The 288358-nt window shown below is 37.3% G+C and overlaps 3 protein-coding genes, 1 long non-coding RNA gene and 1 pseudogene across 10 annotated transcripts; 3 read left to right on the plus strand and 2 right to left on the minus strand.

Annotated features, from left to right (window-relative positions):
• Positions 1-19471: 19471 nt before the first annotated feature.
• On the plus strand, positions 19472-21888 carry LOC149184191 (uncharacterized). Its single transcript, XM_089415259.1, has one exon. It carries the CDS (start codon positions 19528-19530, stop codon positions 21886-21888), a length of 2361 nt encoding a protein of 786 aa, XP_089271385.1. The 5' UTR covers positions 19472-19527.
• Positions 21889-95599: 73711 nt separating this feature from the next.
• Positions 95600-206438, minus strand: LOC149184192 (uncharacterized). 7 transcript variants are annotated; one of them, XR_016257242.1, is made up of 4 exons: positions 206151-206438; positions 205755-205956; positions 143564-143639; positions 95600-95959 (listed from the first exon to the last, which is right to left on the minus strand). It is a non-coding gene; the product is annotated as an uncharacterized LOC149184192 (long non-coding RNA). The 7 variants fall into 7 exon arrangements; XR_016257244.1 differs by lacking the exon at positions 143564-143639; XR_016257245.1 differs by lacking the exons at positions 95600-95959; positions 143564-143639 and adding an exon at positions 143682-143913.
• A 31108-nt stretch (positions 206439-237546) lies between these two features.
• On the minus strand, positions 237547-238634 carry LOC149184193 (uncharacterized; annotated as a pseudogene).
• Positions 238635-240567: 1933 nt separating this feature from the next.
• LOC149184194 (uncharacterized) lies at positions 240568-241520 on the plus strand. The gene is made up of 2 exons (XM_089415260.1): positions 240568-240960; positions 241041-241520. The coding sequence occupies exons 1-2, from the start codon at positions 240568-240570 to the stop codon at positions 241518-241520; spliced, it is 873 nt and encodes a 290-aa protein (XP_089271386.1).
• A 5677-nt stretch (positions 241521-247197) lies between these two features.
• LOC149184195 (uncharacterized) lies at positions 247198-248144 on the plus strand. The gene is made up of 2 exons (XM_089415261.1): positions 247198-247590; positions 247671-248144. Exons 1-2 carry the CDS (start codon positions 247198-247200, stop codon positions 248142-248144), a joined length of 867 nt encoding a protein of 288 aa, XP_089271387.1.
• Positions 248145-288358: the final 40214 nt, after the last annotated feature.

Here is a 288358-nt window from a genome sequence, read left to right on the forward strand (position 1 = left end):
CAAATGGTTGCCTCTGGTTGAATGGTGGTATAACACTTCCTTCCATACAGCAACAAAAATGACCCCATTTATGGCACTTTATGGGTATCAACCACCATCCATCACATCATATTTAAGAGAAAATTCTAAGGTTCAAGCAGTGGAACATCACATCGAACATCAAAACAAGTCCTCCAACTCTTAAAGGATAACCTCGTGTTGGCACAGAATAGAATGAAACAACAGGCAGATCAACATCGCAGTGAAAGAAGTTTTGATGTAGGTGATTGGGTATTCCTACGGCTACAACCATATAAGAAAATGTCCCTCAAACAAGCTAAGAAGGATAATAAATTATCACCAAAGTATTATGGTCCGTACAAGGTGTTGCAAAAGATTGGTACTATGGCATACAAATTGGAGCTTCCTGCAGCTTCTCGATTGCACCAGTTTTCCATGTTTCATGTTTAAAGAAGGTTATAGGCGACAAGCTCCCAGTTCAAACAATATTTCCAGAACTTGACGAGGAAGGAAAAATTATATTGGAACCGGAAGCAGTCACAGAAACAAGAATTCGACAGCTACGAAATCGATCAATTTCAGAGTATCTTATCAAGTGGAAGAACTTATCCGCTGAAGATTCCACATGGGAGGATGAAAATTTTATGCAGAAGTATCCAAAACTACTCAAGCGTTGAGGACAACACTTTTTTGAAGGAGAGGGGCATGTTGGGTCCCTATAATACTAGTGATTACCCCATTACTATTATAGTGTACCCCTTATTAATATTGTTGTGCCCCTATTACCCCCATATTGTTATTATTGTGCCCCATAGAATCCCTCTATTGTTATTTTTGTGGCTTTATATTATTATTGTTAGGTCGGTTGGATTATATTGTGACTCCTTAGACTCCTATATATAGAAAGGAGGTTTTTTCATTTGAATCATCCAAGAATTGTTCATTTATGTAATGCAAAGGAGGTTGCCCTCGAAGAGGCTGAATTCTAAGGCGTTGATCTATCTTTTCTATCTTTTCTTGAGCTGGTTCCATAACAGAAACTCAAAAAGATCCTAAACTTCATTACTCTTTATAGAATTCATCTCTTCCTTCAAGGCATCGTACCATAATTCTGATTCTTTGCAACTCATGGCTTGTGAAAAGGACTCGGGATCATTTTCGGCTCCAATGTTGTAGTCAGATTCTTGCAGATACACAACATAATCATCAGGAATTGACGATCTCTTTGATCTAGTAGATCTTCTTAATGTTGTACCATCATCTTCCTGAGTAGTATGTGGTTCAACTCATTGTTCAAAATTTCTTGGCAACTCTTGAACTACCTGATCTACTGGAATGTCGTCGGTAGCTTGTGGAACTTCAACAATTGGTTGTTCAACACTAGTTTGTACTTGAGGGTTGCTGTGAATAATAACCAATCTATCGCTTGAGGTGGAAAGTTGATATTCTGAATGATCCTCCTCAGAAACTATGTTCCTGGTTTGATCGCTCCCACTGATCAAGTCATTTTCAAGAAACTTTGCATTTCTTGATTCCACAATCCTAGTGCTATGAGATGGACAATAAAATCTGTAACCTTTAGACCTTTTAGCATATCCAATGAAATACCCACTAATGGTCCTTGGGTCCAGCTTCTTCTCTTGTGGATTATATATTCTCACTTAAGACGGGCATCCCCAAATGCGCATATGTTTCAAACTTGGTTTCCAACCTTTCCATAATTCAAATGGAATTTTAGGAACAACCTTGGTTGGAACTCGGATTTAGGAAGATTGGAGCTACTAAGCATACTACGCACCACGTCTAATAATGTTTGGTTTCTTCTTTCTGCTACACCATTCTGGTCGGGTGAACCAGGCATGGTGTATTGGGCAACAATCCCATGTTCTTGAAGGAATTTTGTGAATGGCCCAGGTGCTTGTCCATCTTCTATGTATCTACCATAATATTCTCCACCTCTATTTGATCTCATGATATCAATTTTCTTGCTGCATTGTTTCTCTACTTCAGCCTTAAAAATATTAAAGGCATCTAATGCTTCGTTCTTTTTATGAAGCATGTAGAGATACATATATCATGAGTAATCATGTATAAAAGAGATGAAGTATCTCTGACCATGTGAGTCCATGTCTGGACTACATATATCAGTATGTATGATCTATAATATGTCTGAACTCCTATTGGCACCTTTCTTTGACTTGTTGGTCTGCTTTCATTTTATGAAGTCCACACAAGTCTGAAAATTAGTAAAATCCAGAGTATTAAGTACCCCTTCATTTACCAATCTTTTAATTCTTTCTATGGAAATATGACCTAGTCTCTTGTGCCATAATTTAGAGGAATCTTCATTAATAACACATCTTTTAGTGCCATTGTGAACATGCATTAGTTTTGTAAATTAATGTAGTAAAGACCATTAGACAAAATATCATTCCCAACACAATCAGATTTAAAAGATAAACTGAAGGATGTTTTTGAAAAGTTAAAGGAATATCCAAAAGGTACAAACCTTGAAACTAAAATCAAGTTTCTAAAAAAACTTGGTACATAAAAGATATTTTCTAATTCTAAAACAAAGCCACTACTTAAAGTTAAATAGTATGTTCCTATAGCTTCCACATGCGAGCCCATCTTGTTTCCTGATAAGATGCTTTGCTCACTTCCCACTAGCTTCCTTAGGTTTTGCAAACCCTGCAAGGAATTCGAAATGTGAATTGTTGATCCAGAATCAATCCACAAGGTGTTAATATTGACATTAACCATATTAGATTCATAACAAACAAACGAGATTGGATTACCTTTGTTCGCAAGCCATTTCTGAAATTTGGCGCATCCCTTCTTCATGTGTCCCTTCTTTTTACAAAAGAAACACTTGGAATCCTTCTTGATATCGGCTTGGGGGGGTACTTTACCTTTCCATTTCTTATTGGCTTGAGATATTCCCTTTCCATTTCTTATTGGCTTGAGATTTTCCCTTTCCACGTGTTGCCAGCATTGTACTTTCTCCCAATTCCATCATCAGTCTCCCTTCCTCTTGAACACACATGGTCATGAGTTCATTAATTGACCATTTATCCTTATGTGTGTTGTATGAGATTTTGAAGGGTACGTATTTGTGCGAAAGGGTGTTCAGGATGTAGTGCACCAGGAAGGACTCTGATATTTCAACCTCGAGTTTCTTTAATTGAGCCACAGTGTCCCTCATTTGCATGATGTGTTTGCGTACACCTTTCACAATGGTGAGCCTTAGGGATGAGAACTTCATGATTAGGGTGCTTGCTAGTGCCTTTTCTGAAGTGACAAATTGATCATCAATGGCTTTCAGCAAGTCTCGGACCTTTTCATGCTGATCAACGGAACCACGAATACCAGTTGAAATTTTAGTCTTAATGAACATCATGCTTAGGCGATTAGATCGCTCCCATTGTTCATAAAGCATGATGTTTGCTGTAGTGCTCGTATCAGTGAGTGCCGGTGGTTTATCTTTCCTAATAGCAGAGTCTATGTCCATCAACCCCAAATGAAGGAGAACTTTCTCCTTCCAGACCTTATAGTTATCTCCCTTAAGTTCAGGGATATCACAATGAATTTCAGAGAAATTTGCAGGTTGTACAACTGCATAAAATTAAAGATCACATGCTTACATTAAATTTGAGGCCTAAATAAAGTTTCATGCTTTACCAATGTAAATCATGCTTAAAATTGAATCTAATGACATAAAAATTGTCTATGGACTAAATTTTCAATTCAAGCAGATTCAATTATTCTTTATTATAGAATTTATCAAATTATTCACTTAATTCATAATTCTAAAGGGTATATTATGATTATAAGTCGATATAAATTCTATCTTAGATTTGAACTTTATGATAAAACTATTAATTCATAATTCCTGTGGGTAAGTTATGAATAATTTGATATTTTATCCTAATTAATTATATAAATATAATAAAAATTCCTGTGGGATAAAATTTATTATATTTGGTATAATTAATTACAATTAATGTCTAAATATTGTTTATGTGATCCTAGTCAATCATAATATATAATATTATTTAATTAGAGATGTTATGGCTATTCTCTAATCAATTAAAAATTATATGGATCACTAGACATTATTTCTTTTATATATAAAAATTAGCTTGATATGAGAAGAATGATAATTTGCATAAATAAAACTATAATATTCATGCATAACATTCAACGTTGGGTCTCGTATACTCATCCAAAATAACATGTTTTAATTAGAGCAGAAATAATCAATTCATGCAAATTGAATATGAGCATAGTTAATAAATTTGTTGGGTCCCTATAATACTAGTGATTACCCCATTACTATAATAGTTGTATCCCTTATTAATATTTTTGTGCCCCTATTGTCCCCATATTGTTATTATTGTGCCCCATAGAATCCCTCTATTTTTATTTTGGTGGCTTTATATTATTATGTTAGGTCGGTTGGGTTACATTGTGACTCCTTAGACTGCTATATATAAAAAGGAGGTTTTGTCATTTGAATCATCCAAGAATTGTTCATTTATGTAATGTAAAGGAGGTTTCCCCCTCAAAGAGGCTGAATTCTAAGGCATTGATATATCTTTTCTATCCTTTTCTTGAGCTGGTTTCATAACATTTGGTATCAACGCTTTGGCTTCTAGGGTTTCACTGCTTCAAATAGGTCATCGTGACATTTTTGCTATAATTTTTTTTTTTGCGAAATTTCAAAAGCTAAAAAAAACCCATTTGAGAAGAAATAGCATTGAACTTCGGGTGCGAATTTCAGGGCTTTTCGCGCTACATTTGCAGAGATATGATCTGAGCAAGTTGGTATTTTTGCAGACTCCTGAATTACATTCCAAACAGGTGACCTGGGGAAAATCGTCATAACTTTATCTCTCTGCATCAAATTGAAATTTCGTAAGAAGGTACAGAAAGAGGACTGACTGTAGTTTCTTGTATATATTTTTTAGAGCCAAAGGTCAAAACAATGACTCGTGGCACGTCGTACAAGTTTGCTCTGCTGAACTAGTCTATAATCAGGTCACTGTGGGAGATTTCACATAACTCTTCCTTGGAGAATCCAATTTGGATCAGACTGGTGGCATTGGAAAGAGGACATAGAGGGCTACTGAAAGTCACAATTTCAGAACTGGATGATCCCAAAATACAGAGATATGTCAGAGACAATATCAAGCTCCTACAAAGTGAAAAAAGGTGTGTAGATTTTTTTAAATTTTTGTTTAAGCTTGGTTTGAAAATTTATTTTGAAGGAATTCAAAGGGCATAGTAGAGCATTATTATCGGTAACTGATGCCTCGGAAAAAGAAAATGCAAACACCTAGTAAGCAACCTGAAAACTCTAGCATACTCATGAAGAAGAGGAAGAAATGCTACATGATATATCAAAATTACAAGACCAAGTGCAACAAGTGTCACTTGCACAAAAGCTAACAGAAGCTAAGATAAATGGTGTGGAATTTAAGATAAAGGGTGTGGAAGCTAATATGGATGATTTGAAGACAAATTTGAAGAGAAACATGGTAGATTTGAAGACAGACATGGCAGATTTGAAGACAGATTTGACAAATTTTCTACAAGAAATACTTACTAATGTTGAAAAGGTAGTAAAGGAAACTCATGATGTGAACAAAAGAAATGTTAATCATGATTATATAGACTCTAATGTGGGATCGAAGACCCACCATATTCCAAAAATCGATATGAGGAAGTTTGATGGCAAGGATCCCACAACATGGATATTACAGATGGAGCAATTTTTCGATCTCAATAATGTGCAAAACACACAAAAGGTACGTATTGCAACTTTATATTTGGAACCAAATCAATTTGTATCGTATCAATGGCTTTGCTTTCGTAAACAAATTATCACTTGGGCAATTTTTACGGAAGAATTGATAGCACATTATGAGGATACAAAAAGCAACACTTTTTTTAGCCAATTTATAAGTCTCAAACAAAAGGGTTCAATAATGGAGCACATTGAGGAGTTCCAAAAATTGAACATAAGGGTAAAAAATATTCCAGAGGAGCATAGGATTGACGTGTTCATAGGGACTTTAAAGGATAATATCCAGCATGATGTTCGCCTTTGGGAACCTGATTCATTAGTGAAGGCATTCAGGTTAGCAAGAAAAATGGAAAGCAAAATTATGGCAACCAGGAAGCATACCACTCACAACTATAAAGATGGAAGTGTTGTTTCCCCTAGTCTTCCACAACCTATAAGGTTACACCACAACAATTGGAAGAAAAAAGAGCAAAAGGGCTTTGTTATAGTTGTGATAGCAAATACACTAAAGGTTATAAGTTTGCCGAGAAGAAATTATTCTACATAGATTGTGAAGAGGAAGAAGAAAAGGAGAAATAAAGGTCAAAAGAAGAGGATATACTCCAGGATCAAAGCCTAGATAAAAAATAAATGAATCCGACCATATCTTGTAATGCATTGGCGGGAATTACCACTCCTCAAACAATTAAGATAGAAGGACAAATCAAGAAGAAAAAGGTAATAGTGTTGATTGATTCAGGAAGTGCCCACAATTTTATTCATTGTAAGGTAGCAAAAGAATTGAATTGCTTCTTATATCTAGCACCAGAGTGTCAAGTGATGGTTGCAAATGGAGGAACAATAAATTTCCCTGGAAAGTGTCATAATATCAAGCTATCCATGGGAGAATATGTATTGACTAGCCTAATGCTTTTCATGAAATTTTTTGTGGAAGGAAAGGAAGTTGAACTAAGGGGTATTGCAGGGAAATTGGGAAAGATAATCAGGTCTAACGGTATGACAAAGCTTCTAAAAAAGGAAAAAAGAGGTGTAATTGCACAATTATGTTCACTAGATGTTTCCACATTGGAATCATCTATTTCTCCAGATCTCCAAAAAGTCTTGGACAATAATTCCAAGGTATTTGAGAATCTCAAATGTCTCCCACCTATTCGTGATCATGATCATGCTATTCATCTAATTCCAGGAAGTGTTCCTCCAAACATCAGGCCGTATAGATATCCCTATGCCCAAAAGAGTGAAATTGAACATATGGTTGCAGAAATGCTAGACGCTGGTATAATTCAACCGAGTCAAAGTTCTTTCTCTGCTCCAGTAGTATTGGTGTACAAGAAGGATGGATCATGGCACATGTGTTCGGATTATAGGGAGCTCAACAAGCTCACTATTAAAGATAAGTTTCCCATTCATGTCATTGATGAATTACTAGATGAATTGCATGGATCAATTTACTTCACCAAGTTGGATCTTCGTTCAGGATATCATCAAATCGGAATGAAGACTGAAGACATTTTGAAAACAACATTTAGAACTCATGAGGGTCATTATGAATTTTTGGTCATGCCTTTTGGCCTTACCAATGCACCTTCAACATTTCAAGGTTTGATGAATTCTATTTTCAAACCATTCCTTAGAAAATTTGTGTTAGTATTTTTTGATGATATACTAATCTACAACAAGTCTTGGAAGGATCATGTTGAACATGTTGACAGGGTGCTACAACTATTGGAGGAGAAACAATTATATGCAAAAATATCCAAATGTTTCTTTGGAGTACAAGAGGTGGAATATCTGGGTCATATTGTATCTCATGAAGGAGTTAAGGTAGACCCTAGCAAAATTAAAGCCATTAAGGAATGGAAAATCCCCACATCCATAAAGCATCTGCGAGGATTTCTTAGGTTGACAGGGTATTATCACAAGTTTGTTAAGAATTATGTGAGAATAGCAGCACCTCTAACAACATTATTGAAGAAAGATGCATTTTCATGGACTCCAAAAGCAACAAAGGCCTTCGAACATCTTATAGAGGCATTGTGCCAAGCACCAGTCTTAGCTACACCGAACTTGACAAAAGCCTTTATTGTGGAATGTGATGCTTCAGGAAATGGAAATGGTGCTGTTTTAATGCAAGATGAAAGACCCATTGCTTTTTAAAGTTGTCCAATCAAGGGAAAGTTTTTACACAAAGCTATTTATGAGAAGGAAATGTTGGCAATACTCCATGCACTTAAGAAATGGCGACCCTACCTAATGGGAAGACACTTCAAGGTAAAAACGGATCATGATAGCGTTAAATACTTTTTAGAACAAAGATTATCCTCTGAAGAGCAACAAAAGTGGTCACAGAGATGTTGGGTTATGACTTTGAAATCATCTACAAAAAAGGGAAGCAAAATGTGGTGGCAGATGCACTCTCAAGAAAGGATGAGGATGTGGAAGCATTGTTGTGTGCCATTTCTATTATCCAACTAGATTGGATAAACGAAGCAAGGGAGGAATGGAAGAATGACGAAGAAGTGTGGGCACTTATTCGAAAGTTACAACAATATTCCAATACGTCTGATACATTTAGCTGGAAAAATGATTCGTTATGGTACAAAGATTGCTTATACCTCTGTAAGAATTCCCAGCTAAAACAAAATATTCTTATGGAATTGCACACTTCTCCCTTAGGAGGGCACTCAGGATTTTTAAAAACTTACCACAGGGTCAAGAAGGAATTTTTTTGGGATGGCCTTAAATCAGATATTCAAAATTTTGTGGCTGAATGTTTGGTTTGCCAACAAAATAAAGTTGAAACAATTAAGACGCCGGGTCTATTACAACCTTTATCCATTCCAAGCAAACGTTGGGAGGAGGTTTCAATGGATTTTATAACAGGTTTACCCAAGTCCGAGGGAAAGAATGTCATCATGGTGGTAGTTGATAGACTTACCAAGTATGCACACTTTTGTGCATTATCACATCCATTTAAAGCCAGTACAGTTTCTACTGCATTTATGGAAACAATTCAAAAGCTCCATGGAAACCCAAAGATTATTGTAAGTGACAGAGATCCCATTTTCACTAGAAATTTTTGGACAGAATTATTTTCTTGTCTTGGTACTCAGTTAGCTCATAGCTCATCTTATCATCCTCAATCTGATGGGAAAACTGAGATAGCAAACAAATGTTTGGAAGGATATCTTCGTTGCTTTGTATCTGATAAACAGACACAATGGGTCAAATGGTTTCCTCTGGCTGAATGGTGGTATAACACTTCCTTCCATTCAGCAACAAAAATGATCCCATTTATGGCACTTTATGGATATCAGCCACCATCCATCACATCATATTTAAGAGAAAATTCTAAGGTTCAAGCAGTGGAACATCACATCAAACATCAACAACAAGTCCTCCAACTCTTAAAGGATAACCTCGTGTTGGCACAGAATAGAATGAAACAACAAGTAGATCAACATCACAGTAAAAGAAGTTCTGATGTAGGCGATTGGGTATTCCTACGGCTACAACCATATAAGCAATTGTACCTCAAGCAAGCTAAGAAGGATAATAAATTATCACCAAAGTATTATGGTCCGTACAAGGTGTTGCGAAATATTGGTACTATGGCATACAAATTGGAGCTTCCTGTAGCTTCTCGATTGCACTCAGTTTTCCATGTTTCATGTTTAAAGAAGGTTATAGGCGACAAGCTCCCAGTTCAAACAATATTTCCAGAACTTGACGAGGAAGGAAAAATTATATTGGAACTGGAAGCAGTCATAGAAACAAGAACTCGACAGCTACGAAATCGATCAATTTTGGAGTATCTTATCAAGTGGAAGAACTCATCCACTGAAGATTCCACATGGGAGGATGAGAATTTTATACAGAAGCATCCAGAACTACTCAAGCGTTGAGGACAACACTTTTTTGAAGGAGAGGGGCATGTTGGGTCCCTATAATACTAGTGATTACCCCATTACTATTGTATTTGTATCCCTTATTAATATTGTTGTGCCCCTATTGTCCCATATTGTTATTATTGTGCCCCATAGGATCCCTCTATTGTTATTTTTGTGGCTTTATATTATTATTGTTAGGTCGGCTGGGTTACATTGTGACTCCTTAGACTCCTATATATAGAAAGGAGGTTTTGTCTTTTGAATCATCCAAGAATTGTTCATTTATGTAATGTAAAGGAGGTTTCCCCCTTGAAGAGGCTCAATTCTAAGGTGTTGATCTATCTTTTCTATCTTTTTCTTGAGCTAGTTTCATAACAAAATTTTGCACAACATTATCCAAATTGCATATAATTAAACTAAATAAATATTATAAGCATAAAAATTGAGCAAAAATTAGACATATTTCCAAATAAATGCCTTAATTCAGAAAATTCTCAAAATATGACATTTAGCCAAACAGAGCATATCTATAAACACCAAGGCAGAGATAAAAATAGCTCTGAAACCATGTGTAAGTTTAATAACAATTCTATAGTGTGAAATAAACACTTAAAATAATTAAACACTTGAATGCCCAAGAAATCATACCTCCAACCATTGATGCTATTCACAATTTGTCATTGTTTCTCCCTCCCGTTTTTGCACTGGGTACACCTTCAACCTTTGCTCATTAAAACCTTAGATCTTAAAGAAGATAGAAATATGGCAATGCAAAATCCGAGAACACCTTTGAGATCTTTGGTTATTGTTCGGCTTAAGTTTTTCCAAATCTTCAACCCACTCAATACACATGTATAGTCATATATCAGCCACCAGCAGCAATTCCATGAGTTGTGCAAGCAGCAATTCCTCCGTTGCTTGGGTAAGCGACAGATTTAGCAAATCAATATAATTCCCTTGTGGCAGCATTAAATTTAGGCCTGAGACAACATCAAGAAAATAGTGAACACTGTGATCTCCTTAATAACCCAAAAACTCTCATCCATGTGGCACTTCCAAGCTCTGCTCATTCTAACTTGATGGTGTAAGGCTAAAGGGGATTGAGTTAGTGAGCTTGGGGACTAAACAGAAGTATTTATAGCCAAGCTTCCATCAAGCTTCTGTTGGCTATGTGTCAAATGTTCCACAGATCATGGTAGAGAACTGCAGAGGGAGTAATGGACCACTCCAAGAGCTCCCAACAAGAAATTAATTTAACTGTAGATAGTTTCTGTAATTGAAGGAAATGATTGCAGTTGGTTTCCATAATTTAAGGAAACAGTGGCAGACTGTTGCTCGTAATAAATCAGCGGCATATGAATTATCGACGGTCGTTGGGAGCTAACACCAATCCCATCGGAATTTAGTAGCCTCGTTAGGTTGCAATCTCTCTCTTTGGGTGATAATTTTCTTAATGGAAGCATCCTAACATCTCTGTGCAACTGCACTTCACTAATAGAATTCAGTATCAGGAATAGCAATTTCAGTGGTCCAATCCCATCGGACTTCGATCACCTTGTCCAGTTGGAATATATCTGGTTGGATGACAAAATTATAAGTGGAAGCATTCCGGCTTCCATTAGTAACTGCACTGCACTCTGTAACTTCAGCGCCGAGGGAAACAAATTGAGTGGTCTAATCCCTTCAATTGGTTTGATGAAAAACATAACATATATTGATTTATCCAACAACTCTCTCAGTGGCCAGATCCCTTCCATGCTAGTCAATTGTACTTCCCTATCTGAGTTGTACCTAGACACTAACAACCTTACATGTAGCTTTCCCAGTATTCCCACGACATTGACGATTCTTGATTTATCAAACAACCATTTAATTGGATCTCTACCACGTAGCATAGGTCAACTAAAGCTTTTATGTTTCCTAATTATATATAATAATAATATTTCTCACAATATACCTAGTAGTATTAGTGGTTTGGTTTCCCTTGAAGTTTTGGATTTATCAAAGAATAAATTTGAAGGATCAATCCCTGAAACTATTGGTTATTGCACTTCATTAGTTGAATTTTCTGCTCACACTAATAATTTATGTGGAACTCTTCCAATATCTTTGGCTAATTGTTCCAATATTAAGTTATTGGATTTGAGGAGAAATAAATTGATAGGAAAACTTCCTTACTACTTTACTTATTTTGTTTGTTTGAAATTTTGAACTTTGCCTACAATGATTTCTATGGTGACATTCCAGAATGGGTAACAAATTTCACCCAATTGTCTGTTTTGGTTTTATCCAACAATAGATTCACTGGAAATATGCCATTACATTTTGAAAGACTTTTGGGATTTACAAACAATTCTGAATATGGTGTAAACAAATCTATAGATTGGGAAGTGCTACTTGACATGAAAGGAAGTGAATATACTCTACCATATGTGTCAACCAAAAACACCATATTTGATTTGTCTAGCAATAATCTCATGGGAAAAATCCCTGCAAGTATAGGAACTTTGAATGGCTTGCGATTGCTAAATTTATCTGGGAACCAATTGGAAGGGCTAATCCCTGCATCTCTCAGTAACATATCCACTTTGGAGCAGTTGGACTTGTCCAAGAATAATTTGAGTGGACCAATTCCCCAAGAGCTTTCTAAACTATATAGTTTGGTTGTTCTAAATGTTTCATCTAATAACCTTTGCGGGCCAATCCCTACAGGAAATCAACTTTCCAGATTCGATGCAACATCATTTCAAAAGAATAAGTGCTTATGTGGGTGTCCTTTAGGTTCTTGCAATGGAAAGGCAAACCCAATGAGAGAAGATGACAATAATACTAGTAGTGCCCATATTAAAGTGGGATGGCTTGACCATCTAAATGAAAAGATGTCATTAATGGCATTGGGGATGGGATTCAGTGTTGGAATTTGGGGATTAGTTGGTGTATTCATCTTTTGTGAAAAAACCAAACAATGGGTGTTGGGTCTAACACTTAATAGGCCACAACTCTTCTATGGAATGTATCGATTCCCTACATAGAGATCCATACACTAGATGTTGACTCTAAAATATAGTGAATTAAATTGTTATGTAATTTTTAAATAATAGTTATGATGTATTATTTTCTCAATTACAACATTAATATAATTTCATTTCTAAATTACTTTTAATCTTATTTCTATTTCTTATATTCATTTTAATATAAAAATATCTTTAATAAAATATTTAACCGTAATTAAAATATAAAAACATAATTTACTGAATATAATTTTTATTAGCTAAACATATCTAAAATTGTTATATTAAAAAACTTTTTTTATTTGAAATTATAATACATAAGAAGTCTAATATATTACTTTTTCGCATATATATATATATATATATATATATATATATATAAACGAGTAATAATTATAATTGCAGTTATCTTAAAATGAGATTGACTCCCTCCATTATATAAATACACTGACTTAGCAAAAAAAAATTAACATAAAAGCACTTCAATAAAAAAAATCAAAAAACTTGTAACATTTTACGCAATACCTTTTACTTTAAAATATAATACATATATTAGCCATCTATCCATCCATTTCATTTACTCAATGACAATAAGAGGCATCGTATTGATGATTCCCTATGTTTAAACATGCAAAGACAATATTTATATTTGTTTACATAAATTTCACATTCATTTTATATTTCTGCGACTTATAATTTATGTGACATGTGAAAGATTATGCAGGAAGGTGATATATTGAAATTCATTTTATAATTTAAAATGTTATATATAGAGGAAGGTGATATTTTAATTGAAACCAGTGAAATAGCAATTAAAGTTATAGTATTTATTAGTTATATAAATAGTTAACATTAATTTTGAAAAATGTTGATTTTAAAATAAATTTTAATAATTTTGTTTATCTTGTTTGTTATGTTTATGGATGATTGGATGTTTAATTTTTAGTTTGAAAAATTACCATTTAAGTTATCAAAATTATTTAAAGATTACACTAGTTTTTAATATAGTTGTATTTTTGTTACAGAGTTTTCAATCAGTGATTTCACATTAAAAAATATGTTAATAGTACACTTCATTACCGTCTATTCTATTTTATTGATTTTTGTTTCCATGTTATAAAGTTAATTATTTTTTTTATTGTTAAATGTAAATATATATTTATATGTTTGAAATATGTAATATTATATAATTTTATTAAAAGAAAGATGTGTGGATAGAAATTATAACGAAATTATAAAAGTATAGAATGTGGAATAAAAATAATCATTTTCAATGATTGAATGGAATAATTGTTTTTAATTTTGTTTTAGAAGGTTTTGGTTGGTTTGTTTTTTTTAAATTAGATGTGAACATAAATTTACACATTTGAAACATATAGTATTATACAATATTATTAAGATACCAATTTAGATTCATCTCAACTTCGAATTTATCTAGGGCCGAGAGGGATCAAATCTCTTAAAGTATAAATCTCTTTTTTCAGTGCAAAACTTGAGGAACTAGCACCTCGAGAGATTTGATCCCTCTAAGACCTTGATAGATTCAGTTAAGATGGATCTATGCTGATTTAATTATTAATCATTAATGTTTATAATTACTAATAATTAATGTTTATAATTATTAAATATATTTTTATTTTATTTTATTTTTTAATTTTAATTTGTATATTTAGATACCATAATAGGGAATTACAACATTTCTTCCATATAGGGTGGAGAGTGTCTATCCCAACAAAAAGGTAACAAAATTAAATTAAAATCAAAATATTTATTAAATATTTTGATTGCGAAATGAGAGATGGTTTTTAGACATTTGGTATTTTTGAGCCATGGTATTGGCCATGGTATGTTAACAAAGCTTATTTACAAGTTAACAATATCCATGATAAAGTGGGGTGAATATCCATTGTTAAAAATCTTGTTATATTGCAAGTATCAAGTTTTTATGTGCTTATTAATGAAATTTAAATATATTACAAAATTACTATTTTAATTTATATGGTAAAATGGATCTTAATTTATAGCTAGTATTTATTAGGGTTTAGATACATCTCTAAAGTAATTATAAAATATTTTGACTCTGAAATGCGATATAGTTTTTGGGCCTGTGGTATTAGCCCATGGTATTGTGACAAATCCTATTTACAAATAAATATAAAAAATTACAATATAAAAAAAATGTATTTTATTATTTTTATTGCTTTTCACTTTTTCAGCCACTACGACATATCCCCGTACTAGACTCTATATTACATTTAACTTTTTAGTAAAATTTCGTTAAGTCTACATGTAAACCATTACAAATCTTTTATCTTACAAATTGAACACATTAATATATATTCAACATATTGAGCCCGCATGTAAAAATGTTTACTTTCTTACAGTATACCTACACATCTACCCTTGCTAGAGAGCCTCTCGGCAATAAGGATATGTAGATAGAGTCACAAAATAATTATGAAGCTATAGGATGTGAAATAAAGACAGTCAAGTTTAATGATTTAAAAGAAGAGCTAGTTTTTTTTATCTTGTCTCACATATACTTGTATATTTATGTTTAAATGATCTTTGACAATGTCTTAGAGTTGAACATGAATAAAGATTTAAGTGTATAAACAATGTGACTCAATTAGTGATTATAAAGACAAGTACATTTAATCTCTTCTACTCTCTCCTATTGGTCACCAAAAGAAAGATAAAAAGCAATGGTCAATTATTGATGCATTTGGCCTTCCACAAAATTCTAATCAACCATGTAATATTCAAAATGAAGTTGATGTTCATCTACATTAATATGATGAATCAAATAGTGTAGAGCTTGTTGAAAGAGAAAACCCATAAAAAAAAAAAAAAAAAAAACCCAAAATTATATTCAAATCTAAATGGAATACAAGATTTTTGTGGGCTTATGTTGCAAAACATTGTAATGGTAATGAAAGGATAAAATGTTCTTGATGTGTTAAATTTAAGAGAGATACTCCATTTGCAAAAGAGGGAAGTACCACTCTTCAAGTTAGTGGTCTAAGTGGCCATGCAAAATCAGAAGCTCTAAATTTTGTTTACAACATTTGGAGGGAGAAAGAAAACAAAGTAATATTCCAATCAGATGCTCAGAAGGAGAGAATTATATCAGTGATTGAAAACATGTATTTTGTTGCTATGAATGATTTATCTTTAGAAATGTATAAGTCAATATGTGACTTGAATAGGTATAATTGCACTCCACTCATGCTTCTAATAGATGAATATTCTGCATACACAAATACAACATCAAGAAAAGAGTTTATTCAAGCTGCTAAAGAGGTGTATTTGAACAAACTAAAATAAGAGATTTTACATAGCCCATTTTACTCAATTTTAGTTGATGAAAGCACTGATTGAATTATGGAACACCAATTGGATATATGTTTGCTTCAAATAAAGGATGGAATGACTCAATGTATGTATGATGTAGTGAGAACTCTTTTAGTAGAAATGGATCTATCTTTGTTGAATTTTGTTGGTTTTGGTTTGGATGGTGCATCTTCCATGGGGGTATTCATGAAGATTTATTTTCTAAAATTCATCGAGATGCTCCTCATTTATTAGATATCCATTGCATAGCTCATAGGGAAGCATTAGTGACCAATGAGGCTTCGTCTCATTTTCCATAGTTGCAATATATTGACAAATTTGGAAACAAAGTTTATTCATGGCTTGGGAAATCAACTAAAAGACATGGAGTATTGAAAGAGATAATATAATCATTTCAAATCACTAAGTTAGAGGTCTTACAAATTCATCAAATTAGGTGGCTCTCTAGAGGAAAGGTCATGGAAAGACTTGTTAGACTCATGCATTCTTTGTTAAAGTATTGGGAGTTAGGGGAGAAAAAAATGTATGAGTTGGAAACAATATTTCAAATGCAATTTCGCATTCATCTACTTACAAATGTACTCGTTGAATCAATGTTTCCAAGAGGATCATGTTTATATTACATCTATTGGCACTACTTTAGATGTTTCTATTAGCATGCTTCGTAAACGATTTTTGGGAAGCATTTTTGGTGTAGGTGCAATGCAAATGTCTTCTTTTTTAGTTAAAGAATAAGGAGGAACCCTTTTGCAGATAGCATAGGTATTGTACATTTATGTCCATTGAGGTTTAAAAATTTTTCAAAGTTGAAAAGATCAGGAACACTAGATGATTGTATTCTTTTGGGGAAAAAAATTGTTGAAAGGTGATTGAATATTTAGATAGGAGATTCATAGGTTTACATGTATTTAATGCTTCTAAGTTTTTCACTCAACATTATTATGAAGAAGTGAATGATATAAATTGTCAAACAAAAATATGGTCGAAATGTTTATGTGAAAAATGTAGCATTGGGGAATCATCTATTGTGGATACTACTAGATGTTTGGGTGAAATGGATGAATTTATTTGTACTATTTCTAAATCATACCCTAAAAATCATATGTATGAAGGGACCTATGTGGAGATGAACCTAAATGGTTTGAAGGCTTTCCATATTTGATGCAATTATGGCACACTATTCTCATTATCCCAACAACCACATCAGTGTGTGAAAGAGGATTCTGAAAATTAAATAGGATAAAAAATGATGATAGATCAAGGATTTCATTGGAGACACTAGATATGTTAATGTTTCTATCTCTTAGTGCACCTCATGCTCTAAATGAGGTAGATTTGAATGCTATTATGATGTATGGAAACAAATGAAAACTAGTAAGCCATTTCCATTGGGCAAATAGATTTATATTTTCAATGATGTAAGTCCAAATACTTTTGAAGATGATCGAATGAATAAAAGAAACACATGTTTACTAAATTTTTCCTTATTTACTAAGTTATATTGAGATTTTATAGTGTTTTACTACAACTACTCTTTAAATTTTAAAAATTTAGAAGGACATTATTTCATGTTAGAATTGTTTTCAAAAAAAGTTTATTTAATATACACATATCAATAGAAGTACAACTTTTGTTTATAGCTTTTCATATTTGAAAAGTTAAATAAATATATACCTTTCCAAATTATATTAAGAGAAACCCTTCAAAATTGATCATTGGTCCAGACACCCATTTTGGGGCTGTTATTTTTCAACTCTTTAAATATGATTTTTATAAAGATGGCATAATGGCACAAAATTCCAATTAATTTATAGAAAGATACCCGACTTTCTTCACCAGCTTGGCCCCCACTGAATCAAGTCAATGCACGGCCATGCACTATCCCCGGGCCCATTCCTCTTTCTCCATTTTGTTTTTTCTACAATTTGCGGTTAGCTACTCCCTTTTCCTGGGTCAAAGTCAAAGAGTCCATTTTTCTTCTCCTTTTCAATTTCTATTTTCAGTTTTTTAAATTTTCTTTTCTCAAAATCAAATCAATGGAGCAATGGAGTCTTCTAAGGATCAGAATGCTAAACGTACCAGGAAATTAGGGAAAATTATTTTATTTTTTAGATGCAGTGTTTGAATTATGTTTTTGATGGTGGAAATAAATTCAATATCATCAAAAACATCTAAAACACATAAAATTATAAATTTTAACAATTTTTATTTGAATTTACAACAACAACAACAACACCATTTTTTTCTTTAATTTACAAAAATCTTTATCAATTTTTTTTAAAATAGGAAACAAATTTCCTAACTTTCCTTAAAAAAAACTCTAATTTTTAAACTACGGCCAAATCAATTAATACATCCATTTCTCTCTCTTACTTTCCCGGTCTACATGGTTAAATTTCAATGAACATCTGGAAGCTTTTTCGGTCATTACTCTCTTTTTATCCAAGTCAAAATCAATAGGCCCATTTTTCTCTGTTTTGTGTTTTTTTTATTCAGGGTACGCAGCTAACGAAGTTTCTATGAAATTTCAATGATTTTACAGTACAACATTTTCTCATTTCCCAACTCCAGAGTCCCATTTCTCCCTCTGTTTCCAAGTCAATATATGAATAGGCCCATTTTTCTCTGTTTTGTTTGGTTATTCTTGGTACGCAGCTAACGAAGTTTCAATGAAGTTCGAATGATTTTACAGTACAACATTTTCTCATTTCCCAACACCAGAGTCCCATTTCCCCATCTGTTTCCAAGTCAAAATCAATAGGTCCATTTTTCTCGGAAAGAGCTAACCAGCCATCCCCAGGGTATTTAATGCTTGGGATATGCACGCAGCTTAGCCCGATAAAACGCGAAAGCCAAAATATTAGTTAATGCCGAAACTTGGCTTTCGCGTGTTATCGCGTTAACCGACGTGCATATCCCTGGGCATTAAATACCCTGGAGATGGCTGGTTAGCTCTTTCCATTTTTCTCTGTTTTGTTTTTTTTTATTCCGGGTACGCAGCTAACGAAGTTTCAATGAAGTTCGAATGATTTTACAGTACAACATTTTCTCATTTCCCAACTCCAGAGTCCCATTTCCCCCTCTGTTTCCAAGTCAAAATCAATAGGCCCATTTCTCTGTGTCTTGTTTTTGCTGAACATGTAGAATTAATTTTATGTCAATGCCACAAAATTCCAATCAATTCCAATCAAATTGTTGAAGATTCTCCACCACAAATATTCCAATTAAGTTGTTGGATGTTTTCCACCACTTTCTTGACTTCACTGAGTCAAGTCAATACACCGCCATTTTCTCTCTTCTCGGAATTTTCTCATTGCATTACGTTTTTCCTTTATGTTCACACACACATCGTTCATGACAACTGCTGTTGTGATTATTATAAATATCTGTATGCACATGATGAAGAACACAAAACTCAGAGCGTTTGCCTTTGAAGGAAGTTGGGTTGGAGTGGGAGAGAGAAATGGATCATTATAAAAGTGTTCTTCTTTTTTTCCTCATCATGTGTCTGTGCTCTCTCATGATGGGTGCAGTAATGCCTATTCATCATACGCATACTGAAGGTCATCAACATGATGTGTATGAGCAGACGGGTGGATTCACTTCTGTTCAACGTTTTCCTTTGAAGGGACGGAATATGATGGGGGAACGCTCTCTGTTTCAATCGTCCATGGCCGAGTATCATGAAAAAAGGGACGTGGAAGCGCTTCTGAGCTTCAAAAAGAGCATCATATCTGATCCACTTGGATTGCTCTCCGACTGGACGGCCAATAACTCGGATAACGTGTGCCGGTGGGAGGGAATTTCGTGCAGACCAAAGACGAAACGAGTGGTTGAAATTTCACTCCAAAATGGATTGAAAGGTACGCTCTCCCCGTATATTGGCAACCTCTCTCTACTGCGGCTTTTAGATCTTTCCGGTAATGTTTTGAGTGGAAGAATTCCACCAGAGTTTGGGCAGCTGAAAGCGCTACGAATACTTGACCTCTCTTATAATGCGCTTGAGGGTTCAATTCCAAAGGAATTATGTAATTGTACACGTCTTCAAAATTTGGACCTGAGGACCAACGAATTGAGGGGTCCAATCCCAACAGAATTCGGTCATCTCGTTCAGTTGGAATATATTTCCTTGCTCGGCAATGCTCTGAGTGGAAGCATCCCAACTTCTCTGGGAAATTGCACTTCACTTAAATATTTGCAGCTCAGTCTCAACAATTTGAGTGGAAGCATCCCAACTTCTCTGGGCAACTGCACTTCACTTACAGTCTTGGATATCGGCAGCAACCATTTGAGTGGTCCAATCCCATCGGAATTGGGTCGCCTGGTCAGGTTGGAACAACTCTACTTCGACGACAATAGTATAAGTGGAAGCATTCCAGCTTGGATTAGCAACTGCACTTCACTGGTAGACTTTGTGGCTGAGGGAAACAAATTGAGTGGTCCAATCCCTTCGTTTATGGGTTTGATAAAAAACATAACTAAAATTCAATTATCCAATAACTTTCTCACTGGCCACATTCCTTCCACGCTATTCAATTCTACTTCCCTATATGACTTGTACCTAGGCACTAACAACCTTATAGGTAACATTCCACGTATTCCGAAAGTCAATACCGCATTGGAAAATCTTGATTTATCAGACAACCATTTAACTGGATCTATCCCACATAGCATAGGTAAACTAAAGTTTTTAATTTACCTAAATATATATAAAAATAATATTTCTGGCATTATACCTCATAGTATTAGCCACATAGGTTCCCTTCAATTTTTAGATTTATCAATGAACAATTTTGGAGGATCCATCCCTGAGGTTATTGGAAAGTGCACTTCTTTAATTGAATTTTCTGCTCATACTAATAATTTCTTTGGAACTCTTCCAATATCTTTGGTTAATTGTTCTTCTATTGAGTTGTTGGATTTGAGGAGAAATAAATTGTCTGGGAAACTTCCTTATTTTTTGAAATTTTTTGGTTCTTTGGAAATTTTGAACTTTGGCTACAATAATTTCCATGGTGACATTCCAGAATGGTTAACAAATTTCACCCAATTGTCTGTGTTGGATTTATCCAACAACAAATTCACTGGAAACATGCCATTACATTTTGAAAGACTTCTAGGATTTACAAACAAATCTTTAGCTTTATTTGATGAAATGCCAATGGAAATGCCAAGTGGGGAAATGCCAATTAATATGAAAGGAAGTGAATATACTCTATCATATGTGCCACCAAAAGATACCATAATTGATTTGTCTAACAATAATCTTATAGGACAAATCCCTGCAAGCATAGGAACTTTGGATGGCTTACGGTTGTTAAATTTATCTGGGAACCAATTAGAAGGGCTAATACCTACATCTCTCAGTAACATATCTACTTTGGAGCAGTTAGACTTGTCCAAGAATAATTTGAGTGGATGGATTCCTCAAGAGCTCTCTGAACTACATAGCTTGGCTGTGCTAGATGTTTCATCTAATAATCTTTGCGGGCCAATCCCCGGAGGAACACAATTTTCCACATTTAGTGCAACATCATTTCAAAGGAATAAGTGCTTATATGGGTGTCCTTTAGATTCCTGCAATGGAAAGACAAACCCAGTGAGAGAAGATGACAATAATAATAGTGGTTCACATATTGAAGTGGGATGGCTTGAGCATCTAGATGAAAAGATGTCATTAATGGCATTGGGGATCGGATTCGGGATTGGAATTTGGGGAGTAGTTTGTGTTTTCATCTTTTGTGAGAGAGCCAAACAATGGGTGTTGGGTCTATCACCTAAAAAACCACAACTCTTCTATGGAATGTATAGATTCCCTATATAGAGATCCAAACAATGGGTGTTGGCTCTAGTATGTAGTGAAATAAATTGTCATGTAACTGTTGAATGATATTTATGGTGTATCTTTTCACATATATAATTTTTACTATGATGATTATCCATGATTGCATTTCCATATTAATCTTAATGTTATTTATATCTCTTAATAAGTTTTTATCACATTCAATTAATTTCCAATCAAATGAAATAAACATTACATTAATATATAAAATAGCATAATTTGGAAAATACTTTACAATAATAAATATATTCACAACATAATTACTATTTTTCATTATATATATTCATTTTAATAAAAACAAATTATTGTTTATCATTTTTAATAATAATAATTACAAAGTAATATAATATTTAAAAAATAAAAACTCATTACATTGATTGTGATTTTTATTAATTAGACATGTCTTCATTATTACCAGCATAGACCCATCTTAATTCCAAATCTAGAACGAAGAGCCCAAAAGAATAGAATTTCTTAACATACAAATCACTTTTTGACTACAAAACTTGAGAAAATGTATGCACTTCTAGAGATTTGATTCCTCTTAGCTCTTGGTAGATAGAGCTAGAGTTAAGATGAATCTATGTTGGTTTTCACTAACACATTAATAAAATGTTTCAATATTAAAATGTTAATACATGCTCCCTTGTATTTAGAAGGGAATTACAAATATCCCTTATCCCTTGAACTAAAAAGAACATATTAAGAGAATAAAAATTCCTTCACTTTTTTCTCTGTTTATATATATTCCATCTTAAAATATTTAGTCAACAGGCATATTGAAATATTTATTTAAAATCCGCATTTAGAAAACAAATATTAATATTTTTAAAATTGAGAATGGAATAAATTACACATCTCTTTCACTACCAAAAGTAATCTAAATTACTAAGAAAAAATGTAATCTAATTTACTTCATGCTTTTTAACATAAAGTTGATGTATAACTCTATTATTCACTATTCACATTTAAATATTTTATTTATGACTAACATTAAAATGTTTTTTAATTATTAATATATTTTTATTTTAAATGTTGCAAGTCAACTCAACATATAATGAATTATACATCATGTATTATCAATAATATTATTTTTACATGTCATATGTCAAATCTATATTAAGGAACTACATATCTCCCTCATATTAAATAAATAATTATTTTTACTTTCAATTGCTTTACATCTCTCTATTAAATTGATGTAGAATTAAAGTGGAAATTGAATTATTTTATATATGGAAGACATTGATTTTTTTGTTATTTATATATTTTTAACTTGCTAATGTAAGTATTATTTTATTGTTCCCCGGATGCGGGTGTCGGAATGACGAGGACGGGCGAGCCACATGCCCAGCATGGGCTGCCCCGTGTTAACTCCACGGCTCCCCGGAGAAAGCCGTCATATGGTAAGTAAGCCACCTTCCGCACAAAGCCACAGTTAATGCAATTGATGGCTGAGAGGAGAGGTAGATGGAGGAGCAGAGCGCAGTTATTGAGCGCCTGCAACGAGGGAATGAAGCAGCATATGACGAGCTCGATGGGTCGGGCAAGGAATACTGGTTTGCTGAGAGTTGGTGGGTGCGGAAGCACAGAGAGTTTAGGCCGAGGAAGTTTTCACCACCCCGCGGCTCAGTGGAAGCCTGTCTCTATTGCCATCCTTGCCGCTGGTCTGGAAGGAGAGGGCAATTGGCAAATTCGCAGCGACAATTCGGGAAATGGAATAGTCCGGCACCAAGTGGAGGAATTCAAGCTGAGTGCTGTGCACCAGAGAGTGAATTGGGAAGGAATTGGCATTGCTACCGATTTCAAGCTTACCCTCAGGCATACAAAGGAGGCATCAGATACACCATGGTTAAAGTACGGGAGCGACAGCCCAGCAGAAGGGGTTCATCGAGAGGGTCCTCCTCACGAACCCCTGCAGCAGATGAGCATCACCACTGCTGCTGCTGCTATTGTCATAGGCGAGCCCGGGCGACCCAGCTCCCCATTAGACAATTCGTGGAGGTCGGAAGTTCCAGCGAAGGGAAGCCGACGCTTCCTTCCTTCGGCTCTGTGGTATTCACCCTGCGAAGCTCTGAGGACAATGCAGGAGTTAATGCCCACATTTCAGTCCTATTCACCAAAATTCCAGAAGGAATTGAGGATGAAAATCCTCAGGGCACGCTGGAGATGCCACTGGAAGGCTCTGGAAAGGAATTTGAGACTGGAGAAGAAGCGGCTGCGGAAAAGGTCATTGCTACGGTGCTTCCAACGTCTGAAGCTGGAAGCATGGGGGAAAAAAGCACGCAAGACCTCTTTCCTCCATTGGGGCCAGCCCCTCCAGGCGTTGACGAGGAGAAATGGAAGAAAATGTGGGAAGGACGTGAAGAAGGTGACGGTTGGGCATTCGTGGTCGAAGACAAGAGCCTCTGCGAAGAGGCGGATGCACATCTCGCGGCCCTCCCTCCATCTTCAGCCCGTCTCCAAGACTAATGCAGCTGCGGGTATTTTGATTTTGTTATTCGGTTATGTTTGCTGGCAATTGATACTTGTATCTCTGCCTTGTTTAAATCTGTCGAGTCTATGGTTAAGTCTCAATTCTGGGTGGTCTAAGCTGACAGCTGACACTCGTGACTCTGTCATGCTTAAATCTGTCTGGTATATGGGTCAGTCAATCTCAGCAGTAAGCCCCTGCGTGGGCAGTCATGTGTCTGGTCTATACAATGTTGCTCCTCAGGGATTCTGATAGATTTTGCTATTGTTTTGAGAATTCGGTCCGGTGCTGCCCCTGTGAGGGAGCTTTTGTTGTCATGGAAAGTTCTGGGTTGTTTTGGCGATGCTGCCCCTGCGAGGGAGCTTTTCGGTCTATAGTCAAGATTCCCAGGGTGCTACTGCAGGCCCTGGAAGGCATGTCTTTCTGTGTGTAAAGTTATCTTGTACATATAATATAAAAGTATAGCTAGTTTTTACCGAGAAAAAAAAGAAGTATTATTTTATTGTTTTTAAATGTAATGTTACATGACAACATCTTCCTCATAAAGTATTATCTTATTATTTTTGAATGTAATGTTAGTTGACAACATCTCCCTCCTACTAGACTAAAGCACCTCTTAGTGTAATAAGTATTACTTTATTATCATCTCCCTCATATTCACTATAAAGTGTCTCTCGGCACAACTCCCCCACAATAACTTGTTAATGCAAGTATTGTTTTTTTATTTTAAATGTAATGTTACTTTACAATATCTTCCTCACACTATATAAGTATTATTTAGTAGAGAGGTGCATTCTACAGCCCAGATCGTGAGTGATGTCTACAACCTAGTGTATGAGTGATGTGTAAGTATGTTCATCCTCAAAAAATAAAAATAATATTCTTCAAACAAACTAATGTCAGCCTAAACAAAAATCATGACTTTAAGAGTTTCTTTATCATATACCTTGAATTTGAGTGGATCATAAATTTACAATCAACAATTTTTTTTACCACATTAAAATTTCAAATGAGGTAAAATTTTAAACACCTTTACTTTTTACTCAAGCCAATACCCTTTCATAAATCAAATGAAAAAAATTAATTCAAAAAAAAAAATCCTTTAAATTTAGTGTAAAATGGCTCCAAAATCTTTTAATATTTTTTTGTAAGATGAATTTTAAAGGGAAAACCATCTCTTATAGATATATTAAATACAAGTTGTAATATATCAAAATAATAATTTGATGTAATTTTTGTTATCATGTTATGTAAAAAGATCATTAAATAAAATATTCATATTAATAGTATTAATATCATTAAGAAATCTAATAAAATATTTAAACTTTAATGTTAATATAACTTTAATATAATATTGATTTTTTTGATGTTATAATATATATTCACTCTAGATATATATGAGAGGGAAGAACAAAGACATAGAGTGATAGAGGTGGTGACATAAAGGGAATGACAAGGGAGAGATGGAGATAAAGTGAGGCAGAGAGGAGAGGAGTGAATAGAGAGAGAATGAGAGGAGAGAGAGAGAGGGAGAGAAGGGTAAGAGAGAGAGAAGGAGATACAAAGATGGAGGGGGGAGACTCGAGAGAGGGAGAGAGGGAGGGAGATAGCGACATGGTTGGAGAGAGAGAGAGAGAGAGGAAAAATGAGAGAGGAGGAGGAGAGAGGGAGAGAGAGAGTGGAGGGGAGAGAGAGATGGAGTTGGAGGGAAAGATAGGAAGGGAAGAAGAAAGACATAGAGAGAGAAAAGTGGAGAGAGAGAGAAGAAGTTACAAGGGAGGACATAGGGATATTTGTAAACATTATTTTGTCATGAAGGTAAAGGCAAATAATTTATTCCCAAAGAAGACAATGAAAAAGGTGTTGCAAGGCTCAGATGTTTCCAAGCAAATTGGAGAGGCAATTGGTAATGGTGTAGATAATTTGTAGTTATTTATTTTATAGAAAATAATGTTAAATGTAGATGAAACCCACTTAGATAGATAGAGCTCTGGAAGAGATTTCCATTGGTATGTGGAAGTCTAGAAATGGCCTCATGGATCAAAAGTTAAAGCTAGTCAAAGCTAAGGACCCAAAAGTCAAAAGGGTGCATAGCTAAAATTGATTAAAGAACCCATTGGAGCATGTTTAGTTTGGAAGCATATCCAAACATGGTGGATCCTTTTAGTGGAGAGACTAAAGGAGGACCGAGCAAACATAACCGATAATAACAACAACAGGGAGAATATTGATTGGCCTAAGGCAAAGCCCACATACCATGCTAGCCCGATGGAGGTAGCCTAGTAGTTATACCCAAAAAAAACCTTAAGGAGAACTTAAGGGAATAGGTAGGATGATGTGGGTCGAGCGGCAGTGTAAGGGCCAATAGACAGAGCCAAGCTAACATGGTAGAGTCAGTAGCAGGTTAAGGGCTTGAACCCAACAATTTTATTAAATAATTTAACGAAGAAATCAGTTGCAAAACAAGGCCTCTAGACCCTTTCTCTCTCCAGAAACATGGCAGTAGATTATTGGTCGGATAGTGGAGGCAATGAAAGTTCATCCTACCAGGTGAATCCTAAAAGGTTTTGGAATGATGAATAGAGAAAGCGTCAGGCTAATGTAGTTGTTGTTAGAGCTAACTCATCTCTGAAATGCAATGATTGGGTGCAGGTAGAGTAGGTGCACCCCACCGAAACACATCATTCATGTGACATGACCCTAGAAGAAGATTAAGTTATGTAGAAAGAGTCGATGGGATGAGAGGGTCGGGACACGTCAGCGGTACACTGTGTAGTGACAACCAATGAGAAATGGAGAGGCAGACCCATTGTAATAGCTCAAATCACAAGGTAAATCCCATTGTTAAGTTATGGTATGTTCTATTCTTAGAGCAGTTTACTTCTTTTTATTATTATTATCCACAAATTAGCAATCAATTGTACGGTAAGTAAAGTGTAGATAGAACATTAAACAATCGACAGAAAACAAGCCAAGACAAGAGACACAAGATGTGGCGGCTAGCCAGGGACAAACCCCAATATGGGGAAACCCTTTGATCAAATCTTCCTTTATATTCAATAGTTCAACAGAGAGAAATAGTACTTAAATCTGAATTACGTCAGCAGTAGCAAACCCTAGATCAGCGACATTAGCGACATCAATCAATATCTGTCAGATCATCTAGATCAGCGGCATCAACATCATCGGCATCCGCATCATCGACATCACCAGAATCATCGACATCACCGACATCATCAGCATCATCGGCATCACCGGTATCATCGACATCACCAGTATCATCAGCATCATCTTCATCACCGGCATCATTGGCATCACCAACATCATCGGCATCACCGGCATCAGCATCATCGGCATCACCGATATCATTAGCATCATCGGCATCATCGTCATCACCAACATCATCGGCATCACTGGCATTATCGGCATCACCGGCATCACCAGCATCATCGGCATCACCGGCATCAGCATCATTGGCATCATTGACATCAGCATCATCGGCATCACCAGCATCATCGGAATCACTAGCATCACCGGCATCATTGGCATCACTGACATCATTGGCATCAGCATCATCAGCATCACCGGCATCATCGGCATCATCAACATTACCATCATCCTCCCCTCCACATGTGTGATAGAAGAGTCCCTTTCTGCGCAGTAGGATAAGAGCCTCTTTTCTGCGCTGGAGAGAGATAGAGATGTGATAAGATGTGTGTGTCCAAATGAGGAAAAGAACTCCTATATTTATACACAACTGTTGATGATTGAATAGATGTGACTGTTGGGATTCTAAGCCTACATGAGTTGCTAGTCAGCTTGATAATTATTCCATAATAAAAATAAATTCATATCTCCATAAATACTTATCGAAATCGGATGATCTTTAGATCAATCCTACACCTCTCGACGAGAGGAATCTAATAAAGGTATTATCAGCCATGAATAATATGACCCACATGGAGTTTGGCCCTAGTTTCCAATTTTAACACTCCCTCTCAACTAGGGAGAACTCCACCTGCAATCTGTCTGTCGGTCGCTACTATTCATCCATCAAATGAACTACCCTATACAGCTTGACCCCTGCTCTGTTCCACTTTATCCTACCTACTCTGCTCAGTTCTGTTCTACCCTGTTCTGATCTACTTTGCTCTGCTCTGTTTTGCTCTGCTATACTTTGTCTGAATTATGAAGAAGAAGAAATGATCGAGGATGTATCACACTGACTCAAAGTCAGTCTTAGAGTGTGTAACACTGGTCCTAGACCAGTCTCAACCAACCCGAAGTCAGCGTCATAGTGGGTACAACTCCTACGACTGGTCCTAGACCAGTGTCATCCTCCATTAACTCAAAGTCAGTCTGAGAGTGCGTACCACTGGTCCCAGACCAATCTCAACCGACCTGAAGTCAGCGTCATAGTAGGTACCACTCCTACTACTGGTCCCAGAACAATCCTCCATTGACCCGAAGTCAGTCTCATAGTATGTACCATTAGTCCCAGACTAGTCTCAACCGACCCGAAGTCAGCGTCATAGTGGGTACAACTCCTACCACTGGTCCCAGACTAGTATCATTGATCCCATATCAATGAAGGTCATCCTTGCATAGGGAGTACGGTAGATACAACGATGCGTCCATCGGTACTACTATGGTCCCTATCCTCATTTCCCTACTCATTGATCAGATGAGAGGTACTTCCCATGAGTCCCAGACTGCATGGCTAGGATGCCGCGACTGGAGAACTAATCATCCTGTCCATAGGAGATCGAATCATCCTATCCCACAAGAGAGAAAATCATCTTGTCCACAGGGGAGCGAATCATCCTATCCACAAGAGAGCGAATCACCTTGTCCAATGGATGCCATGGAGAACTAATCGTCCTGGCCTATAGGAGAGCAAATCATCCTATTCCACAATCGCCATGGAGAACACATCATCCAGACCTCACAGGAGAACTAATCATCCTGTTACACAATCGTCATGGAGAACACATCATCCAGACCTCACAGGAGAACTAATCATCCTGCTACATAATCGTCATGGAGAACACATCATCCAGAGCTCATAGGAGAACTAATCATCCTACTACACAATCGTCATGGAGAACACATCATCCAGACCTCACAGGAGAACTAATCATCCTGTTACACAATCGTCATGGAGAACACATCATCCAAACCTCACAGGAGAACTAATCATCCTGCTACATAGTCACCACGGGGTGTCATAGGGAAAGTTTTGATTATTTTACCCTGTACACGTACACCACCAGGTAATGGTGAGTCACCCTATGGTCATATGTCGCTCCAAGAAGTACCCTGCCCCCCCCGGATCTCCAAGAGCTCCATACACCATACACGACCCTCATCAGAGGGTTTTTGAACGACACCAAGTCATTCTCGGAAAGTCAAAAATTTGACCTTTCCTAGGGGCTTTGCCAGAATGTCATCGACTTGTTCATCTGTACCGATATGTTGGAGCCTCATAGCTCCCTGCTGCACCATATCTCGAATCTAGTGGTACCTGATATCGATATGCTTGGAGCGATCATGAAATACATGATTCTTTGATAAACGAATCCCACTCTAGTTATCACACAGGATCACAGTGGTATCCAATGTAAATCCAAACAGCTCACTGAAGAGCTTTCGCAACCAGACTGCCTCATAAGAGGCCATGGTAACAACAATGTATTCTGCCTTGGCGGTGCTCAGAGCCACCGAATGCTGCTTCGTGATCATCCAGGATATCGAGGCAGATTCCAAAGAGAACCAGCACTGAGAAGTGCTCTCCACACTGCCTTCTCACTCAACATTCAAATAATCATGCAGTTTCATATTTCCAGCAGTGTATCTCAATCCATGAGAGATTGTGCCCCGAAGACATCTCAGAAGATTCTTGGCATCAATCTAGTGAGGCTCAACCAAATATGATCTCACCATGCTCATTGCAAAACATATGTTCGGACGAAGGTTCACCAAGAACATCAGTGCAAATGAGTTTATGAAACTCAGAGGCATTTCCAAAATTTGGTTCGACATCACTACCATATAACTTCTGAAAGTTAAGATCCTTGACGTAGTCACAGTCTTGCAGTCCATCATACCAAATCTTTCCAATATCTTCACCACATATTTTCCTTGAATAGGAAAATTTACCTTGGTTTACCAAACTTCAAGTCCTAGGAAATAGCGCATCAGTCCTAGGTACTTCATTTCAAATTCAGAAGCCAACTCCCTCATACATTTGTGAATGAGAGGGTCTGCACTTGTTAGAAAGAGGTCATCCACATACAGCACCAATATGAGAGGTTTGTCATCTTCAAACTTAAAGTAAAGGTTAGGATCGGATTCACTCTTAGTGAATCCTAGCTTCATCAAGTAGCTATTGATCCTCTCATACTATGCTCAGGGTGCTTGCTTCAGCCCATAGAGAGCCTTCTTCAACCTGCATACATGAGATTTTCAATTATAAATCTCAAATTCTTCGGGTTGCTCCACATAGACCTCTTCTTTGATCAAACCATGGAAGAATGCAGTCTTGACATCCATCTGATGTAGGTTCCATCCTTATGAAGCCACAAGGGCTATGATTGAGCGGATGGTGGTATATCTCGCAACAGGTGAAAATATCTCATCATACTCTTTTTCTTTCGGTTCCCTGGTGTTAGCTTCTTGAGAGCTCCTCATTGTAGGAAGATTGTTCACCTTGTTGAGAGCCATATCTTTGTCAAAGGTGACATGACTTCCCTTTGATCGGCTACATAGATTCTATAGCCCACGAAGATTCCTTTCGATGAACATTTCTTCAAAAGTCTTGGAACCCAATGCTTGATGAGGGCATTGGTTTTGTACATATACGGCAGTGTTTGCAGCTTCGTCCCATAGAAACTTGGGAAGTCTTTGATCATGGAGCATGGCACTAACAACTTCCACAATCGTATGCCACACCATTTTGTTCAGGAGTATATGGTGTCGTAGTCTCCCTCTTAATGCCATCCTCTTTACAAAAGTCATGAAACTCGTTAGATTCATATTCAGTCTCATTATCGGTCCTTAAGATCTTGATCTTCTTTTTGGTTTGATTCTAGATCAAGGCTTTGAAGTATCGTAACCAAGAGAAAACTTCATCCTTATTTTTCAAGAAGTATATCCAAGTCTTTCGAGAATAGTCATCTGTAAAAGTAAGGTAGTATGAATATCCTCCCAAGGAGTTCACAGGCGTTATACTAGATATGTCTGAGTGAACCAATTGTAATATATCAGAGGTCTTGCTTTGGCTTGAGGGGATTGGTCCCCTTTTGAGCTTTCCTTTGGCACATCCCAGACATACATCTTTTTTCTCTACTCGGAATTCGGGTGTCCCTCTCACCATTCATCTTACATCGGCTAAAGCTTTATAATGAAGGTGGGCAAACCTCCGAAGCCAAAGTTCGGACTGGAGAGATGTGTCACAAGACATGACACCCAGAGGACTTCCACCGACCTGATATAATGAATCAACTCAAAACCCAAGAGTAAAGGCATCTTTAAATTTAAATAAACTCACCTATCTATCATAGATTTCCTTGGAGGTGTTCAGCTCAGAAACATAGGCCACCAAGTGCTTGTCGATAGAGTCCTGGATGATCTTCTTTGTTTTGATTTCACCAGTTTTCCATTTGTTCGTGGCAGCAATGGGTGCATTTGATGGAGGCTCAACAATATGCCTCTCACATGGTCCAACACTCCTTGATCTTCTAAGGTTAGATCGAGAGACATCTTCCATCCGTGATAGTCAGACGTCTCACGGAGCTTGTCTTCGGCAGGGAAGAGTGTTGAGGACCCCATAGTTCTTTTAGGATAGCCTTTCCAATTTTCTCTTCGGTGATTGCTCTTACTCTTGCTCTTGCTCGGGCTCTGTCTTCACCTCTGCTCCAATAGAATGTTAAGTTATGGTATGTTCTATGCTTAGATCAGTTTACTTTTTATTATTATTATTATCCACGAATTAGCAATCACTTGTACAGTAAGTAAAGTGTAGATATAACATTAAACGATTGACAGAAAACAAGCCAAGACAAGAGACACAAGATGTGGCGGCTGGCCAGGGACAAAACCCAATATGGGGACACCATTTGATAAAATCTTCCTTTATCTTCAATAATTCAATAGAGATAAATAGTACTTAAATCTGATTTACATTAGCAACAGTAAACCCTAGATCAGCGGCATCAGTCAATATCTGTCAGATCATCTAGATCAGCGACATCAGTCAATATCTGTCAGATCATCTAGATCAGCGGCATCAGAATCATCGGCATCACTGGCATCAACATCACCAGCATCATCGGCATCACCGCCATTATCGGCATCATCGGCATCACCGGCATCATCGACATCATCGTCATCACCGACATCACCGGCATCATCGGCATCACCGACATCATCGGCATCACTGGCATCAGCATCATCGGCATCACTGGCATCACCGACATCATCAACATCACCGACATCATTGTCATCACTAGCATCATCGGCATCACCTGCATCATCAGCATCACCGACATCATCAGCATTATTGGCATCACCGACATCAACATCATCAGCATTACTGGCATCATCAGAATCACCGGCATCACCAGCATCATCGGCATCACCAGTATCATCGGCATCAGCATCATCAGCATCACCGGCGTCACCAGCATCATAAATATCACTGGCATCATCGACATCATCGGCATTAGCATCATCCTTCCCTCCACATGTGTGAGAGAAGAGTCCCTTTCTGCGTAGTAGGAGGAGCCTATTTTCTGCTCAGGAGAGAGAGAGATGTGATGAGATGTGTGTGTCTAAATGAGGAAAAGACCTCCTATATTTATACACAATTGTTGATGATTTAATACATGCGACTGTTGGGCTTCTGAGCCTACATGAGTTGTTGGTCAGCTTGATAATTATTCCATAATCAAAATAAATTCATATCTCCATAAATACTTATCAGAATCGGATGATATTTAGATCAATCCTACACCTCTCGACAAGAGGAATATAATAAAAATATTATCAACCATGAATAAGATGACCCACATGGAGTTTGGCCCTAGTTTCCAATTTTAACAGGTCGAATAGTGGAGGCCATGACAGTTCATCGTATCAGGTGAATCCTAGAAGGTTTTGGAATGATGCATAGAGAAAGCGTCAGTTGTTGTTAGAGCTAACTCATCTCTGAAATGAAATGATTCGGTGCAGGTACAGTAGTCGAACCCCACTGAAACACATCATCCATGTGACATGACCCTAGAAGAAGATTAAGTTATGCAGGAAGAGTCGATGGGGTGAGAGGGTTGGGACATGTCAACAGTACACTATGTAGCGAAAACCAATGAGAAATGGAGAGGTAGACCCATTGTAATAGCTCAAATCACAAGGTAAATCCCAAAGGTAAAATAGAAGGCATAGGCGAAGTTATTGGAAATAATACTAAGAGGCGGGGGTGAATCAATGTTTACAATTCATTAATTTTTCATTTCACAATCAGATTTATATACACTACTTCATTGAAGTGAATTCGCGTGTGCACACAACTATTATTAAGGAAACCAACGTATACCCAGAGAACTTATGATTCAGTTAATTCATCATGTATTAATCTTTAATCAGTGCATCAATGCTTTATTATACAATAACTATGAGCAGTAATAACTTAAGAAACCATCACATGTAAGCAACACACATGAACACCAAGATTTAAGGTGGAAACCTAATGCGGGAGAAAAACTGCCTGTTGTTTTCGTCTCTGTCTAAAGAAAATCGGTTTACAATCTTGTACTAGTGCAGACTCATACTAGTACAAAAGCACTCACATGCTGAAGGATACAACCTTCTCTCATTCTCCAGCTTCTACTGGACGGGAGCTACAACCCCCTAGCTCTTGTATTGGTTGATATCTTTACCAGTACCTAGGTATTACCTACAGAAGACTATGACCTTCTTTCTTCCTCCAGGGACCAGGTTTCATAAATTTTCAGACTGCAATAATTGCATCTACCAAAAATTAGTCAATCTGAACAGTTAGATCACTATCACCAAAACATTGTGCTGAACCTAGAAACTCGTATCATCAATCAGAACCAGCTACAACCTCAAAAATCATGTTTCAGCGTGCATACTCTACTTCAGTGAAGCCAACCTGCGTGCTACGCTACTTCCTTTAACAAAACGTGCGTATACCTCCAAAATTACTGAAACATAGAAACCTCTGAATCAAAATTGTACCAACCAGTAAATTTTGAGGATCTACTGTCAAACTATAGAGATATAAATAGACAGCAACAAATATCGCCCTTCTCACTTATTCAATCAATCAATCAGACTCAATCTCCTTATGCATACAATTCTACTTTCATATCTAAGAAGACATCATTGACAGGCAATAGTGAAATAATAGCACTGATAAGATAGATCAGTCATTTATGAACAACATGCTTTTCTTTTGCATACACTACTTGGAAGAGTCAAACCTACTTGTATACGTGCCTTTACCAAGGTAAACCAACGTATAGATCTTTAAATATTAACTTACAACTTCGTTGCTATCCCAAACTTCAGACATACGCAGATCATGACATTTAAAGAATAAAACATGTGTAACAATCAGATCTAGCCCAACCAATATCAGATCATACAATTATAAGTCATTTTAGGTCTCGTGATCCTGATCCAACATCGTATCCAAGGTGCACACAATATTTTAGATAATATCATAATCATAGCCCCTGCAACATAAAAAATACTAAAAATAGAAGTATTCTTGAGTAACCCTTTCACTTGCACACCTGGCCCTTTGATCTTCTCCTCCTTATACAATTTTAGGCCTTTCTCAATACCTTAGACCAAGACAACACTTAGTACCTGTGGTATTCTTGGACGAGATCAAATAATCGTTACTCCGCTCAATATTGTGGGCTAATACCATGGTATTGACCCTTGGTATTATTTAATCTTAGATTTCCTTGATTTTCCAACCCATACACGCTTTTCCTCTTGTGAAAGTGCGTGCATACGTATACGCCCTTTTTGTTATGTGAACCGGCATGTATACGTTGCTTAGATAAGGTGAACTTACGTATACAACTTAAACTGACTTAAAACATCTTTTTTCTTCAACTTCTTGATTCTAATTTGTAGTCCTTTGTTCCAGCTTCTTGTTCTTCTGTATCATTTCCATGTTACCTTTGAATTGACCTGTTGCAATGTGAGTGTCCCTTTATTAAATCTAAACTGACCTATGAGTGAGTTTCCATCAAGGACAACGCATGTATCATAATGCCAATAATCTCCCCCTTTGGACTTGATGGCAACCATATTGGTGTTGATTACTTCAAGTTGTAGAAACTGTTAGAGATATCAAGCAACACCAAAATACTCTCCCCCTTTGACATCAAGGGAAAAGGACGGACCAAGATATTCTCCCCCTTTGATATACATTATGCTGTCCATTCTCCCCCTGAGTACATGCAGAGTTTGTAGAGATATTTTTCAAAAGAATAACATGACTCTATAACTCAACTAAGTGAGTATGACCTCCCTATCACGAATGACTCATACATACATCAATCACCCAACCAAGTGGGGATATACCAAATGTTCATACATGACTGAATAATTTCAATTATTACATCATCCTTCCCATGCATATTGAGATTACAAATTACATCATATGTCCAAAAGGACTCATTTATAGACTATGACAGAAAGAGGCATATTATTACATCATAGGCCTTTACATGACCTTTACAACAAATGATATGAATATCTGAAACCATAGCTAAATTCAGCAACCATGATGCCAACAATGTATAATGTTTTTGAAGGCTAATGCTCCCCTTGAACCTGTGCTACTTGTGCATTGTCAACAAATCATTCCTCGAGGCATCTACATTAGTCAAATAAACATCAATGAACAAAGCCTATCAACAGTCTGTAACCATCAATATCAGACTAAACACCCATGTCAGAGATTGATTTTGAATCAGACCCACTATTTTTCTATTAGAAAAACACATACGCTCTTGCAGCCACAGAAACTCACGCATGTACGTGATTCTTCTTCATGAAACTTGCGAATAGGAACCATTCTTCTAAAAACTGGATTTAACAATAAGATGATGCAGAAACTACTCCCAGCTTTTGTCTGAGATATTCAAATGTTTCTTTGGTAAGTGGTTTGGTAAATATATCAGCCACATGTTCTTTGGAGGGAACATACTCCAATTTAACCTTTTGTCCTAGCACTTGTTCTCGGAGAAAATAGTAATTAATGGGTATGTTCTTGGTCTTGGAGTGCATGACAGGATTTTTTTAAATACTAATGGCACTTGTATTATCACATAGAATGGAGATGGGTCAAGAACATGTGATTTGAATGTCTTGCAATATTTTCATAATCCAAAGTAGTTATGTGCAGGAAGATGCAGTAGGCACATATTCTGCTTCAACTATAGATAAGGCAATCGAACTTTGTTTCTTGCTGAACCAAGACACTAACCGTGATCCCATATAGAATGCACCTCCACTAGTGCTTTTTTGATCATCAACATTTCCTACCCAATATGCATTTGTATATGCATGAAGAGTGAGATCTGTATCTTTAGGATAACATAGACCAAAGTCTTGAGTTCCCGAGAGATATTTGAATATTCTTTTTACAGCCTGAAGATGTGATTCCTTTGGATTTGCTTGGAACCTTCCAACAATTCCTAAATCATGCATGGTATCAGGAATGGTACCTGTTAGATAAAGTAGAATTCTAGTCATAGATCTATATGCTGGTTGATTTACTATAGGTTATTCCACGTTAGAACTGAGACTACATTTTGTTACCATTGGAGTACATACTGGTTTAGAATATTTCATTCCGTACTTCTTTAGAATCTGCTTGAGATATTTAGTTTGAGAAAGAAAAATACCATCTTTTGTTTGATGTACTTGTAGACCAAGAAAATAAGTTAGTTCACAAACTAAGGACATTTCAATTTCTTCCTACATAACCGAAGCAAATTTCTGACTCATCTATTCTTCATTGCTACCGAAGATGATATCATGAACATAAACAATGATAATTAGCAGTTTATCATTCTCAATATTTGTGTATAATTTGTTGTCTATAGATCCTTTTGTGAAAACTTGTTGTTGTAGATATTTGTCAAGACGATAATACCAAGCCCTTGGAGCTTGTTTCAGTCCATATAAAGCCTTTTTGAGCTTGCATACAAGTTTTGCATCATTTCCTAGAATGAATCCTTCTAGTTGTTCAATATAAAATTCTTCTTCTAAATCTCCATTAAGAAACACACATTTTACATCCATTTGATATACTTCAAATTTTCAAAAACTTTAAAGAGTAAGAAACATTCTTATGGCTTCAAGTCTGGCAACAGGTGCAAAAGTTTCTTCAAAGCCTATACCTTCTTGTTATAGACAATTTTGTGCCTTACAACAATAAGCATGAATTGTCAATAATCCAAGGGATCCAAAGTTCCCTAAACATGATGTTCCTACCCCTAGAGGAACAAGGTCAGCAAGCCAACAGCTCTCAGATCAGTTCTACACTTGAAAACACTCAAAAACAAGCAATCCTGAAATCAAAGCAGGTGCTCCACTAGGCTTCTGCGCTGAAACACAAGTGCTCCATGGTGTACCTGCGTTGCAAAGCAGGCAGAACAAAGCCCACCTGCGTTGGGCGAGTTTGGACATGTGGCACAGTGAGTCATTGCCTTGGAATCTTCCAAAAATGACACTTGGATCAGGTATTTCGCCTTGTGATGAGTCAGAGGCTTTGTTTCTCCAAGTGGAAGCAAGGTTCACCAAGTGGATTCAAGAACTGAAGATCAACTGAAGATTAACTGAAGAGAGAGAGGACACAAGGCAGCTACACATCAGTTGCAAGCTGACTCATCCTTTCTCAATTCATCTATATATTGAGCTCTCTCCTATGAGCTCAGGAGGCTGGAATTTTGTGCAAAGTAATGATATGCTGTTGGTTTCATTCTTGAGTTATTGGGTGATTGTTTGAGAGAGGTGAAGAAGAGCAACTCTTTCTGCTGGGAGGTGTTGCTGGGTTGGAGCCTGCAATGGTTGTAATCCTCTCAGAACCTTTTCTTCTACATTAATAAAAGCTATTGAGGTTCTTCTATGTGCTCTTGTTTCATTTATATATTGTGATGATTGCATATTTGGTTTACACTAATCCATGAACCAGTTATGATTGCATGCCCCTTGTAGTCTCCTTCTTTGTTGTTTTGCAGGATCTCTCTGTAGCTGGGCGAGCAGAAGGACAAAGAGCTAGGAGCAAGTGGCCAAAGAGAAGAGTTTGGATTCGACATTAAGCGCAAGGCAACGGTTAGTGCTTTTTCCACTCTCTTTTGCTTTCATAAAGAAGTAAACTGTCAGTAGTTTGTCTTACAGTTGTTGCTAAGGAACTGTCACCCTTAGAGTGGGTTAGGGTCATCCGAGTTGGATACTTTTCCCTACAACAAACTGGCGACTCCGCTGGGTATCGTATCTGTTTGATTGTGTTTGTAGTATCTTTGCTATTCATTTCCTGAACCAAAGAGTACCGAATCGAAAAGCTTTTGACTATATCAAAAGCGAAGTAGAGGGGCAGCTACTCTGGCTCATTTCTGAGCCAGTTCATGATTTGAAGAGCTGATCTACAAAGATCCTTGTAAGCTCTTAGTGATAGCTTTGCACCTTCTAAATCATCCCTTTAAGTATACTTGACTGAATGTCTCTGATTTGAGCAAAAACCGTGCATTTTTGAGAAAATTATGACCCGGAAACTGTGAAAACGCATCTCTCGTTTTCCAGAGCAGGTAGTACACAGGCTACCTGCTTTGCAACGCAGGTCCCGAAGGGGCTACCTGCGCTGAGAGCCAGTTTGGCTGTGCAGAGCCTGCGTTGGCCCAAATTTGCCCAGTGCATTTGGGGTTTCCTCCTTTCTCTTGCCTGTTTTCACTTAGATTTGCTGCTAAGTGTCAGTCTTGTACTTGTTTTGAAACCAGTATTACTTGCCATCATTCCGCCTCCGTTATATAACGAAATTGTACTTGTTCTTTGTATTTCTTATTCATTTACAATTTCCCATAACGAGAAGTAAACTAGTCATGCTTTTGGCCTCTTAGATCTGAACCTGTGTTAGGCATTTTGCTGGTCTAATGAGTTAGCTTGCTTGCTGTCCATAGCTGATTAGCCATTTTACTTTCGTTAGTATGGTTTGATTTCATGTATTTACAGTGATTAAGCAAGTGAATCTTAAGGTGTCTTTTGATTGTTGGACAAACTTGTTTACTTTCGCTTTAAATCGAAATCAAAGTTATATAACCACTTTCTTTTTGTATCCATCCACATTAAGAAAGGGAAAAGAAAATACATGCATTGTTCATTTTGCATTTGACTGTGTGCTTGACGATTTAGGAAAAATTTGCATTTAGTGTGTGCTCTATGATCTGTGCGAAAAGATTTGCCTTTCTTTTCCCTCAGTAGTTAAGGTTTTCAAAGTTGAAAGATTGAAAAGTTTGCTTCTCATCTTAGATTGCATTCAGGAATTTGTTATATACATCTCGTGGTGATCCTTAAAGGCAAACTGTTAAGCAAGATCAACATTAAAATAAACCCAATTTACATAACAACGCTTTGTAACATAACACAAACATCTAGAGGTCTAGGTAGAGACGTGTTCCGGCGTCGTTAAACATAGTGACTGTCGATCTCTACGAAGGTGGGTGATTCCTCCTGAGAGTCGGTGGCACTAATACGGACTTGTGCTCCCACGTACCGTCGCGTATATATTGGGAGACCCCTATAGGCAATTATCCTTTATCCATAGGAAGCCGTGTCGGCCGCCCTACTGATCGCGATGCAGTGAACACAGCATTCACGAAGATCGACCACCCGCACCGTAAAACGTATTCTGTGGTTTCGCGAAAGGTTTGGCACACCCTCTGCCTAGATCTCCAGAGCAGTTTTTTTTGGCCCTTTTCAAACTCTATAACTGAAAAGGTCCAACCGAGCATTTGTCACTTCGGGCTCGTTAATACATCGAAGGCGACTAGAGTCATCTTTAGCTTTTTCTCGACTCTTAAAACATGAAAAAGCAAGTTTGTTTCTAAAAGCGTCGTTAATAAATTTTATTTTAAGCGGAACATAATCACCTATTATTCCCACGTTGATCTTCCAGTTGAAAAGTATGGAGCCCACCAACCAAGGAAGCAACCTTGGAGGAAGTCCAAATCCCTTCTCCTCTTGGGGAGATGTTGGTGCGCCTCATATGGCAACATTGTCACTTCCAGGATTGACAATTGGCCTACCTGTATGGCTCTTTTCAACTAATGTAGTCCAGATCGCCACTAATCCTGAGCAGTCGAATCAACAGTCAGACCAATCTAGAGTTACCCACCAGCCTTCCACTTCTTACAATTCTTCCTCTCATCCTTCATCTTCACGAGGTAGAGCCGGCAAAAGTCAGCCTCCCATGGAGAAGAAAGAAAAGAAGAAGAAAGAAAAGAAGCAAAAGGAGCCTATGGCGAAGGCGACTGGGGGCAAACAAAAGACAGCTGACAAAAACCCACACACTGCACCGACCGGGCCTAAATCGCCATGTGTCATTTGCGAAGGGACCCACTTCCATCGTGATTTTCCTTGTATTCCCCGGATACTAAGGGACTGGTCCCCAAGGTTGCACAATTCGGTAGCATCAACCTCTGGTAGTCATGTTGATTGCAGTCCGTCAACTAGCGAGAGTGAAGGACGAAGAGGGAGACTAAGATCACCCTGTATGTTGTGTGAAGGCGATCACGCCATCCACAAATGTCCATTCTTAGATGAGGCAAAGAGAGTTTTGGAAGATCGCCCGGTTTCACCGTTACGACTTCCTCCTGGATACCAAAAACTCGCGCCTAATCCCTCGATAGTTGAAAATCCAGCTGACCCGCTCAAGTGGTCAGCTGAAGTGCCGGTCATTGAGAATGAACCTGCTGAATCCAGACCAGACGAAAGTCTAAAGGTCGAAACGGCAGTTGACCCGGTTCTTCCTTCAGAGGTTTCATCATCCAATGACTCCGTCATCGAAGACCCATCTTCAAATGACACCCTCACTGAAGAGGATAAGGATGACACCGTCCATATTCTTTTCATCAACACGGACTCTGATGAGCATCAGGGCAATGCGCCCACTCCTTTATCGCAGGAAGGAACATCGTCAGAGTCGTATCCGGCCGTATATTCGGTCCCACCACCAAGCAACCTAGTTGTATCCTTTGATTGGAATCAACTAGGCAGACCCCGGTTACCAGCCAGTATCCCATTCAGAATCATAGTCCAAATCTACAGAATGGTGATGGCTGGAACTATTATTGATGAAGGGGCATCTGTGAGTATCCTTTCCTCTGTTGCTTGGAAAGCACTGGGTTGCCCAGCGCTTTTACCTGAGATGAGAAATCTATCAGGTTTTGACAAAGGAACCAGTCACCCGTTAGGGATTCTCCCCAATGTTCCAGTTACATTGAAAGGGAAAACAGTTCGCATGAACATCATGGTCGTCCAGGGACCCTTGGCATATAACTTACTCCTTGGACGAGACTATATATATTGCATGGAGGCAATAGTGTCCTCACTCTTTAGAGTCATGTGTTTTCCGCACGAAGGAAGAATGGTCAAGCTCGTAGACCAACTTTCATTTCCAGGATCACGCATTGCAAATAGTCAAATACCATCCCTTAACGGTTTATTCACTCAAGGAATGCCACCTCCTCCGGTTCTACTTCCCGATGAATGCAAGTAATTCGAGAAGATAAGAATGGGGACCCAGGGGGCATGCACCCTGGCCTGCCTCGGGCAGAGAAAACCTTGGGTATAAAGTTAATTTCCGCAGAAGAATGGACTAGTCCGTACCCCGTCCGGCAGTGGAAAGGAGGGTTGTTCTAGGATAAAATTCTTTTGTCAAAGTTATGAAGCGAAGCGGTCGCTTCCTTTGTCTAAAAAGGTGGGCTCTGCTAAGGAGGGGGTCTATTTGTGACAGCAAGAAGGCACCATCTTTGAAGTTCAAGCCTCACCCATTAAAACGGCAGGGTTTTAAAAGGATAAGTAGGGGCAGTCTTCAAAGAAAGAGAGGAAATTGCTGTAACAAGTGGTCACCATCCTTAACAACCCAATGATAGACATCGCCGAAAAGAGAGTTAGTTTGTGGCAACAAACGAAAACCATTTTTCGGATAATAAGTAAGAGGGCAGTCTCTAGAAATTATACTTTATACCTGGGGGCATGCAAACCTTTTGGAGTGCAAGCACGGGACGACTATTTATTTTTTAAATTTTTAGGTCCTCCCTCTTAAACCTGTAGGTCTAACCCGTTAAACTCGTAGGATTAGCCGTTTCCAGTTTGCATAAAGAAAGGATGAAGGGCAAAAGTTAAAACCTGCCAAATTGGAGTAATTAGTGAGGTATTGCTCCTTAAATAAAATTACCTCACCTGAAGCATTCCTTGTATTAAGACTGGTATAAATCGAGCAGTTTTGTGCAGAAGTTCATGCTCGTTAAAAAATAAACGTAGATTCGAGCAGTTTTTGTGCAGAAGTTCATGCTCGTTAAAAAATAAACATAGATTGTGAGCAATCTTTCCCTAGCAGTTCAAGCTCATCCAGAAAAAATGAACCGGTAAACAACCTCGAGAAATGTGACCTTTGACAGCCATATTAAAAACCTTTGGTCGTGTTTATATGCCGTCACCTCCATCCGTTCATTTGGCCAATTGTCCACCTCCATATGTGTGTTTACCCATTTTGAGGAACAGCTGCGAAGAGTGATTTCATTTAGCCATCCTTGTGACACTGCCGTGATTGGAGAATTCCAACCTGTACCTAGAATCTGCTGCTAGCCCTATTCATCACTCGTTCCTCAAAAGACGAGTCTTCTTTGAGCTCTTTTCACTGACTCGTAAAATATGAAAAGTTTGCCGAGTTTTGGCCTTCCAGCTCGTTAAAGCAACCGGAAGAGCTATCCCTCCTCTAGATTTTAATCTTTTTGGACCTGAGGGATTATTGCACAAAAAGATCGAGCGCTTGTTTTGTTTGGCTCGTTAAAGTAAATCGAAAACTCATCCATTCTATATTGTTTTATACTTTTTCGGACTTAAGGGATTAGAAGACGAAAAAGGAATTATGGAGTTTACATTTCGTACCTTTTCAGACTCTCTAAAAGTGAAAAGAGCCGAGTTTTCTTTGTCGTTAGAGTCGTTAAAATGATTAAGTAGCGACAAACTTGTCTTTAGACGAGAACGAGTTTCCCTATCGCTAGGCTCGTTAAAACATAGCGATGGGCTTGCCCGAAGGGCAGGTTATAGAACAAGCATATGTTATCCTCCTCAAGCTTGACGAAAATAAAGAGGTACTGGTCAGCAATGACTGGGGAAAAATTGGGAGAACCTCACAGCATTAATGGTAGCAAGTCGCTCTTGAACATGACACTTTGTCCTCCGTATCACTTCGAGTTGGGTTGTTTCATTCACCGATCGCAGAATCATGGTCCTCGCCACACCATCCACAGTTGGGGTAATGCTACCAATCCATCACATCAGTGTCGTTATATGTTCAAGAGATGTGGTTCTGTATAGAGTCAACCGTGTTCCACCCACTACCATACATTATCCTTCATCCATTTCATGACCGCCACCCTGAATCATACATCACAGTTTGTTTTCACCTCATCACAATCACTAGCTTCGTTCCGTGTCAATGATGTGGGATTCATTAAGGCCCTCCTTTGACGGATCGCTCCTTGTCGACATCAGCTCATTATCCAAGGAGTTGATCTAGGAACACCCCCCTCAGTACTTTGAAGCTTGCATGCCTCAATGGCAAGTTTCTCACTTCCGGCGACAGGTATACATCAATGACCTTCGACCAGAAGATTTTGCATGGTGGTCGATGCCAAGTCCTTTATTCCCACCATGTAGATTGTACTGCCGTACCTTGAGGGTCATCATCCTTATCGGTGATTCCTCTCGCGCTTGTTAACGGTTTACATCATTGACCGGTAATCAAGCGATGTCTTTCCATGTTCGACTTCAAGAAATTCTCACATGGATCGACTTGTACATCGAGTGAAGATCGAAAGAGATTGAAGACCTCGGATCTAGTTTCATCCATCCGGGCTGTGATATATATTCAGGACATAAAGACATTTGATATGTACATCATTGCAGCAGATGATCACCCTTTTCGAAAAGGATGATAAATTCGGCAGAGAATTATCAGTCTGGAAAAAGATGATTAATTCGGCAGAGAAGTATCAATCTATATCAGACGATCGTCTGTTCTATGTACCAAAATGTATTTATAAAACTGAGCATGGGAATGCCCGCCTCAGCCAGATCATGAAAAATGTATGAAAAATAATGTATTGTATTGTATCTTATTACAGGACACTTCTCAGCAGATTGAGCGAACTTCGGATCCTCTCAATAAAGCATTTCACCCGATAAACGACCTCATACTTTAGGGGGCATCTGTTATAGACAATTTTGTGCCTTACAGCAACAAGCATGAATTGTCAATAATCCAAGGGATCCAAAGTTCCCTAAACATGATGTTCCTACCCCTAGAGGAACAAGGTCAGCAAGCCAATAGCTCTCAGATCAGTTCTACACTTGAAAACACTCAAAAACAAGCAATCCTGAAATCAAAGCAGGTGCTCCACTAGGCTTCTGCGCTGAAACACAAGTGCTCCATGGTGTACCTGCGTTGCAAAGCAGGCAGAACAAAGCCCACCTGCGTTGGGCGAGTTTGGACATGTGGCACAGTGAGTCATTGCCTTGGAATCTTCCAAAAATGACACTTGGATCAGGTATTTCGCCTTGTGATGAGTCAGAGGCTTTGTTTCTCCAAGTGGAAGCAAGGTTCACCAAGTGGATTCAAGAACTGAAGATCAACTGAAGATTAACTGAAGAGAGAGAGGACACAAGGCAGCTACACATCAGTTGCAAGCTGACTCATCCTTTCTCAATTCATCTATATATTGAGCTCTCTCCTATGAGCTCAGGAGGCTGGAATTTTGTGCAAAGTAATGATATGCTGTTGGTTTCATTCTTGAGTTATTGGGTGATTGTTTGAGAGAGGTGAAGAAGAGCAACTCTTTCTGCTGGGAGGTGTTGCTGGGTTGGAGCCTGCAATGGTTGTAATCCTCTCAGAACCTTTTCTTCTACATTAATAAAAGCTATTGAGGTTCTTCTATGTGCTCTTGTTTCATTTATATATTGTGATGATTGCATATTTGGTTTACACTAATCCATGAACCAGTTATGATTGCATGCCTCTTGTAGTCTCCTTCTTTGTTGTTTTGCAGGATCTCTCTGTAGCTGGGCGAGCAGAAGGACAAAGAGCTAGGAGCAAGTGGCCAAAGAGAAGAGTTTGGATTCGACATTAAGCGCAAGGCAACGGTTAGTGCTTTTTCCACTCTCTTTTGCTTTCATAAAGAAGTAAACTGTCAGTAGTTTGTCTTACAGTTGTTGCTAAGGAACTGTCACCCTTAGAGTGGGTTAGGGTCATCCGAGTCGGATACTTTTCCCTACAACACTTCTTGTTGAGCATACCTTTTACAAACGAGTCTTTCTTTGTTTCTAATAGCCTCTCCATTTTCATTCAACTTATTCTTGAATGTCCATTTTGTTCCCATAACATTTTTATCATGCGGTCTAGGAACTAATTCCCAAGTATCATTCTTTTCAATTTGGTAATATCCATTTTGTTCCCATAACATTTTTATCATGCGGTCTAGGAACTAATTCCAAAGTATCATTCTTTTCAATTTGGTCAAGTTCTTCATCCATGGCCTTAAACCAAAATTCATCTTTGCTAGCTTCATTAACATTTTGTGGTTCTATGGAGGATAGTAATGCTAGATAATTGGAAGTTCCTGCAAGAGTTCTTCTTGTCTATACTCTAGACCCTTTTTCTCCTAGAATTTGAGATTCTGGATGATTCTTTTGAACATACCTAGATGGAGTTTTTCTCTTTCAACTGTATCTTCTTCTGATGCTTCATTGGTTTCTTCTTGTATATCATTTTGATTTGATACGGGAAGGCATTCACCGTCTTCCTCATTATCATATTCCTTTGTTTATTTCATCTGTTCCAGATTTCTACATGCTTCATCAATTACTACATCAATGCATTCAACAATTTTTCGAAGTCTCTTATTATAACATTTGTATCCTTTACTTCTAGATGAATAACCAAGAAGAATTCCTTCGTCTTCTCTGGGTTCAAAATTACCAAGTTTTTCATCAGTCTTTTTGATGAAACATTTGCTTCCAAAAACTCTGAAGTGTTTTACAGTAGGAGGCTTACCATACCAAAGTTCATATGGAGTTTGATCACTATTTACCCGAACATTAGCTTTGTTGAGAATATTTACGACAGTAAATGCAGCTTCACCCCAGAAGGTGGCAGGAGTTCCAGATTCATCAAGCATAGCTCAAGCCATTTGTTGAACTGTTATGTTCATTCTTTCCACCACGCCATTTTGTTGAGGAGTTCTGGCAACAAAGAACTGTATTTTTATTCCATGTTGTTCACAAAAATAAAAAAATTCATCTGATATGAATTCTCCTCCTCGATCAAATCTGAGACATTTTATTTTTCAATCTGATTCATTTTTAACTAAAGCTTTGAATGCTTTAAACTTTTCAAATGCTTCATCTTTATTATTTAGTAAACCAATCCAACACATTCTAGAAAACTCATCAATAAATAAAATGAAGTATTCTTCTCCACGAGGTGACATTTTCCTTGTTGGCCCACACAAATCAGTATGACTGAGTTTAAGAGGCTTACTTGTCGATCCTTGTTTTTCGTTGAAATTAACTCTGGTTTTCTTACTGAAGTGACATGGTTTACAAATGGTATTGTCTGGGATGGTGATATTTAGAAGATCACGAACTGCCTTGAGTCTGCATGCTTTTTGTTAGCCTCCTATACCGATAGGTTCTCATCTATCATGATTGACAGTGGAAGTGCCAAAAATGCTCACCTTCCATGCCACTAAGGTTCCATTTTTGTGAAGAGAGCAGACATGTTAAAAAATGTAAAGAGGGTATGCCTTAAAATAAAAATCAAAGGGCAAGAAAATGAATTGGTCAGAGAAAAAATAAAAGAAATGAACCCCAAACAAAGACCATGAAAGTGGCTAGTTCAAATTGCCACTACTACCTTGATGGGTGGCCCAACAGCTCAAGCTGGGCCTCACCATGTTTTAAATTGCATGTTGTAGATTAGAGAGGAAGTACCTGTTCAAACAGTTCATGCTTGACAGATGACTAGGTGGGTAGAAAAAGAAAGGAGCCCAACTGCTTAATCTGGGCCCTTGGAAGTCATAAGGGTAGACTTAGATAGGAGGGTAGCAGAAAGAAAAAGAGAATTATCAGGGTTTGCAAGGCTAAGTGCACCCATACAAAATGAAGAAAAAATGTTAGGCATAATAGGCAGGGTAGGCAGTTGAAGGTTGCAGAAAGGAAGATCCAAGCACATCACTTGGAGTAAATCAAATGTTGCCATCAGCAGGAGAAAGGCAGGAGCAATGGCCTATGTGGCATACTACTAAACCATCACTAACTCCCCTCATTCCCTTCAAAATCTTTTACTAATCTCCCCATGAGCACTGCAGGATCTGCCTGATCAGTCCTCCTTACACTCTTCATTTGTACAATTTCATGTCATAAATGACCTCTTTCTTTGAAAAGAAGCCACATTTCTTGTGTAAAAATTCTTTTCATTTTGATCTACTTCCTAACCAAGTTTGATTCCTGAAAAGATTAGTATCCATCACTTCCCATTCTCATTCCCCTCCCAGTACTAATTACTAACTGTATCTACATTAAATCCCCTATGTTCCCCTTTCCCTATTATTATAACACGATGGTGTATAAACCCCAAACAATGTATAAATATCCCCCCTTTAGCATTATAGCTAAATAGTATGTCTAAGGGAGACATGAGTCCACCAGGGACTATGGTCAACCCTGTTTTGGGATTACTCTAACCTCTGGTCAGAGTAATAACCTACACTAAACCCACATTTCCCCTCTTTTCCAAAAAATTTCATAAAAAACCCCTTCCCTCTGCTCAAACCTAACTCTAACCTTTTGTTTCCCCCTGACAGATTAATTCACACCCTAAAAAACCCACAAAAACCCCCTAACCCAAAGTTCTAAACCCGTGCAATTTAAATAAATATTTTATTATCTGGCGGGACCCAACCCAAAGTTGCGCGATCGATCACAGTGCCCGCCAACCGTCCATCATCCGCTGCCCCCGATCCAACGGTGGGCGGTCTTTTTTAAATCCCGACATGCCTTCCTTTAACGTCCAGGGAGATGGCGGTATTGGTGGTCGTACCTAGGACGTGTGGCAAGCGGCGGGGTTGTTCGGAACCCCCCTCCCCGATACCGCCTTCGCCCAAAAGCGGTGCAGGGAGACCGCTTACCACTCTCCCCGATACCGCCCCTCCGCTGTCATGTCGGCCCCCACGTCATCATGACGTCATGCCACCTCCGCCTGCCCTCGCTCCTCGTGGCCCTCCACCTAACCATGCCACCCCACACTGTCCACCACCCTGTCCTGCCACGCTGGCCTCCAGCTCAGCGCCCACGTCACCCTCCGTACCCCGGGCTCGCCATGACGTCATGCTGACGTCATCGGCGGAAAAGCGCCAATGTCCCATTATATCCAAATTTGTCGTTAAAACGCGCGTTTTCGGCCGTTTTGTGTCATTGTCATTTGAAATAGTCGCCAGAGACGTTGTAAGCTGTCCAAGTGCGAAATTCACCTCCAACCGCCAAATTCAAAATTGGAGCCGCCACAACTTGTCAATTCAGCTACATTGAGCACCCACTGTTCGACCCGAAGGCTTTCCGCGCTGTTCATCCAGGTATTCACCACAATTCTCCTGTTTTTCCCCCATGCATGCCATTTCTCTGCAAATTCTCCATTAGGCACCTGTCAAATCCCAAATTGAAGACTTTTACCACTTAATTTAGAACTAAAGCACCCTGCATTGCCTCTGCTCCATAATTTGATATTGAAACAATAATTCAAGGTCTAAAACTAACAAATTCATCCTCGAGGTGCTCGGCATTGTTCCCTTTTGCCGAGTGCGTGCCCAAAGCTGCATTTCACCAACTTGAATCCTCCACACCCTCTGCAAATCATCCTCATCAATTCACAATCCCTGTGAATCTACTAAAAAACAGCAAAGGCAAGCCTGCATAGCCTGCTTATCCTACTTTGAAGGCAATCTCTATCACTGTCTGCATTCAGTCTGTCACTTGTGTTTTGAAGAGCCTTGCAAACCATTGCACTTGCCTTGTTCAAATTCAGAAATCACATAATGGTTGCTCCTGCACCCACAACTCTCAGTGTTGCCCCCATAAATGCACCAAATAAAGACTTGGAGTCCTTACCACTTGCTGATAGAGATTTCCTCATCTAAGACTTTGTGGGTGATAGGAACCATTTGCAGACCTTTAGGGAATTGAGGGATGATCACTTAAACAATAATGACAAATATGGGATATGGGAATCCAATCTCCCTTACTACTTCCTCCCCTCTGTCAATATCTTTCCAGAGATTATCCGACTGTGTGCTGAGAATTATGATGCCAGTCAAAGAGCTGTGAAGACTCCATCTGGGAGCATCCTCTTTCACATTAATGCTGAGTCCATCAACCAAATGCTCAATTTCAAACAAACTAAGCTGCTATTCCTTTCTCTATGAACTATTTGCTGGATGCAGGTGCCAAAATGTCCACTGCTGACATCCAGAAAGTCACCCAGACTTTTATGAGGCCAGACCGCCAACCCTCAGGGCCACCTCCCTATTTGTATGTGCACTTCAATGAAGTAGGCAAGCTTCTGTTGGACATGATTGCCCATGTGTTGGGGTCCAAAACCAGCGAATTTGTTGATGAGACAGTGCTGGTATTACTTGCTGCCTATAACCCAGGCCAACCTCCTACCTACAAATACAATTTTGCCAAGTTCATAGCCAACATAATACATGAGCAGCTTGTCAAAGTAGACAGGGAGGGCATCTTCAAGTATTCATCTTACATCTACCACCTGTTCATGTACTATCAGTCCGAGGCTTTTTCATGCCACATCAAAAAGCTGGATTCTAAAGGAGAAAGAAGATCTGTTATCTTCTGGACATCGGTCTTCCACCGAGTGCAAGATTCACCTTATTCATATTGTGAATTCATAGATCAATTTGTCTACCTAGTCTCGTGTTTGTTGATGAGGTCCCCTCCCTCCAGAGTGTCATTTGATATGCAAAAAATCCTGCAGCTCTCCAAGAATTTTAAAATAGGTGATTGGTACCTATACCAGGATCACACAGTCATCAGAATATATGGTTGTGAGCTCTGTCCATACAGGCTCCCAAAATATGTGCCTATGAGACTGTTTGCTCTGGAGTATTATAGGTAGTTCATTCATTCTGACCTCACTCACTTTCACAGCTCCAAAAAGAAAGCCCATCTCAAGTTCAAGCACCACCTGGGCCCCTTCATTATGAATAAGAAAGAGGGATGGCAAGATGCTGAACTAATCCTCAAAGAGAAGTACAAACTCTCAAAAAGCTTCCCGTGGGTCCCTTATGACTCTGAAGGCTTCATCACTGCTAGGAGAGTCAAGTACAGGCTGCTAGGCTATGAGCATTGCAAATATCCACACATTGAACAATATGCCAATCAACAAGAATGGAAACTAGATACATTAGTTGAAAAATTGACTGAGGAAGAGTTGATGCAAAAGAATGTCAAGGATTTGGAAAAGACTCTTGACCTAGATTCTGTGCAGCAGGTACCCTTCAAGCGACCGCACCCAGCAGGAGAAGGGACCTCGGCCTCAACAGCTGCATCAACCAAACAGGCACCTTCTACAGCAGCACCAGATACAGGTAAAGGTAAAGGAATAATGGGTGCTGAAGACGAAGCACCAAAAGAACAACCTGCCCCTTCTAGTGAGCAGCAACAAGAGCAGACCCCCCTTCCACAAACTGAGCCACCAGCAGCCCCAATCTTGCAAACTCCAGCACATTAGGAGAGGGGTAAGAAGAGAGAAAGAGAAGAGTCCACTCGTGCAAGTGGATCCTCCCAGCATCCGGAGACCAAAAGGCAAAGGGCTGACTCCCCTGAGATAGAAGTAATCAGTGAAGAAATCCTTGACAGCTCAAGGAAATATGGGGAAGGCAACCAGCAAACAGGTACGAGTTCCTTTCAGCAAGAGCAGGGAGTGCAGCATGGCTTGGAGGTGTCATCCTCCACTCAGCAGAGCAAGAAGCCCAAAAGCACTAAGGCTTCTTTCAAGCAAATAAAGGCACAAAATGACTTGCTGAGGGTGGAAGTCTATAAACAGTTTCTAAATGCAACACCTGCCCAACAAGAAAGATTGATGTCTTTTTATGACCTGCAAGAGGAGAAAATGACCTCAGTCATTTTAAGCCTAAAGTGTCGCAGCATAAATCAGCAGCAGATTTTGTACGGACAAGGGTGGAGGTAATGGCCAAAGACATTCATCCCATGGACCAAATAGAACTCCACAAGCAAACTGGAGAAATGGTCTATGCCACCTTGGTGGACAAGGCAGCCATGGCCCATGAGTTAAAAGAATCACTGAAAAATACCAACATTCAGTTGGATTTTGAGAGAATGTCCTCCATGGCCAAGGACAACAGAATAAAATCGCTGGAGGACATCATCATTGACTTAGGACATGATCCTAAGGATCCAAAGGGTGTAAGGGCCCTCCTCAAGAAAAAAGAAGATGACCTCAATGCACTGAAGAAAAGGTTGAAGCTGCTGCCCACAGAGCACCCTCAAACAACAGAGTTACAAAAGGAAAAGGAAGCCGATGAGCAACTGGACCTTAAGGTCCTCGATTTGGAGAAGGAACTTGAAGGAGCATTACAAGATAAGCAGGGAGAATCTACATCCCAAGCTCCTCCAACCACTTCAACCACTGCAACAACAACAGAGGCAGCAGTAGCCCCTGTCACAACCGCAGCCACAACAGAAGCAGCAACAACAAGAGCTCCAGACTCCAATACAAGCATGGAAGAATTGACTAGGGCTATTAAAGAAATGGAGCTCCAGGCCACTGAAATAAGGCAAGCCAAGGAAAAGTTGGCAGAGCTGGATACCAAATATGATAAATCAAAAATGACTGTGGCAGAGCAAGGAAGAGAAATAAAGGCTCTCAAAGAAAAGATAAAGGCCTTAGAGAAAGAGCTGAATCTAGAAAGCACCATGGCTGAAATAAAAAGAATTCTGTGGGCCAAAATTGACCAATCCATCACTAAACAATGGAAGTCAATTAAAACTGTATATGAACAAATGGATTTAATTGGCCAAGCACAGATAGAAGTTCAGAAGGCCAAAACAATGCTGGGAAACAGGCCTGAGCAGGCCAATAGAATGATTGATTTTTTGAATAACCAAACTAAAGAAGAGCTGGCAGCCTTCGGCATTGTCAACAGAACAGAGGTTGTCCTCACAGCTAAAAAGGTGCTAACTCTGAGGAATTTTGTACAAACCGTGGAGAGGAGATGCTATGAGATACAGGCTGAGGTGGATGAGTACCAACTCAAAATGGCAGCATTGCAACAAAAGGGACTGCCCAGCCTACTAAACGGTGCAGGAAGACTGATCTCCCGAGAACAATATGCCACCAGAATGTCAAATTATATTGAAAATCAAATCACTGCATCTGGCAGTACTTCTGAGGAAACAGGGCCTCCAACAGGACAAAGCCTATACAATAAACTTGAAGGTCTGTTTTTTATTGAAAATGAAGTAAATCACCTTTTTGAAATTCCTCCAAATTTTTACAGATATACAGAGGCAGATGAAACTTTAGTGAAAATTCGAAGACATCAAATGCCCAAGGAGGATTGGTGGCAGGCAATGCTTCAAATTTTGCCACAATAGCCTCAGCTGCTCAGTCATTGCCAGCTCCAACTCAGCAAAAGTCAAAACAACAGAATAAAGACAGCATTAAAGGCAGCTGAAAGGTGACTCAGCATATGGACAACGACAGCAAGCCCAAGAGATAAGAAATACGCAATTTTTGGACAGCGTATCCTCAGCCGACTCCAACAGCCACAAAGTCAACAGTTTCTGACTATTTTGGACAGCTAAGGCACTGAAGAGTTATTACAACATTTACTTCCTCAGCTACCATGCTCCAAGAGTTGGCACGACATTAATGAAACATTTATTTCATCAGCTAGATATTTTCCTATGTAAATTATGTATATATACCTCCCCTCGCAGCGTATAAGGGGTTGGTGATTTTCATTCTAAGGCAAATATATTGTATACTTTCAGACTATCTAATACAAAAGGCTGGAGAAGTTCAGTGATTTCCTGAGAAGTTTGATGTCTTGCTGATGCTATGCATGCTGTTGCAGAATTCCTGTGCTGTCTAATGGACCAATAAGTTTTCTCTATCTATGTTTTGTCTTCTTATGTTTATCTAAATCATATACATGTTTCACTAATCTAGCAGTAGGGAAAAGGAATAGTACAGGAAATGTTTGATTACACCTTGTGCTCAATCTCTATTGCTGTAAATGTCTTCTTCAGAATTGACCATGAACATGAATTCTTAACTGCTCATGTTTTCATTAATTCTATAAATATGAATGTTATGTAGAAATTCTTCACTGCTTCTAAATAATATTCTCACAGTTCTCCATACCAGTTTGTTGAAAGATTCTTAATTGCCTTTCATGCCCTGGTTACATCACATTTAATCACAGATTCAAAGAATTGTTTCTCAGACACTTATCTGGCTCTGCAGCATCACTATGGTAACAACACAGACATATCAAGCAACTCAAGCATCACAGACTCCATGCCCAATGGCCTAGAACACCTTGGTAAAGCACATATATATCTTGACTGAAATCACCATCCAGCAAATTCCTAAACAAAACCTTAAGCATTATAACTAGCCTAAAATCTTACACAAACAAAGTTAAATCATAAAGAGAGAGCCCTCTCTAGTCACAGGTAGGCTAGAACCTGTGACCAAAAGATTGGTTAGTGGTTACCTCAGCCGTATTCCCTTGGGAGTCAAAGGGAACAACCTGAGTGATAACATTATTGGCGACTCCACTGGGGAAAGAGCATATTTTCAGCTACTGTCTGTTCTTAGACAGTGGTTCCAAAAGCTTAAACAGTCCCTTTAAAATAGTTCTAAAAACAACCTCAAAAAATACCAAAATCAAGTTCAGAAGTTGGCTCCTAAGAAAAGAAATAGTCACACCAGGTCAAATCCTGACCCAAATCCCCCACCTGTTTTTGATAATCCAAATCTCATCCCTAAAACTCTTAGGAACCACAAGCAAACAGAACAATCTCCGGAAGCTAGCCCTGAGGCAGTTCAGCAAAGTCTTATCCCAACCCCTGCTAAGCCATCTGTTCACCTTCATACAAGTCATTCTTCACCCTCATCATCATCCACTTCACAGAGCATATTGTCCACACCCAACACACAGACTGTTGTTGTTATCCCTGTTGTCCCACTTATTCCCCCAAATATGGCTAACCATTATGGACCACTTCAGTTACCTGGTAATCCTGGGGCTATGCCTCAGGACTACCAAAGCAAGGTTACTTATTTTGATGGGACCGGTACATACACTGCATTACAGCATACTAAGAAAATGCAAGATTACTTTGAGAACTATGAGATAGATGACGATGATGTAAGAATGAAAATTTTTGTCCAAAGTTTGATAGGTGAAGTAAGAACCTGGTTCAGGGCCCTGACCCCTAATTCAATAGCTGATTTGGGTGCCCTTTATTAGTCCTTTTTAAACCGATGGGAAAAGAAAAAGGACCCTCTGCACATTCTATCTGAATATGACACCATAAGAAGAGGCCCACAAGAAACTGTCCTGGACTATTGCACTAGATTCAATACTATCTATAATGCCATACCTCAAAACCTTAGACCTCCACCTGATTTAGCGTTGATTAAATTCCCTGATGGATTTGATGCTGATATGGCATATCAACTGAGAGAAAGAGCCCCTGCAACTCTAGCAGACATGCAAAACATAGCTGTTAGCGTAGAGGCAAATCTAATTGCCAAAAGAAACCGGGCCAGAACTGAAAGGAGGACTACTTTCAAAGAAGAACCTTCATCATTCGAGCAAAAGCTAGATGCAATCATCAAAGGGATGGATAGACTTGGAGATAGGGTAGAAACCATAGAAAGAAAATCATCATGGGAAGGCCAAACAAGCAATATTAGAAACCCAAACTTCAGAAAGAATCAAAATCCTAATGTTGGTAGGACTGATCCTGACCAGCATGTCAGGCCTCCTTTTCAAGAGAATTATGCTGAGGCTTCAACATCTAGTGAACCTAGTGAGGATCCTCACATCAATCTAATGGGTTTGGACAATGAAAATCAAGTCTTTTTGACGCAAGAAGACCAAGAGGTTTACAATGAAAATCAATTCCATACTAAATCAAGAGAATCTTTCGACTTTAAAGAAGGATATGATGCAGCTGTGTATGAGGTGCACAAACAGTACAAACTAAGGAGTAGAACAATAGAGGTACCTACATCCCTCAAACCAAAGGATAATAAACAACCAAAAAAGATCAATGAAAATACTACTCTCCCCAAATCAGCTGACAACTCAAAATCACCGGCCACAGAAGTAACTGTGGAGGACATTTCAGAACAACAGTCCTCTCAAAATCAGCCAGGTTTGCCCCATCAATCAAAGATAAAGGCAGATACTCCCATAGGAAACAAACATGGCACCGGTGTCACTCAAAAGGATCCTAACTATGAGAAAAAGACCCCTGATAATTCAGCTGAAAAGGAAAAATCTGCAGCACTAAATGCCAAAATTCAAATGGAAAAACCTTTCAACTTGGAAACAGAAATTAGTAAGCTAAAAATATCAGTGCCTCTTTCAGAACTAGCCAAACATGACATATACAGACAGCAGATCAACAAATCACTCCAAATATCAGACAATAAAGATGTTGTGAATGTCCTAGATGATCAACCAGAGTTGCTGTTCGGACCTGAGGTTAATGGAAAAACCGAGAATGGAGGGGTGCCACCCTTTTATGTCAGTCTAAACATTCATGATAAGGTCCTACATAATGCAATGTTTGATTCGGGGGCCTCACACAACTTAATGCCCAAATCTGTGATGGAAAAACTTGACTTAGACATCACAAGACCCTACAAAGATCTATTCTCATTTGATTCAAGCCAAGTCAGGTGCTTAGGTCTAATTAAAGACTTATGTGTCTCCCTAGTTCAATACCCAACCAAAACTATCTTGATGGATGTAGTGGTAGCTGACATACCACCTAAGTATGGCATGCTCTTGTCCAGATCTTGGGGGGCCAAACTCCAAGGATCTCTGCAGTTAGATATGTCCTATGCAACTATCTCAGTCTTTGGGCAGCCAAAGAGATTATACCGGGAGACTTTGATGAAATATGTGGTAAGCAGTCAAGACAAGCCTCAAAACTTCCCAATCTACTCAATACACTCTGACATGGACTCATTTATTCTCTACAATGCTGACATCTGTCACAAAGCCTATTCGGAACTATTAATGACAGTACAGACCGAGGAGTTAGATGAGCAATGTATTTGCAAAGACCAGGGGACCATGGGCATAGCTGATAAAAAGAATGAAGAACATGATGTGCCAAGTAACTTGCAAGAAACCAACCTACCCATGATCCAACTTCCTAGTGATCCCAATCTAAATCTTGATCATGAAACCTTATGGTATCTTGAATTTGATGGCTCTGTAAACAAGTTAGGAGCTGGAGCAGGAGTCTGGATCCATAATATGCACAATGACCAAGCTGAGGGCCATGCATACAGACTAAACTTTCGATGCACCAACAACATGGCTGAATATGAGGCCCTTCTGTTAGGTCTGAAACTCATAAAAAATCTAGGTGCAACTAAAGTTTCAATCTTAGGAGATTCTGACTTGGTCATACAACAGATGAAAGGGAATTTCACCACGAATGATCTGAGGTTGAAAGCATACAAGGGAGCAGCTATCCAAGTACTTGAGAGCTTCTCACATTCTCAATTAACCAAAATTTCCAGAGAACTCAATCTACATGCTCACAGTTTGGCAACTTTTGCCAGCACTTGTAAATTGCCTTTCAAAACCAATCATACATTTACTGCTGAAATCAAACACAGACCTTCAGTTCCAGATAACATCAAGAATTGGCAAGTCTTTGAGAATAATACACAAATAAATAACTTTCTCACTTTAAAGGAAGAATTTTCTGGTATGAATATTGACACCAGCACTAAAGATGACCAACCACAGTTATGCACAATTACACAGAAAATATCAGCTGAAACAGCTGATTTAGTGTTGCATCCTACCACCTTTGACAAAGAAACTATACAGGAGCTGAAACAATCAGATGAAGAAGAAATGGTTGAAGCAGAAGATGAGGTAATTGACCTAAAGGATAATTTTCTGCCCATAGGTCTTACCCCTTTGGAGGATCTGTTTGATTCAAATGATATCTCAAGAAAACCAAAAATGCAACCACTAAATGCTGAAATAGAAGATTGTAATATTGGGACCCCTGAAAATCCCAAAATGGTCAAATTATCCAAAGCATTACCACCTGAGCAGAAACTGAAATACATTGAGTTATTTAAAGAGTTTCAAGATGTCTTTGCCTGGAGCTATGAGGACCTTAAATCCTATGATACATCAGTTATCCAACACACTATCCCTCTGAAAGAAAATCAAAGGCCTTTCAAACAAAAGCTTAGGAGAGTCAATCCAGTCCTACTTCCCCTTATTGAAAAAGAAGTTAAGCGTATGTATGAAGCTGGGATCATTGCCCCAATCAGATTCTCAGAGTGGATTTCAAACCTAGTGCCTACCAGAAAAAAGACAGGGGAAATCCGACTATGTGTTGACCTGAGAAATCTGAACAAAGTATCCCTCAAAGACCATTACCCCTTACCAAAAATGGATCATATCTTGCAAAGGGTAGTGGGAGCTGCTAGGATCTCTTTACTAGATGGTTTCTCAGGATTCAATCAGATTTTAGTACATCCGGATGATCAAGACAAAACTGCCTTCACAACACCTTGGGGAACATTTAAATATGTCAAAATGCCTTTTGGACTTAAAAATGCAGGGGCCACATTCCAAAGAGCAATGGATATTGCCTTTGCCAAGGAAATTCATGACTTCCTAGTTGTCTATCTTGATGATTTAACTGCCTTTTCAAAATCAGATCAAGAACACTTAGAACACTTAAGACAAGTTTTCACAATTTGTAGAAAGTATGGCATATCACTGAACCCAAAGAAGTCACTATTTGGGCTGGAAGAAGGCAAACTCCTGGGACATATAATCTCAAAAGATGGTATCAGGATTGACCCGGACAGAATTCAAGCTATCCTACAAGTACCTCATCCAAGAAACATCAAAGAACTACAAAGCTTTCTAGGAAAGATCAACTTCTTGAGGAGGTTCATCCCTAATTTGGCTGAACTCATTAGACTACTAAACAATATGCTGAGAAAGGATTCCAAGGTCAAGTGGACTATGGAAGCCAAACAAGCCTTTGAGGATATCAAGAGAGCATTGACAAACACACCAGTCCTCACAAGCCCTAGATTTGATCAAGATTTCCTTATTTTTTCTTTTGCTTCTGAGCATACAATTGCTGCTGTTTTGCTACAAAAAGATGAACAAGGATGTGAAAAACCCATTGCATTTTTCAGTAGAGCCCTTAGGGATGCTCCTTTGAAATATCAGATCATGGAAAAACAAGCCTATGCATTGGTAAAAGCCATTAAGGAATTCAGAATTTATATCCTCTACTCTCACATAATTGCTTATGTTCCTAATGCAGTGGTCAAAGATATTTTAACCCAAGATGGGATTGAAGGCAAGAGGGGCAAATGGATTGCCAATATCTTAGAATATGACATTGAGATTAAGCCTACCAAACTGATAAAAGGACAAGGCCTAGCCAAACTAATGACTGAAACCAATTTTCAAGCCCTTGACATTAATGAACTGGATGACGAACAGGAGATGGCGACTCCACAGATCAACCAAGCCTTTATGCAATCTCCCTGGTATACTGATATATGTTTTGTATTATTGAACCTGCAAGCTCCTCCAGGGTTGTCCAGAACCAAGAAAAGATTCTTAAAGATGAAAGCATCCAAGTTTTGCATTATTGACAATGTTTTGTTTTGGAGAAATCATGAAGGAATCCTACTCAATTGTTTAACAATAGAAGAAACTGACAATGTCCTCAAAGAATTTCATGCAGGTGACTGCGGGGGACACTTATACTGGAAATCTACAGCTGATAAAATCCTAAGGGCTGGATTTTATTGGCCTTCCTTGTTTTCTGATGTGAAGAAATTTGTAATGTCTTGCCACAAATGCCAAATTTTTGAGGGCAAGAGGAAACTGCTGCCTTTACCACTTAAACCAGTTTCAACTGAGAGGCCATTCCAGCAATGGGGTTTAGACTTCATTGGGGAAATTCATCCTCCATCCTCTGGCCAGCATAGGTGGATTCTCACTGCCACAGATTATTTCACCAAATGGATAGAAGCCATCCCTTGCAGGGAGGCCAATGACTCCATTATTATACAATTTCTAGAAACCAACATCTTGTCCAGGTTTGGCTGTCCAGATAAAATTATCACAGACAATGCTGCAGCTTTTAAATCCAAGAAAATGATCAATTTTTGTCACAAGTATCACATGACCCTAGGTCATTCCACTGCCTATTACCCTCAAGGTAATGGCCTAGCTGAATCTTCCAATAAAAGTCTCATCAACATCATCAAAAAAGTTCTGGAAGAAAATAAAAAGAATTGGCATAAAAAGTTGGTAAATGCACTATGGGCTGACAGACTCACCACCAAGAGATCAATTGGCATGAGTCCATATGAACTGGTCTATGGGCTAGAAGCAAAGTTTCCTACATCTTTAGGAATTCCTGTCATCAAACTGCTGCAAGAAATACAAGCTGAGCCCAATGATATCCAAAGAAGAATTAATCAAACAATTCATTTACAGCAAACAAGAGAAGAAGTCTATCAAAGAACTCAAGTTCTACAAGAAAAGCTTAAAAGAATATTTGACAAAAGAACCAAAGCTGAAGATTTCTTTATAGGAAATAAAGTGTTAAGATGGGATTCCAGAAGAGAGGACAAAGGCAAACATGGTAAGTTTGATTTTTTATGGAAGGGACCCTATGTCATCTATGCTATACAAGGAAACAACACCTATTTTCTAAGAAGTTTGGATGGCTCAAACACTGAGGAAGGCCCAGTTAATGGGAGAATGCTCAAGCATTATTTTGACTCCCCTTGATCAAACACTAAACAGGCATGTATTGTACATAAATATTTGTATTTCCAGTATTTTAAATTACAACAGATAAGTAAAGCAGCAAAGTGCATCATAGTTTTGAGAAGACCAGGATGAAATACTATGATATTTTTTGGGAAATTTGGATCCTGGCATTTGGGCAGCAAGCAAAGCAAAGGGTGACTATCAAATCAGCAAGAGAAAGTTTGAGAAACAGGTAAAAACAGATCTGCAAATTCACAGCAAATAAGCTTACTGGCTGCTGCTTGCAACCATTTGGGGTCCTAACCATTGGGCTCCAACAACAGAAAAATTCAGCCAGCAGCAAGGGAGCAGAAACTCAGGCAATCTGACCTGCTGTTCTTGGCTTTTCATCTGGAAAAGCCATCCCCAAGTGGAGCCACTGTTAGCCTCCTATACCAATAGGTTCTCATCTCTCATGATTGACAGTGGAAGTGCCAAAAATGCTCACCTTCCATGCCACTAAGGTTCCATTTTTGTGAAGAGAGCAGACATGTTAAAAAATGTAAAGAGGGTATGCCTTAAAAGAAAAATCAAAGGGCAAGAAAATGAATTGGTCAGAGAAAAAATAAAAGAAATGAACCCCAAACAAAGACCATGAAAGTGGCTAGTTCAAATTGCCACTACTACCTTGATGGGTGGCCCAACAGCTCAAGCTGGGCCTCACCATGTTTTAAATTGCATGTTGTAGATTAGAGAGGAAGTACCTGTTCAAACAGTTCAAGCTTGACAGATGACTAGGTGGATAGAGAAAGAAAGGAGCCCAACTGCTTAATCTGGGCCCTTGGAAGTCATAAGGGTAGACTTAGATAGGAGGGCAGCAGAAAGAAAAAGAGAATTATCAGGGTTTGCAAGGCTAAGTGCACCCATACAAAATGAAGAAAAAATGTTAGGCATAATAGGCAGGGTAGGCAGTTGAAGGTTGCAGAAAGCAAGATCCAAGCACATCACTTGGAGTAAATCAAATGTTGCCATCAGCAGGAGAAAGGCAGGAGCAATGGCCTATGTGGCATACTACTAAACCATCACTAACTCCCCTCATCCCCTTCAAAATCTTTTACTAATCTCCCCATGAGCACTGCAGGATCTGCCTGATCAGTCCTCCTTACACTCTTCATTTGTACAAATTTCATGTCATAAATGACCTCTTTCTTTGAAAAGAAGCCACATTTCTTGTGTAAAATTCTTTTCATTTTGATCTACTTCCTAACTAAGTTTGATTCCTGAAAAGCTTAGTATCCATCACTTCCCATTCTCATTCCCCTCCCAGTACTAATTACTAACTGTATCTACATTAAATCCCCTATGTTCCCCTTTCCCTATTATTATAACACCATGGTGTATAAACCCCAAACAATGTATAAATATCCCCCCTTTAGCATTATAGCTAAATAGTATGTCTAAGGGAGACATGAGTCCACCAGGGACTATGGTCAACCCTGTTTTGGGATTACTCTAACCTCTGGTCAGAGTAATAACCTACACTAAACCCACATTTCCCCTCTTTTCCGAAAAATTTCATAAAAAACCCCTTCCCTCTGCTCAAACCTAACTCTAACCCTTTGTTTCCCCCTGACAGATTAATTCACACCCCAAAAAACCCACAAAAACCCCCTAACCCAAAGTTCTAAACCCGCGCAATTTAAATAAATATTTTATTATCGGGCGGGACCCAACCCAAAGTTGCGCGATCGATCACAGCGCCCGCCAACCGTCCATCATCCGCCGCCCCCGATCCAACGGTGGGCGGTCTTTTTTAAATCCCGACATGCCTCCCTTTAACGTCCGGGGAGATGGCGGTATTGGTGGCCGTACCCAGGACGCGTGGCAAGCAGCGGGGTTGTTCGGAGCCCCCCTCCCCGATACCGCCTTCGCCCAAAAGCGGTGCGGGGAGACCGCTTACCACTCTCCCCGATACCGCCCCTCCGCTATCATGTCAGCCCCGACGTCATCATGCCACCTCCGCCCGCCCTCGCTCCTCGTGGCCCTCCACCTAACCATGCCACCCCACACTGTCCACCACCCTGTCCTGCCATGCTGGCCTCCAGCTCAGTGCCCACGTCACCCTCCGTACCCTGGGCCCGCCATGATGTCATGCTGACGTCATCGGCGGAAAAGCGCCAATGTCCCATTATATCCAAATTTGTCGTTAAAACGCGTGTTTTCGGCCGTTTTGTGTCATTGTCATTTGAAATAGTCGCCAGAGACGTTGTAAGCTGTCCAAGTGCGAAATTCACCTCCAACCGCCAAATTCAAAATTGGAGCCGCCACAACTTGTCAATTCAGCTACATTGAGCACCCACTGTTCGACCCGGAGGCTTTCCGCGCTGTTCATCCAGGTATTCACCACAATTCTCCTGTTTTGCCCCTATGCATGCCATTTCTCTGCAAATTCTCCATTAGGCACCTGTCAAATCCCAAATTGAAGACTGTTTACCACTTAATTTAGAACTAAAGCACCCTGCATTGCCCTCTGCTCCATAATTTGATATTGAAACAATAATTCACGGTCTAAAACTAACAAATTCATCCTCGAGGTGCTCGGCATTGTTCCCTTTTGCCGAGTGCGTGCCCAAAGCTGCATTTCACCAGCTTGAATCCTCCACACCCTCTGCAAATCATCCTCATCAATTCACAATCCCTGTGAATCTACTAAAAAACAGCAAAGGCAAGCCTGCATAGCCTGCTTATCCTACTTTGAAGGCAATCTCTATCACTGTCTGCATTCAGTCTGTCACTTGTGTTTTGAAGAGCCTTGCAAACCATTGCACTTGCCTTGTTCAAATTCAGAAATCACATAATGGCTGCTCCTGCACCCACAGCTCTCAGTGTTGCCCCCATAAATGCACCAAATAAAGACCTGGAGTCCTTACCACTTGCTGATAGAGATTTCCTCATCCAAGACTTTGTGGGTGATAGGAACCATTTGCAGACCTTTAGGGAATTGAGGGATGATCACTTAAACAATAATGACAAATATGGGATATGGGAATCCAATCTCCCTTACTACTTCCTCCCCTCTGTCAATATCTTTCCAGATATTATCCGACTGTGTACTGAGAATTATGATGCCAGACAAAGAGCTGTGAAGTCTCCATCTGGGAGCATCCTCTTTCACATTAATGCTGAGTCCATCAACCAAATGCTCAATTTCAAACAAACTCAGCTGCTATTCCCTTTCTCTATGAACTATTTGCTGGATGCAGGTACCAAAATGTCCACTGCTGACATCCAGAAAGTCACCCAGACTTTTATGAGGCCAGACCGCCAACCCTCAGGGCCACCTCCCTATTTGTATGTGCACTTCACTGAAGTAGGCAAGCTTCTGTTGGACATGACTGCCCATGTGTTGGGGTCCAAAACCAACGAATTTGTTGATGAGACAATGCTGGTATTACTTGCTGCCTATAGCCCAGGCCAACCTCCTGCCTACAAATACAATTTTGCCAAGTTCATAGCCAACAAAATATATGAGCAACTTGTCAAAGTAGACAGGGAGGGCATCTTCAAGTATTCATCTTACATCTACCACCTGTTCATGTACTATCAGTCCGAGGCTTTTTCATGCCACATCAAAAAGATGGATTTTAAGGAGAAAGAAGATCAGTTATCTTCTCGACATCGGTCTTCCACCGAGTGCAAGATTCACCTTATTCATATTGTGAATTCATAGATCAATTTGTCTACCCAGTCTCGTGTTTGTTGATGAGGTCCCCTCCCTCCAGAGTGTCATTTGATATGCAAAAAATCCTGCAGCTCTCCAAGAATTTTAAAATAGGTGATTGGTACCTATACCAGGATCACACAGTCATCAGAATATATGGTTGTGAGCTCTGTCCATACAGGCTCCCAAAATATGTGCCTATGAGACTGTTTGCTCTGGAGTATTATAGGTAGCTCATTCATTCTGACCTCACTCATTTTCACAGCTCCAAAAAGAAAGCCCATCTCAAGTTCAAGCACCACCTGGGCCCCTTCATTATGAATAAGAAAGAGGGATGGCAAGATGTTGAACTAATCCTCGAAGAGAAGTACAAACTCTCAAAAAGCTTCCGGTGGGTCCCTTATGACCCTGAAGGCTTCATCACTGCTAGGAGAGTCAAGTACAGGTTGCTAGGCTATGAGCATTGCAAATATCCACACATTGAACAATATGCCAATCAGTAAGAATGGAAACCAGATACATTAGTTGAAAATTGACTGAGGAAGAGTTGATGCAAAATAATGTCAAGGATTTGGAAAAGACTCTTGACCTAGATTCTGTGCAGTAGGTACCCTTCAAGCGACCGCACCCAGCAGGAGAAGGGACCTCGGCCTCAACAGCTGCACCAACCAAACAGGCACCTTCTACAGCAGCACCAGATACAGGTAAAGGTAAAGGAATAATGGGTGTTGAAGAGGAAGCACCAAAAGAACAACCTGCCCCTTCTAGTGAGCAGCAACAAGAGCAGACCCCCCCTCCACAAACTGAGCCACCAGCAGCCCCAATCTTGCAAACTCCAGCACATGAGGAGAGGGGTAAGAAGAGAGAAAGAGAAGAGTCCACTCCTGCAAGTGGATCCTCCCAGCAGCCGGAGACCAAAAGGCAAAGGGCTGACTCCCCTGAGATAGAAGTAATCAGTGAAGAAATCCTTGACAGCTCAAGGAAAGATGGGGAAGGCAGCCAGCAAACAGGTACGAGTTCCTTTCAGCAAGAGCAGGGAGTGCAGCTTGGCTTGGAGGTGTCATCCTCCACTCAGCAGAGCAAGAAGCCCAAAAGCACTAAGGCTTCTTTCAAGCAAATAAAGGCACAAAATGACTTGCTGAGGGTGGAAGTCTATAAACAGTTTCTAAATGCAACACCTGCCCAACAAGAAAGATTGATGTCTGTTTATGACCTGCAAGAGGAGAAAATGATCCTCAGTCATTTTAAGCCTAAAGTGCCGCAGCCTAAATCAGCTGCAGATTTTGTAAGGACAAGGGTGGAGGTCATGGCCAAGGACATTCATCCCATGGACCAAATAGAACTCCACAAGCAAACTGGAGAAATGATCTATGCCACCTTGGTGGACAGGGAAACCATGGCCCATGAGTTAAAAGAATCACTGAAAAATACCAACATTCAGTTGGATTTTGAGAGAATGTCCTCCATGGCCAAGGACAACAGAATAAAATCGCTGGAGGACATCATCATTGACTTAGGACATGATCCTAAGGATCCAAAGGGCGTAAGGGCCCTCCTCAAGAAAAAAGAAGATGACCTCAATGCACTGAAGAAAAGGTTGAAGCTGCTGCCCACAGAGCACCCTCAAACAACAGAGTTACAAAAGGAAAAGGAGGCCGATGAGCAACTGGACCTTATAATGCAGCTCAACCAGAAGGTCCTCGATTTGGAGAAGGAACTTGAAGGAGCATTACAAGATAAGCAGGGAGAATCTACATCCCAAGCTCCTCCAACCACTTCAACCACTGCAACAACAACAGAGGCAGCAGTAGCCCCTGTCACAACCGCAGCCACAACAGAAGCAGCAACAACAAGAGCTCCAGACTCCAATACAAGCATGGAAGAATTGACTAGGGCTATTAAAGAAATGGAGCTCCAGGCCACTGAAATAAGGCAAGCCAAGGAAAAGTTGGCAGAGCTGGATACCAAATATGATAAATCAAAAATGACTGTGGCAGAGCAAGGAAGAGAAATAAAGGCTCTCAAAGAAAAGATAAAGGCCTTAGAGAAAGCTGAATCTAGAAAGCACCATGGTTGAAATAAAAAGAATTATGTGGGCCAAAATTGACCAATCCATCACTAAACAATGGAAGTCAATTAAAACTGTATATGAAAAAATGGATTTAATTGGCCAAGCACAGATAGAAGTTCAGAAGGTAAAAACAATGCTCGGAAACAGGCCTGAGCAAGCCAATAGAATGATTGATTTTTTGAATAACCAAACTAAAGAAGAGCTGGCAGCCTTCGGCATTGTCAACAGAACAGAGGCTGTCCTCACAGCTAAAAAGGTGCTAACTCTGAGGAATTTTGTACAAACCGTGGAGAGGAGATGCTATGAGATACAGGCTGAGGTGGATGAGTACCAACTCAAAATGGCAGCATTGCAACAAAAGGTACTACCCAGCCTACTAAATGGTGCAGGAAGACTGATCTCCTTTGAACAATATGCCACCAGAATGTCAAATTATATTGAAAATCAAATCACTGCATCTGGCAGTACTTCTGAGGAAACGGGGCCTCCAACAGGACAAAGCCTATACAATAAACTTGAAGGTCTGTTTTTTATTGAAAATGAAGTAAATCACCTTTTTGAAATTCCTCCAAATTTTTACAGATATACAGAGGCAGATGAAACTTTAGTGAAAATTCGAAGACATCAAATGCCCAAGGAGGATTGGTGGCAGGCAATGCTTCAAATTTTGCCACAATAGCCTCAGCTGCTCAGTCATTGCCAGCTCCAACTCAACAAAAGTCAAAACAGCAGAATAAAGACAGCATTAAAGGCAGCTGAAAGGTGACTCAGCATATGGACAACGACAGCAAGCCCAAGAGATAAGAAATACGCAATTTTTGGACAGCGTATCCTCAGCCGACTCCAACAGCCACAAAGTCAACAGTTTCTGACTATTTTGGACAGCTAAGGCACTGAAGAGTTATTACAACATTTACTTCCTCAGCTACCATGCTCCAAGAGTTGGCACGACATTAATGAAACATTTATTTCATCAGCTAGATATTTTCCTATGTAAATTATGTATATATACCTCCCCTCGCAGCGTATAAGGGGTTGGTGATTTTCATTCTAAGGAAAATATATTGTATACTTTCAGACTATCTAATACAAATGGCTGGAGAAGTTCAGTGATTTCCTCAGAAGTTTGATGTCTTGTTGATGCTATGCATGCTGTTGTAGGATTCCTGTGTTGTCTAATGGACCAATAAGTTTTCTCTATCTATGTTTTGTCTTCTTATGTTTATCTAAATCATATACATGTTTCACTAATCTAGCAGTAGGGAAAAGGAATAGTACAGGAAATGTTTGATTACACCTTGTGCTCAATCTCTATTGCTGTAAATGTCTTCTTCAGAATTGACCATGAACATGAATTCTTAACTGCTCATGTTTTCATTAATTCTATAAATATGAATGTTATGTAGAAATTCTTCACTACTTCTAAATAATATTCTCACAATTCTCCATACCAGTTTGTTGAAAGATTCTTAATTGCCTTTCATGCCCTGGTTACATCACATTTAATCACAGATTCAAAGAATTGTTTCTCAGACACTTATCTGGCTCTGCAGCATCACTATGGTAACAACACAGACATATCAAGCAGCTCAAGCATCACAGACTCCATGCCCAATGGCCTAGAACACCCTGGTAAAGCACATATATATCTTGAATAAAATCACCATCCAGCAAATTCCTAAACAAAACCTTAAGCATTATAACTAGCCTAAAATCTTACACAAACAAAGTTAAATCATAAAGAGAGAGCCCTCTCTAGTCACAGGTAGGCTAGAACTTGTGACCAAAAGATTGGTTAGTGGTTACCTCGGCCGTATTCCCTTGGGAGTCAAAGGGAACAACCTGAGTGATAACACTTTTCTTATTTGAGAAAAGCTTAGATGCCCCAATCTTTTGTGCCATAACCAGTTCTCTTCTATTTTTCTTAGATAGCATTGGTCTTGACCTCCTTTTAATATATATAGATTTCTTGGAGTTCTTGTACCTTTGATTACTATCTTTCCTGTATCAAGCTCATGAACCACACATCCGTTTGATCGAAACACAACTTCATTTCCTTGATCACACATTTGACTGAAACTCAACAATTTATGCTTTAAACCATCTGCATACATAACATTTCTAGATTTCGCCTTTTCTTTCAAATAAATAGAACCTTTACCCTTAATGACAGTTGGCGTTGCATTTCCAAAAGAGACATTCTTTTACTTTTCTAGAGCATTATATGAAAGGAGTTTATTTTTATCACCTATCATGTGTTTAGAGCATCCGCTATCAATGTACCACTGATTTTATTGTCCTTCTTCAAACAGATCTATGCCACATCTTTCTGATTGAACATCCTTCTTTCTCCATACCTTGGAATTTGATGATGTTTGCTCCTTTTTAATTGTTGGCCGAAATTTTCTCCTGCATTCAAATTCTTCATGACCAAAGTTATTGCAAAATGAAAATTCAATTTCATCTTCAAGAGGAGAAAATTTATTATAAGAACTTTTCTTGATTCCTATCATGCTCCTTTGTTTTTGTGCTTCTCTAATGATGATAGTCTTGTAAGCAACACATTGAGAAACCTTATGACCAAAGTTATGGCATGAAAAACATTGTCCATTAAAGAAGTTTTTGTGATCATAAACTATTTTGGTAGTGTTTACCTTTTGGTTAATGCTTCTATTGATGTTGACCCTTGGAGTAAAATGACCATGATTTACCTGAGGAGTACTTTTAGGCTTTTGTTGAAGATTGACACATTGTTCATTGGTATTTGCTGAATCAAGGTAGCTTCTGGTGATGGCTGACGACTTTTTTGATTGGGATGTTTCTCCAGTATATCCAAGACCAGTCTTTATAAGTGGAGAATGTTGAACCTTGATGATTTCATCTAAGATTTATGGTCCTTTAACAAATATGAGATTAAGAGACTTTGTCTTCTTAGTTCTTTTCTTAGACCCACTACTTCACATTATAATTTTTCATTGTGATTTTCTCTTTCAGTGAGTTGATGTGTCAAATTGTCTATGACCATATTGTTTTCTTCCAAACAGATTTTAAGTTGATTGATTTCTTCAATAAAATCCTCCTCTTCTAAGGCATCCATAAAATCGTCATTATCATAAGCCATGAGTAGTTTAAACTCTTGTTCAGATTCATCTTCATCACTATTAGACATGCCATCACTATCTTCATGAGTATAATAGCTTCTTCTATTGACAAACTGTTTTCTATTACCCTTTGCAGACTCATTTCCTTTTTCATAATTATATTTATGAGGACATTTAGCAACATTATGGCCAACTCTACCACAAGAAAAACATGTGAATGGTAGCTTAACTATGAATCTTCTGGAATCCCATTGAAGCGTCTTTACAAAGTTTACCTCATCTTCTTCTAAAGTATATACTGATTCCTTGAGATCTTCCTTTTCTTTTCCCTTTGATGAAGCTTTGAAATCAACTTCTCTCATATCTGATGGACATCCTTTCCTCATTTAGAATGCAGATAGAATTCCATGAAGTTGAACAACAGTAATAGATTGAAGATCATGCTTTTTTTCTATGGCAGATACTTTCGACTCAAATTTAGAAGACAAAGATCTCAAAATTTTCTCTACTAAAGTAGCCTCCTTTATTTCTTCACCCAGATTCTTCATACAATTAACAATCTCATCTATACATAAAAAGTAACTAGCAATACTTTCATCACTCTGCATCTTGAGAGTTTCATACTGAATTCTAAGAGTTTGGAGCTTAGAACGTTTTACCTGGGAGTCTCCTTCATAGCTCTAAATGATTTTGTCCCATATTTCTTTGGCTATCTTGAGCTGCATGACTTTGACGAATTTTGATTCTGACAGACTTCCCAATAAAGTATTGATGGCTTTGGCATTGGTTTCGTATTGTTTCTTTCCTATTGTATCTGTGGGTGTTGCCGCTGGAAATTGGTATCCTCTGTTGGGTCTTGAAATTGTCATTCATTTCCATTACACCTTCATTATTATGGCCATTATATCACCTCCATTTCACCTTCATTTCACTACCATGTCACTACATGCATATCACTTTCATTATCATTGGGTCACATTTATGTTTTTCCAAACTTTATTAATTCTTAGCATTTTTAAGTGAATTTTTGGTTAAAAATTAGAAAATAATGTGCATATGCTTATACCTAACAAGTGGGTTGAGATTGTTGACATGTGTAGGTCAAAAGGAGGCTTCTAGAAGACCTTTATGTGGCACCCTAAGGCCAAATTCGAATTTGAGTAGAGAGGATCATGGGATCATGAGGATATGTGTCACATTTCCTATTTGTATTGAAGCTCTAAAAAGACATGTGTCGTATCATTTCCTATTTTGATTAGGACACTAGAGGTATAGGGAGAGATTCATGGACTCTCATTAATGAGATGACTTCTCATCTTTTTGTATAAATAGGAGATCTCTCTCCTTCATTTAGTAGTTTTTTTTGGTAGCTTTGGAGAGCTTTGTTGTACTTTGTAATTTTGAAGAATTTGAATAAAGCTTTGATGTTCTCAACATGGAAGGAGATGTGAAGTAGATGTCATGGAGCATATTAGAATGTAAGGTAGAGTAGATTTTGTTTTGTAGTTTTGCTTTGATTTCATTCAAGTATGCCATTTTATTGTTTTCAAGTTTAATAGTTTAGATTTTCCATTCATGCAAGTTTAATTCATGCAAGTGTGTTCAACTGGTTAATTTTAGATTTATTTAACTGTGTAATCTGTGCTTAGCAAAATAGTCCAAGAAAGTATTTTCCAATTGGTGATTGGAGTATTAGAGCACACAGTAGATATGTTTTCCTTTACATGTTTTGTATTTTCTTTCCATTTCAATTTCATTAGAATAATCACTCATTACATAAATGAATATTTCCAAAGCCTTTCGTTGATGGTTTATCTTCAAACTAAATGGTGAAATGTTGAGTTTATGAATGAGATTTCTTCGTGTTCAATGCCTTTTTCTTCTTAGTGTATTCACTCATGATATAAACAAATATTTCCAGAGCCTTTCTTTGATGATTAACCCTCAAACTAAATGGCGAAATGTTGTGTTTATGAATGAGATTTCTTGTTATTCATTAGTTTAGAGTTAGATAGCTTAATTCCATTTTCTTATCAATTTAGTAACTCATGATTTAAATAGATATTTCCAGAAGCCCTTCGTCGATGGTTGAACCTAATACTAAGTGGTGAAATGCTATACAAATGACTGAGTGTTTCCTTGTATTTCATTTTTAGTTTTAGAACAATGAAGTATTGAATCCCTCAGCTATCAAAAGGAGGTAGTTCTCCCAAAATTGTGTAGCAAAGTGATAAAACACTTCATTTAGCTGTTATCATTTTTGCTTTCATTTCGTAGACAATTTTCCATCTTAGATTAATCTAATTGTTCAAAGTTTTGATTTGTTTTTATCTAATGATTATTTCCTTTTATCCCTTCTTTAGAAATTAGATTCTAACATTAAAAGTCATTAGATTTAATTTTAACATTAATCATAAGAAAAAAAACCCCAAAAAAACAACATAAACTATAAAACAACGAAGTAAGAGAAAGGTTAACTAAGCACATATGGTGCACCACACTTCATCAATTTACAATACCCGAATTGATAATTTATGTAGAGCAATTTAGGACACTAAATTGACTAGACATTTTGGCGTCGTTGTCGGGGAAGTGTAATTAGGAGACCTTATTTCTTACATCTAAAAAAATCAATAATTTCTCAAGTATGCTCTCCTCCTGCACTTTGTGTGATCTCGAGGATCAGAAAAAGATTTTTTATGTTAAAATAAATAAATTCATTCATTTGATTCAATGAAAAAAAAAAACAATAAAAATCCAACTGCTTTGATAGGTTCAATTGTCCAAGATTGACTGATTATGGTTTGTAGTGACCCTCAAAACAGTGTGTCTTGTTTTAATAAGATTTTGCAAATTAGATGTGGAATGTAGCCCCGTTCCGCAGCTAACTGTGTCTTCCACAGCTATTTCCAAGGTTTAGCAGGTTACAGACATCCAATGAAGAAACCGACCACATGGGCATCTCCGGAATTGTCCCGACATGGATCCTATCCTAGTCACCCAGCCCAGATTGATAAAAAACCAGCTTAAGACCTCAGTCAAAGTCCTATTTTTAGCATATTTACCTTGAAGTCTCTACTGCTTGAAATTGAAATCCATTAATAATTTTTATAAAATTTCACAATTTTAGAGAAAAAGAGAAAACAACTAATGGTTATCTCCAATCCTAGTTTTCACTGTGGCCTCAATACAAAACCTGCATTCCTGTTTGAGCTTTGGCCTTGAAACAAACCTACAAAAACATTTAAAAAAAATAAAAAATAAAAATAAAAATGGGATTTCCTATCTGTTAGCAAACGCTATTCAAGACTCTATATATCTCCAAAGTTTTCCAAGCTTACTGTGCACTGGTTAAAGGAAAAACTTGATATTTCATTAAAAACACTTGTCGGGTCATTCTAATGAGTGGAATGAGTGAAAATGTGATAGAAGACTTAGTTTCTAATAAAAATGATATTAAAGATCTACACATGCATTATATTCTAAGATTTGTTGTTCTTCGTAAAGACATATTTTTAGCAGTTGGAGGGGCATGGGATAAGATTCTAGATGGTGGTGACCCAGCCACTGATCAATCTGCTCTAATTCGTATGGCTGTAAGATGTTTAAGGAAGCCCCACAACTTGATCTATCAGGCTGCCAACGCTGGAATCGGTTTATTGAGGTGCACTATAATAGAGTAGATAAAGACGACCTTCCAAGCCACAGAGAAATCACTGTTATTTTTCTTCTAGATTTATCTACATGCCTTCCTTCTTTGGAGAGTTGTAAGGGCCAATATTTAGAGCATGAAAAGGCTAGAGTTGAGAGAGAGTGTGAAGCTACTGCTAAAAAGGAAATAAAATAATAGAGAAAAAGAAGGATTAGAAGAAGGTGACTGAGAAAAAAAATGCAGAGAAGAAGAAAGATGAGAAGGCCATTGCTGGAATTCTAGCTCAATCCAAAGGATGGAGACTTGGTGTCTATGAGGATAAGGACCTATAGGACAGGAAGCGAAAGATGAAACAGCAGCAGAAGAAAACTTTGAAATTTATTTTACAGCCAAATGCATCAATTCACAAAAACGTAGAACAATAAAATCATCAAACTTTAACTACACGATCCGGCCAAATTGAAACGAATTAGGGAAAATAAAACATGGGTTTTTTGGGGACGGGGTCAATTAGATAACCCAGAAATGGTTTTAAGAAATTCGTAGCGGTTTGGGAGAATTTATCAGTTCTCTAAAGCCCATTTTTGCATGTCGCGTGAAGAAAAACGAATTTGAATTAATGAACAGGCTGTGATTTAATTCAGCAAGGGAATTCTGATTTGAGAATCAACTGTGTGCTGGCATCCAAAACCTGATTACATACCTTCCGTATTTAATAAACTCGCACTTCACTGTTTTAACAGTTAATTACATAACGTGAACCAGTTGGATATGACTCTTCACAACTGATTGATAGACGTGGCGAAGTCCCATGGTAGCAAGCTACTGGCTTATGATTCTTGATCTTGTGGTGATTGAAATAGTTCTCAATGTTACAAATCCATTTTACCGTTTTGTTGGGAAGGATATGATGACTGATCTCAAGTATCCTTTGAAAGCCAATACTGTCCCTTTCTGGGTTGTGCCAATATATACAATAATATTGTCGATCCTTATTTTTTCCATTCACTATATTCACAAGAAAGAATCTTAATGACTTACACCATGCCATATTGGGTCTTCTTTTTGCAGTGCTCATTACAGCAGTCATCACTGATTCAATAAAAGATGTTGTTGGTCGACCTCGGCCTGACTTCTATTGGCACTATTTTCCTAATGGTTGGCTTTCTTTTAGCTACAGAATGCAGCCTTGTTCCGCAGCCATCTCCATGCTTTTGTATGTTACAGGTATTAAGAGAGGAAAAGGACCATATGGGTAGCTTGGAAAACATCAGAGTATGGATTGTACCCTATCCATCTGGTCTAGATCAATGAGGAGGACTCCAGTCAAAGGGAAGTCAAGGTGTGTGTTATCACTAAGTCGCCACATGTCAAGGAGAAAAATAAAATAAAAAAGCAAAACCAAAGATTACCAAGTAAAAAGTAAAAAAAAAAAAAATCAATGAAATAAGTAGGTTATTTGCTCATTCTTCTGAAAGGTATTGATTAAATTTTGGACTAATGATGAAACATGAATGGCTAACTTTCTGTTCAAGATTTTTAGCTACAGAAATTGTGCACATTCCGCAGCTAAACCTCAATTCCGCAACTGAAAAACCTCACTGTTCAAATTAGCCTAACTTTCTCATACGAAATCAGATTTCGATGATTCAAGTGTCGTTGGAAAGATATCAACAAGATCTACACAATGAGAAATCCATCATCAGTGTTTGAAACCGTAAATAATGAAATAAATGGCTGAAAAGAAACAACATTCAACTTGAGGCACTAATTCCAAAGCAGGTATAAATTCTTTTGGTTTTCCTTTGTGAACTTGTTTCATTAATACAAATTCTTAGTTTTGTGTGTAAATATCATAACTAGAGAGATTTGCCACATCTCTCTTTTGATAATCTTACATTCCATTGCAGAATAAGTATTAGTTTTTTCTGCAAGTTCCAGGAGGAAGGACAAATGACTACAAGTGAATGGTGTCTCTCTAAGAGACCAATTTGTTTCATAAGAGGATGATCAGCAACAAAGAGGAAATATGCTAATGCAAAATCAGATCTAAATACTTGAAAAACTTTCAGATACTATTGTCTCCATTACATCCATAATTCATAATAAACAAGTCACCTCATTTCCCTTCATATTTTCCATTTACATTCACATACACTTTCCATTACTTTTTGTCCACTCATAACCCACAAATAAAACAAAGAGGCTCAGTCACATGCCTATTGCCCATTGCCATTTCTAATTTCCATTGTCATCATTCCATTTTCATCTTCCCTTTCTTATCATTTTCATTTCGCAAATAAGCCCTGCTTCAATGCAAATTATTGAGTCCATAGTCCTTTGAGTCTAACTTCCTTGCAAAAATGCCTTGAGGCTTGCATGCCTTAATGGCAAGTCCTCATGTCGACAAACAATGGGAATACATTAATGTCCCTTGTTCATCGGATCTTCTATGTGACTCGACATCAGCAAATTTATTCGTACCTAGCAAGATGTGTTTGGGCATCTTGACTCTCATTGTCATCAATGGTGAGAGTTCTCGTGTTGACTAGTGGCATCCATTAATGGCCACTAAGTCAACAATTTCCCGCTATGTTCGATATTAGAACATCTCTTCACATAGTAGGAATTGTTTCAATGAGTTTGAAGACATGAAGACTATTATTTTCAGCATTTTTGGAGTAGATATAAAATAGATCAGCACTATTCAACAGTAGATTCAGCAAGTTCTAGTAGAAGCAATAAAAAGTCATCTTGACTCTTTCATCCATGACTCTTTTTGTCCGGCCACTTGAAGAGGATTATGATCAGAATTTTGTAGCCACCACACATACAACTCATCCATTTCCAAAGGATAAGTTAAGGTACATCATTTTCTAACTTTTGACCATAGAATTCCATCAAAAGCTAGAATGATAATTGTTGGAAAAACATTTCTCTTCCTCATTTCATAAAATTGCCAATACCATTAGTTTGGGGAGGGGAGGGGCGGGGAATACATTCATATTCATATATTTCCATGTTCATATCATATTCAGAAGCCCACATACTTCCAAAATATATTAGCTATTACATTATTATTATGAGCATAAAATGGCTTTTCAAAAGTGCTTAAAGGGTAGTTGGATACAAACACAATCATGGTTGTCACACAAGAACCAACCATCATACAATCCAATAAAGATATACTTTGCAACAACAATAAAAATATCATATGAAAAGTTCAAAGATCAAAATAGAATGCAACAACAAAATAAGGTTGTAACACAAGAACCAACCATGTTGCAATTCAAGTAAAACACTTTGCAGAAGTATGAAGTTATCAAATGATATCATGCAAAGTTAGAAGTATGAAGTTATCAAATGATATCATGCAAAGTTAAGCCAAATTTCGAGGATCAAGAGAATTAATGTAATATATATTGCATGAGGACATGCAATAGCTTCAATTGGGGGATATGTTGGGTCTTGAAATTGTCATTCATTTCCATTACACTTTCACTATTATGTTCCTTATATCACCTCCATTTCACTACCATGTCACTACATTCATCTCACTTTCATTATCATTGGGTCACATTTATGTTTTTCCAAACTTTATTAATTCTTAGCATTTTTAAGTGAATTTGTGGTTAAAAATTAGAAAATAATGTGCATATGCTTATACCTAACAAGTGGGTTGAGATTGTTGACATGTGTAGGCCAAAAGGAGGCTTCTATAAGACCTTTATGTGGCACCCTAAGGCCAAATTGGAATTTGAGTGGAGAGGATCATGGGATTATGAGGATATGTGTCACATTTCCTATTTGTATTGAAATTCTAAGAAGACATGTGTCTTATCATTTCCGATTTTGATTAGGACTCTAGAGGTATAGGGAGAGATTCATGGACTTTCAATAATGAGATGGCTTCTCATCTTTTTGTATAGGAGATCTCTCTCCTTCATTTTGTAGTTTTTTTGGTAGCTTTGGAAAGCTTTGAAGAGCTTTGTTGTACTTTGTAATTTTGAAGAATTTGAATAAAGCTTTGATGTTCTCAACATGGAAGGAGATGTGAAGTAGATGTCATGGAGCATATTAGAATGTAAGGTAGAGTAGATTTTGTTTTGTAGTTTTTCTTTGATTTCATTCAAGTATGTCATTTTATTGTTTTCAAGTTTAATAGTTTAGATTTTTCATTCATGCAAGTTTAATTCATGCAAGTGTGTTCAATCGGTTGATTTTAGATTTATTTAACTATGTAATCTATGCTTAGCAAAATAGTCCAAGAAAGTATTTTCCAATTGGTGATTAGAGCATTAGAGCACATAGTAGATTAGTTTTCCTTTACACGTTTGTATTTGCTTTCCATTTCAATTTCTTTAGAATAGTCACTCATTACATAAATGAATATTTCTAAAGCCTTTCGTTGATGGTTTATCCTCAAACTAAATGGTGAAATGTTGAGTTTATGAATGAGATTTCTTGTTGTTCAATGCCTTTTTCTTCTTAGTGTAGCACTCATGATATAAACAAATATTTCCAAAGCCTTTCGTTGATGATTAACCCTCAAACTAAATGGTGAATTGTTGTGTTTATGAATGAGATTTCTTGTTGTTCATTAGTTTAGAGTTAGATAGCTTAATGCCATTTTCTTATCAATTTAGTAACACATGATTTAAATAGATATTTCCAAAAGCCCTATGTTGATGGTTGAACCTAAGACTAAGTGGTGAAATGTTTTACTAATGACTGAGTTTTTCCTTGTATTTCATTTTCAGTTTTAGAACAATGAAGTATTGAATCCCTCAGTGATCACAAGGAGGTAGTTCTCCCAAAATTGTGTAGCAAAGTGATAAAACACTTCATTTATTTGTTATCATTTTTGCTTTCATTTCATAAACATTTTGTCGGCTTAGATTAATCTAACTGTTCAAAGTTTTGATTTGTTTTTATCTAATGTTCATTTCCTTTTCTCCCTTCTTTAGAAATTAGATTCTAACATTAAAAGTCATTAGATTTAATTGTCCATTAACATTTAGAGATTTCACCTAGAAGCATAACTTTTCTTTCTTAGATTAATTTCCTTAAGCATAAGAAACAAAACCCCAAAAAAACAACATAAACTATAAAAAACGAAGTAAGAAAAAGGTTAACTAAGCACATATGGTGCACCACACTTCATCAGTTTACGATACCCGGATTGATAATGTATGTAGAGAAATTTAGGACACTAAATTGACTATACATCCTCCTTCCACAATTTCCCAAACATCAGCTCCAAGCAACTGAAGATATGCTCTGGTTCTGATCTTCCAATATACTAAGTTGTTTCCGTTGAAGATTGGTGTTCTAATAGATCCCATGCCTTCGTGATTGTTCATCTTGAGAGATCTCCCTTCTTCTGAAGGACCTCCTCTGATACCAATTTTTGGAAGTAATACTGAGAGGGGGCGGGGGTGAATCAATATTTACAATTCAATAATTTTTCATTTCACAATCAAATTTATATACGCTACTTCAGTGAAGTGAACTTGCATGTGCACGCAACTGTTATTAAGGAAACCAACGTATACCTAGAGAACTTATGATTCAGTTAATTCATCATGTGTTGATCTTTAATCAGTGCATCAATACTTTATTAAACAATAACTATGAGCAGTAATAACTTAAGAAACCATCACACATAAGAAACACACATGAACACCAAGATTTAAGGTGAAACCCAATGCACGATAAAAACCACCTATTGTCGTCGTCTTTGTCTTCTTTCTAATATATAGAAAATATGTTTACAATCTTGTACTGGTGTAGACTCATACTAGTACGTAGGCACTCACCTGCAGAAGGCTACAACCTTCTCTCATTCTCCATCTTCTACTAGAATGGAACTACAACCCCCTAGCTCTTGTACTCGCCGATATGTTTACCAGTACCTAGGCGCCAGGCTACATAAGGTTAAAACCTTTTTCCTTCCTCCAGGGACCACGTTTCATAAATTTTCGGACTAGATACTTTTGGTACATAAGCACACAATTAATCACCACTGCAATAACTGCATCTACCAACAATTAATCAATCTGAACAATTAGATCACTATCACTAGAACATTATGTTGAACCCAGAAACCTATATCATCAATTAGAACCAGTTACAACCTCAAAAATCATATGTCAACATGCATACGCTACTTCAGTGAAGCCAACCTACATGTATACACTACTTCCTTTAATGAAACCTGTGTATACCTCCAAAATTACTGAAGCATAAAAACCTCTGAATCAAAATTGTACCAACCAGAAACTTCTGAGGATCTACTATCAAATTATAGAGATATAAACAGACAAAAGAAAAGATCACCCTTCTCACTTAATCAATCAATCAATCAGACTCAACCTCCTTATGCATTTAATTCTACTTTTTGATCTAAGAAGACATCATTGACAAACAATAGTAAAATAGCAACACCGATTAGATAGATCAGTCATTTCTGAACAACCGGCGTTTCTTTTGCATACGCTACTTGGAAGAGCCGAACCTGCTTGCATACGCACCTTTACCCAAGGCGAACCAGCATATAGATATGCTAATATTAACTTACAACTTCACTGCTATCCTAGACTTCAGACATACCCAGATCATGACATTTAAAGAATAAAACATGTGTAAGCAATCAGATATAGCCCAACCAATATTAGATCATACAATGATAAGTCATTTCAGGTCTCATGATCTTGATCCAACATTGTATCCAAGGTGCACAAAATATTTCAGATCATATCATAATCATAGCCCCTGCAACATAAAATATACTTCAGATAGAAGTATTCCTGAGAAACCCTTTCAATAGCACACCTGGACCTTTGATTTTCTCCTCATATAGTTTTTGACCTTTCTCAATACCTTGGACCAAAACAACACTTAGTACCTATGGTATTCTTGGATGAGATCAAATAGCCATTACTCCACTCAATATTGTGGGCTAATACCATGGTATTGACCCTTGGTATTCTTTAATCTTAAATTTCCTTGATTTTCCAACCCATACGTGATTTTCCTCTTGTTTAGTCAATTTAGTGTTACCTAAATTGCTAGTATTAATTGTCAACCCGGGGCTCGTAAGCTGATGAAGTGAAGGTGTACTATATGTACTTAAGCAACCTCTTAGAGATTTTTTTTATCGTTGGGGGTGTTGTTGTGGTTAATTTATCTTCCTAAAATGAAGTGGTGATTTATAAACAGATGAGTGATAGTGTGTGATTAGTGATTGCTAACTACTTGCTTGAAAGGAAATGCTTGAAAGAAATAAATAACTTGAAAATAACTTAAAAGCAAATAACCACTTCCAATGGCACTAGACACCATTCATGCTGCTGCAAGTAAAAGAAAATAAAGTCACTTTTAAAACCAAAGATAATAATGATCTCTCCCTAACTCCCTACTTCAAACACATAGTGCTGTGTAAAGTACGATTAAGAAGTAGCTCAAGTTGAATTAGAAAAGTGATTAAAAATAAGAAAGATATACTTTAAAGACTAGTGATAACGTTTTGCTCTTTCTAACTCTCTACTTCTGCCATATGTACTATGCAAAGTATGATTAGAAAGTAGTGAAAAATTAGTCTAGAAAGCACTCAAAGCCAACTGCAAGTTAGTGGTATTCTGATCCTTAAAAGATAGCAATTTATGATAAAAGATCATTCATGTATTAGCAGAACTTTGAGAAATAAGACTAAAAATCAGCTATAAGAACAAAGGCAGCAACTTGAACCTGTCAACTTCAAATACCATTAGTTTGTAAAGCAAATACACAAACATAAAAACAAATCCCGGGCTAAAAATCTGCAAGGAAACAATACTGATCAGCTTGAAAGAAAAGAAATTAAATAAATCAAACTATACATGTTTAAAGAAATGTTGAATGAGAAAATAAAGAAATGTTGAACATAAAATACTTTACAGAGGCTAACATGAATAGGGGCCCTCTACTCATTCAGCCACAAGAAGACTTAAGGAACTGAAAGCTTCAAAACAACACTATTTCTATTGCTCCATTTGCAGAAATATACAAAACAGAGTGCTAGAATAGCACTATAAAAACAGAGTTTGAAAAAGCTCTTAAAATTATCACAGGTTCAGAAAGTACAGCCACCAAAAAGTAAAGTAAGCGTACGCAGACGCAGGTATATGTAAGCATCTGAAGGATGGTCTACACGTATAGCTAATAACTGAAAAACAACTAATTGTAATGCGTATTTAAGGTTCATTGACACATCATAAGGCTGCGTGGATGAGCTGGAGGCTCTGTCGTCATGGGCAATGAATCCCATGTTGGATCATGTCCCCTACCACCTGCAAAACGCGGACAAGTCACCGTTTGAGCTGACGTGACATAACAGCTTACAACCACCGTTGAGCTGCCTTTATTTGACCATAACTTGACCAGTTTTGACCAGCGGTACGGATGACATGGATGGTTGAACAAATGGCAGAGGAACCACGAGCACGTTGATACCTAAGTGCCCATGTGGCTCATTTAGCAAACTGACACGTGGAACCTTGAGTTTAACAAAAAGGCTGCAGGATCATCAGATGGCTGCGGGATCGCTGAATGGCTGCGGGATTGCCAGACAGCTGCGGAATTCCTGCAAGTAAGTCAAAATCTAAACCAAACAGTCATCCATTAGCAAAGCTTACTTGATCATGTTTAATGACACCTAATGTAATGATCTGGGTGGTTTTACAGTGAAAATGAGGCAAAAGTGAAGAAAAGATGAGGAAAAACTGAGGGAAATGGTAGACAAGTAGGTGTAGAGTAGAGGCTCTACATACCCCCACTACGAGGGTATTGCATGTCCTCGTGCAATGAAAACACAACTCAATCCACCTGCTGGGATGCCTCTGCTAAGACATCCAATCTCCTCTTCTTCTTCTGTGTGGAGATGTTAACTTTTGGTCTCTTGAACATGCATCTGAATTTCAAATTGATTAAGGCTCTGTTTAGCCTTCTACATTTCTTCTTGAGTCTGCTGTTTTTCTTCTGCCACATGCCCATGTGAAGCATGGTGTTATCTTGGATTGCTTTGGCAATATCAGCTTGCTGCTTCATTTCTTCATTTTTCTGCTTAATGTGGTGATTTAGCACCTCAAGTTCATAGATCTCTTGTTTGAGTATGCCTATTTGCTGCTCATGAGGTATGATATTAATTGGGCCAGCAGTGTTCTGCTCCAATGTTTCAAAATAGTTGTACACCTCTTGCTGAACTGGGTCAACAATTGGTGACTTCCTTGGACTGTGTTCATGCTCAATTTCAGTTTCAAACTCCGGCTGAAATGGACTGTCCTCCCTTGGAGGAGTAGCTGCATCACGTTGTGGACTATCCTCAAGGTCTGATTTTATAGCACCCTTCTCAGGTGTGCTTAGATCAATGAAAAGTGTCCTTGTGGCTCTCCCTTTATTCTGCAATCTGCTGCTCCTTCTTACATTGGTAACACTCTGTGTTTCTTTTTGTGCCTTTTTCCTTGGTTTCTGCACTTTTACTTTCTTAGAAAGGGCAGTTTTTGCATGGAGTTTGGCCAACCTTTGTGCTAAGGGTTGACTATCTTCCTCACTAGAAGTCTCTGGAGTTTGATAAATTTCTTGAACTATGGATTTTCCCTTGTCTTGCTTTTGTTTCTTCCTATTTTCTTTTATCTTCTGGGCAGCTTCTTGGGCAAGTTCTGAGAGGGTTTGTGTGATAATCTCTTGAGCTATTGGATCACTGTCCACAGTAGGTTCAGGCTCCATCTCATGTTCAGACTGATGTATTTCAGTTTCCTCTTCAATCTGTCCTTGGACAGTTCCCTCTAAGATATCAGTTCCAGGGGTATCCTCTTTTCTTTTTCTTCTACTTTTCCTAGGTACAGAGGTTTCTCCAGATTCTTCAAAATGATTTCTTACAAGAAATTTCTCCCATGTGTCTCGTTTTGCTTTTAATTGTTCCTCCACTAACATCTTAACAAGACTATGATGACAGAGATATGCTTCAATGTTTCGTGGATTCCTTTGGGCCATGGAACACATTTTTCTAAGGCTTTGGAACAGAAAGTAGGGAAGATTTATATCATGTTCTCCTTGAAATTGCAGCATAATTTTACCATGATAAACGTATAATACCCCAAATCTCCCTTCACACGTGAAAAATTTTTGCACTAACAACAGTAAAATTTTCCATTCTTCCTTAACATGAGAGACAAGAATTCCTTTTGTGAAGACACTGTTATCCATACCTGGGTTTTTAAAAATCTGCTTCCATTGTTGACCTTGAACTGACCGGTTCTTAAACCACCTTTCACCGGTTTGTGGGAGAGATGTAGCTTGTGCTATGCTACCCTCTGAGACTGTAAACGTTAAATCACCCACCTCCACTTGACTGTCTTTATCTCTGAATGACCTTGCAAAGGCTTTAGTAACCTCCTTGTGGTAGCCTTTAAATTTCTTGATGCACTGTAGCCAGTTGGCTCTCTGCAATGCCTCCTTAACTTGAGGGTATGCTTCCAGGAATTTTGAACCTTCTGGTTCAGCCCTTAAAAGTTTCCCCATTGACTCCACGGCTTTTGTTCTAAAACACGACTTCAATGGTGGCTTTACACAGTAATTTCTCGGCTCTGTTCCAGAATTTTGTGGAGAGGAGGTTGTATGGCTTCAACAATAGCCTTAGACACGGTGAATTCACGGCTTGAACACAGTGAAATGGTGGATTACAGCTTTAACACAGTGGAACGGTGGCTTGACAGTCGTAATACAACCGTAACATACGTTCACTGGTTATATGTATTCACTGTTTCTCAGAATTAGCAGAGAGGAAAAACAGAGTATGGTTTATGGAGACAGCGTAGTGAGTGGAACGAAATGAAGGAAATGAGAGAATGGAACAGCGTGAAATGAAGTGTTATGAACGTAGGAGGGTTTCGAAATAATGAATAGGAACGGTTAGATCCTTAGATTTCGGCGGTAGATTTACACATGGCTGCGGAATGAGGACTTAGAGAGTCGTAGTACATTAGGCTACGTCATTAGGGTACGAAAGCCTTAATGACAGAAGCAGCCGTAAGTGATTTTCAAAATCGTGATAATCAAAGACTGATGGACTTGGGAGATATGCATGGTATATGGTCGCATGGTAGGGAAAATGGATAATCATTACAATTAGTGGCAAAAAGACATGATCCAGCAAACTTTGCGTAACGAAAATAACTGCAAGTTTAAGATTAAAACATACCTCAGATCCGCGTTTGGTTTGCCTCCCAATGATTTGCCATTAACCCTTTGTTAACTCATTGCTATTACATGATTCTTTCCTCCTTGTTATTGGTGATTTTTTTGAACTGTAAAAATTTCTCAAACAGACCGTGTTTCTTTGTGCAGGTGCAGAGGGGCTGCGGAAAGGCTAAACGGCTGCAGAATTTCCAAATAGCTGCGGGAACTGCAATAGTGTCCTCCAGCTGCACAAAATGACCTTAGTTGTCTGAAAAAAAAAAACTTTTATTAATGAAATAAGATGGAATGAATGGATGAATGGGTGGAAAGTAGTGAGGTGAAGTGAAAATGGTTAGATGGAATGAGATGGTGAAATGGAATGGATAAAATGGCGAAATGAGATGAAAAAGAGAGAGAGATTTATTTTTATTTTTTTTGGAAAACATGAGGTGTCAGGTGACCCTGATTTTCACCTCAGGTTTTCTGCATGAGACTGCACATCAGAGATTGGTCTTCAGGCTCATACATTTATTATTTTTTTCTTTTTTTTTTTAATTTATTGAACTGAAATTGAAAGAAACAGAGATTAGGCTAATGGAGGAGAAGAATTCTTCTCCACCAGCCTTATTTCAGAATCGCCTTGGAACATCTTAACAAACTCCTCTTTTGAGAGTGGCTTGTGGTAAACTTTCAACCGGTGGCCATTCACAATAAAGGGAGTTTGAAGTTCATCAATAGTCTTCACTCTAACTGCTCCATTATTAAAGACTTCATCAATCTCATATGGCCCAAGCCAATGAGTTTGAAATTTTCCCTTGAAGTCCTTAAATTTGGAATCAAACAAGAGTGCCCAATCACCCTTTTGAAACTTCTTTTCTTTGATATGTCGATCATGCCATTTGATTCTTTGGTGCTGAACTAGATCGGTCCTTAGAATTGCATCTTGTCTCATTTCATCTAGTTCATTTAACTGGTCCATTCTGTGCTTCTGGGCTTCTGATAAGCTCATCCCCAATTGAACTGCTGTCTTGAAGGTCTTGATTTGGAACTCAATGGGGAACAGGACTTCCTTCCCATAAACAAGTTCATAGGGAGAATGTCCTATGGTGTTCCTCCATGTAGTTCTATAGGCCCATAAGGCTTCAGGAAGCCTTTCTGCCCAATCTCTTCTATGAAGATGAACAGTCTTTGTGATGATGCTTTCAAGAACTTTATTTGTAGATTCTACTTGACCATTCGCTTGCGGATGGTATGGAGTAGACGTTCTATGCTTGATCTTATACTCCTCCATCAGCTTCTCCATCATCCTTGATGTAAATTGGCTCCCCTGATCTATTACAATTTCTCTTGGGACACCAAAACGAGTGAAAATATCCTCAAAAAGAAATTGAACAACTGAATTTTCAGTAGCAGAAGTCAATGCTTTAGCTTCTACCCACTTAGTAACATAATCAGTACAAACCAATATATATCTCTTTTGCTTGGATGGCGGATTAATTGGTCCAACAAAATCTAGAGCCCATTTCTCGAAGGGTTCGATGCATACCTGTGGCTGTAGTGGCATTTCATTTGAAAGAGTTGGTCTTCCAACTCTCTGACAACTGTCACACCTTCTAACATATTGCTTTGCATCCTTAAAGAGAGAAGGCCAATAATATCCTAAAGAAAGAATTTTATAGGCTGTCCTCTTATCAGCAAAGTGTCCGCCACAAGGTTCGTCATGACATGCCTTAAGGATGTCAGGCATTTCATCCTCCCGTACACATCTTCTGATCATAAAATCTGGCCCTGTCTTGAACAATTCATTAGAAATCCAAGAATAATGTGAACTCTCCTGAATGATTTTCCTTTTCTCATTAGGAAATAAATTTAAAGGTAACTTTCCAGTAACTAAATAATTAGCAATATCAGCATACCAAGGAGTTTTGGTAGTTACTGCAAACAAATACTCATCTGGAAATTTATCCTCTACAGGAGAATCCTCATTAGTGTTTTGAATTCTAGACAAGAAATCAGCTACTGTGTTCTGTTTACCTGGTCGATCTAACACAGTTATGTTGAATTCTTGTAAAAGAAAAAGCCATCTTGTAACTCTACCATTAGTGACTGGTTTATTCATGAGGTATCTAATGGCAGAGTGATCAGTATGGACAAAGGTTTCATAGCCGGTTATATAATGTCTAAACTTGTTTATAGCATGAACAACGACTAGAAATTCCTTTTCAGTAACAGTGTAATTTAACTCAGTAGGAGTCAAATTCTTACTTGTGTAATAAATGGCATAAGGGATCAAATCCTTTTGTCCCAAAACAGCTCCTAAAGCTGTATCTGAAGCATCAGTAGAAATGTGGAAAGGGAGTTTCCAATTTGGACCCCTTAGAATGGGTGCTTCAGATATTCTAGTCTTTAAAGCTTCAAAGGCAGATTGACATTCAGGATCCCACTTAAATTCACAATCTTTAGTAAGTAGTTTGAAAAGAGGGGATGCTATCTTAGTGAAGTTTTCAATAAATCTTTTGTAATAACCAGTAAACCCAAGAAAACTTCTAACATCTCTTTGGCAATTTGGAACAGGTAACTTAGAGATGACTTCGACTTTAGATCTATCAACTTTGATTCCATCTCCTGAAATATGATGTCCTAAAACAATCCCTTCAGTAAACATCATAAAACACTTTTCATGACTTAAAGAAAGATTTGTTTCCTTACATCTTACCAGTACTTTTTCCAAATTTGCCAAAGCTTCTTCAAATGTATTACCATAAACTGTGAAATCGTCCATGTATACCTCTACACAATCATGAATCAGATCTGAGAAGATTCCTAGTACATCCCTTTGAAATGTAGCGGGTGCATTGCATAATCCAAAAGGGAGTACTCGGTAGGCAAAAGTTCCCCAAGGACAAGTAAAGGTGGTTTTGTCTTGATCTTCAGGTGCTACCTGAATCTGATTGTAACCACTAAAACCATCCAAGAATGAGAAATACTTTTTACCTGCTAAAGTGTCTAGTACCTGATCAATAAAAGGTAGAGGGAAATGATCCTTTAAGGTTGCCTTGTTCAATTCTGGATAGTCAATGAAAACTCTCCATTTACCATTCTTTTTGGGCACTATAACCAAGGGAGAAACCCATTGGCTATCTGAAATGGGGTAAATGAAGTTTACCTTGAGCAATTTCTGAAGTTCTTCTTTCACAATTTCCCTAAGATTTGGATGCATCCGTCTCTGTGGCTGCCTAATAGGTCTGCTGTTTTCTTCAATATAAATGTGATGAATACAAGTCTTAGGGTCGATTCCTTTCATGTCAGTGTATTCCCATGCAAAGGCAGTGGAATGTTTTTGCAACAGTTTAGTTAATTCTTCTTGTTGTGGTCTTTCCAAGTTCTTGTTAATGTTCAATGTTTTTCCTGGAAAGATTTCAACTGTAGAACTACCAAACTCTTCCATTGAGAAGAGAGACATCTGTCTAGAGGAGAGATATTCAATGTCTGCATCTAACTGAAACTGTGTAGAGTCATATTCTAAAGGTGTTTCAAAATTTTCTAATGTATTTAGAATTTGATTGTCCTCACTAATCTCAGAGATGGTTAGAACAGGTTGAAGAGTATCCTCATCATCGACCCACTCATCTTCTCCTATTTCTGTTATTGCCTTTGCGGGAGGATACAAGTTGAATTTCTTGGTAGAATTACCATCTGATATATACATGTCTCCAGACCTACAACTTATGAAAGCATCAGCTGTGGCCAGCCAAGGTCTTCCTAAAATAAGAGGATGTCCTCCTAGATTGTTCTTGGGAGTTAAAATCATAAAATCAACTGGATACTCCCAAGAGTCTAGTGAGACTGGAATATCTTCCAATACACCATCAGGTTTGATGATTGATCTATCTGCAAGTTGCAGCAAAGTAGGTGTAAAGAGAAGGTTAGGAAGCTTTAACTGATCCATGGTCTGTCTACTCATGATGTTGATAGCGGCTCCTAAGTCAATCAAAGTATTTGGGATTTCAACCCTATTAATATGAGTTTTAACAATAGGGCTACCGGGATCCACATACTTTTGCATGGTAATCTTACCCATCATAATGTCTGCAATTTTTCCAACTAGATGTATCCTTTTGGTATCTCTGGTTTTCTTTCCTGTTTTTTTCAAACTCAACTCCTTTATTGTCTTTGCGAGGATGGGAATTTCCTTAATGGCTGTCAACAAGGGAATCTTGATACAGACATTTTTCAATTCATCTAGAAAGTCATAGTCAGGCAACCAAATTTGTTTTTCCACCCCCTTGTCAATTTGTAACCTTTCAGGGAAAGGAGGTGTAGTTGAAGATGTAGGTTGCTCAACTATGGGAGTTGATTCTTTTTCTTTTTCTTGAATGCTTGGGTTTTGAAGGGATGCTTCAAAACCCTTATTGACTTTGAGAGATTCTTCCTCGGAAATGCTTGGTTGTTGAGCACTTGTAGAAGGTTGGTCTAGGATTCTACCTGATCTGAGTTGTACCTCATTGAGAGGAACAACCATATAGGTAGGGAATGGTTGTCCTTCCATGAGTGGTTGACCTTCCATCACATAAGAATTTTGAGGATTCCTATTATTGGGGTTTGGTTGAGGCTGAGAAGGAAGTTGATTTGACCTCTGTTGAGATTGTAGCAAGAGTTGAGAATTTTGATTTTGTGGAGGAGGTTGTTGTTGTTGAGGGAATGGCAATGACAGTTGTTGACCTTGATTTGGAAGTTGGGGAGCTTGCTGATTCTGAAAGGATTGAGGATATTGATAGAATTGGGCAAATCTCCCATAAGGATTTTGCATTTGCATGCTTTGCAACCATGATTGGAAAGGATTTTGTGGTTGTGACCAAGGTTGTTGCCAAGGATTCCAATTTGGTGGGGGTTGGAAATTCATAGAGTTGTTAAACCCTTGATTTTGCTGCCCCTGCCAAGGTCTTCTTGCAACAAGACAAAGAGATTCAAGCGTACTTGGATCTTCTTGAAAGACTGCTTTGAGGCCAGGGATTGAAGGACAATCCTTGGTCTCATGAGTTTCTGAGCAAATTACATAGGTTTCCACAACTTGTGCTTCCAAGGGACATTCCCTTAAAGCATGCTTCTTTCTACACTTCGGGCAAAAGATAGTCATAGCCTCGGCTTCTGCTTTTTGTTTATTTTGAATCTTAAGGGTATCAATTTGTTCACTAAGACTCCCTAAGATGTCAGTTTTAAATTCATCCAGCATATTACCGATTTCAGCCCTACTCACCGATCCTGTTGCAGATTTATTTGCCCTAAGGAGAGAAGGATCTCTAGGCCCTTTTTGAGTTTTTGATTTGCCCCTTGAGAGATGGATACAAAGTTCTGCTATATCATTGAGAGAAAGTTGAGAAATATCCCCTTTCCCCATCATGTTTAAGATATCTATCCATTCATCCCTAATGGCTTTTAATAAGAGGGCTTTTAAGGTCTCTTCATCCAAGGTACTCATTTTTGCTCTTTTTAAGTTATATTGAAATCTCTCAAGTAAATCTTCTAAGCTCTCATCTTCTTTTTGCATCATTTTAAAAACCTCGTCCTTGTGATTAGTAGGCATACAATAGTCCAAATACCTATCCAAAAAGGTTTGTTTCATTTCATCCCAAGTCCTAATGGATTGAGTAAGTAACCCCATGAACCATTTCAAAGCTTGATCTTTTAATGTTGATGGGAACAGTTTGAGTTTCTGAGTATCATCCAGATAGTCATAGGTTCGACACACAACTTCAAATTCAAACAAGAATGTTTCAGGGTCCTCAGTTCTTAACCCATGAAAATTTGGGAGGACGGATGGTGATATGTTTTTCGTGGTGGCTCGAGAATCCTCATTAACAATGGGAAACCCAAATGAGTTATCCCCATCTCTATTTCCTCCAATGGGACCTCTACCTCCTCCATTATTATTGTTATTTCCTCCTCCTCCTCTACCTCTACCTCTACCACCTCCTTCTTCTTCTGCCATGATGATTCTCCTAGGGATTTCAAAATCTTCTGGTTCTTCTACAAAGGGTGAATGAGAAGAGATTTCTCCTTCTTCTTCAGGTGAGTCTATTTCCTCAATTACAATTGGTTTTCTTGTAGGAGAAAGAGAAGAGTCTCTTCCTGGTTCAAACTCAATAGAAGGTGTAGGAGAGTCAACTCTTGGCTCTTGAATTTCAGGAATTCTAGGACTAGGAGTTTCGGTTGAAGATAAGGGAGGTGTCTCTTGTCTATCTCTTGAAGCAGATGGACTTGTAAAAATTGAACTTCGAGCTCTAGCTAAAAACCTTCCCCTAGAATCTCTAGCTCTATGCATGTCATTTTTTTATTTTATTTTCAAGTCAAGTTAATAATTCTTTTTCTGATCTTCCAGGTCACTCTAGGTGCAAGAAGAGAGCATACTCAATAAACTATTAAATCAATAACTTTCTCCTTTCTGATCCTCCAGATCACTTCAAAGTGCAAGAGGAGAGCATACTTAGATAGGCTATTAACTTCTTTTCTTGAAATTTTATGTTTTTTTTTTCTAAGAATATGGCTACTTAATTTCACTTCCCCGGCAACGGCGCCAAAATGTTTAGTCAATTTAGTGTTACCTAAATTGCTAGTATTAATTGTCAACCCGGGGCTCGTAAGCTGATGAAGTGAAAGTGTACTATATGTACTTAAGCAACCTCTTAGAGCTTTTTTTTATCGTTGGGGGTGTTGTTGTGGTTAATTTATCTTCCTAAAATGAAGTGGTGGTTTATAAACAGATGAGTGATAGTGTGTGATTAGTGATTGCTAACTACTTGCTTGAAAGGAAATGCTTGAAAGAAATAAATAACTTGAAAATAACTTAAAAGCAAATAACCACTTCCAATGTCACTAGACACCATTCATGCTGCTGCAAGTAAAAGAAAAGAAAGTCACTTTTAAAACCAAAGATAATAATGATCTCTCCCTAACTCCCTACTTCAAACACATAGTGCTGTGTAAAGTACGATTAAGAAGTAGCTCAAGTTGAATTAGAAAAGTGATTAAAAATAAGAAAGATATACTTTAAAGACTAGTGATAACGTTTTGCTCTTTCTAACTCTCTACTTCTGCCATATGTACTATGCAAAGTATGATTAGAAAGTAGTGAAAAATTAGTCTAGAAAGCACTCAAAGCCAACTGCAAGTTAGTGGTATTCTGATCCTTAAAAGATAGCAATTTATGATAAAAGATCATTCATGTATTAGCAGAACTTTGAGAAATAAGACTAAAAATCAGCTATAAGAACAAAGGCAGCAACTTGAACCTGTCAACTTCAAATACCATTAGTTTGTAAAGCAAATACACAAACATAAAAACAAATCCCGGGCTAAAAATCTGCAAGGAAACAATATTGATCAGCTTGAAAGAAAAGAAATTAAATAAATCAAACTATACATGTTTAAAGAAATGCTGAATGAGAAAATAAAGAAATGCTGAACATAAAATACTTTACATAGGCTAACATGAATAGGGGCCCTCTACTCATTCAGCCACAAGAAGACTTAAGGAACTGAAAGCTTCAAAACAGCACTATTTCTATTGCTCCATTTGCAGAAATATACAAAACAGAGTGCTAGAATAGCACTATAAAAACAGAGTTTGCAAAAGCTCTTAAAATTATCACAGGTTCAGAAAGTACAGCCACCAAAAATTAAAGTAAGCGTACGCAGACGCAGGTATATGTAAGCATCTGAAGGATGGTCTACACGTACAGCTAATAACTGAAAAACAACTAACTGTAATGCGTATTTAAGGTTCATTGACACGTCATAAGGCTGCGTGGATGAGCTGGAGGCTCTGTCGTCATGGGCAATGAATCCCATGTTGGATCATGTCCCCTACCACCTGCAAAACACGGACAAGTCACCGTTTGAGCTGACGTGACATAACAGCTTACAACCACCGTTGAGCTGCCTTTATTTGACCATAACTTGACCAGTTTTGACCAGCGGTACGGATGACATGGATGGTTGAACAAATGGCAGAGGAACCTCGAGCACGTTGATACCTAAGTGCCCATGTGGCTCATTTAGCAAACTGACACGTGGAACCTTGAGTTTAACAAAAAGGCTGCAGGATCATCAGATGGTTGCGGGATCGCTGAATGGCTGCGGGATTGCCAGACAGCTGCGGAATTCCTGCAAGTAAGTCAAAATCTAAACCAAACAGTCATCCATTAGCAAAGCTTACTTGATCATGTTTAATGACACCTAATGTAATGATCTGAGTGGTTTTACAGTGAAAATGAGGCAAAAGTGAAGAAAAGATGAGGAAAAACTGAGGGAAATGGTAGACAAGTAGGTGTAGAGTAGAGGCTCTACACCTCTTGTGAAAGTGCGTGCATAGGTATACGCCCTTTTTCCTGTGAACCCCGTGTGTATATGCTGCTTGGATAAGGTTAAACTGCATATATAGCTTGAACTGACTTAAAAATTCTTTTTTCTTCAACTTCTTGATTCTAATCTGTAGTCCTTTGTTCCAGCTTCCTGTTCTTCTGTACCATTTCCCTATTACCTTTGAATTGACCTGTTACAATGTGAGTTTCCCTTTGTCAAATCTAAACTGACCTGTGAGTGAGTTTCCATCAAGGACAACACCTGTATCATAATGCCAACAATTATTGCGGGCTGACAGTGCTACGGGTTGATGTTGGAAGACAAGGTAGATCACAAACTAATAAAAGAAGTGGAAAGTCGAACTGACTGGGACAACTCACCCTATAAAGTAGACCTCGAAGGTAATACAAAGGGGAACAACGGTTTATGGCCAAGATTTACGGCAAGTGACAAAGAAAGAGATAAAAAGATTCCCGACAAGTAATGTTTCATCAAATCATGGAAAGCATGCTCAAGACATGGTTTTGTGACTTTTTCACGTGTTAGAGAACTAGGGCCAATGGTGGATATTTACATGTTAATAAGCCCTTCGGGGCTAAAATAAAGCATGAAGATCCCAAGCAAAAGTGCTAATAATAAAGGCTTTATGCAGTAGTGTAAGCACTTAGGTTGAGACCTATATGGAAACATGTTCTAAATAAAGCACTTGGGCCATGATCAAATGCATTGGATGAATGAGTCACCAACTTGAACTTTGGTAGTTAGGCAAAACATAACAACAAAGAACTAAAAGCTCCAAAATTGGCATGAATATACCAATAGTAGTGTAGACAATTAAAGAGGCAATTTTAGCATAAACATTAATTTTGGAGATTCACTAAATATAGAAAACCTTGACAAAATCCTGTAAAAGAGCTACAATTGCTAAAATTAGCAGTTTAACTCACAAATTGAGTTTTTAACAGTAGATTAGATACTGATAACTTAGAAACAATATTCAAAAGACCGAAATAAATAGGATAAAAGCAAAAATTAAAGGCACATGCAAAGATAAAAGTGAAAATAATGCAAGAGTAAGGAAGCCTAATTTAGCAGCCAAAAATTCTTTATAAGAAAAATTGATTGAGGAATTCTGCAAGAATGTGAAGCATCGTTTTGCAACATGCGAGTTGAGGTGGATTGACCTTGCTGGTGTGATGGTGGATTTCTCAGTAATTAGACATTTCTGAAGTGTTTTGAAGAGGTAGATTCTAATTATTTTTGTATGGATGTGGCATTCATGGTTCTAGTGTGAAAATGGATGAAACATGAATCATTGAGTTTAGGAAAGTTGTAGTTTACAGACCATGGGTTGTAGCTCCTTCCTGTAGGTGCTGGTAAATAATTGGGGTTGTAGCCCCATTTAGTTATAGTTGATAAATTAGGGAGTTGTAGTTTGTTGTTGGTTATAGCTCGAGAAATTTGTAACAAGTTGTAGTTTTCCATGTGACTGAATTGAAGTAAAGTTTGAAGAATATTTGTGTGTTATTTGTGTTGTTCATGTCATACTAATATGAATTAATTGTTGAAGTTATATATGGTGTCCTAATATCATTTCATAAGTGAAAGAAAGTTTTTAAATTATGAAAATTCTTACAACACTGATTCACCCCCCCCTAAGTATTGTCCTGGTTTCTAGCAATTGGTATCAGAGCCTGGTCACTTCATATCAATTTAATAACTGGAAGAAAGATCAAGGACCATGGAAAAATAAGAAGGGGGATTTACTAATTGAGAACCTATGTTCAATGCAACAAACTATTTGTTTTGGAAATTGTTGATGGCTAAAAATAACCTCATCAACATTAGGGAATACCATATAGCCAGAGTCCCAAATCAGACGCTTATCCATCTTAATGATGGCTTCGACTGGTTCTATTGGGTCTCATTACCCCCTCACTCTCCTCCCTGAATTGTGATGTTTCTAATTAATTATCAACTAGAATAGGAAACCAAACCTACTCTCTTGCTACATGCTTGCAAGAAAACAATTCTTAGGTTGAGTAGAAGGCTCAACCAAGCCACACCTAAGGTTTCTCCTCTATAAGGTGACTTCTAATAATGAAATTAATTAATCTAACCATGAATATAAATCTAAATGCAATGTAGAAAAGTTAAAAAAAACTAACCTAACTAGATATCGAGGAGATAACTCCCAAATACCAAGTGCAAGAATTTAAACAAATTGGGGATTTTACACACTTTTAATGATGAAATCCCAACCGTTGAAGAATTTCTAACAATTGATATTATGAATTCCATGCATGTTTTGTTTCGAGATTTAAAACAATGAATGATTGAGCACTAAAATTAGGAAATAGTTCACTTAATTTCAATGACAGTTAAATCGAATTTAGATATCAAATTTCTAAGTAAAAAGCTATTCAGAAATTTGATTCAAGCACATGAGAAAAGCGAATATCAACAAGAGATCCATGACACTAGTAGATCAGGGATCTGTTATATAAGACAACCATGTTCATTTTTAACAAAAGTGCATAATACGAAGTAATTTACAAAGATCTACCATCATAAAGATGAATTTTTCATTACAAATAAAATTATTTAAATAAAAAATGATTAACCTAGTTTGTTTACTCTATGGATGTCCAAAAATATCCTCAAAATGATCAACTCTACTAGCAGGAAGAAGAATAACAAAAGTGCAAGCTCTGTCTCACTAACAAATATTGAATTCTAAAAAGAAAACTCCCAATTTCTTCAGATCTGAGTTTTCCTTCCTATCTACAACTTAACTCCCTTTATAGAAATGCCTAGAGTCTCTAAGTTGCAGAGAAGAGGAACTATTTCCTCATTCCCAAAATTAATATTTATAATTTACAAAAAGAATCTAAAAATGGAGAGTCGTTGGAGGAAGTTTAGATCCATTAAATTTGGGGCTGCAATTCCTCTTTTTCTCCTCTGCTAGATCAATTTCATTTCTCCAAGATGTTTTAACTACATATTTTCCAACATATCTCCTGTAAAACAAATCAAAATTCAAAATCAAAATCAATTGATTTACTTATTAAAATCAAAATAACCAAAATTGGGAAAACACACTCTCAAACTAAAATCTAATTAAATAAATACATTAAAAGATAATTATGCTTCCCGTTGATATCTATCAAGGCTTCATTGGCTTAAGAAGACACTCTCAAATGATTTTCCAACAACATCAACCTACAAAAAATGGAACTCTAAAAACAAAACACAAAGAATTGATTTCTTGTTGCAAATTTGTAGCCTCCACTATTGCTAAATTTTAGGTATATTAAATATTCATATTTAATTGATTGAATTCCTCCAAATTGTTCTCCATGACTTTATATTTCCAATGAGCCATCCTAGGCCTCATTCGGCCAAATAAAATTCAAGATAGATTTTTCCAAACTCTGAATTTCCAAATTGTCAAAACGGTGAAAATTTGATAAAAGTAGACATTTTATTATTATTATTATTATTATTTTTAATAGATTTAAAATATAATAATAGAACTCTAAATTAAAAATATAAAAAATAAAATTTAATTAAATAATAAATAAAAGAATATTAAAAAAACAAAACGAGTATTATGAAAATCAAAGACGATGAAGTAAAAACAAAACATGTATGATATAGAGGGTCATAAATGTTTGAGAAGAGAGGATGGATGGGAGGTATAAGGGTGTTAATGTAAAGGGGTAGGTGGAGGACCATACATGGAGTGTGGGCTCTCCACCACTCCTATCTTTTCAATCCTCAACTTGGCCTTCACAACTTATGACTTCTTGTTATGTAATTTCGGTCTCTCCACCCTGGGAGAACTTGAAATGCATCATATGAAACCTTTGGGTGAGGGTTTCGGGATGAGGTCATAAAAATTGATTGATTTATTTTTTAATATTTATTTAATATTTTGTTAGTATATACAAAATGCATAGGTTTTATTACACAGTGTATATATACATAACTCTGTCGGGGTGGTTTTGTAAGTGAGTTAAATAATAATAAATAAATAAATTTTTAATTATTTAATAATTAATATTTATAGATTAATTAATTTAATTAATTAAAGATATTCAATTAATTATATTTACATTAGAATTAAATTTAAAAAATAAAGTTATATATATTTTGTATATATTGAAGCCTAGGTAGTGAAAATCACTCAAATTTTGAACAAATGCCATTTTCAAACTGTAAATCCAATCTCAACAAAATTAGAGTTGGTGGGAAACTATCAAGAAATGACATGCAATAAAGTGATCAATGTAGAAAATAGAGAACAATGAATATCCCTCCAAAATTAAGAAATCAAAGCATAAAAAGAGTGATATGACCAAAATTTGCATAGAGGGTCCCCATTATTATATGAGGATAAAATATAAAAATAGGAGGTTGTTCTTTTGCCACAACAATGATGACACACGGGGAAGAAGTAGTTATATCTGGTTAATAGATAATGAGTACAAATTTACCAGAAGGTTGAAATGATGAATTCTATCAAGCCTTCAAACAATAAAACATTTCCCATGGGTCCCAAATTAATAAGCAATATAAGTTCCAAAATGTTAAGTACTTGAAACAAACTGAGTCTAAAACCATGAATCCATGTTTCTAGGAAGATATTTAATTTTAAATATATGTTATGTAAGTGACATAAGAGGTTCAAATAGGAAGTTTTAAAGAAAGTATACATCTATCGATATAAATGATCTCCTTTACCAGGCATTAGTTCGCTGCCAGGAAACTTCCATAGCCCCGACGAATTTGTCTTAGTGCCACACTAGCATACCCCACTGCCAGTGAGCCTATTCAGCACTCTGATGGGTTTACTTGTGTTTATCTCACATACGTGCTTCCAACCCTCTTTTACTACCCTTTTGATAAACTTTATTTTGAGAATTGCTTTCAGAAATTGGATGAAGAGAGGGGGGTGGTACGAGAGATTTTAAAGGTAATGGATATAATACTTATAAAGTTTTGACTTCCTCATCTTTTCCCGCAACTATCAGTCTAGAGGCATTTTATTTGAAGTGGGGGAATGGGTAAAATTCATTGAGTTAGAGTCAAGCTAGTTCTTTCCTTAGAAACATGAACTCTATCACTTGGAAATGATGAATGTTCCTCTAGGGAAAAATAATTTAGGTGAAAGGACTTGGAATTCAATAAAGATGTCCCTTTTGGGTAAATAAAAACTCATGAAATTGACAAATTAATAATTTCCTGATGGGTCCAGCCCACGTGGTCCCACGCTAGCTCAATCTACGTGGACTTACACTAATACTTTGGTTTGATTAAAAAGCGATTGTAAATGATTCTGGTGGTTGATTGACATTCAATTCACGGTACCTTACTAGGTCTCTCCTTATGACACCTACCCTCCTTGGAGTTGACAAACCCTAATCCCCTTAATTCGCTTTTCCTCCGCCGTTTCGCGCCTGTTCGGTCATTTTCACTTTGTGACTTGCTCTGTGGTCTCGTTCTGGTCTCGGCTCCGCCTCTGGTTTCTCTACCTGTGGGGAGAACCCTGTTGAGCTCCCACTGGTTTTTATGATGAAACAATGCTATTCAACTCTGTCTATCCGTTGCTGTGGGAGTCGATGTATTCACTTCAGGTTTTATTGGTAAGTTCTGGTTCCTCCACTGCACAGTCAACTTGTTTTTACGACTGTGTGAGCATTCCTGGTTTTGTTCTGGTGAATACTGTTCGTTATGGTCCTTTTGGTAATTTCGTGGTGAATGCTGGTGATGAATGGTTGCTGGTCTGCTCAGCTATCAAATGCACAGTTCGATGGCTGTCCAACTTGGCTTTCCTCCGGCGCTAGGCTTTATAGAACAGGTATGGCTTCGTTCCGTGTTATATTTCTTTATCCACCGTTTGTACCGGAACTAACGTTCCGCAGCCCCTTCGTGTTCAGGGTTAATACTTCGATTCTGCTGGCCTGGGTCTCGGCTCACTGTAGGTATGGCCTCTCCGCCTCTACCATACACGGGTTTTCTTTGGTTTATTCACAGCTTCGTGTCATAGCTTTCTTGTACAGGGTTATTATCTGGTTTCAAACCCTAACCCTTCACCTTGTTTTGTGTTGGCAGGTGTGGTCGGTTCCCGTGGATTCGCAAGGGTTACAGTCACTCCTTTCCGGGTAGCTCTATCCTTGTTTCACTTTCTCACAGTGGTTCTTGGTCTTGGTTGCATGTGCTTTCGCCTGTTGTCTGTATACTATATGTCTGTCGAGCCTGAGTGTGTTGGGTTAACTCCAACCCGTAGCCGCAACTTGGAGGGTTTCTGTGAGCCCTTGATAGCTCGGTTCAATGAACCCTCGTTGCACAGTTTATGGAAGTTGAATTATATAGGTGTACAATGTAATATTCAGTGGCTTATAAATTTAATTGTAATTGGTTTTGTTGCTTACGCGGTCTTGACCGTGGTCTGGTACGCTCTGTTGTGTTGGTTTGCGCCTTCCCGCCTTGTGCTCACTCTCGGCCTTGGCTGGTCGATAGACTCTTTGGAATTGTAAAAACTCTGTTATTTTATTTACCTGAAATGAATTGAAAACACAGTAGTATACATGTACATTCTGTTACAGAGACAAAAATCTTGGAACTGTGTGTTTAATTGTGCACTGTATTTGATGAAGGAAGAAAATGTATGTATTTCTATTATTCTCCTTTACATGTTCTGCTGTTGAACCCCTCTGGGTTATTTCGTTTGTCTTTTTGTACAATAGTTTGGGCAGTTAGTTAACTGCTTGGTAGTTATGCTATTACAGTTTGTGCAGTTGCTACAGGCATACGTTTCCTTTCCTATTTGTTTGTTCACTTGTCCCCTTTATACCATAAGGGTTTTCTGTTTACATACTTATTGACACTAATCTATCTTTAACACTTCTAACTAAAACCTGTTACAATAATTAAAATAAAACAAACATAAATCAAGACAACAGAGTTTAATGCTGTAGTTGACCCTGAAAGAAATTAAACAAAAAAAACATAATAACTCTGACAGGCTTGCTGTCCAGTTTAATGAACCGTTCATCTTCCCCAATCTTCTTCCGAAACTATGTTCACCCCCTCTCGATCTTCACCCTGTCGACCAGATGCTCCTGCATCATTTCCCCTACATGTTGACCAATGTTGAGTAAGAAAAATTATTCCAAATAAATCTTGGTAATATCACCAAAATCAATCTGAAATGAAAATAAAATTGGCACACTAAAAAAATTACAAAAGAAGAAATGAAACGCAAAATAAAATAAAAGGTTGAATGAAAAGCCAAATTTAAAGAAAAACTCGACAAGATGATTTATAAAAATACCTAAAAAAAGGAGCAAGTATGAGGGATAGGATGCAAGTTTTTCTTAAGTTGTGATCTTATTAAGTTGTCTCGCAAAGTTGTAATTTATTAGAATTTTATTCAAACAAAAATTCTAACTCTAAATAGAAGTTATGATAGAAAGTGGAGCTAAATAAGAAGTTTCTCTCCTTGAAAATTTTTCATGTTTCGAAATTAAGCCTGCATGAAAAACATCTCAACGATTTTCTAATAAAAATAAGTCTCATGGAAAACAAAATAGAAGTTGAGAGGTTCCTTGATTTAGCTTATTTGCAACACCAACATAACTACTTTGTCTAAATCACAAAAGCAAGAGGAACAAGGAAAACAAAATCCAAATCTGAGCAAGCAAGGGTGCTAAATATTCAAAGGAAATTCTTAAAGACTACAAAAACAAAGCTTAATATAAAAAAATACTAAAAACAAGGTTGAAACAAAAAACATAAAGAAAATGATAAAATATGAAAATGAGCCTATGATACTTACCTTGAAGAATTTCGCTATGATTTACTTGAAAGCTGCCACTTTTCTCTAGAAAGAGGTAACTTCTTTTCTTGATTGATATTAAAAGTATTAATAAGTTGCAATTTAATGTAATTTTCATGCATTGCCCAAGATCATCAATTTATTGCATCTAAACCAGAGCGAGCATTAAGTTGGGAAATACTAGTTCATGTTCAAGGAATCAAGAATAAATAACAATCATAAGAAATAAGAATGAAAATCTGCCAAAAACATGCTTTGCTTTGTGTTGCAGTTGTGATATTCCCTTTGCTTCTTCAAATATCATATTGGCTCTAAAGTGTTCAACAATTTCATGGTATCAATTCAAAATACCAACTTATGTAACAATTTATATAAATATGGAGAGGCTTGAACCTTTGTGTGATAAGCATAAAATTTGAGTGGTTTAAACATAATTAAAATATAAGGGAATCCGAAAAATGAAATAATTAACCACCAATCCAACTTACCTGTGCGTGCTTACTGATATGTTGTGTAATATAACCATTGCTCGAGCATGACAAACATTGCAATCTTTAATAGAAAAAACAGTGTTAGCAGATGTTATGGGTGCTTGCATCATCTCGATAAGAAAAGAGAAGCCCATACTCATATGACAAGTAAATTGGAAGGTCGTGTAGGCATTGAATTATCTTGAGGCAAATAAAAAGAACATAGTCAAAAAAAAAACCGTGATGATAGGATTCAACTCAACATGGTTTTAGCAAAAGTAGAATTCGAGAAAGCACATGGGAATCTCTATGGACAAAAGTTATTTGTGCAAAATTTCTTGTGATTTTCATTTTTCCTTTAGGAAGATCCAAGCATTTTGTTAAAGCTGCATTAATAGAAGGCAAAACATGATCATGGCTCATCTTTCATATTTTCAAAGCAGAGGAGATGTAAAGCAAAGTGCATCTGTAGAAAGCATAGAAAAATAATAAATTCTAATGAATAGGTGAATACTCCCCTTTGAACATGTTTGTGAGCGAATTCCATTGAAAAAAGGCTACTTTCTTGCTTATTCCTCTACCTGTAATATTACAAGGAAAAGAAAAGAGAAGCAATCTAACTAAACTACTTCTATTACTAATTCTAATCTAACGGAGCAGATTAAAAACTAATTAAATTCATATTTCCAGTGAAGCCATTTTCTTATCTTTTTTCTTACACATATGTACATATAAAACATCAGTGAAAAAAAGTAAAAATATAATTAAACTAATAAAAATAAACCTTAATGCAATATGAACATATATTGCTAATGTATCTTCCAAAAGAAGCTTATTCACAATGACCCTCTCTTGAAAATTTTCCTCCAACCATAACTCTACGGGATCATAAAAATATGGATGAATCTCAATTAATGTTTGAAGTGAATTCAAAAGAAGAGAAGGTAAAAGAGAAAGCTTAGATGATATATCCTTTAGTGTTGGAGTTTGCATAAAATTGTTAGTGTTATGTATATGAGGGAAAACATTAAAAATATTTTGTAGAGTTGAATTTTCCAAGCAACTTTTAAATGGATCTCTCTAAGAAAGGATGGAAAATTAATGAATAATCCAAAAAATATTTGGTTGGGTTAAATGACTCGTCATATTATATTGATGCACTCACAAGTGTTGATTCATGTGGAAAATGAATTCTATAAGAAAGAGTAAGCTAATAAGACATGACCATCAAACTGAATTGAAAGATAATAAGCCCACAATGATCATTACTATAGCTTTGAAATTCATTTTCAAATTGAGTTAATGCACTTGGCGAGTGTTCAATGCTAAATTGTTCAATACACCAACATAGGGTATCAAAATTGAAAGATGAAAGAAGAACAAAAATATGAAAATGACCATAATAAATGAAGTAAAAACAATAAAATCAGATCATTAATTACTATAATGTCACAACTAGTGTTACAACACAATTGAGACTTGTTTGAATCAATTTCCTTCTCACAAGATTTAGACATAATAATGTAGTCAAAAGAATTACTTGCAACTATTTGTGAGTGAGAAAGAGGCTCAGGACTATGACTAGGAATGAGAAATTGAACATTTTTAGAATCATAAATAGGAATGGAAAATTCATCATGATTTGATGGGGTTTCAAAATGGAACTCTTCAATAAAAATATCAGTAAAAGGAAAGTCCTTATTTTGAAACATACAAGAATTATCGCGAATGTGAGGAATTGATAATGACTTAAATGACTCACTATCCTTCGAGTCTAAATAATCATCATTAATGACTTTTCTAATTTCATTAGTATTGCCTTCCTTTTCATAAGATATATCAAAGCAAGAAAAATGATTGAATAAATTTTTAGCATTATTGAAAGAATGATCATTACGTGGCTCTTTATACTGATCATAACTAATTGGAAATTCATCATTTGTATATACAACATCTCTTTTTTCCAAAATAGCATTTGTGCAAAGAGGAAATGTTGAATGAAAATGAAATGAATTATCATTAGAAAAAGGATCAGGATAAAGGAAAAAGTGACTATTTGAAGAAATGAACCTGAAAATGTCCCTACTTGTTGATCCTTGTTCCTTTTCCACCATGATGCAAATTTCATATTCATGATCATTTATCTGTCTAATCACACTTTCTTGAAGATTAATTCTCAACTGCCAAAATCTTTATGGCAAATCAAAAATTCTAGTATGAAATCAGTTACCGCAGAGAGCTTGTTGTTGGAATTTTCAATTTGTGATTTTGTTTGTTGATTTGCTTGCTGCACATTATTTGCTAAATTTGTTTCATGTCGATTTTCATATTTGTTAGTGACTGATTCTTCAAGTTTTTTGCCGATATTTTCTTGAAGTTGATTTTCAATTTCTTCCAAGCTTTGTGATTGTGGACTAGTAACATGAAAGGAATCATCATGGTCTTCAACAACTTGTTTGAAGGATTCTTTAGGATCATCTTCAACATTGTAAGTAGTATTCACAAGTTGTAGGCATTTATAATACATGATTGATGCAATTTCATCATGATTGACATGTGCTTCTTCCATATGTGAGTTTTCGTTCATGTTAATAAAAACATAATATGACTCATGAAAGCTTAAAATTGTTTCATTGTATGAATTTGGAATACAGGGAAGAGAAACTAAATTTCTAAACCATCCCATTAATTGAAACTCAGAAGGTAAATCTTCAGATTGAAACTGAAAATAAATTAATTTAAATCTAATAAGAAAATCATCCAAAGAGTCACCTTCAAATATACGAGGTACCTCAAGTTGATCTCAAACCTTTTCATAGTCATAATCATTAAAATCATGAAGGAAAATTTTTGTGATGTGTCCCAAATGCATATAGAGGAAAACGGAAATGGTTTACACTAGACTTTGGCTAAGCCTATCAATGTGAGAGTAAACATTTTTTTACATAACACCTTCTTCAATATCATAATTATTACAATTTTAAATAAATTGAAGAATACGATCATAAGCAGAAACATTCTTCTTACCATTAAACTTCATTTTCGACAAGAGCTTTCCTACCTTTAGTAGAGTGGAAGCAAGTGGAAGTCTAGCAAAGAAAATCCAAATAGGAAGTTTAGAAGGAGTAATTGCAAGTAGATGAAACATTTAAAACACAAGAAAAAACTTAATATTGGCTCTCATTCTAGCGCCAAAAATGTTGATGTCCAAAAATGACCTCATCAACATTTGGGAAGGTCATCCGGTCAAAGTCCCAAATTAGACTCTTATACGTTTAAATGATAACTCCGACCGGTTCTATTGGATCCAGTTACCCCGTCACTCTCCTTGCTGACTTGTGATATCAAATTAATTATCAACAAGAAGAGGAAATCAAACCTACTCTCTTGTTGCATGCCTACAGGAAAGCAGTTGTTAAGCTGAATTGAAGGCTCAACCAAGCCACACCTAAGGTTAATCCGATATAAGGAGACTTATAAGAAGTGAAGGCAGGTTCTAGCTGAGTTGGAGGAATTTTTGTGTGATATATTCGCTGCCCAACTTGGGTTGTAAAGAGGGATTTTGGCACACCTTTTAAGAAGGTTTTTGGTTTTGGTTTGAAGGAGGTTGAATTATTTTGTGGAGGAATCCGAATTTCGGTCTAATCTAGAGGCCAAGTTTAAGCCCTATTGGAGAATGAGTTTCAACCCTATTAGAGATTGAGTTTCAGCCTTGCTGGAAGCTAAGTTTCAACCTTGTTGGACACCGAATTTGAACTTTGTTGGAGGCTCAGTTTCAACCTTGTTGAAAGATGAGTTATAAACCTATTTGAGACTGAGTTTCTTTCCTATCGAAGGTTGAGTTATAGAACTAATGGAGGCTGAGTTGTAGTCTTGGTTTGAGGTTGAATTATAGACCCATTGGAGGCCAAGCCCTGGTTGGAGGTGAGTTCTTAAATAAATATAAGTCGGTTCTTAGTAAATATTGGTGTCCTCATCTTCTAAAAAGGTTGGAACATGCAACTTTTGTAAACTGGTGCTTACAAAGGATTAGTGTCCTCACAAGTGGTTGCAATAAATTGAAGATTGTTTGAAAATAATTCAAGTGTTTCTTCTTCAAGTTTGAATTTGTGCATTAATCTTTGTGGTCATGCATAGTGTTTATAATTGATTATGTGATGAGATTTTAGTTTAAAGATTAATTGTTAAAATTAACAAAATATTGGTTCACCCACTACCCCCTCAGTATTTCCAACAAATATTACTTAACCTTGCATATTGAAATATTTTATGTACGACTCACATTGAAGTTTGTGTTTATTATTTAATATTTTTCAATTGCTACATATTAATTTCATATTCAAAACTAGAAAAATTTCACATCTCCCTCTTGTTATACTTATTAGGAAGTAACTAAACTTTCTTACTTTCCATTACTCTTTTTCTTTGAGCATTAAAATATTTTATTATTATGAATATTAAAATACATTTTTATTTTACATTCTCTCCACACACACAGTGTTGATATTCAAATAAATTAGTTAACATAGATATTCACTGAGAGTGCATTAAGCCTTGTTGTTGGAGGGGTTGTTCGACTTAGCCGACTAGCTTAGTTGATCCGAATCACCAAAGAATGTATTGCAAGTTGGTGAGCTCCTCAATTCAGTCGACTAACCAAGTCGGTTTGTTCAATTCATTTGATGCAATTAAACTATTATAATTGTCTACTTAGGGATATAAATATGGATGTACTCGGCTCTATGTAAAGTTGGTTGGTTGTTGAGGATATACTAATATAAGTGTGCTTTTGTTAGCTCTCTACTACTTTTGTGTCTCTTTTCTCTTCCATGTGATGCATATGATTCTTTAAGCTTACTCAATGTTCCACTCTAATAGTGACTAATGCATACTTTTCACTAGATTACAACATTGGTTCCATTGTCGGTAGTGTTGAAACTAAGTTTATACAATATGCACACATAAATGTTAACACTGGAAGGGATACAAGAGTGGTCGGAGAAAAATATTTATAACTACCTGAAAATTTATGTAAGAATAAATCAACTATTTATTGTAGAAGCTAGAGCACACTTTTTCTTGGAAGCACATGAGAAGTTTATAGAATAAATCCCTGCAAAGATAAAGAAATATATCGACTACTTACCTCGTATAACAAACAGAACCTAATGGCTAATTAACTTTAAATTAACTAAGGGAGGGAGAAAAAATATGCACAAGTGGGTGGATAATATATTAGATGACTTATACAAGGAGTAAACAATAGAAGAATGTACTTGTGTTGAAAAAATTAAAGCAAGGTTCTTTGATGTTTTTCACGATTGCTTTTTCTACACCATACTTGCAATACGACATAATTTTCTCCTCGACAGAGGAGTTGGTCATAAATTTTAATATAAACAACCCTTGTAAACGCCAATAAATTTCGACAGGAGTGAATGATAGGTTGAATAGGAAAAATTTCCCGACGTGTGATGTAAAAATACAAAAGAAGCATGGGACTACTTGCTTGACAAATGAAAATATTCATCATAATCTCCCTTGCTGACCAGGAGTGATTTTTTTCCACGATGGGTGGGTAGATGTTTGCAAGAAATAAATAAGAAATAAGAAGAAAGAGAAGAAAACAAATTGGTTGTCAAAATGAGAGGAAAAAAATCGATTGCGAGAACACAAGAATATATGCTCAACGAGGAAACTTGAGGAAGGATCCAAGTGCATATGCAATAGTTGATCTAGGTGGATATTGGTGGACACCCACCTATTCCACCTAGAACGCCAATTGGTTTCATTATTTTCTATTTTTATAAGTTTTTTGGGTCCTGAAATTCCGGAGCAGTTTTGATCCCCTAAACGACATTTCTTTTGAGGTCCACAGTAGTCCAGAAGACATAACCCTATGGAAAATCTTGTATTATTTAGAGAGATATTTCGAATGAGGTATTCCACGTGCCAAACATAGATAATATGACCAAGTTATGACCCTGGGAAGTTGATTTCCCAACTAACCCAATAGGGCTCACAAACTCTTGGCATTCCATGCCCTGGGGTTAGGGTTTTGGTTGTTTATGGTTTTCCCTTATTGTTCAATAATAAAATTGCCTTTGAGCCTCATTATAACATAGTTCAAAGATATGTAGCCACCACATCTCTTCTTAGGGATAAGATACCATCGCCCGAGCTAGTTTATTTCCATTTTTGTATATAAGCATATTTTAGTTCTTTGATATTAATGAAATGAAGTTTTATTTCTACTGCATCATTGTGTTTATGTTTATATTTGTATTTTGTTTCGTTCCTTCATAAGTCTGAATCAGTGGTATCAAAGCGGTCTGCACTTTCTCTGTTTTTCTTTGTATTTCCTCAACGAGGTCAGGGTATAAGGAGTTATGGCTCGAACTGGTTGAACCTTTTCAAGACTAGCCTCACAAACCCTGACGACCTCCCATGGTGGAAGAAAATAAAGATGAGGGGCCAGGGGATCCTTTGAAAATATTGCTCGTGGAAGCCCTTGAGCGACAAAGGAACATGATGATGGATAACTTTGCCTAGATCCTTCGACAATTATCCACATACGACGCATCTTCATCAAGCAACCACTCTGGAGGTGCCACTCCTTTTAAGGTACAAGCTAAATTTGACATTCCCATATTTGAAGGCCAAATAGATGTGGGCACCATAGATAGATGGTTAAATCCGTTGGAAGGATATTTTTCAGTTCATGACTTTTCCAATCGGGAAAAGATTACTTTTTCACTCGTCAAAGTTGCCCCACATGTTAAGCACTGGTGGGAAACCTACTGTGAGCAAAAGGATGAGAGGGAATCCTCACTATTTTCAGCCACACCCACTTGGAATTATTTTCGAGATGACATCAAGAATCAATTTACCCTATCAAGAGCTATGAAGATAAATACATCTTCATAAATACATAGAGTGGACCATGTTGTGGCAGGGAAGGGACCAAGATGTGTCAGAGTTCACAAATGTTTTCCATATCCTTCACACGAAGTTGGGTATCAAGGATTCTGAGTGGCATTTTGTACTCAAGTACCACGATTGTATACACAAGTTAATCCAGGATGAGATGGAGTTCCTAGACATCTCCTCGCTTGGTGCCGCCTATCGATACACTATCAAGATCGAGAAAAAAATTAAATAGAAGAAGTGAGTATTTGGATCTGCGAGTCTGAAGCAAGGGAAAGGTGCCCCCAAACCGAAGAACAAAGGACAAAGAAAGGCATGGTGACATAATATAACCCACCAAATTCGCAAGAAAAGAAAAATACCATAGAGACAAAGAATGACACAAGGAAATGGTGTGAGTTTCATAATAGCCCCAACCACAACACAAATGTGTATTGAGCCAAGTAATCACTGGTGGCTGAGTTGAAGGCTTCCGAATCAGATGCATGTTCTGACTCTAAGTCAGAAACTAACAAGGGGAATGACAAAGGGAAGCAGATCATCGATGTAGATGCTAGTGCCATCATTGCCACCACTAAGATCTAGAAGGATGAGCCCAAAGATCTAGAGGTGAGGGACCGTCTCTTCCACTCATAGATGTGGGTGAAGGGTTCTCCGTTGCAGTTCATTATAGACATCGAGAGCTAAAAGAAACTCATTTTAGTAGAGGTAGTGAAGCGGTTGGGCCTACCAACCACACCACACCCATAGTCGTACATCATCGAGTGGCTTCACTAAGGGCGAGATCTTTGCATCAGCCAACAATGTCGCCTTCGCTACAACATCAATCCCTTCACAGATGAGAAACTGTGTAACGTTTCTCCTCTTGACTTTTATGGTGTTTTTTTAGCCAACCATACTTGTGGAAGCAACATGTTGTATATGATTTTAGGCCTCACATTGTTATTATTACTTTTGGAAATAAGTTGTACAAGATACCTGAGATAGCACCGCCTACCACCATTTCTTTGATCATTGGGAAGCAATGCAGTAAGATCATTTCCCAGACTAGGAAATTTGTTTTCCTTATGATTCGCCCTCAAGGCAAGAGGAAGATTGTGGCCATGGCCTCCAGACAAGGCTCCTCCACACGACATCAACAAATGGATAAGATTGTAGAGGAGTACATGGACATGTTCACCTCACCCACATGTGTATATCTACACTCTCAGGTTAAGCACTCCATCAATCGGACCCTGGGCATTCCGCTACCCAATGGATTGATCTATGAATGTTATATTATGGAGAACGATGAAATCAAGAGAAGAATATAGGAGTTGTTGCAGAAAGGGCACATCAGGCCAAGTTCATCACCATGTGGGAGCTCGATCATGTTGGTACAGAAGAAGGATGGGACCTGGATACTCTGTATTGACTATCAAGTGCTGAACAATATCACTGTTCGGAATAGTGTTGTTGGGAAAAGTATCCAATTCGGAATGCCCCTATCCCACTCTAAGGTGTGATAGTTCCTTAGCAACAAACGAGGTAAACTAATTGAGTATTCTTCTTTACGAAATGTAATTGAGGAAGAAGGATCTAACTAACCTGTGTCTTCCGCTAGTTTGTCGATCCAAATCACTCCTCTCTTCAGTAGCTCCCAGCTTCCTGCTCCTTCACCGGCCCAGCTTCACCGAATTCCTGCAAGATCACAAGAGAGAGAAACTACACGAAGATACAGATATACATTCATAAAAAGCTCAAGATCAGATTAAGCTAAACATGTAAGCATAACAAAACATCATTGGTATACAGCATGTAGGAGAAACTCAAATAGTTTATTGATATGATAATAAAGTCCAAGAGGAGATACAGCCAAGTGAGTTCCGATCCAGCATCTACCTCCCAGCAAAGGAATCCCTTCCTCTCCTCCAACAAAGCATAAATCACCCAATGTACTAATCTCAATCTCAAACCAACAGCAATTCTCTGCAAAGTACAAAATTCCAGCCTCTTGAACCTCTGGGTGAGAGATCCATATATAGATGTAAGCAGAGAGGATGAGTCAGCTTATGTTTTGACTTGTGGCTTCTCTCTGTCAGTTCTTGCTTCCACTTGGAGGTTGAGAACCACTTACTCATCACTAGTCGAATTCATTGAGGCAAGTGTCATTGGAGAAGATTCTGGAAGCTTCCAGGGTCTTTCCACCTCGTTGAATGAGCTTTCCATTTGTCATTTCACGCTCAGCACACCCTGGTAGTGCTTCCACCTGCGTTACAGTGCACCTAGCCAGTGTAGTCTCTGCATTTCAACGCAGGCAGCTAGTGGAGCCTCTGAATTGATCCTGAATTGATTGTTTTTGAGTTGTTTTTGGTGGAGAACTTCTGGGAGAAGCTGTCATTGGTTGACCTTGTTTCTTTAGGGGTTGTAACAACATCTTTAGGGACTTTGGATCCTTGAATTATGGACATTTCATGCTTATAGCTGTAAGGCACAAAAATGTCTATAACAGTTTCCCCCTAAAGTATGAGGTCGTTTATCGGGTGAAATGCTTTATTAGGAGGATCCGAAGTTCTTCCAATGCTGGGAGGAGACCTGTAATAAGATACAATACAATACATTATTTTTCATACTGTTTTCATGATCTAGCTGAGGCGGGCATTCCCATGCTCAGCTTTATAAATTCATTTTGATGTACATAGGACAGACAATCGTCTGATGGTAGACTGATGATTTTGATGAAACCATCATCCTTTTGGTAGGATGATTATCTGTGCCGCAATGTAGTACATGTCAATGTCTTTATTTTTCTTGAATATATATCGCAGCCCGGATGGATGAAACTAGATCCGGGGTCTTCAATCTCGTCCGATCTTCACTCTAAGTACAAGTCGATCCATGTGAGAAATGTTTTGGAGTCGAACATGGAAAGACATCGCTTGATTACCAGTCAATGAGGTAAACCGTTAACAAGCGCGAGAGGAATCACCGATAATGATAATGACCCTCAAGGTACTGCAGTACAATTCACGTGGTGTGAATAAAGGACTTGGCGTCGAACACCACGAAAAATCTTTCGGTCGAAGGTCATTAATGTATACCTGTCGCCGGAAGTGAGAAACTTTCCATTGAGGCATGCAAGCTTCAAAGTACTAAAGGGGGTGTCCCTAGATCAACTTCTTGGATAATGAGCTGATGTCGACAAGAAGCGATCCGTCAAAGGAGGGCCTTAATGTATCCCACATCAGTGACACGGAACGGAGCAAATGATTTTGATGGAGGTGAAAACGATATGATGATATATAGTTCAGGGTGGCGGTCATGAAAGAATGAAGGATAATGTATGGTAGTGGATGGGACACGGTTGACTTCTCTAGATGACTTCTCTTGAACATATCGGCGACACTTGTGTGATGGATTGGTAGCATTTACCCCAAAGGTGGATGGTATGGCGAGACCATGGCAATGTGACCGGTGAATGAAACAACCCAACCCGACTCAGGCACGGAGTAGAAGTGTCATGTTCAAGAGCGACTTGCTACCAATAAAGTTCTTTGAGTTTCTTCCCAATTTTTCCCCAGTCATTGCTGACCAGTACCTCTTTATTTTTGTCAAGCTTGAGGAGGATAACATATGCTTGTTCTATAATTTGCCCTTCGGGCAAACCCATCGCTATGTTTTAACGAGCCTAGCGATAGTGAAACTCGTTCTCGTCTAAAGACAAGTTTGTCGCTATTTAATGTTTTTAACGAGTCTAACGACAAAGATAACTCAGTCCTTTTCATTTTTAGAGAGTCTGAAAAGGTACGTAAAGTCAACTCCGAAAGTCCTTTTTCGTCATCTAATCCCTTAAGTCCGAAAAAGTATAAAACAATACAGAAGGGATGAGTTTTCGATAGTTTTAACGAGCCGAACAAAACAAGCGCTTGATCTTTTTGTGCAATAATCCCTCAGGTCCAAAAAGATTAAAATCTAGAGGAGGGATAGCACTTCTGGTCGCTTTAACGAGCTGGAAGGCCAAAACTCGGCAATATTTTCATATTTTACGAGTTAGATGAAAAGAGCTTAAAGAAGACTCGTCTTTTGAGGAACGAGTGATAAAACGGGTTAGCAGCTGATTCCAGGTAAGGGTTGGAATTTTCCAATCACGGCAGTGTCACAAGGATGGCTAGTGAAATCACTCTTCGCAGCTGTTCCTCAAAATGGGTAAACAATCATATGGAGGTGAACGATCGGCCAATGGAAAAGTGGAGGTGACGATGCAAACACGACCAAGGCTTTAATGGTTGATAATGTTACGTTCACGGTGGTTATTTACCGGAGGGTAGTTCATTTTTTAACGAGTTTAAACGCGGAAAAACACTGCTCGGTCTTATGTTTTTATTTTTTAACGAGCATGAACTATGTGTTAAAACTGCTCGATCTTATGTTTATTTTTTAACGAGCATGAACTATGTGCTAAAACTTCTCGATAATTCATGGTCTAGTTTTGATTTTTTACCATAAATAGCTTTGCCTTTTCAAAGATAGTACTGTACCCTCAATTGCTGCATCAAACTAGTTAGAAATGAATAACATTTGCTCGAAAATGAGATTAAAACACTAATATTTCACTTTGAACTACGTAAAAAGCTATTAAAAGGTGTTTTCGCCTCTCATTTTACCATTTCATTTGAACTTGGTTTGTTGGAGCTTTGGAGGTGCCTCTTCCCCCTTGATTTTCACCAGCTGATTTCGGGAGATTCTGTGGACGATTCTCGGCGCCGTCCGGGCCAGGTAGGAGCTAAACCCGAGCTCTTTCATTTCATGGTTTCCTTTCTGCATTATGTGCTTGATTCCCTGTTTTTCTGAGCCCCTGGGGTTTGATGGGGTCGCGCTGCCATCAGCGCACCTTGGGCACTCGAAACCTGCGTTGAATGTCAAGCAGTATGAAGGCAGTTTGACCTTCAACGCAGGTGGAACACTGTGCAAGTGCGTTGGGCGCAGAAAAGGATTTTGTTGCACAGTTTTTGATGAAAATTTTTGCCTGTTTCTCATCAAAACCAGGATCTAACTCATCTCATGTTTGTTTTTCAGAGATATTGGATCAAAATGACCCTTACATGGCAAGAACGAGAACATGAAGAAGAGGACATGATTGCCCTACATGATCCGGTTACGGTGAATGCGCTGCGGAACTGTGGTCTGCTGAAGTTCTTCCGCATCTCTAGCATGAGACAGCAGATCAACCTATTGCAGTATTTGCTCGATGCTTGGGATCCTATCAACCAAGTTTTCCAGATTAGGGGAAAATCTATCCCCTTGACCGCAGTAGACATTTACTTCTTGACTGGCTTGTCGAGGCGGGGTGCCCCCATCTCTTTGTCAGGTTCGGCCCGAGGGAGTGACTCTGTGAGAGATTATGTCCGCCAGTATTGCAGGGAAGGATCTCAGCCGAGTAAAGACGGCAAGATCGTTATCCGTGAGGTTGCTGACAGGTCCCTTAGGTCTATCCTGTACACCATTGGTAGGATGGCTGGTAGTGCATCTCTTCATGTAGCCAACAGATCCTATATGCAGCATGCCTTGGAGTGCCTCCAACCGAAAATATTCAACTGGTGTGATGCAGTACTTCTTCAGATGAAAAGTCAGTTGACCAAGGTAAAGGACGGGAGGTTGAAGAACTTTGGGTTCGGTTCTATTTTGACCACCTTTGCCTTGGAGAAAATACCACTGATGCAGCCACAGTACATTGCACTCGACTTGCCTTCTCCTATTGAACCACGCATGCAGAGATGGGTTGACCACATGTCTAGGCATGCTGGTCAATCTCAGATTTCTTTTTCTGATACCTTCTTCAGGTGGTTTGAGCGTCAGGATATGGTCTATTCCGAGTATCCATATGTTGGCATGGACTTCCGAGGTGATCCAATTTAGTACTGCCGGACGGCGAGCAGTGGGGCGCTATTGGTAAAATCTTCGACCATATCATTGTTTACTGTTTTTATTCATAATGTCCTTGTGCTTTATTCTATCAAGACTTTAATCAAACTCATGTGTGCATGCAGATGTTGGTCCTGTTCGTCCAGTAGTTCGCCTGAGAGTGCCAGCCGCTGCCCCAGCAGGAGAGGCCGCTGGGAGGGTTATCCTTCGTGACCTTGATGTGGCCGAGACCCTTACAGCTGTGCAGGAGCAGGTTGAGAGCCTTACTCTCGATATTCCAGATGTGAGGATCGACGAGTTACCTTTACAGTTGCAGCGGCATACTACTGGTGTGCCTAGACGATGGACTCGTCTCTTACGCATGATCGCACAGGCTGTGACATTCTATCATGAACATCACTAGACTAGGGTGCCCCCTAGCATTTTGAGTTTTTGGGTCATGTGACCGATTTTGTCTTGGTTATAGAACATTGTATGTAAACCATAAACAGCTTATATATATATATATATATATATATATATATATATATATATATATATATATTGATTTTTGGGGTTTTATTTTGGTTGAGTTATTTGATCCATATATACAACATTGATGATGTGTTTCTTTTTATAAATGTCGCAAAATTTCTATCTAACACATAGTTTGCTAATGAGTCGGTTAATGTGTTTAAGTTTCTGGAAATATGTTGGTATTGAATTAAATCAAATTGTCTTTCCAAAATCTTAACCCTTAGGAACATGCGATAAATGGCTGGATTTCGGACGGAATATATACCATTGAGTTGTAGTATTACGAGTTGTGAGTCTAGCCTGACGATTAGTCGGCGTATACCATGGGTGATGGCATCAGAGAGAAGTTCTATCAACGCGCTATACTCAGCGATGTTATTCGTTGATTGCCCAATACATACACCTCTGAAACTTACTAACTCGCCGCTTGGATCAAAATGGCCCAGGCTGCGGAGGACAGGTTCCGCGAACTACGACTCGCTCCGTCAGCATATCCAACACATGTCTCCAAAAGGTTTGACATCTGCAATAAATGTAAAAAGGTGGATTACTCGACCAAAACGAACACTTTAGCGAAAACAAAATACAACAAAAGCATATTGGTTACTATTTAAGCATAGTAACACTTGAGGTACAACCCATTACGAGGTTGCGCCAGTGGAATTCCGTCATAATCCATTAACTCGTAGGCTCCTTTTGCTAACACTCGTTTAACAATGTAGGGGCCCATCCATAAAGAATTAAATTTACCTGCTCCCAATTTATCAGATTCTTGGTCGTAAAGCAAGACCAAGTCACCTTCTGAGAAGACACGAGGTTTGACATTTTTGTCGAACTGCGCCTTGACTCATTTCTTATGGGCTTCGTTAGCCAAAACGGCATCACGACGGGTTTCATCCAATTGGATTAAATCCAAGAAACGGGCCTCTTCTTCTGAAGTTCCGGGGAGGAGATCAATTGCGAGTTTAAGAGACGAGATTTCACACTGGACTGGTAAGACTGCTTCCAGGCCGTATCCCAGTTGGAAAGGCGTGAACCCGGTCGCATTCCTTACCGATGTTCAGTAAGCCCACAAGGCTGAGTACAGGATTAGGTGCCACCTTCTTTTGTGAACTCCGATCATCCTTTGCAACATACGCTTCAGGACTTTGTTGATCGCTTCAACTTGTCCGTTGGCTTGCGGATAATACGGGGTAGAGCTGTCGTGAGATAGCCCTAGCTTGGCAGCTAATTCAACCATCATGTGATTGCGAAAATGCGATCCATGATCCGTAACTATAGCCTGTGGTACGCCGAATCTGGCGACTACATGATTGAAAAAGAAAAGGGCAGCTTTTTCACCAGTGTTATCTAATGTAGGCATCGCCTCGGCCCATTTGGTAAAATAGTCAACGGCGACTATAATATACCCATGCCCCCCGGTCGAGGTGGGGTTACATGTCATGAAATCGATGCCCCATTTGGCGAACAGCCCAACAGCAACTATTGGCTGTAAAGGTGCGGGTGGTCTTCTGGTTTTTCTATCAAAAATTTGACAAGCATGGCAACTTCTGACTGCGGTTATCCAATATTTGAACATGGTTGGCCAGAAGTATCCTGCTCGTAAGATTTTTTGTGCTGTAGCATATCCAGATTGATGCCCCCCACACGCGCCTGAATGACACTCATTCAGGGATTTTTCGGCCTCCTCATGGGTGAGGCACCTTCTCAGAACTGTATCGATACCACGACGGTATAGCGTATCACCGACGATCATGTAGTCTTTTGCTTGGTATCGTATACGTTTCTGTTCTGAGTGAGAGGTGTTAGGCCTAAACTTTTGGGTTTGGAGATAAATTATTATATCTCCGTACCACTCATTGCTTGTAGATATCATAAACAAATTCTCGTCCACGATTGATTCTTCGGATGTTTCATCGTTGGACGACGATGGGAGATCGCACAATAATTCTGCGAAAACTAGAGCTTTCTTTGATTTGGATTTTACGAATTCTAGATCAAACTCTTGAAGGATTGCTATCCATTTTGAATATTTGCCCCCCAGCAACTGTCGCGACAATATATAAGTCATGGGGTTGCAATCAGACAAAATGGTAGTTTTCCGAAAGAGGACATAGTGTCGAAACCTTTGTATCGCCTGAACAGCTGCAAGCGCTAGTTTTTCAACATAAGAATATTTACTTTCTGTATCATTTAAGTTTCTACTTAAATAATATATAGGGTGTTCGATTCCATTGACTTCTTGAACTAAAACCATTGCAATGGTCGTATCTGCTGCAGCCAGATACAGGTTAAAGTCTCTTTGATAATCGGGTGCATACATTAATGATGCTTTTATTAAGGAATCCTTTAAAGCATCAAAGGAAGCTTGCGCCACCTGATCCCAGACGAAGGGTACTTCCTTTTTCAAAAGACGTGTATAACCTTTAGCGAGTTCGGCGTAATTTGGAATGAACCTCCTCAGAAAGTTTGCTTTCCCTTGGAGTTTATGAATCTGAAGCAAATTTGAAGGTGGAGGAAAATTGATGATTGCCTGGACCTTGCAAGGGTCGAGACGAATCCCATCCTTTGAGACTACAAAGCCAAGTAAACGACCAGAACTGACGCAAAATACACATTTGTGCGGATTGAGTCGTATCTTGTAGTGTCGGCAACGTAGAAATATCGCTCTTAAATGTTGCGGATGATCAGTCCGCTTTCGCGAATGAGCCGGAAGGTCATCGAGGTATGGTTGAACGATGTTCTTGATGTCATGGAAGGCATAATTCATTGCCCTCTGAAATGTCGCCCCTGCATTCTTTAAACCAAAGGGTAATTTTCGATATGCGAATGTGCCCCACGGACAAATGAATGCAGTCTTTGACTGGTCCTGTGGGTGGATATTTATTTGATTATACCCGGAAAATCCATCCATGAATGAAAAGATTTCACATCCTGCGCATTCATCAATTATCTGGTCGATGAAGGGTGTAGGGTAGTTGTCTTTTGGACAAGCTTGGTTTACATCCCTATAATCGACACACACTCTAATTGTACCTTGTTTCTTCATAACAGGGACAATATTCGATACCCAATTGGTTAGAGGAACCGGGTAGATGAAACCAGCATGGAGAAGTTTTTCAACTTCTGCTTTAATGGCAGCGGCTTTCTTGGGGTGCACCTGCCTGAGCCGTTGTCTTACCGGTTTGACATCTGGATACATCTTAATTTCGTGTTCAACGATACTCGAGTCGATGCCTGGCATTTCATCATATGACCAAGCAAAGACATCTCTGAACTCGCGAAAAAGAGCGTTATATATTTCCAGTTCTGAAGGAGAACAACCTTTGCCGACATAAATATTCTCTACAACATTTGTTTTAGTCGAGATATTTATGGTTATAGTCTCTTCAATATTGGATAAGTTTCGCTCGGAATCCACCGTATTTATAGTATTTGATAGGAATTCAAAAACTGTAGGGTGATAAAGGTCATCTTGAGTATCTTCTTAATTATCTGGAAGAAGGGAACGATGGTGGCAATCATTCCATGGTGCCCCTTCAATCAACATTGATTGTAGAATTCCTTCGTCGGTTCCATGCACTCACGACCAAGGATCTAAAGGGGTACCATATTCTCTAGACTTATCTACCCAAACGCTTGATGAGCGTTGATTTGGGTTCGCCTCCCATGCCAGAAACATTGATTGCTACAATATTTCTATTGGGCTTGGGGGCAAAACCATTGCATGATCCATGGCGATATCATCTTCTGAGATCTTCGTGGAAGATATCATATTGCAGGTACCTATCGACGCTACTTCCGCCAAGTCGATTGGAGGTGGAAGAGTGAAAGTTCCCATTAGTATAGGATCTTTTAGTAGGCCTACTCCGATATTCTGAAGCGAATGGGGGCTTCCATGGATCATGGGAATGCTTCCTGTAACTTGTGAACCATTAGGGAGGAAGTTTTGTTGGTCGACGATCGTAATCCCCCTTGAAAGGGGAATGCAATCTTTCTAAAATAGGTCAACACAACAGCTGCCATGGCATAGATCCACGGTCTTCCTAGTAGGATGTTGTAATCAAGATTCACATCGATGACTTCAACATCTATTTCTACTGTTTTTCCCCCTAGTTCAACCTTCAAGTTATTTAGGATACCATATGGGGTATATGTCCTTCCGTCGAATGCTTTTAATGTTGTCGTGGATCGCAACAAGGTTGGAGATCCTAAGGTTTTCCAGCAACTCATCGACATAATACATGTAGATGCCCCCTCATCAATAATTGTTCGATGAACAGTTTTGTTGAGGGCTTTCACTTGGATAAGGAAAGCTAGTTGAGCTGGTAACTGAGGATCGTATCCTTTGTGGTCAAAGGATACAAGATTGGAATCCTTAGGATCAACCCCACCAATGGCTGATAACAAAGCCTACCTTTGGGATGGGCAATTTTGTAGTACTTCAAGAGTCGACATAGCGGATGGCGATTGGGCCAAATCTTCCACTATGTTATAATGCTGCGCTGCTCTGGCACGAGGATTAAATGTCGACTTGTGTACTACTCCCTTTGGCGGTTTTATTGTTAATTCAGGAATGATGGGTGGTACAACTTCTGTCGAAGTTGTTGTCGAACTGCTTGGTTGATCTTTTTCCTTGTCGTTCGACAGCTGCGGATTCCCGTAATCTTTGTTCCTTGTTGAAATCAAAGCATCATTTTGTTGCTTGGAAATCGACAACATAAGCACTTGCGACGGGGAAGCATTTCCACTATCAACCAGATTTGTGCCTGGATTTGGAAACGGGTCAGTTAACACATCTGAGGTTTGTGAACTCTTAAAGAATCTTTTAAGCTCAGCTTTGTATGGACATTCTTTTGTCCAGTGATTTTCATCACATATCTGACACCCGAAGGGGGGTGGTTTCCTATCTCCAGGAGGGTTTGAAGAAGTTTTTTCAGGAGATGACTCTCCTTGTTTCTTCTTCTTCCCTTTGTTTTGTTTCTTCTTGCTTCCTGGTTGTTTGGTTTCTTTGCCTTTATCTGCTGATACGACATTTACTTCCGAAGCAAGAATTTCATCTTTTGCATTTTGATCTGAAATCTTACGGGCCTTCTTGGAGTTGGCCTTTGTCGATTTCGCGTTTGTCGTGCCAATCACACCATCACCGGCATCAGAGTCATTGTTTGATTTAGGAGGAGGAGGAATTGAGAATTCCGGTCTAGGGGCGTCAGGTATTTTGTCGTAGAGCGTGCCAGACTGAGTATAGACCAAGTCTAGGTATTGCACACGAGCGATAACTTGCTCTTCCGTTACGACTCCCCCCTTTGCTACATCTTCCATTATGGCAGGAAGTAACGACTTGATAAACCATTCAGCTCATAGCTGATCGGGAACATACGTTTTTACCATCCTACGACGACGTCGCCACTCATGTATATGATCAGATATGTGAGTGGTCGTTGTTTGTTTGAAGTTGGTTAAGATTTCCGTTCCCGTTTCATACCTTATCGGTAATTGAAAATGGGTTAAGAAAGTCGTGGCTAAGGTGCTGAAATTGTCGAACGAAGCTCTGGGAAATTCAATATACCATTTTGTCACTGGACCCGTTAACGTCCTTTGAAAAAGGCGAAGCCTTATCGAATCATTGTTTAGGGTGTTCGATGAACACCATAGATGAAATGTCATCACGTGATTCGATGGCTCCTCACCTGGATTTCCATTAAATTTAGGAATATCTTAAGGAAGTTTGTGAGGAATCGCTGGCCACGAAGGGGCGTAAGCAATTGGATCATTTGTTAACCGGTGTAAATCGGGTAACTCTAAAGTTGCCACGAACGGTAACTGTTGATTCAGGTTAGGTGAAGCATACCCAGGATACGATGGAATTGTCTGAGCAGTTGGCCTTTGCATACCAGCATAATGTAATTGATGTTGGTATGATTGATACGGTTGGTGGACATGACCACCGTAAAGTGGTTGATTTTGACCGTTTTGAATGTACGGTTGTCCACTGTTCGCAAAGATCTGCTGCTCAGAACCTTGGTATAACTGTTGGAATTGTGGTTGTTGATATTGCACCAGCCACGGTTGCGAAGCCATGTTCTGTTGCACTATACTAACCGTTGGACCAAGGTGTGGGGTAATTGTACCCGTTTGGACCTGTGTCGCCCCACCAGTCGGTGATTGTGGTTGAGTCACAGGGTCAAGGGGCTGTTGCATTACAACCTGAGAAATTTGAGGTTGACATACAACAGGAAACGTTTGAACTTGCGACACGGTCACAATAGCTGGTGTAGTCGGGATGTTCGACATAGGTACACATTGTTGCATAGAATACACAACCCTTAGTTGTTGGGGTAGTATAGGTACCCAACCACTTGATGTAACTCATGTATAACCTGAATACTGTTGTGAACTCCCGTATGGATATCCTCCCGAAGGAGGTAATGAAAGGGCATACTGCACCCAATACGGTGGCAATCCGGAACTCAAGGGGATTGTCTGTCCTTGGGGACTGGATTGCCCAAATTGACCTCCAAATGGATCAATTTGGCGAGTCTCAACATAAGAGTTGCCGGATATTATTCTGGAGGAACAAACAGGAACAGACCATACTGTCGAAATAGTCCCTGGGTGGACTCCTTCTAGCGGTTGTGAGCTAGTCGGGACAGATGGTATGCCGGCAAACATTGTCGGAGTGATGGCAGGGAGTTCTGCTGTCGCTGTGTCATTCGACACAGTCCTAGATGTTGACGGTTGTTCAGACATTTTGAGTCTATCCAAAAGATTACCTAGCGATTCTACAGGAACTTCCACTGGTGGTAGACTAACTTCTGATGTCGAAGGAAATAGAGTTACCCCGACTCCAAAATGTGTTGGAGTACTTGCTTGCGGATCTTCTACAATTTCCTCTATCGCAATCAAACCAGGTGGAAGGGGAAGACCGTCATGTCCGTAAAATATTTCTGGTGCCGAAGAAGGGGTTGAATCAACAGCGACAGATGTTTGAGGAACAAGACTCTCTGAACCGGTTACAGATGGAACTGGTTCAGTAACACAAGTGTTTGCTCTCAGACTAGGATCAGTATCACTGTCCCTCTGTGGTTGTTGAACTTCTTCTGTAGAGGCAAGGTTTCCAGAAATGTTTGGAGTAACCGGAATCTCGGATGTTGTTGGAACACTTGTTCTAACTTTGATAGGAGATTTCGAACCGGTTAAATGAGTTCGCTTTGTCCGTACTGTTTTTGATTCCGGAGACAAAGACGGTTGACTCGTAAGCCTCCGCGAACGACGGGGTTTCAATTGACTTTCTTCCACGATTGCGGATTACTCGATCAACCAAAATACAAAAAGGGGAAAGTGTGTTTCCGAATTAAATGATTTTTTAGACGCTTTAGACACAACTTGCTTTTTCAATTTTAAAGAGTTGAGAAAAAGCTAAAGATGACTCTAGTCTCCTTCGATGTTTTAACGAGCCCGAAGTGACAAATGCTCGGATGGACATTTTCCGTTATAGAGTCTGAAAAAGGCCAAAAGGAACTGCTCTGGAGTTCTAGGTAGAGGGTGTGCCAAACTTTTCGCAAAACCGCAGAATACATTTTAAGGTACGAGCGGTCAATCTTCCCGAATGCTGTGTTCAGTGCATTGCGATCAGTAGGGCGGCCAACACGGCTTCCTAAGGATAAAGGTTTTATGCCTATAGGGGTCTCCCAATATATACTCGATGGTACGTGGGAGCACAATCCGTACTAGCGCTATCGTCCCTCAGTAGGAATCACCCAACCATCAGCGAGATCGACAGTCACCAGGTTTTACGACGTCGGAACACGTCTCTAGCCTAGACCTCTATGTTGTGCGTTAAGTTACAAAGCGTTGTTAAGTTCATTCAATTTATTTTAGGTTGATCTTTCTTAGAAGTTTGCCTTTTTGGATCACCACGAGATGTATGATACAATTCCTAAATGCAGTCTAAAGATGATAAGCAAGCTTTTATATCTTTTCAACAATGAAAATCCTAGCTACAAGGGGAAAAGAAAGACACAATCTTTTCTCAAAGAGCATAGAGCACACTGTAAATGCACTTTTCCCTAAATCAAAGCATGCAAACTATCAAAATGCAAATGCACATATGCATGTATTTGTTTTCGCTTTCTTAATATTGATGCCTAAAAAGAAAGCTGTTGTACAAATTTGAATTCGATTTCAAGTGAAAACATAAACAAGTTCCTTTTCCAAAATCAAAAAGACGATTACGACACTTTATGATTTACTTGTTTCGACGCTAGAAATGCATAAATTCAAACCAAACGACAAAAGTAAAAGCTCAATCAACTGTGAACAGCAAACAAACTCACTCCTAAGATCAAAATGACACTTACAACAGGTCTAGATCTAAGGGCGACAGTATGACTAGTTTACTTTTGTAATGGGAAACTGCAAATGATGTAAAAAATACACAAAGAACAAATACAGTTTCTTTATACAACTGAGGCAGAGAAAAGGGGTTTCAGATAGGTACACTGGCCGATAACAGGTTGCAAAAAATAGAGATAAAACTGAGCAGGGAACCACAGCTGCACAAGGCAAAGGCTGATCAGCGCACCCTCAGCACAGAGAAACTGAACTTCAGCGCAGGTATCCTTCACGGGACCTGCGTTGAAATGCAAAAACTCTTCACAGAGTCTGCGCTGAAGCAGAAACGAGAGTTGTTTCTGGGTTCTGGGTCACGGTTTGCAGTTAAATCTACAATTTTTGGCTGGATAAAAGCTATCAATTAGGTACAATTAGGAGGATGATTTAAAGGAGGACTAAGATCTATCACAAAGGGTTGTTAGAGCACTTGTGGATCAGTTTGTTCAGATCATAAAAATAGGCCCAGTGAGTGGACTAGAGTGGCAGGTCTCTACTTTGCATTTGAAAATGGCAAATGCATTTCGATTCGGCACTCCTGAGTTTATGAGAAGAACAACAATAGAAACACAAATAAACTAACAAGATACTCTCCCCAGCGGAGTCACCAATTTGTTGTTGGGAAAAGTATCCAATTCGGAATGCCCCTATACCACTCTAAGGTGTGATAGTGCCTTAGCAACAAACGAGGTAAACTAATTGAGCATTCTTCTTTACGAAATGTAATTGAGGAAGAAGGATCTAACTAACCTGTGTCTTCCGCTAGTTTGTCGATCCAAATCACTCCTCTCTTCAGTAGCTCCCAGCTTCCTGCTCCTTCACCGGCCCAGCTTCACCGAATTCCCGCAAGATCACAAGAGAGAGAAACTACACGAAGATACAGATATACATTCATAAAAATCTCAATATCAGATTAAGCTAAACATGTAAGCATAACAAAACATCATTGGTACACAACATGTAGGAGAAACTCAAATAGTTTATTGATATGATAATAAAGTCCAAGAGGAGATACAACCAAGTGAGTTCCGATCCAGCATCTACCTCCCAGCAAAGGAATCCCTTCCTCTCCTCCAACAAAGCATAAATCACCCAATGTACTAATCTCAATCTCAAACCAACAACAATTCTCTGCAAAGTACAAAATTCCAGCCTCTTGAACCTCTGGGTGAGAGATCCATATATAGATGTAAGCAGAGAGGATGAGTCAGCTTATGTTTTGACTTGTGGCTTCTCTCTGTCAGTTCTTGCTTCCACTTGGAGGTTGAGAACCTCTTACTCATCACTAGTCAAATTCATTGAGGCAAGTGTCATTGGAGAAGATTCTGGAAGCTTCCAGGGTCTTTTCACCTCGTTGAATGAGCTTGCCATTTGTCATTTCCCGCTCAGCGCACCCTGGTAGTGCTTCCACCTGCGTTGCAGTGCACCTAGCTAGTGTAGTCTCTGCATTTCAACGCAGGCAACTAGTGGAGCCTCTGAATTGATCCTGAATTGACTGTTTTTGAGTTGTTTTTGGTGGAGAACTTCTGGGAGAAGCTGTCATTGGTTGAACTTGTTCCTTTAGGGGTTGTAACAACATCTTTAGGGACTTTGGATCCCTTGAATTATGGACATTTCATGCTTATAGCTGTAAGGCACAAAAATGTCTATAACAAATAGGTATCCAATCCCATGGATTGATGACCTTATGGACTAGCTCAAGGGGCCAAATATTTCAGCCAGTTTGACTTGAAGTTTGATTATAACCAGGGACCAATCGAACCATCTGATGTGTAGAAGACTACCTTCAAATCTAAGGAGAGTCTTTTCAAATGGCTAGTCATGCCTTTCGTGTTAACGAATGCCCCCAAAACCTTCATGAGGCTAACAGATGACATCTTGCGATCCTTCACCAACTCTTTCGTGGTGATGTATTTAGATGAAATTCTGATCTTCAACCAAAGTTGGGAAGAGAACCTCGACCATATTCGATAGATCCTCCAAACCCTATGGTGACACAAGTTGTGTGCCAATTTCGATAAATACACTTTTGGTATGACCCAGGTTCAATATCTAGGGTAAATCATTGATGAGCGGTGTGTGCATGTGGACCCAGCCAAGATACAAGTCATTTGGGATTGGCCAACCCCAACCACTCTAACATAAGTCTGGAGCTTTCTAGGTCTTGCCAACTTCTACTACAGGTTCGTGTTGGGTTTCTCTTATATCACTTGGCCTTTGAGTCAAGTCACCAAGGGAGGAGTGAAATGAAATTTATTTTGGTATGAATCCCAATAGAAGGTGTTTTCCCAAGTTGAAGCATCACCTTTTCTATGCACGAGTGCTCACATTACCGGACCTGCAGAACTCATTTGAGATTAAGATAGATGTCTTTGACTATGCTATTTGTGCAATTCTTACTCAGCAAGGGCATCAGTGGCATATCACATTGAGACAATTTTAGACACAGTCTGAAAAAGAGATGTATTCCATTGTGAAGGCATGCCGACAATGGAATCATTACATTTTGGGGAAGGAAATAGTCATCCATGCATATCATAGACCCATGCAGTTCATACAAACACAAGGGAAGTTGTAGAATGATCTCCATAAAAAATGGTCCAGATACCTGTAACAGTTCCATTTGAACATTAAGTACAAGAAGGGTAGCACCAACGATGTTTCAGACTTCCTCAGCCAACTGTCAGTCATGGTGCTAACCACTGTGCTTGACTCTTGTGTGCACGAGACTGCGGGGTGGCTGCATATTTACAAGAGCGATTAAGAATTCAACAACACATACCATATGCTCTTGGAAGGAAATAAAGTTCCAAATTTTCATCTCCAAGATGCACTATTATGCCATCTAGGACACCTCTATGTTCCTTCAAGAGAGTGTGCGAAGCTGATTTGGGAGGTGCACTACAATAGAGTCACTGGACATTTCGGGGTAGAGGAAACAGTGGCAATGCTACAGAAAGTGTTTTTATTCATTGAACCTTCGACAAGTTGTTGGGAAGTACATCAGATATCGCACTACCTGTGCCATTTCTAAACTAATCATCAATAAGAAAGGCATATATAATCCTCTCCCTACTCCTAGTCAACCTTGGGAATCCATCTCCATGGATTACATGTCGGGCGTTCCTTCTACTAAGCATGGAAACGACTACATTTACATGGTGTTAGACAAATTCTCTAAGATGGCCATTCTGGTAGCCTGTAAGAAGAGTATCACATCAGAAGCCACTGGTAATTTATTCTTTGAATGAGTGTGGGTCAGGGAAAATTTAAGGGGCTAATATTCGCAGCTGGGCTTAGTTTCCATGATTTTTCCAAACAAAACATTTGCCAATTTCCCTTTTTTTCAAAAATGATTTGCCCAAATTTTATAGTACACCAATATTTTACCTTAAAATCTCCAAAATATTATATTGGCTAATATAAAATCATTGGAAATCTAAATATTTCTACAAAAATATCAACAATTTTTTTACAATTTACATATTAGGGACTAGTAATATTCACCAATGTTTCTAAACTTTAAGATAGTCTTCCATCCTTAAAATTTTCCTTGGCGTGGGTACAATTTGGGATCCCATAGTCCATTATCTTAAATCGGGATAGCAAGTTCCTAAGTACATTTTGGTCAAGTCTCTGGTAAATGTTGGATACCAAGTTCACTAAGTCCACGACTTTTCACCCCCAAACTGATGGCCAAACAGAGGTTGTCAACAAGACGACCACACACATTTTGTGCATGTACAACTCGAAGCATCCAAACACATGGGTTGAAAGCCTCCCATATGTCCAACACATATACAACAGAGCTCTCCATAACTCAACTAGTCACAACCCCTTTCAGGTGGGATTGGGATTCAAGCCACTATGTCCCATTGATGTGGCCATACCATTTGCAGCTACTCAAACAGATTTGGCTCATGTCCATTCTGAAGCAGACAAGGCTAACAACATCATTAATTACATTCAACACATCCTCTAACATGTCCATGACATATTTGACATAGCCAATTCTAATTACAAGCAGTGACATGATCAGCATCGGGTGCCACACAAGTTCCAGTGGGTGACAAAGTTTGGCTACATCTACAGAAGCAACATTTCACTGGGCCCCACCGTAAGTTTTGTCTGCTCTGATATGGGTCATACACCATCACCAATGATTTAGGGGACAATTCCTTCGCGCTCAGCATTCCACTGTTCCTTGGTCGGCACCCAATATTCAATGTGGACCACCTTCGGCCATACTTTCCAACATTATTGGACACATCCAACATTGCAGAACAGCTCACACCAACAGAGTTAAACCCACACTGCGTGGAACAAACCAAAAATGACCAAATCATGGACACACGGATCAAGAACACTTGCTAACAGAGGATCTAGCTATATCGAGTTGTCAAAGCGGGTCAACTCCTTCACCAGGGACCAGTTTCAACATAAATTTCCTCACCTCATGGAGGCTATGCACACAATGGGGACCATTTTTTCCTAAGGAGGGAGGACTGATCCAAGTGGATATTGGTGTCCACCCACCTATTCCACCTAAACCTCCAATTGGTTTCATCAGTTTCCTTGTTTATAGCAGCATTTACTATTTTTAGCATTTTTTGGGTCTTGAATTTCCAGAACAGTTTTTACCCCCTAAACAAAAAAAAATTGAGGTCTGTAGCAAGCATGTAGCTGTCAGTAAAGGCCTATGAAAAATATTGTAGTACTCAGAGATATATTTCGAACAGGTATCGTAAATTCCAAATGGAGATAATATGACCAAGTTATGACCCCAGGAAGTTGGTTACCCAACTAAACGCAACTGGGCCCACAAACTCTTGGCGTTCCATCTCCCGGGGTTAGGGTTTTGGTTGTTTGGGGATTTCCCTTGTTGTTCAATAATAAAAAAGCCCTTGAACCTCATTGTAACATAGTTCAGAGGTAAGTAGTTGCCACATCTCTTCTAAGAGATAAGCTACCATCCCCTGAGCTAGTTTATTTCCATTTATGTATATAAGTATATTTCAGTTCTTTGATATTAATGAAATGAAGTTTCATTTCTAATGCATCTTTGTTTTTATGTGTATTTCTGTATTTTGTTGCATTCCTGCGTAAGTTTGGATCAATAGTACAAACAACCAATTGATATTCAAAAAATAGATAAGGACAAAAGATAGAAAAAATGACAAGGAATGAGAGACGAAAAATTTACCCAAAGATTAAGGAATAAAAAAGTTCGAGAGAAAGAGATTAATGATGCATGATAATCCTCTAAATGTAGAAGAGAGCACCTAGAGTTGAGAGGTGTAGCACTAATTTCTCCAATGAAAAGTAATAGTCTACAATTAAGCCTTAATAGGCATGTAGAAAATATGGAAGTTGATGACTCTGGACCAACAATTATGTGATCCCCTATCGTAAGTATGTCAAGTCTCATTATTAGAAAATTCCTCCAATAAAAACTCCATATTAATTCAAAGGCTTATACATGTTGATCCTAGTAAAATATTTCAATGCTAAGATGGGAAAGACAAAAGTAATTAAAAGTAAAATAATTCATTTTCTTTCTAATAGAAGGATATGTGTAATTTATTTGATTCTTAATATAAAATTGATATGTGACATTCAAAAATATTAATAATAATAAAAATATTCTTGTGGGTCATAAATAAAATATTTCATCATGCAAGGTTAAACAATATTGATGTATTAATAACATAAAAACATTTTAATATGGACAATGTTGTCCATAAATAAAACATTTCAATGTTCAAAGTATATATTATATTATCTAAAGGAATTAAAAAAAAAAAATCATATGGTTAAAACATTTAAAGGAGTTTCACTAATTTACATTTTGGCCAAGTATATTTATAGTTCAATTTTGTCTAAATTCTAACAAAGATTTGTTGGAATTGCAAATCCCAAGGAGACTTTCAAGGCAGTGTATCCATTGATGTATTCAAAAATACAATTTAAACAATGAAAAATTACACATGTTATATGTATGTATGTATGTATGTATGTATGTATGTAGAGAGAAAGAGAGAGATAGAGAGAGAGTATGGATTTATGTTAATGAGAGATTTATCAAGGGTGGAGAGAGATTAAGTTTCCTAAGGTAAAAACCTATTTTCAAGTTTTTCACTCTAAAATAGGTTTGCATATCAAGATATTTCTTTCAAATTTTACACTTTAAAATATGTTTAAATATCAAGAGATTTGATCCCTCTCGATGTTTGGTAGATCCTTGGTAAAGCTAGATCCATATTAGTTAATTAAAAAAATGTCATATGGTGTGTCATATGAACAATGATGACTTACGGTTTTTTGGACATGTGGTATTACTAAGCCATGATATTGTAACAAACTCTATTTATAATTTAAGAATCGCCATGGTAAAGTGGGGGTGAATATCTGTGATTAAGAATTTTGATATATATATATATATATATATATATATATATATATATATATATATATATATATATATATATATATATCTTTCTTCTTCTTTTCATTAGGTTTTTGTACTATGTGATTATGGGTGTAGAAATGTCTATTCATTACTATCATCATAGTAATAATGAAGCTCATCAACATTTGCATGAGTAGACGTGTGTATTTACTCATGTTCAACGTTTTCCTTTGACTTGGCAGAGTCTGATGGAGGCAACCTTTTTCTTCCCATCCTCCATGGTTGTGTATCACCATAAAAGGGATGTGAAGGAACTTTTGGGCTTTAAAAAGGGAATCACATTTGATCCATATGGATCACTCTCCAATTGGAAACCAAAAACTCAAATAACGTGTGCCAGTGGATTAGAATTGTGTGCATACCAAACACGAAATAAGTGGTTGGAATTTTACTCCCTAATTGTGGATTGAATGGTATGCTCTCCCCACCTATTGCAAACCTCTCTCTATTGTGGCATTTAGATATTTCCCATAATGCTTTCAGTGGAAGAATTCCACTCGACTTTGGGTAGCTCAAAGTGTTAGGACTACTTAATGTCAATGTTAATGTGTTCAAGGGGTTCTGTTCCCAAGGAAGTGTGTAATTGTAGATGCCATCTAATATTTCATATTGGGGGCAAAGATTTGAGGGTTCCAATCCTAATAGAATTTGGTCATCTAATTGATTTGGAATATCTTCGATAGTGAGATAATGCTCTCACTGGAAGCATCCCAACTTCTTTGGGCAGTTGCACTTCACATACAATATTGGTTATTGGCAGAAAAAATTTGAGTGGTTCAATGCCATCAAAATTTAGTTTCCTCATCCAGTTGGAATATCTTTTTTTAGATGATAATAGTATAAGTGGAAGCATTCTAGCTTCCATTAGCAACTGCACTACACTCTATCACTTAAGTGGTGAGGGAAGCAAATTGAGTGGTTTAATCCCCTCAGCTATGGGTTTAATGACAGGCATAACTAAAATTCATTTATTTAACAACTCTCTCAATGGTCACATTCCTTCCACATCATTCAATTGTATTAGGCTATATTATTTGGACCTAGACACTAATGACCTTACATGCAACATTTTGTGTATTCTCGAAGCTAACATAACATTTCCTAGTCTTTATTAATTAAACAACCATTTAATTAGACATCTCCCACATAGCATATATATATGGAATTATGCCCAATAGTATTAGTGCTTTAAGTTCCCTTAGTAAAATTTTAGATTTATCAAATAATGACTTTGAATGATTAATTCCTTATACTACTGGAAATTGCACTTATTTACATTTTTTTCTGCTCATACTAATAACTTGTTTGGGAATCTTCCAATATATTTGGGTAATTGTATTCATTTTGAGTTATTAGACTTAAGGAGAAATAAATTGATAGGGAAACTTCCTCACTATTTGACATTTTTTCATAACTTGAATGTTTTAAGATTTGGCTACAATAATTTTCATGTTGGCATTCCCGAATGGGTATAAAATTTCACCCAATTGTATATGGTATATTTATCCAACGATAAATTCACTAGAAGAATGCCATTACATTTTTAAAGCCTTCAAGTATTTGCAAACACTTCACAATATAATACATTTTTAAAGACTTCCAGAATTTGTAAACACTTCACAATATAGTACCTTATATCAGGAAATGTTAATTGAAATGAAAGGAAGTGAGTATACTTTGTCATACGTGTCATCTACAAACACAATATTTGATTTGTCCAACAATAATTTTATAGGAAAAATACCTGCAAGCATAGGAACTTTGAGTAGCTTGCGATTGCTAATTTTATCTATAAACTAGTTGGAATGGCTAATACTTGCATCTCTCAATAACATATCTATTATGGAGTAGTTAGACTTGAGCACGAAGAAATTGAGTGGAGATATTCTTGAAGAGCTCTCTAAACTATATAGTTTGGCTATTCTGGATGTTTCGTTTAATAACCTTTGTGGGCCAATCCCTAGAGGAACAATATTTTCCATATCTAGTGCCACAATGTTTCAAAGGAATAAGTGATTATATGGGTGTCATTTAGATCCATGTAAGGAAATTCCAGTGAGAAAAGGTGACAATAGTAGCAGAATAGTCAATATTAAATTGGGATGGCTTGAGCGTGTGGATGAAAAGATGTCATTAATGGCATTGGGGATCAGATTCAAGATTGGAATTTGGGGAGTAGTTGGTGTATTCAATTTTTGGGAGAGAGATAGAAAGTGGGTGTTGGGTCTACCACCTAACAAATCACAACTGTTCTATGGAATATATCGATTCCATACATAAAGGACCAGATAATGGGTGTTACCTCTAGTTTGTAAAAAATAAATTTAATATTTGTGTTCTATTGTCATCCTACAAATAGAATTTTAGTATACATTTCCATATTAATCTTAATTTTATGCATCTTTTCTTAAGGATCTTTTATCACATTTTATAATTTCCAATCGAATAACATAAACGTTGCATTATTTTTAAAATAATGTAATTTGGAAAAGAAATTACCACTCTACTTATTTAGAGTTTTTATTAATATCAATTCATTTTTATATAAAAATTATTTAGATGGATTTAATAATAACTAAAAACTAAAAATGAGTCTGGAGTATGCCCTAAAACGACTTCCACTTCACTAAGAGGTCATCTTCCTCTAACATAAGGAAACATCTAGTAGGAGTGAAAGCATGCCCCCTTACAGACCACCAACGAGTCATTCTAGGTGTGTGGTGTTCCTTGAATAATTGTGACAAGTCAACGTGCATTTGCAGACAACAACTAGAAATGATTGTCCTCACTATTGGTTTGACCACTGAATTTTGATAATTTTTCTTATAGTTAGAAAAGAAAAAACTAAACACTATAAATACAACTTTTCTTTAATTATTATTTCTACTAACAACAAATATTTAATTAAATAAATTTACTATAATTTTAACTAAAACATAGTTTTGTATATATATAAAGATAAAGAAAGATAAAGAAGAACAGCTCTGAATAGCCATTACTTTAGGTTAAAAAAATAAAAAAGACATAATCACTGTTACGGAAGGCATATAATAATTCACTATTGTTTCATGTCAAAAAAAAATTATACAAATTTAATGTACTTCTTTTTTTTCCTATATGAGTAACATACATATATTGTCAATGCTGGGAACATCTATATGTCACTTGCCGCAATTCAATTTCATTGAGACAAATTTTATTCTTACCTTCCAACCACGCAAAATACACCTAATTGATATATAAAAATTTAACATATATTTAATAATAATTAATAATTAAACTCTAATATTTTATAATTATTCTTTATCTTAACTATAAATATTTAACTAAATATGATTGAATAAAATTATTATATTTAAAAACATTTTCCTATAAAAATTTAATATATATTTAATAATAATTAAAAATTAAACTCTAATTTTTAAAAATTACTATATATCTTAATTATAAATATTTAACCAAATATGATTAAATAGAATTATTATATTTAAAAGCATTTTTTCATTTAGAAATTGTCAAATACAATGCAAGTTTATCATTCTCATCACTTCACAATTCAACTTTAAAAATTTGTTTTTTTTTTCAATGTGCTTCTTAATCTCTAATTCATTCTATTATTTCCCTATTTTTTAAACATATCTCTTATAAATGGGAGATTGAACAAAACACATTTCATCACAACTCACAAATACTGATTCTATTCACAACTTTGGGGAAAAAAGAAATGCAAGGTACATCCACTATAATATATAATATTATAAGAAGATCAAACTCACTATTATTTTATAATAAAAAATAGTTATAATGTATATAAATAAAATTACTTTTTTCTTTTTGCTTAAGCAAGAGTCGAACATTCTTTTCATTTCTCTGTATAAAAAAAAATTACATAAAATACAAAAAACCCAGGGTAGAAAATAGCCAGAGATATGGCTATCTCTAGGCGCCTTGGGAAAAGAGCCAACGGCTCATGACCTGAGCCAAGAGATTACTGAATCACTCGACCCATCCTCCAAGATCCAACGAGCAAGAAACTAAATGATACAAAAGTACGTGTCCCCTTCCCGCATAGCAGTGTATTTAAAAAGGAGATATGGCCCACAAAATACAGAAATCGGGCCCGCTAAGGAAACCAAGTATCTGACCCAGACCCCCCAACATGCATAGTGATCCTGGGCCGTTGATCTGCCACTGCAAGATCCAATGGTTGATATACATATCGGGTAGAAAAGAAGCCATGAGAATACCTATCCGATGAGGGCGGTATTCTCTCTCCTACTAGAGCCACGTGTTGCGTGATGAGTGGCATCGGGCTCATTTCTAGGAAACCACTTCCGGAGTTGAGGGCACCCGATGAACCGAAAACCACCTTGAGGGCGGTATAGAATAACTAGTGGTGGACATAAAGATGAATTAGATCTTATACCTAGAATATTTCGGGTCCGCTAAGGAAGCCAAGAATCTGACCCGAACCCACCAACATGCACCTTGAATCTCGGCCATTGATCCCCAACCATTTGATCCAACGGTTGAGAGGGATATCGGATTGAAGAGAAGCAGGAGGAATACCCACCTGATAAAGGCAGTATTCTCTTTCCTTCATGTGACAAGTGTCGATCAATGAGTGGCATCAGGCTCATTTCAAGAAAACTGCTTTAGGTACTGAGGCTTTTTGAAAACCCGAAAACCATCATAGCTGTGGTATGAAATAAAAAATCGTTGATTTGCTGCATCCATTGGCAACAATTACATATATATGGTAGGAATTCCATTGTTCCTTCTGACTGGAAACTCCCCACCCTATCTCCCTATAGAGCAAAGCTGAGTTGATCTGTGGTGAATGATTGTTTAAATAAATCCTCTTATTGTAAATAATCACCCACCCTATAACCCTGGGTTTGAGCTATTCTGGGCTGATATATATGAGAAAGGACTGAATTTCGTTTTGAAAATTACCCCAAGAAAACCACTTCATGTTGATTGTGTATCTACTAAAACCCAACTTCTGTGATCTGCTAGCATCCCCTGTTCTGATGGATTTATCGGTCCAAATTCTCTTGGTTGAGACAATCCTCCCTCAATCTACCCTGGAGAACCTCTTGCCATCTCTACTTATTGCTACTCTTAGCATAGAGAGCACCTTTATTGGCCAGTATATCCGCCAACTGATTGGCAGACCTGCGCACATGCGTGAACCTTAAGGTTCTCATGTTCTGAAGGTGGAAATGGATTCTTTGATAGACCTGAAGAAGCCTCCAATGTCTCGAGACTTTTTCCAGAGCCGAACCACAGCAGATTCTCTTGACCGAGTTGATAATCAATTCAGAGTCTGCTTCAATTATGATGTTCTAAAGATTGTTGTTCTTCGGGATTTCTAAACATTGTTCTAGGGCCATTAGCTCCATCATATTGTTTGTGGCTATTCCCAAATTACAATGAAAAATGTATTGTATACAACCCTTTTCATCCCTTATCACTCCCCCATAACCAGCCATGCTCGGATTTCCTTTTGAGGCCCCATCTATGTTACATTTCATATATCCCCGAGGGGGAGGATGCCAAAAATATTGATCAGTGACTGGTTTCTTTACCAATCTGTTATTGCCCTGAGGAATAAGCCTCTGTATACCCAACTGAAGTAGTATCTGCACATCAGTATTTGAAGAAAGGTTCTTAGGGGGGGTTTGTATTAAAGTCCCAACCGTCTCCTTGAGTTGTTTTAAAATTTTCTCCATGATACTTTGGGAGGAACTCTTTTTATTTTTGAAAATTCTATTGTTGCGTTCTTTCAAGACATCCCATATTAGGAAGCTTGGAGCTAAAGCCCAAGCTTTGTTTACCGTTTCATAATCAGAGAATTTTCTCCTCCAATTCCTTAGGGTATTGGTAATGCTTCCTCTGTCCCTATCTGTTTGTCTAAATATTGAGGCAATCCCATCCCACAACGTGGAAGTAAATATACAGAGGTTGAGAAGGTGCTCCATAGTTTCATCTTGTGATTCACATAACTGGCATCTGGATGGGCCAAAAACACCCCTTTTCCAGATGTTCTCCCAAGTCAGAATTTTCTTATGATGCACTAGCCACATGAATAGTTTGGTTTTCATCCATCCTTGGTTCTTCCAAAGATTCTTCCAAACCCCATCTGGTTTTGTAGAATCAAGCTCAAGGGCTATGCATTTTTCCTCTTTAAGGTTAAATGTGCCTTCATTGTTATTGCCCCATCTTAGTTGGTCAGAATCAGCTGATATCAAGATCTTTCTTTGATCCAGGATGGCTTTTAGAGCATCAGCTTGTGCTTTCAAGGGGCCATTATCCCTGTAATCCATTTCCCTCCAAGTTCTCCATTTTCCTCTGCTATTTGTCTAATCCCAAAATTCATTTACTTGGAGTAACCCTTTGGTGTTAGTATCATGCTTGAGATCTGCAAAGTCTTCTCTTAACAGCTTAGGTTCCTGTTGCCATTTATCCTCCCAAAACCATGCAAGGTCTCCAGCTCTAATTTCCCAGAAGCTATTTTTCTGAACTATGCCTCTATTCTCCCAAGGTTTATTCCAGATGTGGGAGCCTTTTATGATTCTAGACATTCTTATGTGGTCCTTGTCTTGCCAATTGCTTGCATATTTCTGGTTCCAAATTTGTGCCCAAGGAGCATCTGAATCTTTTATCCATCTCCACCATAATTTTTCCCCCAAAACCTTATTTAGCACTTCAGGATCATCCAGTCCTAAACCTCTGTGTGTTTTAGGTTTACATATCTTTTCCTAGGCTACCAAGGCCCATTTCTTCTTTTCTTCCCATTTTCCCCAAAGAAAATCTCTTTGGATATTTCTACATTGTTGCATAACTCCTTTTGGAGCTAGAAGGGCTGAAAACATGAAGATGGGAACTGATTGAAGGATAGCTTTTGTAAGCACCAACCTGCCTGCCAAGTTCAAAGACCTGCTTGTCCATTTTCGGGTCTTGTCCTGCATCTTATTAATCACAGGCTCCCATACTGTCTTGTTCAGAGGTTTGTCTGTGAGCGGTACTCCCAAATATTTGGATGGTAGCATATCTCTTTGAAAGCCTAGAATTCTGAAATGTTTCTCTGAATAGCAATGTTAGTGTTGAAAAATAAAATCTTTGATTTGGAGAGGCTTACCTTTGTACCCGCTGCCATAGCAAAGTCTCGCAAGATTTGTTTGTAAGCTAGTGCTTCCTTGACCGTGGGAATGCCCTGTAGCATGGTATCATCTACAAATTGTTGATGGGTTAAAGCCTGTCCGTTCCCGGATAGTTTGAGACCCTGGATCTTACCTGCTTCTTTAGTGGACTTGATAGCTCGGCCTAGTCCTTCCATCATAAGAATAAAGAGAAAGGGGGAGAGAGGATCTCCCTGCCTGAGGCCTCTTGAAGGATTAAAGGTCTTTGATGGAGAACCATTTACCAGAATTGAAAAACTAGAGGTAGTCACCAAGGCCATTACCCATCTTACCCAGTTGTGGTCAAATCCATAAGCTAGAAGGACCTTCCTGATGTAGGCCCAATTTAACTTATCATAAGCCTTTTCTAGGTCCAATTGCATAATCATTCCAGCTTTCCTTTTACTTATCAGAGAATGAACCACCTTATGAGCTTGAATGATATTATTGAGAATTTGTCTGCCCTCCACATATCTCGTTTGCTCCATAGAAACCAGAGTAGGTAGAAGGGGTTTAAGTCTGTTGGAAATTATTTTGGAAATTATTTTATACACCACATTGCATAAAGCTATAGGTCTGAATCTGTCTGGTGTCATAGCATTGTCCTATTTTGGAATCAAGGAAATGAAGGATGTGTTGAGCGCCTTCAATACTATTCTATTATTCCTGGAGTCCTCCACCACATTCAGTATATCTTGCTTGACAATACTCCAACATGCTTTAAAGAAATCTACATTGAAACCATCCAGGCCTAGCGCTTTTCCATTCTGCATATCTTTGATGACTTCACTGACCTCCTCTTCATTCACTGGCCTATTAAGATTATAATTGTCTTCTCTTGTTACTAGCTTAGGAATGTGCTTTGTGAAGTCACTGATAAATTGTGATCTATCTAAGAGAGGTTCCTCTACTATGCCTTGAAAATGTTGAACCAACATAGCTTCTATTTCTTTGTGGGTATTGAGATGGTTGCCTCTGGAATCCTTGATTGTTGAGATCCTGTTGTGAGACCTGTGCTCCATTGTAGATCTGTGGAAAAACCTTGTGTTTCTATCCCCTTCTTTTAGCCATTGTACTCTTGATTTTTGTCTCCAAAATATTTCCTCTTGTTTGCATAAGTCCTCCCATTCCTGTTGATGTTTGTTAGCTTGTTCATTTCTTTCCCCATCAAAGCCATCGGTGATTAGGGTCTGATTAATTTCTTGCATTTTCCTTTCAACTACTTTTTTAGCTTCAAAAATATTGCCAAACTCATTCTTATTCCAATATTTGAGCCTGATTTTGATATGTTTCAATCTTTTGTGTAATAGAAACATTCTCGTCCCTTGAATCTGCAAATCTTCTTTCCACCATTTTTCAATGTTGCTAATAAAGTTTGGATGGGTAAGCCAGATATTTTCAAACCGAAAAGGTCTATTTTTTGGGGTTCCTATACAGGATGCCTCAAGTTGAACAGGCCAATGGTCCAAGCCACCAAAGGGGAGAATCCTTGTTGTCATATCAAGGCCTGTGAGCATAAGGTCCTCTGAGATAATGAATCTGTCTAGCTTTGAGGCTACTTGAGACTCTCCTCCTCTTTTGTTGTTCTAGGTAAAGAGGCCATTACTTGTATCTGTGTCAACTAGCTTCATGTTGTTTATAAAATTCTGAAATGCTATAGAGTCTCTGCCTAGAGTTCTGGTCCCACCCTTTTTTTCTGACAGGGATTTGATCATGTTAAAGTCCCCTCCTAGAATCCATGGTATTCCTGAATGTCTATCTCTTAGATCCTCTAGAGAAGTAAGCAGTCTGAGTTTGTCATCAGGCTTCTGTGGACCATAAACGTTTGTGATTAAATAAACTTCCCTGTCTCCCAAAGGCTGAATAACCACTGATAAATAATTCCTAGATGCTTCAGCATCCACTATGCCTATTCTTTGAGGGTTCCAAAGTGTGAGAATACCTCCTGCTGTTTTTTCTGCTTTGACTTCTAGAAATTCATATCTATTAAGCCATTTACTGTGTATTTCCCTTATTTTTGTAAATGAACATTTAGTTTCCTGGATGAAAATCATATCTGGTGTTTCTTCTTTCATTCTATCATTAAGATTCCTTTTCTTCCTTTTACTTCCTAGACCTCTAATATTCCAAGATGTGAGCTTCATTAAGAAAGATTTGTAAAAGAGTAGAGTAGCTAGTTAGATCTTTCATCTTACCTAAATATATCATCAATTTTCCGCATTATATCAATAATTCATTTTGTTTCTTTCTACCCCTTTTCCTGCCTGGGTTTCTAGGAGCGAGTCCTAATGTGGTTTTCATGGTTTTCACCCCTTCGTTGTCCTGTCTCTCGAGGTTTCTTTTACCTCCCAACCCTTTTGCCTGAGTTCTCCACAAAAACAGCTGTTGCACTCTATTAAACTCCTCTTGAGGTAATGAATCCATACCTTCCGTGGTTCCCTATTTCAGGAATTTTTCCAGATCTAGATGTTCTCTTTTGAGAATATCCTGCAGTTCATGATCCTCCGTTTCCACCTCACTCGAGGTCATTTCTTGGTCCATTTCAAGTTCCATGTTGCTCATCATAGTCTCCTTTTGTTGGTTAATATCCTGTATTTCCTCCATATTTTCTCCCTTTTCCTTCTCCCCTAGGTTGTCCTCCATGGTCTGATTTGCCTTTTCTAACTCCTCTTCTTCTTCTAGTACCTTGTACCTATTTTGGCTTGTCTGCTTTTCCTCGTTGTTGTTTTTTTTTGTAACCTTTTCCCTCCTTTACCTCTATTTCCCACCTTGTGAAAGCTATTAGTTTCTTTCCCTACTGTAACTTTACTTCTGCTCTCTGTATTGTTGAGAGGGCAGTCCCTGAATAGATGTCCATGTTCATGGCATTTGCGGCATCTGAAAGGAACATGTTCATAATCCACCGCTTGTACCCATTCTTCATCAAAAACTTCCAGGATCACTTCATCTAGTAGAGCTCCAGAGAGATCCATATCCACACATATATGGGAAAAGGAAGTGTACTTTCCCCTTCTAGTTGCTTCAGATATTTTAACAAAATGCCCTAGTTTATTTCCTATCGCTGATAAAGATTCTGGTTGCCAGTAATCTAGTGGTAAGGAGTAGATTCGTACCCAAACCAAGACCGAAGTGAAAGTCTCGCGCTCCAGGATAAAATTCCTCATCCAAGGCTGTATATAGAGGCCTGGAGCTGCATAGAAGTAGGGCCCTCCTTCAAACACCCTGTCTTTATCCTCAATGTTAGTGAAAACTACAGTGAAGAAACCCTTTGATCCAAGGTGTAGGTCTATATCCCCTTTAGGTTTCCAGTGATTTTTAATCCAAACCTATAGCGCCTTCTCCGTTGGCCATACCCCCATGAATTTACAAATGATTGCGTAAGTCGTCATGTGATCCCTATGCGCTTGCAGCGCTGGATCACTTAACACCACTCTGGGTGTGATAGTGGTCTTAGGCTTACATGGACCATTTTGTTTTTTGGTTTCTGTATTCTGATTATTTTTCTCTTCTCCTTTTTCTCTTCTGGCTTCCTCCCTCCTATTATTCTGCCCCTGTGTGTCTCTGTTGTCTAGTTTCCCTTCTCCTAAAAAACCTTTTTCAGCCTCCAGCGGTTTCTTGCCATGGCTGGAGACTGCCTGACTGTAGGAGGGAGTGGTGCTCCCCCCCTTACGCCCCTCCATGGCATCCAATGCTTGATTTATTTCTGTAAACCCTAGCTCTTACCAGTCTGCTTCCCAAATTCATAAATAAAATTACTTTATTTAATAATGTTTTAGTATTTGAAATCATTATACACATGAATGAAGAAGACACCATAAATGAGGAAGAGACCTGAATCACCATTGTTGTATGTTAAAATATATCAAAGACGAAATGCCTAATTCACTATTGTTTCATGTTAAAAAATACCAGTAATTGTTGCATATACTTTTCATTTTACCAAATCATGGAGATAAATAATATTTAAGTATTTTGAAGCATCACATTAACGAGTCACCATTTGTATAATATAAATACACATATTTATTATTATGTTTTTGGTGCCATATATAATCTATTTGACCATATTTGTTTATGACCATACATCACTCCAAATTTTTGGGGTGTTAAGTTGACATGAGTGGTAGGTATTCTGTTATTTTTTTAATTAAAAAAAAATCTAAACTTTTATTAGATATCTGAGTGTTAGTATGAGGTTAGAATTTTGTATCCATGATGGGTTGGCGAGCTAACAACAGTGGTTGTACATACATTTCCATATTACCTGGCCTATTCCTAACTCTACCTGCATATGGGGTCATTGGTTGTATTAGGTAAACATGGCTTGAAGTTATCATCACCGATGCCTCCGCAAAATTTTAATGCCTGACTTCAATCCATGCAAATCGATTTCACGAAGTCTATGACAAAGACACAACCAAATGGTGTTTCTTGGTTTAAAGGGGGGGAACATGTGAGACAAGCGAGTGGAATTTATTTTTGTTTAAGCTATTGCAGATCATGGGATCGAATCCGAGGAGAAAAGGGTTTTATATTGGCCTGTGTGCAAATCGATCAAAACATTGCGCATGAGATTATTTATCACTGGTTGTTGAGGCATCTAAACATAATTCATTTCAAGGAGGTACATATATTCAAATCCTCACCATAGCCCTCTTTGGAAATCAATATCTTAGGGGTTTGAAGTGAGAACTTCTTCCTTCCCAAAGCTCTGCATTTTTATCCTTTTTCATGGAAAATGATACAGGACTTGTGAAACCTTTAAGGAATAACTCCAGATCTCTTTTCACTCAATGTCTTCAACAGGGTTGTTGAAACCCTCAGACTCGAGCTCACATTTTGTAATTTTCTTTGACCGATTAAATTTTGGATTTTTTTGTTTGTTATGGGTTTTGTTCCTTTCATCTTTTTGGCATTTCAATCTCCCCCCCCCCCCCCTACTGGTACAACAAGGGAGAGTAAGTTGTGTTTCTTGGTAGAGGTGGAGGGGGATGAATGGATGGTGTGGGAAGATGCTATTATTACCTGGGTTTTTTTCTTTGTAGGGAAATTGTATTCCTCTCTTTTTATTTATTCTCTTTATTCTTGAGTTTTGGCCTTTGTCATCTCCGTTTCCTTATCATCCTACCCATCTTCCCTCTTCCTCTTCTTTCCTTATCCATATTCATATTTCTATTTTTTTTATCATCTCCCTTCCTCTCATTCTTATCCTCTTCATGCTTTCTTTACTCTTTTTCATTTTGATTCTCTTCCTCTACCACTTTCTGTAGTATATGATCTTTATTGACTTTCTAATTTGCCTTTCCTTTTTAGTCTTTGTTCTCCTTTAATGATATTAAATTTATGTTTTGGATTTGACTGCAGCTATAATATTAAGGAGGTTATTGGATACTTCAACACAAAAACGAAAAAAATGACTATAATTTAGAGTCTAGACTTTGTTTCAACACTTTGAAATGTTTCTTCTAAAGTAATTAGGTAAGTCTTTCAACTTTGTAATTTAGAAATAAAGAGGTAAATCGATGAGAAGCATCTTTGATACCTACGGATTTTGTAGTAGTTATCTTGGATTGTTGAGGAAAAAACATTCTAAGTTCAGTTCTATGAGGTGATAGAAACCCATTGGGCTAGTTCCATAGTTATAATTGAAATTATTTTGTGGGATTTGATGTTTAGATCTTAGAATAACCACTGACTAGTCGTAGCTTCTAGGATTATAGTTGAGTGGGTGTCTTTTTACAGATACATCATTTATATGTTCAAACCTCTTGTAGTTTGTACTTAGGCAATGACATCATGAGCTTTGAAACTGTAGAAAATGGCTAGGAATATATGCCTACTAATTAGAAAAACTCCATTACTTTGACATTCAATTCTTCACTAGAGCATGAGGCACTGGAGCTCATTCTCCTTGAAGTTCTACTACACATGTGATGAAGATTATTGAATTTCAAACAAACAATAGATGTAGTAGCCTCTGTTGTGATGTAATTAAAGTTTAAACAACCATCAAAAAAAGCTAAATTAATGACCATGTAGAAAAGTAAAGATGTATAGGCATGGAAAATTTGATGTAAACTGAACATCAGTGGGTATAATATTTGATGTAAAGGCTTAACATTCAATTGGTAGTAATTCTCTTAATTCACCCTATAAGTTGCACAATTCAAGGTAGGATTATAATTCACATGCAACAAGAGTTGGAACAATTTTTCATGTTTCCACTAGGAATATGCACTTGTGACTATGAACTACAGAAATATTACTATTCATTTAGAATAGTCAATTATTTTTCATTTTTTCTTGGCAAATTAATGTTGGAAACTATATTCTATTTTTTCACTTCTTTAGGTACATGCATTTGGTTTTGCAAATGCATTTTCTTATCACATTACATTTATATTGCTAAGATTGGTTTGTAACGCAATGGTGGGCTTCTGATTCCCCCAGACATTCCATATTTTCTTCATTGAAGCGATATGCTCCATGTGTTAATATTTATGAGACATGTAGATTGCAGAGTGAAGTGATTTATGTGTCACAAGTATCAAGTAGGACAAACTTGTGTTAGAAACTATCCATACTAGGGAGGGGGTGTTGAATCGATATTGCACAAATAATACATTTCTTTCTACAATTAAACAATAATTCAAAATATAAACTTCAACAAAACAAGGAGAGAAACATGCACACATAAAACAACAGTAACATACCATGAAGACACCAATATTTTTAGGTGGAAAACCCCTAGGACAAAAAAACCACCGAACTGTTTGTTGCTTATTCTCCTCTATTGCTTTAAAATATTCTCAAATTGCAAAAAGAAGAAATCTCCATATATCTAGTGGCTTGATCTAGAAACAACGAAGACAAAATTGCTTTAATTTCCTTAAAGAAATTTATAATATGGAAGAAAGACTTACTTGGGAACTAATGCAAGCTCTCTTCTTCTCCCCACTTGCAAGATTTAGCTCCAACTCCAAATGATAAAATTGGAACCTACAAAACATCCAAAACAAGAAAGAGAATCGAAACATACAAATAACATATACAAACAACTCTAAACAAGAAGCCAAGGATTCATTGTTCTACATATGCATAAATGAGACATAATGTATAGGAAAACAAGGCATTTTTGTATTAATAAAAGTAGGAGAAGATTACAACCCTTGTAGGCCTTGACCTTGTAGATCTCTCTCAGCTATCTTGTCTTCCTTTACCATAATAGCAAGCCTTCAATCATACCTCAAGCATATGGATGGATTATGAACCTCTAGACACAAATTAGAAGCATAAGGGAATAATTTAGAGTTTCCAAAACCCAACCCGACCCTAATAGCAGGTAATGCATTTATAGGAGAAATGAGAAGGTTGTAGATCCATTAAACTAGTGTAACATCCACTTTAGAAGGGGATAAGATCCATAGGATAAAATATAAGACCTCATACATAGGAATTCGAGGACATCCTTAACAGAGAATGGAAACTTCCATGATAGAAGCCTATAGAAACGGAAGCTTCAAAATTATTTTTATTTTTTTCCTCATTTCAAGGGTCATCACAGTTACAGTGAAATCAACCTATGCTAATCAATGCTTTTCCCATTGATGCAACTGACGAGCCTCCAAATTAGACATAAATTGAGGCCCATCTGATCATCCTTCAACACATTAAACCTTTTTTTTGCATTCGATGACATATTTTTAACTTTAATATGTTCATTAGGAAGGTTTAGAGATAATTGTATATTTCTGCCTATTATTATTTATTTTTGTAGAATATTATGAGAATATTACGCAAATTATGAAGACTTGGAGGATGAGATAATCTAGGGGCTCGCTCCCTGCTATAGGAGGACCAATATTGGATAATAAATAAACAAGATATTATAAAATTATTGCACAAATTATGGAGCTCGAGTGATTGAGAAAAACTAGGAATGTGTTCCCTATCATTTAATGCAAATTCCTAGTGTTGGGAACTAGATCCACTTTTTGAGGGATTTTGGAGCAGAAAGTTGAATCCTTTCAAGGAGAATGCTTAATCATTACTTTTTATAATTACCAATTCAAATTTTCCTCTAGGGGAATGCATTCCTTAATCTTATTGAGGAGAAAACTTGTTCTTTAGCAGCTCCACTTTCATTTCTTGCAGGGATGTACTTGGATAGATTCAAATAATAATGTTTGGTGTCACTTTTAGCTTCTAAAGCTTGGTTTTATCCCTATGACTCTGAGTATCTTTGGGCTTGGCCATCCAAGGAGCCTCAGATCCATCTTGTAAAATTTATTTATTTCCTTTGAATGTCTTTTTCACTTGCATCTCTTATCTCTACATTTAGTGTTAAGGCCTCTTTTGTTGTAGGTTACATTGGTTAAATGATTGAAGTGAGTTTTTTTGCAAGCTATTTACAGAGTCATAAGTATGATGCATCCTTATAACAACTTTTAAAAGTCATATTCATCATTGAGATTCTTGGATTGGTTTAGTAGTTCACAAATATAGAATTCCTTAAAGTCTCTTGTAGAAAAATATTAGTAATTTTCTGTTAGTTTTTAGAACATGTTAATGAGCTTCATTTGAGTTGATTCCACTTGTGTTGAGTCAAAAAAACATACAATTTAATAATAAAAAAATTACCTCATAGAATTTTCAGTTGATCATGTTAGGAATTTTATAGGTTAACTAGCTCACTAATTCTTGAATTTTCAGTTTTTAGAGTAGTAATTTTCTGCTATTTTTTAGCACATGTCAACAAGTGTATTTTTGAGTGATACCACTTGGAATGAAGTCATCAGATATCCCGACTAATAAAAAAAAATTCCCATCTCATTTTCATTTTATTTTCTTGGGAATTCGGCAAGTTATCTCACTCCTGTAGCAATCATGTCACTCCTATAACAGTCATGTAGTAGACCTATAATAATTTTTTTTCGAGATTTTCCTTTCCTAGATTCACTCCAAATTCATGGTATAAGTAGGTTTATAGCCTATGAAGGCTCTGAGGTGACTTTGGTTGAGCTGAGACTTGGTTAGGCCGTCATTTAGCTCTTATATTGTTTAATTCTTGAATGTTGATTTCTACAATTAGTCTAGATTCCTTTTCTGCAATTTACTTTATCCAAAGTGTGATTTCCTTTTTGCAAGAGTACTCTAGGAATTTCCTTTCCTACAAAATAGAATAGATATATTTTAAATTTCATTTCATTTACAGCAAGATGGATTAGATTTACTTAGTTTTCATTATTCTTTACATGTTTTCAAATAGAATAGATTTCCTTCATGCCATTTATAAATTTCTAGGAAGAATATATTTTCTAATATTTATTAACCTTCTGCAACTTAGGATTAGCGGCTTACCTAGATCTTTGTTCATTTGAAGTTTTTTTATTTCCTTCTTTCACTTGCATTAGAGGGAGTTGGACTAGGAGGAGGAAGATGTCTGTTGCACATACAGTGCCAACCCCTCTTAAGTTTGTATCAACCCCGGGTTGATAATTTAGGTTGACAACCTCAAGAGTTGCAACATTCTTGTTGCAATACTAGTGCTCATCAATTTTTGGCATCGTTTTTGGGGAGGGATTGAAAGAAATCACTCTCTTGTTCTTGGAATGATTCCTTCTTTATTTTCTGCATTCATATTTTCTGCAAAAACAAAAAAATTGCATTAGGCATCTCTCATTGTATTATCATTCTCATTCAAGATTTTTTTTATATAAAAATAAAAATTTATATTCTTCAATACCAAAACCCCCCCACTTGATCATGTGTAGGAAATTATAGGGAGGCATGGAGAAGCCCTACTTTTTCAACTCATATCAACAAGATATGAACTACCCCTCCTCTTTCAATACAAGTTATAATGCACAATTTCAACCTTGGTATCCACCTAGCACCTCACCTTGGTCTCCATGGTCTTATCCTTCCCAATGGGGTGATCCATATTCATGGCCTTATCCTCCTCAATATGTCATTCCTCCATTTCATCCATATCAACACCAACCTCCTCAATGGGGTGATCCATATTTCCCTCAATATCCTCAATATCCTCCATACCAAACTTAATTTTATCCATCCCATCTACCTCCAACACAACCACATGCTCAGCCACAACCATTTTAAAAACCCACTCCCACTCAACTACCTGCACAACCATTTCCAAACCCAAGAAATAAAGTAACTCATCCCACTTACAATGTTGAGATACAAAATCTCCAAACAAATCCTCTTGATCCAAATGACATTCATCTTGGATTGGAAAGAGTATTACAAAGAAGAAATTCTCTTGCTCTTGTTGAAGAACAACATCCAAAAGAAGAAGATTCAGAGGAGACTAAAGAATCATGGACTACATTTGATGGAGAGCAACCATTAGAGCCTGATATTGAAGAATTTCTACAATGCTTATCATCATATTCTTTATGTGTTCAAGGGGCTAATCAGTAAATAGTAAAATATTTGAATGGAAAAAAAAAATGAAGACATGAAGAATGATCCAGATGAGCAAGCAAACCAAGGGCGTGAAAGCTATATTGAGGTTTGGTTACAAAAAATAATAAAGATGGAACATCACTCTCTTATTCAATAGTTCTTGATATCATCAAAGTCAAATCAATTGGTCTCTAATATTCAAGTACATTTCAAAGCATATGTTTCGAGCCTACACATTAGTTTATCTGTCATCTTGTTATGCACATGGCTCCATTGGAAGTATTCCTATACTTGAAAGATATTTTTTAATTTTTTCAAGTAGGGTAGGATAAAGTAATAAAAGAAATAAAAGAAATAAAATATCAGGTGAAAACCTCCTTTAAGGTTCCTGAGATTGGCTCATTGATTGAAAACGTCCATGAGACGGTCAATGGGTTGGAAAAAAGAAGAAAGAAAAAAAGATCCTAGGTGAAAACCTCCTTTGAGGCACCTAGGAAAACCTACTAGTTGAAAACCTCATTGAGGCAACTAGCAGGCCTAAAAAAATTGAAAAAATGATTTTTTTTTCTTTGCTCAATGTATCTCACTGATGAATGTAGGTACTCTCCAACCTTTGCAAGCAACAAAAACAAGTTAGCACCAAAGAAAAAGTTGATCAAAAACCTATTCAAAGAAAGTCAGACTTGGGCTTTCTCCTCCTTTACCTAGATGCTCCAACATGACCAATTCCATGTCAGTCCATCACCCTCATCCATTTCCAACATCCACCCATCATTCCTAAGCATTTCCCATTCATTTTCCTTGTTGTCCTAAAATGCTATAGGAAGGTTATGTTTTGCTACAGGACTAGCAAAATACACAGGGCATAAATTATTTTAACCATATCTCAAAAACCATGAATCATTTTCCTGATCTATTTCATGGGGAGATGTATAAGGATGATGGTGACATGCTCAAGTAATTTCAACAAATTCGACTACACACTTTTCGAGAAATCAGCCTCCATCACCTACAACCATTTTAAATTTTTCTCAAGATTCGTGAATCCATTGGATAGAATGTTTAATGGGGAGGTGCATAAGAATAATGGAAACATGCTCAAAAAATTTTAGTTCAATCCAATATACCATTTGAGAGATATGGATAAAAAAAATTACTACACAAGTGTTTTAGAATTGTTAAAGGAGTGTCCAGATTTGCTACAAGATTAAGATTTGCTTAGAAAAAGGGGTCAAAAATCATGTTTTCCCTTGGGAAATGTCAGGAGAGGTTCATCAAACCTCCTTCACCTCTCATCCACTCCATTTAACCAACTTCTTCTCAAGATTCCACCTATTTTCATGAAAAAACAAAAAAACAAAGAAAAGAGACTTTGCCTTCACCCCTTCTTCACAAGCTTTCACCACCATCAGAGCTTTTGTTCTTATCCCTAGGCTCACCATGATTCATCCAAGTCACTGAATGCATTTCATGAAACAACATAATATTTGAATGGCATTTTGTGGAGGGACTCTATGATTGCTGCAGGAATGAGATCAGTCATGTAGCAGCCTCCACAGATCCAACAAGATCATAAATAGAGGACCGGTGTAGCTCTAGAATGAATATTTGGCCATCCCAAAGCATAAAGAGGCCATCTCTGAGGCTTATAGATGTCACATCATAGCTGAGGAGTAGTTGCAAGGTCACCAATTCACTCCATCAACAATAGATCAAACACTGGAAATGTTAGGGTCCAACCCTAACCCCTTTATTTATGTAATAAGCCCAAGGGGTTGAGTGAGAGTCATAGTTAGTTGTAAGTGGTTGACTAGCATTATAGAAAAGGGACCACAATTAGCTGTATATGGGCCATAGTCAACAAATAAAATGGCTAACCCGTGTTATGCAAGGGATCACTAGTAGTTAGGGTTTTGGATGTCATTAAGCTATAAATAGTCTTAGTTAGTAAGGGAAAGATCATCAAGTCTTATTGTAATTGAGCTCTACTCTGTTGGAGGTTTCCCTCTTGAAGAGTCAAGTGAACATTGTAATATGCTTCTAAATAATAAAATATCTTGCAATTTGTCTCATTTCATGTGGTAATTAATGTTTTGGGCTATATTTATTCGTATTTTTGGTATTATGGATTTCTCACAAATAAAGAGTATAAGAAGTGTTATTAAAGCACTTTCCAACGTCAGTTGTACTTCCAATTTATGTAGATTTTTTTTAGGCTAGAGACGTGTTCCAACGTCTTTAAACCATGAGATCTGTCGTTGAGTGCATGAACCTGTGGATTTGTGGAGGCATGCACACAGGAACTACAAGAGGTGGTCATGCTTGTTGGACTCCGTTGTAACCCTTTTGGGTACCCCTTCGAGTAGTAGCACATTAGACGAAACCGTGCATGAACTGCACTACCATGTACCCTTGGGTATATCATAAGCCCTCTAGGATAACCTAAAACCTAACCTTAGGTAAGTCGTCGGTCATCTTGCTACTATAGTACACTGAGAACAACACTCGGGGAGATTACTTGCACGTACAATAGGGTAGTCGGGTAGTACAGCTAAGGGTACAATTGATCCTCTTTTGTTAGCACCCTAAAATATTGACCTGAGTACTATTGTTGGATCCCTAAAATTATCGCGATCTGTAGCACATGACACTCCTTTGTGACCATAGTTCCCTTCGCTATCTGAAGATCGCCCTCTACCTTGTCTTCCAGATCAGATACAGTGGTTGGGGTTCGACTACCACTGTCTAGATCAGATCCAGTAGTTGGGGTTCTGTCGTCGTCATACATATCAGATTCAGTAGTAAGGGTTTTCACAGTGTAGATCAGACTCTTTACGTAGTGAGGGTTTTAGCCACCATAGTCCAGATCATATTATTGCAACGCATTGTACAGTACCAATACCTTGGGGTTTTTATTACTACAATCCAGACCTGATTTTCACAGGATATTTGGCAGCATCAAGCTTTCTGGAATTCGGCCATTGCAATATTGATCAAATGGGAGTAAAAAAATAAAGTTTGAGGCCATCCCAGGATGCTTGCAAGAGAATTAGTCCATAAGCTTCAGGACATCAAGCTAGTCGTAGTGGAACCATTCACTTGTAATACCCCAATTTTTCGGCGGTCCCAAAATTTTTCCCAACATGACTTCAAGTGACCCACTCCACTAGACTCCCAAGCTCACCCTCTTTCCAAGAATACTACTCTTAAGTAAGCTCAAAAATTTGACTGGGGATGGTGTATGCTCGGTACCAGATCTCAGGTTATGGCTACGGAAAGGGTAGTCGAGAAGGTCGACAAACTTGAGAAAAAAATTGAGGAATTTAAGGTGAAAATTTCCACCCATATCTCACAACTAGTAGACCTTATAAATTCATCTTGTAGGGAGGAGCCTAGTGTTGATGCACACATAGAAGGAGAATCTAACCATCACATTCACTTCCATGGAAATCACCACTCTTCGAGCCACTGGACACCCAAGATGGACAAGTACAAATTTGATGACTCTAAATGGAACAATATTTCTCCCTTAATGATATCTACAAAGATGGAACTAAACTACATGTGGGATCCCTTTACTTGGACCAAGAGAGATGGCAGTGGCATCAGAAATGTTATCCAGGGAGAGAAACATGGAACATGTTCTCAAAATCCATATGTGATGGCTTTGACCGAAAATCTATTTTTTTGGGGTATCTCACTAAGCTTTGACAAACAGGTACAGTAAAGGACTACATTGCAACCTTTGAATAATTGGACATCGAAACTAACGGCCTAGGATATGATTTTTAATTGGAATGTTTCATAAGTGGCCTAAAGGAATCCATCCAATCTCATGTTTGGATGCACCAGCCAGCTACTTGGTTGGATGGATGCCGCAAGGCCTTAGATGTGGAAGTTGCCTTAAATTCCTAGTCTAGTCATCCTAATTTTGTCACCAAGGCACGTCCCACCTAGGCTCTAGGCCCCACCCAAACACTAAAGGTTCAAAAGTTGTCACTGGAAGAAATGGCCGAAAGAAGGAAACAAGGATTGTGTTACTACCATGATGACAAGCACTCCCCTAGGCATAAATGCAAGGAACCAAAATTCTTTCAAATTGATGCTACTGATAACAACTCAGTAGATGAAGCTCCATCTCTTGAGGTTCCTGAGGAAGAAGTAGGTGAAACCCAAACTTTCCCAGAAAATGATGTCACAGCTACGCTAGATGAGCCGGTTATATCACTACATGCCTTAGCTATAATTTCTTCCCCTAATACTCTCAAAATCTGAGGCTTTATTAAACATCGACTAGTAGTGGTATTGATCGATAGTGGAAAAAATCATACTTATTACCATAAGAGAGTCATAGAAGTTGTTCATTACTTTGTACGGGTGGTATCTAATTTCCAAGTCCTTATCGTTGATGGGGGGACCATGAAATGTGAGGGCCGCTGTGAAAATATTAAGCTTCATATGGGATATTACCACCTAAAGAGCCACACGTTTTCCATTGAAATGGGTGGTTGTGACATTGTCCTTGGTGCTAAATGGATTCTTACACTGGGCCCTATCACAATGGATTTCCAGGATTTATATATGAGCTTTAAGAAGAACGACCACATTCATACATTGAGGGGACTCTAGGCAGGTGCTCCTACTATCATAAACTCACATTGAATGGAGAAGGTTTTAAAAAAAGGCCATCATGGAGTAGTCGCCCAATTTAATGCCATCATGTCCGTTGAATCCAATACTCATCATATTCATCTTGGGATGCAAAAAGTATTAGATCACCAACAACAGGTTTTTGACAAACCTAAAGAGCTTCCACCCTCTAAGGGTGAACATGTTCATAGCATCCCTTTGGTCCCGGGTTCCCATCCGCCTAATGTCCGCCCATATCAATATCCTTTTTCCCAAAAGAATGAAATTGAAATTATCATCAAGGAACTCCTCGAAACCTGTGTTATCCATCCCAGCATTAGCCCTTATTCATCTCCAATGGTCATGGTTCTAAAGAAAGATGGAGAATTGCGCATTTGTCCAACTTTTGGGCCCTTAAAAAGCTCACTATCAAGGGCAAATTTCCTATTCCAGTTTTTGATGTTCTGCTTCATGAATTGCATGGTGCTAAATTCTTTACCAAGCTAGACCTCCACTCAGGGTATCACTAGATACACGTGAAGGAGGTAGACATTCCCAAGACAGCCTTCTGAACTCATGAAGGCCATTATGAATTCCTGGTCATGCCATTTGGTCTCTGTAATGCTCCATCTACTTTTCAAAGCCTGAAGAACTACCTTTTGAAACCATATCTTTGAAAATTTGTCCTAGTCTTCTTCGATGGTATTCTCATCTAGAACATAACCTAGGACAAACATCTTTGGCATGTAGACCAGATATTGCAACTGCTCCAAGATCACAAATTATTTGTCAAATTATCCAAGTGCTCCTTTGGTGTGGAAGAAGTAGAGTATTTGGGACACATTGTGGGTCGTGAAGGAGTGAGGGTTGATCAGAAAAAGATTTAGGCAATGCAAGATTGGTCGCAACCAAAAACTTTGAAAATTTTGAGGGGATTCTTGGGTCTCACTGGCTACTATTGCAAATTGTCCTCAATTATGGACTCATTTCTAGACCCCTCACTAATCTTCTCAAGAAAAATTCATTTCTCTGGACTAATGTAGCTCAACAGGCCTTCTTGGCTCTCAAACAGGCCATGTGCTCCACTCCCGTATTGGCCTTACCCAACTTCACCAAATCTTTTATGATTGAATGTGATGCTTCATGTATGGGTATTGGCATTGTATTAATGTAGGAAGGTAGACCATTGGCTTTCACTAGTCAACAACTCAGCGACAAATATCTGGGTCAATCTACATATGAGAAAGAAATGATGGTCATATCACTTGCAGTAGACAACTGGAGACCATACTTATCGGGGAGACATTTCCAAATCCACATGGATCATCATAGGCTAAAATATTTTCTAGAGCAACATCTATCATTGCCACAACAAAATAAATGGCTTGCCAAAATGTTGGCATATGATTGTGAGATAATTTACAAGAAGGGGTGTGACAATGTAGTGGTTGATTCCTTATTGTGACAATTTGAGGATGAAAGCACCCTTCTATCACTCTCTCTACCCATACTAGATTAGATTGAAGAGGCCCACAATGAATTGTTCTCCCACCTCTCTTTGTACCAACTCATTAATAACTTAAGAGAACAACCTAATTCCTCAGTAGACTACTCTTGGAAGGATGATATTCTTCACTACAAGGATAGAGTAATGTTATACCTGGCCTCCACCCTCAAAACCCGCATCTTGGATAAGTTGCACTCATCTTTGATTGCAGGAAATTCACGCTTTTAGAAGACTTCTGCTCAAGCACGTCATTATTTCTTTTGGACTGGCATGAAGAACGACATTCTTACTTTTGTAGCTGGATGTGATGTGTGCCAATGCAACAAAGGGGAAACAATCAAGTTACCGGGAACCCTACAACCATTTCCACTCCCTGCTTCTGTCTAGACGAATTTTTCCATGTATTTCATCGTTAGTATCCCAAAGTCAGGAAACAAATCATTAATCATGGTGGTTATTGAAATACTTTCCAAATATGCTCATTTTTCCGCTCTACCACACCCATTTACCCCAACTTTGGTGCTTCAAGTTTTCTTGAACCAGATCTTCAAATTGCATGGCATGCTTATTTCCATTGTGTTTGACTGAGACCCCACTTTCACCAGCAAATTTTGGTAGGAACTTTTCAAGCTACAGGGCACGCAACTCCAACTAAGCATGACTTATCATCCCTAAACCGGTGGTCAAACATAAGCAGTCAACAAATGTTTGGAGACTTATCTGAGGTGCTTCACTTCAGACAAGAAACATCACTGGGTAAAGTGGCTACCTTTAAGCTGAATGATGGTATAATACTAACTATCATGAAGTCACCAAGATGAATCCATATGAGGCAGTGTATGTCCAACTCCCACTTTCACTAGTTTCTTATATCCCTGGATGTTCTAAAGTACAAGAAGTTGATCAACTCCTATAGAACCGAGCCGCCATAATAGCTCATATCAAATATAATCTACATCATGCTCGAAATAGAACGAAGCAACAGGTTGACCAACATCGTTCTAAGTGATAATTTCAAGAAGGAGATCATGCATTCCTGCGACTTCAACCATATAAGCAAACGTCTCTCAAAGAAAGGGGTTGTCGAGGACTAGCACCAAAATTTTATGGGCCTTATTAGATACTTCAGCGCATAGGAGTAGTCTCTTACAAACTGGCCTTGCCACCTACTTCAAAAATCGATGCGGTCTTCAATGTATCGTGCCACAAGAAAGTGGTGGGGAGCAATAGTAGGGTTCAAACAAGTCTACTCGAATTAGATGAGGAAGGCTCACGTTGGCTCTGACTACACCATGTCCTCGATACTCTTGAAAGACATCTCCACGACCGCACCATCAAGGAAGTGCTCATCAAGTGGAAAGACACCTCTCCAGAAGATGCGACTTAGGAACCAACCACTATTCCTCAGAAGTTTCCACAGCTTCAACCTTGAGGAGAAGGCTTATTTTAATGGGCTAGGGTGTGTTAGGGTCCAAACCTAACTCCTTTATTTATGTAATAAGCCCAAGGGGATGAGTGAGAGTCATAGTTAGTTAAAGAGTCAATAAATCATGCATTAATAATTGTAAGTGGTTGACCCACATTATAGAAAAGGGACCACAATTAGTTGTAAATGGGCCATAGTTAATAAATAAAGTGGTTAACCCGTGTTATGCAAGGGACCACTAGTAGTTAGGGTTTTGGATGTCATTAAGCTATAAATAGTCTTAATTAGTAAGGGAAAGATCATCGAGTCTTATTGAAAATGAGCTTTACTCTGTTGGAGGTTTCCCCCTCAAAGAGGCAAGTAAACATTGTAATCTTCTTTTGAATAATAAAGTATCTTGCAGTTTATCTCATTTCATGTGGTAATTCTATGTTTTGGGATACATTTCTTCGTATTTCTGGTATTCTAGATTTCTAGCAGGTCAAGAGTATAACAGGAAAATACCTACATGAAAGAGAGATTGTATCAGTCAAATACATCATCACATAGTTGTGTTTAATGAGGACCTATCCACAAGCAAGAAAATGAGAGATGGCACCTCTAGAGGACAGTTGATTGATCATCAACCTAGCAACAACATGCATGCATTTGTAACAGCTCAAAATCAAGTAGGCACAAGTATGCATCATTCTTCACCTCTTCTGTTGAGCATATTATGGTTAAAATCATTGTTTTCAATGCACAAGAGATAAGGTTTTATAGGCGGAAAGTGGCTAGTAAAATTGGCCACCCTCGACTAGTAAGACTACAATTTACTTAAGAACTCATGCAACGTGGAAAACAACAAGAAAAGGAGGATTATAATTACGAGGAGTTAGCCAGTCGGCTTGAGAAGTTACAGAGGTGGTAGGTCAAGGATAACTCATCCAACACACTGAAGGACTAAGAGATGAGTCAAAACTTCATTTGAACCAAGATGGCATTCCCAAAATGGTAAGAGAGTCCCACTACTTCATTGAAGTTTGAGCTAGATGCTACCAGGGGATGCCTAGGGTGCTACAGAAGAGATACAATATAAGTTTGTAGGTGTTATAGGAGGTGCTACAGGATTGGATACCACTTCTATAGGAGTACCTGATTCACTACAGGAACACAAAAGAGATGCTATAGGGATGAATTAAGAGGCGAAAAGGATCCTAAACCACCAAGAAATTTCCTCAAACCCCCCATGAACATAATGGAGCCATCCTTAAAAGAGTAAGTTGCCTCCTCTATCCCCACTTTCCATACAATTGCATAGAGAATTCTACTTTCTACAGGCATCTTGTAGCAAACCCCTATGAAAGTAAATACTTTTGAAAAAAATATTTTCTCACATAAGAAAGGCAAGGCAAGAGCAAGGGAATTTTTTCACTAAGTTAGGGGGTACCATTCATCTCCCTCTCTATCCAAAAATCATCAACCACCCTCTACACCCTAGACTGCTCAAAGAAAAATCTTGGAAATTCCCTTCAAATAATTTAAGGAAGTAGCAGTAGAAGTCATGGGAGGAGGTTTCAATTGAAGAGAGGTACATATCTTGTGAGGGGAGGTTGAGTCTTGTGAATTCCCATAAATTTAAGTTTCTCTATGAGTTAAGGTTCCGGATAGAGTAACCAGTTCCAAGAAATCTTAGTGTTCCACATTTCCTCCTTCATTCCATCATTGAAATGAGCCAGAGATTGAGGAAAGGAGGCACCATCACATTTCCCATCATGGCCTCATTGTCATGAATTCCTTAAGCCACCTCAAGAACCTTGTGTTGTGGACTGACTTTGTAGACTTAGATAGAGAGGCATTCATTGAAACACAATCCCTCACCACAACACAACAAGAAGAGACACCAAAATCTAGTGTTGGAGGTAGGAAAGAAGAGGAAGTGGAAGAGGAAAAGGAAGGAGAAAAGACAAAGGAAGAAGGAGGAGGAGAACATAAAGCAAAAGAAGAGACCCCTAAAGAGCCCTCAAAATCTCAAAAGATAGAAAAATAGGGGCATTAAATAAGCCTCTCACCAGAAAATAATGTTACAAGAAAGGATAAATTTTCTACATGAGAAGACAATGTGCTACAGGAAAGTCCAGTGAGCTGCAAAAGAGCCTGATTTTGAGAAATTTCACCCCAAAATCTTATGATTCAAAAGAAAACATCCAAAGGAAGGGTAAATACATATTTCTCCTTGCCATATGTGAACAAGTAGGCTGCAATTTTTTCATCTTTTTTCAATAGTACAACCTATGAGAAACTTCTTATAAAAGTTTGAATAAAAAATGAAATGTGGATTTAATTGAGCCTAATAAGAAAGGGAATTGCAATTATTTTGGAAACAAAGAATTACCTTTCCCACGGCCAAGAAGAAGAAGCAAAAGAAGAAGTTGGGGAAGAAGAGGAAGATGACGGAGCAAGAGAAGATGTGCCAAAATTCCTTCTGAGGTAGCTTGGGATGTTAAGGAGGCACCAAGGCCATGGATGATGCACAATTAAGTCACTAAGTTACTCAGAGGATGAATAACACTTTCAGTGGGGGCGTGTGATGGGCCTCCAAATTATACATAAATTAAGGCCCATTTGACCATCATTCAGCATATTAAACCTCTCTTTTTGCATTAGATGACATATTTTTAACTTTAATATGTTCATTATGAAGGTTTAAATATAATTGCATATTTGTGCCTAATATTATTTATTTTTCTAAAATATTATGAGAATATTGGGCAGATTATGAAGACTTGGAGGATGAGATCATCTAGGGACCTTCTCCCTGCTACAAGAGGACCAATATTGGATAATAAATGAACAAGATATTATGAAATTATTGCACAAATTTTGGAGCTCAATTGATTGAGAAAATCTAGGAATGTATTCCCTCTCATTTAATGCAAATTACTAGTTTTGGGAACTAAATCCACTTTTTGAGGGATTTTGGAGGGGAAAGATGCCTCCTTTCCAGGAGAATGCTTCCTCATCACTTTGTATAAGTACCAATTCAAATTTTACTATACAGGCATATATTTCTTAGTCTTCTTGCATTAAGGGAATTTTGAGGTCTAAAATGGGCCTCCTATGAAAAATGTACAACCAAAATAAACTTTATAAGAACCAATAGGATTCAGATGATGATGTCAATCATGGAGGATGATTCACCATTTTTAGAGTTAAAAAATAAAAAGATTAAAAAATAATAAAACTACTTTTTCAACTCATATTTTCAACTTATCTCCCTAAGGCTTTACTCAAATTTCGAGTGGGTGTACTCATTGGATGCAAAATTTATTTCCTCATCCAAGGACTACCCATTTTACCTACTTTTGATGGACCCTGCTACACGTAAAATGAGAAATACATGAATAAAACGTGATTGCAATCAGATTTTCATGTCTTTCTCATTTTTCGTGTAGTAGGGTCCATCGAAAGTATGCAACATGGGTAATCCTTGGATGGGGAATCAAATGTGGTGTCCAACCAGTGTTTCTGCTCAAAATTTGAGTTAACCCTTAGGGGGATAAGTTCAAAATACTAGTTGAAAATACAATTTTTTCTTTTTTCCCTCTAAAATTTGATGATATAATCTAATATTATTTTATTATTTCCACTATTATTTTATAATTTCCTTAGGATTCCCATTTTAGAACTCAAAGTTCGCCTAATGTGGAGAAAACTTGTTCTTTAGCAACTCCACTTTCATTTCTAGCAGGGATGTACTTGGATTGATTCAAATAATGAAGCTTGGTGCCATTTTTAGCTTCTAAAGTTTGGTTTTATCTATAGGACTCTGAGTATCCTTTGGGTTGGCCATTCTAGAACCTTTATATCCCTCTTGTACAATTTTTTATTTCCTTTGAATGTCTTTTTCACTTGCATCTTGTATTTTTACATATAGTGTTCATACCTCTTTTGTTGTAGGTTACATTGGTTAAATGATTGAAGTGATTTGTTTTTCAGGTTATTTATAGAGTCACAAGCATGATTCATTCTTATAAAAACTTTGTAAATTCATATTCATCATTGAGCTACTTGGATTGGTTTACTAGTTCACAAATCTAGAATTTCTGAAAGTCTCTTGTAGCAAAATAGTAGTAATTTTATGTTATTTTTTAGAGCAAGTTAATGAGATTCATTTGAGTTGATTCTACTTGTGTTGAGTTATAAAATAATCCAATTTAATAACATAATTTACCCCATAGGTCATGCATTTGATAGGTTAACTAGTTCACTAATTCTTGAATTTCTAGTTTTTAGAGTAGTAATTTTATGCTATTTTTAAGCACATGTTAACAATGGTATTTTTTAGTGATTCCACTTGGAATGGAGTCCTAGGAAATCCTACTCAATAAAAAAAAATCCCATCTAAGTTTTATAAAATTTTCTTGGGCATTCAGAAAGTTATCTCACTCCTGTAGCAATCATGTCACTCTTGTAGCAGACCTAGAGCAATTTGTTTTCGAGACTTTCCTTGCCTAGGTTCACTTCAAATTCATGGTATAAGTATATGTATAGCCTATGAAGGGTATGATTCCACTTTCGTTGAGATGAGGCTTGGTTAGGCCACCATTTAACTCTTATATTGCTTACTTTTCGAATGTTGATTTCTGTAATTAGTTTGGATTCTTTTTCCGCAATTTACTTTATGCAAAGTGTGATTTCCTTTTTGCAAGAGTACTCTAGGAATTTAGTTTCCTACAAAATATAATAGATATCTTTTAAATGTCATTCCTTCCAACAATATATATTAGATTTGATTAGTTTTCATTATGCTTTACATGTTTGCAAATAGAATAGATTTCCTTCCTACCATTTACTTTCTAGGTAGAATAGATTTGCTTATTGTTATTTACTTTTTGCAACTTAGGATTGGCTTATTAACTAGATCTTTGTTCATTTGAAGTTGTTTTATTACCATTTTCACTTCCATCAAAGGGAGTCGGACTAGGAAGAGGAAGGTGTCTGCTACATATACAATGTCGACCCCTCTTAAGTTGGGATGAACCCTGGGTTGATAATTTAATTTGATAGCCTCAGGAGTTGCAACATTCTTGTTGCAATATTGGGGCTCATAAAAAACCTACAACAACAGACTTTTTGAACTACGAAAGTGTGATGGGGACCTAAATTAGGGTTTTTATCCAATATAATGCAAATTTTTTGGAACTTCTGGAAAGGACATATTTTTGTCTTTGTAGGGGATTATTGCAAAGTGTGAATGGATGATGATTGATCTGGATTGAAGGTCATTTGTTTAGATGTGACAAAATGACCTATAACACTAATTTACATTCATCAAATTTCCACCACTAGCAAGAGACCCTACTCCTTATAAATGAGATCAGTTGGCCACACCCAACTTGGAGCCACCATTCCTACAATTGAGCGATCAACATGCACTTAAATTGAAGCCACGACCTCAATGCACAAATATTTCTGGAGATATAATGAAACTCTAGACTGAATCACAGCTACAAATACAAAATATAACATCGATGAAAGTCTCTTCAACTTCCAATAAACCATTGTCCTGATGAGAGAAAAATTCTCTACACACCCCCTTCAAAACTAGTCTTCAATCCCTACACAAAATATAAATCACAACTAATATATGATCTCTCAGTTATTCTAAAGTTTTGTATAGTCTACTACAACCATTGATTTCTGAACATTCTCTCCTTATCACAACATGAATACACTCCCTCTCTCACACCAAAAGAACCAACCTAACGAACACATAAATTCCTCCTATTTGTAATTTTTTGAGATAGTTAAATCAGTGAATGGATCAAGTGATGGAGCACTCAACAAGTCTTTTCACACCATAGAATCTGTTTGGATTGTTACACTAAAAAATGTCACCATGACTACTTACAGTTAGTATGGCTCAAATCAACAGTCATGCTACCCTCTTAGGCAAGTCTTATGCCTCTGCTATCCATCTCAAACTCAAAGAAGAGAGAAAGTCTTGTAAAAAATGTGTTTATCTCTGGGGTCGCAGGTTCTCTCTAGCCTTACCTGCGGGGACGCTCACAATGTTCACAAAAGTTGCGTCCATGGACGCTCTGTATGTTAAGGGACAGGTGCGTCCTTCTGTAAAAGGCAAAATACGCGAGTTTCATCTTTAAAAAGTTACTTGTGGTTATTTCTAGAACTTTCTAGAGGTCGGTTTGATGAAATGGATACGCCTCCAGTTGGTTCATGTATCCCTATTAAGGAGGAACTTATCCCATCAATAAGGGAGCTATCCCACCCAAAGAGGGGGATTATCCCATTGATGGTGGACCTGAATAACCTCTTTACAGCACTATAAATAAAGACATTGAGCCAGAGGGAGAGAAGGTTGGAGCTATACATTTTCTTTGGGTAAATGCTGCAGGATTTAGGACTCCCATTTAGAACCTTGTGAGGAGAGATTGTCTTTGCTTGTTTCTACTTGGAAGTGGGTGAGCTTTGTCAAAGTAGAGGAAAACCCTTGATGGACCCTGGGAGGAACTTGCACAACACCAAGGCCAGGTTGTAAGAGTTTCTTTGTTTCGTTATTAATACAAACTGGTTTATTTTTCTCAATAGCTTGTGTTAATGAGTTATTTCATGTGTTCCTTGGTCTACATGTTGAATATATGTTTTATTATATGAAATGCAAGTGCTTGGTAATTGTTTGATTGTTTGTGGTTGCAGGAATTGATGTGAAGGAGGAGCTCATCCGGATCGGCAAGGACGGACTACAACAACAGCGTTTTGGAATAAGGTAAGCCTAAACACTTGTAGTTTTCGTGTTTTAAAAGGTATATTTAGAGAAAGATCACTCCATTTTGTCTTGTTTGTCGCTAGAGAGTTTAGACTCCTAGGGAGGTCAGTTGTGTCCGCACAAACGACTTTTTCCGCCACGACAAATTGGCGACTCCGCTGGGGAATCCATTAATGAGAGAGTCTTTTCCTTTGTGTGAACTTTGCTCTGAGAAAATCATTTTTATTTTCTGGTTTTTGACTGTGAGAATTAGTATTTGGGTGGCTTAGCTTTAGATTTAATTAGATTTGGTTTTTCTTAACTTTTCCAGAAGGACGCACCCTCTAAGTACTGCACAGTGCGTCTTTGGACGCGCTGTTGCCGTTTGCACAGAGCGGGCCCGCGCCTGTTCTAACGGGCTGCCTGCGTCTTCCTGTAAAAATTTAGGAAAATTCCATTTTTGCTTTAATTGCTTTTAGATTTTGTTTTTTCTTAGTGTTTTCTGCCCAGATCCTTTAGTACCCTGTCAAAGATCTTCACCTAAGCTTGTTTCATTAGCATTCCTGCTTTTAGCTTTCATCAATTGGGTGTTTTGAGTCTCTTTTTTGATAAATTCTTGATTTGATTTCCTTTGGTCATTACTTGGAGGTTTCTCTCAGTTTTTTTTTTTTTTTTTCACAATTTTGCATCTTTTTGCTTGTGTTTTTGCAAAAAAAATTCCCCCTCATTCGCCGGGGGGGGGGGGGCTAAATTGTGTATGAGTGTTAATTGCCTTTGAGTGTTTTTATGTTTTGATCTTTGGAACTCTCACCCAATTTTCTCGACTTGCACTTGATTGGTTCTTAGATCACATTAGAATCATCTTGTGTTTGAGAATTCTCTTGCATAGATCACATTTGCATAATTAGAATTCTCATTTTCAAAATATTAATGAGAAATGTGCATAGATTACATTTGCATACTTTTCAAGTGAATTGTGCATAGATTACAATTGCATAGTTTACATTCTGAAAAAATCCATTGTAGATTTAGATCAGCTTTCTTTGATTTGAATTTACACAGAAATAAAAAAAATGGTTTGGAATTGATTTGCATTAGTTCTTCTTGATGAAATTAGTGCATTAGAGAATTTGTTATATTTTCTCTTAGTGATCAATTTTTTGCATTATTGGAAGTGAATGGAAACTCTCTCCTTACTTTAGTTAGGATTCATCGAATTGAAACGATTACATTATCATATTCGATTGCATTCAGTTGAGTCGGGTCATAACACCATTGGTTTCATCTCCATTTATCCATTTGAGTAATAACAGCCTTAATAACACAGTGCTTAATTAAAATTCATCTAGTAATTTTTACATTTCTAGGGCTCTGAAGCACCAACATAGCTTAGGCTAGTGTCTTGGAGTAGGTGAGTACTTAACTCTCCAAGACAGTAAAACCAAACAAGTAGTCGATCTTGTGATAGAATCAAATCCAATTGTTACATTTACACTCTGGGAAAGCTCCTCTTAAAGGAGAAGCACGAGCTCGTGTCCGAACCAGTGAGGGGATCATTCCCCCCTCGTTGGGAATGACACCAGACAGTACGTATTACAAACGGTAAACCTCGGATTAACCATTGTCGAGGAGCCAGGGGTCACTTATCGGTAAACCTTGGATTACTATCAAGGAGCCGGTAAGGGGATTGAGCTTGCTACTCTGCCCTTGCGTGCTGTCGGAGTTTAGACTGTTCCCCCAGGTGTACTTGTGGCCGTTGGTAACCTTAGTGACCATAATCTTTAGGATTCTACCCAAGGTGACGGTGGAGGGAAGGTCCCACTGTACCTGGAGCAGACGTCGGCTATACTCACTTGGATTTTCTGGGGGGTTCACTTCACTCGAGACGGTTAAAGTGGAGGAACTTGGTCCAGTCTATTCATTAAGCAGGTTGTCGGCGTAACTGTTCCACCCGCCATTTCTGTACTGAATCCAGCGAGGTTGGGCTTCATCACCAACTAGCGTTTTTGGTCCGGAAGAATACTGTTTGTGTGTGGTTTGACTCCTAGATTTGATAGCGCGTGTTAATTTGTTTGTTTTTACTTTTAGAGACCATAGGTGTGAATTGTGAATTTTAATTGTTAGGTGTGAATTGTGAATTGTTAATTTTAGTTTTAAAATTGTTAATAAAATTCACTAAAGTTGAATATAATGGAAAATGTTCCGGAATTTATCAACCTAGGAACCCCTCCCAATGAGAATCCTAGTACTTTTCCTTACTTTGGAAATGTTGGTCCTCCTTATATGGCTACTTTGTCATTACCTGGATTTACAATAGGTTTACCGATATGGTTATTTTCAACTTCGTTGACCCAAAATACTCCAATTGTTCCACCTCAAACGGATGCTTCACCTCAACAGAGTTCACCATCTCAACATGACCAACCTTCTGTTGACCCTTTACCTTCTTCGCCTAATTTTTCTTCCTCCATTTCTTCCTCTTCGCCTGGTAAAAGCCTTGATGCTAGTAATCAGGAGGTTAAGAAGAAGAAGAAAGGGAAGAAGAAGAAAAAGAAGAAGAGGCAAGATAAGAAAGAAGTCAACCAACCAACCATGGCTGTAAGTGTTAGTTGTGTTGAGGAAAATTCTGACATGCACCGTAAACCCAAATACCCTTGCAGGCTTTGTAAGGGTGACCACTTCCTTGTCAATTGTCCTGGTATTCCAAAGGTCTTGGAAGTATGGTCAAAAAACTCTCATCAACTTTCCATTGATCCATCAACCAGTGATAGTCAGGTTCCTGGGAAAAAGGGTAACGTTAGGTTTCCTTGTAAGTTATGCAAAGGGAGTCATCAAACTCACATTTGCCCTCACATGGATGAAGCCTCAACATTGTTGGAAAAACTTACTGTTCCACAGCAAGAATTTCCAACTGGTTACCGTAAACTTTCTCCCAACCTACCGTCAACTGACGGAGTGATTGATTTAAATTCAAATACAGTCGATCACACTCTTCCATTGGAGAATGAAACTCATGTCACTCAGGTTGATGATCCATTAGTTGATCAAGTAGTCGATTCAATTTCACATTCGGTCGATCCCACTTTCCCTTTGGAGAGTGAACTTCATACCGCTCAGGTTCTTCTTGTTACATCAGATTCTTCTATGCCGGGGGGCATTTCACCTGTTTCTACGGAACCCCCTCCAAACACTGAGGTCTTTTCCTTTGATTGGAATAGACTGACAGAACCTCGTCTTCCTTCCTCCATCCCTTTCCAAATCATTGTCAAGGCTGGTGGTAGGGATATACATCGTACACAGGTAGATGAAGGTGCTTTTGTTAGTATTTTATCCTCAACTGTTTGGAAAGCTTTGGGTTCCCCTCAGCTTGCGCCTATTACGCAGAATCTGAAAGCTTTTAACAGAACCATTAGTGAACCTTTAGGGATCCTTCCTAAGTTTTCTATTACCTTGGAAGGTAAAACTGTCTGTATTGATCTTATGGTAGTTCGAGGTCCCTTGGATTTCAATTTACTCCTTGGGCGAGACTATGTTTATGCAATGAAAGTTGTCGTATCGACACTCTTTCGCGTGATGTATTTCCCTCACAATGGCAGTATTGTGACTGTAGACCAGCTTTCATTCCCTAGTCTTGTTTCAACTACCAATAATATGACACCCCTAAATGTTCCTGATTCTAAAGTGGTATCTACCCTGCCACGGGTTAATTATGTGGCAACTGGTCCCATGTTTTCAGTTACCGATGTAAGTGAGCCTCTCACTGTCGATTTAGATCCGGTAATTGACATGGAAAACTCTATGGGATTACTTGAACACGATGTTCTTATCCCTTATGAGTTCCTTGACATGTGTTCCTTTCCGAGAAGTATTCTTCCTTCTGATGAAGACCTCTTGGAAGCCATGATCAAGGTGTGTCCATTGACATGTCTTTCTTCCAGTTGGAAGCCATGATCAATAAGCGAGGATAGTTTTTCCTATATCAACCTCGTTAAAAAATGAATCAGTGTGTACGAGGAAGGTTCCTTTTACTGTGTCAACCTCGTTAAAAAATGAATCAGTGTGGACGAGCATAGTTCCTTGTTTTGTGTCAAGCTCGTTAAAAAATGCAACAAGGAGTTACGAGGAAAGTTCCTTTTACTGTGTCGACCTCGTTAAAAAATGAATCAGTGAACATGAGGATAGTTCTTTTACTGAGTCAACCTCATTAAAAAATGAATCAGCTAGATTTTAGGATATGTAGTTAGATTGTAGAAAGTAGGATTTTGTGAGGATAGTTCCTGTTACTGAGTCAACCTCGTTAAAAAATGAATCAGGTTTGAGGATAGTTCCTGTTACTGAGTCAACCTCGTTAAAAAATGAATCAGGTATGAGGATAGTTCTTTTCTTGTGTCAACCTCCTTAAAAATGAAACAACTCCCTTTTCAAGTTAAATATTGAAAGTAAACCTTCATTCCTTTCATCCATCTAGTTGAATGCAATGAAGCCTGGGGGGCATGTACCTCATTTTGCATCATTAAACTGGGGGCATGCGAAATTTTTGAGCATAGTTCCTTGTCTTGTGTCAAGCTCGTTAACAAATGAAACAAGGGTAGGTTAAGTAGGTAGATCGTAGAGTAGTCATGAGCATAGTTCTTTGTCTTGTGTCAAGCTCATTAAAAAATGAATCAAGGATTTTAGAGCACAGTTCCTTGTCTTGTGTCAAGCTCATTAAAAAATGAATCAAGGATTTTAGAGCATAGTTCCTTGTCTTGTGTCAAGCTCGTTAAAAAATGAATCAAGGTTTTTAGAGTAGAGTTTTTGTTAGGTAGATTGTAGAGAGTAGTTTTGAGGATAGTTCTTTTCCTGTGTCAACCTCACTAAAAAATGAAACAACTCCCACAAGTCTTTCCAAGATCTTGAAAGTAAAGCTTCATTCCATCCACCTCATTGAATGCAATGAAGCTTGGGGGGCATGTACCTAGTTTTGCGTCATTATGCTGGGGGCATGTGAACTTATACCAAGCATAGTTTTTCGTTTCAAGCTTGCATAAACATGAAACCGAATCCGAGCATAGTTCTTTTCCTGTGTCAAGCTCGTTAAAAAATGAAACAAATCCTCCTCTGCTTGAGTTGAGAGTTTGACTAGATCTCAAATGTTAAGTATTTAGGTTAGTTATTTCAGTTTTTTGCATAATTTTGTTACAGTCTTAGGTCGAGTCTTACAAATGATCTCGTAACTCAACCTTCATTTCATCCAAATGAAGCTGGGGGGCATGCGCTCTAGCAGTTACGCTTAGGGGGCATCAAGCACAGTTTTCTCTCTGTTTCAAGCTTGTGAAAAATGAAACTACTTTGAAGCATAGTTTTTCTCTGTTTCAAGCTTTTGTAAAAATGAAACCTATCTCGAGTCAATTTCAGTTATTTTCAAGACTCGTTAAACTCATGAAAATACCGAGATTATTTTGCTATCTTTCAATCTCGTAAAACAAATGAAAATGCTGAGTCCTTTCCGTCTTTTACTACTCGTAAATTAAATTGAAAGTCGGCCATATGAGTACATTTTTATCCCTTTTTCGAACTCGTTAAAACTTACGAAAAAGTGACACCTTGGAGTTCTCTTTTAAGCCCTTTTCAGACTCTCAAAATATGAAAAGATTGCCGAGCGTCTCTTTTACACTCGTTAAAACGGAATTAAAAGACGGTCCCCTTATAGCTCTTTTCTGACCGTAAAATCAGGAAAAGATTGCCGGGTTTTTGTCGTTTCAAACTCGATAAGGAAATAAAACGACGTGTCCTTGATCGCTTTTTACTTTTCAGGTCAACGACACTATTATGAAAGTACTCCTTGGTCGCAAGATCAAGCGGTTCCCCCAGGTATTATTTTATACTTTTTCGGGCTTGAGGGACACAAATATACGAAAAAGTTCAACGTGGAGTCTCCTTTTCTTTTTTCAGACTCTCTAAAAATGAAAAACGCCGAGTTTCTCCTATACTGGGCTCGTTAAACTTTTACAGTAAAGGACCTGTTCAATTACAAACAGGAACGAACCACTCCTTCCTAGGGTTCGAATTTAAACTAGGTTGGACTCGTCCGAAGGATGAGCTTATAATCAAGCATATGTTATCCTCCTCAAGCTTGTTAAAAATAAAGAGGTACTTGCCAGAAATGGTGGGGGAAAAGAGAGAATAATGAACCTGTTTGTTACCTTTTGTCTCAAAAGAAACTTTGTTACCACTCTTGAACACGACACTTTTCATTCACCTGGGTTGGGAAATCTTTTACCTCACAGCTGACCAAACCACTTTGAAAGTCTTTAACCGGGTTCCGGGGATTAACTTTGAGTTATTCGTCACCAAGCCATCTGTCATGTCGTTATGTGTTCAAGAGGTCTGCAAGCAAAACTTTCATCTGCAAAATACTTGTCATCCATTTGACCATCCCTGAGTCAGTCCTTACAGCAACATTTCTTCAACTTGAACAATGATTTCGTGTTGCAGGCTTGCCTGCAACGGGTCGCTTTCTATCGACATCGACACATTATCTAGAAAGATGACTTAGGAAACGACAGTACCTTGAAGTCTGCATGCATCAATGGCAGGTTTCTCGCCTTTGACGTCAGTTTACATCATTGACTTTCGATCAAAGGATTCCGTGAAGTGTTCGACATCAAAACATCTATTCACATTTCACGGGTTGTGCTTGGTACTTTGAGAACCATTGACATTACTGGTGGTCTCTCTCACGCTTGTTAACAGTTTACATCATCGACTGGTAATCAAGTGGTTTCTAACATGTTCGACATCAAATCATTTAATCACATGGTTAGAATCGTACCAATTCGGGAAGTAGAAGTGAAGACCCTGGATCTAGTTTCCACCATCCAGGCTGCGAGGAGTTTTGTATTCATTATCTATGTAGACTAATCATAAACAGATGGCTGCGTCCATACTGTGTCTACGAAAGTCTATAAAAAATGATGTACTGCAAGATCATTCCTGTATCAGAATAGTTAGTCCATTAGTTAAAGTTTTGAATCTGAGTATGGGAATGCCTACCTCAGTGATGATATAATCTTATACATGTATTTTGTGTTGAAAATTGCAAGTTCCAACCGGTCATCCACAAGACAATCCTTGAAATGATAAAGCACTTCACCCTTCCTAGAATTACAAAACCCTAATCTATTCCAGGCTTCGCACTTTAGGGGGCAATCTGTTACACTAAAAAATGTCACCATGACTACTTACAGTTAGTATGGCTCAAATCAACAGTCATGCTACCCTCTTAGGCAAGTCTTATGCCTCTGCTATCCATCTCAAACTCAAAGAAGAGAGAAAGTCTTGTAAAAAATGTGTTTATCTCTGGGGTCACAGGTTCTCTCTAGCCTTACCTGCGGGGACGCTCACAATGTTCACAAAAGTTACGTCCATGGACGCTCTGTATGTTAAGGGACAGGTGCGTCCTTCTGTAAAAGGCAAAATACGCGAGTTTCATCTTAAAAAAGTTACTTGTGGTTACTTCTAGAACTTTCTAGAGGTCGGTTTGATGAAATGGATACGCCTCCAGTTGGTTCATGTATCCCTATTAAGGAGGAACTTATCCCATCAATAAGGGAGCTATCCCACCCAAAGAGGGGGATTATCCCATTGATGGTGGACCTGAATAACCTCTTTACAGCACTATAAATAAAGACATTGAGCTAGAGGGAGAGAAGGTTGGAGCTATACATTTTCTTTGGGTAAATGCTGCGGGATTTAGGACTCCCATTTAGAACCTTGTGAGGAGAGATTTTCTTTGCTTGTTTCTACTTGGAAGTGGGTGAGCTTTGTCAAAGTAGAGGAAAACCCTTGATGGACCCTGGGAGGAACTTGCACAACACCAAGGCCAGGTTGTAAGAGTTTCTTTGTTTCGTTATTAATACAAACTGGTTTATTTTTCTCAATATCTTGTGTTAATGAGTTATTTCATGTGTTCCTTGGTCTACATGTTGAATATATGTTTTATTATATGAAATGCAAGTGCTTGGTAATTGTTTGATTGTTTGTGGTTGCAGGAATTGATGGGAAGGAGGAGCTCATCCGGATCGGCAAGGACGGACTACAACAACAGCGTTTTGGAATAAGGTAAGCCTAAACACTTGTAGTTTTCATGTTTTAAAAGGTATATTTAGAGAAAGATCACTCCATTTTGTCTTGTTTGTCGCTAGAGAGTTTAGACTCCTAGGGAGGTCAGTTGTGTCCGCACAAACGACTTTTTCCGCCACGACATGGATCAAACTCCCTTAACTTGATCTTGCCACTAACTTCACTTAATGAGAAATATTTTGAACACTTTTACCACCTTCGAGAAGTTAGTTAACCTTTTTCTGGCCTTCTAATAAAAAATCTTGAACGAAACCATAAAAAAAACCCATAAAAATAATTGAAGTGCATGCATATTTTAAAAAATCACTTCAAGGAGGTATAAGCTTACTCTTGTGAAAGCAACTTGTGTATGTACACTAGTCTTGTGAAGCAAAGTAGCATATGCCCCTCAAAACTCAACTTCTTCAAGGTTTTTGGTAGCTCTTCTTTAGGAGAATGTTTGGGACAACATGATAGAATTCCCCAAGCAGTTTGGCACCTTGACATGTCAAGAAAACCTCCAAAAAACATACTTATGACTCAGTACAAGGTGTAGAATTCATGATCACATGTGGTATTTTATGGCACGCATCAAATGAAATCAGACTTGTAGCTTAGCTTCAGGAGTGAGCTCGATACGACATGGAAAATTTTCACAGACAATTTGACATCGTGGAAACCTTCTAAAAGACATATACGAGACCAATACATGACATAATACTCATGGATACATGACATACATCATGTGACATCAATGACAACACAAACATGCCAACAAGCCCCCCCATTTCCAATGATGTCAACCTAAAACTTCCCTCTCTTATGCCAACAAGCTCCCCCTTTGCCAATGATGTCAACCTGAAACTTCCCTCTCTGAAATTAACTTCTAAATATGAGCACGAACAATAAATCTCTCCCCTTTCGACATCAATGGCAAGGGGCTTTACGTGGAAAGATAAGATACTTAGAGAAAATGAGATACATGGCCATTGTTTACATACTCCCCCTGAGGGGTTGCAACATACACTCCCCTTGAGTTGTTGAACACTCTCCCCCTACATACATGAGAAGCTATACATATTGAAGAATGAGAAAGAAGAAGCAAGCAAAACAATTCATAATGCAATGAGATACATGTGGCTAAACAACCACCACCAACTCTTCACACTTTTGTAGTTGATCTTTTCTTTCGAGCTAGGCTTGAAATGGTAGATAACTCCATTAAAAACTCCTCAATGCCTCCAAAAGGGCACCACACCCATATGCTCACTAAGATATTCAAAATGCTCCCTTGGAAGTGGATTGGTGAATATTTCTGCAATTTGTTCATTTGTGGCCACATACTCCAACCTTACAACCTTATTGACCACTTCATCTCTTAGAAAATGATAGTTTATTCGTATGTGCTTGGTCTTGGAGTGAAGGAATTAGAGTGCATAACTTGAAAAAAAGTTTGCACCTCAAAAATTTTATCCCTTTTGGCACTCTATAGATCCATGGTTAAGATGGATCTATACTAGTTAGACACACACACACCCGTGTAATATTTCATTAAATTGTATTTTTCAATGCATAAATGAACTCAAACTCTTAAAATTTCCCTATATTAAACAAATCCAGGGAAATTGGATGGTGTACACTACATAGATTAAAGTTGCAATTCCAACAAACATTTGCTAGATTTCAAATAAAATTGAATGAAAAATATATCTAAAAAGGGACTAGAATGTAAAATAGTGAGACTACCTGAAATGTTTTAACCATAATATTTTTTTTTCCAATTTCTTTATATAATATATGCATAATCTTTTTGAATCATATATAATATATACATAGTTGACATTAAAATATTTAATTTAACATGGACATGGAATTATTTTATTTATGTACTACATTGTCCATATTAAAGTATTTTTGTAATTATTAATATATTTTTAAATACACTTCAATATTGTTGAAAATATTTTTTATTGAATTCAAAGGTTGTCCAAACGAAAGAAAAAGTTACAATCATATAACATATTTCGAGACCTTTTCAATGATACATGGAACACCTTCTGGAAATATTGTTTTGGGAATTTTGATGCCCCATTTGGATACCCTATATTTGATTTCATTTTTACTCCAATTACTAGCTCAAATGGGAGCATAATATATATGGTTGGAAAGCTTATTCTAAGACCTTTCTAACATAATATGGCACTCCTTCTAACTCCTTACGGTTGAGAAGGAATGTTTTTTTGAATATTCATTATACATTCTACCATTCATCCTAGCTAGTGGATAAGTCATCCCAGTTAGTGGATAAGTTAACTCTAACCTAATGTCCAAAGCACTATAAATAAGATATGAGGAGGATACTTTTAACCACTCACTCAAGCAAATTGGTTCTATTCCAAGGAAGCAAAGGAGTAGGTATGAGATCCATACCCCATGTACTAAGGGGAAATGATTTGAAGATGGGTTATAGACAAGTTGGAGGAAATTTTGTGGGGCATATTTTTCTCCCCACCTAGGCTCTAAAAAGGGTTTTGGGCATGTTTCTGAGAAGGTTTTTGGTTTTGGTTTGAAGGAGGAAAATTTATTGTGTGGAGTAAGCCATATTTTGGTCTAATCTAGAGGCTAAGTTTAAGCCCTATGGTAGACTGAGTTTCAACCATGATGGAGATCGAGTTTCACCCCCGCTAGAAGCTAAGTTTCAACCTTGTTGGGGACCAAATTTCAGCCCTGCTGGAGGATGAGTTTCTACCCTGTTGAAGGCTAAGTTATAGACCTCTTTGAGGCTGAGTTTCTATCTTGTCGAAGGCTAAGTTATAGACCTATTAGAGGCTGAGTCATATCCCTAGTTAGAGGATGACTTATAGACCCATTGAAGGCGAAGCCTTGGTTGGAGGCAAAGTTCTATACTGAGTTGTGTACAAGCTGCCAAGAGGATAAACTTTCTTTGAACAAACTCCAAGTCTAGATGTTGTCTCTTTAACAATTATAAGTTGGTGCTTACTAGATATTGGTGTCCTCATCTTATGAACATGTTGGAGCTTGCAAGTTTTGTAAGTTGGTGCTTATGGAGGGTTGGTGTCCTCACAAGTGGTTGTAATAAGTTGGAGATTGTTTAAAAATAATTCAAGTGTTTCTTATTCAAGTTTGGAGGCACTTTAATCTATGTATTCATGCATTGTGTTGATAATTGATTATGTGATGAGATTTTAGTTTTAATATTAATTGCTAAAAGTAACAAAATATTAATTCAAACCACCCCCTCCCCCCCACCCCCCACCTCAGTATTTTTGACAAATATTACTTAACCTTGCATAATGAAATATTTTATTGATGACCCACATTTAATTTTTTGTGCATTATTAATATTTTTTAAATGCTTCATAATAATTTCATATTGAGAACTAAATAAATAGCACATCTCCCTCTTATTATTCTTATTAGGAAGTAATTAAACTTTTTTACTTTCAATTACTCTTTTTCTTTGAGCATTCAACTATTTATTATGATGAATATTGAAATAAATTTATACACACACACACTCACATAGACAATGTTGATATTCAAATAAATTAGTTAACATGGATATTCAAATAGTTCATTTAAGTCTCGTTTTTAGAGAGCTATTTGACTCAGTCGACTAGCCTACTTGAGTCGATTCACCAAATAATATAGTCTACTAGCCTACTTGAGTCGATTCACCAAATAATATATTGTAAGTCGGTCAACTAACGAAGTTGATCTATTCAAATCAATTTAGAGAGTTAAATTGTTGTAACTATATACTAAGGGATACAGGTATGGATGTACTCAACCCTATGTAAAGTTAGATGGATTTTGAGGATATACTTATACAAGTGTGTTTTTTCTAGCTCTCTACTAATTTTGTGTCTCCTTTTTCTTCCATGTGATGCATATGATTATTTGAGCTTACTCAATGTTCCACTCTACTGGGGACTAATGCATACATTTTTATAGATTACAACATTGGTTCTATTGTTAGTAGTTTTGGACACAATTTTATGTTGGGTTGTGTTATATTCTTTCCACGACTAGTCCACGTAGTTAACTGGGGGGTTAGAGGGGAGGCGAAGCCCCCCATTTGTTATGCCGATTGTATAGCGGGGGGGGGTCATAGGGGGTTTGAGGCATACCCGTAACCCCACTTTATGGGGTTCGGGGCAGTGCCCCAGAAAAATTTGGTTTTGGACCCTATGTTAGGATGGGTGGACCCACCTATGGCTTTGTGCATGATTTTTGCACATGTTTTTAGACGCGATGGTTTTCGTTCCATGGTATTGGATGTGATGGTCTTCGGTCCATGGTATTGGACGCGATGGTTTTCGGTCCATGGTATTGGATGCTTCAGCATGTATAAATATGTATTATAACATTGAAAGGAACATAATAAAAAATCAAGCTGGTAGTCCCGATTTTGGGATCCAGGGGAAAATCTCTATGTATATGTGTTTTATGTGTTATGCTCTCGCATTTTTTATTTTAGAATTCGTATGCAGGTAATTTCTGTACGGGGTTAAAACCTACATTTGGGATCAGAGTTATTTTGGCTTCAAGGGGATGCCTTTGTTGCTGAGGGGTTTCGCTCAGGCTTCTGGTAGACCCTGTTCAGTGGGAGATCTGCGAGATCGATTTTGGTGGCAAAAGAAGATGACGCGTAATGGAAAGATAGAGATCAAGAAATTTAATGGTCAGAGTTTTGAGTTGTGGAAACTCAAGATGGAGGATCTGTTGGTGGATAAAGATCAGTGGATCGCGGTAGATCTGGGTACTAAACCAATGGGAGTGTCTGATGAAGAATGGAAGAAGTTGATCGGAAGGAAAATAGCACAATACGATTATGTGTCTCAGATTCAGTATTGTTGAATGTATCAGGGGAAGCTACGACGAAGGCTTTGTGGGACAAGTTAGGGACTTTGTACCAATCTAAGTCTCTGGTGAATAAACTGTTCCTGCGGAAAAAGTTGTATAACCTGAGGATGAAAGATGGAGACTCAGTGACAGAGCATCTGAACGCATTTAATACCGTGGTAAGTTAGTTAGCATCTGTTGATATTAAAATTTCAAATGAAGATAAGTTCATCAGTTTGTTGTATTCTCTACCAGATTCGTGGGATAGTCTGGTTATTGCAATAAGTAGCAATGCAACTGCCTTGCAGTTTGATGAAATAGTCTCAGCCTTGCTGACGAAGGAGATGAGACGGAAAAATATGGAGAGCCAGAATGGTGATGCCTTGTCTATATGAGGACGGTCCCAAAATAGAAACAAAAATAAGTCATTGAGTGGTAGATCTAAATCTAGAGGGAGATCTAAATCTCCAGGAAAACCTGTAAAGGTGGCGTGCTAGAAATGTGGAAAGGAAGGGCACTACAAAAGGGATTGTAAATATAAAGCTCCTGATAAAGGAAAGGGATCTGATGATGCTCCTTCTGCAGAGGCGAAAACCACCTTAGATGAAGGTGTGGATGTGTACTTGGCTTCTTCAGGTACACATGTAGATCATGAGGCATGGTTAATTGACTTAGATGCATCCTTTCACTTCACTCCCCATAGAGAGTGGTTCTACGAGTATGAGAAATACGATGGTAGTGATGTCTTCTTAGGGGATGATAGGAAGGCTAGAATCATTGGTCGCGGAAAAGTAAAGTTGAAGTTGCAAGGTGGAAGGGTTAGAACACTTCCGGGTGTTTTGCATATTCCTGCATTAGCCAGAAATGTTGGGTTGTGTTATATTCTTTCCACGTAGTTAATAGGGGGTTTGAAGGGCACCTGTAACCCCACTTTATCGGGTCCAGGGCAGCGCCCCGGAAAATTTTGGTTTTGGACCATATGTTAGGTTGGGCAGACCCACCTATGGTTTTGTGCATGATTTTCGCACATGTTTTTTGGACGCGATGGTTTTCGGTCCATGGTATTGGATGCGATGGTTTTCGGTCCATGGTATTGGATGCTTCGGCATGTATAAATATGTATTGTAACATTGAAAGGAACATAATGAAAAATCAAACTGGTAGTCCCGGTTTTGGGATACAGGGAAAAATCTCTGTGCATATGTGTTTTATGGGTTATGCTCTCGTATTGTTTATTTTCTTTGTTTAAGAATTCGTATGCAGGTAATTTCTATACAGGGTTAAAACCTACATTTGGTATCAGAGCTGTTTTCGCTTCAAGGGGACGCCTTTGTTGCTGAGGGGTTTCGCTCGGGCCTGTGGTAGACCTTGTTCAATGGGAGATCTGCGAGATCAATTCTGGTGGTGAAAGAAGATGGCAAGCAGTGGAAAGATAGAGATTGAGAAGTTCAATGGTCAGAATTTTGAGTTTTGGAAACTCAAGATGGAGGATCTGTTGGTGGATAAAGATCAGTGGATCGTGGTAGATCCGGGTACTAAACCATCGGGAGTGACCGATGAAGAATGGAAGAAGTTGGATCGGAAGGCAAATAGCACAATACGATTGTGTGTCTCAGATTCAGTATTGTTGAATGTATCAGGGGAAGCTACGGCAAAGGATTTGTGGGTCAAGTTAGGGACTTTGTACCAATCTAAGTCTCTTGTGAATAAACTGTTCCTGCGGAAAAAGCTGTATAACCTGAGGATGAAAGATGGAGACTCGGTGAAAGAGCATCTGAATGCGTTTAATACTGTGGTAAGTCAGTTATTATCTGTTGATATTAAAATTTCAGATGAAGATAAGTGCATCAGTCTGTTGTCTTCTCTACCAGATTCGTGGGATAGTCTGGTTATTGTAATAGGTAGCAATGCAACTGCTTTGCAGTTTGATGAAATAGTCTCAGCCTTGCTGACGGAGGAGATGAGATGGAAAAATATGGAAAACCAGAATGGTGATGCCTTGTTTGTACGAGGACGGTCCCAGAACAGAAACAAAAATAAGTCATCGAGTGGGAGATCTAAATCTAGAGGGAGATCTAAATCTCCAGGAAAACCTACAAAGGTGGTGTGTTGGAAATGCAGAAAGGAAGGGCACTTAAGAAGGGATTGTAAATCTAAAACTCCTGATAAAGGAAAGGGATCTGATGATGCTCCTTCTGCAGAGGCGAAAACCACCTCAGATGAAGGTGGGGATGTGTACTTGGCTTCTTCAACTACACATGTAGATCATGAGGCATGGTTGATTGACTCAGGTGCATCCTTTCACTTCACTCCCCATAGAGAGTGGTTCTGTGAGTATCAGAAATACGATGGTGGTGATGTCTTCTTAGGAGATGATAGGAAGGCTAGAATCATTGGTCGGGGAAAAGTAAAGTTGAAGTTGCAAGGTGGAAGGGTTAGAACACTTCCGGGTGTTCTAAATATTCCTGCATTGGCCAGAAATATGATTTCTGTAAGCAAGTTTGATGATGCAGGTGTAAAGATGGTGTTCGACAAAGATACCTGAAAGATGGTTCGAGGAGCACTGATATTAATGAGGGGAGTTTGGATTGGAACTCTGTACAAGCTGCAAGGTAGAACTGTTGTTGATGGGTGCAATAGTTTTATGGTTCCTGAAAATGGAATAGAGAATCTACTGGTCTCTGGAGAGAAGACCATGTTGTGGCATCAAAGGCTTGGACATATTGGAGAGAAGGGCCTTCGAATACTTCATGGTAAAGGTATGGTAGAAGGTATGAATAATAGCTCTCTGGATTTTGATTTCTGTGAAAATTGTGTATATGGGAAGCAGAATCGGGTGAGTTTCCCCTCTAGTGGTAAGAGGACAAAACAGATATTAGAGCTTGTGCACAGTGATGTGTTTGGACCTGTGAAGGTTCCATCACTGGGTAAGTCTGTGTACTATGTATCATTCATAGATGACTTTTCAAGGAATACATGATATATTTTCTTAAGAAGAAATCTGAAGTCTTTGACAGGTTTAAAGAATTTAAGGCTCTGGTGGAAAATCAGACAGAGAAGAAGATAAAGGTGCTGAGGACAGATAATGGTGGAGAATTTTGCAGCAAGGAATTTGAAGAACTTTGTAAGAAGTGTGGTATAGCACGGCAGAAGACTACTCCATATACACCTAAGAAAAATGGAGTCGCAGAAAGAATGAACAAGACGTTGATGGAAAGGGCAAGAAGCATGCTCAGTGGTGCCGGGTTAGGAAAGGAATTCTGGGCAGAGGCGGTGGATACTGCATGTTACCTGATCAACAAATCACCTTCATCATCGTTGGAGGATAAGACTCCACAAGAAGTATGGACTCGTAAGAAACCCTCTCTTTCACATCTAAGGGTATATGGATGTGATGCATATGTACATGTTCCAAAGGAGAAACGAACCAAGTTGGATAGTAAATCTGAAAAGTGCATCTTTATTGGGTATAAGGATGGTTTAAAGGGTTATAAGCTTTGGAACCCAGTCACACGGAAGGTTGTGTACAGCCGAGATGTGTTGTTCAGAGAGGTAAAAGATGTTATTCAACATGAAGTCCAACCAAAGGAACCTGAGAAGATAGAGTTTGAGCCAAAGGAGGAAGAATCAGACTCTGCAGCAGAGGAGGAATTAGAAGATGAAGAGCCACAAACTCCGGCTGTGAGAAGATCAGTTCGAGAAAGAAGGCAGCTAGAAAGGTATAGTCCATCTGCTTTCAGTTCAAATTTTGCTTTGTCTGTTACTGATAATGATCCCAGAACTGTGAAGGAAGCAGTGGATTCAGAGGATGGAAAACTCTAGAAAGAGGCCATGGTCGATGAAATGGCATCTTTGCACAAAAATGAGGCTTGGGATCTGGTGGAGTTGCCGGCTGGAAGGAAACCCATTGGCAGCAAATGGGTGTTCAAGAAGAAGACAAATGCAGAAGGAAAGGTGGAGAAATACAAAGCTCGGTTGGTAGCAAAAGGTTATTCCCAGGTGCCGGGAATTGATTTTGGTGATATTTTTTCTCCTGTTGCGAAGGTAGCTTCTATTAGATTACTTTTATCTGTTGCTACTGCATTTGATTTTGAGGTAGAACAGATGGATGTGAAGACAGCATTTCTTCACGGGGATTTGGAAGAGGAAATCTACATGAAGCAACTTGAAGGCTTTGCGGTGAAGGGTAAGAAAGAACTGGTATGCAAGTTAAAGAAGTCTCTGTATGGGTTAAAACAGTCACCAAGGATGTGGTATCAGAAATTTGATACATTTATACGGGGACTTGGCTTCACCAGAAGCAAAGCAGATCATTGTGTGTATTTTAAATTAATTGGTGACCGTATTATTTATCTGGTCTTGTATGTGGATGATATGTTGCTGGTTGGAAATGACAAAGAAATTATCCAGGATTTGAAGACCCAATTGTCCTCCAAATTCGACATGAAAGATCTTGGTGCTGCAAACTATATTTTGGGCATGGAAATTAAAAGAGATCGGTCAAAGAGGAAGCTCTGGTTAAACCAGAGGAAGTATGTCGAGACAATACTCCAAAGGTTTAATATGCAGGATAGTAAACCGGTGAAGGTTCCTATTCCTATAGGTGTGAAGTTATCTGCTGAACAGTGTCCAAAGACACAAGAAGAGGAAGAGGACATGTCCCGTGTTCCATATGCAAGTGCAATCGGTAGCCTGATGTATGCAATGGTCTGTACTAGACCAGACATTGCACATGCAGTGGGAGTATTGAGCAGGTTTATGTCAAAACCTGGGAAGGAGCACTGGACAGCAGTGAAGCGGGTTTTCAGGTATTTGCATGGCACTAGTGATTATGGTTTGTGCTACCAAGGAAGACCAGGATTGGACAGAGTGTTGGATATTCATGGCTTTGTTGATGCAGACTGGGCTGGAGATCTGGATCAGAGAAGATCTACAAGTGGGTATGTGTTTAACCTATTTGGAGGTGCAGTCAGTTGGATGAGTAAGAAACAATCTGTAGTGGCACTATCAACTACAGAGGCAGAATACATGGCAGCCACTCATGCAAGCAAGGAAGCAGTTTGGTTGCAGAGATTGTGTTCAAGTATGGGGTTAGTACAGGGAGCTATAAGAATAGACTGTGACAGCCAAAGTGCAATTTTCTTGGAAAAGAACCTTGCTTATCATTCAAAGACAAAGCACATTGATGTTCAATATCACTTTGTGAGGGATATGATAGAAGACAGAAAGGTGTTGCTGGTAAAGGTGGACACTTTGAAGAATACTGCAGATGCATTGAAAAAATCTGTGAGCTCTGAGAAGTTCTCTTGGTGTAGAGAAGCAATGGGAATCTCAGGGCTGAAAAAATGACTAAGCTCTCCTGTGGTCCCCTGTGGAAAGAAAACAACAAGTGGGAGATTGTTGGGTTTTGTTATATTCTTTCCACGTAGTTAATAGGGGGTTTGAAGGGCACCCGTAACCCCACTTTATGGGGTCTGGGGCAGTGCCCCGGAAAATTTTGGTTTTGGACCATATGTTAGGTTGGGCGAACCCACCTATGGTTTTGTGCATGATTTTCGCACATGTTTTTTGGACGCGATGGTTTTCGGTCCATGGTATTGGACGCGATGGTTTTTGGTCCATGGTATTGGATGCTTCGGCATGTATAAATATGTATTGTAACATTGAAAGGAACATAATGAAAAATCAAGCTGGTAGTCCCGGTTTTGGGATCCAGGGAAAAATCTCTGTGCATATGTGTTTTATGGGTTATGCTCTCGCATTGTTTATTTTCTTTGTTTAAGAATTCGTATGCAGGTAATTTTTGTACAGGGTTAAAACCTACAAGAAATATGATTTCTGTAAGCAAGCTGGATGATGCAGGTGTAAAAACAGTGTTCGAGAAGGATACCTACAAAATGGTTTGGGAAGCACTGGTATTGATGCGGGCAATTCGGATTGGAACTCTGTACAAGCTGCAAGGTAGCACTGTTATTGATGGGTGCAACAGTTCTGTGGTTCCTAAAAGTGGAGTAGAAAATCTAGTGGTCTCTAAAGAGAAGACCATGTTGTGGCATCAAATGCTTAGACATATTGGAGAGAAGGGCCTTCGAATACTTCATAATAAAGGTATGGTAGAAGGTATGAGTAATAGCTCTTTGGATTTTGATTTTTGTGAAAATTGTGTATATGGGAAGAAGAATTGGGTGAGTTTCCCCTCTGGTAGTAAGAGGGCGAAACAGATATTAGAGCTTGTGCACAGTGATGTGTTTGGACCTGTGAAGGTTCCATCACTAGGTAAGTTTGTGTACTATGTATCATTTATAGATGAATTCTCAAGGAATACATGGATATATTTCCTTAAGAAGAAATCTGAAGTCTTTGACAAGTTTAAAGAATTTAAGGCTCTCGTGGAAAATCAGACAGAGAAGAAGATGAACGTGTTGAGGATGGTGGAGAGTTTTGCAGCAAGGAATTTGAAGAATTCAGTAAGAAGTGTGGTATAGCACGGTAGAAGACTACTCCATATACACCTCAGTAAAATGGAGTTGCAGAAAGAATGAACAAGACATTGATGGAAAGGGAAAGAAGCATGCTCAGTGGTGCCGAGTTAGGACAGGAATTCTGGGCAGAGGCGGTGGATACTGCTTGTTACCTGGTCAATAGGTCACCTTCATCAGCATTGGAGGATAAGACTCCACAAGAGGTATGGACTGGTAAGAAACCCTCTCTTTCACATCCAAGGGTATTTGGATGTGATGCATATGTACATGTTCCAAAGGAGAAATGAACCAAGTTGGATAGTAAATCTAAAAAGTGCATCTTTATTGGGTATAAGGATGGTTTAAAGGGTTATAAGCTTTGGAACCCAGTATCAAGGAAGGTTGTGTACAGCCGAGATGTGGTGTTCAGAGAGGTGAAAGATGTTATTAAATATGAAGTCCAACCAAAGGAACCTGAGAAGATAGAGTTTGAGCTAAAAGAGGAAGAATCAGACTCTACGGCAGAGGAGGAATCAGAAGATGAATAGCCACAAACTCCGGGTGTGAGAAGATCAGTTCGAGAAAGAAGGCATCCAGAAAGGTATAGTCCATCTGCTTTCTGTTCAAATTTTTCTTTGTCTGTTACTAATGATGATCCCAAAACTGTGAAGGAGGCAGTAGATTCAGAGGATGGAAAACTCTGGAAAGAGGCCATGGTTGATGAAATGGCATCTTTGCACAAAAATGAGGCTTGGGATCTGGTGGAGTCGCTGGTTGGAAGGAAACCCATTGACAGAAAATGGGTGTTCAAGAAGAAGACAAATGCAGAAGGAAAAGTGGAGAAATACAAAGCTCGGTTGGTAGCAAAAGGTTATTCCCAGGTGCCAAGAATTGATTTTGGTGATATTTTTTCTCCTGTTGCCAAGGTAACTTCTCTTAGATTACTTTTATCTGTTGTTGTTTCTTTTGATTTTGAGGTAGAACAGATGGATGTGAAGACATCATTTCTTCACGGGGATCTGGAAGAGGAGATCTACATGAAGCAACCTGAAGGCTTTGCGGTGTAGGGTAAGAAAGAACTAGTATGCAAGTTGAAGTCTTTGTATGGGTTAAAACAGTCACCAAGGATGTGGTATCGGAAATTTGATACATTTATACGGGGACTTGGCTTCACCATAAGCAAAGCAGATCACTGTGTGTATTTTAAATTAATTGGTGACCATGTTATTTATCTGGTCTTGTATGTAGATGATATGTTGTTGGTTGGAAATGACAAAGAATTTATCCAGGATTTGAAGACCCAATTGTCCTCCAAATTCGACATGAAAGATCTTGGTGCTGCAAACCATATTTTGGGCATGGAAATTAAAAGAGATCAGGCAAAGATGAAGCTCTGGTTAAACTAGAGGAAGTATGCCAAGACAATATTGCAGAGGTTTAATATACAGGATAGTAAACCGGTGAAGGTTCCTATTCCTGTAGGTGTGAGGTTATCTGCTCAACAATGTCCCAAGACACAAGAAGAGGAAGAGGACATGTCCCGTGTTCCATATGCAAGTGCAGTCGGTAGCCTGATGTATGCAATGGTCTGTACTAGACCAAACATTGCACATGCAGTGGGAGTATTAAGAAGATTTATGTCAAAACCAGGGAAGGAGCATTGGACAACAGTAAAGTGGGTTTTCAGGTATTTTCGTGGCACTAGTGATTATGGTTTGCGCTACCAAGGAAGACCAGGATTGGACAGAGTGTTGGATATTCATGGCTTTGTTGATGCAAACTGGGTTGGAGATCTGGATCAGAGAAGATCTACAAGTGGGTATGTGTTTAACCTATTTGGAGGTGCAGTCAATTGGATGAGTAAGAAACAATTTGTAGTGGCACTATCAACTACAGAGGCAGAATACATGGTAGCCACTCATGCAAGCAAGGAAGCAGTTTAGTTGCAGAGATTGTGTTCAAGTATGGGGTTAGTACAGGAAGCTATAAGGATAGACTGTGATAGCCAAAGTGAAATTTTCTCAGCAAAGAACCCTGCATATCATTCAAAGACAAAGCACAGTGATCTTCAGTATCACTTTGTGAGGGATATGATAGAAGACAAAAAGGTGTTGCTGGTAAAGGTGGACACTTTGAAGAATACTGCAGATGCATTGACAAAATCTGTGAGCTTTGAGAAGTTCTCTTGGTGTAAAGAAACAATGGGCATTTCAGGGTTGGAAAAATGACTAAGCTCTCTTGTGGCCCCCTGTGGAAAGAAAACAACAAGTGGGAGAATGTTGGGTTGTGTTATATTCTTTCCACGACTAGCCCACGTAGTTAACTGGGCGGTTAGAGGGGGGACGGAGCCCCCCATTCGTTGCACCAATTGTGTAGCCGGGGGGGTTACAAGGGGTTTGAGGTGTACCCGTAACACCACTTTAAGGGGTCCAGGGCAGTGCCCCGGGAAATTTTGGTTTTGGACCCTATGTTAGGATGGGTGGACCCACCTATGGTTTTGTGCATGATTTTCGCACATGTTTTTGGATGCGATGGTCTTCGGTCCATGGTATTGGACGCGGTGGTTTTCAGTCCATGGTATTGTATGCTTTGGCATGTATAATTATGTATTATAACATTGAAAGGAACATAATGAAAAATCAAGCTGGTAGTCCCAATTTTGGGATCCAGGGGAAAATCTCTGTGTATATGTGTTTTATGTGTTATGCTCTCGCATTTTTTATTTTAGAATTCGTATGCAGGTAATTTCTGTACAGGGTTAAAACCTACAGTTTATACAATATGCACACATAAATGTTAACACTGGAAGATATAAAAGAGTGGTGGGAGAAAATGATTAATAACTACTTGAAAATTTGTGCAAGAATAAATCAACTATCTATTATATAACCTAGAGCACACTTTTTCATGGAATAACACGAGAAGTTTATTGAATCAATCTATGTCGAGATAAAGAAATATATCAACCACTTACCTAATGCGAAAAACATAACGTAACAGTCAGTTAAATTTAAAATTAACTAACAGAGGGAGAAAAAAATATGCACAAGTAGGTGGATAATATATCACACAACTTATGTGACGAGCAATCAATATAAGAATGTAATTCTGTTGAAAAAATTAAAGCAAGGTTCTTTGACAATTTTCACGACCATCTTTTATGCACCATACCTACTTTAATACATAAATTTCTCCTCAATTGGGTAGTTGGTCATATAGTTTAATATAGACCACCCCTACAAATGCTAATAAATTTTGATGAGAGAATGATAGAGCGACTGGGAAAAATTATTCGATGACTAGTGTAAAAATAAAAAAGAAGAATGGGACTACTTCCTCAACAAATGAAAATGTTCATCATAATCTCCTTTGTTGACTAGGAATAAGTCAAGTAGATGATGGGTTGGTAGGTGTTCATGAGAAATAAATATGAAATAACAAGAAAGAGAAGCAAGCAAATTGGTAGTCAAAATGAGAGCAAAAAAATCAATTGTAAGAACAAAAGAATATATGCTAGAAGAGAAAGCGTGAGGAAGGTCCCAAGTGTGTATGCAGAAGTATAAAAAAACAATTGATATTAAAGAAAAAGAGGGTCAAAAGACATTAAAAGTAACAAGAAATGAGGGACAAAAAATTTACCCAAAGATTAAGAAATAAAGAAGTTCAAGAGCAAGAGATTGATGATGCATGAGACTCCTCTAAAGGTATAAGAGAGTACCTAGAGTTGAGAAGTGTATCATCGACCTCTCTGATGAGAGGTAATACTCTACAATCAAGCCTTATCAGGCATGTAGAAAATATGGAAGTTGCTAAATATGGATCAATGATTATGTGATACCCTGTCACAAGTATATTAAGTCCTATTATTAGAGAATTATTCTAGCAAATACTCCATATTGATTCAGAGGCTTATATATGTTGATCCTAGTAAAATATTTCAATGTTGAAAAGGGAAAGAAAGAAGTAATTGAATGTAAAATAATTTAGTTGCTTTCTAATAAGAGGGGGATGTGTAATTTTGTATCACAAGTATAGTAAGTCCTATTTATAACTCCCATTTCTCTTCTTAGTAAATCAGTCCTAATGATGAGTCTTATTCTAGACTTGAAACGTAGACAACATGAAAATGAAGACTGTGGAATATCCGAATTCTGAACCTCAAAAACCACACCATAGAAATCTGCAAACCATTGATGTGCAATTCATTCAATTCATAATATAAAATATATATGTGGCATTCAAAAAACAATAAAAATATTAAAAATATTCGTTGTGGGTCATAATAAAAGTATTTTATCATGCAAGGTTAAATAATATTAACATGTATTACTATCATAAAAACATTTTAATATGGAAAATGTTGTCCATAATTAAAACATTTCAATGCTCAAAGTATATATTATATAAAACAATTAAAAAAAACAATATTTTCACTATTTTACATTTTGGCCAAATATATATGTATATAAGTCAATTTTGTCTAAAATATAACAAATATTGGAATTGCAAAACCCAAGGAGACTTTCACATCCATTAATGCATTCAAAAATGTAATTTAAACAATAAAAAATTACACACACACACACATAGAGAGAAGGGGGATTTATGTTAACCACAAATTTATCAAGGGTAGAGAGAGATTAAGTCTCTTGAGGTGAAAACATTTTTTCAAGTTTGCACTCTAAAAGAGGTTTGCATATCAAGAGATTTCTCTTAAATTTTGCACTTTAAAACATGTTTGCATATCAATAGATTTGATCCCTCTTGGCGTTTGGTAGATTCGTGGTAAAGATAGATCTATATTGGTTACTTTAAAAAAATGTCATATGGAAATTCCATATGAACATGAGTTATGGTTTTTTTGGGCATGTGGTATTACTAAGTCATGGTATTTCCCCTTGATATTATAACAAACTCTATTTATAGTATAAGAATCACCATGGTAAAGTGGGGGTGAATCTCTAATTAAGAATCTTGTTACATATTTTTTAGATGTATGTATGTTTAACTCATGTACTAGTGCAGCCTTATTGCAGTCTAAAGGAGGTTTTCATATCAATAAATTTGATCCCTCACGGTGCTTGGTAGATTCGTAGTAAAGATAAATCTATATTGGTTACTTAAAAAAAATCTCATATGACATGCCATATGAACATGAATTATGGTTTTTTTAGGCGTGTGGTATTACTAAAGCACAATATTGCCCCTTGATATTATAACAAACTCTATTTAGAGTTTAAGAAACTCCATGGTAAAGTGGCGGTGGATCTCTAATTAAGAATCTTGTTACATATTTTTTTAAATGTATATATGTTTAACTCATGTACTAGTGTAGGTAAGAATATTTTTAACAATATAAATTCACCCTTACTTTACCATGGAGATTCTTAACTTGTAAATAGATTTTATTATAATAGGCCACTGCATAGCTTATCAATACCACATATCCAAAAAACCATAGATTATTTCTCACTCAAAATATTTTACAACCATTTCCTATTAAGTTAATGTAATAACATTTTTAATTAAATTGAAAAGAAAAAAACATAACTATTTTAAAGATAAATTTCAATCCCTTATCTTAACTATTATTAAAATTATTCCATAAAAAATAAATTGGGGATCTCTTTCCTTACACTACTCTCTCAAATAATCACACTTAACCAAAAAATCAAGTGCAAACTGAACAAGAGATCTTATCACCAGCAATTCCAGTGAAGGGGTGTCGGGTTTCGAATCCCTCCTCGCCCACCCCGAAAAGGGGACAAAAGGAAGGCCTTTCAGGGGTAGGGAGATTATGATTGGGATAACGGACGCAAAGCTATGGAACTTAGTCTTCACAAAAGGTCATTTATCGAAAATGATACCCGTGTACGTCTAATAGTAACTAGCATATTTGTGTCCGACGTCCTATAAATATTCCTCATTATTAGATTTAGATTAAGGTTATAAAACGTCATTTATATATTACTTATTTATTGATAATTAAATTAAAATTATTGAAATATTATTTTAAAATAAATAAATAGGGTTATGAATGTAAATATTGATAAAGAAAATTTAAATATATAAAAAAATAAAAATAAAAATAAATAAATAATTCTTAAACAGTTTTCATGCCTGGACCATTCTCTGACACATGGGAAGCAGGGTTGGAATTTGACAGGAAAAACACCCATCGCAGGGCATTTTGGTTGTATTTGACCCTTAAAAATTTTACATAACCATCTTCCGTGATGTGTTCTGAAATTTACAAAAATAGTTCTGAAATTTACAAAACTTATTTTTGGTGGTTTATTATTTTCATAAAATATCCTTAATACTGTATATCAAGTTGTCTTCCATTTGGGTTGGGGCCTTTCATGGTGTCAAGTCTATTTCTTCACCGAGCATGGTGTAAGATGACCAGGAGTAGGTAGACATCAATGGTGCCTCTCCTTGCACCTATCTCGTCTACTAATATCCTTTCAATCCGTTGAATATTTACAGGGTATGGGGTTTCATATACTGTATGATATGATGGATGGCAGTTACTCAAGAGCGAGGGTAAGACATCAGTTCGATTGGGGTATATATCTAACTTATGCAGCGTTGGATTGCAAGGATCTAGCTGGTAATCTCTGTTAGTGCTTTGTGAGTGAGAGAAGTGTGAAAAATGGCTATAAAGGAGATGGTGAAGGTCGTGTTTGTGGTTGGGGTTGTAGTGTCGGTGATGAATGTGTGGGGTGTTATGAGTGTTGAAGGTGCCATAACGAGGGTAAGGCATCAGTGCAAGATCTTCACTGGTGGTTTGAGATCAAAGCAAGTGGCATCCTTGCTTGTTTTAACATGTTCTTAAGCTTTCTGGTCTAAGGCCACGTCATTCATCTCTAACTTACTTGGCCAATTGATCAGAGGGAATGACTGACGGAAGTAGTTTTATCTATATAAATTGCTTGTGGGAGGCCTGTGTGACCATAAGTGAGGTGGTGGGGATAAGCATGCAGAATTATTTGATGTTTGGTTGCTTGACATGTGCCCGATTATGGTACTAAGATCAAATCTCCCCACACCCCAACCCAAAGGTGTCATTCAAGATTACAAGAAGAGCAGGATAACTTATAAAATAGAAAAACCCTTCCAACTATATTAATGGGACTAATGGAGAATTTGCCTTCTATATTTGTGCATTGGGGTGTTTGAAAGAGGGATCATTAGCTCAATCGGACGGTAACTTCCCCTCTTGCAGGAAAAAAAGTGTTTCCCTTCTGCAACACTTTGTTGCCTATTATATAAGATTGAGGATCTCGTTGGATGCCTAACTCTGTCAGAGAAAGTGTAACAACTAGTAAGTACAGTCAATGTCAGTCCCAGGCTAGGGATTCGTAAGCATGAATGGTGGCCTTAGTCTTTGCATGGCATGTCCAACATAGTTTTTGGAACTCACTCTGGAGGCACAGTTCGTGGAGCTACTAGTTTTCCCCAAGTGTTGCCTATTAGATAAGACTGAAGGATCTCGTTGGATGCCTAACTCTGTCAGAGAAAGTGTAACAACTAGTAAGTACAGTCAATGTCAGTCCCAGGCTAGGGATTCGTAAGCATGAATGGTGGCCTTAGTCTTTGCATGGCATGTCCAACATAGTTTTTGGAACTCACTTTGGAGGCACAGTTCGTGGAGCTACTAGTTTTCCCCAAGTCATTCTCACTGATGTTTCCTTCAATACTTTGTTATGGAAAACCATGTTAGGAAAGTTCGCATTTTGGGTTCCTTAATCTTTCAACATTAAATGTTACATTATAATTCTATGAGCTTCGACACTACAACAGGTACATTTTTGTTAACCTTGCAATGTTTCTCGGTTTCCAGTTTACATACATTATCATTCGAACTATTTTGATGATACAAACATGGATGCAATACTTTGCTTCATAGCCTTTTGTTTTAATCTATGAAAATATTATATTGTTTTTAAATCTTTCATCTATTTATTATCATTAATTCAAAACGGGCCTCTTAGTTCTTTTTCTCTCTAACCTCTTGGTTAGAAGCCTATTAGCATCCATGGTGGGAAGCCTATTAGCATCCATGGTGGGAAGCCTATTACATGCCTTTTTAGTAGTACATATTACAGGAATACACATCTTGGTTGGAAGCCTATTAACATCCATGGAAATTAAGTTACATGCCTTCTAGTAGTACACACTACAAAAATTCCTCTCCTGGTGTATGAAATTAAACATGGTTACAACGTACATTTCAACATTTTTTTTCTTATAAATATTTTTTTTTAATAAATATGGGGCTTTTTTTCATATACACAACCGCATCCAAGGATTGTTCACCATATGATCTGCATGCCGGATAATACGATAACTGATTACGCCAATGTGTTATTCTTACCTTGGCAATAAACTCACGAATATTTACATGACATATTGATTTTCGACCGAGTCTAGAACATATTAATACCCTTTGCAGAAAAATAGTCACTAAAAGATGGTTTTACAAATTTGATAGGCAAATTTTGTTGATTTCTTTTAAGTTTAATATTATAAAATGAATATCATTAAAAGAAAAGAATTTTTTTTACTTTATAATTATGAAATTATTATATTAGTTCGTTTTGGTTTCAAGATATATATTTTGAATTTTATGGTTTAAAGAATATTTCATAATATGACCCATTAAATCGTCTTTATGAACCAAATCACTATATCTATTATTAAATAACAAATAAATATTATAATTTATAAATTGAATGGTAAATATGTAGACTTAATTTGTGAAAAAAAATAATTTTTTCAATTTATTTATACAAATATGAAATTTATTTCTTATCAAATAACAAATAAAATCATAATTTAGGAAATGGATATGAATGAAGAGTGGATATGTGAAATTTTTTGTGAAAATAATATTTGTATGGAGAAAAATAACTACATACACAAATAAAAATGATTAAAAGCGCACACACAAGTATGTATGTGTTAAACACACACACTTTTACATCATGCATTATTCTATAATATAGAGTTTCTCATATCTAACTTATTCTTTATTTAGGAGGAGAGGTTGAGAGAATTTCTCAACCATCACCAACAACTCACAAACCAACTTTTCATATATAATATGTAAGCATTAGCTCTAACTCCCCCCTTAATGCTTATATTACATAAACTTATTGAAACCATGCATAAATAACAAAATACATAATCATTCTTTAAATGGTTTACAACTTTATGGGCTCCATCAAGTTGTCTCATAACCCTGGGAAAGGTGTAGTCAACATGTTGGATTCCTGAGTTCCATTTTCAAACTCCCGAATCACGGATCTCTCTAAGTCAATTACTGAACAACATCACAAGCTAGCATATAACATCACAATAAGACCACTCCCATGTCTTCAACAAATGAGGAATCCTTCCCTAAATCCACAACTACCAAACTATGTGGACAACCATCCATATTAAGCCTTTTTCATTAAAATATAATTGTTCTACAAGAGTTTGAGAGGTTCAATTTCTTCATTAAATTCATCATCTCAATTCAATGAATATTCTTGTAGCCATGTTCACTGATTCTTTTACCCTTTAACAAATCGCAGACACAACCCTTTTGACCTTTACAATTCCACATTGTATGCCCAATTTTCCACACCTCCCAGTGTACCCTTTTCACATTTACAATTCCACATTGTATGCCCAATTTTCCACACCTCCCAGTGTACAATAAATATTCACTTTAACACAGAGCACGAAATTCTTCTCGTTCCTGTATAGACTAACTGATTACGACTTGAATCCCTCTCACATGCCCAAACCAATAGCACCAGAAAGAAGACCAAAGCTACCTCTGACAATTAAAAAAGGCAAAGTCACAATCCTCCATGCAATTTCAGAAGTACCAAGATGGGCCATCACTTGATTGTCACCCACATTAGATCTCATCTGTAATTGCATAAATGGCCGAATCCAATTCCTAACCATAATATTCCAGGATATGGATTCTTAATGCCCGATCATTGAAACCAGTAATAACTTGAAAAATATGCCACTTCAATACGCAGAGATCTGCACTCTTTAACACCACAAAACTTTACATCTCTCCAATTTGACCAATCTGATACCAAAATAAGAATGATTAAAGGCACACTTAAATTTTTACACAGTTATGTATGTGTTAAGCATAGAAATACACAATTTTACATCAAGCATTACTCTATAATATAGAGTTTAGAGTTTTTCAGATTTAATTGATTCTTAATTGAGAATAAGAAGTTGATAAAAAATTTCAATCATCATCAACAACTTACAAACTAATTTCTCAGATATAGTATGTAAGCATTAACTCTAACTTACATTACCTAAAAAAATAAACAATGGAGTGAGTACCTAAGTTTTCTCCAGCAAATTCACCAGCCGATGAGTTATTTTCCACCGGTAATTTTGTAAAGGCTACAAAATGGGATAACATTATGGAATTCTCTATCTCTCTGAAACATTGAAGTGGTAGTGTTTCTTCATTTATTTATTAAGAATTTCATTACATGGTAAGATTTTCAAAATAGCAAATGTAAAATACAAAAAGAATATATGCAACCCTTTGAGAAAGAAAACTAAACACATTTTTTTGAAGGGGCTAACAACCTCCATCCATCTATTAGGGTATTAAAGCATTGCTAAGATGGAAGAGACGGCCTCCAAGGTTGAGCAGCCAAACAAGCAAGCAAGCCCATTACTAAGATGGAAGAGACTGCCTCCAAGGTTGAGCAACCAAACAAGTAAGCCCATATAAAGTGCAATAATTTTAATGAACTGATGGAAGAGGAATTTATTTTACAATGTACGAAAAATTTGACATACACGTGATTCTTCAATTGAACGTCCCATCCATAATCTGATGCACTCCATATGGAATCATTATTTTTTTCTTCAGAATATTACCAAGTTAGACACATTCAAACATGATTTGAAATTAAATCATTCAATTTCACTGACTCAATTCTCCATTAATACATTAGTTAAATATCCTAAGTTCTCTAATGTGATGTATCAAAACAATTTCCATCACACATTTCGATATAGAGTTGGTCTTTACTCAGGGCTCTGTTTTTTTATTTTTCGAGTATTACAGTATTGTAAATGGTTTTTTCTTCCAGATATTATTACAATTAATTTACTAACTGTTATCTTCTAATAACGTTAAGTAATGACTCATGATGATTGAAACCAACTACGTACAGAATCTTAAAAATAATATTAAGTAAATAATTTGTTTGTGTTGTCTTCGACCTGTGACGGGTGCCCTGATTTGATTGTGTTGTGTTGTGTCCTGCAAGTGGTATCGACAGAGGCATGGGGCATGTATAACGCAACACTGACGTACTGGAATACCAACATGAACATATATTGTGACCTGGGATAGGGTAGAAGGCAGGACTCTCCATGGAATTCTGAGGTGGGGATCAAATTATTTAGGTGATGTTTCTAATCTTTGTTATCTGTTGCTTTTTGTGTTGCTGGAAAATCTAAATGAAAGTTTCATGGTGGGTATTACAAAGGAGCCCCCTTTGGATGTCGACCAAGATGCAACTAAAATAACGTTAATTAGGCATCAATAATTTTGTCATAGCAATTCTAATGCAAGATTGTTTTAATATATGTTTTAAGACCTTCAACGGTCGGTTGTGTTGGGATTCCTCACTAATTTCTTTGGGAGATTGGGTCATTTGTGTTGCCATTTATTTTGGTTTTAGTTTATCAATATTTTTAATAATTTTCACTTTTCACATTGAATGTCTTTAGATTGTAGATTGTGGTGGTATATTTTTTGTGATTTTGTTCTATTACCAAATTTATTTCAGAATAATTTTTATTGCTACTAGATTTTTATCTATCTTATAAAACCTCTCTAATTTTAATCAGATTTTGAAATTTATTGTAAATATATATACTTTCAATGAAAAACACATTAACTATTGTACATCTATCTAGAAATTACTCACTGAAAACAACTTGCAAACTCATTGTTTGCAATGTTTTGACCGCATTCAAAATAAATAGCCTCAGTAAATGGGAAAAGTATCTATCTTATGAAATCTCTTTTAATCAGATTTTGAAAGTTATTGTTTATATACATATATACTTTCCATGAAAAATGCATTAACCATTGTAGATTTCTCTACTAATTACCTATTTAGAATGTCCATTGTTTGTAGTGTTTCAGCCTAATACAACATAAGTAACCTTAGATAATGGACAAAGTTAATAAATATGGACATCCAAATCTTTATGGGTTGAAACTCTTTTTGGAATTTGATAAAAAAAATTAAATTTTTCTATAAAGGTAATTTTTCTAATTATATCTAGAGGAATATTCATTTGGAAATGAGACTTTCAGAATTTTTCTTGCAACTAATAATCTAATTTTTTTGTGCTTCATGTTGATGTGTTTTTTTAGGGGAGAGGGGTTATTGTTTGAATTTTTTTAGTAGATCAATTGTTTTAGGTGAGGTTTAGTTTTTACTAGGTCTTTGCTTCAAACCTTGTGGGGAGGGTGAGGACGGGTTGAGGATGGAAGCCATTAGTAAGTAACCCCAACCTAGGTTCAACCTAATTACTAACACAAAAAAATATGTTTGTTTTTTCTTTCTCCGAGCTACCTCCTCATACCCATAAGTAATAATGTTAATACAATGATGTGTTCGTTCTTCAAGCATGCTTAGCTAATCAATATCTTGTTATCAGGTCTTTTGTTGAAACAATATTTGTCATTCTCTTCCAAAGACACCAACAACATTTGACCTATAACATATCATTATATAATGTAAAGATTGTCTCTACTCTGTTTTATGACATATTTTAGTCTAGAATCATTCACTATCATTCTTTACCTAATCCAACTCACAAAAAATCATTCTATGATGTAGAGTTGCTTTACCTCTCTTCTACTCTGCCTCAAATAGATTTTTAATTTAAAATCAACCAACCATTTTTTTGATTTGTTTTAAGTTTAAAATTATATCAAGATTGCTAAAGTAAGGTCCACCTAATAGTCTTTGCTACTAGGGATGTGTATCATTTTTTGAACAAGACTTACAATCATGTATTTTTAATCTTTGACAATTAACTTTAATCTAGAATCATATGCAGGGTTCTAGATCCTTCTACACTACCAGTAGTTTCTAGAATCACATGCAGGATTCTAGATCTTTCTTGGGACTCTATAAATTTGTAATTTCTCTGGCCAGGGATTGCAAGCCAAGGTCCATGCCTATTATGTAATGCAAAGTGATTTATGTTCTCCAGTTATTGTTTTATCTATTCCAGTGTTATTCCGGTGTTTTTGATTGAGTAATCTTGTTGTTTTTCCATTTGCCTGTCTCTGAAATTATTCTTTGCTATTGCCATCTAAGTCTCTGAGTATAAATCCGTTGTGTGTTATGTATCCTCTGAATTAACAGGATGTGTATCATTTTTTGAACAAGACTTACAATCATGTACTTTTAATCTTTGACAATTAACTTTAATATTAATTTGATTGTGAATATGATTACTAAAAATTTTGATATAAAATATACTAGTTGTCTTTAGTATGATTTTTTGAAAACTTTTCAGATTTATTTTTCCGATTTAATTTGTCTAAAATCCAACAGGAATTCATTGAAAGCACAATCTTGATGGGTAAAATCTGCACAATTAAAGTGGCCTAACCAGTTTAAATAACAAAAATCAAGATTTCACCTCAAAATTTTCCGCTGCTGACAAAATCTACAGAAAACTTCAAAAAGTCCCATTGAAGACAACTCTTAAAATATGTATTTTAAAATAATGATAATTAATCAATCATTATTAATTATAAAGGAATAATAAGGTTCAAGGTTCAATAAATCATTTATATGTTATGAACATTTTGCTTTTTCCTTAGGATAAATATGTGATATAATTATATTATTGAAAGATAATTTTTTATTTAAGATTTTATTGGGAATGGGTTAATTTATTTTCAAAACTTGTTTTCTAAAAGCAAAATTTTAACCAAAAAAATATAAAGATCTAAAAATATCAAAAAGAAATAGTGAGGAATCCAAATTTCAACCTAATGGCAAGTAAGAGGGTAATTCTTTTCCTCCACTAACCCGTTGGTCCTTAATTCTATACAGGGGAGATGATGATATTGACGGCCAGCTGGTTTTCATTATCCTGTATTCGGGATCAGCGACCAGTTCGTCGCTATCAAAGAGTCTCATTGAGAGGCAAGATGAAGAGATTCCTTCCAGCTCGGTTCAGGAAATTTTGATCCTGGGATTGCTCTTCGAGAGTATTTATATTGTCAAGTTAGTTATTTTTCTTGCCACTGAACCACGAAATTTTCAGTCCATTGTCTATATTTAACAACTATAGTATGCCCATGATCTGTTGCATGATATGAAGCCTAACTTATATTGTTATTATTTTACCTTTTTAGCCTCTGAAATGCTGAAAGGACAGTATTTTTTTTGTGGTTTCGATTCCAGTGGTTGCTTTCAAATGGGTGTTTGCTTGTTCTGTCATAATTGAACACCCCTTCATTCTAGGTCAGTGGATCAAATCCCATTTAAAGTGAGTTGTGTTGTTTTTCAGTTTTTCTTTTTTAGACATTTTGTGGGCATAAGATTTCCAAGCGCTCAATTTTTACAACCGTGCAAATGCACGTATTCACAGAGCCTCTAGGCTTCCAAGGTTTTGGCCTCAGAATGCAAAGCTTGTTTCAGAATGGAGGAGAAATCTGGATTTGTTCTATCTTTCAAATTTTGGAATATTGAATAGGATTGATCGATTTGGAAACTGCAAAGAACAATATCATTGCAGGAGATGACTTCAGAAGCAGGCAGACAAAGATGAAGTCGGCACTCATGGATTTCCTAGTTGGTGCGTGTCTAAGGTATATGATTTACAGATTCAAATCTCATAAAAGTTCAATTTCTTTCGCCATCGCATTTATGGTTACACCGACTGTACTGAAAATCTTCTCCTCTGATTCCTATTCCTAGTCCTATTCCAGCCAACCTCGATTGTGAGCTACAATCACCTCGGTAACAAGGGCGGGGTGAATCTGTGGGTTCCCCAAAAAAGAGCAATGTCATGGATGACATGGTTGCCAGCAACGCCATTCTTTACGAACCACAGGAACATCCAAACCAGGTTGTCGTCATCAAGGTAAGCATTTGTGCTTTCTCCTTTTTGCATCTTTCTAATAATTTTAAATCCATGGAATATGTGTTTAACAAACCTTAAAACCCTTACTCCTTGTGTTCTTCCTGCAGTATGTGCCTTATGTTGGAGGCAACCAGAGAGCCATGGATGAGTATAAAAACACTCGTAATCCACAATACATGTGAAGATTCATTGCTTGTAGCTCCTCTAATATTGGACTTGGTGTTGCTCTCCGAACTCTGTACCAGGATTTTGCTTTAAAAGGAATGCGAGGTAAGACTAAAACCCCATTTCGACATCATGCAAATTCGTATCACTGCGAATACTGCTTATGAACTATATTTTTGCCATGAATGGATTAACGATGGAGCAATTATAGGGCTCAACGCCTTCCTCAAGCTCTGCCCGACTTCGTCTTTGTCCGGAGGGCCATTCAATCTGCCCGGGAGCAACTACAGAAATGGTCAGAGGAAAGTCCTGGCAAAGCCTAAAGGTCGCAAAATCGGCGTATATGGTAAGCTGGAGTGGGAAGGACATCCTTGCTTAAAATAATCTAACACCTACAAGAAAAAGTTCAATGGTTTCTTTGATGTCTTCATTTTAGTTACAGTTTCTTGGAGCTTTGAGATTGAACAGTTGCAGGATTCCATTACTAAGGCACTGGAAGGGATTTCTACGGTTGAGATGAGAAAATTAAATTGATTGCTGCTTTGGACAGAGATAGATTTGTTCTGATACTAGAAATCATGTCAAATGAAATAGATTTTAATGATGTGGGAGTCAATATCCCCAACATGTCAAATGAAATAAATTTTAATGATGTCGGCGTTAATAATGGGGATGATAATGGAAGGAAACCCTTAATTTCCAGTGGCACCAGAGAAGTTGTTGAAAAAATGTGGCAAAAGATTCCCTGGAAAGAAAACCCTTGTCCTTAGAGGAAGGATGGGAATTATTTAGAAGAAGAGCTTTTGCAAATGTAGTTGTTCTAGAGATTAATATAGAGACTATAGCCAGAAAATTGCCTTGGTCTACAAAACGTCTTACCTTTGGCAATAAATGTAGTTGCTACAACAATGAGTTCTTAGAAGACTCAGAATGATTGGGAAAGAGCTTTGAAGTTTATGGAAAGCACCGATACTTCCTTCCAAAGGAGCCAGATGAACATTGACACAGAGCTTTATCAACCTTTAAGATGGAGTTTTAATAATCTGTCTGATCCCCACCCAGAGAAATGTTTTCTAAATTGTGTAGAATTTATTGGAGATAAATAAATTCTTGTGGAGACGTTGGTGCAAATGTGGGACACTGAAGAGTTGCTCAACGGGGCAGGGATGCCTTATTTGGTGGATGCAGGGCGACATCGCATAAAAGAACTGGTAAGCAGGTGCCTGCTGGAGTGTGTGGAATATATTGTTGATGATGACTATCATACTGTGGAGTATTTAAAGATTCATGAAGCTCTCTGTGACATGGCAATTTACATAGGCAGCCAGCAGAGATGCCTTTTTTAGCAGGACAAAAGTTGCAGAACTTGCAGAACTTTCCCGGTGAAAGAGATACAAGGGATTGCAGCCGGATATCAGTTTGCCATAGTGCTATTAAGTATCTTCCAACTTATTTCAAGTGTTCAAAGTTTGAGAGTTTGGTATTGGCCTCTAATACTAATGTGGAAGAGATTTCAAAAGGATTTTTCTCCAACATCAAGTCTCTGAAGGTTTTGGATTTATCATGCACATCCATAGGAACATAGCCAGTCACAGTGCAACAAATTCAGCAGCTTAAGTTTCTTAACTCGGCCCGGTGCATCAAACTTGTTGATTTGTGTGAGATTCTTTGCACTCTATCTAGCCTTCAAATTTTGAATCTTAGTTCTTGTTTCGCATAGGGTTCATTTCCCAGTGAAATGGGAAAGCCCAAGAATCTAAAACAACTCAAATTGGATGCATGCTAGAGTCTAGATGAGCGTCCAAGAAATATTTCTCAACTCACTTCATTAAACACTCTCATCTGGTCATTAATGGAGTCTATTTGTGCAATGAGTGTGGAGGATCTTTCAAAGCTCTCCAATCGTACCTAGTTGACCAGAAAAGTGGTAAAATCAGAAAATAAAGTGGATACAGAGGTCACTTGGTTGGAGATAAGAAATTCAATATTAGAATATGATGCAGATGCAGATAGAGGCACCTGAGCATGTTATTCTTCAAATGATTGGAAATATGAAAAAGTTGCAGAATTTTCATTTGATTAATTAGCAGGGGAAACTCTACCCAAAAGTATTTGTGAATTCCGAAATATGAAGATATTTCTTTTACACTCGTTATCAATGGGAGGCGACTAGATTATTGTCATAACTTGTTACCACCTGTTAGATTAGTCTCAAGGTGGTCGAGGCATAATGGAAAAAGTTACCTGAGAGAAATTAAGGTGGACAAGGCGTAATGGAAAAAGTAATTAATTGTACATAATCACTCAAATCTATAATCATCGTCGCTTCACCAAATTTGGGCTTTAAGTCCAAATTTAAAGTGATTCCTGAAGTGGCATGGATGTGCCGCGTCACATTACATCCAGAGTTCTTCATCCCCGCTTTGTCAAGCAACGACCTCTCGTTGTATTTACAGCACCCATATTGTTGGGACTTGGGATCGAAGTCCATGGCGTTGTAGGTGGCCTGGACGAAATCGCCATATTTGACAATCTCTCGTCTCAAATTCTCATCCAAGGGATCCAGCAGGCCTTCCCAGTTGTTACATCCTTGATACTCCCGCCATTTCTCCCCCAGCTTTTGCTTGGCGATTTGATGGAATCATTCAAGATTCTATCCTGGGCAATCAGCTTTTCAATCGGGCTGCATATCGATCTGACCTCCGGAGTCTCTTTGGATGAATATCCCCATAATTTAGCTAAGTTATTCAGAGTTTTCTTCAATGGCTCGATTCCATCACTGCTCTTATAATCTGTGGCCGCGACAACGCTGAGTCGGAGTGGCTCGGGCTTCGTCTGTGCACTAATGTCGAGGGACTCGTTGCCATTGGGAAAGGCGGAAAATCTAGAGAGACCAGCTCGGCGACAGTATAATTGATTAGTAAAACCCTAATCGCCGACGTTGGGGTTTTAAACAACACAGCAGGATGCATACAGAGCCCATCAACCGGTAACAACTTAAAAATTTTCGGCCGACTGCGCTGGGAAATATTTCAGCTCCAATACAATGTGTTATATGCCCGAGAATGCAAACACCATAAATCTAAATTATGGAATAAGTCAATGAGATGGAGGAGGCATTTTGATTTTGGGCGGTCATAGATATTGAATTTCATGAATCATCGGTGGTTCTCTGTTATAACTTTCATATGAAGACTCGTTCTTCCTCCGTGTTTTCGAAATACGCTTCAAATCCTACAGAGTTAAATGACCCTTTCATCATTTTCATTTTATTTTTCCTCGGTCATATCCATCATACTGAACTTGCTATAAACCAGATGGAAAGAATGTGTTAGAAAAATTGAATTTACGCTGAGAGGCGGAGGGGAAAGTTGTTTCGTGAAATTTCACGCAGCTATAGAGAGGCCTAAAAACACAAAATTCACTCACGGCAAAAAAAAACAGAGTCACAGAGTAAGCTTGGAGCAACACAATAAAAACTTAGGATTAAATTCTAATTCATAAAAATACATTCATATGAAACTGCCGCTCATTTACCAAGTAAAACAAAGGTTTACAGTGATTTACACTTCACCAAGGGTTGCGGTATAACACACAGTAAAACAAGTCAATGTTGTTTTCACGTGCCCACCAAAATTTGCTCCACAATTTTCTCCTCACAGACTCTAGCTGTCTAACTTACCCAACCTCTCTTGCTCTCTCTCTCTTACAAAATGACTTTTACATTAATATTTATCTCAATATACAATTTGTCATTAATACATGACAGAGCAAAATAGTTAATACGATGTGTGGATAGTGATCGTGCAGCTGTTTGTGGAGTATGGGCAATAGTCGCGCAGTAAATGCTTGCCTGTATTTACCAAACTACATTGAAAGCCTTAACTTCGGTGATGTGCTGCAGAATGGTTCGCGCAGTACTTTTGTTCTGGCTTTAGTCCTTCCATTTTCAAATAGAGACGCAACCTGCAAAAATACTTCTGACAAGTATGGCTGCTCTCAGGGTATTTATTGCAGTGGTTGGGATTAATATTTCCAACACTCCCCCTTAATCACAATTGTCGCAATTGAGAATTCCCAAACAATTTTTGAGATAAACAAAACTTTCATGTGCCAATGGCTTTGTGAAGATATCAGCAAATTGTTCCTGTGACCTGCAATACTGCAACACAGTTTCATCATTGTTAATCAACTCTCTAATAAAATGTTATTTAGCATCAATATGCTTGGTCCTCTTGTGAAAGACAAAATTCTTTGACAATGCAATTGCTTAAGTGTTGTTGGAGAAAATAGTTGTTGTTCCTACTTGGTCATGACGAAGGTCCCTCAACATCCTTCTTATCCAAACTGCCTGACATGCTGCTACTGTTGCTGCGACATATTCAGCTTCTGTTGTTGATAGTGACACTATTGGCTGCTTCTTGGAGGCCCATGAAATGGCTCCGGAACCCAAATGAAAAACATATCCTGACGTGCTATTTCTGTCATCAACGCTTCCTACCCAATCACTATAATGTAACCAACCAGTCTGAAATCACTTGTTGTGTACAAAACGCCACACTGTTTTTTCCCATTGACATACCTTCGACTCTTTTTCGCTGCTTGCCAATGTGTCTCCTTGGATATCTCCATAAACCTCGACACCAAACTTACTACATACATTATATCTGGCCTAGTGGCAGTCAAATACATCAATTTGCCTATCATGTTTTTGTATAATGTCAAATTGACATTGTTGTTGCAATCTTCTTTGCTCATCTTCAACCCCATCACAGTTGGAGTTGGTGCGGGCTTGTTGTTCAGCATTTTAAACCTTTTCAAAATGTCTGCCACATACTTCGCTTGAGAGATAAAAATGCCATTTTCTGTTTGCTTCACTTCTATGCCCAAAAAATATCTTAACAACCCAAGTCAGTGATTTCAAATTCATTCTTCATGACTTCTTTGAAATCAGCGATGAGGAAATCATCACTGCCTGTAAAAATTAAATCATCTACATATAAGACAACAATGATAATCTTACCATCGTTCTCTTTGATGTAGAGAGTGGGTTCACCATCACATTTGTCAAAACCATTAGCCAACAAGTAGGCATCTATCCTGCTATACCATGCGCGTGGTGCTTGCTTCAACCCATAAAAAACTTTCTTCAACCGATACACTGTCTTTTTTACCTTCAACCTCATAACCAGGCGGTTACGCAACATACATTTCCTCTTTCAGTACTCCATTCAAGAACGCTGATTTTACGTCCATTTGATACACTTTCCATTTATGTTGTGCAACAATCGCCACAACTACGCGCATTGTCTCCATCCTCACGACTGGCGCAAACGTCTCCATGTAATCTCTTCCATCCTTCTGTTTGTACCCTTTGACAACTATCCTTGCTTTGTGCCTTTCACTCTTTCCCTTAATGTTGTTTTTGGTCTTATAGACCCACTTCACTCTAATGGCATGGTTTCCTTTCGGAAGGTTCACTAACTCTCATGTGTCATTCATTTCTATTGCTTCTATTTCTTCCTCCATTGCCGCAACCCATTTTTCTTCTTTGATTGCATCCTCAAAATGGATTGGATCATCTACATGACAAAACAAGGCAAATAAGGAATTCAGACCAGTGCTACTATCAACTTCATCTTGCTCATAAATTTCATTTAAATTTATGAATTTTGGTCTTCTTGTGCTTGTTGAAGATGGGCTTGACATGTCACTTGGTGTTGTGCTTTGCAGCGTGCTTGGAGAAACACTTTCTTCGCTGTGTGACACTGATCTATTATTTGTTGATGGTGTTGCTTGCTCCTTGCTTTGTTGCGCTTGAATAGGAGTAGAGGGAGTCACTATTGAGGAATTACTTGTTGTTGTTAATTCCTCTTTTTTCTCATATGGTATACATGCTTTGACATTCACTGCCTTTTCTAAACTTCCATCCCATGCTTCCTCTTCTATAAACTGCACATCTCTGCTGAATGGATTGGAGAGTTTGTATGCCTTGGATTCATCACTGTATCCAACAAATATACATTTCTCCCCCTTGTTGTTCAACTTCTTCGTCAACTCATCCGGAACATGTGCATACACCACACATCCAAAAACTCTCATGTGAGTGACACTATGCTTTTTTCCACTCCATGCCTCTTCAGGAACTATGTTCTAGACACTTTTGGTTGGACATCTATTCAAGATATATGCTGCACAAGCGACAACTTCAGCCCAATAATCATTTGGAAAATGCTTTGCCTTCATCATACTCCTTGCCATTTCCATAATGGTCCTATTCTTCCTTTCTGCCACACCATTTTGCTGAGGTGTATACCTTGTTGTAAATTGCTTGTGAATTCCATGCTCCCTGCAAAATCGAAGGAAGTCATTTGAGATGTATTCTCCACCTTTGTCAGTCCTGAGGACTTTGATGTAGTGTCCACTTTGCTTCTCAACAAGAGATTTGTATTGGCGAAAACACTCAAACACTTCACTTTTCTGTTTTAAGAAATAGACCCATGTCTTCCTTGTGTAGTCATCTATGAAGGTCAATAAATAGTGGTTGCCACCAATTGATGGTGTCTGCATTGGTCCACATAAATATGAGTGGACAATATCCAAAGGTGCCTTTTCCCTTACTGACTTTTCTGCTGGAAATGTCTCTCTATGTTGCTTGCCCAAGATACATCATTCACATAGGCTATCTAGTTTTTCTATGAGTGGTAGTCCTTTCACCATGTCTTTCCTATGCAGCGAATTCAAACCTCCAAAGTTGAGATGTCCAAATCTCAAATGCCATAACCAATTTTCATCTTTGACCTCTGCTTGAAAGTTTACTTGTATGAAAGCGACATCTTTTCTTGCATCCTCTTGTGAGTTCATTGAGAGTTGTGCTTGTGCACCTTCTTTCTGCAAATCTGATCTTATTTTTAGGGGAAACATTCTATTGTTTGTCATCTGAACCTTTGCAATCAACTGTCTGCTTGGAGGTCTATCCAAAATTGTGCACACATCATTTTTGAAAAAGACATTGTAGCCCTTTTGTATGAGTTGTCCAATGCTCATGAGGTTATGCTTCAGACTGGGGACAAAGTAAACATCTGAGATGTACTTCTTCTCCCCCTTCTTTGTTAGGATATTAACCCTTCATTTGCCCATGGCAGAGACTTTGTTATCAGTCCCTAATGTCACTTCAAATTTCACACTTTCATCTAGATTGGAAAACATTTCTATGTTTCCTGACATGTGATTGCTACACACTGAATCTAGATACCATATATCACTTTGTTTTTCTTGTGCGACATTACAAGCTAAAAACATGTTATCATGGTTTTGACTTTCTTTTTTGAAATTTACACTTGGGTTGTTACTAATGTCATATTGCTTCTTTCTACATTCATTTGCATAATGACCATACTTCTTACAGTAATGACATTGAACTTGAGATTTATCATACGTCTGACCTTGCGTTTGATTTTCACTTGGGCCTTGACTTGGATTTTGATTGTTGCCTCTTCTATTTGAGCTTGAAGAGCTGCTTCTTCCTTTTCCTCTAGCATATGATCTTCCTCTGCCTCGACCTTGACCAAATGATACTTGTGTCTTGAAGGCATGCTCCAATGAAGAGCTTGTTGCTCTATTCATTCTATGTTCATGAGAAATCAGTGATGCATTAAGCTCATCCACTGAGAACTGTGAGAGATCCTTGGTCTCTTCTATGGCCACAACAACGGCATCAAACCTTACTCGCAAACTTCTCAAAACTTTCTCAACTATTCTTCTTTCCTCAAGTGTCTCACCATGAGACTTGATTTGAGTAACCAACCCACTTACATGTGTAAAAAACGAGTCTACATTCTCAGATTCTTTCATACAAAGTGTTTCAAAATCTCTTCTCAACATTTGCAGCTTTGTTGTCTTGAATTTTTCCATGCCTTGGTAGGCTGTCTAGAGGGTGTCCCATTCTTGTTTGGACTTCGTCGCTGTTGGAACCCTTGGGAAAATACTTTCATGAACTGCTTCGAAAATATAAAACAGAAATTTTGAATCCTTCTTTCTGTTGTCCTTTAACAAATCTCTTTTTGCTTGAGATAAGGCATTGTATGTTACTGCATCTGTTGGTCCTTGAAAACCATTCTCTACCAAATCCCAAATGTCTTGAGAAGAAAATAGGGCCTTCATTGTAATAGCCCATTAATCATAATTTTTTCCATGAAACTGGGGTATTTGAGGATTAGTCAAGCTTGTGCTTGATGTTGCCATTTCTGAGTGTAAGAAAAAAAACTTTCTACATGCGTAAATATACTAAAAACAATCTGTCCTCAAAATAGTAAAAACACTTGTTTTTACATTAACAGAGTTTAACCCGCTCCCATACCATGTTAGAAAATTTGAATTTATGCGGAGAGGTAGAGGGGGAATTTGTTTGGCGAAGCTTTGATTTCGGGTAGCTATCAGAAGCTTAAAAACACAGAATTCACTCACGGCAAAAAAACAGAGTAAAACAGAGTAAGCTTGGTGCAACGCAATAAAAACTTAGGATTAAATTCTAATTCATGAAAATACAGACTTTATCTGTCTAACTTACCCGACCTCTCTTGCTCTCTCTCTTACAAAATGACTCTTATATTATATTTATCTCAACATACAATTTTCCATTAATACATGACAGGGCAAAGTAATTAATGCATTATTGTTGTTGATTGTGGACAGTAATCGCGTAGGTGTTTGTGGAGTATGGGCAATAGTTGTGGAGTAAATGCTTGCCCGTATTTGCCAAACTATATTGAAAGACTTAACTTCGGTGATGTGCTGTGGAATGGTTCGCGCGATACTTCTGTTTTGGCTTTAGTCCTTTCATGTTCAAACATTGACGCGAAAATACCTCTGACTGCTCTCAGGGTATTTATTGAGATGGTTGGGATTAATATTTCCAACAGAATGCAAGGTAAATTGAACTCATGTCTCTTTATTCCTATACATTATAGGCACAAATATGAAACTTGACTGCTCTCAGGGTATTTATTGAGATGGTTGGGATTAATATTTCCAACAGAATGCAAGGTAAATTGAACTCATGTCTCTTTACTCCTATACATTATAGGCACAAATATGAAACTTTCCATCTTGTGGTTCCCAGTTCCCACGCTAAAATTAGTTTGTACTTTTCTAATATTTAGAAGTTTGGAATCTCCTCCTTCCATATTATATGAACTCTCTTGATGGTTCATCTGCACTCCATCAACATGAACTTTCTTGATTGTTCATATGGACTATCATTCTACAATAAAGGGCACAATTAATATAACTACTATATTTTTGTGTGATTTTCCTGGCATTCTTGTATGGGCTTTAGCTCAGAGTCTCCACAGCTACAAGCCCTGAGAGTTTCAATTTGATTGTTCATATGGACTATCATTCTACAATAAAGGGCACAATTAATATAACTATTATATTTTTATGTGTGATTTTCCTGGCATTCTTGTATGGGCTTTAGCTCAGAGTCTCCACAGCTACAAGCCCTAAGACTTTCAATTCGGCTCTAGCAAATAACTTATTTGATGTAATAAGTGGAAAAAATGAGAGAAAAAAATTGAATATAAGAAGGGTTTGTTCTTACATTGAATGGTAATTTAGCAATATTCTTCTTCCCACATAGTCGTTCCGTGGGAGTACACATTCGGTCCAACATAAAAAGAGATCTCCTCCTGGAATAAACCGCTGCAACGCAAGTCCAATTTCAATTTCTGAGCAATTTAAACGCCGTCCCTGTAAATGCCATATTGGGACAATTTTATCCATATCGTGGTTGGGGGTTAAATCTGGCGACGAGATCAAGTTAGAGATCGTAACAAAATGACTGTAAATCAAAACCAGGAATTTGAAACCCACATTGAATGCACAATTAAGAAAGAACAATAAAACCCTGTAAGATTTCCATCGTTCAACTCTCCAAATTAGGGTAAACTAATTTAATCTCAACCCTATCAGAGTCTGGGAGGGGTTGAAAAAACACCTCATTTGGCAATTGCAACAGATCCTATAATAAGAGGCAGCAGCCCAGCCAGAGGGAGGTGCTTCTTCAACCTCTCCCAGATTCCGGTTTGTAGTCGTTTGTAGAGATAGATCGATCAGATCAAGAAGCAACAATAATGATACCTTTAGCACATAGGTATATAGTAAGGTAGAGGAAACAAGCAACCAAAAACAGGGCAACGGCCAGAGTTGGTGGATGTTATAAAGGTAAAGCTAAATCCATGGCAGAGTCGCAGAGGCTCCATCTAGGGTTACTTAGTTTCTAGATTTTGATGTTTATAAAAGTGCGATGTATATATAAGAAAAAATGTGAAACATGTCATTTTTTTAATTGATGTGTGAAACACGTAATTCTTCTTTAGCTCTGCTACAGCGTCATTAAAATCCCATAGACCAAACTTTGTTCCAAACTTTTCTTTGGGCATGGATTCAAGGAGGTATACCATTGTACTTAAAAAGTGAAGATGGCATGAAGTTGCGTGTCCATTAACCTTTATTCATATGCCATCATATTTTCGGATAAGATATGATATCATGTACCCTATGTGTGGGGAGGTATTCATTGAATGAGAACTTATTTCTCTTTGTGATACTCCTGGATATACTTGGTATTCATTGAATGAGAACTTATTTCTCTTTGTGGTACTCCTGGATATACTTGGTATTCATTGAATGAGAACTTATTTCTCTTGGTGGTACTCCTGGATATACTTACTATATACACCAGTGGAGCATGTGTGTCATATCCCAACTGGTAGGTCTCATTTAACTTCTTTCAACTTATACATCTAACCATGTTTATCACAATGTGTAATTCACTACATAGGTTTAAGGTGTAATATTATAATGTTGAGCTTTTCAAAGATTAATTTGAAATTAATTCGTTTGTTGTACATAATTTGGATAGGGCCATTCTCAATGAATATTTTTTTTAATTATAGTTCGCTTTTCTATTTGGAGTAGTCTAATGAGGTAGAAGAATTTTCTGGATGATTAAAAGTGGTCGGAATCCGAGCAAAAAAATTTCAAAAAATCTTGTAGAGGTCGTGTTTGAATCATGTTTTTGATGGTGGAAATGGATTCAGTGCCATCAAATATGTCTAAGACACCTAAAATTTTGAAGTTTAACAACTATAACTTGGATTTAGAAAAATCTTTGCCAGGTTTTCTCTAAATACTACCGGAAATTCTATAACTTTATGGGCAACTGCTCCACCTCGTTAGACTATGCGTTTCTATTTGACCTTTACAATTTAGATTAAAAATATCATTTTCTTTTTAAAATGGGAATTTAAATTTTAGTTTTAAATTTTGTAACAAATCGATTATAATTGATAACTAAACATTAATTCATAATTTTCATAAACAATTTATATCATTATTATTATTATTATTATTATTATTTACTTTAAAAAAAATCATATATTTATATTTAGGCCAATAGACTCTTTTTTTTTTAATCAGTTTACTTGGCATTTTCGTTTACTTATTCTATGGGCCAATAGCTTCATAGTCTACAAGTGTGACAGAGCCAAGTCAAACTTCATACTCTTAGCGAGTTTTATAATATTCAAAGTCAATGTCGACAATGTTGAAGATAATGGAGAATATCCTAGAATAGGTAGAGTTGGTTCACGTAACCTTAGGATAGGAATTAGTTTCTATTTCTTAGGATGCTGTTCTAACTTCCCTAAAACCATGTATTCTATTTAATGTGTAATGTTGATGAACAATGTAGAGTGTTTTGCAGAGCCAGACTCTCCTGGTTCAGACTCTCTTTCGTAGAGCTGACCAGTGGGTTTTATTTTCATTAATACAAACATTGCCATTTTTATCATGGTATCAGAGCGTCAGGGCTGAGGAACCTGTATGCTGGCTGGTGGGTGGTTCTTTGAACCGAAATCGTCACAGGTTTTGAGTGGATAGCCGTGACGATACACCACTACACTTCTCCAAAATTTCATTTTTTCGATCGTCGCATTTTTCCAGTGTACAGTTGCGACTAGTCTCTGAAAATTGGTGTATTTCTGCAACGGTCTCGGATATTGGGCGTATATCTGTGACTAGTCTCGGAAAATTGGTGTTTATCTGCGACTACACTACAACAAAACCAGCGATTAGCGTCCCTTTTTACTTCTTTTTTTGCATCTAGAGCCCATTTTTGGTGCTATTTGCATCCATTTATCAAATATGGTGCAAAACTTGACACAAAATTTGCATCAAGTTTTGCACCAAATCTTACACCAAGTTTAGCACCAGGTATTGCAATAGGTTTTGCACCACGTTTTGCACCAAATTTTATGCCAAGTTTTATGTCATCCTTTGCTCCAGGTTTTGTTCCAGGTTTTGCATCAATTTTGGCATCTATTTTTGTTTGACATACTTTTGCATCCTCATTTGCATCCACTTTTTGCACCTACACTTGCATCAACTTTTGCATCGACTTTTGCATCCTTTTTTAAATCATTTTTTGCATCCATTTTTTCATCCATTTGTGCATCACTTTTGCACCACGTTTTACATCGAGTTTTGTGTCTAGTTTTGCATATAATTTTGCATCTACTTTTGTTGCATCCACTTTTCCATCTTGTTTGGCATCCATATTTACATCCTCTTTTTCATCTGTTATTGTATCCATTATTGCATCTAATATTTTTGTGCCACAATTGGCGCCTAGTTTGGCACCTCCTTTTGCACCCACTTTTGATTATAATTTTGCATCCACGTTTGCATCCTCATTTGCATCTAGGTTTTCATCAACTACTACGTCTATTTTTGCATCCCTTTTTGTATCCAATTTTGGACCAGGATTTGCATCGGGTTTTGTGTCTCGTTTTGCATCTACTTTTGCATCGACTTCTATTGCATCCACTTTTGTATACAATTTTGCATCCACTGTTACACCCATTTTAAATTTCACTTTTTGCATCCCTTTTTACATCTTCATTTGCATCATACTTTGATTCTTTTTTTTCATCTATCATTACATCCACTTTTGTTATGCCATAATTTGCACCATGTTTTGCACTCACTATTGTATCCACTTTTGCTTCCAATTTTGCATCCATGTTCGCATCCTCTTTTTCATCAAATATTGCATCAATTTTTGCATCCACTTTTCTGTCAGGTTTATGCATTGGGTTTTGCATCTCATTTTGTATCTACTTTTGCATCTACTTCCATTGTATCCATTTTTTTCATCCAATTTTGTTTTGCCTGTTGCATCAATGTTTGCTTCCACTTTTACGTCCATTTTTGCATCTTATTTTGCATCTTATTTTGCATATTTTTTGTCTATTGTTACATCCACTTTTGTTGCACCATATCTTGCGCCTACCATTGCAACCACATTTGCTTCCACGTTTGCATCCACATTTGCATCCTCTTTTGTGTTCAAGTTTGCATCAGATATTGTGTATGTTTTTGCATCCCCTATTGTATCCACTTTTGTTTCATCCATTTTTGCATCTACTTTTGTGTCCGTTGTTGCATCCAAATTTGTTTCACCACAGTTTGTGCCAAGTTTTACACCTACCATTGGACCCATGTTTACTTCCACTTTTGCCTTCATGTTTGCATCCAAGTTTGCATTGACAACTGCATCTACTTTTGCATCCACTTTTGTGTTAGGTTTTTCATGTTGTTGTGCATCTACTTATGTTGTATCCACTTTTCATCCAATTTTACTTCTATTGTTGCCCCCATTTCTATGTTCGCTTTTGCATCCCTTTTCCAACACTCATCATATTTTCTGCATTGATGATATTCCTTATGGCATTGACAATTATGAACAATTGATGACAATGTCAATAATATTGACAATGATGAAAATGAAGATGATGGCGATGACATGAATTGTGATTATGATGATAAAGACGATAGTGGTTACAATGACATTAATGATGATGCTGGCAATGATTATGATGATGACGACGCTAATGACCTTGGTGAATCTTCCCAATTTTAGATGTTGTCATTGTCATAATCATAAGCATTATCTTTGGTGTCATCATCATCATTTTCATCTAGGTCATCATCAAAAACAATAATGGCATGAATGATGATGATGATTACAACAATGTTGATAGAAATTACATTAATGATGATGATGGGGATGATAAAAATGACAATGACGATGATAATGGTGGTGATGATGATGATCATCGATCATCTCTCAAAAATAGAGTTGTTATTTCTCTTACATATATCAATGTGTCCTAAACAACCCTTTTCTAGCACTGATCACATTTTTTGGGTTGATGATATTTCTTACAACGTCTATAATTATAAACAATTGCAAACAATGTCCATAATGATGATGATGATGGAGCTGATGATGATGGCATGAATGGTGATTATGATGATAATGTAATGATGGCAATAACGATGACAAGGATGATGGTGATGATGATGACAATGATTATGAGAATGAGAATGAACAATTACTAGTTTCACTACCATCTTCTGGATACATATTACTATCGTTCTGTCTCTCTTGAGGTATCTTACTATAATGGTGTTGTCAACACTAGAAAGATATCTTGTTGTAATGGTGGTTCTAATGTTAGCACTAGCAAAGTTTTTGTTAAATTTTGGTTTAAAAAAATCGATTTATGCAATTATTTTGACAATCTATGTAAAAAAGTAAATAACATCCAATTATTTTGACTGTAGTCCCATTGATTATCATGAATTCACCAGTCTGAAGACCATCTTCTACATACATATTATTATTAAACTTTTTGCATTATATCCCTCTTATATCTTGTTGTAATGGCAGTATTAGCACTAAAAAAATATCTTGTTGTAATGGTGATGTTAGTATTAGCACTAAAAAAATCACTAAATTTTGGTAAAAAAAGGTTTATCATTTATTTATTTTTAATTTGGGAAATTTTTGTTTTTAATTCTATTTTTATGCAGTAATATTTTTTTTGGTTGAATTTTGGTAGTAACTAGTTTTTGGTCGAATCATATGTATTAACCATGTTCTTTATGCTACAAGTCTAATTGTTGGGACAAAATTGCTCTTTCAAATAAGTTGCAAAAGCTATTTTACATCCATTGTTGCACCCATGTTTACACCCACTTTTACATCCCTTTTTGCATCCTATTTTTCATCTTCATTTGCTTCTTTTTTTGCATCTATCATTACATCTACTTTTGTTGTGACAAAATTTGTTCCATGTTTTGCACATACTGTTGTACCCACGCTTGCTTCCAATTTTGCATCCATCTTCACATCCTCTTTTGCATAAAATATTTCATCTATTTTTGCATCCACTTTTGTGTTGGGTTTTGCATCTCATTTTGTATCTTCTTTTGCATGTACTTCCATTTCATCCATATTTTGCATCCAATTTTGTTTCTCATGTTGCACTCGTGTTTACATCCACTTTTACATCCCTTATAGCATCTTGTCTTGCATCTAAGTTTGCATATTTTTTTGTGTCTATTATTACATCCACCTTTTTTGTGCTATTATTTGTGCCATATCTTATGCCTATCATTGCAACCCACATTTTCTTCCACTATTGCATCCATATTTGCATCCTCTTTTGTGTCCAAGTTTGCATCAAATATTGTTTATGTTTTTTGCATCCCATTTCGAATTTACTTTTACATCCACTTTTGATTTGTCTAGTTTTGCAACTAATTTTGTGTTCACTATTGCACCCATGTTTGACCCATGTTTACACCCCTTTTTTCATCCAAGTTTTCCTCCTTTTTGCATTCAAGTTTGTGTCCCTTTTCTTTTACATTCATTGGAGTATCCACATTTGTTTCACCACAATTCATGCTAAGTTTTATGCCTACTATTGTGCCCATGTTTTCTTCCACTTTTTCATCCATGTTTGAGTCCTATTTTGTGTTCAAGTTTGTATGAACTATTGCATCTACTTTTTCATCCACTTTTGTTCAATTTTTCTGTCTTGTTCTGCATCTACTTATGTTGTGTCCACTCTTCATCCAAATTTACGTCTATTTTTACCCCCATTTTTTTGTTTACTTTTGCATCCATTTTCCAACACACATCATATCTTTTGCATTGATTATATTTCTTATGACATTGAAAATTATGAACAACTGATGACAATGTCAATAATTATAACGATGATGATAATGAAGATGATGATGATGACATGAATTGCGATTGTTATGATAATGACAATGATGATAAAGACGATGGGAGTTACAATGACAATGATGATGATGCTAATGACCTTGGCCATTCCTCCCAATTTTTAAATGTTATCATGGTAAAAAGCATAATAATTATCTTTGGCGTCATCTTCCAAGTCATCATCATGTGATCATCATTATCATTATTTTCATCTTGGTCATAATCAAGAACAATAATGGCATGAATGATGATTATGATGTTCATGATGAAGATGACAAAAATTAGGATAAAACTTATGTTAGTTATGATGATGGGGATGATGACAATTATAATGACGATGATAATGGTAGTGATGTTGATGATCATCAATCATTTCTAAAAAATAAAGTGGTTATTTTTCTTTCATATATCATGTGTCCTAAGGTTGGTGATATTTCTTATGATACCTATAATTATGAACAATTGATGACAATATACAAAATCATGATGATGATGATGATCATGAAGAAGACATGAATGGTGATTATGATGATAATGAAATGATGACAATAATGATCACATTGATGGTGGTGATGATGGCAATAATGAAGATGATGACCCTCCCTCTAAACTAGCGAGGTACTCATAATGAGACAAAAAAGTACTCTCAAGTTGAAATATTCATATAAGAAGGGATCTAGATTGATAAGCATCAATGATGATTTACATCATCATAGCCAAAATTTTCAAAATAGTAAGGCCTTGACTAACAAGTTTATCTCTCCATTAGATCAGAGCACAATGTTGGGAGGCATAAATTTGGACACCACTGCCTTTCAAGGCACTTACCCCACCAAGATGTTTACCAGGTATGTCCTCACATGATCATTTCCTAATCCACTATCATAATATTTGACACCAGAAAATGTCAATCCTCATGACTATTCTTATCTTGGATTAATGTACTTTACTTATGGCGATTAGTCCTAGTCAATGTCCAAATTCTCAAAGAATATTGGTCCCAGATGTTTATCCAATCCACCATTATCCCTACTAGTGCCTTTACTAGGCTTACGATTGTTAATCCTAGCCATAGTACATGACACATGGATAACATGGTGTCTACCCTCACTCCCTCTCAACCAGGGAGGAAACATCCACAAGCATAAGATTTTCTCAAGAATACCCATCATTTTCGTAGAAAATAGCATCATTAATTTGTTTTCATCACATGACGACTTTATGATTAAGCATTCATAGATTTGTGGCAAAATATTTCCCCTTTTGTATTTGTGATGAAATACAATAAAAAAGTGAAAGCCAAAATCATTAAACATACACTATATTGATTTATCTAAGTCTAAACTCTAAGGTTGAAGTGAAAATTCATGTAAATCTTATATCTATGAGTTGTGCCAAACTTATGAAAACCTTATTCCCTAAGTCCTATATATAAGAAAATGAAAAAGAAAGAAAAATAAGGGCCAATAAATGGTAACTCATGTATTCACTCCCTCTTTGGAAAATATATGAATATATACACTCCTAGTCACACTTGATCACATGTATGTGATGGTTAAATCATGAATTCTTCTTTTCTCCTTGCATTTTCACTTCATCATTTAAGCACCTAATTGAGGATCTAAGGAATGTTTGTTTCCTAAGGATTTCATGTCTACTCTTGGTTTACTTATGTCCCACTACTATCAATTTATGTGACAGAGTGAAATACATAAGTTTGTGGAGTTATTATAGAGGTGTATTGAGTTCGTAACCACACACACATGTATTACATCTCATTGATCCACATGTGTGGGTTGGAGACTCATTTCTTGACAACTTTAATGGAGACTACTTTGTGGCTTTAATGGTATAGCTTACAAAATATCTTGTTAAACATTTCGATTCATTCTTTCTTTTCCTCGAGACACTTATAATATTGAAGTCACTCCCAACAATCCATGGAGATGGGGAGTATAAATTACTTGTGCTAGAAATAGAATTGAGAAATAGAGGTTTTCCATTTGCGATATTGGAGTCACAGACATTGGATACATGGTAGTAGTCCTCAATGTCAATTAACTAAAATTGTATTGTCATAATGCGAAAAGAGGTAAACATATTGGTAACCTTGATGTCTTAATCATTTCAAATAATAACCATTCCACCCAAGTATCTCTAAGCATCAATCACTACTACTTGGAAATTCCTCCCCCATTTTCTAATTATATGAGGTTGAACCTCACTTAATATTTTTGCTTCTTATATCAACATTATTTATGGGTGCTTTGCATACCATTTTTCTTTTAGGAGTTTGTTTTCGCTTACTATTGACGCCCCTCATGTTCCAAGACTATTTTCATAAAAAATTTACATAGAAAGAAAGTATAAAGTGACTAAAAAGAAACATGTCTCAAGATTTAAGTGCTTGGACAATTCCACTTCATGACTCCTATATTTCCTTAACCTGGGACCAAATGGTGAACTTGATGGCCTTAAGGGAAATTGATCAATGAAAATCTAAAAAAGAGGTGATTTTTTACTTTATCACATACAATTTAATATACTAAAAAAAATATCCATAACAATTTCATCAATCAATGAATCATTAAAAAAAATATCCAAAACAATTTCATCAAGCAAAGAATCATTGCATTATAAAATACAATCTATAAACATTTTGGGAAAGTTTTGCTAAAACATGCTTAAAAATCAGCATATTTAATATTAATATTTAACAATAATATGGACAATAACACATTTTGATAAATTAAATAACATATTATCAAGCCTAAAAAATGTCACTAACTGAAAACTACAAAGCATGCAACTAATGGAAGTGACCACTCAAGGCCACCACAAGACAATTAATCTATTAAGACCAAGATTAATGGGGACAAAGATCTATAAAGGACAAAGGAAAACCTATTTTAACTTTATTGTTTTATTAGCCTGGTTCAAGATGAACATTTCAAGATATCATGAAACATAATTAGTTTTATTGCATTAAGAAAACCCAAGCACATTCTATAACTTAGCAAGAAAGAGATGTATAACACCCATCTCAGCAACACGACACATGACATTAAGTTACTTTACTATATATAATTTAAACTCCTATCATAAAATCACAAATTTAGCATGAATGGAATGTTTAAAATCCATTTTTATAAAAACAAAATATAATTTTTCTTATAGAAAAATATACCAAAAACTAAATATATTTTTCTAGAAAAAAAAATACTAAAACTAAATATATATTTAAAAAAAAACTAAAACATAAGCAAACTAGAATTTGAATTTGACATTCTTGGTCACTTTCGGAAACATATGGTGGAATGTAATCTCTTTATCCTCATCTTTAGCTTTTTCCTAAAAAATAAAAGCATACAAAAGTGGGAAAGAGCCATAAAGCATGGGGAAGCTTTTTCCTAAGCACAAAAGCATCTAAAAAGTGGAAAATTCCTTTTTTATATGAGGAAACATTATTCACCCAAAAGATTTTTCCCAAATTGAACTAATGAGGAATTTTGGAAATCTTCATAGCCTCCACTTTCCTATATATTAGAGGCTTGGCCATTGAAAAAATGATGGGAATTTTGTATTGTCACGCTCTTGAGATCTATCTTGAGAGGGAGAGTTTTGGAGCTATGAGTTGGGGGAGGTGATGTTGCAACTATATCTGATTGTTGTAACTTTCCTCCAACTCCTTTATTCATATAGATCAGTTGTTCTTCCTTCCATATGTTTCTATTCATTCTTTACTTCTTCTATTTAACTAATGTATGCATGGGTTTTTGGTTTATATTTATTTATTCAATAATATTTATATGTTTTTTATAGTTTTGATTATTAAGATATTATGTTGTGAAGGTTGCTTTATTCTCTCTCTTATGTGTAGGACCAAGCTTTGGAGCTAGCTAGGAGCGCTTCTTGGCTATACGAATAACTCCAAGAAGACCTGCATGCGAGGACTCACAAGAATTCATTCTCTTTTTCTTAATCTATACTCTACATCTTGATCTACTAAGAATCCTAAGCCTTAGAACAACCTTTCTCTTAATTGGTTTGTCCTAGGTTTCTGAGATAAACTGAGAGGGTTTTGTTTTCATCTAACCATGCATTAAATCCTACAACAAAATGATATTTAGAAAATTTAATATATTTCACTATGTAAATGAACTTAGTAAAATGAACCCATAGAGGTGGTCATAAATGGAAATAAAAGTAAAACTCTAAACAAGAAGCCAAAAGTGGATTTAACCATGGATGAAAAATTGGGAGTAGAATTGGATGTTAAACTAGCCATCAAAACAATATGCAAACAATGACACAAAAAGGTTTTTAAAGTAAAATTAAAAAAGGGTGCAACACTAGACACAAAAAAGGGAACAAAATAGGGCATATGAAAGGATACCGAATTGGGTGCAAACAAGGATGCAAAAAAGGACACCAAAATGAGGATGCAAAGAATGGTGTAAAATTAGGATGCAAAAAGGATGTAAGAAAAGACACAAAACAAGATGCAAAATGGGACTAAAAAATGGTGAAACCAAGGATGTCAAAGATGATGCATAACTAGATGAAAATTCCAACTAAAATCTAGGTGCAAAATGAGATGCAAATGTGGACACAAAATGTGGCAGAAAAAAGGATGCAAATTTGGAAGCCAAAAAGGATGAAAAACTAGATACCAAAAAGGATGCAAATTTGGACATAAAAAATGGTGCAAAATTGGACACAAAAGAAGAAAAAATGGTGCAAAAATGGGCATAAAAATGGCTCAATTTTGGATGCAAATTGAGATGCAACATTGGATGTAAAATGATGCAACAAATCATTCAAAACTTGGTGCAAAAACAAATGCAAAAGTAGACGAAAAAATGGCTCAAAAGTGAACGTAACAATAGACACAAAATGGGATGCAAAGGTGGATGCAATATATGGTTCAACATAGGATGCAAATTTAGATGCTCAAAAGGATGAAAAATTGGATGCAAGAAACGGTGTTAAAAATGATGCTAAATTGGATGCAACAAATGATGCAAAATTAAATGCAAAATATGGTGCAAAATAGGATGCAAAAAAGGGAGATAAATAAAATGCAAAAGTGGATGCAAAAAATGGTGCAAAAATGCATGCGAAATTTGGCACTAAATCAGATTCAACATATGGTGCAAAATTAGATGGAAAAGATGGTGTAAAAAAAGGCAGAAATATTGGCACAAAAATAGATGTAAAAATAAGTACAAAATTAGAAGCAAAAGATGGCATAAGACCAGATGCAAAAATTGGCACAAATTGGATGTAAAAAAAGGCGCTAAATAAGATGTCAAAGATGGTGTAAAAATCGATGCAAATTATGACACAAAAATAGAAGCAAAGAATTCCACAAAAGAGGAAGCAAAAAATGATGCAAAAAAAGGCACAAAACTAGAAGCAAAACCTGTTGTAAAACCAAATGAAAATCTTGGTGCAAAATATGATGCAAAAAATGATGGAAAATTTGGCGTAAAAAAGATGCAAAATTTGGTGCAAAAAAGGACGCTTTAAAAATTGTACAATAGAGCCAGATTTAGCGCCAGGTTGCTCATCCCAATTGAGAAAAAAATGCACTAGAATCTGGTGCTAAATCTGGCGCAAATTGCCTGTTTTGTTGTAGTGCTAGTCTCGGATATTGGGCAAATATCAGCGATGATCGTGTAAATCAAAGAAATTGCAAAGGGAGCCAAGAACAAGGCTGTAGCTGTCAGAGAAGTTGAGTGGGGAAGCCAAGAACAGGGCTATGGCTGACAACAGAAGGTTGTCTGGAGGCTGAGAAGAAAGCCACGGTGATCTGCGCTTGTGTTGTGAGATCGAACAATAGTGATCTGTCTCTATCACAGATCTGGGGTAAATTTAACATTTTTGCCTGTCAAATATTTTTTTTTCTAAATCGCCAAGATGAATAACAATATTTGAAGCATGCATGAACGAGCATAACAAGCTTAATGGTTCCAATTATGAAAATTGGAAGTTTAAGATGCAGACTCTGCTAGAAGCGCAAAGTGCTTAGACGATTGTGAATGGGGATGAGCCGAGGCCCACGGCTGGATCAGCATCGGTCCCAAATTGAGAGAGACGAGAAATCAGAGCAAGGACAATGTTAAAGATGTCAGTGAAAGATTGTATTATACCGCACATTAGAGAAGTTAAGTCAGCTAACAAGATCTGGGGAGTTCTGAAGGAATTGTACGAGATCAGAAATTCAAATCATCTTTTGTTCCTCAAGAGTAAGATCCTGTCTATGAAGATGGAGGAGAATGAAATGATTGCTTCATTTGTATCAAGGATCAAGGATCTGAAAAACAAATTATCAGATATTAGTCATACAATGGACGATACAGATCTTGTGACCATTATAATGAATGGTGTCACTGATGATTATCAGATGTTCATCACTGGGATCAATGCCAAAGAAAAGATCCCGAAATTTTAAGAGTTGACAGGTATACTAATGTCGGAAGAAGAGAGGAGATCGACTCTGAAGCCCCAGAGTGTCGATCTTGCATTGGTGACGAGGAAGAACTTCTACAAAGGGAAAGGAGATCCACAAGCAAAATGGAGCAAGTTCACATAAATGGCCAAATCTGACCCAAGGTATGCATCTGAATAAAAACTACTCTGAACTAAATGTTTTTATTGCGGAAAATTGGGTCATATTGCTAGGGAATGTAGGAAAAATAAGTATCATGAAGAACAACAGAAGCCAAAGCGACATGCAGGTCATCTCGCGAATGGTGATCAGGTGCAGAATTTGCAATTGTTCATGGCAGATCGTGATGAAAATGTTGATGCAGACATTTGGTATGTAGATTCAGAAGCGTCAACACACATGACAGGGAACAAGCATTGGCTGGAGGATTTTAAAGAGATCAACGAAGGCACACAGATTTACCTAGGAGATGACAGAAGTCATCAAATCAAAGGATGTGGGAACGTTTCTGTCATTCTACTTGATGGAAATATCAAACAAATTTATAATGTAATGTATGTGCCTGGCATAACAAAGAACTTGATTTATGTATCAATGATTACAGATCAAGATTTGAAAGTTGAATTTTTAAAATCTAACTATTACATTAAGGATCTGCTAGATGGAATGAAGACAATTGCTACAGGGATCCGAACAAGAGGATTGTACAAGTTGGATGTGAGACTTGCACCGGTTCGATCATTGACAGCAGCGAGCCTAACTACAAAGGAGCTTTGGCACTAGAGATTCGGCTACATCAATTACAATGATTTGTTGTTACTACAGAGGAAAGAAATGGTAAGAGATCTTCCTATGCTAAAGCAAGTACACAATGATTGCGAGGCTTGTACTTTAGGAAAAATGCATAGAGAAGAATTCCCTGTTAGAGTAGAAAAGAAACAGAGGGATATAATGGAGTTCGTGCACATGAACCTTTGTGGTCCCATGCAGAAAAAATCATTAGGAGGTGCAGTGTATTTCCTACTGTTTATTGATGACTTTACAAAGTTTTCTTGGGTGTATTTCTTAAGTAAGAAGAGTCATACATTAAAATACTTTAAGGAGTTTAAAAATATGATTGAAAGACAAACAGGGAAACAGATAAAAATTCTCTGTTCTGATCAAGAGGGAGAATATAGGAAAGATGAGCTGATCAGATATTGTAAAGATCATGGAATTTTGCAGCAGTTTATAGTACCCCATACTCCACAGCAGAATCGAGTAACAGAAAGGAAAAACAGAACTCTGGTGGAATGTGCGAGAAGTACGCTGAAAGGTAAGAATCTTTCAAATGGTTTTTGGGCTAAAGAAGTGAGTACTGCGGTTGATTTAAAAAATAGGAGTCCTACAAGAAGTCTTGAGTTTAAAACTCCTTTTGAAGCTTTGTATGGATATAAGCCTGCAGTAAAACACTTAAGAATATTTGGATGTAAAGCATTTTCCCACATATTCAAGGAAGATAGAAAGAAATTAGACTCAAAAGCCATCAAATGCACTTTTATAGGGTATTGTTCGTCATATAAAGCATACAGATTATTTAATCCCTCTACTCATAAGATCTTTGTTAGTAGAGATGTTAAATTCCATGAGAAAGATAGTGAAGAAACTGATGAGCACTATGATGGATGGGACATCCCGTACTTTGAAGAAGAAGAAGCAGAGAACAATCAGGGTCAACAACAAACAAAGGCAGAGGATGAACAACAGCAGCAACAGCAACAATAACAACAACAACAACAACAACAACAATAGCAACAACAACAACAACAACAGCAGCAGCAGGAAGAAATAAGGTTTGAAACAACTACCCCACCACTCAGTAGATCAGGTAGGAAAGCTCAAATGCCTACAAGATATAAGGAAAATGCTTTTATAACTAGTATGATGAATGTTGTTGAACCGTCTAGTTATAAAGAAGCAAATGAAAGTAATGAATGGAAAATAGCCACGGAACAAGAATTTGATTCAATAATCAGAAACAACACTTGGGAATTGGTAGAACTTCCTAGAGGAAAATAGGTCATAGGTTGCAAATGGTTATATAAATCGAAAATTAATGTAGATGGAACTATAAAAAAACTGAAAGCTAGGTTGGTTGCAAAGGGGTACACACAAAAAGAATGGATAGATTATGAAGAAACCTTTACCCCTGTAGCTAAATTGAATACCATAAGAATGTTAATTGCCTTAGCTACCAAGAAACATTGGATGATGCACCACCTAGATGTAAAGTCTACATTTCTGAATGGGGAATTGAAAGAAGAGTTGTATTTAGAGCAACTGGAAGGGTTTGTCTAGAAGGGAAAATAACATTTAGTCTATAGGTTGAAGAAAGCACTCTATGGACTAAAACAAGCTCCCAGTTCATGGTATGAGAAAATTGATTCATTTTTTCTACAAGCTGGCTACAATAGAAGTAAGAATGACCCTAATATTTACACCATGAAAGATGAACAAGGGTGCGTAGTGTTGATTTCATTATATGTAGATGATTTGATAATTACAGGTGATGCTATATATCTAATTGATGAAATCAAGCAGTAGATGTCACAGATGTTTGAGATGAAGCATCTCGGTGAACTCAGATACTGTTTAGGTCTCGAAATCTAGACAGATTCAGGTAAAACATTTCTATCTCAAGCAAAGTATGTCAAAGACCTGTTAGCAAAGTTTAGAATGGATCAGTGTAAGCCGGCACCGGTACCATTGCAGCAGAACATCAAATTACAGTGTGAGGATGGCTCAAAAGCGTTAGATGCAACACTTTATAGAAAACTGCTTGGGAGTTTAATATACCTAACCACCACTAGACCTGATTTGGCTTATGCAGTCAGCGTGTTAAGCCAATTTATGTCTAAAGCACTCGAAAGCCATTGGAATGCAGCGAAGAATGTTTTGAGGTATCTACAAGGTACTGTAGATTATGGAATTATTTACACTGACCCTTCTGAAGTTAGACTGGCAGGATTTGCAGATTCAGATTGGGTAGGAAATGTAGATGATTGCAGATCTATAACAGGTTATGCATTCAGTCTTGGATCCAAGGTGATCACTTGGAGCAGCAAGAAGCAGAACATAGTCTCCTTGTCCTTAGCAGAAGCAGAGTATCGAGCCATGTGTGCAACAACATGCGAGGCGGTTTGGTTGCAGAGACTTCTCCAGGATGTTGGGGAAGAACAGACAATCGCAACAGCAATTAGATGCGACAATCAAAGTTCAATCAAGATGGCCAACAATCCGGTGTTTCACAAAAACACAAAATATATTGATACACAATTCCATTTTGTCAGGGAGAAAGTGCAATCTAAATAAATTCATATGGAATATTATAATACATGTGATAATGTTGCGGAAATTTTCACTAAGCCCCTTGGAAAAGTAAAATTTCAAATGTTTAGGGAGATGTTAGGCAAATATGTGAACCCATTCTCCATTGAGGGGGAGTGTTGAAGATAAAGGAGAATATCCTAGAATAGGTAGAGTTGGTTCACGCAGCCTTAGGATAGGAATTAGTTTCTATTTCTTAGGATGCTATTCTAACTTCCCTAAAACCATGTATTATATTTAATGTGTAATGTTGATGAACAATGTAGAGCGTTCTGCAGAGCCAGACTCTCCTGGTTCAAACTCTTTTTCGTAGAGCTGACCAGTGGGTTTTATTTTCATTAATACAAACATTGCCATTTTTATCAGACAACTTCACAAGATGGCCCAAAGCTGTGGTATTCTCCGAATAAGTTGCGGTATTGATATGCTCAATTTGTATACCATTAAACCATTCTCAACTATCTAATACACTATCCGACATAATAAACACAAAAATACTCTTTTTCCTTTCAATATATTCGAGAACTGGCGTCACTTACTATCTATATCTATAAAATTGTTCTTTCTCTCCGTTTTTCATTACGACTTTACTTGGATCAATAGTGCATGTGTTTGAGTAAATTTGACCTAAAATTTGATTGTAATTGGGCATCTTTATGTTATCCAAGATTTTGAGAATATTTAATAATAATTACAAAAGGGGTCAATTTTTTGATTTCTAGTCACTGTTCTATCTATCCTTGGAATTTGTAATAGATAAACATAAATTCAGTAATTATGTAAAAAAATTAGTTTTATTTAAAAAGAGAAATTTACCAATAAAACTACTTAAAATGATAGGTTTTCAAAATAAACCTACTAAAACTGTTGAAATTTTGACCTCAAGAGAAACAAAACAAGACTACCTCTAAATAAAGTGATTTGATTACCATTTTCATATTTTGTACTTGTTATTGAAGATTTAGCCTCTCCATTTTCATATTTTGTACTTGTTATTGAAGATTTTAGGTTTAAAAAAAAATTCACCACAAGTTTGTGTTAAATGTTTTTGCCCCCTTTTTTTTTCTAAACGAGAATAAGAATTTTTGGAGTAATAGTAATTTAGAAGCATCATTTTCCACCAAAGAAGAAACAAATTGTTCATCAAATAACTCGACTAAAATCCTTTGACTTTTTTTCCTCAATAATTTTAAGTTACATTATTTTAAGCATCAAATTTGTTTATTTTAAATATTTATTTTAATTTTAAAGTTAAATTTTTTATCAAAATTTTGATTAATTTAAAATGAAATTATCTTTTAGAAATCCATATTTAATTAAATCAATAAAAAATTAGAATGAGTAGAGATTTAACTAAATAAATAACAAAATTAGAAAAATTAAACAGTTCCATTTAAAATGAATAAAAAAGTGTGAAATACTGTTGAAGCATGAACAAAACTTGAACCCTAACATTATAACAAAACATTAAAAAATAAACCACAATCTAAATAAAAGTTTTGCAAACAAAACATTAAAAAATAAACCACAATCTAAATAAAAGTTTTGTGAACAAGGAGATCCATTTGAATGTTTTCATATCACACCTAATATGTACATCCAAATTTAAATTTAATTATATATAAGTTTTAAATTTAAATATTTAAATTTTTTATCTTATATAATTTTTAATTATTTGATATTTATAATTTTAATAATTTAGATTAAATATATTTTAAAATGAAACTAGTTAGCTAAGTTTTTTATTCATCCATTTTTATATAGTTATTCATTGATCCAACTAGGTAAGTGAGATAAGTTTTTTCTTTATTTATGGAAGTAGTTTGATCACTTTAATTGTTTTTTTAATTAATTGGTGTTGTATTCCCCCTGGATGATAATATTTGGATGTTGAAATTTAAAAATATTGGATCACATGTACATGTGTCGTTGAAATTATCACAATTTAATAATCTTATAGGCTTCTCTTTATATCTTTTGGGGCAATTGCTAGTAATTATAATTTCTAATACTTGATATATAGATATATATATAAAATTAAAATGATTTAGTTTCTTTTATTTTAGTTCTTAATCTATAAAGAATTACATCATTCTTTTTCAAAAATATATAAATTTATTTCCAAATAAGTAATTATGAATAAAAAAATCATTAATAAGCCCATTATAATAAAAAAGGTCTAAAATAATAGATAAAATTTTAAATAAAATAATATTAATTATAATATTCTTATAAAATTTATTTAAAACAACTATCTTTTAAATTATTTCGATAGTCTCTTTAATACGTACATAATGGATAATATATAGGGTAGTATAATATAGAGTTACTATATTAGAAAAACATTGAACATTCAATTAGTTAAAATGATCACTTACATGCTTATGGGTGTAGAAATAGAGATAGGGTGCTCTACCAATTGTAAAAAATTAACAATTTTTTTAATTTACGAAGAGCATTGAACCCCATCCACATGAATATGTAATACAACATATTCCTCTTCTAATTGCTACTAATACCATCCATCATTTTTAAATGCCATATCTTTACTATTGCTTACCAAACCCTAGTGTCGTTGGTTTGTGATAGGATATGTTGTATGCATTTCAACAAGGAATATTAGAATGAGAGTTTGGAATGATCAAATATTCTTAAAAAATTGAGGTTAAACATTAGTGATATTCTAAAATAAATAAGAAATATATATATATATATATATATATATATATATATATATATATATATTCGTTCTAAAATAAATAATAATTGTTTAACATAAATAGGCACATACATTTATTTAAAAAATTATATTTATTTAAAATATTTAAAGTAAATGAATTTTTTCATTTTTCATAAAAATTACTTACAATAATTTATAATGTTTATTGGTTTAGTAGGTATGTTATTAAAGTTAATTTTTTTTTTTATAGTATGGAAGATTTTTTTATGAAATGCATTTGGTGTCTAGGTGTAGCAAGGCATAATACTTATCAATGTTTTTCAAATAGGGTAACAAGTTAAGAGGACTCTAGGGGAAATCACTATGGTTAAACTTGTTTGAATTAAAGTTGTATCAAGATAGTTGACCTTCACAAAAAGTCATAGTTATTAAGTGCAAGTATCATGGTGTAAGAGTATTCAATTACTCACAAAGTTGTGTGAAAGTACATAGAAAGCCTAGTGTCGGATAAGGATAACTACGACAACTGGATAGATGCAAGTCCCTATGTGAGCTCACAACTTACCATACTTAGCTCATAGAGAAATGAAGCTTTGGAAAAGCCATCTATAACACCCCCCTTAGGTGAAAAATAGGGAGTAACTAAAGAAGAAAGAAAACAAAGAATGGGTCTTAACAACGAAACCTGAATAGGTACCCATGTACAAACTCTCATAAGTAGAGAAAAAAGAGAAAAGCCCGAAGGAAAAATCCCCCCCCACACAAAAAAAAAAGTGAGAAAGATGTCAGTGCTCAAATTATCATGGAGCTGAAATTGTAGCTCTCATAACGATCCACTAAATGGAAAGAACATAGGCCTGCTCTAATCAAGAAGTACAAAATTGTGAAGTACCAAAATGCTGAGGATGAGAGCTGTGAAACCTCAATGAGGTAAGTTGATCTCTGAAGTAGGAATGTTGCAGAGGTACAAGGGCGGAAAACATTGTCAACTTCTCCCATAAAGCTTCAGAAAAAATAGGTTTCGGTAACAAACCAATACAAGGGCTTTAAACAAAAGCCACACCATCAACCAACAAACAAACAATGAGACTTGTAAGTATGGAAAACTTAGCTCAATTGTTGTACAACAACACTCCTGAAGTTTTTTGAATATCGTCACCATCACACAAAATATGACAACAATATTTGTCACCATTTAATTATCCCACCCTAAAAACACAACTGTGGAAGGAGCAAGACTCAATAGTCTCCATTGTCAGCAAATCCCCCCCTTCCCCCCGCCCCCTCGAAACACAACTAACGGAATAATGGGAATCAACAATGAACAACTGATGCAACACGACGATATGAATTCTGCAAGCATTGGTTCAAATGATGCCATGACCATCCATCGATCCATCCATAATTGATCCTGATGGTTGGCACTGGTCCACAATTCATTCTCTCACATCTCTTTTGTAACGATTTGAATGCTGGACTACTAATTGACCAATAATGTTGATGCTTGTGTAATTTCTTTTGATGAGGATGTGGAGATAGATCATTTTTTATTTTTTCAAACTCAAACTCGAGTGCAACAATATTATCATTTGGAATGACATCAGCAACCATGTCTTTGATCTGTTTATCATAATAAAAAGGAGAATTTTCTTCAAGCCCCTCATAAAGTGATGAGGCAACAACATGATCGTATGCAAGACCTTCTCTTGATGTCTGCACTATAGGGTTAATAGGAACAATATTTTCATGTCCATTCTTCCCAAGTCCTCCTTTGGTATATCACATTTTACTCAGCAATCGGGATCCAATGCCAATGGTATGGTTTTCAAAATTGGGTGTGACAAAGGCATGTGATGCATTGTGATCATCAACTTCACTCTTCTAAGAATAAACATCATCAAGTGTGGAAGAAGGTGAGCTTGGAAGCTCAACTTCAGTTGTCTCCATCTTAGATTTATGAAGACGACTAACCTCCAATTCAAGTTCCTACTTAAATTCTTGCAGCTCTTGAATGACCTCATCTTTCTAAATCAATTGTTGAGACAATGCATCATAATCTTGTCTCAAAAGTTGATATTGTTCTAATATTGTTTCTTTTAAATAGTTAATCTCCATATCATGCTATTTATTTTTATCTTCCAACTACTTCTTCAAATTTGAGTCAGAAAGACTCAACTTCTTTCTGCAAGTCATCAAGGAGGTCAATCTTCCCTTGAAATTCACTTGCAAGAATATGTAAATATTTTCCCATGGTTGAATCCAAATGGTCAACCTTTTGGAAATTTTCAGCTATTGATGTTTGCAACCTATTTTTAAGAGTTGCATTCTCTGCTTGAAAAAGGATTAGCACCGATTGCAATTGAATGACCTCTTTACGAAGCTCATCTGTTGCCTTCTACTCATGAAGCTCCTGCAATCTTTTACCCACTTGAAAAATACCTATTTCCACCAGCTACCGAAGCAAAAAACTCTTACAAAATAAGATTGATAATGACAACATTGAGAGCTTTATACTTCCAATTACCACAAACAATGTAAACTTTGAAACGAGAACTGATATTGTTACCCATTTCATAAAGATAGCAAAAAAGTGACTCGATTTTGAAAATGGGTGATGCAGAACACACATGTTTTTTTTAGAGCATAGTTTTTGGCACTTTAAATTTTTTTTATGTACATTGCGTTTTAGAATGGTAGTGATTTTCATGCTGACTTTAAAAAGTGGTAATTCTGCATCAAGCCCTTTTTTTAAAAGACCTATTTTTTAACTTTAAATTTTCTAATGTATGAAATGTAAATAATTATTTTCTAAATTTAATCATTTTTGAAAAGGTATTCTTCTTCATATTTTCTTGCTTTTATTTATTTATTTATATTTTTTTTTTGTAGTGAGGTTTTTAATGTTTTGCATATTTAAAGACGAAGGTCGATATTTTGAATTTTCGATATTCTACATATTTAAACATCGTTAATTAATTTTTCAATCCACATGAAATAATTGTCTCTAAAAAACAACAATTTTTAACAATTGACATAAAAATAACCATTTTTAACATAAATATAACTAAAAAACTACACATTTTGATAATTTTTTGTAATTTTTTGCTAGAAATGACATGTCAAAATCACAATTTTTGTACGAAAATTTTAACTAAAAATGGTTAAATAATAGTTATTTTTTAATGAATTTCATGCCAAAATAATAATAATAATTATAATGAATAACATAAAAATTAATGCGAAAATCACTTAATCCCAATATTGAACACATAACAACCTTAATTGAGTGCTTATTCTTCTCATAAAATGTCAAAGTCAAAACATTACAAGTATAACTAATTAATAGTTACAAAAAATGAGCTTGATTTCCAAGCATGACTTAAATTTAATCAACAATGTCACGTAATCCAAACTCTTCGTTCTCTAGAGTTTTTATCATTGTCTTCTTCCACGATATTTTTTGCTTCATTTTGCTCATTTTCCTCTTCTAATGGATTTTTGATGTCTGCAAATCTCCCAATGTATGCCTTTCCAATAATTCAGTGTAATGGTGGTTGGGGTTCCTTTGCCTTCTTTACTACACGTGATTCACTAAAGCCCCCTTTCTTAAACCCAATTTCTTGCATTGCATCTCGAAAAAATTGAAGAGCATTAATTATTTGCTGAATAAAATTGCACTATATTGGATCTTTTTCAATGGCAATGTAATTTCTTCTTTTTTGAAGGCAACATGCTAGTGTTGTACTTAATTATCAAGCAAAAAAGAAATAATGAAGTAAATTAGTACAATGACATATAAATTAAGAAATAACATATTGAAATTCAATTCCATATAATAAAACTTACATGAGCCAAAAAATAAATCCAAAACCCAATCTCCTTCATTTGAACATATGTCTATAAGATAGTTAACCAATAATTGTGGTTTTTTATAAATGTTAACTATCTCTCCTTTTGCTTCTTTGTCTTTATATTTTAGTTTTCTCACAACAGCATCATAAGTCAGTATTTGGCTGACTCTTTCCATCTACCCGATTAAAAATCATAGACATATAGCTATCATCTTTTGCCCAACTATCAATATGGATGAACTCACAATCATTGAAGGCCCTCTGTCTATTAGATAAACAACAGTATCTACATCATCTGACCAAAATTGTAAAGGCAATCCTGCATGCAATCTCATGCACCTTTCACACCCCATGATTTTCTTGTTCATCCTTTCTGACACAACATTTTCTTGTGGTGTTTCTGGAACTGTCTTCTTTCTGTGAATTATGTGCTCTGAATAGTACTTATCAAATTCTTTGCTGCATTATTCACCTCCATTGTATGATCTGAGACACTTCAACCTTTTTCCTATCTCATTCTTAACCAAATCTTTCCATTTCTTGAAAGTATAAAATACATCAGATTTATTTCGAATACAATAAATCCAGGTTTTTCTGGTTGCATCATCAATAAAAGTAACATAATAGCAAGAGCCACCGAGAGATGATACCTGAGCAGGTCCCCAAACATTTGTATGCACAAGCTCTAATTTTTTGTTCTTCTTTTCTTTCCCAACTTTGAGAAATCCGTCTCTCTTATGTTTTCAATAAACACAATTCTCACAGAATTCCAAATCAAAATTCTTCAAACCTAGCAACACATTTCTTAAGTGAAGAATATGCATCCCCTTCTCACTCATGTGCCTGAGACTATCATGCCACAATGTTGTATCTGCTCCTGTGGAGGTTAAAGCATTAACAGAATTAGAAATACCATTACATAAATACAATGTACCAACATTTTCTCCTTTTTCTATTACTAGGGCTCCTTTAGTGACCTTCTAGGTTTTATCTGTAAAAGTAGTTACACAGCCTTCACCTCCCAATTTCCCTGTCGAAATTAGATTTTTCTTCAGATCTAGAACATTCATTACCTCCTTCAATAGTCATTGGTTTATATTCTTCTATTTTATGAAAACTTTACCCATTCCAATGATTTTACAGGGTTTAACATCACCCAAATGAACTTGTCCAAAATCTCTTTAAACATAATCATGAAAATGTTTCCTATCAGTTGTGGCATGGAATGAGGCCCCTAAATCTACCACTCAGGGATCAATAATATTTTCTATTGAAAGAATCAAAGCATATGGAAACACATCACTTGTCACATTTGCTTCATGATTGTTTTCTTGTTGTGTGTGTCCTTCTTTTCCTTTCCGAGACTTGCAGTCTTTCTTCAGGTGTCCTTTCTTCCCGCATTTCCAGCACACTATCCATGATCTAGACTTGGATCTACCTTTCCTTGACTTACTATGATATCATGGGCCCCTAGTATTTACAGTCAAATCATTACCTGATGTCTCACCAAAGCTTTTCCATCACATTTCCTCGCTAAGGATTGCACCAACAACATTGTCAAACTTTAAAGTAGTAGACCCAAAGAAAGAGTTACTAATGGCCATAACTAAAGCATTCCAACTATCTAGCAATGAGCATGTAAATAACATAACCCTAACTTCATCATCAAAATTTACCCCTACAGAACACGACTGACTGGTAACCGTATTAAATTCATGTAAATGATCAACAACAGATCCACCTTCTGACATCTTCATTAAATAAATGCTTCATAAGAAATACCTTATTTGAGGTCAAGGGTTTTTCATATAGTATATCCAATGTTGACATTAAACCCTCTGTTGTTGTTTCCTTTAAAATATTAAAGGCCACTGACATTGCTAAGCACAATTGTATTGTTCCAAGTGCCTTTCTGTCGAGAATATCCCATTTTGTGTATGTCATACTCGTCATCTTCTTTGTCTTTCCTCTAAATGGTAGGTACAGATATTTCTGATACAAATAATATTTCATCTGCATCTTCTACAACTGGTAGTTTTGGCCGTTAAACTTTTAGACCCTAAACCTACCATCTTTCGCCATTTCTCCCACTTGAACCAAGAACCCTTCTCTCCTGTGAGTTTATCAACCAAACACACCATCAACTCTGATACCAGTTGTTAGAAAATTATATATCACAAAGAAATGGAACACATAAAATATTGCAAAAACACAAACATAGAAAATGCATAAAACAAGAGAGACACAGATATACACGGTTCATCCAGTTTGGGCTACATCCACTAAGAAATAGTCAGTCCTTCTTTTATATTATCCATCAAAATGAAGATATACAACCTACATCAGATCCGTTGTAATTTCCTCTTTGCTCTCACATAGTCTCATCTCTATTTCTCACTCAGAATACACACATATATATCCAGCCACAATACAATTCTCTCATACATAGCGAGGGGTTGCCTTCTAGGGAAAAAAAACCCTAAATTAAATATAACTTCTACCTTAAGATCATTTGCTTGATGAACAACTCAAATTGACTACGAAATTACAATATTTGACAAGGCAAATTTACATCTATTTTTAGCTTCGGGGGCACTACCCTCGAACCCCTGTCAAAGGGGCTCATAAATTTGCTCCCCCCCCTGGACGCCCCTGACGATGATCAAATGGGCGGCGTTGTCGCCCCACTAAAAATTGGGGTGCAACATAGCGATACCTCTGAATAAAGAATATAATCAGGCTCCACACCCAACAACATCAACACCACCTATTTGTATTGCAATCATGGGACTGTCCAACAAATACTCCCCATATTGAGCATAATAATATGACACTTCCTTGAACAATTTATGGTGCTTGCATTTACAATCATTACTTGCAACTCTGGTGCTAGATATATGAAATAATTGAGAAGTTTTTCTTATTTGTAATTGATGAAGTTATCGGTACTTCCTAAATCAATCACCACCATTATCTTTTTATTTTCGGTAAATCCTTCTATCACGAGGGATTGTGGAGTATTAATTCCAACCAATGTATGACATGATATTGTTCAAGTAATCTATTCTATCTCTATATCTTATGATGATTCCAATTCTCAATATTCTTCCTCTTTATATTCTATGTAGAATAACCTATTCCCACTATATTTATGCCCTTTACTATACTTGGTGTCACATTTGAAACATAGTCTCTTTCCTCTTATTTCATCCATTTTCTAAGCATTCAACCTTGTTTGTTTAGGAGAGGGGGCATGATCTTTGTTATAGTTACTAGTGAGTGATTTTCTAATGGCCATTTTTTTTCTCTCAACTTTCCTTCCCAAACTAAAAGCAATCTCTAGAGATTTAAGTCTAAAGAGACACACCTCACATTGAATGATTTCTTTTAAATATCCCATAAATAGGTCTAACAAATTATCCTCCAAAAGTTTCTTTAATCTCAAACTCAACCTTTGGAATTGTTGAATGTGCTTTGTAATTGGACCTTTTTGTTGAAGATTTACTAATTGACTAAAGAATGTGTTGCTCTTAATATATCCATAATGTGTTATCAATTCCTCTATAAAAATGGATTGAGATATAACATAGTCTTCTTTTCTTTCACAAAGCCATTAATACCATACATTTTGGTCGTGTTCTACGAATATGGATGAAATATTTACCTTTTTTTCATAAGGATGCCACTTATGTGTAATCAAAGTATTTTTCCATATAAAATATCAACGTTATGGGATAATTACCATTGGAACTCCTCATATCAATCTTCGAAATGTAGTAGTTCCTTGGTGTTGACTTGAATCCTTGATGATGTGAATCTTCAATTGAAAATTCATGATTATGGTTCTGTGATTCAATACTTTTGCTCTCCAGTTGTGATAGCATACTACCCATATGAGATTGATTCTAAACAACATGCTTCTCCTCATGTTCGTGATTTCCTTGGATCTCCACATCCCTTTTAGGAAGCCTCTCCAAAAGAATATTTTCCATAGCATTTATGGATTTTTGTATTTAATTCTTATTTTCATTCGCCTTTTTTATTTATTTATTTTCATTCATCTTATTGTATTCCTTTCTTATTTCCATTCATATTCTTTTCCATTTATCTTTTAAGTTTTTACTGAGAGCTTGATAAATCCACCTTTTTCAACATATTACCATCCATTTCATTAGCTTTCTTCTCGGATTGAGACAACCTAAATTTTAAGTCTTCAATTTCTTCATGAGTCAAGGATGAGCCTTCAATAGATTTAATTAGTGTAGTAGATTTATGTGTTGGAAAATAATAATGGTACTCCTCTTTATCACAACTTTCATTCACCATAATAAAAAGGATCATCTAATCAACAATTATGTCACTAGTAAGTAAATGCAGGCTTTAACTATGTACATGAATTACCTACAAACTAATTCTTAAAACAGAAAAATAGACAATGGTCAAAACATAAAATATACTCAGATATTTTCTCTTGGAACCCATACTGGGAAAACCAGATTGATTTTTCATTATATTCCTTTCAATGTTGCAATACATATATATGTATGTCGAAGCATTCATAAACCCCAATCCATTAACCCTGGATTAGAACATAACCATAGTTCACTTGACCAGATCTACAAAATACCATGGGAAAAAACCATCGTGCCCAAAACCATGTGAAAAAAGCCATGTGTAAAACCATGGGTAGGTACGCCCACCATCTTAGTGTTTGTGCCCCATCCTTGGGTCCACACAACTATTATTGTGTCTGCATAAAAAAAATAAAAATCTTGGGGTGCTGCCTTGGACCCCGTTCAGGGGGGGCTACTTCCACACTGCAAACCCCCCCTGCAACCCCTGCTACACCCGACACAACGTAACAATGTGTAGGACAAGTTGTGGAAATAATATAACACGCCCAATAGTTACATTACTTAATTTGGAGAACATCAAAATGGCTAAAGTTTTATCTGTGAGATTTGAACCATTTTAGATATAAAACTTGCTCTATAATACTTTGATATGCCTTGTATATAATTCCATGGGCATGAATTGAAATTGATGTGCCAAGTGCAAGTTACGGTAACTCTCCCAAAACTTTCTTATTCTCGCCTCTTCCTACGAGTAAACTTGTATAGCATTCCACATGTCCAATTATTCAAATATAGTTTTGAAATTTGTAAATGAGGTACTTCTATATATCTCCTAAAATCCCCAAAGATTTCATAGTTTGAAAAGTCTCAAACAAGAAGATATAGCAAAAACACCAAGCTAATCTATTTAAAAATTATTTTATAGCTATTCACAAACCCTAACTTCCACAAGGTATAATTCTGAAAGTATATCAAACCAAATTATGAAAATTGAACTAGATATTCTCTAAGATTTCTCATTAACATGATCTAAATTTCACTTTTTGAAACCTCACTAAAAAATGTTATTGCAAAAATTCCAAATTGACCTATTTGAAACTAATTTCAAGAGCATTCAAGAACCTGGACTTTCTTAGAGCATATATCCAAAATTATAGTGAACCAAGTTCTAAAATTTGAACCATATGTTCATTGTGATTTCGCCTAAATGTGGTCAAAGTTTCATGGTCTAAAACCTTAAAAGAAATTATAGTAAAAATGTTAAACTGACCTATTTGAGATTGATTTCAAGAGAATTTAGAAACCCTAACTTCCTTGGAACATTTCTATGAAAATATAGTGAACCAAGATCTAAAATTTGAACCATGTATTTCTTGAGATGTCTTATCATTATTCTCCAAGTTTCACCATTTGAAACTTCCCCAAAAAACCTTTATAGCGAAAATCCCATGATGATCTATTTAAAGAAGTAAAACCCTATGATCATGAGCTTTGTTACCAAATGTTATGAACCTTGCACCTTAAAAATAATAAGAAACCAATAATTACATTCCTTGTTTAGATAATCTTCGGCAAAATCACATAACCAATCTTTTGTCGACGCGTTTCGAACCAACCAGGGGGATACAATTACATTTCTTAATTACATTCCTCTTCAAGGGGGAAACCTCCTTTTACAATGAATACAATGTACAAGGCAATATTTGATGATTTTAAGACTAGGCCTACTTAGTATATATATAGGAGACAGGGGATACAATTATAATAAATTGAGACTATGAGAGGTTATAGTCTACATAACAATATAACAATAGAAATATAATCACTCCATATTGAGAAACTGATAAAAATTTTTAAGATTAATATGGGCCTTACATACGAATTAATATTGTATATATAATAGAGAAATAAATAAATATACATGATTGCAAAATATACTATTGAATAAAAAATTAATATTTTATTTTATTTAGAATAAAATACTTAGTTACATAGACACAAATGTTGAGGCCATGGTTGGAAGGCCTTGCATTAATTTCCCAAATGAAAGGTAAATTCAATAAGACCCACAATCCTTGTTAGATTGTTCGAACTCAGGGAGATATCAATCAAATGAAGGATTTCAAACCTAGTTGAAATAATGTAGAGGGTTGGTTCGTGTCTTTTATGCATTTACCTTTCTTATTCTTGCATTTAGCCTCGCTCCTTATTAATAAGGATAAACTCGGTAAATTGTGGTTGGTTTTTTGTGCGGTTCAACGGGTAACCGTTCTTCCTTATATTGAGATTGTACCTTCTCCTTTTAGTTTCAGGTGCATATAGAGTAGCACAATTACCAACTTAACGAGAACTATAGTCTCAATATGAGAAGTCTAGCCCCAAAAACCCATACTTTGCACAAGAAATATGAAAAAGCACCCCAAATCAAAAGCTGGTGATGTCAAATTATTTTTTTTGAAGGTTTAAATTTCCTATGATTTATTAACCATGGGAGAAAAACCAAAATCATGATTATAAAAATAGTAAAATTCCAACGTTTTTCAACCATTGCATTAAAAACCAAATATCATCACTAGGAAAAACTTTAAAAATCAACACCCAAAATAGTGAGTTGTTCTATCATAGAAACTTTTTTTAAAATAAAATTATAGCACTTTTAAAATCTTGGCCTAAGACAAGTCGAACCCCTTTTCAACAAAGTATTAAAATTGTGGCACTTTTAAGCCATGGTGAAGAAATTTCATTAGTAAAAAAAAAAAAAAACCACCAATTAAAAAAGAAGTTGTCTTTAGTGTGACTTTTTGGAAGTTTTTCTAAGACGTTTTTCCGGTCTAATTTCTTTATTGAAATCACAATTTTGATGAGTAACCCCTACACAATCCAAGTGCCCTAGGGGTTTTTCAGGGTGTTGAATCCATATATACAGTCAAAAACACATTTTAAATAACACAAATCAAGATTTCACCTCAAATTTTCCCTGCACTGGAAATTCCAAAAAATCGCACTAAAAAAACTCCATTAAAAAAAAAGTCAATTTATTTTATTAAAAAATATTAAAACACTTTATTTTTTAAATAAATTGTGGTTAAAAAAAAAAAAAACGAACATTTAAAAAAACAAGACCCAAAAATTCGAAGTAATTTGAAATAAAAATTAAACAAAATTAAGAAAATAATAATAATAATTATATATATGAGAAAAACAATCAAAATAAAAATGGTAAACAAATAAGTTATTAAAAATTTAAAGAAAATTAAAAATTAAAAATAAGAAAATTAGAAGTTAGATGAAGCTTAATAAGAAAATTAACTATCTTGGTTATAAATTTAATTTGATTAATTAAATTTTATTTTAATTTATTCATTAAAAAAAATTATAGAATAATTATAAATTAAATTTAAATGTATTTTAATTTATTTTATTTTTTCTTGTAAGAAAAGTCATAATTTTATTAATGAAAACAAAATTACATTTTGTATATGCTGAGTCACATTCCATCTGCAAGTCAAATGACCTTAGATCAGGGGTTCAATAAAAAAAAGTTTAATGTACATATGGGGAGAAAATCATGTTTTCCTCCCCTTTTTCTTCTCGACCTTGCGCCACTCCCCTTGAGACGGCATTGTGGATACAAGTTGAAGTGGATTTTCAGTGTCTGGTTAGGGATTTTCCTTGTTAGAATCAGAGGTGTCTAATGTGTGTAGTCTTTTGGTTCCACTGTTTTCCATTGTATCTGGCATCTTTTCCAGGTGTGATTCCATAGGTCCTTGTGGAGATGTCTCCTGGATTTCTGCTTCTTTGTCTGTTTGATTGTTCTCATTTGGTATGGGCTCTTCCACTTCAAACTCCTCCTCCTCTTCAGGATCTAGTGGGGGAAATTTCCAACCCTTGTGTTGTTTCCCTATTTTCTTCTTCCTTCGGATGTCTTTTTTGTCTTCAGGACATGTATTTTGTAGATGTCCTGTTTGCCAGCATATTCTGCACCTAAATGTTGTGTTTTCATAGTCTAGTGTCTGTGTCCAGCTTCGTTGTTTATGCTTCAGCTGTATGCGGTCTGGTAAGCCTTTACTGAGATCTACTTCCACACAGATGTGTGCGAATGTAAAAATTATTTCCTCCACTCTTTGTGTGTCCATTTTAATATATCTGCCAATGGTGTTTCCTATACCTGCAAGAACTTGTTGGTCCCAGAAGTGTAATGGGAGGTTGTGCAGATGGACCCAAACTGGCATCCTGGAAACAACCATAGTATTGGCATCGAATTCCAGGAACCATGGTGTGATGAAAAGGCCCGTAGATCCCCAAAACCATGGTCCCTCCTATAGCACAATGTCTCTTACCTTTGTTGAATGGAATTTGACAATGAAAAACCCCTTGGAACAAAGGTGGATTTCACAGTGTAGAGTCCATTTTGTGAATATCCAATGGAAAAGTTCAAAAGGTTTTGGCCAGAAACAGTTGAATCGACAAATGATGGCTTGTGATTCAAAATTATTACATGCCTCATCTGTTTCTGGTATATCTATATTTAGTTCTGGTGTATAGTTCAGCTGCTCCACAATGTATGGACTGGTTCTGTTCCAGCTTGCTTTGGGACTACTGTAGGAGTTTTTCCCCCTTGTAAGATGTTCTTGAAGGATATTCCTCCATTTTTGTGCTTCTGTTGTGGATCTATGTTGTTTTTTGTTTTTGTGCTTGTCCCACTGCCTCCTTCTGTTTGTTTTGTTGAACTGAAAGTTGTTGCACCACCTCGCAGCCTCAGGTTGAGTGTTATAGTAGATTCTAACATAATGTTGTAGCCGAAAATGGATTTGAGATGCTGTAGGGTTCTGCCCCCATATAACAGATGTTGTAGTCCAACTGGGTAGCCAATTTGTTGGGCGATGATATTCTTCAAGTTCATAACACAGTCTGTTGCAAGGACCCAAATCAAGGTAGACTTCCCCGAAGGGGTTTTAATAAAAAATTGAAAGCGATTAGAAGTTACCAAGGAAGGGGGTTCTGTGGTCCTCTGGGTCATGCATGACCGTGTAGCTTCAATGTCTCCATAAAGCTTTGTAGTCTGTGGGTACTCCTCTAGCGTCTTGACGACCTTGACAAAATTTCTGAGAGTTTTGGTCGACCCTCGCGAGGAGGTGAACACGTCTTCGATTCCAGCAAACTGTAGAACCTTCTTAGGCAAACGAGCAGCCACTATCCCGGCACCTCTGGGGGCGGGCACCATTTTGACTGTTTTGGAGCCACATTTACCAATGATCTTGACAGGTACAATGTGGGGTTTCCAGATCTTGTTACCCCAATCCCTCCTCCTCATGGGAATAACTGAAAACTTGGCCAAAATAATGGCTCTGCGGCTGGCCGTGGCCACCTCTTTGCTGCACTTAACACCGAGCTCGACGTGGCCATTGCCGTCACCCACGATCTAGTGCACCTCAACGGCCAACGAGAAGAGATAAATTTTCTCGAGGGAACAGATTTTCCCGTCTTTTACCAGGCAGCCGAGCTTTTTCACGGCTACCCACTTTCCTCTTCATCTCTTCGGGGTCCTCGACGTTCACCATGACTATCCCCGTGGCCTCTGTCACCTCGGCCTCGCCCAAACCCGCGCCCAAATCCCCCTCCTCTTTTCGCCATTGCTTCGCTAGGGTTTTCGTTCTGTCTGGTCTCCAATTTTAATTATTTATTATTTTATAGATTGTAGTTATTTTAATTATAAATATAATTTATTTGATTAATTTAATTTAATTTTAAAAAAATAATAATATATATATATATATATATATATATTATAGTTTGTTATTTCATCCATGTAGTTGAAAAAAAAGACCACCTCAAGGGGAGAAAAACAGAAAAGAGGAAAGAGAGAATTACTTCGTTGGTTATTGGCCAAATTCCTATAGTGTTATGGGTTGTTGGGTTTTTGAGTACTGTTTTTTCAGAGCCAGTGATTGGGTATTTGGGAAACACCTATATGAACGTAAATAAGTCCTTAATTTTAAATGAAAAGTGGTGTTTTTTTCTACCAAAAAATAAAATAAAATTACTCAAATCACTTATTTTCATTTTTCCGTGATTGAAATTGAAATTCAGTTAAAATTTTAAATTATAATAATAAATGGATGGTTTAAAGGTTAAATCACTATTTTATGTTAAACTCAAATTTTGTTAAGGGACTAAAAGGAATAAACCATCAAATTAAGGAAGCCATATATTAACCATATCCCATGCTAAAATAGTAGTCGCCCATATCCACTGAAATATCTATCCTCGAAATTTTATTGCTCCGAGAGCTGTATTATAGTTCAATATAAGCACGATGTGTGATTTTCTCGGTATTAACATGGATTGATATATGTTTTAAAGGAAAAAAAAAAACCTAAAAATATGTTTGTATTTTTTTTTGTTAAATATTATTATTTTATTTATTATATTTTAAGATAAAATTTAAATTTATAAGAATAGAGAAATTTGATCTCTGATCTAAAATTGTAAGTAGATCTATGGAATAGATTCAAAATTAGATGAATCCAAAGTTACCAAATTTCGCTGTACTACCGATAAAAAAAATCGAAAATTGGAAGTTCAGTAGAGTGCACGAGAGATTAGGTTGATTAGTATAGGAAGACTAGCGCGCAGATTTCCAATCATAATTATAAGTTCGAGCATCCCAATTACTCGTCAGAAACCCTTTGATCAAACACTGAATTCTTCATTTCCAAGCATCAAAATTTGGAGAGTTGAGAGAACCTTTGTCGTTTGGCCAGTGGATAACAGATTTGGAGTCGCCAACAATTAAAACATCCGTGGGGCCAAGCCAAAAAAACACAATACAAATCTCCCGAGAGTCATTTCCAAGCATCAAAATTTGGAGAGTTGAGAGACCTTTGTCGTTTGGCCAGTGGATAACAGATTTGGAGTCGCCAACAATTAAAACATCCGTGGGGCCAAGCCAAAAAAACACAATACAAAACTCCCGAGAGTGCAAGTAATTCAGCTCTGGTATGGGATCCCTTTCCACAATGCCAGTGGAATCTGTAAGATGAATGGCCATTCCACAACCACGTAGTCCGAAGAAAGATATCTATCAAAAAATTTAACATACTTTATTAACATGTCTTTCTATTGTGTTTTGGTTAGAAGAGTAGGCAATCTTATAGGGTATGTCTAGGCTCTTGTTGAGGTATAAGTTTCTTGTTATTGTGCGGCTTGCAGGCTGTTGCACATAGCCTAGGTTTATAGTAGCCGCCAGTTAGACTTGATCCTGGGTCCCTTCAGGATAACTCTCACCAATTACCGATTATCCTAGATTTAAAAAGAAAATCCTTTTATTGTGTGTGGTGGCTTTTGATTGCACAATCAGATACTGCACTGACCCGATATGACGCAGTTAATGGTGGCCCCTTTTGATGGTTGATTGAACACTCTTGACTTTAAGCCTCTCCACATATTTATGACCTCGTTGGCGATACCCTAATAGATATTCCTACTCTGCTCTGCTCCGGCATTTCAGCGAGGCAGCACTAAAATCTTTCTGCAACTAACAACTAACAGCTTGATCGGCTACTAAATGGCATCGAATCCACTGTTTCTCTTTGAGTACCCTCCCTCTCTGTACATCCAAGTAGTGGCCGTGGTCCTCCTTATGCAAGGAATTATGTTAGGATTTATGGAATTCAAAGGCATTAATCTCAAATTCTCTAAATTTGCCAGTTCCAAACCAAGTTCTTCATCTAGCCAAATACCCAGCAAGCTGGCAATGTTCGTTGTCTATGCGCCTGCCCTCTTGACTTGCACACTAGTTCTCTTCAGCAAATTAGACTGGCCCAGTGCAAGCACTTTTCTTCACAAATTGGGTCTCTTGCAGCTTTCAACAAGTTTGAATCTTCACAAAGAAGCAGAGCCCCGTTTCCTCATCCTGGCTACTGCTCTGGTCATTCATTTCCTGAAGCGAGTTATGGAGGTATGTGTTATTGAATAGAATTGTCTATATCTAGATAACTCTGTTTCAAGCAGATTCTAATATATGCATCAGCGTAACAGGTCCTGTTTGTTCATCGCTATTCTGGAGGTATGACCATCGATACATTCGTGTTGCTACCTTTGAGCTACATTTTTATAGTTGGCAATCTGCTTTATGATATTCAACTCTCTGTGGAGTACCTGGGTCGTCCATCTGTGAATTTGATACCCTTGGGAATAGTTCTGTTCATTGTGGGTATCAGTGGGAACTTCTATCACCATTATTTGCTGTCGAAGCTTCGCAAAGATGGAGTGAAACTGTACTGTATTCCCCAAGGAGGCCTATTTGGGTGTGTGGTTTGCCCCCATTATTTTTTCGAGCTTATTGAATTCCTGGGCGTAGCTTTCATCTGCCAGACTCCGTTTGCTTTCTGTGTAGTTGCCATGATGTTCTTCATTCTGGTGGGTAGAAGCATATCAACCAAGTCATGGTATATGAAAAAGTTTCTGTTTGAGGACTTCCCTAGTCACCGAAAGGCTCTGATTCCATTCCTCATGTGACACAGTGCAATTAAGGTTCTGAGATTGGCTAATTGTTATTGCTGTTCAAGGTATTAAATTTGGCAGTGGGTTACCTAAGGTGCTGTAATGTAATGAGAAAAGCTAGGTTACAGAACTTCAGTTGTTCCTGTCATGAGTTGATTGGATCATGTACAATTAATATCTTTATGTTTGACCCATATTCACATAATTGTGATTTTATCTGATCATATGTGTTTGAACCCAAAATTTGATATTGGCAAAATTATGTTTTCCTGTGTCTTTTGGCATGTGGTCTCTGTGTGAAGGTTTCCTGTCATGAGTTGACTGGATCATGTACAATTAATATCTTTATGTTTGACCCATATTCACATAATTGTGATTTGATCAAATGTGTTTGGACCCAGAATTTGATATTGGCAAAATTATGTTTGCCTGTGTCTTTCGGCATATGGTCTCTGTGTGAAGGTAAATAACAAGACCCAGAATAATGATATATAAAAAAGCTTGAGGAATTCACAAATCACCTAAAGGCTTTGATTCTTTTCCTCACATGACTTACTGTCATTAAGGTCCTTACTTTGTCTGATTTTTATTTCTGGCCCTAAATGTGGCAGTAGGTACCTTGGTGGGATTCCATAGTTGTGATTTGATTTAATCCATGCAATTAATATTGGTATGTTTAGACCCTAAATTTTACAAAGGTGTGATTTTATTTTTTTTAGTCTGAACCCAAACGTTTACTTTGGCAAACTATTTGCATCTCTCTCTTGGCTTTTGGGCTCCGTGGGAAAATCATAAGTCTATGTTGTAATAGTTTTAACAGATGCACAAGCCATCTCCTTCTCCCTTATTGATTATCTCAGATGTGATTTTTAATATTTCCATTCATCATGAGATGGCCACGCAGAGGGCATTTGATCACTGCTACGTATTTATGAGATAGTCTAGGATGAGAGTTTTCCACAGGTATGGCCTTGAAGAGGGCATCTGGTCATTGCTATGCATTTATGAAATAGTTAAATGGAGACTTAGATGACAATAGCAAAGAGTAATTCACAGAGACAGACAAATGGAGAAACAACAAGATTACTTAGTCAGAAACAACGGAATAGATAAAACAATCACTGGAGAACAGAAATCACTTTGCATTACATAACAAGATTGGGCCTTGGCTTGCTTTCCTTGGCCAGAGAAATTACATTTTTATAGAAGCAGAAGAAGGATTTAGAATCCTGTGTGTGATTCAGATGGAGATCTGGAATGATCTAGAAACCACTAGCGGTGTAGGAGGATCTAGAATCCTGGAGATCTAGAAAAATATAATCTAGAAGGATCTAGAATACTGCGTGAATTTGGCTTCACACTTAACATTCTCCCACTTGAAGCCAAATAAGAGTCATCAAGGCACACCGAGTCCTACCATGCCTCTACATAACTCATGTTTATTCGTGATAGAATCTTAGTGAGCATATCAGCAAGGTTCCTATCTGTATGGATCTTTTCCAAGGAGAACTGTTCTTCCTCCAACACATGCCGGATCCAATGGTACCTTAAGTCAATGTGCTTGGTTTTTGAATGAAATGCTGGGTTCTTCGCCAAGTGAATGGCACTTTGACTATCACAATATAACACATACTTGTCTTGCTTTATTCCTATCTCTCCTAGGAATCACTGCATCCACAACATATCTTTACGAGCTTCTGTTGCAGTTATGTACTCTGCTTCTGTTGTAGAGAGGGTTACTATTCTTTGTAGCCTTGACACCCAAGATACTGCTGCACCTGCAAATGTATACAAATAACCTATAGTGGACTTTCTGGTATCCATATCTCCAACCATATCCGCATCTGTAAATCCTTCAAGCACAGTCTCATCATGACCAAAACATAAACAATAATGACTAATACCCTTGAGATACCTTAAAATCCATTTTACTACTTGCCAATGTTGTTTGCCTAGATTAGGTAGAAAGCGGTCCTAACTGCTTCAGCCCAAAAATTCTTCTCCAAACCAGAATTGGACAACATACTTCGCACTTTTTCCATAATGGTGTGATTCATCCTTTCTACAACACCATTCTGTTGAGGAGTACCAAGCACAGTCTTCTCATGCTTTATTCCAAACCTATTACAATATTCCTTAAATGCATTTGAGCATTATTCTCCACCATTATCTATTCTTAAACACTTCAGCAATTTGTTAGTCTCTTTCAACAACAACATGGAATTTCTAAAATATTCCAAACACTTCACTTTTATTTTTCATAGGATATGCCCAAACTTTCCTGAATGCATCATCTATAAATGTTACAAAATATGATTCTCCTCCTAATGATTTGATGTTAACAGGCCCAAACACATCCGAGTGTACCAATTCTAACACATTTTTCTTTCTGTCATGGCCACCTCTAAGGAATGAAACCCTTCTTTGTTTGCCATATATACAATGCTCACAAAGATCAAGATTGTAGGATTTCAATCTTGGCAATAAATTTTTACCAACAAGGATTTTTAAGCCCTTCTCGCTCATGTGACCCAAATGCTTATGCCACAAATCTGTTGAATTTCCTTCCTTTGTGGCAGCAGCCAAATTTGATTTTCCTATCAATGTCTTCAATGAGTATAATGTTCCTGTCTTGGGTCCTTTGGCCACGACCAATGCATCTTTGCTAATTTTCCAGCCTCCTTTTCTAAAGCTTGTCGAATAGCCTTCATTATCCAGTTGTCCCATAGAGATTAAACTCATGCGCATTTCTGGTACATGCCTGCCCTATTTCAACAATATATCTTGCCCATCTTTCATCTTGATATGGACATCTCCCACTCCAACAATACTGCAAAAATTATTATTCCCCAAATGCACTCTACCATAATCACCGGGATTATATGAAATAAAACTATCTTTGCATGGGGTTACATGGTGAGATGCCCCAGAGTTAAGGATCCAATCAAAGCTACTGCTAGATGTATATACACATGCATCCTCTACTGAAACAATAAACAACAAATCACCATCTGTGGCTACAGCAGTAGTCTCACCTTCATTTGTGCTAGATGACTTGTGATTTTTACTAGACGGCCTCTGATCCTTTTGTCCTTTCTTCCAGAATTGACATTCTTTCTTCATGTGCGTGGGTTTGCCACAATGAAAGCAAATGATCCTTCCTCTCCTTGATTTTGATCGGCCTCTTGATCTTGATCGCCCTTGTTGGCCTCGATCCATTCTCCTTAGAGCTAGAACCTCTCCTCCCTGGTTTTCCGCAATTGACTTGTGATGCAGCTCCTCATTCATTAAACTACTGCTGACATCATCAAATTTCAGGGTCCCTGTAGTTGTTGAAGTGCTCATAGCTACAATTAAATTTTCTCATCTGTCTGGCATAGAACACATTAGCAAAATAGCTCTAATTTCATCATCTAAAATGATTTTAACAGAGACAAATTGATTAGTAATAATATTAAATGCATTAAAGTGCTCTGCAACTGAAGCACCCTCCTTCATTTTGAGATTATAAAGATTTTTCATCAAGAACACTTTGTTTGATGTTGTGTTCTTCTCATATAGATCATGGAGCTTCTTCCATAATCTTTCAGTCGTCTTTTCTCTGGACACATTGAAATAAACATTATTTGCTAAATATTGGCAGATTGTTGCAATCGCCTTTCTATCTAGCTTATTCCACTCTTCATTTGTCATCGATAAGGGTTTCTTTGTTGTGCCCTCAATCGGTAAATATTGATCCTTTAAAATTAGTATATCCTCCATCTGTAATTTCCATAGGGCAAAATTAGCTCCGCTCAACTTCTCCATATCTGTAAATGTTGTATCCATTGTCAATCAAATTCACGCCCCAAAACACAAAAACTCCACTTAAAAATAAAACTTTAGTTATTACTCTTTAAAATTTAATAATAATGACCTTCCTCCTTTTAAAATACCCTTTTCAAATTCCTGCTCCTTTTTAAAATATACTTTTCAAAATTCCAACATATAATTATAGATGTTTCATAATAAATATAAAAACATATATAATGTTTTAACCTTTTCACATTTCACACATACATATGTTGGTTTGAGAAAAAAACTTGACGTATACGTGCAAGCTTGATGTAAAAAAAACTTACGAACACCACGTTTCAACTCCAATCTCCACGGATCTCCACTTTTCAAACTCCAAAAACATATTTCAACATAGGTCCACGACCTTGTTTTTCTTGCAGCAACTGTCTTTTAGTTCCAGTGTTCCTCAACTATTTCCTGGACAGATCCTTCAACAACTCTAGGAATAACAACCAATGTTTTAACGAATGCTGTCCGAGCAAGGCGATGGAACTAGGCGGCTTGCACAGACCCTAGCTCTGATACCAGTTGTTAGATCAGAGCATACATAACACACGACGGATTTATACTTAGAGACTTAGATGGCAATAGCAGAGAATAATTCACAGAGACAGACAAATGGAGAAACAACAAATGGAGAAACAACAAGATTACTTAGTCAGAAACAACGGAATAGATAAAACAATCACTGGAGAACAGAAATCACTTTGCATTACATAACAGGCTTGGGCCTTGGCTTGCTTTCCTTGGCCAGAGAAATTACATTTTTATAGAGGCAAAAGAAGGATCTAGAATCCTATGTGTGATTCAGATGAAGATCTGGAATGATCTAAAAACCACTGGCGTTGTAGGAGGATCTAGAATCCTAGAGATCTAGAAAAATCTAATCTAGAAGGATCTAGAATACTGCATGAATTTGGCTTCACACTTAACACAATGGTAGCCCTCCATATCCAATATAGTCCTGATAGAGACATACCTATAAAAGTAGCAGAGGAGGCTGATACAAAAAGAAAAGAGAGATTTGTAGATGGTGTCTTAGTCAGCATTTAGATCATAAAATGCCCAATCCCCTGTAGTGAGCTACACTGGAAAAAAATTCTTGCGAACTTTCGCTGAACCTCCCTTTGATAGACAATCTGCCTCTCCATTTTAGATCCGGTAGATATGTGAAATAGTGATAGAGTGAAACTCTTTGATCAAACACAAAATTCTGCATTTCCAAGCATCAAAATTTAGAGAGTTGAAGGAACCTTTGTCTTTTGCCTAGTCAATAACAGATTTGGAATCTCCAAAAACTAAAAAATCCGTAAACCAAAAAACGCAATACAAAACTCCCTAAAATGCAAGTAATTCAACTCGAGTATTGGATCCCTTTCCACATTGCAAGTGGAATCTGTAAAAAGTCCTAAACCCAAGATGAATGGCCATCCCGCAACCACATAGTCCGAAGAAAGATACCCATCCAAAAATCTAACATACTTTATTAACATGATTAACATGTTTTTCTATAGTCCTAAGCCCAAGATGAATGGCCATTCCGCAACCACATAGTCCGAAGAAAGATACCCATCAAAAAATCTAACATACTTTATTAACATGATTAACATGTTTTTCTATTGTGTGGTGCCTTTTGATGGCAAAATCAATACTGCACTGACCCGATATAATGCAGTTAATGGTGGCCGTTTTTGATGGTTGATTGAACACTCTTGACTTTAAGCCTTTCCACATATTTATGACCTCGTTGGCGATACCCTAATAGATATTCCTACTCTGCTCTGCTCCGGCATTTCAGCGAGGCAGCACTAAAATCTTTCTGCAACTAACAAATAACAGCTTGATCGGCTACTAAATGGCATCGAATCCACCGTTTCTCTTTGAGAATCCTTCCTCTCTGTACATCCAAGTAGTGGCCGTGGTCCTCCTTCTGCAAGGAATTATGTTAGGATTGATGGAATTCAAAGGCATTAATCTCAAATTCTCTAAATTTGCCAGTTCCAAACCAGGTTCTTCATCTAGCCAAATACCCAGCAAGCTGGCAATGTTCGTTGCCTATGCGCCTGCCTTCTTGACTTGCACACTAGTTCTCTTCAGCAAATTAGACTGGCCCAATGCAAGCACTTTTCTTCACAAATTGGGTCTCTTGCAGCTTTCAACAAGTTTGAATCTGCACAAAGAAGCAGAGCCCCGTTTCCTCATCCTGGCTACTGCTCTGGCCATTCATTTCCTGAAGCGAGTTATGGAGGTATGTGTTATTGAATAGAATTGTCTATATCTAGATAACTCTGTTTCAAGCAGATTCTAATATATACATCAGCATAACAGGTCCTGTTTGTTCATCGCTATTCTGGAGGTATGACCATCGATACATTTGTGTTCCTACCTTTGGGCTACATTTTTATAGTTGGCAATCTGCTTTATGATATTCAACTCTCTGTGGAGTACCTGGGTCGTCCATCTGTGAATTTGATACCCTTGGGAATAGTTCTATTCATTGTGGGTATCAGTGGGAACTTCTATCACCATTATTTGCTGTCGAAGCTTCGCAAAGATGGAGTGAAACTGTACTGTATTCCACAAAGAGGCCTATTTGGGTGTGTGGTTTGCCCCCATTATTTTTTCGAGCTTATTGAATTCCTGGGCGTAGCTTTCATCTGCCAGACTTCGTTTGCTTTCTGTGTAGTTGCCATGATGTTCTTCCTTCTGGTGGGTAGAAGCATATCAACCAAGTCATGGTATATGAAAAAGTTTGAGGACTTCCCTAGTCACCGAAAGGCTCTGATTCCATTCCTCATGTGACACAGTGCAATTAAGGTTCTGAGATTGGCTAATTGTTATTGCTGTTCAAGGTATTAAATTTGGCAGTGGGTTACCTAAGGCGCTGTAATGTAATGAGAAAAGCTAGGTTACAGAACTTCAGTTGTTCCTGTCATGAGTTGATTGGATCATGTACAATTAATATCTTTATGTTTGACCCATATTCGCAGAATTGTGATTTGATCTAATCATATGTGTTTGAACCCAAAATTTGATATTGGCAAAATTATGTTTGCCTGTGTCTTTTGGCATGTGGTCTCTGTGTGAAGGTTTCCTGTCATGAGTTGATTGGATCATGTACAATTAATATCTTTATGTTTGACCCATATTCACATAATTGTGATTTGATCTGATCATATGTGTTTGGACCCAAAATTTGATGTTGACAAAATTATGTTTGCCTGTGTCTTTCGGCATGTGGTCTCTGTGTGGAGGTAAATAACAAGACCCAGAATAATGATATATAAAAAAGCTTGAGGAATTCACAAATCACCTAAAGGCTTTGATTCTTTTCCTCACATGACATACTGTCATTAAGGTCCTTACTTTGTCTGATTTTTATTTCTGGCCCTAAATGTGGCAGTAAGTACCTTGGTGGGATTCCATAGTTGTGATTTGATTTAATTCATGCAATTAATATTGGTATGTTTAGACCCTAAATTTTACAAAAATGTGATTAATTTTTTGTAGTCTGAACCCAAACGTTTACATTGGCAAACTATTTGCATATCTCTCTTGGCTTGTGGGCTCCGTGGGAAAATCATAAGTCTATGTTGTAATGGTTTTAACAGATGCAAAAGCCATCTCCTTCTCCCTTATTGATTATCTCAGATGTGATTTTTAACATTTCCATTCATCATGAGATGGCCACGCAGAGGGCATTTGATCACTGCTACGTATTTATGAGATAGTCTAGGATGAGAATTTTCCACAGGTATGGCCTTGCAGAGGGCATCTGGTCACTGCTATGCATTTATGAGATAGTTAAAGAGGAGAATTTGCCACAGGTGTTTTGTTATTGATAGGATTATTCATCCCTTTTCTTCCCATTTTCAATCATTATATTCTCAACTTTTCCTCATCTGTTCTCTGTTCTTGATCGTCTAAATCAGCATAAAATGATCTGGTCGTGAGTGGGATTGCGACCCACTGAACTGCACAAGGATTCAACATTTCACCAAGCTAAGATAGTAATCAGGTAGAAGAAGCTTGCGCTGAAGACTAACACAGGGAGACTGCAGTAAAGGATGGCGCCAAGTAATATCTGGAACCTAGTTAAAGAAACATACTAGCTGAGTGAAATGAACCAGTACACAACCGGTAATGAAACAGGTTACGTATAATCTGTTGAATTCCGCAAACAATATGTACCTTTTTTAAGGGTCCGGAAGAAGTTTTATATTAGGTCCATTGTACAATATTTTACATATATACCAATGTTATCAGTCACATCAATCAACATATACCGATGAAGATACATAAGCTACCGCGCAGCACCACAATATTAAGAATCGAACACAGACAGAGTGCGAGAAAGCCAACAACCCTCACCGCATGAGCTGTTCAAAATGTGCATTAATCAATATGTACCTTGCAATATCAGTCACGAGGTGCAAAATGTGCAGTAAACAATATGTACCCTGCAATATCAGTGGATTGGATAAAATGCTGTATAAGCTGGGATATATATCCGATTGGACCAATCATATGGTGTATACACCCTATTCCAGGGTTGATTCAATGATTGATTTAATGATGCATATATCCCAACTTATATAACATTTAATATACAGATAACTTATATAACATTTAATGTACGGATAGTTTGCTTTTGAATAGTTCAGAGTTATATATATCTCAACATATATAACACAGGGTTGATTCAATGATTGATTTAATGATGTATATATCCCAACTTATACAACATTGAATATACGGATAACTTATATAACATTTAATGTACGGATAGTTTGCTTTTGAATAATTCAGAGTTGTATATATCTCAACATATATAACATTTAAGTTACTGATTGTTTGCTTTTGAATATTTTAAAGTTGATTCAATAATGTGTATATCCCAACATTTTTTCAATAACAAAAAAACGTTTTTATTGATTATAATGAAAGTACAATGTTCCAGAGAAAACATAAATCATCACACACATAATCAGAGTGTTGGGTATACGATCAAAGTCCCACATTGATTAGAGGTGGGGAGGATCATGGATATATAAGGATGGAAAAATATCTCCATTGGTATGAGGCCTTTTGGGGTAAGTCCAAAAGCAAATCCATGAGGGCTTAGGCCCAAAGTGGACAATATCATACCATTGTGGAGATATGTGGTGTCCAGAGTCCTTACAAGTGATATCAGAGCCATGCCCCGAAGTTAGCCAAGTGGATGAATCCTCGGAATACCGAACGAAGGTGGTGGGCCCCAGTGATATCACGATGGGATCCGTGGATGAGCTCAGTTAGACAGGCTGTGTGCTCCGGATTCTTCATGGACGTATCCTGGTCCCAACACGGTGAAGAGGAGTTGACCTGGGATAGAGCAAGCTCTCGAGGCAGGTGGTGCTCCATGTAAGGCGTGTGCTTCCAACGCATTGGAGCGGAGAATCCTAGTTGGTAGAGAGTGGACGGATGGATAATCGTTTGAGGGGAGGCTCGATGGTCCTTTGTTCGAGGGGAGGATTGTTGGGTATACGACCAAAGTCCCACATTGACTAGAGGTGGGGAGGATCATGGATATATAAGGATGGAAAAATATCTCCATTGGTATGAGGCCTTTTGGGGTAAGTCCAAAAGCAAATCCATGAGGGCTTAGGCCCAAAGTGGGCAATATCATACCATTGTGGAGATATGTGGTGTCCAGAGTCCTTACACAGAGTTCATAGATTCTACGTTCTAAATAGCCTGAGCAAGAAAAATATCAGCTCAATCTCTGTGTTTGTTCTCCATCTCAGCCTAAACAGTTGAGCGAAACACAGAGGATGCAGAGGATGCACATATGTGCAGTCCAAGATCCAAATTCAAAACTTGTAGACCGACCATGTTAGTCATATCAGATAAGAAGTTGGGAGCACAGATTTGTTGACGAAACAGAGTGAGAAATAAAGCTGCTCAGAAAAATAGACCCAATCTCAATTATAGCCCTCCATATCCAATAGAGTCTTAACGGAGACAGTCCTATAAAAGTAACAGACGAGGCAGATACAAAAAGAAAACAGAATTTTGTAGATGGCCTCTTCGGTCAGCATTTAGATCATAAAATGTCCAATCCCCAGGCTACCCCAGCCATGAACAAGAGTAAAAAAACTCTTAAGGAGGTGGGCTGAAAGTTTGGATTTATGGGATGGGGTGAAAATACATATATCTGTTTATAATAAAAGTAATCTAACTTAAAAAGTTACAGTTCATTTTCTGGTTATCCAACTTTGAAAGTTGAAAACTCTGAAACATGAGTAAGATTCATTTGAATGACACTGCAAAGTACAGACTGTCCCATGGTTCCATAAGGATCTCTGTATTAATGTGCCCGCATACAAATGTAACGAACCTCAAACAGCTACCTCTGTGTGATCTATGGCAATCCAGGAAATGTAAACGAGGAACGTCCATGTGAATTTTATGTTGTATCTAAATCAGTTCATAACTTCGTAACTTCATACAGATATGTATGTATGATTCCGAGCACTGAAATGCTAAATCATCGCATGAAAGCGCAGGAAACAAGAAATACATATGTAGGTCAATTGCGGTGCGTGCTACAAACGATTACAAAATTCAGTATTGTGATCAGAGAATGGGTAACTTTATAGTCCAGATTAGGTGCCATATCTAAAGCCAATGCATAATGGACATGCCTCATTTTAAGAGTTACAACTTTTTTTTTTCTTTTTTTTTTCAATTTTTATAGTTGGCGAAAGGCAGGTTATATTGTCATTAATTTATGGTGAAAAAAAATAACTTTTAAGTTTTTTTTTTTAATAATTTTTTAAATTTATTGATGCTTTTCAAAATTATTATATTAAAATTAATTTTTTAAAAATTAAAATTATTTTTAAATTTTTTAAAATAGAAAAATTTAATCTTTTAACTAATTTTATGGGGTTTATTTCATATTTGTTAAATATAAATTGTAATATAAAAAATAAATTTCTAAAAATTATAGGGGAGAGTTTTTTATTGTTGTGCACAGACTAATACTAGTTATAGACTAATACTAGTTATAGTATTGGTCTTACACATTCATCAAAAAATCATCATAAACCATAAAAAAGATGCACATAAATAGTTTATATTAAGTTATATAATTTAGTTCAAAATAAGCTCATATATTGATTGGGCCAACAAGTGTCAAACACCAAACCTTAACATCACAAGTCGACAAGACATAATATCCCAAGTACCTGGAGCTCTGAATTACAAAATAAGTCAAAATGCACTACAAAACATTCTATTAATTTCTATTTAGGAGTATATCTATCCCATCAAAGATTCACGCGCTGATTTCCACTAGAGCAACACATCCCATTGCTCAATAAGACCTGCACAAGAATAGGTGAAATGTGTGTCAGCTATATGTACATGTGTGTTTAATCATTCAACCTATTGAAGACAATTTATGACAACATTCAATTCAAGAGTTAGTTAAGAGGACGCAATAAATGACACCAACCCTTTCAATTTAGGTATTAAACACGCCAGCCTTCTAAATTCAAGAATTAAACAGAGGAAAGCACAAGGATCAAGCATGAAAGATTACAATCTAGACCACACATTTGAATTTGGGAGATGGCAATCCATGCCAATCTTCCCTACCAATTAAATTTTATATCAAAAAACTATAAAACATCAACTCTTACTGATTTTCATTTCAAACATTCATTCTACTCATTAGTTGTTGGAGATGTACAGTCAAAGTGTTCAGACACTATTACATTCATTCTATTCATAAGCTACTAGAGATATACAAACAGAGTGTGTGCACTGTTACATTCATTCTATTCATCAGCTGCTGGATACATGCAAACAAAGTGTGTGCACAGTGTAACATTCATTCTATTCATGAGTTGCTAAAAACATACAGGTTTGTTTTTGTTGAATAATGTTATTTTTGTTGAGAAACAAGGGTAAATTAAAGCCATTATAGCCAATATCACTTGTTAAATAGATCACAAGATAAGATTAGAGAAGCATTTCTATATGAATAACAAACCCACTGATTTAGAAACCAATTTCAATGCCACTGTAACCTCAAATTTGATCCCCTGCAATTCAATATCAGACTACTATAATAACAAAGAATATCCTTTCAAAGAGCAAATTTTGATGTCAGGTAGATTCACTGTCTCATTAGAGAAGCATTTCTAAATGAATAACAGACCCACTCGTTTAGAAATTCTCTTTTAATTATTAGAATATCAAATTAAGACGAGATAACTACAAAATTGGAGCAGAACTACAAGGAATTAGACAATTGAGATGCAACATATAATCATTTATTTCGTTATGAGGAATATTATGAGCAAGGTGTTTAAGATCCTACAGATCGGCCCATAGACATTAAAATGCTATTTAATCATGATGATAATGTAGAGGTAGCAGATGACTTTATTTCCCTTGATTCCACTGGTCTGCTCATGATGGGGGAGGAAGAAGTGTAGGAGGAGGAAGTGTACTTAAATGATGACCATCCCTTAAACCTATCCCCTACCCAACTCAGAATGGTGTCTGATAATATCATGGCGGATGTGAGAAATAAATATGAGCTACGACAAAGATTGAATGCACCAAATTTGAGAAGGGAGAAGGCAGCAAGGGGGCCTGGAAATGCAAGAAGGGATGCACCTAAGGAGGTAGAACAAACTTATAGAGGAGAGGCAGCACTAAAGGCCTATGATTTGAAAGGACTAGCTATTCCAATTAGAGAAGAACTGAAACTGGATAAGTTGGATAAGTTGGATAATTTGGACCAGAAATTGACAGATCACAGTTTCGTTCAATTAATTTATGGGCCATGTTGAGATTTTGTGTATAAGGGGGTAACATTGAAGGCATATAGTGCACCATTGGTGTGTAAAACCCAAACTATAATAGTTGTGAGAACATGTTATATTATCTCTGTTAAGGTCTGTCAAGGTCCTGCATAAACTTGTCTTTACAATGTCTGGAAATCATATACCATGTCAATTAAATGTAACAAGCTGTATGGGTTCTGAGTTGAGAAATAAAGTTTAGATTCTATTCTTTCATTTTGGTTGTTGAACAGATCTATATAAACAAACATATAAGGCTAAAGGTGTTTATGTTGAAAGTTGCGACCTACACTAATTTTATCATTGTATCATCAGAGGGGATTTACCAGTGATCCCTGTGAGATTGTGAAAGCTAGTCATGGTTAAAAGCAAAAAGGAAAGTCAAATATAACTGACACCAATTTGTTACTTTTTCTTTATATAAACTCTAGGATCGTTTTAGTTTATAGGGTATGTAGTTGTAAGGAAAGATCTTATCCTGAATAAAAAGGAGATACCTTCTTGTATTTACGTTAATATTTAGAGGAACTATAATTAGATAGTATGATTTTTATAAGATAAGTGAAAGAAGGAATTAGATGTCAAGATATATTTTATATAGTTTAGTTATAATAATTATGATAGAGTAGGAACAAGATCAAGAAGGAAAGAAACCTCTTCCCTGTATTTCGCTTAGGTTTTGACTTGCAAGAACAAAAACAACTAGAACTAAGAATTTGAAAGGGAATAACTACATAAAGAGATTACAACTAAGAACCCTTACTAGGAATAAAATGAATTCCAAGAACAATGATTTGAGGACACAGAAAGCTAGTTGGGTTGAAGAAATTGTGTTATGTAAAAGTTGTTACAAAAAGAAAAAGGAATAGATCTTCCCAACAAGTCATATTTTTACCAACTAGGAATAAAATGAGTGCCAAAAACAATAATTTGAGGACACAGAAAAAATAGTTGGGTTGAAGAAACTGTGTTATGTCAAAGCTGTTACAAAAATAAAAAGGAATATCTCTTCCTGATAACTCATAAAAATCATCTAAGAATAAATAAAGAAGTCAAAATGTAAGAAAGGGTCAATGCCACTGTAATCTCAAATCTGACCCCTGCAATTCAATATCAGACTACTATAATAGCAATGCTTTAGACTTGATATTTTTCGACAATCTACAATAGGCCATTGTTGAGGAGAAACAAGCTTACAAGTGATTGAAAAAATACACTCCAATCATTAATAACATGCAACAAGCCTTAGAAGATTCTCATAGCCTAGACAAATCCATCAAATAAAGCCCACAACCCTGCAAGAGAAATCTAGAAATATTTTTTATGTGTGAATCCTCACTATTTCTTTCTAGATTTCTTGCTTCTTTATGTGAATTTAATTATTCCAAGCCTATTATAGTATGAAAGTTTATGTCCGAAAACCCTTCCAATGATGAGTTTCAGATCTGAGATGTATTCAGTTACAATATATAGATAAAGCATTGATTGTTGTTGCTCATTAATGTTTAAAATCAGAATACAGTTTTTTAAAATTAGAATTTCATGGTAACTCTGCAGGTTGTTGTGGCCATGCCAAGAGTTTCTATTGAAGATCGTACAAGGAATAGGAGGAGACGAGGGATGAGGGGGGCCCAATTGCGATCAACTAGTTCATCATATGAGGATGGGGGGTGATGTGAATGCTTCCAATGCGCCCAATAATGTAGTTGAAAAGGACACTCTGGTGGCAGATCATGCTATCCCACCATCAACCATAGAGCCACCTTCAACCACAGTGCAAGGTGCAAGCTCAACAAATAAATTCAGTGCCATTAGAGGTTGGAAAAAGCAAGACATATTAGCTGTTATTGATAACATCAAGTTTAAGCAACATTCAATTTGCGCCTCTATAAAAAAACATGGTATTACTGCCTCTAACATACATTACTGGATAAATGGGTTAACTAATACAAAGCTGAAGAGGAGAAGGACAAGGTGGTTGAGTGGTGTAAGGAGATGGCCCAATTGGGACATGGGTTAGATCTTATACAACTTAAATCCACATAAGCTCAAATCTCTTAAGGGAGGCCAAACCCCTTCAAAGATGGGTTTCCTGGTAAATCATGGTGGAGTGGGTTTTAAAAAATGCATTCAAACCTTGTGCTATGTATAGCTGAGGGCCTTGAAAAAGATAGGAATTTAAATCTATGCCCTTCAATTGTGTCCAAGTTCTATAACACTCTTTCTGCTGCATATGAGCAACACTCTTATGCCCTAGACCATATATGGAACTATGATGAAACAGAGTTACAGGCAGGAAGGAATTGTGGTATGCGGGTAATTGCCAAGAGATGGAGCATAAATGTGCCTAAGAGTAGGGAGTGGATCACTATTCTTTGTTTTGTTAATGCAATTGATTCTTCAATCCCAAGATTTTATCTATTCAAAGATAAAACACAACTAAAAAACTATATACAGAACTGTGAACCAGCCGCATGCATGACTGCACATCCCCATGCATGGATGACAAAGGAACTATTCTTGAATTGGATTTTTCACTTTGTTGCATCTGTACCATGTGGTGTCTCACCTGAAAACATATAGCTACTAATTTTAGATTGCCATGGAAGCCACATGGTTGTGCAAACAATTGAGGAGGCCAACAATTTTGGCATTGACATGTTAACATTGTCGGCTCATACCACTCACAGATTGCAACCCCTTGATGTCAGCGTGTTTGGGTCTTTCAAGAACTATTTCAGGGTCAAGCAAGCTTTGTGGATGGAAGAGAATCCAGGGGTGGAAGTAAAGAGGTTTCAGCTAACTGAGCTTGAAAGTGCATTTAAAAGGGCTCTCACACCTTCTAATATCAAGGTTGGATTTAGAGGGATTGGTATATGGCCACTTAATGTTGATTCTCTTATGCATGATACTGGTTGTAGCCAAGCATTTTATGTGGAAGGTCAAGAAGAAGAGAACTTACAAGACCATGTTGATGCCCAAGAAGATGTTGTTGTTGCTGAAGGTATAATGTCCCTTTATGAAGGGCACTTATATGGTGATGATGATGAACATGTGAGTGAGACACAGTTTAGTCATGAACCAACTGTCAATATCATGGAGGCTGTCACACCCACTGAACCACCTGCCAATTTTGCATGTGATATTCCATATGAGGCAATTGATGAAGTGAATGAAAATGAAAACTTGATTTCAAATGATAATGCAACATGATTAAACAATGAGAAATTAAGAATGCTAACCAAGGTAAGCCCACCATCGTGGTTGGCAAAGGCCATAATGAATATCAACACACATAATGTGTCTAGCACCAATGAGGAAAGCATGGAGATGCCTTCACAACCATCAGAGTGGAACACCGAACTTGTTCATTATTTTGTGGACAATGACTCACTAGAAGAGGAGCCTATTCAGAATGAAGTACCTGAAGAAGCCAACAATGGGCCAATCAGTTGTACCGAAGGTTGAAATCCAAGTGTCAAGTCCTAGGGAGCATGGGACAACAAATCAGAGAATACTTGGTGCATTCCTAAAGCTACCAGTAGAGAGAGTGTAGGCCTCGTCAAGACACTCAACATCAGATTGTCTTCGTTTGGGGAGAAGTTCACAGTTGCTCACATATGAAGATTATATGAATTTATTGTTTGAGTCTGAACATAAAAAGATTGAAATTCACAAATCTAAAAAGAGAAATAAGGAATTGGCCAAGGAAAAGAGAGCTACAAGGATTGCAACAACAAAAAGTCGATCAAAGGAAAGGTTGGAAAGACAAAAAGCAAGGGAAGATAAGGAACATCAAAATAAATTGGCAAGGCAAGAGAGGGAGGCATGAAAGGTTCAACACGTGTTGGAAAGAGGAGGAGGGGTGATAAGCAGTGAAGACTATGGACCATTTTCATTTTCAAAGGAAGGATCTGTCTAAGAGAATGTGGTTGAGAAGTGCAATGGAAACCAACCCTCTGCCTGCTTGTAGAGGGAGTAAACAAAAGAATACCTTTGTTCGTTCTCACTAAAGGAAATTCAAGAGAAAATAGTAGAAACCAAAGATCAATCAAATCCAGTTTCAAACAACATTGCAAAAGAAATAGAACTAAATGAAGTTTGGATTGGGTAGATGCAATCTTTAATCTTTATAAGAACTGACCAAGTAATGAAGTCAGAAGATATATTCTCATAACATTTGTTCACTTTTAAAATGATAAATTTGACCTGAAGACTAAATTACATGAACTAAAAAAAAGAAATCTTAGATTCTCCAAGAACCCAGTTTGGGAATGATATTCCTTTCTCAGAAAGGTGCGGATACAGCTTCCTTACCCTTAGCTAATTTGAAGCACATTAAGAAGTAATTGTTGATTTGAAGGACATTAAGAAGCTCTATTCAAAGCTAAAGAAAGAAAATGGGGGAGAATTGGAAATGTGAGCTCCAGTGAAAAGCTTAATATCTATCCAATGGAAGAGATCCGTTCCTATTTCAAGAGAGGTTATGTATTGACAGTTCCTATTTCAAGAGAGGATATATATTGCACATATAAAGATAAAAAATTATCACACTGTAATTAGGATCATTACAAACATATTCACTGTTGAATAATAGTTAGAAGCTTCACTGTAGCTCTTTCCACCATGGGGACCCTCAGCATTATGGACCATTTTCATTTTCAAAGGAAGGATTTGCTCAGGATTATCAATCAAATAATATCTCAGAAAAAAACGAATCCAAACTGAATGAGATCCCAACAAGTGGTGGGCACTGTCATGAGGCCATTGAGGAACATTTGTTCACTTTTAAAATGAGAAATTTGAAGGCAGGTCATGTTCATAATACCATTGAAACAGTGGTAGATGCGACAATTCTAGATACTAACCCTAAATACCAAACTGATGAACATGTTTTCAGATATAATCTGTTTATAGCTAGAATCGCATACTATGAAACCATGAAACATAAATGTGATCGACAGTGGCAAAAACAAAGGTAGGAACACTAGTCTACGCGTTTATTTAGCTATTCAAAGCAGTTGATCCACCAGCATCACCTTGCTAAGCATCCTAACTTGGTTCAATCCTACCATCTAAGTCGGGTTGCCACCTAGTGGAAGCAGGATCATGTATGGTACGCGACAGGGATGCTCGGTATCCATGATATGCTCCGTGATGTGAGTAGAACAGTGGGACAAAAACATGAGTTACTTAACAAACAATGATAATGTTGTACCTAAAACCCAAAACCCACCCATTGAAAACCCACAAATCTCAAAACCCACACAAAACCCACATAGCTAAAGCTAAATTTCATAAAATTACCCAAAACCCACACATTGAAGGTGTTTAAAAACACATACAGATGCAGAACAAAGGCACAATAATCCAGTTTGGATAAATGTGTTAAAAAATATAGGTATATAGGCTGGTAGGATAGTGTCCTACCTTCCAGTCGTCGTTTTATTGGCTTTCTGTTAGGAAACTAGCTCACAAAAAGATAGAAAAGATAGATCAACGCCTTAGAATTTAGCCTCTTCGAGGGGGAACCTCCTTTACATTACACAAATGAACAATTCTCGGATGATACAAATGACTAAACCTCCCTTCTATATATAGGATTCTAAGGGGTCATAATATAATCAAGCCGACATAACAATAATAACATAAGGGCACAATAATAACAATAGTGGGTTTCTATGGGGCACACTAATAACAATATGGGGACAATCGGGGCACAATAATAACAATAAGGGATACATTGACAATAGTAATGGGGGAATCACTAGTATTATAGGGACCTAACATGCCCCTCTCCTTCCGAAAAGCATTTTCCTCAACACTTGAGTAGTTCTGGATGCTTTTATTAAAATTCACATCGTCCCATGTGGAATCTTCAATAGATAAGTTCTTCCACTTGATGAGATACTCCGAAATTGACCGATTTCGTAGTTGTCGAGTTCTTGTTTCTATGACTACTTCCGGTTCCAATATGATTTTTCCTTCCTCATCAAGTTCTGGCAATATTGTTTGAACTGGGAGCTTGTCACCTATAACCTTATTTAAACATCAAACATGGAAAACTAGGTGCACTCGGGAAGCTGCAGGAAGCTCCAATTTGTACGCCATAGTACCAATCTTTTGCAACACCTTGTATGGACCATAATACTTTGGTGATAATTTATTATCCTTCTTAGCTTGCTTGAGGGAAATTTGTTTATATGGTTGTAGTTGTAGAAATAACCAATCACCTACATTAAAACTTTTTTCGCTACGATGTTGATCTGCCTATTATTTCATTCTATTTTGCGCCAATGTGAGGTTATTCTTTAAGAGTTAGAGAACTTGTTGTTGGTGCTCGATGTGATGTTCCACTGCTTGAACCTTAGAATTTTCTCTTAAATATGATGTGATGGATGGTGGATGATATCCATAAAGTGCCATACATGGGGTCATTTTTGCTGCAATATGGAAGGAAGTGTTATACCACCATTCAGCCAGAGGCAACCATTTGACCCATTGTGTCTGTTTATAAGATACAAAGCAATGGAGATATCCTTCCAAACATTTGTTTACTATCTCAGTTTTCCCATCAGATTGAGGATGATAAGATGAGCTATGAGCTAACTGAGTACCGAGACAAGAAAATAATTATGTCCACAAATTTCCAGTAAAAATGGGATCTTTGTCGCCTACAATAATCTTTGGGTTTCCATGTAGCTTTTGAATTGTTTCCATAAATGCAATAGAAACTTTACTGGCTTTAAATGGATGTGATACTGCACAAAAGTGTGCATACTTGGTAAGTTTGTAAACTACCACCATGATGACACTCTTTCCTTCAGACTTAGCTAAACCTGTGATAAAATCCATTGAAACCTCCTCCCAATGTTGGCTTGGAATGGATGAAGGTTGTAATAGACTTGTGGTCTTAATTGTTTCATCTTTATTTTGTTGGCAAACTAAACATTTCGCCAGAAACTTTTGAATATCCGATTTAAGGCCATCCAAAAAAAATTCCTTCTTAACCCTGTGGTAAGTTTTTAAAAATCCTGAGTGCCCTCCTAAGGGAGAAGTGTGCAATTCCATAAGAATCTTTTGTTTGAGTTGGGAATTCTTACATAGGTATAAGCGATCTTTGTACCATAACAAATCATTTTTCTAGCTAAATGTATCAGATGTACTAGGATCTTGTTGTAAATTTTGAATGAGTGCCCATACTTCTTCATCATTCTTCCATTCATCCCTTGCTTTGTTTATCCAATATGGTTGGATAATAGAAATGGCACACAAAAATGCTTCCACATCCTCATCCTTTCTTGAGAGTGCATCTGCCACAACATTTTGCTTCCCTTTTTTGTAGATGATTTCAAAGTCATAACCCAACATCTTTGTGACCCATTTTTGTTGCTCTTCAGAGGATAACCTTTGTTCTAAAATGCATTTAAGACTATCATGATCCATTTTTACCTTGAAGTTCCTTCCCATTAGGTAGGGTCACCATTTCTTAAGTGAATGTAGTATTGCCAACATTTCCTTCTCATAAATAGCTTTGTGTAAATACTTTCCTTTGATTGGACGACTTTCAAAAGCAATGGGTCTTTCATCTTGCATGAAAATAACACCAATTCCATTTCCTGGAGCATCACATTCCATAATAAAGGTTTTTGTGAAGTCCGACATAGCTAAGACCAATGCTTGGCACATTGCCTCTTTAAGATGTTCGAAGGCCTTTGTTGCTTCTGGAGTCCATGAAAATGCATCTTTCTTCAATAATGTTGTTAGAGGTGCTTCTATTTTCCCATAATTCTTAACAAAATTGCGATAATACCCTGTCAACCCGAGAAATCCTCGCAGATGCTTTATGGATGTGGGGATTTTCCATTCCTTAATGGATTTAATTTTCTAGGGTCTACCTTAGCACCTTCATGAGATACAATATGACCCAGATATTCAACCTCTTGTACTCCAAAGAAACATTTGGAGCTTTTTGCATATAATTGTTTCTCCTCCAATAGTTTGAGCACCCTTTCAACATGTTCAACATGATCCTTCCAAGACGTGTTGGAGATTAGTATATCATCAAAAAATTCTAACACAAATTTTCTAAGGAAGGGTTTGAAAATGGAATTCATCAAACCTTGAAATGTAGAAGGTGCATTGCTAAGGCCAAAAGGCATGACCAAAAATTCATAATGACCTTCATGAGTTCTAAATGTTGTTTTCGGACTGTCTTTAGTCTTCATTTTGATTTGATGATATCCTGAATGAAGATCCAACTTGGTGAAGTAAATTGATCCATACAATTCCTCCAATAATTCATCAATGACAAGAATGGGAAATTTATCTTTAATATTGAGCTTGTTGAGCTCCCTATAATCTGGACACATGCGCCATGATCCATCCTTCTTGTGCACCAATACTACTGGAGCAGAGAAAGAAATTTGACTAGGTTGAATTATACCAGCCTCTAGCATTTCTGCAACCATACATTCAATTTCACTCTTTTGGGCATAGGGATATCTATAAGGCCTAATGTTTGGAGGAACACTTCCTGGAATCAAATGAATAGCATGATCATGATCACGAATAGGTGGGAGGCCTTTGGGAGTCTCAAATTTCTTGGAATGATTGTCTAAGACTTTTTGGAGATTTGGAGAAATAGATGATTTTGATGTGGGAACCTATAGTGAACATAATTTTGCAATTACACCTCGTTGTTCCTTCTTTAGAAGCTTTGTCATATCATTAGAACTGATTATCTTTCCTGGTTTCCCTGCAATACCCCTTAATTCAACTTCCTTTCCTTCCACACAAAATTTCATGAAACGTTCTTGAAAATTAAAAGATATTGCACCCAAGGATTGTAGCCATTGAACTCCTAGTACAACATCAACACCACCCATTGGAATGGAAAGCATTGGGCTATTCAATCATATTCTCACATGGATAGCTTGATATTATGGCACTTTTCAGAGCAATTTATGGTTCCTCCACTTGCATCCATCACTTGACACTCTGGTGCTGGATATAGGAAGCAATTCAATTCCTTGGCTATCTAACAATGAATAAAATTTTGGGTACTTCCTAAATCAATCAATGTTATTACATTTTTCATCTCGATATGTCCTTCTATCTTGATAGTTTGAGGAGTGGTAATTCCAACCAATGCATTACAAGATATGGTCGGATTCATTTCTTCTTTATCTAGGGTTTGTTCCTGGAGTATATCCTCTTCTTTTGAAATTTCTTGTTTCTTTTCTTCCTCCTCTTCACAATCTATGTAGAATAATTTCTTCTCAACACACTTATGACCTTTAGTGTATTTGCTATCACAACTGTAACAAAGCCCTTTTGCTCTTTTTTCTTCCAATTGTTGTGGTGTCAACCTTGTAGGCTGTGGAAGGTTAGGGTCAACAAAACTTCCATCTTTATATTTGTGAGTGGTAGGCTTCCTAGTCCCCATAATTTTTGCTTTCCATTTTTCTTGCTAACCTGAATGCCTTCTCCAATGAATTAGGTTCCCAAAGGCGAACCTCATGTTGGATATTATCCTTTAAACTCCCTATGAACACATCAATCCTATTCTCCTCTGGAGTATCTTTTACCCTTATGTTCAATTTTTGGAAGTCCTCAATGTGCTCCATCATTGAACCCTTTTGTTTGAGATTTATCAATTGGCTAAAAAAGGTGTTGCTTTTTGTATCCTCATAATGTGCTATCATTTCTTCCATAAAAATTGCCCAAGTGACAATTTATTTACGAAAGCAAAGCCATCGATACCATACAAACTGATTTGGTTCCAAATACAAAATTGCAATACGTACCTTTTGTGTGTTTTGCATATTATGGAGATCGAAAAATTGCTCCATCTATAGTATCCATGTTCCGGGATCCTTGCCAACGAACTTTCTCATATTGATTTTTGGAACATGGTGGGTCTTAAATCCAACATTAGAGTCTATGAAATCATGATTAACATTTCTTTTGTTCTCATCATGAGTTTCCTTTACTACCCTTTCACCATTAGTAACCATTTCTTGTAGCAACTTATTCAAATTTATCTTCAATTCTTCCATCTTAACGTCCATGCCATTCATCTTAGCTTCAATGCCATCCATCTTAGCTTCAGTTACCTTTTGTGAGAGTGAACTTTGTTGCACTTGGTCTTGGAATTTTGATATATCATGTTGCATTTCTTCCTCTTCTTCACGAGTCATGCTAGAGCTTTCAGGTTTCTTACTAGGTGTTTCCATTTTATTTTTTTTGGGGGCATCAATTAATGCTAATAATTCTTCACTATTCCCTTTGAATTCCTTCAAACTATTTTTTCAAACCAATCTTAAGCAAAATTAAAAAAACTACACAAGTCCAACCTTTTATTCTATTGTACTAGCAAGTCGATGATATTTGTTTGTTGACAGACACAATGATGATCATTCACTTGTACCTTGGAGATAACAAATAATGAGAAATCATATTGCACTCAATGTACTCTTAATGCCTCCTTAAGACTCTCGTAGGTTCCATAACATCCATGTTTTCGATAGTTGTACAATAGGTCCTAAAACTTACAAACCAACCAAAGCACTGAAAACCAAATCTACACAAAGTTTTCTCCCAAAAACATGAAATGATGGCCATTGATTCCACTCACTAAGGAACTAGGTTGAGATTGTTGTGGCCTATAAAGCGTGGTGCAATCCAAGAAGTTATAGCACTAAAGAAACCACGAAAGCTTGAAATTGTGTAAAAAAAACAATTTGAATAAAGAAGAGGGCTATTAACTAAGCTCCATTCCACAGTAGAAACCTCACCCTTAGCCGAAGTGTTCAAGCTTGTAAGACTATATGAGGAAGACAATTGAACAAACACAAAAGAGTTCAACTAATAATGGAGAGAGGTAGAGATATACCCAATAATCTAAATGCAAAAAGCTACAACCAACACACTAAATAACTAAGAAAATAAAAAACACCGAACCTATGAGCTAGGGCTCAAAGCGCCATCCTTCCATGCAAGATTTGCAAAATTCTTCCCTGATACCAAGATATAACTAGGAGCCTTGACCAATCACTTCAGTCCCTTGTCTTGGATGTTTAACATTAGGTGGCCTCAACCATAGATGCTCCCAGTTCACATGGATCAAAATTACTTAGTCCCATAATGTTGATACATATTCAACCTAAAACATTCAATACACAATGGCAAGAGTGATATTTTCATGTGGAAAGGGTTGGGCTATGTCCTTTGGTTTCTCATCTTGATACCATTACAATGGTTAACCTATTGATGAGCCATGTGGATATCAATTAATGTATGACATGCTATTAATTCAAAGATTACTAAGGGGATGATATTATGTTAACTCACCCTATTTTGGATATATAGGTTGAATGTCAGTTTGGAGGCCATTTTGGCCCAATAATATACTTCATGGTTAAGTTCTCATCTCACATTGATAAGTTTGATTTTTGTCAAATGAAGTTGGAAATCATGGTTTTGATAAGCACCTGGGAATCTTCAAGGTTCTTTGTGTGATAACCCTTTTTTTATCGCTCTTTTAAATATCATTATGCATTGTAATTCATGTAAATAATGTGGAAATGTAAGCATTTGTTGGCTGAGGGAAGTGGACACAGATTCAAAGGTCTGAGGAGGAGGAATTTCTAGCAAACCCAAGCCACTGCATTTACTTCACCACTTATCTCCTTGATGAATTTATGGATTATTGGTGCAAGCAATGAATTCAAGTATGGACTACTTGAGTATTAGATGAGAATATAACCATGTTTTCATGGATCTTCATAACATGTTAGACACACAAGAGAAAGCCGTAGAAAAAGTCCTCGACGAGAAAGGGGGAGGAGGGTAGCATGAACTGGGAGAGATAATGTGGAGCATATGCACAAGGGATGAATTTATGGTGGTAGACAATGCAAGACAATGCAGGAGCGCGAATGTGCGATGGATTAAAATGTACCAAGGAGAACAACCTATCTAGCATGGATTCCATTTGGGATGGTATTCCTTGTGTTTACTAAGGCTTGTATGCATGCCTATGAATTCGGTTGGAAAGTGAGAGTTCAATGGATTTGAATTATCCATTGCTTGCCTTGGGGTTGATAAACCACTAGGGTGCTTGCTGAAAGGAGTTGATAAACCAGGAAGTGCTTGCCTTGGGGTTTATAAACCACTTATGTGCTTGCTCAGTAAGCTGATAAACAACCCAGGTGATGCATTCATCCTCTTGGAACTGAACTAACCTCATTGAGCTTTAGCTAAATTCCATGTTATTGGTTTCTACTAGAGTAGAGGCCACTGTGGTGTTTAATTCTAGAGGCGGTTGATAAACCACTTGGACAGTGGGAACTTCTCCGTGCTGGTATATGACTTTACTTTGGTTGAATTGAGAGCTATTGTGGTGCTTACTGCTAGAGGCAGTTGATAAACCACTTAGGCAATGGAATCCTTTTTTTGTTTATTGGTTGATTGGAACTGGAGTAAATACCCTTGAGAACCTAACTCCGCAAACTCTAAATCTAGCTCGGGGCTGATAAAATGCAAGAAATATTGCAATGTAGTTATCCTACAATTGGGTGGAGAGTTGGCATCCCTCTCCTATTTTTCAGTCGCTCAAAGACATTAAGATAAGTTGTTTACTTGTATACTTGTTGCACTTGAATACATCATGTTATTATGTAACAATGGGTTTTTGTTAGTATGATTAATGAAGGAATGTGTTTTCATGTGTAGTTACACTAATATTTGTTGTGTAATTGTTCCTATGATATGAGGGACATGTGTATTCTTGTATGTTGAAAACGAAACAAGAAAATACTAATTTAATTTTATCATTGAATTAAATTGTAATTCCAATTCTCATAGCAACTTGTAATAGTTAACTAAGTTAATATGACTTAGTTGGCTTAGTTAATTCATGTTGAGAGTCTATCTAGAGTCATGTAGAGTGGTTCTTAAATTTTAGGGGTCCATGTTGAGTTTATTTTGAGTTGTAATTATTTAATTCAGTTAAACTAAGTTAAATTCAGTTAAACTAGTTGCAATTGATGGAGGAATTATGGGAGATCCAATAGTGGGGTGTAACCAGCACTTATCAAATAGTAAACTGAAGATTCACTCATAATTGACTCATGCACATCAGATTAGAGAAAGACCCATTTGAGATTGGACTTCAGGGACAATTTACTATCAGTTGTATAATAATCCAAATTGTACATGTGGTGCATGTAATTAGAGGAAGGCCTATGAGGATTGCACAATTCATATTTTTGGAATTTCCTAATTAAATATGGGCTAATTCGCTAGGAAACTGAAGAAGGAAATAAGATCTTGGTAGACAACATAATTGGTTAATTATTGGCTTAAGTTAGTTTTTGAAGCAATGAGATAGATAGAGATAGTGCAGAGGTTGCTCGGGCTTGAGAAAATCATTGTAATTTTCTCATATTTTTTTATTAATGAAATAAACAAATAGCAGGGGTTTTTAGCTATGGCTTTCCCTAGAAAATTATTGTGTTGTGTGATTGAATTCTTTATCTTTTATGCTTCATGATTCCATTGATCATTTATTTTTTTCGTTGATGAGTAGATTAGATTCAAGTCAATTGTTTTAGCATATTGCAATCTGCAGTTTGAATATACAAGGAATTTCTACATGGTATTAGAGCTGAAATCACTATAGAAGAGGGGAATACGAGTTTGTCTTTTGGAGGAGAAATCAAATTTGCAGTATCATACTTCAGAGCCAACAGGATGTCGTTCTATGGATTGAGACTTGAATATGCCCTTGATGGTAGTTCGAACTATATTGCTTGGAAGGACATGATGGAGGTAGTTTTGGAAGATAATGGGCTTAAGTAATTCATAGAAAAAGATATTCCTAAGCCAGTTGATGCTCAGGATCTGGCAGACTGGAGAAAGTGTGTGGAAAAGGTGAGAAGGATTATCCTAGAAGGAGTTGGAGATAATATTGTCTTGAACCTCCATGGTATGGAAACTTCATTTGCAATGTGGAAGGCCTTGACAAACATGTTTCAAAACAACAATGACCACAGGAAGTTGGCACTGAAGGACAAGCTCAAAAATATCAAGATGGAGAAGGGAAATACAATACCGAAGTACTTGATCAAGTTAGGAAATTGGAAGTGTCAGTGTGGTAGTTGTTGAAGATGATCTGGTGAGCCTAACACTTCTAGGCCTTCCCAAGAGTTGGCACAACTACCAGAACTTAATTAATGGGAAGGATAAGCTACCAGAGTGGGAGCGATTGTGGTCCGACTTGGTACAAGAAGAGATTTTCTGGAACACTAGGGATGGATCCTCATCGAAGCATGATGATGAGGATAACTGTTCCTTAGTTGTAAAGGTGAAGAAAGGGAAGTGGAAGTCATCCAATTCCAAATCAGATTCCAGTTAGGGTGGCAAGAAGAAGGACATGTTGAAGATTAAATGTTTTCACTGTCACGATATGGAACATTATGCCACAAAGTGTATGCACAAGAATTTCGATAAGGAGCCCTCAGAAGGCGCGACAAGTGAAGTTCTTGCTTCGCAATTCAAACTGGATCTCACCCTCATCACTTGCATGGTGACATCAATGATGGGTAGTGTGTGGTACCTAGATAGTGGAGCCTCATTCCATATGAAAAGAAACAAATATTTCTTTAGTGAATTGGAGGAGAAGGACCTCTAGATGCACATTGAGATGGGAGATGATGGGAGGTATAGCATGACTGACATCAGTACTATTACCTTTTAGAGGGAGTTTGATACTCCTCTCACATTAAAAGATGTCATGTGTGTTCCAAGTTTGAAGAATAATTTTGTTTCAGTTTCCATGTTGGAGGACCATGGCTATGATGTGATATTTAGCAAGGGAAAGACTTTCCTTCGTCAAATAGCCTTAGGACAGGTGAAGGGAATCAAGGTTCGGGTGAAGAACCTCTACAAATTGGATGTAGAAGATTGCAATTCTTTGAGCACTAAAGTAGAGAAGGTGCAGAGCCGATAAATCGATGAGTTATAGCATAAAAGATTGAGTCACTTGCACCATAGAGCTTTGAATATCATGCAAAAAATTTCTACAGGACTTCCCAAGGGTACACTAGAGCAGAGAGACACATGCAAAGGGTGTACATTGGGGAAGTACACCAAAGCTTCCTTTCATGATAAATATAGTTGAGTGCAAGTGATCCTTGATCGAGTTCACTCAGATGTGTGTGGACCATTCTCGACAACATCCATGACCAAGCATAGGTATTATGTAATATTTGTTGATGATTTTTCTCGTAAGTGTTGGATTTTCTTCATGCAGAAGAAAGATCAGACGTTCACTAAATTTTGTGAATTTAAAGAACTTGTTGAGAAAGACGCTAACAAGAAAGTTAAAGCTCTCAGAATCGATAATGATGGAGAATATGTGTCGAATGAATTCAAGAACTTTTGTGCATCAAAAGGCATTCAACGGGAGTTAATAACACCTCATAACCCACAACAAAATGGGGTGGCTGAAAGGAAGAACATAAGTATTGTGGGAGAAGCACAAGAAATTTTACATGATCAGGGCCTACCATTGCACTTGTGGGTTGAAGCATGCAACAAAACTATTTATTTGCAGAACAGAAGCCCTCATCGAATTCTCGGGATGAGTACACTAGAAGGAGGTTTTTCATGTCAGAAACTAGATGTGGCACACTTCAGGATCTTTGGTTCCATGTTACCAAGGATGCACGGAAAAAGCTAAAGCCAATGGCTGAGTTGGGAATATTTGTGGGGTACACTAATACACCTCATAATTATCAGGTGTACCTGCCATCCAACAGAATGATAGTCGTTCGTAGAGATGTGAAGTTCGAGGAAGAGAAGGCCATGAGATGTTCCCTTGAGAGGGAGATAGTTACATGCAGTTGAGGAGCTTTTATCTCCAAGGAAGGAACCTCAAGATGATATGGAGTAGCCACATGCAAAGGAGCAGAGAGTGGAAGCACCCACTCATGCAAAGACTTCTAGAGATGAAAGGAAGCACACTAGAGAGGCTAACAAATTGATGCATGATGCTAGAGAGAATGTGGGAGCACCCACATCGCAACGTAGGCAGAGGAGGTCACTAGATCAATACATTGGCTAAATGGTTATGATGAGCGAGAGTGTAGATATTGAGCCATCCTTTTTCGAGGAATCAGTGTAGCAACCATTATGGGTTGATGCCATGGTTGAGTAGTATGACTCCATTATCAGAAATAGTGTTTTGGAAGTGGTCCCAAGACCATCAGATAAGTGAATGGTGAGATACAGATGGATTTACAAGGTAAAGAAAGCAGCAGATGGGAGTGTGGAGAAACACTAGTCCAGATTTGTGGCCAGAGAATTCTGTGAGGTGGAGGGAATTTGTTACAAGGAGACCTTTATCTAGTAGCAAGGTACTCTTCAAGCAGATCTATTCTAACACTGTCAGCATAGATGTCATGGAAGATACATCATATGGATGTGAAGATAACATTCCTCAATGGCATGATTGAGGAAGAGGTGTATATTGAGCATCCGGAAGGATTTGAGACCTTCAACAGAGAGTCACATGTGTGCAGACTCAAGTGAGCATTGTATGGACTAAAACAAGCACCCCATGCTTGGTACACCAGAATTGACAGTTATTTCACTAGGTTGGGCTTCACCAAAAGTGAAGTAGATGCGAACCTTTACCATATTGTGGTTGAAGGTAAATTGTTGATTATAGTATTATATGTCAATGATTTGATTCTAACAGGTGATGAGAAGTTGATAAAATCTTGTAAAGAGGATCTTGCAAGAGAATTCGAGATGAAGGACCTAGGGCTCATGCATTACTTTCTTGGTATGGAAGTATGACAAGGAGATGGGGAACTGTTTGTCTCTCAGGGAAAGTATGCCAATGATATATTGAAGAAGTTCCACATGGAGAGCAGAAAACCCATGGAGACTCCTCTAGCAGGTAATTAGAGGAAGGAGGATGCTACTTCAAGTGAAGTAGTGGAGGCTACTATTTATAGACAACTTGTGGGTTCACTTATGTATTTGGTGAACACACGACCATACATGTGTTTTGTAGTTAACTGGCTTAGTTAAGCCAAACAAAATACATTGGAAGGGAACTAAACATGTATTGAGATACCTTAGAGGCACCACTCGGTTTGGTCTTTGGTACAAACAAACAAAGGGAGTGAAGCTTCAAGGCTTCACAGCTGCAGATTGGGCAAGGAGTCAATCTAATAGGAAGAGCACGTCAAGAGGAGTCTTAAGTATTGGGTCAGCAATAGTTTCTTGGCACAACAGGAAGTAGAGATTAGTTGCACTCAGTTCAATAGAAGCAGAGTACATAAATTCTAGTCAGAAACTTGTGAGGTTATATGAATGAGGAAGATCCTTGTTGGGTTATTTGGTCAGTAGATAGATCCTACAGTGATTTACTGTGACAATCATAGTTGTAACAAACTCTTTGAGAATCCATTTTTTCATGATTAGTCCAAGCATATCGACATCTAGTATCACCATCTACAAGATTATGTTCAAAGGAGATCATGTTGCTGGAATACATTCCTACGAAAGAGCAGGATGCATATATTTTGACAAAGGCATCATCAAGATGAAAAATTGAGTTTCACAGCAGCATGATCGGGGTAGAAGATAATCCCTTTCTTTTTGAGAGGGAGTGTTGAAAATGCAACAAGAAAATCTTAGTTTAATTTTATCCTTGAATTAAACTAGGAATTAAATTTTAATTCCAATTCTCATTGCAACTTGTAATAGTTAACTAAGTTAATTTGACTTAATTGGCTCATTTAATTCGAGTTGAGAGTCTATCTAGAGTCATGTAGAGTGGTTCCTAAATTTTAGTGGCCCACGTTGAGTTTGTTTTGAGTTGCAATTATTTAATTCAATTTAATTGAGTTAAATTCAGTTAAACTAGTTCCAACTGATGGAGGAAATAGTGGGATATCCAATAGTGGGGTGTAACCTGCAGTAGTGGGGTGTAACCATCACTGATCAACCAGTAAACTGAAGATTCACTCATAATTAACTCATGCATGTCAGATCAGAGAAAAATCCAGTTGATATTGGAGTTCAGGGACAATGTATTATCGGTTGTATAATCATCTGAATTGTACAGGTGGTGCATGAAATTAGAGGAAGGTCTATGAGGATTCCACAATTCATATATGTGAATTTCCCAATTAAATATGGGCTAATTCCCTAGGAAACTGCGCAAGAAAATAGAATCTTGGTAGGCAACATTATTGGTTAAGTATTGACTTGAGTTGGTTTGTGAAGCAGTGAGATAGTGAAGAGATTTCTCAGGCTTGAGAAAAGCATTATAGTCTTCTCATATTTTCTGCTTAATGCAATATATAGATAGCATGGGTTTTTCGCTGTGACTTTCCCCAGAAAATTATTGAGTTATATGTGATCAAATTCTTGCTCTTTTATGCCTCATGATTTCACCGGTTGTTTATTGTTTTTGCTGATGAGTAGAGTATATTTAAGTCAATTGTTTTAGCATATTAGAATTTGTAGTTTGAATCTACAAGGAATTTCTACATTGTAATTGTTAACTTACTTCCTAATTTGTAGAGTTGATAGTATGATTGTTAATGATTGTTATGAATCTAGTTAGATTGTTGTGGTGCTTGAAGTTCCATGGTTTAACTGTTATATCAATTAAGAATATATGTGTTTGAACATTAAAGAGTTATGATGATAAAAGAGTTGTGTGTGGCTTGTTATGAAATAACATGGAACTATTTTGTATATGACTGATTATTGCCTCCTTAAGCAATGAATGAAATATTGCATTATGCATGGAAAAATACCAAGAGATTATGGAGTTGTTCAAATCCACATATACAAGGGTTTGGTGCTACTAAGCTACATAGCACAAAGGCCATGGATTGGCAGATGTCAATTCTTGAGTGGTAGGTAGATTTACAACTCCATGAGTGTGTTTTATTAACAATTAGAATTTGATTTGTGTGTGTAAAATTCAAGATGTGTTCTTGTCGTTAAGTGCATATATTGGATGTAACTAGGTTCTTGGGAGAATCTTGGTTGAAACCTTGAAAAAGGGAGGAAAAACTCAAAAATTCACTCTTAGTTTTTAAGGCATGAAAATGCTTCTTTTTCAAGTACGAACTAAGGCTGGTCCAAATAGTGCCAAGAGTTTGGGTGCCTCAGAGGAATGGTAGACATTACATCGCCATGGGGTCATATTCTAGGCATGATGAGATGGATTGAAGGTCTAGGTGGGGCCCACGCAACGAAACGGTGGTGCAAGTCAGGACTAAGATAAGATAGGACCAAAGGTTTGAGTCATTATGGGCTAGCATGATGAAGAAGGACTAAAGGGCCTGGATGTGGGCCAGGTCGAAGATGCGCGCTAATAAGAGCTAATGTGGAGGTAAGGGGGTCTGAAAATTTTGCTAATGCAATTCCATGAAAAAGATAGATCTTTGAAGAGCCAAATATAGCATGAGAGTTACACATTTCATGTTGTAGGTCATATTTGTGGGGTCGTGAGGTTAGGTGGTGTGGCTAGTGCTAAATGGACATAGTTATTTGCATGACATCTTGAGATGATATGGAATCCATTTGGGTGAAGTATGGTAGCCATGTGGGTGCCACGTGATAAGGTGTGAATGGTTAAACTTTAAAAGGGAATATCTTTTAATCTAAGCATCAGATTTCAACAAAATTTATATCGTCAAAAGATCTTGACAAGTTGAACACGATGTGATTTTCCAAAGTTGATTTTGCAAACTTTTGGGAGGAAGAAAATTTTGTAACCCCATTTCCATTAGGAAACTTGATCCAGGTGGATATTGGTGGCCACCCTCCAATTCCACTTAGATCCCCACCATTGTTTCTTTTAGTTTTTCAGTTTCTTTATTTGTAGCACACTTTACTATTTTTTACAGTTTTCTGGGTCCTAAACTTCTAGAGCAGTTTTCAGGCCCTAAACGATGTTTTTCTGGGAAAACTGGGAGAAACATGGGTCCATGGACTGATGTTTCTCTTCCAAAGTTGTATTCCTCGGATAGATATTTCTAATGAGGTATTGTGCGCGTCAAATGGAGATCGTATGCCAAAGTTACGTCCTCGGGAAGTTGGTGTACCAATTTACCCAAAACGGGGCCCATAGTTTGGCCCTTCATCTCCTAGGGTTAGGGTTTTGGATGTTTAGGGTTTTCCATTATTACTCAACAATAAATAGGCCTTAGAGCCTCATTGTAAGAGAGTTAAGAGGCATGTAGCCGCCACATCTCTCCCCATAGATAAGCTACCATCACCTGAGCTAGTTTATTTCCATTTATGTTTGTAAGCATATTTCAGTATTTTACATTAATGAAATGAAGTATTATTTCTATTGTATCTCTGTATTTATGGTTATCTTTGTAATTTGTTGCATTCCTGTTTAAATATGGATCAATGGTATCAGAGTGGTCTAATCTTTCTCTGTTTTTGCTTTGCATGTCCCCAACGAGGTCAGGATATAAGGAGTTAGGGCTTGAACTGGTCGAACCTTTGTAAGACCAGCCTCGCAAATCCCGACGGCCTCCCGTGGAGGATGAAAATAAAGATGAGGGGCAGGAGATCCTATCAAAATCTTACTCGAAGAGGCTCTCGAGTGACAAAGGAATGCGATGATGGATAACTTTGCCCAGATCCTTCAGCGACTACCCAGGGGTGACACATCTACTTCTAACAATTATTTTGGAAGCACCACACCCTTTAAGGTACAAGTTAACTTTGACATTACCATATTTTAGGGTCATATAGATGCAGACGTTGTAGATAAATGGTTAAATCTACTAGAAGGGTATTTTTCTGTTCATGATTTTTCTGGCTGGGAAAAGATTACTTTTGCTCTTCTCAAAGCCGCCCCCCACATCAAGGACTGGTGGGAAACATACTATGAGTAGAAGGATGAAAGTACGGCCTCACGTTTTTTAGCCACACCCACTTGGAATTGATTTCTGAATGTCATCAAGGAGTAGTACTACCCTGTCAAAATATATGAGGATAAATACATAAATTGGACCACGCCGTGACAGGGAAGGGACCAAGATGTGCTAGAGTTTACCAATATAATTCGTACCCTTCACACAAATTTGGGTATCAAGGATTCTCAGCTGCATTTGGTACTCAAATACCGTAGCTGCCTACACAGGTACATCGAGGATGAGATGGAGTTCATGGACATCTCCTCGCTCGGCACGGTGTACCAATACGTTGTCAAGATCGAGTATAAGTTTAAACAGAAGAAGCGAGACTTTGGATCTACAAATCGGAAGCAAGGGAAAGGTGCTCCCAAACCGCTAAACAAAGGACAAAGCCAAGGCGGGGTGGCCCAGGACAACCCACCAAAGCTACAAGCAAATAATAACACCGCGAATCCAAAGAAGGACACGGGAAAGTGGTGTGAGTTCCACAAGAGCTCCACTCACAACACAAGTGAGTGTAAGGCCAAGCAGTCTTTGGTGCCAAGCTAAGGTATTCAAAACCAAATGCATGTTTAGACTCTGAGTCACAACCCAATAAGGGGAATGAAAAAGGGAAGCAAATTATCGATGCGGAGCCCAATGCCACCGTTGCCACCACGAAGATCCAGAAGGAGGAACCTGGAGATCCAGAGGAGGAGGAGCACCTCTTCCACTCCCAGATGTGGGTAAAGGGCTCCCCGCTATAATTCACTATCGACAACGGAAGCCAAAAGAACCTCATTACGGTAGAGGTCGTGAAGTGGCTAGGCTTATCGACCAAAGCACATCCACAATCGTACACCATCAGGTGGCTTCACTAAGGATGAGATCTTCGTGTGAGCCAGCAGTGTCGCTTTCCATACAACATCAAGACCTTCACAGATGAGATATTGTGTGACATTGCTCCCCTTGATTTTTGTGATGTATTATTAGGCCAACCATACTTGTGGAAGCGACATGCTGTATATGAGTCAAGGCCTCGTGTTTTTATTGTTACTTTGGGAAATAAGTTGTACAGGATAAAGGAGGTAGCACCGCCTACCACCATCTCTTTAGTTACTGTAAAACAATGCAGTAAGCTCATTTCCAAAACCGGGAAATTTGTTTTCTTGATGATACACCCTCAAGGAAAGAAGAAGACGGTGGCCATGACCTCCAAACAAGGCCCCTCCACACGACAACTATAGATGGACAAGGTCATGGAGGAGTACGAGGACATATTCACCTACCCGGCGGGGTTTCCTCTGCACTATCAGGTCAAGCACCCCATCGATCTAACCCCAGGTGCGCCACTGCCCAATGGAACAATCTATCGACACTCTGTTATGGAGAACGATAAAATCAAGAGGCAGATTCAGGAGCTACTGCAGAAAGGTCACATCCGACCGAGTTCATCGCCTTGTGGGAGCCCGATCATGTTGGTACAAAAGAAGGATGGGATTTGGAGACTCTATATTGTCTACCCGGCTTTGAACAATAACACTGTCCGGAATAGGTACCCGATCCCACAGATTGATGACCTCTAGACCAACTGAAGGGGGAAAAATATTTCATCAAGATAGATTTGAATTCAGGATATCACCAGGTACCAATCGAACCCTCTGATGTGTGGAAGAATGCCTTCAAAGCCAAGGAGGGCCTTTTTGAATGGTTGGTTATGCCTTTTGGGTTGACGAATGCTCCTGCGACCTTCATGAGGCTAATGGATGGCATATTGTGGCCATTCATGAACTCATTTGTATTGGTATACTTGAACGACATCCTGATCTTCAGCTAGAATTGGGAAGAGCACCTGCACCACATCCGACAGGTTCTCCAAACACGGCGACAACACAAGTTATGTGCCAATTTGGAGAAATGCATTTTTGGCATGACCCAAGTTCAGTATCTGGGATACATTATTGATGAATAGGGTGTGCATGTGGATCTAGCCAATATCCAAGTCATTCGGGATTGGCCATCTCCAACCACTCTAACAGAGCTCCGTAGCTTTCTGGGGTCTTGTCAACTTCTACCGCAGGTTCTTGTTGAGATTTTCTCATATCACTTGGTCCTTGAGTCAAGTCACCAAGGGAGGAGCGACAGAAAAATTATTTTGGTCTGAATCTCAATAGAATGCATTCACAGAGTTGAAACATCGCCTCTACTCAGCACTAGTGCTCACATTACCGGACTTGCAACAACCATTTGAGATTGAGACAGATGCCTCTATCTATGCTATTGGGGCAGTCCCTACTCAACACGGGCATCTAGTGGCATATCATAGTGAGACACTTTCAGACATAGTTTGGAAGTATCCCACTTATGACAAAGAGATGTATTCCATTGTGTAGGCCTGCCGACATTCAAAGAATTACATTTTAGGGAAGGAAACAATCATCCACACAGACCACCGGCCCTTGCATTTCATATAGACGCAAGGGAAGTTGCAGAATGATCGCCATCAAAAGTGGTCCACATAGTTGCAACAGTTCCATTTGAATATCAAGTATAAGAAGGGAAACAACAATAATGTTGTAAATTACCTCAGTCGACCACCGATCATGGTGTTAACCACCGTGCTCAACTCTTGTGGGCACGAGACTTTGGATTGGACACTTCTCTACAAAAGTGACCCAAAATTCGACCACACATACCAGACACTCTTGGAGGGTCAGCATGTTCCAGATTTTCACCTCTAGGATGCCCTGTTATGCCACTTAGGTCACCTTTGTGTTCCTTCAAGCGAGCATGCCAAGATGATTTGGGAAGCACACTACAGTCGGGCTGTTAGGCATTTCGGGGTCGAGAAAATGGTGGCAGTACTGCAGAAGTATTTCTATTGGCCGAATCTTCGACAGGATGTCAGAAAGTACATCAAATCTTGCACTGCCTATACCATTGCCAAACTGACCATCAAGAAGAAAGGCCTCTATACTTCCCTGCCTACCCCTAGTTGAACTTGGGAATCCATCTCCATGGATTGGGGTCTTCCTTCTACTAAGCATGGAAACGACTGTGTTTTTACGGTCGTCGACGGGTTCTCAAATATGGCCATTATGGCGGCCTTCAAGAAGAATATCACAGTAGAAGCCACTGCTAAACTCTTCTTTGAACGAGTGTGGGTACACTTTGGGATCCCACAGTATATCATCTCAGATCGGGATAGCATGTTCCTCAGTACATTTTGGTCCAGTCCCTGGTTGATGCTTGACACCAAACTCACTAAGTCCACAACCTTCCATCCCTAAACTAATGGCCAGACCGAGGTTGTCAACAAAATGATCGTACACATTCTGCGTATGTACAGCGAGATGATCAACATCGGGTGCCACATAAGTTTCAGGTGGGTGACAAAGTCTGGTTGCATTAGCAAAAGAAGCGCCTTACCAAAGCCTATTGGAAACTCAGACCACTCTGATATGGTCCTTACACCATTACCAAGGTTGTGGTAGACAATGCATTTGAGCTCAGCATTCCCCCATTCCTTGGTCTGCACCCAGTGTTCAATGTGGACCACCTTCAACCATACTTTCCACCATTACTAGACACATCCGACATTGCAGAACAACTCACACCAACAGAGTTAAATCCAGATTGCATGGAACAAACTACAACTGATTGGATCATGGACACGCAGATCAAGAACACTTGCCAGTAGAAGATCCAACTGTATCGAGTTGTCAAAGCAGGCCAACTCCTTCACCAAGGAAAGTGGCTCACCAGGGACCAAGTTCAGTAGAAGTTTCCTCATCTCATGGAGGAACTCAACGCAATGGGGACCATTGCTTCCTAAGGGGGGAGGAATGATCCAGGTGGATATTGGTGGCCACCCGCCAATTCCACTTGGACCCCCACCATTTTTTCTTTCAGTTTTTCAATTTCCTTATTTGTAGCACAATTTACTATTTTTGGCAGTTTTTCGGGTCCTAAACTTTTGGAGTTGTTTTGAGGCCCTAAAGGACGTTTCTGGGGAAAATTGGGAGGAACATGGGGCCATGGATTGATGTTTCCCTTCCCAAAGTCGTAGTCCTCGGATAGATCTTTCTAACGAGGTATTGTGCACGTCAAATGAAGATCGTATGCCAAGTTACGACCCCGGGAAGTTGATGTACCAATTTACCCAAAATGGGGCCCATAGTTTGGCGCTTCATCTCCTAGGGTTAGGGTTTTGGATGTTTAGGGTTTTCCATTATTTCTCAACAATAAATAGACCTTTGAGCCTCATTGTATGATAGTTCAGAGGCATGTAGCCGTCATATCTCTTCTCAGAGATAAGCTACCATCGCCTGAGCTAGTTTATTTCCATTTACATTTGTAAGCATATTTCAGTATTTTACATTAATGATGAAGGGAGCAAAGTTCCTTATACAAATTAATTACTCCAAAAGACTTGGAATATCAAGATATCCATGAGGATACAAATATTATATATTAAATATATGAATAAGAATGAGAATGATTTACAATGAGAACGAGAGACTTGCTTATATATCAAGTGTCTCTTCATGAAGAGTCATGTCCTATTAGACATGCCTCTTCAGCCTAATTACTAGCTTAACTAATCATTATTTATGATTATTATTTTTTACAATCATTATACATTATTTATATATATTTTATTCGTTACATTGTCTCCTTCCTCAAAAAGCTTTGTCCTCAAAGCTTGTCGATGAAAAAGGCTTGATCCCTTTTTCTGTTTCGAAAGTCTTTCTATCTTGGAACAGTCATCTTTATCGATACAAGCTGATATGATCTTCTAAGTGACAAACAAAATTGTCGCACTGAGAAGGGATCAGACCATCCGAGGTTAATTTTCTGTGGAATATTCCGATCACTGGAATTTTGTAACGACTTGTTAGGATACGACTGGATTGAGATTACATCACTATTATCTGGAACATCAGTTTGTTGATTTGGTTCTAAATGTTCCCGATACGTAGCATGGTTGATTTGTCTATTCTCATGATTCAGATGCCGATAGGGAACTTTTCTGGTTTGATTTTCCCTTATTGGGCATGTGGCAATTTTTATATTTTCTTCTGGCAAATATGTTGTTGAGTTGGTTATGGAACATTCACTGGGGATATTTATCATCTGACTTGCAACATCCAAGCGCGTCTTTTCTTCAACTTGCTTGTCTTCTTCTTGAGTTATGACATTCACTGGATCAGTATTTGTTATTTTGTCATCAACTTGAATTCCTATATTTGATGCTTCCTTCTCGATAAGTTGTTGTACCTTGTTTTCTAATAACTTCTTATCCTTTTCAAGTTTCTTAATTTGCGTCAATAATTTTTCACTATGGTTTTTAAGTCGAGAAACTTCTTTATTTTTGTTAATAGTGATTTTGTCAATTTCATTTTGCATATTTTGTAATACATTTTTACCTTCTTGAGAAATTACTTTTGAAATATCCGATATATCTTCTGGCATTACTGAATTAGGTTTCAGTGTAACATCTTTGAGTGTTATTTTCTTCTTGTAAGAAAATGTTAAAAACTATTTCTTAGTATTTAGAATAAAGGAACCTAGAGTTTTCATCCATGGTGATCCCAAAACAATGTCACTATTGTTAAAACATAAGGTTTTCACGGTGAATTGTGAGGTAAAAGTATAATGTCCAATATTTAGGTGTAGATTGCTTATATCATATTGTTTGTTACATGCGCCAAAAATGTTTGTTTCAACTATATTTGATTCAGGAATCACCAATTGGTTAGCACATTTAGGACTAATATAACTACTTGTTTCAGCAAGACTGATAGAGATTATGATATCTCTTCCTGCGAGCAATCCTTTGATTTTAAATAATGTATAAACACATTTACCAAAGGTTTCAGGAAATCTTTCATTACTAGTCTCCATTTTACTTCTTAAATATTATTTTTTTTCTTTTTAAATCACCTTTTTTTTTTCTTTTTTTTTTTTTTTATAATAATAATTTTTTTAATATATAATTATAAATTATATATATTATATAATTTTAATATATATATATATATATATATATATATAATTGATTTAATAATCCTTTTAAGTATATATAAAATTTATATTAAATTAATATATATACTATATATCTCACCTCTTTTGACTTGAATGTGGCACTTCCCGACTTTTGAATTTGGACTTTGTATATTAATTTTTTATTTTTTTTTAATATTATAAATTTTTATGATGTCACCACACTTAATATAAAAGTCACACTTAATATAAACTTTTATGATGTCACCACACTTAATAAATATAAAGGTCACGTCTTTTCATATGACAAGGTCACGATGTTCACCAAACTTTTTAAGTAAAAAGTAAAACTTACCTTTCACGTAAAGAGATTTTGTATCCCTTCTGTTTTTTTCTTTTACTTTTAAAATACCATGGGTTGTTTCTAAAAGCACGAGCTTTTTACGTAAAAAGTTTTAATTATCACTTGGTATGAGATTTTGTATCCCTTTTGTTTTTTTCTTTTACTTTTAAAATACCATGGGCAATTACCATGGGTTGTTTCTAAAACCACGGGCTTCTACTAGGTGATTTTTTTTTTTTTTAATATATATAATTTGATTTTTTTATGTTCTTTTGTTTTATTTTTTTGACTTTTTCTTCTTCTTCTTTTTTTTTTTTAATTTATTTACTTAATTTTTTTTTTGGTTAATTTTTTTTTTTTTTAATGGCCAAAGGTCAACTGGTGAATTGGAGACCCTCCAACTAACAAATTTTCTTTTAATTTTAATTTTAATGGCCAAAGGCCTAGAAAAATGGAGAAAAGGAAAAACTCTCAAATTCTGAGCAAAATGCTTCAATTGTACGGCAACACCGTTGGTAAATTTCGATAGCCAAGGACCTGGATCGAAGAACGAGCTCTGTGCGCCTGTTAAGCAACCTAGAGGACCGAACTGCTCTGATACCAAATGATGCGAACAAAGTTCCTTCTACAAATTAATTACTCCAAAAGACTTGGAATATCAAGATATCCATGAGGATACAAATATTATATATTAAATATATGAATAAGAATGATAATGATTTACAATGAGAACGAGAGGCTTGCTTATATATCAAGCAAGTGTCTCTTCATGAAGAGTCATGTCCTATTAGACATGTCTCTTCATGAAGAGTCATGTCCTATTAGACATGCCTCTTCAGCCTAATTACTAGCTTAACTAATCATTATTTATGATTGTTATTGTTTACAATTATTATACATTATTTATATATATTTTATTCGTTACAAATGAAATGGAGTATTATTTTTGTTGTATCTCTGTATTTATGGTTATCTCTGTAATTTTTTGTGTTCCTTTTTAAATCCGGATCAATGGTATTAAAGCGGTCGGCTCTTTCTTTGTTTTTGCTTTGCATGTCCCCAACGAGGTCAGGATATAAGGAGTTAGGGCTTGAATTGGTCGAAACTTTGCAAGACCAGCCTCGCAAATCCCGACGGCCTCCCATGGAGGATGAAAATAAAGATGAGGGGGCAGAAGACCCTATCAAAATCTTGTTCGAAGAACCCCTCGAGCGAGAAAGGAATGCAACGATGGACATCTTTGCCTAGATCCTTCAGCGGCTACCCAGGGGCGATGCATCGGCTTCCTACAACTACTCTGGAAACACCACAACATTTAAGGTACAAGTTAATTTTGAAATCCTCATATTCGAGGGTCAGATAGATGCAAATGCCGTCGATAAATGGTTAAATCTGCTAGAGGGTTATTTTTTTGTTCATGATTTTTCCAGTAGGGAAAATATTATTTTCGCTCTCCTCAAAGCAGCCCCCCACGTCAAGTACTGGTGGGAAACCTACTGCGAGTAGAAGGATGAAAGTATAGGTTCACTATTTTTAGCCATACCCACTTGGAATTCATTCCTGGATGTGATCAAGGGGCAGTACTACCCTATCAGAATCTATGAGGATCAATACATAAAGTGGACCACGCTATGGCAAGGAAGGGACCAAGACGTGCCGGAGTTTACCAATATTTTCCATACCCTTCGCTCAAAGTTGGGTATCAAGGATTCAGAGTAGCATTTGGTACTCAAATATTGCGGTTGCTTGCACAAGTACATCCAGGAAGAAATAGAATTCCTGAACATCCCCTCACTCGGAAAGGCATACCGGTATGCCGTCAAAGTCGAGAAAAAGTTTAAACAAAAGAAGCGAGACTTTGGATCTACGAATCCGAAGCAAGGGATAGGTGCCCCCAAATCACAAAACAAAGGACAAAGCCAAGGCGGGGCGGCCCAAGAAAACCCGCCAAAGCTGTAAGCAAATAACAACACAATGAAGCTGAAAGAGTACACGGGAAAGTACCAGTGTAAGTTCCATAAGAGCTCCACTCACAACAAAAGTGAGTGTCGGGCCAAGTAGTCATTGGTGGCCGAGCTAAAGGTTTCAGAATTAGATGCATGTTCTGACTCTGAGTCAGCACCTGACAAGGGGAATGACAAAGGGAAGCAGATTATCGATGCAGAGCCCAACGCCACCTTTGCCACCAAGAAGATCTAGAAGGAGGAACCCGAAGATCCAGAGGAGGAGGAGCGTCTCTTCCACTCCCAGATGTGGGTATTGGGCTCCCCACTATAGTTCATTGTCGACAGCGAGAGCCAAAATAACCTCATTTCGGCAGAGGTTGTGAAGTGGCTGGGCTTACTGACCACAACACATCCACAACTGTACACCATTGGGTGGCTTCACCAAGGACGAGATCTTCGCATGAGCTAGCAGTGTTGCCTTCCATACAACATCAAGCCCTTCACGGATGAGGTATTGTGTGACATTGCTCCCCTTGAATTTTTTGATGTATTATTAGGACAACCATACTTGTGGAAGCGACATGTTGTGTATGAATCAAGGCCCTGTTCTGTTATTGTTACTTTGGGAAATAAGTTGTATAGGATACTAGAGGTAGCACCACCTACCGCCATCCCTTTGGTTACTGCAAAACAATGCAGTAAGCTCATTTCCAAAGCTGAGAAATTTGTTTTCCTGATGATATGCCCTCAAGGAAAGAAGAAGACGGTGGCCACGACCTCTAGACAGGGCCCCTCCGCACAACAAATATAGATGGACAAGGTCATGGAGGAGTATGAGAACATCTTCACCTCCCCTGCAGGGGTTCCTCTGCATTATCAGGTCAAGCACTCCATCAATTTGACCCCAAGTGCGCTGCTGCCCAATGGACCAATCTATCGGCGCTCCATTCTGGAGAACGATGAAATCAAGAGGCAAATTCAGGAGTTGTTTTAGAAAGGTCACATCCGTCCAAGTTCATCACCCTGTGGGAGCTCGATCATGTTGGTACAGAAGAAGGATGGGACTTGGAGACTCTGTATTGACTATCAGGTGCTGAATAAGATCACTGTCTGTAATAGGTACTCAATCCCACAAATTGATGACCTCTTGGATCAAATGAAGGGGGCAAAACATTTCAACAAGATCGATTTGAAGTCAGGATATCACCAGGTACCAATCAAACCCTCCGAAGTGTGGAAGACTACCTTTAAAGCCAAGGAGGGCCTTTTTGAATGGTTGGTTATGCCTTTCAGATTGACGAATGCTCCTGCAACCTTCATGAGGCTAATGGATGACATCTTGTGTCCATTCACCAACTCATTTGTATTGGTATACTTGGATGAAATCCTAATCTTCAGCCAGAGTTGGGAAGAGCACCTCCACCACATCTGACAGGTTTTCCAAACACTGCGGCAACACAAGTTATGTGCTAATTTGGAGAAATGCACTTTTGGCATGACCTAGGTTCAGTATATGGGATACATTATTGATGAAAAGGGGGTGCATGTGGATCCAGCCAAGATCCACGTCATTCGGGATTAGCCATCTCCAACCACTCTTACAGAGCTCCGCAACTTTCTAGGTCTTTCCAACTTTGACCGTAGGTTCGTGTTGGGATTTTCTCATATCACTTGGCCCTTGAGTGAAGTCACCAAGGGAGGAGCGAAAGAAAAATTCTTTTGGTTTGAATCTCAACAGAAGGAATTCACAGAGTTGAAAGATCGCCTCTGCTCAACACCAGTGCTCACATTACCAAACTTGCAACAACCATTTGGGGTCGAGACAGATGCCTCTGACTATGCTATTAGGGCAATCCTTACCCAACACGGGCATCCAGTGGCATATCACAGTGAGACACTTTTAGACATAGTCCGGAAGTATCCCACTTATGACAAAGAGATGTGTTCCATTGTGCAGGCCTGCCGACATTGGAAGCATTACATTTTGGGGAAGGAAACGGTCATCCACCCAGACCATCGACCCCTGCAGTTCATACAGACCCAAGGGAAATTGCAGAATGATCGCCATCAGAAGTGGTCCACATACCTGCAACAGTTCCATTTGAATGTCAAGTATAAGAAGGTAAACACCAATAATGTTGCAGATTGCCTCAGTCAACCACCAATCATGGCGTTAACCACCGTGCCCAACTCTTGTGGGCACAAGACTTCTGATTGGCCACTTCTCTACAAATGTGACCCATAATTCAGCCACATATACCAGACACTCTTGGAGGGTCAGCATGTTCCAGATTTTCACCTCCAGAATGCCTTGTTATGCCACCTGGGTCACCTTTGTGTTCCTTCAAGTGAGCGTTCCAAGATGAATTGGGAAGCACACTACAATTGGGCTGCTAGGCATTTCGGGGTTGAGAAAATGGTGGTAGTACTGCAGAATTATTTCTATTGGTCGAATCTTCGACATGATTTTGGGAAGTACATCAGATCATGCACTGCCTGTGCCATTGCCAAACTGACCATCAAGAAGCAAGGCCTCTATACCCTGCGGCCTACCCCTATTCGACCTTGGGAATCAATCTCCATGGATTACATGTCAGGCCTTCCTTCCACTAAGCATGGAAATGACTATGTTTTTGTGGTCATTGACAGGTTCTCGAAGATGGCTATTATGGCGGCCTGTAAGAAGAATATCACAGCAGAAGCCACTACTAAACTCTTCTTTGAACGAGTGTGGGTACACTTTGGTATCCCACAGTCTATCATCTCAGATCGGGACAACAAGTTCCTCAGTACATTTTGGTCCAGTCTCTAGTCGATGCTTAACACCAAACTCACTAAGTCCACAACCTTCCATCCTCAAACTGATGGCTAGACAGAGGTTGTCAACAGGATGATCGTACACATTCTGCACATGTACAACTCAAAGCATCCACGCACATGGGACGAGAGCCTCCCCTATGATCAGCACAGCTACAACCGGGCTGTCCACAGCTTGACTGGATACAACCCTTTTTAGGTGGGCTTGGGATTCCAGCCACTATGTCCCATTGATGTGGCCATGCCATTTGCAGCTACTCACACAGATTCGGCTCAGGTCCAGTCTGAAACAGATAAGGAAAACAGCTTCAATGAGCACATCTAGCATATTCGCCAGTAGGTCCATGACATTCTGGAGAAATCAAATGCTAAGTACAAGCAGCGACATGATCAACATAGAGTTCCACACAAGTTTCAGCTGGGTGACAAAATCTGGTTGCATTTGCAAAATGAATGCCTTACCGGAGCATATCGGAAACTCAGACCACTCTGATATGGTCCTTACACCATTACCAAGGCTGTGGGAGACAATGCATTTGAGCTCAACATTCCCTCATTCCTTGGCCTACACCTAGTGTTCAATGTGGACCTCCTTCGACCATACTTTCCACCACTACTAGACACATCCGACATTGCAGAACAACTCACACCCACAGAGTTAAATCCACATTGCCTAGAAAAATATGCAACTGATCGGATCATGGACACATAGATCAAGCACACTTGCCAAAAAAATATCCAGCTGTATCGAGCTGTCAAAGCAGGCCAACTCCTTCACCAGGGCAAATGGCTCATCAGGGACCAAGTTCAGTAGAAGTTTCCCCATCTCATGGAGGATCTCAACGCAATGGGGACCATTTCTTCCTAAGAGGAGAGGAATGATCCAGGTGGATATTGGTGGCCACCCACCAAGTCCACTTGGACCCCCACCATTGTTTCTTTCAGCTTTTTGGTTTCCTTAATTGTAGCATAGTTTACTATTTTTAGCAGTTTTTCGGGTCCTGAACTTCCGGAGCCATTTTGAGGCCCTTCATGACGTTTTTTGGGAAAAAAGGAAGCATCATGGGTTGGTAGACTAATATTACTCTTCCCAAAGTTGTAGTTCTCAGATAGATATTTCTAACGAGATATTGTGCACGTAAAACGGAGATTGTATGCCAAAGTTACAACCTCGGGAAGTTGATGTACCAATTTACCCAAACGGGGCCCACAGTTTGGCGTTTCATCTTCTAGGGTTAGGTTTTTGGATGTTTAGGGTTTTCCATTGTTTCTCAACAATAAATAAGCCTTCACGCCTCATTGTAACACAGTTCAGAGGCATGCAGCCGCCACATCTCTTCTCAGAAATAAGCTACCATCACCCTAGCTAGTTTATTTCCATTTCTGTTTGTAAGAATATTTCAGTATTTTACATTAATGAAATGAAGTATTATTTCTGCTACAACTCTGTGTTTATGGTTATCTCTATAATTTGTTGCATTCCTGTTTAAATCTGGATCAGGAACTTTGGCACGCGAAAAACTTTTGTATTTTTGAGGGGGCTCCTATTAATGTTCCCTGTATATGCTCCTACATATTTGCATGGATGAGTACTCAAGAGGGACTTACACATGTTTTCAAGGGGGCTGGTATGAGATTGAACCTCCCACAGATATGTTTCCAGTAGGGTTGTTTGATGGGGCCGCTTAGGGAGGAATTTGTGGTTGCAGGGCATGGCTTAGGAGATGCTCCTAGTCACATTATGAACTTTATTGGAATGGAGGCACCGATTCCAACACCAGAGCAAAAATCCTGAAACTCTGGGGTTTACTATGGTTTGCAAAGAGGCTTCAACTATATCATTTATTCATCTACGGAGACTTGAACTCTCTCATTGAAGGCATATAGGGCCAGACTAATTTTGGCCCCCCTAATCTTAACTATTGGTTGGATCATATAAACCTATTAAAGCAATCATTCAAGTCCATTTCTTTCCAGCATATCTCCCGAGAATCAAACATTGTGGCATATGGTTTATCTAAAGAGCGACTTTGTGTTGCTCTAAGCATCCTTAGATATAGTTATATTGTTTATGGTACTACTAGGGAGG

The sequence above is a fragment of the Pinus tabuliformis genome, chromosome 3_2 (assembly GCF_031772625.1).
Source record: "Pinus tabuliformis cultivar Carrire ecotype Pingquan chromosome 3_2, CPIR1, whole genome shotgun sequence".
In the NCBI taxonomy this organism is placed as follows: domain Eukaryota; kingdom Viridiplantae; phylum Streptophyta; class Pinopsida; order Pinales; family Pinaceae; genus Pinus; species Pinus tabuliformis.

What these genes read in the sequence shown, in the direction of transcription:
- LOC149184194 (XM_089415260.1), top strand. Translation starts at nt 240,568, where the DNA reads ATGGCATCGAATCCACTGTTTCTCTTTGAGTACCCTCCCTCTCTGTAC. An exon ending in TCCTGAAGCGAGTTATGGAG is followed by an intron (nt 240,961 to 241,040) that starts GTATGTGTTATT and finishes TCAGCGTAACAG; the next exon opens with GTCCTGTTTGTTCATCGCTA.
- LOC149184191 (XM_089415259.1), top strand. Translation starts at nt 19,528, where the DNA reads ATGGATCATTATAAAAGTGTTCTTCTTTTTTTCCTCATCATGTGTCTG.
- LOC149184195 (XM_089415261.1), top strand. Translation starts at nt 247,198, where the DNA reads ATGGCATCGAATCCACCGTTTCTCTTTGAGAATCCTTCCTCTCTGTAC. An exon ending in TCCTGAAGCGAGTTATGGAG is followed by an intron (nt 247,591 to 247,670) that starts GTATGTGTTATT and finishes TCAGCATAACAG; the next exon opens with GTCCTGTTTGTTCATCGCTA.